Source organism: Emydura macquarii, unplaced genomic scaffold, assembly GCF_026122565.2.
Source record: "Emydura macquarii macquarii isolate MOO-44397 ecotype Brisbane River unplaced genomic scaffold, CSIRO-AGI_Emac_v2 contig_306, whole genome shotgun sequence".
Taxonomy (NCBI): Eukaryota; Metazoa; Chordata; order Testudines; family Chelidae; genus Emydura; species Emydura macquarii.
Genome location: NW_027130443.1, coordinates 13,118,398 through 13,345,654, shown reverse-complemented (window position 1 = coordinate 13,345,654; position 227,257 = coordinate 13,118,398). Strand labels below are relative to the sequence as shown.

Sequence of the window (227,257 nt, the reverse complement as noted above, 5' to 3'; positions counted from 1 at the left end):
AGTCACCAACCAGCAGCTCATCTCCACTAGCACCAGAAGGAAGTGCTGGACACATGTGGGGCATGTACTCTGCATGCCAACACACAGACGCCCACATGAAGTGGGTAACCAACTGGTGTGAGGAATGAGGATGCCCAAAAGAAACCTTAAGAAGACCCCTTAGCAGGGGAGGCAGAACAGTTCATCTGAACACCGCAGAGCAGCTGGAAGCAGCAGCAAATGACAGATAGGAATGGCAGGGACTAGTTTCTGCTCTGTGCACCCGTACTGCTGTGGGGTCAGGAGGATGTAATAATAATAGAAGAGATGTGAAATCTAGGCACCTTGGCGTCTAAGCACTAGTACCACACCCACCTATAACTGTCTGCCCCTCTGTTTCCTAACCATGCTGCCCTCCCTTGCTAGCTGAAGGCCTGGCTTTCTCCAGCGCCCAGTGCAATGGGAAGAAATGACTGGCACCTCCGGCAGAGGTGTGTTACAAACAGCAATCATCCAGGTGGTGGATTTGAATGGATCCAAGTAGCCCAGAGAGCCAGGGTTTCACGGCTGAATTCTGGGTCTGCACCAATCTGGTATGAGCTCACTGGGCAGTTTTTACAGACTCCACCAGGCCGCTTCAAGCATGAATAAGGGCCCATCGGTCCAGATTCTGTATCATTTGCACCCCCGCAGACCCATACTGCAATAAGGGGGAAGAGTCTGGCCACGATTAGCGAAGGCTACACCCCACCCCTCACCTTTCCCTCCCTGGCCATCTGTGCATCTCCGGCCGGAGGGCCACCCACGGTCACCCCTCGCGGCTGGGTCGCATGCCAAGTGCACGCGGCTGTCCCTTTAAAACCAGGTTCTGCGCAAAGCCCTTCCCAGCCCGTGTCAGCTGATAGCGGCTCCCCTCCAAGCCGGTGCAGAAGCAGATGCAGAGCCGCCTTCCTCCTCCTCCTCCTCCTCCCCGGGCCGCTGTGCAATGCCAGCGCCCCGCTCAGAGCTGCTCCCCCCCGGGCCGCCCCCCCGGGACTCTTAAAGGGCCAGGCGCGCTCGGGCTCTGCACCCGCGGTTGTGGCGGGGGCTCAGGTCAGGTGCATTGTGGGACAACAAAGTTACTTTCAGTTCGGAGTGAGGGTGGAAGGGGCGCGACTGGGGGGGGGCCCGGGGAGCTGCGCTGGCCGAGCCGCGGGTAGAAGGTGCAGAAGGGGCGCGTGCTGGGGTGATGGGACGGGATGCAAAGAGAAGTGGGGGCCGCTCGCCACACTGTGGCTTGGAGGGGTGGGGTGATGCCCCATGCTGGGCTCAGCCCCTCTGGGCCCTGCTTTGCCCCCGTGGAGTGGGACGTGCCAGCAGCTGCCCACCTGCCAGAGGGGACGGTCCCATCAGCTGGGTTGGCCGTGGCCAGGCTCTGCAAGGGGTGGGGGGCAGCAACTCCACGTGGAACATGGCCCCAGCCCCCAAGAGAGGCACTGAGCCGATCTGGGCCGGGGCCAGCTGACTGGTACTCTCTGCAGGCCGGACTTGGGCAGCTGGGGCTGGCCCAGTGGAGGGCTAGGACCAGGGATGATACTGGCGTCCAGGCTTCGCTAGTGATGGGCCATTAAACTCAACGTTTGCCGTTGGAAGGTTTTTCCTTCCCTTTGCAGTTCCGTGCAAACATTTCTTCAGTGGCCTGGGCAAAGTAACAAAATCTTCAGAGCAGCAGGCGGACGTGCACCTGACGGCTGGAGCTGGAAATCCTGGGAGTCAGGACCCTGGTTCTGACTGGTTGGGCATGCCATGCCATGCCGGGCAAGCCAGCTAACCCCACTGTGTCTCTGTGTGCACAGCTGGAGATGAAAGATAACAATATTCAGGTCCCTCTGTGGCGCAAGGCATTTTGGAGGCTCAGTTAATGTTATTTAAGTGTTTTGAGATCTCATTTGAACGGGGACAGTTTTTAAAAAGATAAAACATATGCTGCCTTCTGGATAGTTTAAAATCTGCCTTGGAGGGTCAACTAAGAGCTTGTAAATTATCTGCTCTTATAAGGGACTCTGAGGGGGTGTAAGTAGAGAGGAAAGATGGTCCACTGGTATGGGTGCTAGGACTTAGAAGACCCACGTTCAATTCCCAGCTTTGTCAAAGACTTCCTGCATGACCTTGGACAAGTCCCTTAGCTTCTCTGTGCCTCAATTTTCCCATCTGCACAATGGGATTAATTGCATGTTCCTCCAGCACCAGGGGGATAAGAAAAATGCATTTAAAGATAGTGAGGTGCTCAGAAATTATAGTAATAGGAGCCATATAAGTGTTCTTGATAGTAACTAGAGAGCCAAGTTGGGTGAGATCATATTTTTTTTGAACCAACTATAATATAATAGAAGAGATGACCTCACCCACCGTGTCTCTCTAAGATTCTGGGAGCCACACAGCTACAAATACACCTAGGGAGTAATTGGCATAAGAGGGCTTCTGAGTTTCTGATCTACACTGACTTGCTCAAGATTCAAGGCTGGAGAGCAAGCGATTGGCGTGGAGAAGTGCACCAATGGGTGTGCAGACACAAATCTCTGATATATCCCAATCCTAATCCCATTTAAACCAGCGCCAGAACTCCTGTTGCTTTGAGTTGGCTCCAGATTATGCCCACAGACAGGTTCTGCAGAACAGATCCACTTTTAATCATAATTGCAGCATATACCCTGCAATCTCCAGCAGTGCTCCTGCTTTATTTAATAAGTTATTAGTTACACATGGAGTTTCCCACTGGTCAAGTTCTTTGGAAGCCCATTCACTGATAGAAGTGTGTATACATAGGTCCACATCCACCTCTGTAATAGATATTTTGTCTGTTACTTCCAGTCCTTAATATTTCCTTGTGTAACAGCAGCTGTATCCAAGGAAGGAGAAAAACCAGTCACCACCCACTCTGAGGAAGGCTCTGTAAGCAGCAGAAGCGCTGGTAAGCGCCTGAAGGATCATAAAGCTGAATGATGGAAGACATCCCACAAGGAGATCTGGATGAGACTGCTGGTGGGGATGAGAATAGTTCAGCAACTGTGCTTCTGCATTTGTATCCATGCACGCAGGATGATACCAATGCAGATCTTGACCAAGGCCTGGCTGTGCAAACTGGTTAGTTGCCTGGGAGTGGCGGGGTGGTGAATAGCTGGAAGGAATGGATCCAGAAGCTGGTGGTCACTGTGCACCATGAGTGGGAGATAAACCCAGCAGAGGAAAACCCTCGGGGTTATTTCCTAGGGGTTAGTTAGCAAACATTGTGTAGCGCCTGGAAGATGTGTGCTGGGCATTATTTTATATATTATCAGTCCTTTGGGAGACTTCCTCCGCTGGACTAGCCTGCCTCTAGCCCAGATTCTGCTCTTCAACAAGAAAACTCCCCTCTTGAGTTCCTAACCCCTTTTTAACTTTGTTTTTGTTTTTGTTTTAAACAAAGCAGGTGCTTTCCTGAAGCACTCGACCATCCTGGCAGACAGACAGAGAGGCAGTGAGGTCTCTGCCCTCCCAGCTACCCTTGATGGTGAGTATTGCAGGGCGTGAAGATTACAAACTCAGAGGCACGGCATCTGCTGTGAAACACTCCCGGGAAAGGCTGTGATCCAGGATCCCAGAGTCTTAGCATTTCTTTGGTGTTTAGCAAATAACTGTGAATCCCACTAACAACATGTGTGTCATGTCCTCCTCTGGTGGCAGGTCCACATAGAAGATAATAGCTTTCTACTGCTGCCAGTTATTCCGTTAGTTCACATAGTAGAAGACTGTGCCATGAATCCAAAGATCCTAATCCTGCTGATGATCCAGATGTGTGAAGGTTCAATGTGGTTCCACATGACGGATTTTTAGGGGTGTTATTTTTTTTTCTCCAATTTTTCCTTTTTTTAAAGACTGTAGGAAATTGCATTAAAATATGGTAAGTAAACATTCCGGTTGCAAAGTCAGGCTTTCCAAAGTTAGGAAATGCCAGAATTAAGGTTGTCTGTGCAATTTTCCTTCACCCGCCTCGTTCGTTTGCATTATCACACAGTCTTTAACTATGTGATCACATGCTATTTTTAACGCCGAAACCCTGCCTCGTTCAATGCTCAGGATGGCTGGTGCTAAGTGAATGAGCAGCTAATCAATATTTATTTTCTCCCTGTTGTTCAGTGTGTGGCCGCAGGCTGCATGCTATTCTAACCCTGCTCTGAACACAGAACGATAATTTCCTCATGGGCTTTTCTTTATAATTATGGGTGCCCCATTTGAAATGGCTAGAGCCTGATTTTTCAGAGTACTCAGCATTAAATAACATTTCAGATGTTCAGAGTGCAATGTCCATTGACTTCCGTTGCAACTGTGAGCGGTCAGCTCTTCTGTACCTCAGACCCCAGGGTGTCAGGGTGGGCCCCCCGGACATGGGGCATACACAATTAGTGGCCACCTGTGAAAAGTCTGGTGTAAGTGACTTGCCCAGCATCCCACAGGAACTCTGTGGCAGAAGCAGGGTCAGAATCCAGTTCTCCAGGGCCACATTCACCATGAGACCGTCTGTGCCCTTCCGGCCATCCCCTGACACATTTGCTGCACACCTTCCAGCTTCTGCAACAAATGAGATGGGGCCTTACAGACAACAGCCTCCTTCTCTGCACAACTGATTCGTCTTCCGAGCACCTCCAGCAGGGGCAGCGAATGAGGCAGGGTCCTACGCTGGGTTTCCCAGTTGTTTGCTAACAGCAAAGGGATGCTGAGAGTTGGGGAACGTGGCTTCCATTCCACGTTCTAGAGGGGAACGTGCTCTAGCGGGCACACACCCTTCTGCCTCCGACCCGTCCATCCTGACCCTTTCTCAGTCCCCTCTTCACCCCACCCTGCATTCCAGTCTCCATATCTTAGCCCCAGTCTTCCCCCTGGGACTCCTCATGCTTCCCTTCTCCCCCCAACAGCTGCATCCATCTCTCTGGCTCAGGCTAGGTGGAAACTCAGCCTGGAGCAGCTGGCTGAGGTCACATCTCTGGGGTACTGCCTCCCAAAATGGTTATGTCTGATATCACAATGGCCTAGGACTCTTGCTTTGACGTAGATACGCGTTTACTGTGGTGAAAGCCCGCGCTGCCCCATGGGTGTGATCTGCAAAGTCAGAATGGCTGAGAACTTAAAAATTTGGGTTGGTAACAAGCTGAGAATCCCATTAATGATTGAGTGACCCTGGTGATTCTCTGAACAAAAAACCACGTTTGGAGCTGCTTCCATCCCTTCACACTGACTCGGCCAGTCTAGGCTTCAGAGCGACAATCCTAAAATTTTATTCGCTAGATTTAGATGCTCTCAGCCCCAGGTGGAACTAGTCCAGCATCTGCTCTGCAACAAGTAACCAGTTCAACTCTCTCTTGCAACAAAACAGGTACTGCCTTGAAGCACTCGATGACGCTGACGAACAGACAGAGAGGCAACGAGGTCTCTGCCCTCCCAGCAACCCTGGACAGTGAGTATGGCAGGGCTTCAAGATCCCAAACTCAGAGGGGCGTTTCCCACGTGAAAGACGCTTGTGTACTAGGCTGTGTCCCAACCCCGTGGGTGGAGCGTTGAGTTTTTCAGCCAGGGCAGAGGGAAGAGCAGCATTTGAAGCTGAGACGCCAGGAGATGTCACTTTTCCTACATCTGCTCCTGCAAGTCACATGGGACACCACCCAGGGGGTCTTTGGGGGTATGTCCACACAGCTCCTAGACATCATCAGACCAGCCGACTCGAGCTGCGGGGCTGTTTCATTGCCATGTAGATGTCTGGAGCCCGGCTCTAGGACCTGTGAAGTGGGAGGGTCCCAGAGCCCCGACTCCAGCCTGGAAGTCTACCCAGCAATGAAACAACCCCACAGCCCGAGCCCAGGCCAGTCACGGGTTTTTCTTTACTGTGTAGACAGACCTTTTGTGTTTCCACAATGTGGCGCTGATCAGGACATCCACCGTAACATTGTCCTTGTATTTCTCTCTTACTGTTAAATCGTTCCCAGAGTATTTTTACTGCATTCAGTTTGTTTTAATTATATGTAGGCACTCCTCTCCTGCACTAGTTAATAAGCAGCATGGTGGTTTTAAAACCACTGGCCTGGTAAGATGGTAGGGGAAAACACGGTGTCATTTCCCCATGTTTTTATAGCTCTCCAGTAATTGTGACCTTCGTTGTAAACCTTTCAAACAAGATAGGATCTGATATCTTACTGTGTTTGTACTTCCCTCTTACTAATGGGACACTCAGCGAGTTAAAGATTAGGTTTAACAGAGAGATTTTTTTAAAATAAAATGTTTATAAAACCTAAATGGCAAACCCAGATTAATGGTTGCATGAAACTGACAAACAAACAAAAGTCGCTGACTGCGTTTGGTTAGATGTGACCATCCCTACAGGTTTTTGCAACCCAAACGTTTCTGGGTAGTGCTAGCGCGGGGGAGTCTGAAAGCAAAGCTAGCTAATGATAGTCCGTTTGTGGCTAATTGTGCAAGCTGACTGACGCAAAGCAGCAGCTCTGCTGGTAAAGAGCCAGGCCTCAGTGCTGCAGCCATTTGAACACGTGTGTAACATGCAGGAATAGTTGCAATGACTCCGTGGGACTGTTCATCTAGAAATTACACAGGCATAAACATCTGCAGTCTGAGGCCTATAATGGGATCTCCCAAGTAGTTTTGTTTGGATGTCCCGGAGTAGAACTATTGATGGAGAGGGTTTTTTTTTAAAGGTGTGATCTTTAGCCTGATCATCTTTCTTGCATTATCCCAAGCAAGCTTTCTGAGCAGGATTAGTGAGCTAATCCCACGAGCAGACCCCGGAACGCCTAATTCACCCACTTTGGCTCAGTTGACTCTACCTCCCACTCCAGCCAGAGCACCAAATGCGAAGCCAGAATGCAACTGCCTGGTCAGGGCAGCCCTGATCTTGCCTAGGCTGTGCCACTTGCTTAACTTCCCACACGTGAGCATCTAGCCTATCTCCAGACTGCAAACACTAGCCAGGCAGGGGCAAACGCAGTCCTAACCTTTTGTTTCCTTTCCAACACTAGCTTTGTCCATCCACCAACTGGCTGCTCAGGGTGAACTCACTCAGCTGAAAGAGCATCTTCGAAAAGGTGCATGTCTCCAGCTTCAGTTCTCTCTCTCTCTCTCTCTCTCTCTGTTTCCCTCCCCTGTTTTATCCTGGTTTTTAGGGACAATTTAAGTTTTTGATGTTGAACTTTAATGGCTACCCGGAGTCCTAAGCACGCACCTGGCTTTTTCTCCCCCTTTGCTTTGAGAGGCCTCTCTTGGAGCAGTGAAGCGCCTCAACACAGGGTAGCATTTCTGCCGCCCTCGCCTACGCTAGACGTGGGGGCGACCTGATTTGTGACTTTTGGCTCTGTGCCATAGACTGAAGACATGGCCCACGCTCAGATCTCCAAAGGAGGCCACGGTGGGGGCTGCATGGTCAGGGCCCCTCCACAGCTCAAGCCCTCACCTGGCGTTTATTGCACCGATACCTTGTATTCAGCCGGAGCAAACCGCAGCTGCAATCACAAAAGGTTTTCCTCCGGGGAGGCTAGTTCTTACTAGAGACCAAGCCCAGACTCCTCTGGTTGAAGCACCAGCGTGGCAGTATTCTTCTCCGCACTGACAGGGGCCCATCTCTGTCTCACAAGCAGCCTCTGGGCAAGGCTAAGGGGAGGCTGTGATTAACTGAGCTGAGACTAACCCCTTCCTCCCCAGGGACCAGGCAGCACCCCCATATTTGGTAGCACCAATTCTTCTTTAAATTAAATTTTGTATTTTCCCTCCATTATCTTCTTGCTTCTCAATATTTTTTCCTTCCCCTATATCCCTCCTGGAGCCCTGTGGTTCCCTTCCTTCCTTGAGCCGTGCTCTGAGCCAGTTGCCAGGTCTGGGAGAGCAACGTACAGAGCAGTACGCGATCCAGTTGTGAAATGCCTCTCTTTGGGAGTGGGGAATCTTTTTAAGCGTACAAATGCTCCCCTGAGGGAAGTGGGGGGCAGGAGGCATGTGGCCTGAGCACAGGACTGGTAGCTGGGAACTTCTCTGACCTCTTCTCTTGCTCAGTGACCTTGGGCAAGTCACCACGCCACTCCGTGCCTCAGTTTCCCAATGTGCAAAATGCAGCTAATGCTACTGGCCCCCGTCCAGGGGTGGAGGGGAATATTCTTATGAATGCAAAGCACTCTGAAGGCCAAGCTCTTGTAAGCCTGGGAGCAAATGGTGGATGGTCTGCATCTACACGGCTCTTTGTTCTTGTCGGTTCAGGGGAGAACTTGGTGAACAAGCCCGACGAGAGAGGCTTCACTCCTCTGATCTGGGCCTCTGCCTTCGGGGAGATTGAAACCGTCCGTCATCTGCTAGATTGGGTAAGAGCCCAGCGCCGGTGGGGGTGTTTGTACTGGCCAGGGATTGGGCTAGGATGCCCCTCTGGATTTCTCTCACCACAACCAAAATCAAAGGCGCTGTGCTGACCACTCCCATAGAGTGTAGTTGCCCCTCGCCTGGCATCTGGCAATGGCTCTGCTTAGCCAGCCAGGTTTCAATGGAACAAGCAAGGAGCTTTTCCCTGCTTTCCCCCCGGACCCTCTGGGGTGAAGGTGCCACCTCTGTCAGACTGAACGCTGGTCACCAAACTTGCTCCTACACGTTGAGCCCCCGTCTCTCTTTCCCCCATGGCCTCTTACCATTGTGCTAGTTACGGAATCGATCTGACAGCAAGATCGTTGTCCCCGAAAAGCCTCTGCCAGACCCTAGAGCAATTGGGATTTCCATCTAGCCGGCGATGCTATCTCCATTTCAGGTCTTCACAGAAGGGTGTTTTTGACTGATGGCTTTATCAGCTGATTTTTTTTTTTTTTTCCAGTGGAACAAAACAGATCCATTAACCTTGCAAAATTGTTTTCCTAACATCTGTTATCAGACAGTTCTGATCAAGCAGTCTGTGGGCTAAGTTGGGAGCATGAAGAACCTTATCTTGTGACTCGCATGAGCTGTTTGTAATTAAAGATCTGCATAGTGGTAATTTGAGATCAGGCTTATCGCTGGGCTGCATAATCCACCAATATTTTTGCCCAAATACTGTTACGTTTAATGAACTCGGTGCTGCATTGTCCTCAGGCTGCACCATCGTGCGACTGGGGCCTTTAGAAATTTGTCAGTTATTCTTCTGAAGCTGGGGATGATTTATTTTTAGCTTTTGGATAAAGCAAAATTCCTTGCTGCCTGGGGTGTTTAATCCCGGGAGAAACTGCTACCCCAAAAGTTTGCTGATAAATTGGAGAGGGTCCAGAAAAGAGTCACAAGGATGATTAAAGGATTAGAAAACCTGCCTTCTAATGATAGGCTCCACAAGCCCACAATCTATTTATCTTAACCAAGAGAACGTTAAGGAGTGACTTGATTACTGTCTAAGCACCTATCTGGGGACAAATACTTAATCACAGGCTCTTCAGTCTAGCAGAGAAAAGCCTAACATGACCCAATGGCTAGAGATTGAAGCTAGACAAATTCAGACTGGGAATAAGGTGTATATTTTTGACAGGGAGGGTAATTCACCATTGGAACAACTTACTAAGGGTCATGGTGGATTCTTCGTCCCAGACCATTTGTAAATCAAGAGTGGATTTTTTCCTAAAAGATCTGCTCTCGGAATTAGTTGGGGGAGGGTCTATGGCCCATGCTATCCGGCAGGTCAGCCTAGATGATCACAAAGGTCCCTTCGGGCCTTGGAATTTATGAATCTATGAATGACCCGGACTGTAGGGACCCGAGCTGAGGGCGAAGGTCGAGGTAGCTGCACGGATCTTTTCCAATCTCTAATTTCTTGAAGCAGGGTAGAAAAGAATCCGCAGTGTTAGGAAGCAATGCCCAGACCTTTCCGTCTGGGCTCAGCGTTCAGACAACACACCGGTGACATGGAGCCACACAGGCGAACGGATAAGCATGGGTGTGCGGGGGAGCATGCTGAGATCTTCCCAAGGCCTCCATTTTAAACAGGCTAAGTGGCATGTCCCGGCAGGAACGAGGAGCAGACAGAACATTGATCAGCCCCGTGCACTTGTGTGTGACCTGCTTTCTTCTGCACTGTTGGCTTAATCCTTGTCCTGTCCCCAGGGTGCTGATCCCCACATACTGGCAAAGGAGCGGGAGAGCGCTTTGTCCCTGGCCAGCACCGGAGGATACACGGACATAGTGATAATGCTCCTGGAAAGAGACGTAGATATCAATATCTATGACTGGGTAAGTGCACTGCGGCTTATTGCCAGGATCACGTCCTGTCACAGCCAGCCGGGGCTTTGGCTGCTGCTAAATGTTGGCTTCAGAAAAAGTCCTGCTGCTGATGGGGGTTAAAGAAATGAATTTTAAAAAGAAATACAGATGCCGGGCTGGGGAGAAATTCACTGGTCCTCAGCAAGCCCGTGGGTCTGGCTCTGGTTAAGATTCCACACAGGACCGGCAGTGCAAATGCCCACTGCAGGAGCCAGCCAAAATCATTTGCCTGCTGGAGATAGATTTTACAGACATAAAGAGACTGTCCTGGGAGACTAAAGTGGCCTCTTAAGACCAGGACTTGCTCCTTCTCGGGGTGGTTCACAAACTACAAGCGAATGCATTTAGAAATCAAATGACTTTTACAAAAACAAAACTAAAGCTCCAGAGAATAAAAATCCCTGCAGAGCCTTGAAAAATCAGAACCAAAGCTCCCGCCAGCCCATAGAGACACAACCCGGAGATGTGGCCCAAGGGCAGGCCTAAGAAGTCTCTGACATCTCACCCACTCAGACAGAGCTCCCAGCGCAACCTGAAGACAGAGCAGCAGGACTGAGTCCTTCGTTTACAAAGCTCTTCCCTCATTGCTGACTTGCTCAGTGCGCTAGAGAAGGGGGCTGGTGGAGGGAGCTGTGTGGCCAGCTCAGCAGCTGCTGACTCCATTAAGCTACCACAAAACACCTTGGGAAACTTCCTTGAGTTCAGCTGGTGTCTGAGCGTTTGGCCGCCGCGTGGAATTCAGGCTGCTCTCTCATGGCTGCCGTCTCCTGTCTCTGCAGAACGGAGGCACCCCTTTGCTGTATGCTGTGCGTGGCAACCACGTGAAGTGTGTCGAGGCGTTATTAGGTAACAAGACGGACTTGCATGTGCTGGTTTTTAAGTGACTCTTTGCTGCTAATCATGCCTGGAAGTGCTGCCCTGGGGGTGGCTGGTGTGGGGAGAGGCGTGGAATTATTTGGGTATCAGCCAGTGATTTTTCATCCCTGGAAAAATAGTAGCAGGTAACAGCTGGGCCAAACCCAGGGCTCCCGGGACCCAGAACTGCTGCAGATTTCCAGTGCTTGCGCCTTGGCGTGGGTCTCTGTCCACAATGGCCAAGATAAGTAAAGCTAGGTCTCACTCGCCAGCACTGGCATGCGGACTCAGAGGAAGGGTCATTGCAAATGCTTGGTTGCCCTCGGAGTGGTCACCTCGCCCCATCTGGGGAAGATCAAACCACCCAGGTCCACCCTTCAGCGCCACTCAGCAGAGGAATCCACCCCTGAGCACAGGCTCCTTCCTGCTTTCAGCTCGTGGTGCTGATCTGACAACGGAAGCAGACTCCGGCTACACCCCCATGGATCTGGCCGTGGCGCTGGGACACAAGAAAGGCAAGTTTTCTTCCCTCTGGGCTGTCTAGAACAGGGGTTTGGAACTGAACCCTGCCCCGCTCCCTTTTTTGAGAAGACCAAAATGGTTCCTCACCACCCAGTTCTGCCCATGGCATTCGCTAATCTGCACTGACAGAGGCTCTTCCCCCGGCGCTGCTTGCAGAATTTGTCCTAGAAAATCAGATTATCTATAGAAACTAGAGACAGTGGCAGCGCTGACAGCCTGCTGCACCCACAGTCCAAGGCAGGGAGGGTTTGGGTGCTGTACGTGGTGAGCCAAATAGAAACAACGGTAAATTTCCAACGTCCCAGGGGATACTGGCAGCAAGACAATGACCGAGAAACCCCAGCTGTTGCTGCCATGTGGTTGCAGTGTACCTAGGCTGGCCACACTTCACCTATGCCTGTGGGAAACATTACTGGTGTCTCTTCTCTTTTTGTGCATTAGTTCAACAGGTGATTGAAAACCACATCCTCAAGCTGTTTCAGAACAAGGAACTGGAGTGAGGGTGGCTCATGCGCTGTGCCTGGAAGAACCGGGACTTTGATCTCTCTGTCAGCGCTCAGGAGATGCGAACCAGGTTGCCAGCTGTGCTCTTTTTCAAAGACCTGGAGCTACTGCAGCAGAGCTGTGCTTCCATGGAAGAGCTGGGGTGGAGGGAGGCTTAGAAGCCAGGCTGGGAGAAGCCCCTGAAGAAGGAGGAGCTACGTTACGGAGTCTCCAGCCAGGTGGCAAAAGAGAAGCATCCCACACCCAGCGAGACACAATTGTCCGGGTAGCTGCATTTCAGCTGGGAACGAGACTGCAAGCCGCCTCCCTCTGCCCCTCAGGATCCTGTGTGTCTATTAAATATTGGACGTGAACCCTGCGGACGCCCTGCCTGGCCGTATGAATGCGGGAGCCGGGGGGTGCGGGCTGCATATGGAAGTCGGGCTTGCTTAGAGACATGATCTGCGGGATGCTGCCTGTTCTCCAAATAGGGGAGGAGGGGATGAACCCCGCTGCCTTTGACAGGGAGGGCGTTTGGGGATGGAAAGTCTGCCTGCCTGGGGCAACCCTCTTCTCCCCTGCCCTAAGCTGCTACCATTGACCATGCTTGTTGCAGCGGCTTAGGAAGAGTTCAGGTCGCAGAGAGTCCCGGTGGAGGCGTGTGCATTAGGGGGAAGTCACACCTACCCGCCTCCCCTGGGTGAACGCTGTTAGCAGCTCTCACCGGACAGAGCTCCCCCCACCCTCCCCTTGCTATTCATACCCCTCCAAGGCTGTGAAAACAACTGCCTGCTGCGTTTAGCCTTGTTCCCAGTGCAGCCAGGACAGGCGCCGTTCTGGGGTCCGAGGCCCATTCGCAGCCTCGTTGGTCTAGGGGCTTCCCAGCAGCAGGGTGCGTGGTGAGAAATACACTCGCACCCAGCAACTGGGCTGGACACATGCTCCTGCCTGGCAGTGGCTGTGTCCGTGGAGGGGAGACACCAGCAGCTTGTATCTACCCTGAGTTTCACCCTTTCCGGGCTGGGGGCAGAGGTTCCTCCCCTCTTCAGTTTTCAGTGCACATCCCTCAGAGCTGCCTCTGCACACAGCTCTGCCACCAGGCCCCACTGCCACCCTCACCACTTCCATCCAGCCCGTTCTCCCATCTCAGCCCATGGCACTGCCTGCTCGTCAAGAACATCCAGCCACCAACGTTAAAGCCCCCATGGCCCACGCTGAGCACCTGAGTTTTCTCTATGTCGCCACTGCTGTGGGGAAGCCTCCCTCTGCCTTCTCCCAGGCATCATCTGCACCCCATGGGTCATAGGAGGGGCAGGAGACTCTTTAAAGTGCCCTTGAAGTTGCACGAGGTAGCCCTGAACTGGTTAAAGCATATGTGCAACAGTCCCCTCTGCCAGATATCATGGAAGCTGGGACTTCAGTGAGCATAGAAAGAAACCAGCTGATTTCTGTGCAAAACCATTAGCTTTGGACCCACAGAAATCTAACTGGTGTTAGACGGGCTAGCTTCTGGTGCATCAATAATAGATTGCCTTGCTTAACTGAGGGAGTACAGTGTTTAATTAATAACAGCGCAACTAAAACAGCCAGACACCCAAGTAGTATCCAGGGTGCTGGTTGTTTATTTTATCTCCTTTCCTCCAAATGCTGAAGTTAACATAATCATGCTTGAGGGAGAGCGTATTTAGAGAAATTGGATTATCGTCTTATTTAAAAAACAAACAACAGAAACGACCCATTTCAGAGAGAAAAAAGGATAGTGGCTGTTGTGCTATCTGGAAAAGGGAGCTGGCCTAGAGGGACTTTTTTGTTTTTTTGGGGTCTGATTCTGGTACTGGGACCAGCCCCCACTCCAGAGGCCAGGCCAGCAATCTGCAGTCCCGATTCCATTAGAGCTAATTTCTAACCTAACTCCATGCTGCATTTATAGCAAAGGGTGAATCTTCTGCTACTTACACTGATAATTGCTTGGCTTCTTTAGTGAACTGCCGAGACCCGGCAAGCAGATGATACTGCAAGCATTCAGTAGCTAGTACCCTGCCCCAGTGCCGACTCTATGGCTTTGGGCACACAGCCTTGATGGTTTGGCTCATTGGGATTGTTCCCCCCACGAGCGCATACACTGTCACCAACATGTGAGCGCCTGGGTGAATTGACTGATTGGAGGTTTTAATGATACTTCGCAAATTGCTGTCTGGACAACTGGTCACATTCCCTCTGTTTGATAAATTTACTGCTATTCTTACGTTGCCCCCTGCAGAGAGGAAGGCAGCCAGCCAGCCAGCCCCATTCTCCATCACCGCTCTGTGTTGGAGGCATAGTAACACTGGCTTAAGACGAGCCAGGAGAGGGGCTATTAGTCCTATCTTGTAGGAAGGAGCCACAAGATATTTCATGGTTCTGTTTCCTGTAGCAGCACGAAACCTCCATTGTCTCAAAGCCCTTGAGTGCATGATGCCAGCTGTCACCAGGCACCTGCCACCCTTGCCCAGGTATTTCGGGGCTGCAGCAGATGAGGCCGAAGGCAATTTAAATCAGCTGGTTGGTTTGCCAGAGCGGCTCAGTTCCGACCCTGTGGGAAAGGGCAGAGTGGAATTCTCGCTCCTTACAACGCACCAAGCTACATCCGCTGCAGCCCTGAAAGCAGGAACCGGGAAGAAGCTCTTCAACAGCGCTTTCTGAACGAAGCCTGGAGCCGCCACATCTGTGACCCCACTGGATGGGCAGATTGGGCCTGAGCTGGGGGGGGAGGAGGAGACCGTTTCCAAACGAAGCATGTGATTCATTTACTCTCTACAGAACCGTTTTCTTGCCCCAAACCCAGCGTGGCCGGGGAGGTGGGAAGCATTTATTCAGCCATTGAACATGGGCTTCGCCACGTGACAACAGGCCACAGACTGGCCACTAGGTTACAGCACATGGATTGTCGCACGCCGGTCTGCGCTGCGCGGGCAGCCCACAAGCACCAGGGTCTGCTCCCTGGAATGAAACAGCAAGGGACTGGGTGGGGAGAGGTCCAGGAGCCCAGCCTTGCTCCGCTAATGCCTAGGGCTGTTTTCTGTCTGAGTGTTTCCTGGGTTATTTCCAAGTGGTTACATTTCAGTTTTAGACACATCAAGCATCTCCCCTCCCTCGTGAGAGGTGCTGTCTGCCAAGGCGAATAGGTCACCTCCTGCCAGTTCACCTCGGGGGGCTGGGAAGGTGGAGTGTCCTGTGATCAAACACCCAGAGGAACAAACTACTCCTGTGATGGGCTGCGGTGGTGTGATTTCTGTCCCAGGTTAGAGCTTTTCCCCGAGGACGCTGAGGCGATACACGATGATTCTCCCAAAGAAGTCCGTGCTGTTCTCAAAGGTGATTTTCAGTTTATCCAGCGTTGTTTCTTCTGTCTGGAAGCTGTGGACAGAGCAGTAAAGGAAGAAACGAGAGCGGGGGGTACATGACACAGTCGCCTGCACAACTTCCAACACAGCAAGAGAATCACTCACGCAGCACAACCCAATCGATGCAGGCAGCGAGCTGGGGCACTTGCTATAACCTCACAACCCCCAGCTTCCTCGGCGCCCTCCCGCACACGGCGCAGGGTGGAAAGATTCCGTCTACCAGCTGCACAAAACAGATTTAACGCCCCTTGCCTTTCGATATTCCCGTGTTAGACGGATCCTGCCCAGCTGGCGTTGTGCGCCACTGAAACGACTTCCCTAGGGCGGTGGTGGATTTTCCAGCGCCGGCAGTTTTAACCGCAAGATCGTTTAGTTTTTCTGCTCTAGTTCAAAGTGGCATTAATGGAAGGAAACCTTGTGGCCTGTCCTATGCAGGAGGTCAGGCCAGATGATCACAGGAGTGCCTTCTGGCCGTGTACTCTAGGGCAATGTTTCTCAACCTTTTTGATACCAGGGACTAGCTTCCTATGCTGTATCAGGGAGATCTCAGGGCCCGGTGCCGGTCCACGGACCAGTTGTAGAGAAACACTGCTCTAGGGAAGAGCCATTCTAACCTAGCCCCCACGGAGAGCGAAAGGATATCTGCAGGGCATTGATGTCTTCAGGGTAGAAGTCTGATATTTTCACAAGTTCTTCACCTTTTCTGCAACCTAAGAAGCAAGAGGAGAGGATGGAAATGTCTGCACCGGGGGTTGCACGGTTAGATTGCCATCATCAGCGGGGCTAGGCTAGGAACTGGGGGCCCACCTGTCTTGGCACTTTTGAAAAATCCTGCCCCTTAGCTTTAATACAGGACTGGGCGTCCGGGTGAGAACTGGGTTTCATTTCCAGTTCTGGCACTTCAATCTCTACAGTGCTATCTGTGCAGCTACTTACACAGCCCTAGACAAGTCACTTCCTCTCTCTGGGCTTCAGCTTCCCTCTTTATAAAATGGGATTCAGTCTAGGTGCTGCGAATTCAAACTGGACCAAAGCTCTCTCACACCCCAGCACCGGAATAAAACGTCTGGGGCAAGACATTCAAACAGATTTATGCTGAATTAAATACAATGGATACTGTAATATCTAGTTCAGTGCAGTCCTCTGCATCTGGATATACTGCCGCACACTGCACAATGCCACAGATTCAGAGCTGCAGAAGTTAACACGGCGTGATGCGGATTTACAATCCAGTGTCGCAGGCTCTCTGGCTAGATGCTTTCCCATAAAAGGCACTGGAGAACTGCAAGGGCTCTTCTTAATAACGGAAAATAATGACATTGCATCGGCCACAGATCTTTCCCTGGATTAGTTCTTGTCTCGGTTCATCTGGCATGTCGGCAGCATCAGCAGAACATGATCTGAGCCCCAGTCTGCTGTTATCCCGTAACTCCAGTTCCGGAAAGATGAGTGACCCTGGAGCAGACCGGAAGGAACGGCCCACAATGCCGCACGTTGCTCCCCAGCTGTGGAGGCTCTTTACCTTCCAGTGTACACAGCTGGCTCGCAAATCCGCCCTGGAACTGAATCTGGAGCTGGGACACCTTGACAGTCTGTGGGAATTCCAGCATCACCCACTGGGAGGAGCCCTATGGCCAGAAACGAAAAACAGGAGCCTGCGTTACACTCCGCCAGCTACCCCCAGCAGGGACAGATCGTGCAGGGACCCTGGGCCCGTAAAGGCAGGAGCGAGCATTGTTTAAAGTGCATCCACCGCCCCACCCGAGGTAAGACAGGACCAGTGCTGTGTAGCCGGGTCGTGCCCAGCTCCTGTCACACGCTGCATTGCAGAGTGTGTCAGGCAGCGATGGCACAGCTGCAGTGCCCCAGGAGGCAAGCATGCTCAGCAATAGCCCACACCTGATTCCCTGATCCTCAGCCAGGGCATTTCCTCCAGGGGGGTGGAGGTGCCCCAGGTGGAAGCCAGGCATCACTGTGATCATTGCCCTAATGGAGCGAGCAAAGGGGCTCGTCCGTCCCGCCCACCTGGTCTGAGTTCCAGCAGGTCTCCTCGCTCGTGTCGAACATGTGCTTCTTCCCAAACTGCTTCGCATCCCGGTTGAGCACGGAGCTCACTCTAGAGGCAAAAAGCAGAGTCACCCGCGGTGATGCTTGGGGGCTGGGCTCTGATGCCCAGCACCGCCCCCCACGCCCACGGCATCAGAGCCCTAGTATCCAGAGACACAAGGCCAGGCTTCTCAGGAGACCGTCTGTAACGATGGGGGCTGGGCCGACAAGACCAGGGAGAACAAACCTGTCTGGGAACTGGAGCCTGACGTCCCACAGAGCAGGTGCAATGCTGCCAGCAGAACAAGCTGCCCTCACCCCTTTTCCCCACAACACTGGCCCTTAGCAACCCCTGCAAGGGCGGAGAGGGGAGTTCAGGGGTCACCCCTCTCTGCCAGCACCGATAACAAGCGGCTCCAGGAGAGTTCACCAAGTAGGAACTAGACAGAGCCATCAAGTTTGTTTCGCTCAGGCCAGTAGAGAGCCGCCAGGTGGCAACAGCATGAACCTTATCCAGCACCATCTGTGCAGACCTCGAGGTCCTCGGGGCTTCCGCCCCATGTGGGGAGTGCCCAGCCCGCTGCTGGCATCAACAACCAAGCCACGACCCACAAGTGCTCGGACCCAGGGCGGTCAGGTAGATATGTGGAAACTAGCTCACCTGAGAACTCATTTTCCCAAAGGCTGGTGGGATTTTCCTTCCCTCGCCCCTTCCCCACTGTGACTCCTCCGCCACAGGACAGCATGGAAAAACTCAGGGGAGTGGATTCCTTGGGAGGCAGGAAGGAAACCTCACCTGCTCAGGGTCTCACTGCAGATCAAGGGTGCCGCAGGCATTTCGCTGCTGAAAATACCGCTCCTGTCCAGCCAGGGCAGCCCTACAGCACGCTCCACTGACAAGGTTTGGTGCCAAAGCAGCCAGGTGCAGACTGGGCCGGAGGGGCGAGGGGCAATGGGGCCGGAGCAGCGTTGCGGAGTTCAGAGTGAAAAGGACATCAGCTCTCTGTGCGGCTCTGGGGGCTGCAGAAAGATTAACGTCACAAAACACCGGTCCTGAAATGAGTGCAACTCCCCAGAATCAGTCGCAGAGACTCCTGAAGACAAGGAGCACTACGTACAACGCAGCCGCAGCCCGCCCGCCAGCTGCGCCTTGGCTGGGGGGGGGAGGGGGAGGGCGTCAGGAATGATATGCAGGATTGTATGGGTTGCTAATAATCCCCCCCAAAATCGCCCTTCAGGCTCAGAGCACAACTGGAAAATACCAGCTCCCAGCGCAGTCATTCTGAGAAAGTCCCCAGGAGCTTAGACTTGAGTTTTAGCCTGATGCCCATCACCGCAGGCTCTGGGCCCTTCCGCATCAGATCGACAGCCAGTCTAAGGAGGGAGGCTATCCTGGGAAGCAGGGACTCTGAAAACCATCTGGGCTTGTGGTGGATGACCAGCTGAACACAAGCTCCCGCTGGGACATGGCGGGCATAGGAGCGAACGTGATCCCAGGGTGCATAGACGGGAATCGCAGGCAGGCAAGGCGATGTTACCTTCGTATTTGGCACGGGTGGGAACCCCGTGTCCTGCTCCGGTGCCCGCGATTGATTCCGGAAGGCCGTTGGTACACTGAAGAGGGGTCGGAGAAGAGCCAAGAGAATGATGAAAGGGTTAGAAAACCTGCCTTACAGCGATAGTCAGAGAAACCCGTCTACTGAGCCTAGCACAGGGAAGGTTGGGGGTGGGGGGGACTTGCTGGCAGTGGGTAATTATCTACTTGCGAACAAATCAACCTTTCCTACTGGGCTGGTCAAGCTGGCCTCACACTGGCTGGAAGCTGACATGCAGCCTGGGAATTTAATGGGTTTAATGAGCAGCGGCAGGATTTGGAGGAGGATTCCCCATGGCCGGCCGTGTTTAAATCCCGACTGGAGGTGCTGCTCACACAGCTGCTCTGCTCGGGGACGGGCCCCTGTGGCCGTGGAATGTGCCCCCCCCGCGCTCAGAGTTACACTGAAGTCCCCCCCCCCCCGTATTTCTTGCTGCTTCCCAGGCGAGGGGCGCCCCGGGGAGCGGAGGCTGGAGCCGGGGTCGGCAGCGCCCGGAGCCGCCGGCAGAACCCGGGGGCGCTCGCTTGCCTCTGCCCGGAGCCTTCGCGGGGCCGCCCAGGCCCTGCGCCCCGGGGAGACGAGACGAGACGAGACGGGCCGGGCCGGCGGCCGGGGGAGGCGCACACCGGGCTGGGCCGGGCTGCACACGCGGCTCCCCGCCTCCGCTCCGGCCGGGCGTGTCTGCGGAAACCCCGAACTGCTTCCTGCGGCTGCCGGGCCGGGGCCTCTTAAAGAGACACAGCCCCGAGCTCGTCGGCGTCCCTGGGTCCCCTCCTCCGGCCCCAGCCCGGCCTTTCCGCTGGGGGGGGAGGGCGCCCGGCCCGGCCCGGCCCCCCCCGCGCATGGCCCCCTCCTAGGGCGCCCCTCTCCCCGGCTCTAACCACTAGACCGCACTGCGTTGTCACAGCTAGCCAAAGAACCCAGGAGTCCTGGTTCTCAGTCCCTCCGACCCCAGGCTATCAGACATGGGACTGGAACCCAGGAATCCTAATGCACCCCCACCCCCCCGAGGGAAGGGGGGGTATTAGACCACACTGCCACTCACCCCCTAGCACAGCTGGAGCTATTCTGGGATCCTGTGTCAGACATGACTCCTCCAGCACCATCATTTTATTGCCGCCCCGATGCCCCTCTAGGAAAGGTATTCAACCTACTACTTGCCAGCTGGCTGGATTTTCACTGGACATGCCCATCTGTGGGAGGAAGTGTTGGCAAGTGGGGGGGGGGGAGGGGGAGTGTCAGGACTCCTGGGTTCCATGCCTGTCTCTGGGAGGGAGAGTGGGCGGGTGGTTAGCGCAGAAGACGGCCTTCACAGTCCCCGTTTCCCATGCCCGTCTTGGCAAGTCCACAACAAGCCTGTTTCCCTGACTAAAATGGGGTTAACAACCTTCTCCGTGCCACACACTGAGCAAGAAGGTGACAGAACCCTGACCGGCCAGGCCAGGCCAGGCCTGTGAATCCTTGCAGAACTGGACCGGGGCCAGCGAGAGACCTGGACACAAGGGGGTGAGCGAGTGTGGGAGGAGAGCACCCCCAGAGGTCTCTGTGTAGAGAAGCCAAATGTCGCCCTGGAAGTGTTTGTTTAACTATCAGCCTCAAACTGTGCGAGTCCCTGCCCCCAAAGAGCACCTTTTAAAATGTAGAAACCGAAGGCTCTGCGTGCGAGTGGATGGACGTGTCACGACTGCAAGGCCACGGGCGCGTGTACACGCAGTTACCTGCGAGCGCACACGTGCACATAAATGTATGTCTCTGCATGTGCACTGCTGTGTGAATACACTGGTGGCTAGGTGTGCATGTGTGTGAGGGTGATTGTGAACCTACAGAAGGAGAACAGGGAAGATGCAGTAAGAAATCCCTGGGAAGCCCGTGCATTTGCTCCTGTGCCCTGTCCTAGCCCAGTCTGAACGGACGCAGCGGGCCGGTACGTTTTAGAGGAACAAAACGGGAACATTGTGTGCTCAGAATTAAACGTGGGTTGGGGCTGGTTTTCCTAAACCATGTTTGTAATAGCGAGTGCAGAGCCCGGGGCCGCTGCTACATTACCAGCGAGGTTGTCTTTCCGGTGCTTTGGCCCACCACTTTAAGCAGAAGTCAAACTTCCCCTTCACAGTCTCTAGTCCTTGCAGTTGCCAAGAGAAGGCTCATGGCCGTGCCCTCTTCCTCAGGCTGCAGAGAGTCTAGAACAGGAACATGTATTCCTAGTGAATGCAGCGCCGTGGAGAGCGAGGATGCGCACACGGCTCCTGCCACGGGTGTCCCTGCCTTCTGGGGCCGATGGCGGGAGTCTAATCCTGTCCCACGCAGCTGCCAAGGGGCTATGGAAGCACACACCAGCCTCCTGGGGAAAGCTCTGTAATGGAGCTGAGATACGGGCCCATTACACGCAGCGCAGTGGCAGGGGAATTACCCAGAGCAGAACAATCAGGGAAGGAATTAAACAAATTGAAATGACGATCTGGAAATTGCTTGCACATAACAATCATGGCCAATCAAGGAACGGCCCAGTTCCTCCGGTTCCCAGGTTAGACGGCTCGCCACTTAGTCACTTCATGTAGCAAAGGCAACCTCTTTTTGGCAGCATCCCTGAGCCGTGTCGTGATGGAAACCTCCCATCCGCCTCCCCTGGACAGTGGGAACGAGGAGAGCAGAAGGAGGGGGGAGGATCCATCTTAGAGTTGATCGAAAGGGGTCTGGCAAAGGCAGCCAGAGTTCCCCTCCTGGGCTGCTGGCACTAAGGGCTCATGGAAATGAATGATCCGAAAGCCAAAGATAAAAGCAGAAACTGAGGGACAGAGCTCGATCCTGGAGGCTGTTGCCTTGCCAGCATTCCTCAAACTCGGTCCCCTCAGATTGTCCTGCAGGGGGACAGACTTAATGTACGCCACGGTCACAGGGTTCCCCTCTCCTGCCATACGCCCTCCTCCACGTGGGGGTTCCAGCAGAGCCGCTTCTACCAGAATGTCCCTGCTGCAGGGGGAGTTCTCCAGTGGCAACTGCCAGCCAACACGTGTTTGCGCCACAGACTGGGGAATCCAGCCTCTGGGGTCTGGGAGGAGAGAGGGATTATTAGCCCCACTCCACACCCAGCGCAGCGAGGCCCAGTGACTTGACGACGGAGTCTGTGGCAGAGCCAGGAACTGACCCCAGCCCAGCCACAAAGGCACTCTTTTCCCGCAGCGGAAAGTTTCCCACGTGGTGCTGCCAGCGAGGGACTGACTGTGGGGCTCTGCCGACACCTGTCTCTTGGATGCCACAGCTGTTGAACAAGAAGAGGCCGGCCTGGTCCCTGCCAGGAAGCTCTGCCGGGGCCCGCGCCAACTGCTCAAATTGCTCATGAACTGCTGGGAGATCCAGGCTGGAGGCACAGGTTGAAGTAGTGCCGGAGAAGCTGAGCGTTGACAATCCGGGATGCGGAGCTGCGTCCCGACATGTAAACGGGGCATGCTGGGTTTCTGATCGGCTCTGAGAGCGAAGGCAGGAAGCAGGGGGCAAGGGGTGGAAGGCAAAAGGTGCCCATTGAGCTTTTATTAGCTGGGAATTACCCGGCCGAGGCCCTGCAACAGGAGAACGGGATGAGGACCAGTCTGCCACACTGCATGCCTTGGAAATGGGCTGATGTTTTACCTCCTTTACACCACTTGGTGGGGCCAGTGACTTGCCAGTGGCCTGAGGAGTGTGTCACCGGGGCTGCGTGTGTGCACGCATGTGCATGCACTCCCAAGGATGCTTGCTAAAGAGAGAGCTGGTGTTAGGGCCTGATCCACCGCCCACCGAAATGCGCAGGGCTGTGTGTGTGTATCCAAGCCTGGCAGCTGTCGGAGCTGCCCTCAGCACCAGGGCTTAGATCTCAGAGCGCGGCCCTGGGCTCACCTCCCCAGTGGTCCACACAGCGCAGCCAGCCGGCTTGGGCTTGCAGGACTGCCCGGTCAGGGACAGGGGGAATGGAAGCCATTGGATTCAAATGTCAGGGCTGACCGGAGGGAGGGACCCCCAATACCTTGCAATGGGAAGGGGTCAGGCTAAACGTCAGGTCCCACAGGAACCCACCAAAGAGTTCCCAGCCCCTCTCTGAAGGGCAATCAGACTGTATTAAATACCCCCCACCTGGCGCCAGCCCTTACCCAGAGAAAGGCAAAGCCCGTGTAACCCACTGGGTCCATGCACATTTCATGTCACCCCTTAGCGGCTGGGCCTTCTACTCGCCTGAGCCACAGACAAAGTTTCTCCGTCAGCCAAAGTGGTGGCGGCGGCTGTGTTTAGCACTGCCGGTCCTCGGTTCAATCCCTGCCCGGGACTCGTGGTTGTGGGACCCCTCCTCTTTATTCAAGTATCCTTGATACAGAAACTTCTTGCGAGTCCTCGGTACCGACAGCCACGTCCCCTCACTCTCAGTCAGAAGCAGTGCAGGCTCTCACCTGGCTAGAAGTGTTCATCACACAGAGGCACAATGTCTCTCCTATTCCCCATGGGCCCAAATTCACCCGCTGACTCCAGTGGAGTTGCAGATCTGAACCTGGGGGGAAGGGAATTCGGCCCGTGAACTGCAGTGCCTGTGAGGGAAGGGACCTGTGCCGGACGTGGTGCTGGTGGTGCACAGCTGAGAAAAGTGAGCAGGCCAGGTAATTGCTGCTGCCCCATTTCTTCCTCTGTCTCTCTCGCTGCATCTCAGCGAACAAAAGCGCAGCTGCATCTCCCTGAGAGGCAACACCTGGAACCCCGTTCGCTGCCGCACATTATTAAACTGGGACCTACTGGGGCAGAGCAGCCAACAGTGGTGGAGAAGTGGGGAACAGCTGCGAGAGGGAGAAATAACACCCCTCCCCCCAACACACACACACAGAGGCACCAGCAGCAGCCGTCTAAAATTAACTTTCCCTGTCAGATGGCGCATTCTCACTTCTCCAATTTACCTGCAGATTTGCAGAGGCGCCTTTGGAATACAATGAGTCAGCTCAATCGCCAGTCCCTTGAACCCCCCTGCCTTCGTCAATACCCCCAGCCGATGCTCTGTGCGAGGAAATCAAAGCCAGAGCCAAACGTATTATCTGCAGCACTCCCCAGCCTCCAGATTTTTCCGTCGCTGAGTCTGGATGAGTCACGCGCCGAGCACGCACAGCCTGCCTTCGCACACGGGAAAGCAAACCGGCCCCGCTGCTGGAACTGCCCTCCACCCAAAAGCATGACTCAACACGAGATCAGCGCCACGTCACCCCGGCCAAGACTGAGGCTAGGGCTTGGGGCTGGATTTCAGAGAGGTGCAGTCACCCTGGGGTCCCCGGTGACCACAACTGGAGTCACCCCCACTCCACACACATGCACGCGCTCGCACGCACAGACAGCACCTCGGAGAAATCTGGCCTCTCAAGCTGGGATCTGAGAATCGGAGGCTTCCCTACTCAGTGGCCGCTCTTGAAAATCACAAGCCCTCGGCCCATGCCCGATCCAAATCGTGGTCCACCCTCCACATTCCGCAGTCCAGAAGCTGCAAAGGGACCTAGTAGCTGGGTGAGGTGGGAGCTGGGTGTGGCCCGTGGCACGTTACACATGGCCTAGGCCTACAGGGATGGAACGGGAAGCCAGTTCCCTGCTTGCTTAGCGTCCTGCCCCCCTGCACGCCATGCCCGCCCAGGTGTATGGGACTCTTCCTTCCCTCATAGCTGGCTCTCAGGATCCCTGCTCTAACCCCTAGGCAACGCAACCCTTTCTTTTTACCGTTGCCCTTTTGCTTGTAGTTTTGTTGCTGTGGGTCGTGCAGGGGAAGGTTAAACAGCGGGAGTGGGGGATGGTTTCGGAGACCAACTCATGAAGGCAAGTTCCTAAGGCACCCTAACGAGTGGGGTGCCTACATTTGCTTTTACCCCCCACTTGCTTGGGGCGGCTAGTGGGTTCCTAGTAGGCTCAGACCTTCTCCCCACCCCACAGCTCCCAGCTCACTGCTGCTCTGGGATTCCCCCCTTCTTACCCCCAGCAACTGACTCCTGTGTCTTGCTTCCATCATGTCCCATCTCAGGACGCTGGCCCTGAATTATCCTGACACAACACGTCGCCGCAGCCTAGCATGAGATGGAGGGCCTGGCAGAGGAGGGGCCCAGCCTCCGTCCCACGTCATGGGGGACACAACGCAGGGCACTGCTGGGCATGTGGTGGCCAATGTGCCATGCACCTAGCCACCGGGCAGTGAAAAAATCAGCAAAGCAAGAAAGCTGCTCCGTTAACGAGCTGTGGAACAATTAGCCAGACTGCAAAAGCAGCGCCAGTCCAGGAGGGTCGCTGAACCTCGGCCACAGACTTGCTGCTAATTGCAGAGGATAAAACCCCCAGCAACCCCACAACCATAACACAACAGCTGTATGGCCAGGGGAGGGGATCCCTTCCAGGCCTGTCTCTGCTCAGCTCAGCTGCATTGACCGTGAGCTGGTAACGGCATCTCCCATCCCAAGCAGCCAGGCTGACCCAGAGCATCACAGCTGCCCTGGTACCTCTCGCTGAGCATTGACCCTGGGGTGCTGGCTCCCCACAGCCAATGAGAACCGCTGGCACACGTGTCACGGTAGCGCCCAGAGGCCCCGTTGTGCCAGGCGCTGCCCCGGCGAACCGACCGGTTAAATACATGGAGGCTGGGAGGGCCACGTCGCCCTGCAACGGGGCGGGGAATAGAACTCTGTTCTCGTGAGCCGCAGTCCCACGCCCTGGCCATTGGGCTCTGCTGCCTCTCAGCTACAGCCAGCGGAACGCAGCCAGGGGCACATCATTCCCGGGAGTGTAGCACAGACAGACAGACAGACAGCGCCTTTCAGAGGGGCTGTCCCCAGCAATGCTGAGCCTGCAGTGGGAGTGGCAGATGCAGGCCTCCAGCTGCAGAGAAGCGCAGGGCACGTCTGTGTCCGGGAGCCCCGTCTGCCCCCTGGCACCTAGCGCTGACTCCCAGCCCCCCGGCCCTGTCCTGCCTGGTCCTTTCTTCCAGGTCACTGATGGGTGAATGAGACAATCAGACCCAGTCCTGATCCCCGTGGAGCTGCCCGCTGCCTGCCAGGGCCGGGCCAGGCACATCTTTGCTGGAGCAGCTTACCTGTGACTGACCTCCCAGATCAGCTTTTTGTGCAGCGCTGCACGGACCGCCGCAGTAAACGATACCTCGGCTCCCGTGTCAGCGCCTGGGGCTGCGTCCGCGCTCGGTTTTCCATTCCCTTTGTTAGGCATCATCTGCCCACTGCTTACAGGAGCCAGCTTAGCCACCCAGGGGACCATCGGACAAGTGCCGCAGGGCATGGCCAGTGCGGGCTCGTACACACGCACAAGGGCACACACACATCTGCACAAACATGCACGTGTGCCCGCACACACGCACGCACTGAGACTCGTGTGCACACTCCCACTAGCATGCACACACAGGCACCCACCCATACCACTGCTTAAGCAATGGGCTTCAGTCCTGAAGCATGGCGAGCCAGCCGCTAGTCCACGGCCGCTCTGCTGAGGCTGCAGTGCTAATGAGGTGGGGGTTCACAGCCAATTTGCGAGGGGTGGTAAGAACTGGAATGGGCCCAGCGCTCCCTTTCCCCTAGGCCACCCAACAATGGTGCCCAGTTCCCAGCCACCTGGGCTGGATTTGGGGTGAACAGCTTTTTACCACCCCCCCTGAAAGCCACCGATGACTATCTCTGTCCACTCAGGCCGCTAGGATGGCCTTCCGCTGTGGGAGCAGCGCTCGCAGTGCAGGGTGATGGCAAAATGCATTGGTCGAGCCAGGCCCGAGGCATCGATTCAAGCAGCTGTGTGTGCGCTGAGGCCCAGGGTAGCTGCCAGACGCCAGCTGGGGTGCCTGGGGGATGCTGACGGGCACCTGCCCACGAGGAGAGAGGCAATGCTGGGTTACAGGGTTTTAATGTCTTTCATCCCCAAAGATCCCAAAGCACTTTGTCACCTCTGTATACCTGTATGCAAGGTACCCGGAGCCCACTGCTGAAATGCAGCCACCTCTGGATGCTGCCTGCCTGTGCTTACCAGAACAGCGGATTAGTACTGAAAAAGAAGAGGAGAACGACATCCGCTTGAAACTGCGACAGGGAGCTAACATCTGGACGGAGACTTTGGGGCCTCAGCTCCTCTCCCTGCCCTGAGCCAGGCTGCAAAGGAGTGACCAGTGGTGGAGAATGGACAGAGCATCTGGAAGGTTGCACCAGCAGAGGAGAGATGTGGGCTGGGAAGGAGGTTCATGTCAGATCAAGGAGAAAAGAAAAAAACCAAACCCCATGCCTGACGAGAGGGAAGCAGCAATCAAGTTTATTAGGCTTAACGATCTCCGAGCTAGCAAAGTTCAGCAGCCGGGCCAGCGGCTTGTCAAGCGCTCTGCAGCACCGCTGACATCTGAGACGAGCAGGGATAGAGGCTCTGCACCGGCCAGCTTGTGGTTTTATTGGGGTGGACAGGAGCACATCCCAAGGAGTTAACCTAGCGGGTGTCGTGGTGGTGGGGAGATGGGTTCCTGTGAATTATTAGCCCTGGAATGTGCCCCTTCGTGCCAACCGGGGAAGCACGATTTTCAATTCAGATGGAAAAATACCGACCGCAATACTGAGCTTTGTCTGAGCAGCCTGACTCAGCCCCTGCCTTGCTAAGCCGGAGGAAAGCTGCCCCCTGTTCTCCCATAGGCCGCAGCATCCTGCTGCTGTCTCCGTGCCGCCAGCTCCCTGCTTTCAAATAGCGGGAGTCAGCTCCTCGCAGCATCACCAGAGTCATTGAAAACCGCGAGACTTTAATGCTACTAAATGCTGGGTCCTTTTTGTTTGCTGCCGGGGGTGGAGCATTGAGGGGTCACATTTTCAAGCTTTCCCCCCACTATTATGAGAGTTCGAAACTCTGTTTTAAATCAAGATTCTGGATTTAAATCAGATTTTTGTGCTGTCACCTGACTCCAGGAGCTGGGGCTTTAAAGAAAACCCCTGTGGCCCCAGCCTCACAATCTCCTCTGAGTCTGGCTGCGTGCTCCTTTCCCCACGCTGGCATGGGACCTGCTGGAGGGAGAGAGCGATTCTAACGGCTGCTCAGGAGAGACCCTGGCTCCCCCGGCGGCGTCTCCAATGCGTTCCCAGGCACAATGCGAACTCAATCCCGGATGCAGGCATGCCCAGCTGGGAGCTCACAGGACAAGCCACTGGGGTTCTGGCTCTCTGGGGAGGCAAACGTCAACAGCCAGCAGTGCCTGGGAGAGTGACAGGCTCTTCCCGGGGAGGTCCGGCTAAGCAAGGAGGCCAGGCATAGGGCTCAGGAGCGCCCAGCCCTTCGCTCGGATGCCCAGCCCGTGCACTGTCCCCTCTGCCAGAGCACACGCGCCGCTCAGATGCCCGCTGTCAGAGGGAGGCATCGGCCCTGCCCGCCCAGCTCTCCTCCTGCCCTCCTAGGGTGGTGTTTAAATCCCGGGGGAGTCCCCCCCCACCACACACAGAGCCAGAGCCCCTTCCAGGGAGCGTAAAGGAAACCGCCACGAGGCGCCATTCCCGGGCCCCTGCCCGTGTCCCGCAGCAGAGGCTAATGGGGGGAGACGTTTGCTCAGGGCAGCGTCTGTTGGCTCGGATCAGAGGGCGCTGGCTGCGGCATTCCTGCCCTCCCGGGGAAGGCTGAGACGTCTGCTGCCCGGGCCATTGGCAGCCTGCCCTGCCCGCAGCCCGGCGGGCCAGGGCCAAGACCCAGCTTCCGCGAGACCTCGCTGGGGAGCGGGAGAGATGTCCACGTGGCGGCAGGCAGGGAGGCTTGGGGATGCCACGGACCAGATTCCAGCGTGGGGGCTGACTCTCCGGTCCCTTGTCCCTGGGCTTTCAGCCACCTTTACGCTCCCCTCTCCCGGCTTCTGGTATCGGTGCTGCCTCAGGGCTGCTCTGTCTTACACGCTGCTCCCTGGGGCTGCTGAGACCACAGAGAATAGCTGCCCCCGGGGCCGGGCCATGCTGTGTCAGGGACTGGGAGCAGGCACCGTGCAGGGGGGATTCTCATGGCTCTTTCCTCACCTTTACATTGGCAGGGTGCAGTAAAGGGGGCTTTGGCCAGGCACTGGAGGGATTGTCTTAAACCTCTCAAGGCCAGGATCTGTTATTACCCATCAAAAAACCCCACTGAGAAAAACCCTCCCCCCACTTTTCTCACCACTCCTTTCCTTCTTCCCTGCCTCCCATCCCCCACTTCGAGCCGTTCCCATCACAGGCTGTGCGTCCCTGCTCCCTGGTGACTCACCCCCCTTCGCCCAACCCAGGCGAGCAGAATTTGCATGGTAATGAAGGCCTGGTTGCAAAATATCTGGCAATCATGTTTGAAATCTGTTCAATTAGCAACTTTTCAGGACTATTTATCCATCATATCGGCAGCTTGGAGTGGGGAATAAAAAAAACAACCTACCCAGCTCCTAGAGATTGCTAATTGAGCCACTTCTGATGTGCGTTTTGTCATCGGTTTTTATACTGACAACTGTGCAGAATGGAAGGTAACCTTTTTTTTTTTTAATTCCTCCTCCTTTAGGAGGCAGCTTTTAATATGCTGGTAATTAAGGGCTCGTTTGGCTTCGGTTCCTTTCTTAAAAAAAACCCCTCCTGCAGAAGCAAACACAGTCATTAACAATAACAGGGCCTTTATCGCAAATGTATTGGCACCAAGCAGAGTTCAGGGCCGGAAAACACACTGCTCTGGTCTTATGGGCACGCTCACTCTCAGTTAGCCGGGAAGAATCCAAAGTACCCTACAAGCCCTCTTATCACTGTGGTAGGGTCCGGGTCTGCAGACCCTGAGCGAGATCGGGGCCCCACTGCGCCAGGTGCTGCACAGACACACAGCAAGAGACAGGCCTGCCCTCAAAAGCCCACAATATAAATAGGCAAGTGAGAAAAAAGCATTACTGAGGCTCAGAGGAATTAAAGGACAGGGAGTCTGTGGCAGCACCAGGAATTCGACCCAGACCAGCCTTCCTGCCTTCCAAGTGGTGGGTGAGCAGCAACGGATTCCTGGCTTTAAATTTAGACCCGAGGCTCTTTCTGTTCCAATTCAGCTAGGGTCAGCAGTGGCTGGAAATTGCTCACTCCCATTTGGTGGCCAACTTGACGTGGGTTTGGTAGGTCTCAGCCTGTTACTGGTGTTCTGGCGGTCAGGGGGCCGACCCGTCGAGGTCTGAATGGACCATCCAGATGGAGCCCTTGTGGCCCCTAGAGGTTGAGGCACGTTGGAGGCACAATGCTCGGAGGAAGCTTGCCCTGGCACTGCCCAAACTGTTCTCCTCAGCGCAGAGAGAGCACAGCTCTCACTTAAAGCGCAGGGGGGCGTGCATGCGTGCAGGTTCCCCGTAGCCTGTTAGACGCAGGCTGATCTGCTGTATTTGCCCGTCCTGGCCCTGACGCTGCCGTGGGGCTCAGTCCATTAGCAGAGCCGCTACTTGCTGCCTACGTAGCTTGCCCGTTGCAATAGCCAGAACTCTGCATGGGACCGTCATGGCTGGAGGTTCCAGACACCCAACAGAGCCTACCAGGGGCTGAACTGGAAGGAGCAGCAAGGAGCTGGCCTGGGCGTCACCTCCTCCAGATCTGGGCTGGTGTTTATCTACCCGGGGCCAAGCCAGTCTGGTGGGACTGGGCGTCGCTCCCCACACAGGGTGCTGGTCTTAGTTGCGGCAGCAGAAGATGCTCTTTGTAACTCTCCTTCCTCCCCATTTTGCTTTGGAAACTGGGTCCAAAGGAAAGCACCTTAACTGTGACTGGGCCTGCTGTCTCTGGATCCCCTCCTTAGCTCTGTTAGAGTGTCAACGTGCAGTTCCCTCCCCCCGATTCCGTCTATCCATAGCTTTGCTTGCTGCTCAGCTGGGAAATGCAGGTGAAATGACGTATTTAAAGAGCCAACCCCTCCCCAGATGGTCCCTCTGATCTGCTGTGTCTTTGCTGCGCACCCATCATTTTAATTTGTGCTCTGGGTTTTCTGGGGGCTCCCTGTTATTTTTCTGATCCAGCCTGAGCTTCAGAAACACTGAGGCAGAAGGGGAAGAAAAAAAACCCAAAACCCAAGCTCTTCTGTCTCCCCGGCGCCTCCCACCTGACAGTAATTTCCTCTCCAAAGCCTTTTCAGCAAATTGTATGTTATTCTGCATGGTTTAGAAAGCACTCGTGATGAATAGACGTCTCCCAACCTGGGAATTGGGGCTGGCCAGTGCCTGGGATGGCAAATTCAGTGCCATGCACAAAAATATGATCACACCCGATGCTTATTATCCGGAGCTGCCAAGCCAGAGACAAACAATCCTGTGATGAGTGGCTGCTGCATTGCCCCAGACACCCACCGTTTATTTTATTTTTTGACAACTCTTCCCCGGCACGAAAAGCAAAGACATCCGAGGAAAACCCAAAACCAGGCTCTGGATCCTAGCACCTTCCTCAAAGCCGCTTCAAACTAACGCGGGGCTTTTCAGCGGGCACTGGATGGTGCCCTTAATAAAAGGATGGCAAAGTGCCTAGCCAATTTCACGCCTACATCCCATGTCATCATTTCCCCCCACTACAAACTCAAAAGAATGATGGAATCTGACGCCCTGCACCCAAAGAAAAAGCCAGAGAGAGCAGCCAGAAAGCAGCCTGCTTCCCATGGATGATTTTTTATGGACAACAGTATTTTATGATGGACATTTACAGGCAGTTGGCTATTCCCCCAGTGTTTTATGGGCTGTCTGTGTACAGACACTGAGCTGTCAGCCCCAGTATTGCCATGCAAATCAAACCCTTCCTGCTATTTTTTCCTGCAGGATAAAATTACCCCTCTGATTATGATTGCAAGGAAAGTGACGCCCCGTCAGGACTGCAGCGAGGCACAGGGGGTGGGGCGCTCAGGGAAGAGAAAACTCCCCCCAACGCTCAGGGGGGAGCTGTGGGTGAAAGTTGTTACTGTCAGAATGTGAGTTTAAGGACAGAAGTCCGATCTCCTATGTATCACCAGCCGACCCAGCACCTCTGCCCCAAGCCACAACCAGAATCAAGCCAAAGGATTTCAGTCTGCAGAAGACTAACCTATCGCATGTCACAGGCAGAGAACAAGGAGGGACCAAGGTGCCGCCGATGCCCCTACCTTGGCACGTGGCAGGGACCTGATTAGGTGAGATAGCCCCAGATGATCTCAGCAAACGATACACATCCCATGCTTAAGAGGAAAGTGAAAACTCCCCAGGGTTCCTGCCCATCTGACCTGGGGGGAAATTCCTTCTTGGCCCTGAATCTGGTGATCAGTTAGACCCTGAGCATGCGAGCCAGAAGCAGCCAGCCAAGCACCTGAGAGAGAATTCTCAGTACTGCCAGTGGCTGCCTCAGTGGCCTGAGTGAGATGAGTTTGCAGGGTCTCAGCTCAGTTCTGCCACTAGTGCAGCTGGCACTGGTTGACCGTGGGCCTGTCTACACTGCACACTAAGCCCAGGCTCTGACCCTGCCGGGACTCGGGTCCACACCCTGTCATTTTGCAGTGTGGATGCAGGTCAAGCTGCAGACCCAAGCCAGAAGGGCTGCGTAGCGCAGTACGGACGCGTTAGCACGGCTCTGAGACCCAGGTCCAGCAATTGTAAACCCAGGTTTACAGTGCAGTGTGGGTGCTTACGTGTGGGCCTAGAAACACCGAGCCCAGACACCTGGGTCCCATAGACCCAGGCTTAGTGGGCAGTGTGGACATTTCCAGAAAGCCCAAGGACTGAATGGGCCATGGACACTGAATTCCATGTAGTCAATTCCCTGTCATCAGAGAGCTCAGTGCACGACTGGCACCCAGGTTACCGTGGGATGCATTCTTCTGCCAGGTGCAGGCACCTGTGCGCATTAGGTCTTTGCTCTCTTTGTGCCAGGGAGGCAGCTGCTCTCTGCTGCTCTCATCCCAGCTCCGCCCCGACTCCACGCCTCCCTTTTCCCATCTGTAAAACGGGGAAGATGATCCTGAGCCACCTCGTTCAGAGAGGCTGGGGCGGACTCAGTCGTGTTTGCAAACAGCTGCTCTTTCCCTTGGATTATCAGCCCCATTTCCGGAGAGTCTCTTTGCTCGGCGCTCTCTAGGAAAGATGCGGACAATAAATGGAGCTGCTTAGTTTTCTCCTCCAGCGAGAGCCGCTCAAAAGGCAGTTGCAGAGAGCCCCCCCCCCGCACAGATTCCAGGCTGCATTCCAGCCCGGCACTTAGCAGCCCATCGGGGGGTAGTTTGCATTTTATAAAACAGCTAATAGAAAAACTGGTGTTTAACAAGGAGCTGGCTGGGACTCAGGCCCAATCCTGCTGTCAGATCCGTGGGGCCCTTGCACCTGCAAGATTGGGGCTTAACATCTCCATTCTGGTAACGAAGCAGAAACTGTTTAGGAAGGACCTGATCCTTCAGGCTGCAAGAGCTCTCGGTCCCCGCCGAAGTCAAGGGGAGTACGCCCAACACCTGGCAGGACCCAGTCCCTGCGTGAGGCACCATCATGCTGATAACACGAAAAGCCCATCCACAGTTCTAGGAATCGGTCTTGCTTCCCGCCACCCGATCAGTGGCGGCTCCGCCGGCAGCGCAAGAGGCTTTTCTTCGCTGGGATGGAGCTGGTGAGGGCGCGCTCTCGACCTGGAAGCCTGCACAGGAAGCGAGCGCCGGTGGCGTTTGCGCGCCAGGGATCTCAGTGTGTGAGCTCTGCTGAGCCCCCCCTGGCCGGCGCAGCAAGCTGTTTCTGAACCAGAAGTGGGTGTTGAGCACTTCTGAGCTAATTAGTTGCAGCAATTGATTTCCACTTCTGTGTAAACACTGGCGGTTAGAGCTGAACACAGCGCAGAGGCTATTCGGTGCCGCCTCCCGCGCACGGCCAGGGCCTCTGCAACCCGGCCCTCCCCCTTGATTTTCTTGGTCGTGCCAAGGGGTGCGACGCGGCCCGGAACAGACTGAGCAGGCCCTGGACAAGGGGGGGAGGGCGTGGTCGGGGGAGAAGTGGCGGCTGTGTCAGGCGAGAGGTGGCCAGACGCCGGGGGGCTGAAACAATGTGTGGAGTGGGGGTGCTGGGAGTCACTGGACCAAACTGCAAACCCTGCATATGATGGGAACCACTTCACGCCAGGCGATGCGGCAGCTCCCCTAGTTCCAGCGCCTCTGCCAGACGCGGCTGGACTGGACCTGCCCAGTTAACCCAGACGCCAGCCATAAAAAAAATGAGCCTCTGGCCGCCCAGCTGGGATTTCAGGGCCGGTTAAACTGGATTCTCTCCATCCCAGCAAACTCAGATTGCGCCAGAGCTCCCGTCCCCTATCTCATCAGCCTCCTCCTTCCCCCACGGTCCCCTCGTGGTCTCCTGTAGGTACTGCACCGGCTCCCCTCTGCTCTATTCCACAGCCTCACTGGCCGTGCCAGGGAGCGGGTGTCACTGTAGGGGAAGCCACGCGCCAGGTGCTGCCCTGGGCCAGTGACAGCAACTGATGGCTCCAGACTCAGAGAACCCCCCTGCGACTTCAGGTGTTCAAGCACTCTGACACCAAGGGGGCTCCCGGCAGACATGGCTCAGCCACCCCGAAAGGAGTCAGGGGAATCCTATGGCACATCCTAATAGCTGGAACACAGGGCTGGGAGCCAGGAGCACCTGTGTTCTAATCCCCCTCCCGACACTGCCTCCCCACAAGACCCCGGGCAAGCCACTTGACCACTGCCAGACACTGGAACTGGACAACAGGGGATGGATGACACAAAATTGCCCTGTTCTTTTCTTTCCTTACAAAGCATCTGGCACCAGCCATTCTCAGAAGACAAGATAATGGGCTAGATGGACCACTGGTCTGACCCAGTATGGCCGTTCTTATGTTCATTCCGTGCCTCAGTTTCCCCATCTGTAGCAATACTTAGAGGAAGATTGGTAATGTGCTTTCTGGGACAGGGGCTGCCTCACACTCTGTGTCGGTGCAGCCCCCATGCAGCAGGGCCCCGATCCTAGTCAGGGCGTGTAGACCACACCTGGAGAGAGGGGGAAGGATTATTCAGCTTCTGTTTACAAAGTGTCTTGGAGGCAAGTGCTGCCTGGCGGGGACAGACTGGCGCTGCCCAGAGCAGTGCTGGTATCCTCTGCTCCCCTGCCCTGCCCCGACCCCCTTGCTCTTCTCTCCCCCCACTTATCCCAGCGGGACTGTCCCTCTGACATTGCCACGCTGGGGGCACCGACCACGGGGACAAGACGCGTTGGGAGGCGCAGACCGGGCAGGACTTGCCACGTCTTCTGCGCCCACTGACCAGTTGTCATGGAGCCGTCAGGGAACATGGCTCCGTAATTAATGCTCTTTGCTAAATAGGATGATCATAATACTAATGCGGTGGCATTTCACAAGCAGCTCCCCGCGCTAGGGAGAAGTTCTCTGGAGCAGAGACTAATATCTCCCTCTGGAAAGAGACAGATTAGGGGATATAATTATAACGATCTTATTAGAACCGTGCAGCTAAGGCCACAGACCAGTCTCCCCTCCTAGTGGGGTGAGGCAGGGGACGGGCTCGCTGTTGCCAGGTGGCTCAGAGACTGCTGAGCTGGGGAGGATGTAAGGGCTGGATCTCACCCCAGGACACACAATAGGGCATGTAATAAGACGGAAAGGTGGCTAATTTCAAACCGATGGTGGGACGTGCTTTCTCAGCGCAGAGCACAGGTGGCCTGTGGAACTCACAGCCACAAGGTAGTGCTGAGGCCAAGAGCTCAGCAGAATTCACCAGAGAGTCCAGACATTTACAGAGCGAGGCCATGCATGCTCAGAACACAGCCCAGCACCTCCTGGGGGGAAATCCTGGCCCCAGTGAAGTTAAAGGCAAGAATCCCCTGGGTTTCCTGGGGCCAGGAGTTCCCCCCAAGGGATATGAACCCTCCTACTTCAGGCTGTAATTGATAGGATCAGGAGAGGTCTTCTCCCTGGAGCAGGTTGTCCCATCACGAGAGGGCTCCTTGCACCTTCCTCTGAACCAGCTGGTGCCAGCTGCTACTGGAGATGGGACACTGGGCTGGCCTGGGACGGGAAGGACCCCTGGGTAGATCCTGTCTGGAAAGTCCCACATTCCTAGTTAATGTGGGAGAGAAGGGGGCCTGGGAAAGTTCAGACCTGGCTCTCGAGCCAGACTTTGCAGCACCGGCCGATCTCTGTCACGCAGCGGGCCCCATCAGCAGCGAGTGGCTGGTTCCCCTGGCAGGGTGGTGTTCGTCGATAGCAGTGATTGTACCTGGGGATACTTGGAGCACGGCACGTCCATGAGGGACAAAGGCTCCGGTTCTGAGCAGACGTCAGTGTATAATTTACCATTAATGAGCCTTTGCTCTGCTAACTGGAGACACCACTCGGCTTACGGGCCCGGGCAGAGCCAACTGCGCAGCTGAGACTGGGCTGGATAATGCGGTCTAGATGGGCGTGCGTTTCGCCAACGCCGCTGCCCCTCCCCTGCGGCAGATCAGCCCCAGTTCTTGGCAGTGCCCTCTCCTGCTGCAGTCTGGTCTAGCGCACAGCACTCAGGGCAGATGAGTGGCTAAGCCCCCTCGGGCCAGTCCCGGCCCCTCTCTTGGCCTCAGTTTCCCCATCGGGGGTTGGTCTGGATGACCTCCTGAGGTCCCTTCCAACTCTCATCTTCTCTGGTTCTCTGATCTGTGCGGTGGGGATATTCATTCTGAGCCCCCAGTAGCCTCATGCGGCACCCAGGCTGCCTGCTGATGGATGGCACCAGAAGTGCACAGAGGAGGGCTCTGCACCAGGCAGCTAAGCCAGAGGGGGATTGCCAGAGACCAGGCACAGGAGCAGCAAACTGATAGCTTGAACACCCTCTCCTCCCCGGGGTTATCCCCAGGCCCCTCATGTTCTCTGCATCATCGTGTAAAAGGGATTCAGGGAGCGATCCCCTGGGAGGAACCTTGCTGCTAGAATCCCCTCCTGCCAACGCGCGCTCTGGAGCCCGGGAAATTAGAACCGAGCGTCTTTAGCCCAGGAAAACAAGAAGGGCTGGGCCAGTCCTGCTCCGCTGGCAAAGCTGCTCGATGGTTTCCGCGGCAAGAGAGCCGGGCCTGTGACAGAGCTGGGTTGCTCAACTGCAATGGGGGCGCTCTGGCCCAGCCGGCGAGTTGCCCTGCCTCGGGGAGCATTCAGATGCACGGTGCCTTCCAAAGGTTCGGGTTAGATTGAGCTGGAAAACGTCAACGCTTCAGCTGCAGCATGTATGGGCGTGCACCATGCTGGGATGTCGCCCTCTGCCCTATGCTAGGGAGCAGTTTGGCACCGTGCAGCACCACTGCTCGTGTCCCTGCCCGGATCTAGCGTGACCCCCAGGGTGCTGAGATCTGCCAGCTCGGCTCCTTTCCGGGGCGTATTTTGCCGTCGGCTGCAGATTTCCAGCCGCTATTAAAAGTCACCATTCCAGCTCCAGCCCTTGTGGTTACAAGGAGCCGCTCTCACCCTTTCAGTCGCTGCCCTGCTTCCTTCTTTTGCAGCTGCCGGGAGCAACTGCTGCAGAGGAGGTGGGGATGTCCCCAGTATCGCCCTGGAAATGAAGCGGAGAGTGACGCAAGCTAGCTGCATGGTAGGGCTGGGGAAGCACAGTCCCAGCCTGGAAATGCCTCGGACCCTAGCTCCCAGCTCAGACAGGCGGGATTCATGGTGGAGCTACGGCCGTGATGCCTGCTGTGGCAACATCTGAACCCTGGGGACAGCCCTGACCGAGGCTGCAAACCCGCCCCCGGACACACAGGGCAAAGAGGGACAGACAGACGGCCAGCAAGGGTGGGGCGGGGGGAGAAGCTTCCCAAGAGCCAATTCAGACCTTGTAACTTCAGGTGCCTCCGCTCCTCAGCCCAATGGCATCTCCAATGCCAGCGTCTCCATCCTCCCCACCGCCAGCCCCCCCAGCCAGCGAGGCCTTGCGGACGGCTCGCGGTGTCCCACAGACGGGCAGAGCATGCTGCGAGGCACCGGGGGTGGGCCAGGGCCAGGGGGAGGCTGGGGGCCCTGAGGGGTGGGGGCCAGGGCAGAGCGAGGTGAGTGGGCGAAGGGCCATGGGGGCAGAGCAGGATGAGGATCCTGGCAGCCGGGCCCCCCAGCGGTGCTGCAGGAGGGGGAATCCCTGACGACCCATTCCAAAGCCTGTCCCTCTCCAGATCTCCCAGCCCCGCTGAGGCTCTTTGTTCCCCCCCCCCCGGGGCTCGCTAGCCCCAGGGCCTGAGTCTGATGCTGAGGCCGCCTCCTGCTCTTTCATCGTGTTGATTAAAAGTTGCCACAGCCCCCAGGGGCTGGAGCCCCCACCTGCCCAGCGCCCGCCCGCCCCCCTGGGAATGTTCCGACTGCAGATGAAACACGGTGTCAGGCACTTCATTTTTCATGTCTGATTTCCCGGCCAGGAACGTAATGAGACTTCGCAAAGCCAAACAAACCGAGGTAATGGCATTTCGACGGCAGCGGGGACCGGATTGCAGCAGCACCGCGGGATCCCCGACCCCGGGGGGGGAAGAACTTCCACAGACGTCGGCCCGGCTTGTTTCCTCAATCCGGGTTTTTTTCTGAAAGGTGGTGGGGGGGCGGGTGGTTTCCCTCCTGAGCCGGGTAAATAACCATGAGAGTCACAGCAGAGACTGAAATGCAGCCAGCCTGCAGGGAGCAGCATCTGAGTCTGCACCTGCTCCCGTGTTCCCTGCCCTTGGGTTGTCCCAGGCCAGGACCAACTGGCCTCTGCAGTGTCTTACCAGCTGAGCAGTTCCTCAGCCAGTGGCGAATGGGGCTTGTGTGGATGGGGACCTGGGTCCAGTGGATCCTCTGTCACGAGGCTGAACCCCGTAAGAGCGGCACTGTGGGTTCATCTCCCTGCAGCGGAGCTGCTGGCACCGCACGGGGCTGGGTTTGACTGGGCATCGCCCCCCCACCATCCCCCCATGTGCTGACACTGTGGGAGCCAGGCTGGGCCAGCCTCAACGCTGCCACCCCCTGCGCTGAGCCGGTCGGAGCAGCAGTGAGCTCACCCCCCTTCTGGAAGCCGCTGGTCCCTTGCTGTCCCAGGCAGCACTTGTCCAGCGGGGGCTGGAGGGGTTTGGCCGGAGGCTTTGCCAGCTCCCCTGCTGCTGGGGGCAAAGCGGCTGAACCCTCCGTGCCTTCGACTGCGGCTCTGGGCAAAGCAGGGGACAGAGCACATGGGCTGGACAGGCCCGGGCTGAGCTGCCAGCCCAGAGAGGGATGGAGCAGAGGCCCGGGGGAAGAGAGACAAAAGGCCTCTCCTTGTTCCAAACACCCCAAGCCTCCGGGCTGCTGCTGCAGGAAGCCCTCCACAGACAGACAGGAAGGCAGGACAGACAGACAGCACCACGCCCACTTGGCCGCTGTCCAGCCAGCCCAGGTCAGGGCTCAGAGGAGGGAGAGAAACCCTGGAAACGCCAAACAGCCTGGGGCGGGAGAATGGCTGGAGGGAGGGAAGAGAAATGGTCCGTTTGGTCCCTGTGACTCTAGAATGACAAGAGGGATGGACAAATGGACCCAATCCCCAAGGGTTTCTCTGTGGCCCCAATCCTCCAGGAGTGCGCTGATTTCCAAGGTCTGAAGAAAATCCGTCCTTAATCGCTCTGGGCCTCAGTTTCCCCATCTGTGAAACTTTGCACTCACCCCACCTCTGACTTGTCTGTTTACACTGCAGGCTCTTTGCTGGGTGGGAAGGTGGTCTCACTGTGTCTATGCAGCGCCCGGCCCCGGCGACGGGGCCCTGGTCTCAGCTGGGTCTCTAGCCACTACTGCAAGACACATGAGAACAAACAAGAATAATCATCTCAGCTCCCAGCGGGGGCAGCCGGAGGGCCAAGATGTATCGATTTATCTGGCCAGCTGCTGTCACGTGTCACCAAACAATAGGAACCAGAATTAATCCAGGGCTCCCAAACTCTGGACCAGGGCTTCTCTGCACACACTAGCGCCTCCGTGCTGACGCAGGGGCTCAGGGATGATGGAGTACTTGAAAGGCAAGGGTCAGCCCGGGGAGCAGGCTGGTCTGTCACCCTGGTAAGCGTCACCTTGGATGTAATTTATCGGCTGCCGGGGCTGCGTTCATGTGGCAGGCGCAAGGCGTTGCCAGCTCCGTAATTAGCTCTGGCAGATACGCCGGAGCAGGAGGAGAGAGAATCACATGCAATTAGTTTGAAGTCGCCCAGCGCCTGCTGAAAGGGGAGCTGGGACCTGGGCTGGGTCTGGTTAAATGATTGCTCTTATTATATCACACTGGAGCATGAGAACCATCGGCTGCGCTCTCAGGCGGCAGCTCGATATCAAAGCGTTCTGCAAAGGAGGTGAGGGGGAGGACATGGATCCGCCTCCCTTTTTACCGGACCCGGGCGGGGGGAAGCAGAAGGGCTGAGATTCATTTGCCCGGGGTCGAAGAGCGAGTGCAAAGGCAGCTTCTGCCAGCTCGGGGAAACGTGCCACTGAGGGGCATGGGGAGACAGATGCCCTGTCCCCTTGGGGTCACTAGAGACTGTGCTGAACTTTGCCCCTGGGACCTGGATTCCAGCCTGCCTCCCTGAATCCTAGCTGCATCTCCAACTAGCTGGGATATTCCTCTTCACTCCCCAACCTAAGCCGCTGGGCAGCGTTGCTGTGCACTGTCAAACAGCTCCACCCCAGAGGCAGCTGCATTTCAGGAGTGTAGGAAGCGATTCCTTATGGTGTTTGTCAGACAGTCCTGGATGTAATGCAGGACCACTTGGGCTCTTGCCGTCTGAGTGCCTGGGTCAGGGACCAAGGGGAAGGGGGAAACAAGTGGATGTGGCGTCCCCAAGACTAACTCAGGCCCCAACCCTGCAATGTGTGGATGGCTTCTTCGCTGTCTGCCCTTGTGCCCTGAGGCAGGGTGCGAGGCAACACCATGGGGCACAGGATGGGCAGAGAGCCAAGTCAGAGCCTAGGTGGAGGGGACAACAAGACACTCCACCTCACTGGCTTCACTTGCCGTCTTCTCGTTGTGTTAAATGCTGATCTGAAAAACTTGTGGGGGGTCAAGAGCAAGGGCCTGGGCCAGCGGGACTGGGGGAAATGAGCCAACCCCTGAACGCAGTGGGAGTCTCCGCAGCACAGATTATCACCTCACTGATGCAGCCAGCAGAGGATTAGAGCGATGACGGCCCCTTTGCCCTTCTCCAGCACCTTTCACCAGGGATCTCAGAACCCGTCAGACACGTCAACGAACCACTCACGCTTCAGAGCCCAGTACCAAAACCCATGCTGCAGGCGTGAAAACTGAGGCACTGGGAGGGGACGTGTCCTGCCTAAGGTCACACAAATGAGTGGGTGGTAGAACCAGGAATAGAACCCAGGAGTCCTGATGCCCATCCCCTGCCTTAACCACTAGCAAACCCAGCTCCAGTACACGGGGTGCATGGTCCTTGCTGAGTCTAATGGCTGGCATGATAGGCACACACGCCGTGTAACGGGGGACTGGGAGGGAAATGAGGCCCCGTTTTCCACAAGGAAAGAATTAAACGAAGAAGGAAGCCTTTGGCGGGCCGGGAGAGGGGGTCTAGTGGGTTTGAGCAGGGGACGGGGAGCCAGGACTCCCAGTTCTAGCCCAGCTCTGGGAGGAGGGCATGGCCTGGCCTAGTGCAGAGTGGCCCTGTGTTTCAGGGTGTCACTGATTTATCCAGGAGCCAGCACTGCAGCTGGCCCTTACCCCAAGCCATAGAGGTGTTGCAGGCCTTTGTTTCATCTTAAGCAAACGCATTAGGCATCAATTCAGAGCAGAGGAAACCCCTTCCCCTTCCCTCTGAGACGACTCCTCCCGTTCCAGAGCACATACCTCGTAAGGGAGTTAGGGGGTGCCTGTGTGCAGGCACTGCCAGTGGCTCGCTGGGTGACCTCGGCCAAGTGTCCCTCCCTGACACGTGCCTCAGTTTCCCCATCTGTCCAACAGAGGCTCTGCCTGCCTTTGCAACTGGCTTGGAGCTCCCCAGACTGAACAAAGAGAATCCGCACCAAGCAGGATTAGCCACCTGCTGCCCGGGTAAAAGGGTGCCAAGGGCAGGGGCATCCAGCCCCATTTCTCAATAGCTGGATAAAAAGTCTGAGCGACAAGGGGGGGGAGGGAATCTCTTTTGTTGGACCAACGTCTGTTGGCGGGAGACAAGTTTTGAGCCCAAGTGCTTCTGGTATCCCCTCTGGTCAGGGGGCAGGTTGGAATCAGAGCCGGGGGAGGCTCATCTGGTGGGGAGAGTGTCTCATCCCAGGCTGGTGCCGTCTCAGGGGCAGAGCCTGGGCTTCGGGGGCAGTCCATGGCTTCCATAAACCCCCATCTCTCCCCCCTGCAGCACTGGCCAGACCAAAGTTTCCCACCACGGGCAGGATCAGGCCCAAACAGCCGCAGAGAGCCCTCTGTCCTCCCCCACCTCTGGGGCCGGTGGGACAATCTCGCCCCCTTCCTGGGGCAGCTAGGTACCGGGGCAGGCGCCCGCCCGTCCATCTGCAGGAGCCTCTCTTCCCTTTCGCTCGCACCCTGGGTGCTGGCCCCAGCTGCAGCGGCCTCATTAATAAGCCAGTCTCCGAATGAATGTGGCCGTTCTCCTGGAACAGCCTTCATTAGCAGCCGGGAACACGAGCAGAATAACAAACGGCTCCGCGGGATGGGGGAGAAGAGGACAGGGAGCCCCATGCTTAGCGCTCCAGGGGGCTCTGTAGGATGCCAGGCGGCTCAATACCCCAGCACGGGCATGGGCCCGGGCACCTTGGCCTGGCGGGCACGGCCCAGGCAGCCGTCGGGGACACTGGTCAGGAGGCTCTCTGCATCCATTCCAGCCCTCTCTCTTCTCCCTTTCCATCCACCCCACCCCGGAGGGGTATGTCCCCCCCCCCCGAACTCCCCCTGTGTCTCAGACAACAGGGTGGCTTTTAAGGACATAGTGGTACAATGGCCCTTGACCTGATCTCACATGCCAACCCCCCCCAACCCCAAACGCGTATCTTCATCTCACGGGAGGATGGGAAACTGAGGCACAGAGCGGGGCAGGGCCTTCCCGTGGCCATAGAGGGGGCCAGGAATAGACCCAGGAGTCCTGACTCTTCGGCCCCATCTATGCTGGTCTCTTTGCTTTGGGATCAGAGTAGCCACTTCGGCGCAAACGCCAGGCGTGGAAGCCCGTCCTCGGTGCCCTGTTCTAACAGCTAGGCCCACTCCCTCCCAGCTGCAGGCCTGGCTGGGGCTGGCTGCTTTCCAGGGAGCGGGATTGCACTCCAGGCAACGCTGAATTAAACATGAAAACCTGGCGCTGGCTCAGTCTGTAACGGAATCTAATTGCGGCGGGGGCTGTCAGCGCAGCCCAGCCGCAGAGCTCCTCCCGCTGGAGCCCGGGGGCACGTTGGGCCCCTGCCGCCAGCCGCTAGCCACGGGGGCACTGGCTGTGCGGGACGGCATGCTGCAAGGCTGGGCTGCCGGGATCGTCCGACCTGAGGGGGGCGGAAGCACCGTCTGTCTGTCCTTCCCTCCCTTCCCCTTTGCCCTGGCACTGGCTCCGTCCCTCACGCCGCAGCCTGCTGCCATTTGACTGCTGCCCCTTCTTCCCAAGTCAGGCTCCTGGCTTATCTCTGGTGCGTTAGAGAGTCCAACCCTGGCAACCCCAGGCCGATCCCAGGCAGGGCAGCCATTTACCCTGCAGCAATCCCTGCTCCGGGTGCTTCAGAGCAGAGCCAGCGGGAGTTCTGGACCAGGGCTTCGCTTCACAGGAACGCCAAGGCGGCTCCAGGTCCCAGAGTTTGCTGGGTCGAGCGGCAGGTACCCGTGGCACAAAACTCCACCAAAGCGGAGGGCAGTAACCGGCCTCCTTGTTGGCTCAGGACGGAATGGGCCACGGAGCCTCAACTCCCCTCCCGGCATCTGCCCGTGCTGGGGAGGGGAGGCTGGGAGATGTGGGGGCAGCTACTTCGCTGCTGGGCTGTGGATAGCTGCCGGGGGTCTCTGGTTTCACCATCAGGAGTCAGTCGTGCCTCCCTCTAGCTCACGCCTCCCTCTTCTCTGAGGCTGATCCAAACACACCGAGACGTGGGCTCCCCAGACTCTTCGGTGAGGTCATCCCGAGTGTTGGTGGGTGACATCACCTTCGTTGCCATGGCAATAGGCCAAGGATGCCACAGGCCCGGGGTTAGGGTCGCCCTGTGAGGACCCGGCCGCTGGAGGAATCAGGGACGAGGCAGCTCCGGGATGGGGAGCACGTGTCCACACACAGACATCATCCCTGCAAACAGACGCACGGGGGAAGCTGCTGTTGGGATAAAGGGATCAGGTGCTGACCAGCTCCCGGCCGAGCGGGGCGGCCTCTGCCCTTCCACAGAGCAGGAGCACGTGCCTGTCGGCATACAGGGGCCATGCAGATTCCATTGTCTGTCTGGACCCTAGTGGGTCCCTCTGTCTATCCATCCCCCCCACACCTATCTGCCGAGATTCCAGTGAGCTGCCACCCAACCATCCCCATCCAAAGCCTTCTATCCATCTATTGCCCTCACTTTCAGTGTCTGTCCACTTGTCCGTCCGTCCATCCCTCCTCTCACACCCCATCCAGCTAGCTAGGACTCCAGGGGCCTGCAGCCTAGATCCCGGGGGCAATTTGCCGATGTCACAAACTCCTGCAAGCGGCCGTCTCTCTCCTTGGAATTGTAGCGGGGCGGGACAGCTGCAGTGACGACTGGGGGGCATGGGTGGCGCTGTGTGGGGTGCCCCTGGACCAGCGGGTGCGAGGGCTGCAGGTCAGGACTGAGGGGCCTAGGCAGGGCGGGTGAAGGGGCTCAGTCCCTAAGGAGAAGCCTACACGTCTCCGTTCAAAGGCCAGCCCCGGGACACTGACGTGGCTGGACCAAGCTGCTCCATTTGCTCCGGCGGCCGCGAGCCAGGAGAGGCGGCTGAGCGGGAGGCGCAGACACTGACAGCTGGGCTGGGGTGCAGCTCCCCTCATACCTCTCTGGAGCCAGCGCTCTGCCTACATTACACAGGCACCTGCCATTGCTGCTGCGCGGTGTCAGGGCCTCTGGGTTTCCATGGGAGACGTCAGCAGGGTCCACGATTCGCTTCTCCAGAAACCTTCCGAGATTGGAGCAGGTTCCCTGTTATTCTTTGTATAGTGAACTGATTGCGGATGGACAGAGCCCCAGCGTACAGGCTGTCTGCCTAGCCAGAGAGCAGCTTCAGTCCAGACTCTGGCTGCCTGGGCTCTTCCGTCCTGTCCCCACCCCTGATACCCACTAGCTCATCTACCTAACCAGCCCAATTTCCAGAGAGTGCTTCACCCTCCTCAACCTATTTATCCTCACAACCCCCTGCAGCGCTATTAGCCCCACTTTACAGCTGGGCAACCGAGGCAGTGAGTGGTTAAGTGAGGTGCCCAAGGTCGCACAGGGAGTCTGTGGCAGAGTGGAGACTTGGACCCACGTCTCCATATCCTAGATTAGCACTCTAGCCACTAGACCATCCTTCCTTCTCTCAGCAGTGAGGACTGTAGGTGAATTCCAGCTCCAAGATCCATTCAGCCTTTAGCGTCCCTGCTGCGTCAGCTAACAGGAGGGGTGTGTTGTTTGTGACACGGCCACGTGCCCTGCGGGAACCAGCCTGTGACCCACCAAACGCACTGCACACATGGCTGCAAGATGGCGCTGACTCCTGGCAGCTTTGCAATTTCTCTAGTGCCCCCCATCTGAGGATCTTAATGGCAGCTCCCCTGCTGCGGATTTGAGGGTGGCAGGCTCTGGGTTCTAGGAATGTCCTCTGAGCCATCGTGCCAATGGTGACAGACAATGGCTGGGCCCTGATGGGTCTAAGCTCTGGTGTGAGCCGGAAGGCGCTAGCAACAAGGCAAGGAACCTCCTGTTAAAGGTCCCAATCCTGAGGTGCTAATTGTCTTCCCCAAAATGCCCTGCCCGCTCCTCTGTCTTGTCACAGCAAAGGGAAATCAGCTGTATGGGGAGCTGCAGGAGGGTCACCAAGGCAACGCTGCGGCTGGTTTCCAGAGAGAAATGGATTGTCTCCAGCTTTAAGAGACTCTCCAATTCCCCTTCTCCTCTCACTCAAACTGGAGTAACACCAGCCATTATGCCATTGCTCCAGGGGGTGCCCCTTGATTTACGTGCTGGGAGCGGGAGCTGAATGCAGCTTCTCTTGCGCCAAGATTGCTGGTTCCTCGTGCTCCCGGCTGGGCTGCAGCACCAGGGCTTCGCGCTGCCTAGCAGAATGTCTGTGTCTGGTCCCTGCTGGAAGCGCAGAGATGATGGAAAATGAGAGGCCAAGTTACCTAAACTTTTAAGACCCTCCTGAAAAACCCAGGCTGAGGCTGGGTTTCTGTTTTGGTGAAAGGCCAGCGCCGGTTTCACCGGTTGGATCCGCACATCCTTTGATACCATCGTGTGGGGGTCTGGTAACAGCCTCCTTTCAATGACAGGTGTCAGTTACCAGGAACTGCCCAGGGCAGGGCCAGATTCAGAAACGGCAGGATTTCCCATGGGACTGAATTCACTGGCACCCAAGGGCGCTGGAACAATGTGCAGAGTGGGGGTGCTGAGAGCCATTGAACCAAGCTGTAAATCCTGCATGTGATGGACACCACTTCAAGCCGGGGGTACGGCAGCTCCCCCCGTACCCCTGGTCCAGCACCTACGCTGGCATTGGCAGAAACCTTCTGAGCTGGGTCCTTCTGTGCCTGCAAGTCAATTTACAACAGCCCATTCCAGCTGCCAAGGGAAGGGGGAATCTCAGGCTTCAGGGCTGGGTCACAGCCAGGGGCCAGGATTATCCCCGCCCCACCCATTGTTAGCTGCATTACAGCTGGGGGGTAAGGACGGAGCACCCTCCTCTGAAGCATCCCACAACAGATCACTACAGGCTGCCTGGGGTGGCCCAGTGATCTTGTGTGCTGGAAATCGAGGGGGGTGGGGAGGGGCACTCTAGCTACAGGAAAACTAGCCGCCTCGGGTGGCAGATCCTGCCTAGATTGGCATGGGCAGCCAGGCCAAACCTGAGTGGGAGGTGCTGCCACCTGGCATTTGCCCCCCCCCCCACACTTCTAGCATAACCCTGACCCATCAGAAGGTTCACTGCACCCCTCCAGAGAGCCTGACACCCCGCTGGCTGAGAACCCATCATGGGCAGGAGGGGTCCACGCACCGGCATTTTGCTAGGGATGGCGTGTGAGCCAGGGGTCCTGTGAAGCTCTGTGTGGGGTGGGAGCAGGGGACTCTGGTGCCCGCTGTGGTATTTTTGTGTTGGTTAATAACACGGGGCGCGGTCTTCCAAGAACCTGCTTTCGGGAGCCCGGCCCCAACTCACGGCTTTGCCAGCTCACGCTGAGTGCCGCCTGCGGGAGAGGGTGAACTCCAGCAGTAGGGGCGTACTAACCGACTGTGAGGAGCTGGGGCTCAGAGCCGGCCCTGGGAACACGGAGAAGGGGAGCACGGAAGGAACAGAGCAGCATGAGGCAGCCCATTCTCCATTCTTCATGCCCGCCTGGCTGGGGGTGCTGCCTCCATTGCATGCCCTCATTCAGAGCCAGCTCCGATCTTCCTGTGGCATGTGGAGGCCACTAGCCTTTTCCCTTAGGGTGGGGAAGCCTGGCCCAGTGCAGCACTTTACCAAGGGTGGTAGGGGCTCATCGGGTAGCAAAGAGAAATGCACCCCTTTCTGCAGTCCATCTGCGGAACTCCCTGCCACAGGAAGCAAATGCCAGGGCTGGATTTAAGAGCGAAACAGATCATTTGCAGCTACACTTACTAATCCACCAGCAGTCAGTGCTCATGCTTCAAGGCCACAGCTGGTTAGCGAGGTGGGGCAGGTGGAGAAAGAGCTACACGCCCATCCTCACGCGGGTTGCATTTGCTGGTTACTGAGGTACGAATGGAGAGCCTGGCCCATGATTTGCACCTCGAGTTCCCACCCCACTAGAGGCTGCTGGTTTCCCCTTCCATCCCCACACACCTGTCAGCTGAAACTGCGACCACGGGGGAGAGCAACGGGGGGAGGGGAGAGTGTCTATTATATCCTCATCTATAAGCCATGATGGCCGGTGTCTGTTATGACACTTCTCTTCACTCGAGAGAACAGCAGCGATAACTCACTGCCGGCGCCCTCGCTCATGAAGACGAATGGCCCAGGGCAGATTAGCCATCGAGTGTTTGCTGTGCCGGCTGAGGAGCAGGCAGCAAGAGGAGAACACAGCAGTGGTGGGGTCAGGGGATGGGGGAGGACACGCTGCAATGGGAGCACATGAGCCAGGCCCAGGGTGCAGAGGTCATAGAGCCAGGGCTACCTTTGTACGGAGTTCACCCAAGTCACTAAGGTTTGCAAAGGGGGGGCCACAGGGAGCAGGATCGGGCCCGCAGTGCAGATGCAGAGCTGGACGCACGGCTGCTGTGATTCCACCAGCCAAGGGAGCTGCTCCGGGCGTGCATCTGGCTCTCGGCTAACGCTTTGTGCTTCGATAGCCAGGGTGATGCAATGCAGCGGCCCCCTGGCTCCTTGTGGCTCAGCCCCGGTGCAGAAGGGGTCGAATGCTGCCCTGCTGCTTCCTACCCTGGCTCCGTGCTGCATGGCGGGAGGCAGCCCCCCGCTTTAGGCATGGTGGGGAGCGGAATGGGAGCCCCGTGCAAGATGGAGGCATCCCCCCATTGGTTGCAGGCGCCGCTCGTCCTTCTGCTTAACGGGTCAGTGGCACCAGTTCAGGTATTTCTTGGGGGGCGCATTCTGGTCCCCGCTTCTCTCTCCCCACACAGAGATCCTGGGTCCCACTGGCCAAGGACGTCTCCCCTCCCTCCCTCTCACCCATGCAGCGCGTGAGCCAGTGCCTCCAGGAGTCGTGTTCTCCACCGAGCAGGAACAGACGCCCCGTGCGCCAGCTCTCCGCACCCCTGGCCCGGCCACCCCTCTGTCTGGATGGAACCCCGTGCACCAGCTCCCAGCACCACTCGCTGACCTTCGGCTTGGCTGCCCCTCTGTCCGTACTGCGGCGCTGGGACCGTGCAGCCGGAGCGATGCTCTGGACCGCTCCGGCAGTGGCTGCACTGGGACCACTGCTTAGAAGTGGTCAGGCCACGACCCCCAGCCCTGCAGCCCATGGAACTTTGAGCAAGTACAAAAACCTGGGGGCGGGGCATTGGCTGCCCCCAGACACCCTGAATTGCTGCCCTGGCTTACCAGAAACACGCCAAAGGGCTCTGGGCCAGGTGGAGGTGGCAGGGGACCCTAGCCCCTGCGGTCGGTATCACCGACCTGAGGACAGCACGGGGTCTGCCCCACGCTGAGTGACGGCCCTGCAGCGGCTTGGAAGGGAGGGAATGTTGCACCCACTGCACAGCGCATATCTAGCTCTCCTCTTCCGAGCCCCTTCTCTGAGGGGTGCCCCCGGGACTTCCCCCACCCTCATTTCCCTTCACAGGCTCTGGGCTGCTGCCACCGTCAGCCCCTCGCTGCCCTTGGCGAGAGCAAAGTAGGGTCCTCAGCTCCCTGGCTCTGCCACCCGGCCTGGGGGCACAGCCTGCTGTCTGCCCTGGGCCCCTCGCGGGAGCAGCCAGCAAGCAGCCACTGCAGAGGATCCAGGCGTGTTCCCAACCCCTGGCGGCCCCGGGCACTCTGAGCCCTTCTGCTGCACTGCGCTCGCCACGGGACCTTTCCCGCCGCCTGCTCTATTTGCTTTCCAGGGAGGCATCCAGTGCCACAGGTAGAACCCATTCAAAGCAATGGGGCTTCTGGGCTGGCCGCCCCAGCCTCGCGGCCAGGAGGCCTTGCCCCGTTAGCATCTCTCTCCCGTAAGAAGCCTGCTCCTGGCGGCTCTCGCAGGCCGTCGCTCCTGGCTTTGCAATGGAGATTGCGCCTCTCTCTTCCGCTGGGTCTCCTCACGTCTTCACTTGCTTCCTCAGCCCCTGGTGCGTCCTGCAGCCCTTGGTTAAAAACAATCCAGGGGAGGTGGGGGAGAGGAAACAGTTGGGGTTAGGTAGGAGGGGGCAGGCCTGATTCTCCACAGCCCCTTGTGCAGCCGGTTACGTCCCTGTGAGGTGGGAGTAAGATGCCACCCAACCACAGCGCCATGGGCTACAAGGGACCCCTGCCCTCATCTGGCCTCCAGCGTAACTCAGGCCTGAGGAGCTCCCCCAGCCTGTCCCGCCTGCAGCCCAGATCTCGGGGCCGAGCGCAGGCATCTCTTTTGGGAAAGCAGCCAGGCTCGATTTAAAGATCACCCGCCGCCTCCCTGGATGAGCTGTTCCAAAGGTCACTTCCCTGCCCTGTTAGAAAACACTGTGCCCTAGTTCGAGTCTGAATTTAGCCATCTTCAGCGCCAAGCCCTTAGATCCCATTCTGCCTGTGCCTGCTAGATGAAAGAGCCTCCTCTGTGCTCAGAAGCCATTCTGCTGGGGAGGTATTGCTAGACTCTGATCCAGTCACCTCTTCGCCTTCTCTTTGATAAGCTGAATAGATCGAGCTTCCTGACTCTCCCTCTGCGAGGCAGGCTGGCCAGGCCTCTGATCCACCTTGCCGCTCTTTTCAGAGCTCTCTCCAGTTTATCAACCTCCTTTTTGAAGTGCGGCCCCCGGGACTGGACACAGCGTCCGGTAGCGGTCTGACCAATGCCGGGCACAGACTCCTGCTCAGCTGATTATCCTCTGGGCCCCGTCCCTCATCCCGTGTGACCTACCGTTTGGGCTCTTCGATGGACGGCCGTGCCTTTGGCTGCATTAAAACAGACCGAGTTCAAATGAACCCAGCTGCTCCAGCTCACCCTACCTAACTGGCATTCCTGACTGGTCTTTATCATTATTTAAGTGCACACGCACGCACACGCACACACACCCCGATCTCAGTGTCCCCTGCAAACCTTACCCACAACCATTTTAGATTTCCTTCCGGCTCACCGGACTCAGGCCCGGTACCGACGTGCACTCTGCACTGGTGTGAAAGGGGCGCGGCCCCAGTGAATTGGGCCCAGAGTGTTTGGCATGAGAGCCACGGAGTCTGATTCTGAGCCCTCTCACATCGATGCAACTTTGCTGGCGTTGACAGCGTCACTTCCACCGAGCTTCCTGCACCCGATTCTCGACTCCGCCACGGTGACCTCAGGTGCTCCCCTTCATCTCTGTGTGTTGCACTGGTGGGTGCAATTTGCCCCAGAGCAGAGGACTTAAGGGGCCCCTAGGGCTTGTGTGCTGGTGCCATCCGTCGAGGAGAGTCTCCCTTTGAGCCCCAGGGGACAGGAGCCCAAGTGTTACCCTCAGAGTCTCCGACAGCTATGCCAATATTTACACTGCTGTGTGAAACCTTGTAATGGTGAAACCTCATTGGAACTGATGTGTGAACACACCCTTCCCTTCTGAGGGCTGCAGACTGTTAAAGGGCCACACCTAAAACGAGGCCCCCGTAGAGTCCGCCCAGGAGTTTTGGACTGTGTGGGTGGAGGGGCTTTTTGGGGTGGGAGCAATGAGGGAAGGCAGAAGACAGAAAATGGGGAAAGACTCAAAGCGACAGCCAGCCGGAAGGAGCAGCTGAAAGCACGACGTCTGACCCTGCAGGGAACCTGAGGGAGACGTTTTTGGGTCAGGGTGCAGGTCGAGATGCTCTTGGTGCTGTGAAGAAAAGCTGTTTCCTGCTATTTGACTCCCTCTACGTTCAGAGACCCGGGACTTCGTACGGCCTTCGAAACGAAACAAAACGGCCTCAGAGACTTACCCGCCCTGTCCCCACTTTCCACTCCCAACTGGAACACCCACAGGGCCGCCCAGGTCGAAAAGAGGCAACAATAAATGCATTTCCAGAGCCCCGTGAAGATGCCCGGGATCCTGCCACGGTGCCGACTGCGCCCTAATTGTGCACGGAGCCTGTCTGTCTGCTGCTGAGAGCTACCATCTTGCTGCACCAGCCCAGCAGGAATCCCAGCTTGTTGACAAGTTGTGACAAAGGAAGTTTTTTCTTGGCACATGAATGCGCCAGGCAGGCAGGAGACAAAGGCAGCTGCTCCAAGGTGCTGTCTGATGTCTGCAGAAACTGGCTTATCCTTCGGATGTCGTTTAAAGCGCCGTCACACATACCCCCTCCCCCACAGCTCTAGAGACCCGCCCAGCGGATTCAGTATTGATCATTATTGGTATTACGGTAGCACCGAGAGCGATCAGGGCCCCGTTGTGCTGGGTGTTGCACAGACACGGAGACACAGTCCCTGCCCCAAAGTGCTCCCGGCCTCCATAGACAGGATGAAGGGGAGACCTCCGTGTAGGAAGGGGTGGGGCCTGCGTGTGATGTGGTGTGTGATGTGATTGTCAGATTTGGTCGAGTAAAGCAGGTGTTCTCGCTACGGCTCAGGCTCTCTCTGGCCGGTGTTTATAGTGGGGCGCTGAAGGCAGAAACCATGGATATGGGTTGTTATAACTACTTCAAGCCAGGGGGGGCGGCAGCACCCGTAGGTCCAGCACCTCTGCGCTGCCCCACACACCGGTGCCTGCCTCCCCTCCTGGCCCCCTCCGGCCGCAGGTGGTATTTAAACAAGGCTCCTGCCGTGCCGCTCTCTTCGTCCCTATGGCACAGGATGGCCAGGCAGGGAGGAGTTTGGGCGTTGCCCCTGCATGCTGCCCGCTCCACGATACAGCTTCTCTTCAGGGCAGCCATGGCATGCCCCAGGCTCCAGAGCCACACAGCAGCTGGGCAAAGTCTGCAGCCATTTGGGGCACACAGGGCTCCCGAGGTCGAGGCTGGGCAGCAGTTACGAGGGTCGTTTGCTTGGTCCAGGCAGGTCTCGGTGGCTCAGAGCAACTGGGGCCTCCTGGCAAAACCGCAGCGTGCAGCCAATTTCCATCAGGATTTCCGTCCGGCGCGCTGCAGGGCGCCTGGGTTACCCCAAGCAGTTTGGAGCCCCGGCTCTGTAATCCGCTTGCAACAATCTGCCTCCGTGGGGGGGGGGGGCAAGGCTAGGCCACTGCAGCGTCAGACAGCTCCCCGCCTTCGCACAAAGGGGCCGCTCTCCTGGGCAGCCAGCTGGTAATAGACGTAACTGACTCGAACTCAAGCCCGAGGAACGCCGGAGAGGCCTTGGCTTCCTGCCCCTGGCACAGTCAACGCCCCCCTGAGCCGCAGCCTCTGGATGGAAGAGGCAGAAATAAAGCGATCTCCATTCTTTCCTCGTGCCGCCTGATCTCCCCAGCCACTCGGCTCCAGCTCCATTGATCCCTCTGCTGTATTTCCCTCCGACTCCATCTCTCCCATCTTAGCAGCCTTCCACCTTTATCACTCACTGGGTTGTTGATTGCTTCTGATCAACTCCTCCAGCTCAGGGTTGGGAGAGCGGCCTCCGGCTCTGTTCTGGCCCAGGAGCTGGCTGCACTGTGAAGCAGATGCCCATCCTGCTGGGAGACGCACAGTCTGCGAACAGCAAACACAAGGGTCTGTCCCCCCTCTCACTGCCTCCTGATCCTCAAGCTGTGTAAATCAGCACCACTCGGCTGAAGTCCCTGGAGCAACACTGCTTCGCACCCGCGCAACAACAACAATTAATGAGACATCTGCTAACAAAGCTAATGAGCAATAAATTCCCCTCCTGACCGAGGATTATTGGAAACCTCAGATCTGGTGAGTTTCCACCTGCTTTTCTGACAGGTTCATGGACAAAGAGGTTGGGCTCAGGGATCAGCATGGCAAAACGGCCGACGCACCAAACATCTGGCGCTTTCAGGGAGGTGCTTCTGGAAGAGCAGGCATCTACGTGCAGCCATTTACACCAGGGCCACGTCAGTGCAAAACGCAGCTTCTGGCGTGGGAGCGGGGCTATACAAAGTGCAGGACAATGAAGAATGAAGTGTCCATGTGCGTGTATCTGCATCTTAACTCTCTGCTTGATACACAGTCAGCCCATGCCCCTGGATTGTCCAGATCAAGAAGGAGGCTGCATTTGTCAACAACCACAGTACGAGCAAAGCAATGGAAATTAGCCCCAGGGTTTAGAATCACCCAACTCGCCTGCCTGTGGACCCCCCCGTTCCTTCCAGCCATGCTCCCCGTGGTAAATAAACATGAACATGGCTTGTCATCTCACCTGGTTTTTCTCAAGCCTTAGTAAATGCAACACTGAGCAGCCTCCACATGTATGGCCCCCCTCTTGGCCCCCCTCCCCTCCCCGTGCCCCAGCTGGGTGACAATTTGTAATTCCCCAAAGCAATTTCTGCACTGGGGGAAAACCCAGCAGAGATCGGAAAACACGTGTGTGTGTACACGCACAGAAAAATGCACATTGCCAAGATAATGGGAAGACACACGTTATAGTAAATTAACTAATACAACCCCTCTCCTTCCTCCCACACACACTCCTGTGCAGATCAGAGTCTGTATTGTAGCCTCTGGCTTTTCATCTGCAGCTTAGAAAAATAAAGAGAAGGAAAGGAAAAGGGTTTGAACAGCGAGCACCAAGAACAAAGGGGAAAGCAGTAACAGAGCGAGCGAGGAGGCAGTTGGTTTCTGAGATCTGTCTGTCCGTCTGTCAAGGGTTTATCTGGCAGGGCAGAAGTTACACTTAGAAAAATGGCCTACTTTGGCCTGAACACTTCTTGTTACTTCCCTGTTGAAGCAAAGCGAGAGTGCAGCTGTCAAAGGCCAGACAATTCCCGTTCCCCCGAAGCCCTTGAAACGTTGGAAGCTGCTAGACACAGGCTGAGGAGCCGGCAGCTGCCTGGGTGCAACGCTCAGCTCAGAGTTTCGGATCTGCTGAGGGTAAATCTCGTGCTTGGAGTGGATGGAGCTGAAACTGCATGGGCTGTTCCCCAGTGATTTCGCCTCTGAATGGGGTGGATCTCCCCACCTGCCAGAACCAGAACTTTGATCCGGGACCACGGCGGGCAAAGCTAACTCAGGTCAGGGGGCTGGAACCCAGCTATCAACTGCAGGGCTGACGGGAGGTTCTCCCAGAACTGCTGCTTCACTGTTTTTACTTTTAAAACCAATGAACAAAGGGTCTGGGATTTTCTCTAAATGAAGGAGCTAAGAAGGCAAAGAAACAACCCTGGAGCCCAGCTGCCAACAGCCAGTTGGCGACACCCTGTGCCCACTGCCCACCCCAAGGGCCAAGAGAAGAGAGAGCAGGGTAGAAAATCAAGAGACGCCAAGAAAGAGGCAGCCAAGTAAACATGAGAGATTGCAAGAGAAGTCACTCACAAGGGCCCCACCGGGGGCTGCTGGCGAGAGAACTCCACAGGACCTCCAGCAAAGCCCCCGGCCTGCCCGCACCCATGCCACTGGAGGTGGGAGAGATGGGATTTAAATCCAGATCTCCCGAGTCCCAGCCCAGCCACGTAACCACAAGAGCATCCTTCCTCCTTCACCCTAGGCCCCTCTTTATGTCCATCCACTGAGTGGCAGTCAAGGAACAGGTGAGGTGCCCTTTCTGCCCAGCTGTCTCCCATTTTCCCGCTCTGCAAACTCCGCCTGCTTTGGTTCTTCCTCCTTCATTCCCCGCTGGTAAAAGATCCGCAGCCACAGGCCCCTTTCTTTATTTCTTATGAATGAGGCTCCCGTTGTCCAATTAATGATCCATCTTGGTGTCTCCTCATGAAGGGCGGTGAGAGCACGGGGAGTCATTCCAGAGACGCAAGGGCAATGGGGAAAGTAGCATCTCGGGACACACGCTGGCACCTTCCCCAGGCAAGGAGCAGAGGCAACGCTGTAGTTATCTGCGCCCATCGTGCACAGACGACATCCCCACCTCACAGAAAATACAGTGATTCTGGTTTACCTTTTCCAGGCCCCTCTGCTGGGATTCGGCTGCGGTTAGCAGGACTGACTCCTGACAGCACCAATGCCGGCCAAGTGGCTGCACGGCCAAACAGGGCAAAGGCAGGTCCTGTGTCTGGTCACCCCAGGGCAGGGGCTGCTCTGGGGGTTGCAGCGAGACCTTCCAACCTACAACCCAGGCTTGTTCTCAAAACACGGAGTAGTCAAGGGGCAGGGCTGAGAGCCAAATGGGGCGGCAGGACTCCTGGTTTCAGGTCTTTGTAGAGAGAGCAAAGGACTTGGGTCCAGGAGGCAGTGAGATGTAATGTTTAGAGCTGGGACTGGGAGTCAGCACTGCTGGGGGAGGGGAGTGGGGTCTAGGGGTTAGAGCCAAGAACTGGGACTCAGGACTCCTGGGTTCTATTGCTGCCTCTAGGTGTGAGTCTGACCAGAGCAGGAGACTGGGTGGTGCCTGGAGGTCTCTATTTGTAGCTCTGGGAGCGGGGTCTATTGGGGGAGAGCAGGGGGACCTCAGAGTCAGGGTCTGGGAGGCACATAAGGGTAAGTGGTTAGAGGAGGAGGAACAGGAGGCAGGACTCCTGGGTTCTCTTCTCAGTTCTCACTCAGCATGTGATTCTGAGCAAATCAGTTAACTTCTCTGCCCATCTCATCACTGCCTGGGGACCTTGGGAGGAGAGCAGCCCCCTGCAGCTGCACTCACACAGCGGAGGGGGAGACAGAAGGGTTCTGTGTGTAACTAAGATTAGGCCTGTGACAATGACTGACAAAAGGCAGGAAACGGCGCCAAGGCTCCTATGGATGAGCCCTCTGCACCGGAACAGGACACGAGAATGCTCCTGTCGGATCTCCTCAGCCCCTCTTCCTGAAATGAATAGGAAGTTCTGTCCCCGCTATAGCATTCCACAGCCTGGTGCCAAAGAACTACACAGCAAGACCCTCATTCTCCATTCACGTCGATAGGTCTGTAGATCCCTCTCTGGGGGGCTCCGCTACCCGTTGATAGGCCACTATCCCTTTAATCATCTCCAGTGCATGTGACAGGAGCTTCCCCCAAGGAGAAACGTAACCTTTACCCCAAAGCCTCGCTCACCCACCATCTCTTGATACAAGGACGGGGCCCCTATTCTAGTATTTCCTGAGTGGTTGCAGAGTGATTTACAGCCCTTCAGAAGTTACTACCCTCAACGGCCCGCTGAGTATAAGACCCATTTTACAGATTGGAAAACTGGCTTTTATTTGCATTATTTTAACCACGGCGCTTTGCCTCATTTCTTGCCCTTTACCCATTATTGTCACCTTCCTGGAGTTTGTATTATTATTACATTTAAATGCTAGCTGCTTTCCTATGCTTGACTATCACCACGCTGGAGTCTTGGGCAAGTCACTTGATCTGTCCGAGCCTCAGTTTCCCCCTCTGTAAAATGGGGATAATGATTCTTCCTTTGGCCGTCTTGTCTGTTTTGACTGTGAGCAATCTGGAGCAGGGCCTGTCCCGCACTGTGTCTGGGCAGCGCCTGGCACAGCTGGGTCCCTGATCTCGGCGGGGCGAGGGGCTCTCTGCATGCTACTGGAATATAAAGAATGAATAACAGCAATGCACCAAATGGGTGGTACTAAAAACACAAATCAACCCAGCACCCCCTTCTGAATCCTGCTCGAGGGCCCAGCGGGCATCCAACGGGGCAGCTGCTGGGCCCCCCATACCAGAACTGTCTGCACCTGCAGAATGCGAGTCGATTTTGTTTTTTGCTGATCAGGTTGTTTGCAAACTTTAAAGCTCGCTAAATAAATAAGGCAGCTGAGCAGCTCTTGCGGGGGTGGGAGGGGGGGGGGAGTGTCGCTTCATAGCTTTTGCATCCCTCAAAGAGCAAAAACAAAACACCCCCCAAAGAAATGGGGCAGCTCCCAACAGCCCCCCCAGATCGAACCACGCCTCTTCCCTATAATCGGGGAAAGTTTTGCAAAACTTCTGCCGGGGGCTGCCCCGGTTCCGCGTGGGTGGGGGGGGGAGGGGGTGTTGGCGCGGCCAGGAATTTGATGGTAACGGTGAGGGGGGGAGGGAAAGCCAGCGACGCATGCGCAGCACGGACACACGCCCTCCCCTGGAAAGAGCAATTGATGCGCTGGGCTCCAGGGCATCTTCGCCTGCCGGCTGCGGGCAGGTGGCGGGGACCGGCAGCCGGGGCAGGGGGCTCGGCGGCTCGGGGCTGCGGGCGGGGGGACGCGAGCCGCCCGGGGGAGGGGGCCAGCGGCCGGCGCTGCGCTCGGCTGGGTGCCCCCTTTGTTCCCACCCCGCTGCCAGCCGGGGATGAGCCTGCATCGGCTCTGCCCCCCCCCAGCCCTCTGCAGGAGACAGCGACGGGGCTGGGCATGGCGCGCCGGCTCTGCCCGCTCCGGGGGTAGCTCCCCGCCCCCGCCGGCGCCCCGAGATGCGGTCGCTGCCCAGCCTGCGCTGACCGGGGGTGCATTCCTCCACGCGCGACGCGGGTGGCAGGGGCCACCTCTGCACCAGGTATGTGGCTCGCTTCCCCCCCCCCCTCCTTCCCCCGCCCGGACTTCTTTGCTCCCCCGCGGCTTGGCTCAGGGTCCGCTCCTCCCCTGCAGCCGCCTCTGATCCCCGGCCCGGCCCCCCGAAGTCGCAGCGCCGGCCGGGCACCTGGAGCCGCTGCTTAGCGCGAGCCGCCCGCTTCCCCACGCGCTCCTGGGCGCGGCGCGCGGCGCGGACTTCGCCTTGCAGAATAGCGGCGAGAGCAAAAATCTTCCCTGTCCCTGCCCAGACGCTGCAGGAGCGGGGCCGGTCTCCCCCCGCTTTTCAAAGAGCGGATCCAGGGGGTTCGCCTGATGTCTCATTGCAATGGCTCAGCGCCTTCGCACCGGCCAGCTCAGCGGAACAAAGCGGGGCTGGCTCTGGGTTCAAGGAATTTGGGGCTTTGCTGTATTTATTTTTTTAAACGGATTGTGGCGGCTCGAGCTGTCGGGGGTGTTTTATTTTTGCAGCCTGCCATGTTACGAGGAGGTAAGGGAGGCGGACTGGGTGGGAGATCCAACCATCCCGGTGGGACGGAGATTGCAGAGTTCAAGAGAGGTTGGCAAAATGTTAGCTCTGGTGCCTGGGCAGTGGAACGGAGACCCATGGATTCGTTCCAAACGAAGCGGTTTTATGAGAGTGTGAAACACACACAGAGAGAAAGGGGGAGAACCAGAAGGAAAGGTGGCAAATGAGCCCCCCCCCCTTCCTCCCGACACAACCCCCCGGGCACTGACATTATTGGTGAGAGACAAGAGTCTCTGACTGACTGAAAATAAGCCTCAGGTAACTAGATTCAGAGCAGGGAGGGTTGAGCCGAGGCAGGATGAGGTGGTAGAAGGAGAGAGATGGGTGCTAATGAGACAGGTGGAGAAATGCTGAATTATTTATTCTTGTTAGTAGGAAAATGCTGAAACTAAAATTTCAGCTAAATGGAGTTGGGGGGGGGGGTGATGAGGCAGGAGTAGAAGGAATTGATACCAGGGCTGGCAGACTGAGGGAAATATCATTTATATTAAAAAGGATTATATCCTGGTAACTCACACTGTCACCTTGTAAACCAAGGGGGTGGGCAGGGAAATAAATGCAATACCAAAGCAATTCGGGGGGGGATGGAAAATAACGTTGTGAAGATCAATGGCTCTGCCTTGGAGTAATTCTCTTCTCCCCCCCCACCCCCCTCCAGTCTTGTGGAAGTAGCTCAGAGGTAGCTAAGCCAACACAGAGACAGCCTCTGCTTACAAAGGAGCTAGCTGTATCTATAGCCTGATCTCCACTGCCTTTGTTGTGAGATTTCAGGAGGGGATGGATCCCCCCATAATTGCCCTGTTCTGTTCATGGCCTCGGAAGCAGCAGAGAGAGGACGCTGGGCGAGATGGACCGTGGCTCTGACCCAGAATGGCCGTTCTTAGGCTCTTATTCTCCCACAGGTCGGAGCTGGGGCTTACCATTTCTTTAAAAGAAAGAAAGAAATCCAAACTTCCTGAGCCCCAGCATTGCACCTCAACCCCCGCCTTGTTTTATGGGCAGAGAGCAAAGCTGAAGCCCCTTTCAGATTAGTCGAGGATGGGTGTGAGGTGCTGGTTGTGATGTCGTGCATTGCTGGAGCATGTTGTCTACAACCCTGTCCTGGCATGTCAATGTGCAGGGCACAGCGAGATGAGGGTAGTGTATATCCAAGTGCCAAGAGTCAGGGGTGGTTTTCCCATGCAGAATACCTAAACAGACACAGCGGTGGCAGTCCACGCCGGAATCTCAGACTTTTGGCTACGCCTTCCAAGAAGGCACAAAGAAGGGGTAGCTGGCTCTCTAGGGGGATTAATTGAGCTGGATTTAATTGCAGTGTTTGCAAAGAAAGAAAAGAAACCCTACAAATGACTGGACCTTTGCTAACTTTGCTAAGAGTCTTGGTTCGTTTGCTAACACATTTTACCAGTGAAAAATATTTGCAGTCTTGCAACGGGGATGTGTGTCTATTTGAAAGCTACTCTTTGCACCTGCCATTGTGCATGCCAGCTTGAGGGCATTTCTCCTGTCTGTGTGTGTTGGAGGGGGGAGGGGGATTATATACATGTTTGTTTAACAGGAGGAAAAGAATAGGCTGAAAGTGGGTTTTTAACATTATGAATTTCTCTTGTTCCTGGGTAGCTCCTGCAATGTGATACAGAAAGCAAAATCAAATAAAAATAAATAATATTCTGACATAAAGGATGCAGACTGTATGCCCAATAAAAATCACACCTATTAAAGAGCCCATATTGGACAAGATCGCAGCTTTCCAAGGTGCTAATTTATTCTAGCAGAGTGGTGGGGGGAGGGGAAAACACTCCCTTTGCCTGCGAGATTGGATGATAGCAAGTTTTGCAAAATCCTTTTGTGTGGATGGTAGGCAGCGGAGGTAAAAAAGGAAGAGCTGGGATTTGCGTGTGGATTTCTGTCTGTCTGGTTCTTGTTCTTAGCTGGGTGGAAGCAAAACCCAACCCCCTCCTTGGAAGACAGAAGCCTAGATCAAGTTTGTCATTGGAGGCGGGTGCTGGGAAATACGTCTTCTCAAGGGTTTGTATCTTGCCAGTGAGCTAAGAGGTCTCTTTGGTCTCTAACTGCTATCCTCCTGCTGTGCGAGGGAGGCAGCAGCTGGGAAGGGTCCCTTTGGGCAGAGATTTGCACAGACTGGCTCAACTCCTCCTCTGTAAAATCGGTTGAAGCCTCCGATTGCATGGCACCCTCTCAAACCGCTCCCCCCGCTGGCCAGTCTGTGGAGCAGCTCGTGCGTCTTGCCCCACTCCCAGGCATTGAGTGGCACAGCTGCGGAAGGCAGCGCCTCTCACCTGCTGGGAATAAGCTGAGCAGGTCTGGAAGCACGGGGAGGGCCAAGGCTCGTCGGTGAGGACACCCTCTCAAACCACTGTACAAATGTGCCCAGCGACCGTGCTTCTGCCCCTTCCCTTAGGACACAATTCTCCAGCCAGCTCCATCTTGCTGCCATGCTCCCTGCCCCTGAGGGGAGAGTCCCCATCTGGATCCCTCCCACCAGGCAGGAAGTTTTCCAGACAGTCCGACCAAATTTTCCCTACGAGTTCCCCCGCGTTCCTGTCAGACGCCCACCCTGCATTACCCCTCTCCAGCCTCACTGCTCCCACACTTCAAATGCTGCTAGACAGGTCATGTCCCACTGCGACACCTCTGGGCCTAGGGTAGCCACCAGGCGCTTTTCTAACCTTCCTCTCGGGTGAGTCCCTCCGGCCCCTCGACCGCTTGTCTTGCTCTTACTCCACAATCCCTCTTGTTCGTCAGTAGCTCTCTTGAGCCGAGTTACCCATGACCGTAGCAGTTGGAGGGAGTGGGGAAGGAATCAGATCCCCCTCGACCACTGGAGGATTGTTCCTGGCAGGATAATCCCCAGTCCCACTTTAAAGATCCTGTGTGGCAGATGCAGCCTTGCTAACCCCACCTCAGCATCTGGTTGCAGAGTTCAGCTGCAATGGGCTCGTTGCTTGGTCTGAACTGGGGCAGCGTGATCGAAGGCTGATTTACACCATTAATTATTTAGATTACAGAAGCACCTGGAGGCTAATCTGAGCTCAGGGCCCCACTATGGCGGACACTGTGTGTGATCAGACAGTGCCTACCCCAGAGATCTTACACAGGATCATAGAACTGTAGGACTGCAATGGTCCTCACGAGGTCATCTAGTCCAGTCCCCTGCACGTATGGCAGGACTGAGCATTATCTAGACCATCCTTGACAGGCGTTTGTCTAACTGGCTCTTAAAAATCTCCAGTGATGGAGATTCCACAACCTCCCATGGCAATTTGTTCCAGTGCTTAAGTACCCTGACAGTTGGGAAGATTGTCCTGATGTCCAACCTAAACCGCTCTGGCTACAATTTAAGCTCACTGCTTCTTGTTCTATCCTCAGAGGTTAAGAAGAACAATTTTTCTCCTTGTAATAACCTTTTATGTTCTTGAAAACTGTTTTCATGTCCCTCCTCAGTCTTCTCTTCTCCAGACTAAACAAACCCCATTTTTTCAATCTTCCCTCCCAGGTCGTGTTTTCTAGACCTTTAATCATTTTTGTTGCTCTTCTCTGGACTTTCTCCAATTTGGCCACATCTTTCCTGAAAAGTGACAGCCAGAACTGGACACAATCCTCCAGCTGAGGCCGTATCAGCGCGGAGTCGGGCGGAAGAATTACTTCTTGTATCTTGCTTACAACACTCCTGCTGACACAGCCCAGAATGAGGTGTGCTTTTTTTTGCAACATCATGACACCGTTGACTCATATTTAGCTTGTGGTCCACTCTGACCCCCAGATCCCTTTCCGCAGTTCTCCTTCCTAGCCAGTCATTGCCCATTGTGTACGTGTGCAGCTGACTGTTCCTTCCTAAGTGGAGCACTTTGCATTTGTCTTTATTGAATTCCATCCTATCTACTTCAGACTGTTTCTCCAGTTTGTCTAAATAGACCAGACAGACAAAGGGTGGGAAGAGAAATGGAAGCACGTGGAGGGGGGAGGGATTCAACCAGGGTCACACAGCAGAGCTGTTCTCCTCCCGCCCAGTCCAGTGACCGATCCACAAGGCCACACAGCCCTCCAGTAGCCGAGCCGCCGACCCGACACGTTTTCTGCTCTCGGAATCACTATTCAGCTTCCAAACCAAAGGGAAGCGCATAGATTCCAAGGCCAGAAGGGAGCACGGAGATCATCTCGCCTCATCTCCTGCACAGCACAGGTCATAGGACAGCCCTCAAGAGTTCCCATTTGGACAGGAGCGTTCCTTATACAATTCCAGTCTGAAATGCAGTGTGGATTAGTAAGGGAGGGGGTGAAATTTACCAGGGCTGAGAAAAGTCAGCAGGTGCCCCCTAAGCCCTGCACTTTTCCCTGAGCTCAGATTCACGGTGCAGCGCAAGGAGCAAATAAAGGGGAGCCAGTAGGGGGGGCTCCTGAGAGCGTCCTTCCAAGGCTTTGCCCCACGGCTCTGTGATATCGAAGCCAGGTGCATGGTGCTTCCGCCTTAATTCTGAGCTCCAGGGATTTCCTCCCCTTCCATTCAGGCCCTTCATTTTTAATTCCAGCCAGGTTCTGCGTATCAGCCTTATAATACTCTCCAGCCCTGAAATGTGTGTGCCAGACTCCCGCTGGAGGCGTTGGGAGATGCTGGCTTCCCCCAAAGATAAGATGGGCCCGCTGGTGGGCAGTCCCCACAGTAAGGCAAGAAACCTTTCATTTTCAGACCGTGGAAAGTTGAACCGAATTGGTCAGGTCTCAACCCAGCCCCTCTCCAGTCTGGGAGAGGCTCTGTGCTGGACTAGCAGAGGCGGCTGGGGGCAGTTGTATTGCTCCAGGAGGTGGGGTGGGTTCTGGACTGGAACAGCAGCGGGGCTGAAGGTCAGACTGAAGGGCCCAGACAGAGCTCAGTGTGTGGTGGAGTGGGAGGGTCCAGGGCTGGAATAGCAGGAGGTGCTGCTGATCCTGACCGAAATGCATTGCCAGAGCTCTGTGTATGGCTGAAGACTGGTGCTGGGATAAAGCCAGACTGCACAAAACCCATCAGTTCCAGCCAGCGCCGTCCCCCTCATTTAACTCATGCCAGATTCACCCACAGCTTCCCGCGCTTTGCAAAGGAACCTGCCAGTGTCACCTCTTCCCCAGACGGCCTGAAGGCTGAGGTGTCCGCACTGGGAGAACTCCTTCAAGTTCACGAGGGCAGTGAATCCCTTCTGCCCCCATGCATTGGAACTGGGAGGTTCAAAGGGGGAAAAGCCACGATAATGACCAGGGACATCCCAGCATCCAAATAGCTTCATTCCTCACAGGCTGTGTTTCATTTGAAGCTAATCACAGGCCCCATCTTTGCATATTCATGAGATAGATGAATTATTCATGAGGTGACAGCCAGCGACAGATGTGAATATGTTCACCACTGCTGGGAGGAGGCTGGCTTTGTGGGTATTTTTTTAAATCAATATAATCTGGTGTTTATCCCGATTTTAATAGGCAGACGTTGCTCTGTGGGTTGGTCCCGTGTGAGAAAGGGATGAGATTCCCATGCGCTGAAGAGGCGTGTTTAGTAGCCGAGCCGTCTTCTCCGACTAGTGAAAATAATGGAATGTATTTATGCATCGTGTGCCAAACAACTGCCTACAAATGTCTCCTTAATTGCAAAAAGCTGCAGGATGAGTGAAATATTGTCTATTACACAAGGGCTCAGACAGCAGGCATTTCAAGGGTTTGGGTGTGGGGTTTTTTTTTGCTAACGCTTTTATGCTGTGACAAGCTGCCTTGTAATTTCATTTCTTTGCTTAGAGGAGGGGGGAGAATCTGCTTTGTTTTATTTGCACTCACTCCTTTCTTGTCTTGTTTTTGTTTGTTTTGTTTTAATAACTAGCTTGGGTCTTAACAGTAGCTCCGAGGGCGATCGTAGCTATTGTTAATTGACTGCAGGACTCACACATGGATGGGTGTGGCCAAGGGAGAGCGCCCTAATGACCATGCGTGGGCTTCTGTTGTATATCTCAGCTGGCTAATTGACACCCCCCCACAGCCCGCACAGATGTGCTTGCCTCCGTCCTAAGTGGGGACCCAGACACAATCCCATCTGGGACTGGGGAAATGGACTTCACACTATGGTACATTTCATCAGCCAATGTCCCAGACGAGCCTGTCTCTCTGCCATCCGTGCAGTAAGCAATCGGCTTGGCCAGCCTCGGCTGGGCTCGCTAACGTTGCTGGGTTTGTGCCCTATGCAAGAAGAGGCGTGCGCTGGGGGACTGGCTCACTATTGAGCTACAGAGACACAGGCCTCCACGACAAGACTGCCCTGCTGCACAGCAGCTCCTTGCGGCAGGTGGGGCTGGGGGATTGTTCCAGTGCTGACCCGAAGGGCTGTTTGCCCTCCCGCTGAGTCACGTGGCTTTAGCCTTCAACTAAAGATCCAAATGGTGGCAAATAAGCTGGGGAGTTCCCACCTAAAGCAGCAGCAGCAGCATCCTGCCCCCCTGCCAAGAGCAGCCCAAATCAGCTCTTCCTTCGTTACCCTGAAAAATCTCGCTGGGGAAAGCCCCCGCGCTGAGGGCGTAAGACAGCGCTGAGGCTGTGATGGGAGAGGTGCCAGGCCTCAAGCAATTTTTTTACTTTCCTAACCGGTGCAGCAAGCCCAGCGGTGCCTGGCTGTGAACTACCAAGGCTAGAGGTGGCAGGGCTCAGCCCAGGCAAACCCTAGGCACTAGCGTGAGAGCAAAGAGGGATTCCAACCCACCGCCTTCGGGTCACAAGAAACAGCTGCTCCAGCCCCCTGCAGCAGCCACTGCTGGGAGTGGTACTTACCTTGCATGAGAGGCCTCTACCCACTAGAGGGAGAGATGAGTCCATAAGCAAAGGGGACGTTTAATCAGAGGCCTAATGTAAAGTTCAGGCTGAGCTGGTGAGCGTGACTTTGTGCACACGTGAGATGTGAACACGAAGTGCAGCGATCCTTCTGTGGGAGACAGAGGCATTAGGGGGAGGAGGAGGGCAATGAACGGGGAGAGGCAACTTCTCCTGCCCTCCTCTCTGCTTCATCCAGGAATAGCTTTCCCCTTAGAATTTCAGGTCAGGGCGAAGTGAAATTAGCCGGCATCCGAGTCAAACCATCCATGCTGCCCCTTGCTCATTCTCTCCTCAGTGGCGAGGTGCTTTCCGGGAGCCCTTTGTGGTGTGAAGTACAGTGCTAAGCAAATTAGAAAGAACCAACAATGAGAAGGCATGAAAGGGAAGCACGTCTCTTGCAAGTCTGCTCTGTGTAAGCTCTGCCTTGGCGGGGACAATGGCATTCTATTCAGGGAGATCCAGGTCCTTTTGTGAAGAGAAGCCAACCCCTGGCGGAAGCCAAATTCTGTACGCCTCTGTCAGACACCTGGTAAATGATCCGAACAAAGGGGTAAATAGCGAGGTGGCAAAGCTTGCAGATGATACACAATTACTCAAGAGATAACGGGGTTCAAAAAAGAGCTCGATCAGTTCATGGAAGGATAGATCCATCAATGGCTAGTAGCCAGCATGGGGAGGGATGGCTGTTTGCCAGAGGCTGGGGATGGTCAACCGGGTGGATCACTTGATGGTTGCCTGTTCTATTCATTCCCTCTGCAGCACCTGGTGCTGGTCACTGTTGGAAGACAGGACACGGGGCTAGATGGACCTTGGTGACCAAGTGTGGCTGTTCTTATGGGTTCTAAGTAGGCTTGCCATTTGCCATAGCAAGATCTAGAAGTCTTTCTATACCTGCTACCTGCATTCTAGGTTTCATGACCCCCTGCTGTTGCCTAATCTAGAACCCTTTCTTTTCCAGACATCCACATTCTAGGTTTCCCTATCCCACTTCTTGTAGCCAACTCTAGAACCCTTCCTCTCCGAGCTGTCCAGATTCTAGGTTTCCCCACCACTTGCTGTAGCTCAGCCTAGACTCTTATTTTCCCCAGCCATCTGGGTTCTAGGTTGCCTTACTTCAGCCAGCTATAGCCAATCCTAGAGCCCTTTAGCTCCCAGCCTAAAGCCTTGCACGACCCATCTTTTCTCCCATCTCCCTTTAATCCTTTCCAGCCCTGGTGTTGGCTTATGAACGTGTCTTTCCCTGCTACACCGAGGTCAGATGGATCGGGATCAATCTCTAGCAGCGTTCCCGTATTGGGAAAGGGCCATTCCACTGAAGAGGGGGCTGGTTGGGGGGAAGGATGAATTTGATTGCGGGTTAGTGGATCAAGGAAGGATGGGGGGAGGAGGGGGAGAGATCTGAATAATTAATGAGCTGTCAGCACTCGGCGGGAACATGAAGCCGGCTCATTGGCTGGAGGGTCGATAGGGATGTATCGATATTCTCACTGCTGCTCAGCGGGGAGGGGCGGGGCGGGGCGGGGGTGGAGAGCTGGTCCATGCGCTCTCTCAATTAAAGGCGTGTTTTAGAAAGTGAACGTATAGCTGGTGAGAAGTGCTGCGTTTACAGTCTTGAAATGCTCTGTTTATCCATGGGGCAGGGCCAGCCACTCCCACCCCTGGGCCTCAGCCCTGCCCTGGAGGGACCCCCTCTGATTGTGAGGATGGTGGGGGGGGGTTACATCCCTTGTGATCCGCTCAGCACTTGAACCCTCTGACCCTGCCAGGTTGCAGGGAGAGGAAGACAGTCCTGAATGGATGCCTGAGGGCTGGACCAAGAGCCACTAACTCATTCCACCCAGTGGCTATGAGCTCTCATGAGCTGGATGGGATGGGGGTGGGGGCTGTTCCTCAAGCCAGGGAGAGGAGGGGGAGACCCCTTCCCTCTAATTTCCAGGAATGGCTCTGAGCTGCATCCCAGCCAGCGACCTGGGGCTCCGTATCTTATCCCCAGCGCCCGGAGCCACCTTCACCCGTATCCTCCCTCCATCCTTCCCCAGCTTTGCCACAAGAATGGACAGACAGACAGCCACCGTGCTCTCCCCCGGAGCCAACCGCTGACTCCACTTCACCTCCATGGATTTCCCCCAAGGAATCAGACCAGGCAGACGCTTGGCAAAGGCATGGAGGAGGTGGGGGGGGGGGGGTGTGGAGAGAAGCTGGGATGGACAGGAACTGCAGTGACCTTTTCTTCTGACCTTGGAACGGACTTTGCCGGGTTGCAGCTGCCTGAGCACTTTGGGGGCTCCCCTAGCAGGTCCCAGCTGGGCTGATTTCGTTACAGGCCAGTGAACACAGGCCAGGGCGTCGTCGGGTTTGTTCTTTGCCTTCCTTGGCTTTGAATTTAAGCCCTCCGCAGCCTGCTCCAGCCTGGGAAATGCCTGGACAGAGGAGATCAGGGCTATGGCCTGAGATTCTCGCTGGACCCAAGGGGAGGGTAGCCTGGGCCATTTTAGCTCCCTGCTGAGCTGTGCCTCTGGCTCTGGTCAGTTTCCTGGCCCGGGCGTATTCATTGGCCCCAAAGCCGGTTAGCAGGGACATTCTGGGGGGTGGCCCAGCGAAGCTGCATCGTTTAGTAAAACTAATGCAAACTCCTGGGAAATCCAAAGTCACGGGGACAAGGACATGCCCTGGCTGGGGGGGGGACAGATCCTTGGCAGTGGCTTCAGCAGAGCTGAGCCCATTTACACTGCGCATTTAGCCTTAAGTATACAGCTCCAGGAACAGATCCATTTGAGGGGGGCGGGGGCAGAGCCTTCCCCTGGCTTCTAACCCAGCATATTAATTGCCCCCCTACTGGCCCCAGCCCCGCAAAATAACACTCCCCACCACCACCACCAGCTCCTGACTCCAGTTCAGAGCCAGATCGCAGCCTGCAGGCGGTTTCCCCATCCCCTCCCCTGGGGCCGCTGGATCTTCCCTGCTGCTTAAGAGAAACCTGCAGAAATGCTGATGTCAGGGGGACGGTGCCACAGCCGAGCGGGCGCATTCGTTAACTCTGAACAGCGAAGCATTTTGCTGCGGCCCCCTGACCCCAATCACTGCCAGGGTCCAGCCTCTGGCTGGAGGGAGGATCTTCCTTATGCCTGGCTATGCCTGTGAAACCTGTCAGACGTGGGGTGGGGGATTCGCCTGGCTGCTGCATCTCCAAGCACCGTGGGATCGCTCCTCCCTGCCGCCCGATGGACACACGAAGTCCATCAGACTGCATTGGAGAAGGACCCGCACTGGGCAGCCCGGAACTTGGGGCAGGAGCCTGGGGGAATGGAGTTTCGCCCTGGGACACAAGGAGAAAACCGGGCCATGCCCAGGGGCAGCCGGCTCTTGTTCCTGGCATGTGAGTGTGATCAGAGTGGGGGGGACCTGGTTCGCAGAGAAGGGGAGCTGCAACCGGATCCCACTGTAAAATGTCAGCTCAGCTGCAAAGGGAGCAGATTTGTGCATGTGAATGAATTCATCCACCTCTGCCGTCGTGTCCGCACACGTGACGGGGGTGACACGCCCTGCACAGTGGTGTCCCTGCCTGCAGACGTGGGAAGGGGCTGAGCCCTCCGGCCACATGACTGGCAAGGAGCCAGGAGCTACTCTCTCCGGGGGAGGCCGATGGCCAGGAGTGTTCCTGCTGCCCAGCTGCCCCCAAGTTGCATGCTACTTAGTGCCACATCTCTGCGGGTGGCTCCGGACACTGAATGTGCCTTCCTGCCCCCCAGATGAGAGGGAGACAGGCAGCAAAGTGCTCCGAACCCAGGCCGGGTTCCCTGCCTACTTATCCATCCAGTCATCCCCAGGCACTTCATCCCTCTGTCCATCCATCCATCCAACTATCTCCAACTCCATCCCTCAATCCTGCCACATCTATCCGTCAACTTGTCTCCCTGGCCTGGGTATCCCCCTCCGTCTGTGCCCATCACCGTGGTATCTACGTTCCTAGGGCAGTTTTCTGAGATGTGGAACTGTCTGTGGGTGGAGGGATGGAGCTTGTACCCTAGAGGGGCCTGAGATGGGGCACATCCCCTTTGGGGGGGGCAGTGAAACACCCCCTTTGCTTAGTGGGTTGAACCCTAAATTGATCTCTGAGCCCAGCATAAGATTCCCCAGCCCCCAGCAGCAGTATTGGAGATGGGGGAGGGGACTGACAGGCCTTTAATCATCCCTGTGCCCGGTGTCCCCGGTGGAACACCCCTCGTGAGCTGGGCTCTTTCCCCAAAGATTAGCACTAAGATTTTAAGCCAATCAAAAGCTGAGGCTGGGGGACCCAGGCAGGGCATTCTCAGCATGGGCTCATTAGGGGGATTATTGATATTCCAGTCGCACCCAAAGGTCCCAGTCAGCATTGTGGCCCTGCTGTGCTTAGTGCTGTACATACACACACACAGACATGGTGTTAGGAGAGCTGCAGTCTGGGAATCATCGTTCACACACTCTCCTCCACCCAGCCCATAGGTTTCCACACTGATCCCCCCTCCGCCCGCCCCCAGCATCTGGCCTCTCTCCCTACAGTGTCCGGTCTCTGGCTAGGACGGCCCCAGCCCAGGTTTTGCAGCCACTCTCCACATTGCTGCAGCCAGAGCCGGCTCCAGCTCCCAGGTGAGTCTCGGTGACTTATTAGCAGTTTATTTCCCGTCTCCTGCTTTTCATTACTTCGGAACGTGTCAGAAATGAAGCAATTTTCCCTCCATCAGGGCCAAGCCGGCTTTGTGTCTGTGGCTGTATTCATCCGAGAAGCCAGCGCCTTGCTCGCTCGTAATGACGCTGCGCACCTGAGCTGCCCTGAAGGGAACTGGGCAATACCCAGACCCCGCGTTTGGATGGCAGGGGTGTCGTGCAGCCAGCCCGGCCCGCACGCCCGTGAGAGCGCTGATTTGTCTTCGCTGGCTGGGGGCTCCTGGCCCTGGGCCTGGGCCACTCTCGGGGAGATGTTTGCCTGGCTGCGTTGTGTCAGTGCATTGGGTGTGTGGGAGGGGGGCATGGCTGGGATGTACGTTGAGCTGTGCATTGCATCACGGTGTGTGCTGGGGGGTCAGGGCTGGGAGAGGTGTTTGCTGTGTCTGTGGGGGTGGGGGGGTTGGTACACAAACAGGGGGTGCTGGGGGAGGGGCAGGCTCTCCGTGAGCTCTCTGGGCCCGATTCTCCACACACCTGCACTGCCTTGACACCAAGGTGGCTGCGTGGAGTTATTTACCCCAGGGTGAGGGTGGAAAGGGAGAGGGGCTGTTGGCTGCCCGGGCTTTGGTTGGGAGAGGGGATCAGACCCACGTCCCGGGACAGCCAACCCACTGGGGGCCCTCTGCAGGAATATGCCCCCCCACACTAATAATTAACAGGGGACCCCAAGCAACAGCTTACACCTGGCTCCGGCTCTGTCCCGGCTGGATGGCAGCGAGGCCCCGGGAGCGCCCTGGCTGTGATCCCTGCATCAGTGGCTTCAGCACCATGGACAAGGGCGCTACCCGTCTACCATGGCCACGCTCCCAGCTCGGGGCACGATCCCTGCGGGAAACGCAACGAGTAACCCAGAGCTCCTGGCCCTGCCCTCGCCCGACCTGCCCATTCATTCACAGGGCCTGGGAGACGCCCCCACACTCCCCCGATTGCTCTGCTATGAGCCTCAGATACTCAGTCCCCCGGCATCGCCTCCCAGTGGCAGGGCCATGGGGGGCACCCGCCAGTGCGTCTCCGCCAGCCCCACAGCCGGGGGGCTGTGCTCAGTGTGGAGCAATCCCAGCCAGGGCTGTCAGTCCTTGGAGGAGCTGCCGTCCCCTCGCCGCTGCACAATCTGATTCCACAGAAACATGGCCATCCTACGGTGACCCCTCGGTCGCCAGGCCCCACTGTCCACCTCCCCACCCAGCTGATCAGGGGCTGACACAGTCTCACAACGTGTGACGCCACAGAGACTGCTAGGGACTTGGCTATTCCGACCGGTTTGACATGGAATGCCCAGATACCACGGTGATGGGCGGCAGGACGCAACCTACATTTGGGCTGGACGGTGAAGCTCCATTGATGTCACCCTTCCCCAGGCCCTATAGATGCAGGCCTTTGGCACTGAGCTGGGAGCGGGAACTGGTTCCTCCTACCCTGCCAGAGCTGGGAGCCAGGCAGTGAGATGTAATGTGTTGGCCTAAATTGGCATTCAGAGCTGTCCATCTCCCCCTGCCCTCCCCCGGGAGCCAGAGGCCTTGGCCCTGACCCTGGCGCTGACGTCCATGGAAAGAACTTCACTGATGGCAAAGGGAGTTGGTGCCAAACTCCGTGGAAGTGGCTTCCGGCGGTGGAAGCCTCACCTCCCTGGTGCCTTGAGTTGAACAACTCCCCCCATGACTCCTCTGAGCATCAGTGAAAACTCAGCCTGAAGCACTAACATTAATCTGCTCCCAGACGCGTGCTAGGTGGGTGATTACAGCAGAATCCCGCCTGGGCACCCAGAACTTGGCCCAAGTTCATTTCAAATTTGGCCCCAACACTTGACCTTCAGTTCAGATGGCAGCTGCCCCACTGTGCAGAAGGACAATGTTCACCAGCTGGCAGTGGGAGCAGCCGCGTTTCTGCCGCATCTCAACACAAGGAGGTGGTTGTCTCCACCCGGCCGGTAACACCATGGGCAAACTGTCCCCTCCCCTGTCCCCAGCCGGAGTTTGGAGCGAAGCCGGGATGCAGGCTGTGTTAATCTGACCTGGGGCTCAGCCCGGCTCCCCTTCAATCCACTTTACAACCTGCTCGGATGCCAAGTTAACAATCCGAAGAGCAACTTTCATGTTTAACATTTAAATAAAATACTAACTGTTTACCCAGCTGTGCTGGCCTGGCTTTTGCTCAGATGGGATCCACTCTCCAAAACAACGTTGCTGGGTACACAGAGAAGGGCTTATTGGAGTATTTACACATTTGCACATTAAAGCTGCTCTTCAGATTCTTAAACCAGGACTCCCGTCAGATGGGCGCTTCCTTCAGCCCCTGCTCTGCCCCGCTTCCAGACAAGCCTTGTGCTCAGGAGAATTAGTCTAAGCCAGAAGGAAGGGCATTGTCACCTGGCCTCTACTGACGGGTGCTGGCTTTGCAAATCAACCCTTTCACCCGTGCCGTGTTCACCGCAGGGGCTCTGGACATGGGCTGGGGTGCATGGACTCAGCTCCCTCGGCTCCATGGCACTCCAGTGATTCACTCCAGCTGGATCTGGCTCCGTGGACTTTTCATAACTACACTTTTCCTCCTGCGGCGGCTTCTCCAGACAGTCCCGACTTTGGTTTCCGGCTCCATCCCGGCAGCCCAAGCCCACATAGTTATTGTAAAGCGCTCAGACCGTGCAAGGCGTTTCAGTCCGAGGGGGCGGGGGGGGGGGGAAGGGGAGGGGAGGGGAGGGGAGAGACAGGGAAGGAGGGTGAGGCCCAGGGGCTCCCTGGGGGACGCCTCATTCCCCAGAGCAGGCTGCCGTCAGACATTGGTTGTTTGTGATGGAAAAGCTTTTTCTCTCCTGAGGCCTTGGAGAAAGTCAAAATTAGCATTTCAATGGGCAGGATCTGGAAATGTGCAACACACGGAGCTTGCTAATGTCAAGTTATTTGGTCTTTGAATGGGAAGGAAGGGAGAAGTTTCGCGTGGTTTTGTGTCTGGACTGGGAAGCTGAAATACAGCCTAGAGGACTCTGCTTCCCGCTGATGGGCAGGGCTGGACTGAAGCGTGAGGCCCTCTCGCCTGATGCATGGAAGTGGGGTTTGGCACATGCTCCTTTAAGAGTCTCCTTGTGGAATTTGAGGGTGGGGTAAAAGTCTGTGTTTGCACTGATCTTAAAGGGACGGGTTTCCACAGCGCCGTCTGCCCCCGGGGTAATGCCAGAAGCAAGCCTCGCACCAAACCCCGGTCTGCCCATGTCTGAGCCTCTCTGCTTAGACAGGGGCCCATATCCTATTATCCACCCTGGGGCCAGGTCGGAGCCAGCACCTCCTAGAGGGGAAAGCCCTGTGTCCCGTTCCCTGCTGCCCTGGGGCTGGCTCAGAGCCGTGTCTCCTAGAGGGAAAAAGCCCATATCCCATTCCCAATCCCGTAGGATATCCAGCCATTCCAGCTCCACACCGCTGCCCATCAGAGACGTGCAGCATCCCAGCAGCTGCTCTCTGGGCTTGGCTATTTCAGGCTTGCCACAGTCCCAGAGCCCTGCTGTTATCTGGCCACTTCGCCGGCCGGCCGTGCAGAGGGAAGTGGCTGGTGTCTCCCGCTGGCTGGGCTGTGGCCCCATCGCTCCGTGAGAGTGTGACCGGCAGCTCCTGCCTGGGGAGAGGTCCGACCTCCTTGCTAGGAATCCATTGACTGAACCCAGACGTGCCTCCCGCCTGCTGAGACATTATTAGGGCCGGTGGGGTGCCAGAAAATCCCAGCTGGGTGGGAGTTGTTGACCCCGCGCTGCCAGCAGCAGCTACCACATGGCTTGGAGAACATGAGAGCGCGGCGGGGCCTGGTGGGAATTCACCCGCCACCAGGAATCCTGCAGGATCAGTGTCCTGCAGAGTCTGGCCTCATGGTATCACAACATCCCTTGGGCCAGGCACCTGGGGCGGTGACCCTGCCCTGCCTTCTGTGGCCACAGAGGCTGCCAGGCTGGATGAGACCAACCAGGTTCTACTGCACCAGGGAACCTGAGCTCTGCGGAGCCTCCTGCCTGCTCCGGCCTTGCACCCGGGAGAGTGGGGCATAGAGCAGCCAGGGCTGTGATTGCGCCAATAGGCTGAGGCCTGGAGACAAGGATTCCCCCCACCCTGGAGGGGCACCAGCAGAGCTGCGTGCACAAGGAGCCCAGGGCTGGGATAGCAGAGGGCTGCAGAGCAGGACCAATGTGCGCTGGGGGGGCTCATTAAAGGAGAGTAACTCCTGGGTGTGAAACAGCAACCAGCCCTCCACAGTCAGGTCTGGGGCGTCCCCCCTGCAGCCTGAATCCTGCGACCTGCCATGCACCCGGATCTCCGCTGGAAGCTGGGGGAGCAGGGATCCCGCCCCCCAAAACCATGAAGCAGCCAAGTGCACCTGCCATACCCACGGAGCTGCAACTGTGCCCCGGGTGCCAGGCACGAGAGGTTCCCTCTTCCCCACCTCATGTCAGAGGCGTGAGATGGGCCCCGGCTGGGGTCACGCGCCGAGCCCAGCGTGACGCTTCTTGCCCCAAAGCAGCATCGGACGGGGGAGAATGTCAGCTCAGCTTCGATTGCAATGAGAGGTGCTGACATGGAACCAGCCCGGTCTTTCTGGGGGTGTTGCTGTGCAAAGACAGCGAGCAGCCCGTCCCTGCAGGCGGAAGGGGTGGCTCTGCCCGTTGGGCTCAGTGCACCACGCCGTGCCCGTCTGGCAAAGGGAGAAGCTGCTGGTGCGAAGTTGGCAGGCGCCGGGGGGTGGTTCCCAGCTCCGATCTGGCTCCCCTCCTGCGCTGCTGGTGCCCAGTTGGGTACTGCCGGCAGGAGCCTCCTTTCCCATATAGACAGACCCCGGCGGCAGTATTTCAAGGGGGGCCCAGGCTGGGTCGACTGCACAGGCCCTGCTGGCCTGGGGCTGTTGTCATCGATTCACGGATTACAAGGCCCATGATGATCATCTGGTCTGAGCTCCTGCAGAGTCTCCCCCAGAGTTTCCTTGGCTGAGCGAGCGTGTGTCTGTAAGAAAGATCCCGCTTTGATGTGCAGCCCCCAAGCGATGGAGAACCTGCCGCAGCCCAGGGGCCTGTGTCCGCATGATTAATTCTCTGTCCTCGCTTCTTCTTTCTAGTCTGAATTTGTCCAGTTTCAGCTTCCAGACACTGGAGCTTGTGCTGCCTTTGTCAGGGGGAGAGAAAAGCCCCTGTGAGAAACCCCTCCTCTGTGGAGACACAGGCAGAGCCTGATCAAGTCACCTCTTCACCTGCCCTTGGATAAGCTAAACTGCGACGTTTCTCCCCACACTGGTTTTCTTTGGAGACCTTCAGCTGCTTTATGGGAATTTCTGCCTCCTCCCAGGTTTCCCCATTTCAGGGGCAGACAGAAACCCACGCAAACCCAGGACTGGAACAGGGGGTAGAGAGAGAAGCTGTGGGTCAGGATTGAGAGGCAGAGTTGGCAGCTCCCCCCCCCCCCCCACTTTGGGGAGATTTGCTGTGTCGGTGGGGCACATGCCCACCCCAAGCTCTGCTGCATGGAATTGCTGCGAAGGCCAGCCATGCGGCCGTGCTGGGGGTTCATTCCCCAGTGTCCCGGCAGGGAGCGCTTTGCTTGGCCCAAGGGGCTGTGCAGGGGATGGGACGTGTGGCCACAAGGTGAGATCGCGGGGGCTCGGGAACAGCCTGGCTTAGCTCATTTCAGCCCGGTCAAGGACATCCAGGCTGGGTGGTGCCTGGCTGGGGCGAGATGGCGTCTTAGAGACTCCAAGTGCAATAACCTTTCCACAGGGCTGCTGATTGGGGGGCTATTAATATGGGGGGGTGTCATTTTTTGCATTTTTTGAGTTCTGTGTAGATGTCCATGGGGGAACTTCGGGGGGTTCTCTTTGCATTCCCACATAGCGTCGTATCAAACAGCCCGTCGCTGCAGTGCTGGGGAACCTCTCGCGTGCACCAGCAGGGTCTGCCCAGAGCCATGAATACCCAGCACAGCAGCGTGCTGTGAAACCACCCCCCGCCCCTGCAGTGCGCATTCCCACGCTGGGTAGATAAGCCCCTCGATACAAGCCGGGGGGCAGGCCCAGCGCCTGCATGAACAAACTCAACGGGAGAGCAACGCAAATGGACTAGCCCTTGCTTGTGTTTTCGGGGTCGACGTTGGCTGATGAATCGGGGGGGTTGATGAGTTAAAATCTGCAGGGTGGCTCTGCAGAAGGGCCGGTTGCTCACATGGGCGGCTGGCTCCTTGACCCCTGGGCCCAGCATCCAGAGGCTACAGAAGGAGCTGGGGATGGAGGTCACGGAGTGAGGATCTCCATCCTTCTGCTTGGGGAAAAGCCCCAACAGAGGGGTGGGGGAAATCACAGATGGGGTCTGATCGCAGGGACCCCCGGTGTAAATCCAGAGCCACAATTGATTTCAGTGGATTTCCACGCTGCAGCTCAGAGCCAGTGTCCCATCTCCGCCTGCACCTCCTGCGGCAGAGCCAGGGGCAAGAATCCCCCAAAGGGGCAGGTACAAGCCCAGGGCTTGGTGTCTCTCTGCCCAGAGATCTGGGTCCTGGAATGGCTGAGACTCCCCGCTGGGGCCCCTGCTCCCCACTGGCCATTGTGTGTGGCAGCACGGGGTGGGAGAAGAGGGGGACACCGCAGGCTGATTAAAATTGCAACGTTTTGTATTCTGAACAAAGACCAGCAAGGTGCATTGAGGCCAAAAGGGGCTGTAAAAGCAGCCGGCAGTTGAGTCCCTGCATGCTGTGATGAGAGAATGATTTGTCTGAACTTCCTCTCCTAGATTGGAGAGCAAATGATTTAGAAAATAATAATTGGCGCTGCAGTAAAACAGATTAATGGGAGATTTTAAGCAAGTCGCTTTGCCGTCTTTGTGCAGCACACGCCGCCCCGGCAGGAGGCCTCTGCTGAATGGTAATGCTGGGGAACGGGAGATCTGGAGCGCACCGGCTGGATGCTGGGCGCAGCTCTGCGGCTGCCCCTCAGTCCTGCCCCACAGGCCTCCTACCGTCCCGTAAACAAGCCACGGGACTGTGTGTGGTTGGGGGCAGGTCCTACGCGACTACAATCCACTCGCTCCAGCAAGGCACTCGGTGAGGGAATCAGCCAGAGCCTGGCAGGGCGGGACACCAGGATCTGACCCTGTGATCCAGGCAGGTCCGTAATGCAGGAATATCAGGCATCACAAAGCCCCAGTGAGATGAAGGAAAGTGGGGGGCCTGCCCCTTCAGCACATCACCCATTAGCCAGGCGAGGGGACCCCCAGGAAGAGGGACAAAGGGTCCATCGCTGTGCCGGCCGATGCACTGAGCCATGAGACAGCCCTGCCGCAGAGTCTCGCAGGCAGTGGGTTCATTAGACCCTTTGTACAGCTGGGAAGCAGAGGCCCTGAGAGAGGCAGGGACTGGCCCAAGGTGACTTGGGGAGTCTGTGGCAGAGCTGGGATTTGAACCCAGAGCTCCTTAGCCCACCCTTGTTACAGACACCTACATTTAGGGCCGTGCAGTGGGGCTGCAGGTCTCAGGCCAGCAGGGAGAACAGTAAATGTCCAAAGCACCAGGAGTTTTAACCCCTTTGTGTTTCCAGAGCAGCACCAATGGGGGAAGGGGGAGGTTGCGGAGGAAGCTTGGGGGGCCAACAAAGCCTTGAAATCGCCCCGAGCAGCAGGAAGAGAAGGAGGCCAATGTTGGGTCCCTGGGGCACAGCCCCTGCTATCCCAGCCCAGGCCCTTCCTGAGCAGAGACAGACAGTGTGACATGCTGGGGACACACCCCCCTTGGCAGCACAAACCAGCTCATCGGGCTGGTGACCTCCGCCTGGGTTCGAATGCGGGGCCGGGGAGGCAAGAGGATGACCTGGTCCCATGCCCCTCACGGGAGCAGCTGCACCGGGACGCCTTCTCCTTGATCTCTCCTCCTCTCTGACCCTACGCGTGGGCAGCCCCATCCAGCCGCCTCTCCAAGCACCCGGCTCCGGCAGCGTCTTCCCACCGAGAGTGAAATTAAATTCTCTCCTTTTAAAGCCGTCTCCCTAAGTGGAGTGGAGATTGCACTGCGGGCATTACTCACGGGGGAAGGCTGGGTGTCACCGGGGCCTCGGTGCCACCAGTGATTTATGAGCTGGCGCAGACACTTAACAAACAGGGATCAGGGGGAGAATTTGTCTTCCAAAAACTCTCTCTCCTTGCAGGGTAAGGATGGTAAATGTGATGGGCGATGCCGGCTGCTGGCTCCTGCTCGGGCTGTCCCTCCTCCCCGTCGCCATGCTGGGTAAGTGACGCCAGGCCGGGCGAGCGCGGGCCATGGGGATCACCGCAGCTTCTGCTGCGTCCCAGCTGGGGAGGGGGTTTTGTTCCCCCAAGGGGGCGGGCGGGCTGTGAAATCTTCTCTCAAGGAAACTAGTGAGGCCTCGGGGAAGTGACAGATCCCACCCCCGGCGAGAAGCTTTGCTGGGACGTAGGGCTCCGTGGAGGCTCCCCCAACCCCATGCAATGTAGCCCCTGGCAGGATGGCTGAGACCCCTGACAGCTGGGACACTGCTGAGATGCGCAGGCTCACGCCAGAGAGGCTGACGCACCAGGCCCCAGGCCTTCGGGTCACTCCACAGTCACAGATCTAGTGCCTGTGAAAGGGAGGCAGCGTGGCCTGGGAATCAGGATTCCTGGTTCTATTCCCAGCCCTGCCACCGACTTCCTGTATGACCTTGGGCTAGTCACTGTCCCCCTCTGTACCTCAGTTTCCCCATCTGCGAAACAGGGACAATGACCCTGATTTGTAAAACTCCTTGGCCTCGCTGCAGATGGTACATGTCTGCTACAGAGCACACGGCTGTCCTGGCACCATGCAGACCCCACCAGACCCAGCCAGGCGCTAATGCTCACTGCCACTGCTCTGTCTAAGCACCTAGTCACCCACCCTCCAACATGTGACCAATGAGCCCCCCATCACTGGGGCCACGTCGCTCAGCCCGTCGCTGGGCCCGTCTCCCTGCAGCCATCCTGGGGGGCCCGTCTCCCTCCGCCCATCGTGGGGTGGGGGCCTGTATCCCCTTTTCCCACTGTAGAGCCCAGTATCCCTCTGCCTGTTGGAGTGTGGGCAGAGCCTGTCCCCCTCTGCCCATGGCCTGGGGGGACCTGTGTGTCCCTGTGACATTCAGGCAAGTTCTAGCCGGCTGTGCATCATAGGCAGGAGCCTCCCAGCGCCCCACCCAGACTCTCTCTCTGGGAAGCTCAGTCCTTAGCAGCAGAGTCCCCAGTTCCACACCTTCCCACCCCAGCCCAAACTTAATAGCAGCCTTAAACCAACGTTCCCGTAACACGCACGTGCAAATGCTGGTAGCCAGCCAAACAGCTAAACCCACTAGCCGTCTGCAGCAAGTCCCTGGAGCACTCGGGCGGCTGTCCAGGCCTGCGGCTGGGCTGTCCTGGAACATCATCGCTGCTGTGGCTGGGAGGCGGCCGGTCCACATCTTCTGGTTGTGCCGTGGCCGGGTCTCACCCTGCCGTGGTTGTTGCCTGTCTGAGATGCTCTAGGGCACATGGGCCAACTCAGCACCTCCCCATCACCCTCCTTTCTGGGATATGAAGAAGATGCCGCCCATTCCCCCACAGAATGTGTCTGTCTGGGGGCACGACCTCACCTGGCCACGGGGCGACGCCACAGCTGGCTAGGACCATTGTTTCCCATCACAGAGACGCCCAGCAACCCCAGATTGTTGTTTTGCCTGGTCTGTCTCCGTAGACGTCTGTAAGTCCCCTGTGACTCCGACATCAGTATCGAACAGTGCCAGCATGCCCGTTGTCAGTTTTCTGTTAAACACAACGTCAGCAGGTGACACCCAAGCGTCTTTGGTGCCCATCTGGAATGTAACAAGGATCACTAGGGATCAGCCTGACGCTGCAGCCTTTTTCAGTAGATGCTTTATTACTTTGACACAATTTTCAACCAACCCACGGGATTGCAGAAAACTGGGACTACACTAAACCCTTCTAGTGAGGGTATCTCAGGGAAGTGAGAACAATTGTCTAGGATGAGTGCAGCTTTTTTCCTCCAGCCAGCATAAATAAATCCATGCCTACTTTGCTCCTGAACGTCGCTGTTCATTTGAGGCCCGTATAGAACATCTCTGGCCCTTTGCTTAGATTTTTCTGTGCCTAAATGACCTTCATGTGTCCTTTAATGTATTCTTCTGCAACACCTGAGGAAACACCATCCTGGCACTTTGAAAAAAAAATCCCATCTCCTACGGAGAGTTCCCCCCTGGACTGGTGATAGTGTAACCAGCCCGACGGAGGGGTGCTGTGACTCAGAGCAATCAGGAGAGGCAGAGGAAATCTAAGAGACCAAATTACGTTCTCTCAATCAGGTGGGGTAAAGTAGAAATCAATTAAATAGGGAATAATCCTAACGAAATCAACATTAGTTGTTTTAGCAGGAATTACTACTTCGGCTAACACCATAAATTCATGTAAACTATTACTCTTATCTAGTGTCGATTATCTGCTCCTAGCTTAATTAAACTCACTTTCTAGGTAACAATTTAGATTTATGGAATAACAGAATTTGGAGTTAGAAAACAGAATGCACTAGACCATAAACCCCACCGGTATACGACTCCCTTTTCAGTTTTCAGCCTCTGCAAGCCCAGAGTTTGGAGGAAAAGTTCTGAGGATGTTTAGTTATCTCTTGTGCAATCCTCTCTTGCAGTGTTTGGTTGCTATTTTGAGTCCCAGCTGAAATGAAGACAGATGATTCTTGTCTGAACAACGATCCCTCTGCTCCGTTCTCACTTTCAGTCCCTTTGTGAATTTCTCTCTTCCTGTCACTTCCAGAAGTTCTGTGTTATGATCCTTACTATTGTCTTATTTTCACTACAGCTCACTTCCTCCTCCTTTCCTAAATCCGTTTCTCTTTCATTAGTTTATCTTTTATTACAGCTTATTTCCTTCCCGTTTCAGCCTTGCTTTACTTTTCTCAGGGCTTTCTAACAAAGGTTTTCTACTCATTTCTAAGATTACTTAGAGACTCTTCCGTTGTTTTGCCTCTTGTTTAAGTGCACTCTTGTCTTCTTCTCCCTGAACTGGAATTTCTCCCTTCAGCTCTGTTCCTTGCGTCCCACTGACGACACAACTTGGCCACCGGGGTCCCTCTCCATTTGCTACCTCTCTCCTTTTCTGGTGCCGGTTGCTGCCTCACTGGTGACTGGCATCTCCCCCACTCCACACCCCTCCAGCGCTAGGCAGCCTCCTGCCAGACTCCCCCAGCCTTTTCTGCCACTGTCTGTTTCACCTGCTCGCAGCTGTCCTGGGCTCGCACTCACCCCACTTCAAGTGCCCTGAGATGAATCCTTGGAGTTGTCGAGACTCCCCCAGAGCAGCTGTTCCGGGCTCCCCCCTTTAACAAAAATATTCTAAGTGCCATGAGGCTACCTCTAAGCCGCCAGCCTGTGCTGTTCCCATTGCTCTCTGGGCCCACCAGCCTCCAGCACCGGCGGGGCATTCCAGCAGTAATCACTCAGCCTGAGCAGCAGCCTGGCAAGCCCAGCTCCCATTTGGTCGGAGCCTGGATAGGTGTTTTTAATCAGCCCGACATGCACACTGTCAGGCTCTGGCCGTGGCTGCAGTGCCTATTTGACAAACACCTCAGAGCGTCAGTACTGGCCAGATCTCGCCGAGGCGTGTGTTCAGTGTGCAAAGCCTACCTCTGTAACTGAGCAGCCAATCTGCCTTCTAGGGGAGCCCGGGGGCGTTTGCCAGGCAGGCCCCTTTTGGCAACGGCAGGAAGTAGTTTATGGTCACTCTCAGCGAGCGCTGGCCTCCCCTCAATAAAGTCATGACATTTTTTATACCCGTGGACTCAGGCCAAAGCCTCCTGCACTATCTGAGCACGTTGACGCTCGGTTTGTGTTAGCAGCTGTGATGTATCAGCCACTTGTCTCTTGTTTGGACCACGCTGCGGTCTGAGGACTGCGCCAGCACCTCCCAGGAGCCGAGTTCTGTGCTTATTGTCTGTCCTAGAACCTCAGGCCTGGGGCCTCGTTCATTGGCTCGGTCTGTTTCTCCGACTCTCAGATTTGCATCCAGGGGCCACTGGACATCTTTGCACAGTCACGCCGTCTGGTTCCTGGTTCGGGCAGCTTGGTGAGGCCTGTTTTCTCACCATGCCAAGGAATCTTTGTTCCTCTCCCTCATCTGTTGGGGCGAGCGTGCTGGGGCTGCCTCAGCCCCCGTGATCCGCGCGGCCCCTTTGCTGTGTTAACATCTCTGCCAGGGATGGTTGCTCTGTCTCACGGACTTTACATTTTCATGTATTCAGCTTTAGCCCAGCAGTTCTGGGTCTTCCCAGAGCTACCTGGAGCCTCTGGTTGCTCTTCCACTGTTTTCCCCCTTGATCCAAACACCATCTCAGAAGAGCTGGTATATCCGCTACGCTGTCAAAAGGGTGCTGTATTTTCCAGATGAAACGCCGTGGAGACTGACCCGATCGGCAGGCTGTGGAAGCGGCGTCTCCCAAAAGGGATGTGCACAAATGTGCACTCGCTTGTTCTGAGGGCACCTGCCAGGACCCACTGATGCATCCAGCATAGAAAAATCTCTTGCATCGGCCACCTATGTTGTAGTGGGAAACGTTCCCTTTGTACAAATTTCATTCTTCGGAGTCTGTGCTCTGTGGAGAGCTCCCCTGGATGCCATCCTCCAACTCGGCCTCAATTGTCGAGGTCCCCTGCCCCTCCAGTAAGTGCACCCTCTTGATAGGACCAAGAGCATGACATGCTTCCAGCCCAATGGGTGCTCTCTCTCTTGGTACCATTGCAAATCATATCTTGTCCAGCTCGTTATTAGCCCGTACGTGGAGTTCCCACATGCCCTTAGTGGGGACAAGCCCCCCACAGCAAGCTTTGAGTTTTATCCGTTTACCACCCAATACTTGTGGCTTCTCCTTTCGTGCGGATAACACGGGTTCTGACACCATGTTGGCTGGTGCACCGTGTCCCATCGAAAATCAATAACTGTCCCATTCGCTTGCAGGCCGACCGTCCCGTCACCTGGTGCTGTAACACTGCCCACTGCACTGACGGACCATTGGTCTGCGCTGGCGGCGCCGTTGGCGCTCTCTTTGTCCGCACCGCGCACACTCAGCCGTGCCCGGGAACTCTTGCCGAGCCATGTCTTCCATTGCAGTTCCTGCATCTTTTCCCACCTGCCGGGCATTGGCTTGGGCCCGTTGCCACAACGTGTGCAGCTCCACGTGCTTGTTTTTGCTGGACTCCGACTTTGAGCTGCACCGGCCTTTCTGCCCCAGGTCTTTTTTTGTATTTTGGATTCTGTCCCATGCTCACAATCCCAGTGCACTGTCCACCCTCCAAGAGCTTTCGTCTGGGCTGAGCGACTTCCCCTGCTTGGCAAATTCCACCTGTTTTGTCACAGATTAACGCTGGGTCTCCCAATCGTCCCTCTCTGTGTATTTTGTGCCAGATCCCCAGAACGATCCGTTGTCTTACCATGGACTCCATTAGCTCCCAAGGCTGGCTCTCGAGTTTCACCTTGGTTTTTGGACCCTCTGTTTAAAAGCATTTGACCCGTGTTTCCCGGTTCTGCGGAGGGCAGCGCCCCTCGCGTTTCTGTAACACACTTCCACAGTCAGCTTGAAAACTGGTAAACGCACTGAGAGCTGCAGAGCTGGTGACTGGCAGGAGAAGACTATCTTCTGGCCCATTGCGTCGATACAGAGTGACGGGCTGTTTAAACCTTCTCCGGTTGTTTTCCATATTTCCAGAGAGTTTCAGCTCCATGGGGCTTTTACCTGCTCTGCTCTTCCACTCAGGGGCTTTCTCAGTTCCTTTGTCCTGTGGTGCCATGTGGTGCTCAGCGATCGCTCAGCGGCACGTAAGGTACTTGATGGAGCTCTGCTTTGTTCTGACTGACTGTGCACCACATGGGGAGCACCCCAGCGCCCTGGGAAGCTCAGCCGTTAAAGGCCCAATGCCCAGTATTGTACCACACCCCGCTCGGCTCCTTACATTTGGACACTGCAGGATCTCGCTGAGAGTTGAGCTCTGGGTTCCTCCATAGACTCTATTTACAGCTCCCCCCTGGAAGCAGGAGTTTGCCTAGCAAGACATGGCAGAACGTGAGGCCAGGTGAGCTGAGAGCAAAGTGCAGGTGCCCTGCCTTCCCTCCCTCTCTGCTCCTGACAGCCTCAACCGCCCGCCCCTTCATCCAGCAGTTTGGCTCCAGAACTTGTCAAATAAACGCCGTGCTCGTGGCTGCTATGGAAACGCTTTCCCGACCTTGGCGCCTGTTCACTGCCTCCTGCCTTTCCAGAGAGGCGAGGACCCGGGGAGAGGATCAGTATTAATGATCCCTGATCAAAACCAGCAAATAAACTGCTAATGACCAGTGCCAAATAGCCCGTGATAATTAGTCAATAACAACCCATTAACTGGCGTGAACAGATAGCGATGCCTCATCATGAGCGATAGGAACAATCCCATGCTGGGCATACGAAAACTAGCCTCAGCTTTAGTATCTGAACTGCAGAAGTAGACACCAAGTAACTGGGAACAGCAGCTGACGTAAGAAACGCCCGGCCTGGAGCGGAGACGCCTGCTCTACTCGCTGCCAGGGGTACACTTTACCGGGGCCCTGGGGGGGCCAGCCCAGGCTGCAACCTCCATTACCATGAGGAAAAAAATTGTCATGGCTCATGAGATGATACGTGTGGGATGAGGGATTGTGTATGTGTGTGGGAGGGGGCCCGTGTTACATGTTTGTACTGGGCCCAAAAAAATGATGCTTGGGCCCCGCTCGCTGCTGACTGGTGGGGGAGGACGCACTGACCTAGCATCGTGCCAGGCCAGGCACCTTTCCCAGCAGCCACAGAGAGGTGCTGCTGTTCCCGAAGCTCTGTCTAATTGCCCGGCCATGTGGGGCCTTGGCTGCCGTTTGCTCTGAAGACTCTGCCAGGCAGGGCGGCTCCACCTGCCCTGAGCCAGGGAGATTCTTTGACTTTGCTCAGAGCCTGCCAGGCAGCTGCACCAGGATGGATTTGTCCCGTGGGGTCTGGCGGCTGCAGCGTCCAAGAGCTGAGGGGTTTGACACGCTTGACTGGAGGCGGCCATGACTTTGCCCAAGGGAGGAGGAGGGAGATGCAGAGTCCACGTGCACGGCTGTGCACCCTGGTGTGCCTAGTGCAAGGACCCCAGCACCTCCTGGTGCATGCTACTGTTCTCCTTGCCCTTCTGATTGGGGTCAGCTGGGGAGCCCCCGGCCAGCGGACTGTGGGGCTCACTGTGCATCCTAATTAGGGGCTTCCCTGCACCCCGTTGCCCCCTGTGGCAGGTTACACCATTTTGATTCCCTTAGTGCAGGTAAATAAAAATGCAGCTGGCGAGTAGGTCTGAGTCTGAACACTTCAGAGTGATCGAGGCCTCACGGGGCAGGGGCTGTGGCGCCGGAGGGGCCGTGCACCAAGCGGGGGTGCCAGGCAAGGAGCGGGACCCCGAGGCAAGGGGGAGATTAACAAAAGAAAAGTCACCTCAGTCTGAGTTTTCTCTGGCGTCCCCAGAATCCTCCACGGGCGAATCTTTAAACCCTTAATCCTGTTCTCTCCCTTTCTCCGAGCCCGTCAGCCGGGCTTGGTTCGGCTAATGCCCTGCGCCAGCAGCTTCTCCCAGCGTGATCCCTCACCCGGCCAGGATTAGCCGCCTGCTCCGCATGTGTCAGGGGCTCCTCCCTGGGGATTATTTGTGGCTCTGCTGCGGCTGCTGCTGATTCTGCTTTTACCCGGAGGCCAAGGACAGTGCAGGGAGTCGTAAAGTGCAGCCTTCAGACCTGCTCAGCCCTCCCCGCTCCTGGCTCTGCTGCCTGGCACGTGGCGGCTCCAGCGATGCCCATGGCCAGCGGCTGCAGGCAGCACTCCTGCACTGCCCCACCTCGGGCCAGCCAAGCCGGTGGAGGTGAAACCTTCTAGAGGGGCAGGGGTCTCTTTGGGGCTGGGGCCCACAGCCCTGACCTGGACCTGCCCAGGTTTAAAGCCAATGCCCCCAGTCCCCTGAGGACCGCGCTACAGGCAGGACTCTGCTCTCATGAACTGAATCTGGAGCCTCCGCCTCCGCCTCCCCCAGGACAGGCTGCACGTTTGCCCCCGGCTCTCCCCACCCGCCCTCCGGCCTGGACGCCGTTCGCCGGCTCCTTGCCAGGGCCACGGGAGCGCGGTGCTCGTGGAAGGCGGGGCAGGCAATGGCGTCAGAGGCGGCTGTGGAAGAAGCCGGCCGAGGGCGGGTCAGCGGGAGAGGACGAGATGCTTGCGCTGGCTGCAGGCGGGGGAGGGAGATGGGGGGCCGAGGCCAAGGCCAGAGGATTTGGTGAGGGGCCTAGAGAGAGATGCAATGAGAGAGAAAGTCTGAGCTTGAGAACATTCTGGAGGAAGCAGCAGCGAGGGTGGGACCCAGCCTGGATGAACGGGGGCAGAGAGGGGCCAAGGCACACGTCCCTGGCTGTTGGGTCCTGCTGTAGGGTCTCGGTTTGAGGCCATCATGCAAACTGCCTCCATGAGGAGGCCGGCCGGGCTTTCACTAGCACATTACAGGCATCATGGGCCTTTCCCCTCGTCTCCTGGACCCCCTTCCTGCCTGGGGCCTCTTCCCAGTCCGGCGCTGTCAGAACCAGGCCCGCCGGCTCCTCATGCTGCTTCCTTATCGGAGGCTGGCGTGGAATCACGGGGCGGCACGTGGTGGCTTATGATTGTCGGGTTGCTCCGGATCGCAGGGATACTGGCTGCACACGTCGTGCTGAGACCCGTCCGGTCCAAGCTGGCTGTCGGCCATGGAGCTGTGCCGGAGCCGCAGAGCTCATGGATTCGTAACAAGGCCAGGAGGGACCGTTCTGATCATCTGGTCCGACCTCCTGCACAGCACGGGCCCAAACATGGATTCCCACCCCGCAGCCCAGAACCTCTGGCTGAGCTGCAGATCCAGTCTGGATGTCAGGACTCTCGGCGATGGAGGTTCTACCCCGTCTCTGGGTACATTGTTCCCACAGTTCATTTCCCTCCCTGTTGAAAATCTGCTCCTTGTTTCTAGCCTGAATGGATCTGTCTTCAGTGCCCAGCCACTGCAGTTTATCCTGCCTTCCTCCGCTGCATTCAAGAGTCCGACTCCCCAACGCCCCGTTCTTGTCTGGCTGCCCGGGAGATGCAAAGACAAGGGCAGAGGCTGTGCCATGAGATGGGCTGGGAATGACTCTCTCCACCTTTACTCTGACTAGTGCCTAATGAAAGGAAACTCGCTGGTAATGAAACCAGGTGCAACCTCAGCAAGTCAGGGGCTGTAGGTGCCTCTGGGTGAGCGCTCCTGGGGATGGGCCTGGGAAATGAGACTTCTCTTGCTCTGGGGCCTTCCAGGTGGACAGCGCAAGGCCCTCGCCCTGGACGTTCTGGGTAACATCTTCCTGGCTCTTTCCCATCAGAAAAATTCTCCCACATCCTCCTCTCTGGTGCCTCTGTGCCCTGCTGTTGCTTCTTCTTCCTCACTCCTCTCTGTAGTGTGGGGTGGTGGTCCCACATTGACAGCCCAGCACGGGAGGCTCAGCCTATCCATAGAATGGGTGCAGATAGGGGAGGGTTTCCCATGGCCCCAGCCCCCCGACTCCAGTCAATGAGCTTCAGTGCTGAACAGGCAGGAGGGAGGCGGGATTTGGTCTCTCAGACCCATTCAACCCTTGGCCTCTCCTCTGAGCTGGTTGACAAGGGGCCAGATGGTGACCCCTGCCCCCAGGGAATCGGTCTGAGACCCATCCAACTCATTCCACTCACAAGCCAGGAGCGAGCCCTTAGCATGTAACGATTGATCTGGGGCTGGATTCAAACCCAGGACCCAGAGGAGAAAGGCTCCGTGTTCCAGACCCAGAGCATCCCTCAGCTGCCGGAACAGGAGCATAGGAAGAAATTGAAATGAAAGATAAATAAAACATGGCCGGCCCGCCCGCCTCCCACATGGCCTGTGCTGTGTTAACCCATCCACGTGCTCCTTCTGGCAGCCAGCAGAGATGTAATGGGAGGGGCAGAGCATTAATAGGGTTGCAAAGCAGAGTCACTGGGTGTTAGGCTAAGTGGAGAACTGCCGTGAGGGGGGAGCGTTATTTATTACCACATGCCTCCTGCGTCGAAGCTGTTAGGAGAGCCGAGCATCTTAGACTGTGCGTTCGTGAAAGCCGTTCCGTGAGGAGGATAATTACAGGAGATTTACGGCCCCGAGCTCCATGCTTGCACTGGCTGGTGGCAGATTAGCTGGGTGAGAAGGACTTTATCATTGTGAGGGCTTGAGATGGGCTGGGAATGACTTGCCTGCCTAGCGCTCTGTATGCAGGAAAGAACAGACTTTGGGCTGGTGGCAAGGGTGCAATTTTAGCCAGGGCAATGGCACCGTGCCTGGAGGATTGGGCATCTCCTCACGTGGAGGCCTGGTGACTCTGTGGGGCTGATAGAGTATGATCCTGCGGCACAGAGACTCATAAACCCCAGTTCACAGAGTCGTAGGTGCTTTGCCCAAGGTTGAAGCTAGTGTCAGCAGTGGGATTGGAACACAGGCGCTCCTGGTTCCCAGGCCTGTGCTCAGATCACTCAGCTCTCCCTTCTCCTACACACGCGTCATGCTCAAGAGCATCTGACTCCGGGGAGTTGCTGTGGGATCCAGGTCCTTGGGAAGGCAGGAGCAGACATCGCAGCGTTCAGCCCCGAGGAGCTGTAGATCAGAGGAGATGGCCAGGAAAGTGTTCTGAGCAGAACAGGACATGCTGGAGCCATGTGGGCATCAGAGATTCCCAAGCAGAATCCAGCTGCTCTCAGCCTGTCAGATCCCCGGCAATAAATGTGTAATAATAAAGTACAGCTCCGAGCGCAATGGGCTCCTGGTGCGTGACTGAGGCTCTGAAGTGCTACTGCAATTGAAATAATAAGTTAAGAAGATTTTAATAAAGATGGCTGTCCGGGAGTGTCTACTTCACACGTGCTTCCTGCAATCCTTTCAGTCCTCTCATTCAGTCTATAAATCAGCCCTTCTCCAAAGGGATAAATTGCCTCAGCAAACGCCCTCAACAAGTGACTCAACTCACTACCTGGTCATTTATGGAGGGGATAAAAGCAGTTTATGGCTTTGCATAATTAGATGTATTGATGCCAGTTTTTATCCCTGAAGGGGAGCACAGCCCATGTTGCTTATTTCTTCTCCCTTAAAGCGATTTATGCAGCCAGTCCAAGCCCCTCCTCCCCGGCCGCACAGCTCAGATTGCTCCTCATGGAAACCCCCTCCTGGATGCACAACTGCTTGAAACACAAGCACATCAGAACGAGAGGCCGGAGAGCAGGAAGGCTGGGAGCAGGGCAAGCAGAGGGCGGTAGAACAGTTGGGCCAGGAGGAGGAAGGGTGGAGCGCTGACTATCTCACTGCAGAGCCATGCATGGGAAGAGGAGCCGAGATTCTGCAGGGGAGAGGAACACAGCTTCCAAAGGAGCAGGACAAGGGTGAAAATGCCAAGGGTGTGGAAGGCTGGTGGAAAATGGTGAACTGCAGGGTATTACTGTTATGGTGGGAGGTCACCAAGTGGCGCCGTTCCCCATAGTCCCACAAGTTCTTTATTTCAGTGTGTGAACAGTGTACGGTCCTTGAGGAAACATGGCATTGTTAGTTTTGTGCTGCAGATGCTTAAATCGGGGGGAGCTGCTGCAAACAGCAGGAGTTTGCTCCCTGCCGTAATCTTTGTAACTAGAGTAATTTCTTAGGGTGGAGTCGGCCAGGCATTGCTGCTTGGGCTGAGAGTCCTGACCAAGGGGGGTTGGCTGTATGCTGTTTGTGGCCACCTCTGTTCCAGGACTGGTGTGTATAGGGTAAATAAACGAGTTACACTAGGAAAATACCCAGATTCCATATCACTGATTTCTCCCCAACAGGAAACTGATCTGCAGGCCCCCCCGCACCCGCCACCACTTAATAGAGTGGGAAACTGCTGCGCAGAAAGGGGAAGTGCTCTTAGAGAGTCAGCACCAGAGCTGGTTGGAGTAGAACCCAGGAGTCCTGATGCTCATGCTAACCATTAGATCATGCTGCTTCCCTCTATAGCTGGGCCATGGTCACAAATGGAGATCAGGAAGTTATGGGGCAAGAATAAAAGCCGCAAGGCCTGTAGCTGCCGCTGAGGGAGAAATCTTGCTCCAAGAGTGGAAAAGATGCAAGTCCTCCTGGCTCCAGGACACCAGTGGATGTCTAACTAATGGTGGTCAGGCTATGGGCTAACCTGCAGGACTGCCCGGTGGGGTGGCGGGGGGAGAGAGAGAGAGAAAATGGTACAGAAGGAAACCCAGAGCTCAGAGGGGCGGGGTCTTTAGACGAATTCAAGGGGCGGCAGGTTGTCCTGGATAGATTACACGCCTGTAATGCCTGGGGCATTTGGGTTTGCACTTAATCAAGCCCCCCGCTGCGTGCTGACCAGGAGCCAGGCCTGACTGCATGTGGCGGGGCTGGAGCCTGAATGGGTTGTGGTTGGGGGCAGCAGAGATAATCTCAGACTCTGAGCCTCAGAGGGAGCTTGTTGTCCTCCTCTTCCAGTCATGGAGGCTGGCTGGAGAGCAGAGGAACTGCTCCGCAGCCTTGTGCCTGCTCCCACGAGCTATGGGGAGTGGGGCTGGGGGATCAGGAGATCTCCAGGAACCTGGACCATTGCTCTGACCCCAGGGGTGTTTGCCAACTTTCACCCAGCACTGCCCATTGCAGACCTTCATCTGACGTGTCAGTTCTGACCTAGGTCCTGGGCTGGATGTATCAATGGTCTGATCCAGCCTGGCCATTCCTGGACGTGAGCCTAAGCAACCACACTTCAAAGCTCCAGTGTTTTCGAGTGATCGTATAGTGGCTAACCTGCAGGACTGCCTTCTCTGACCTCGTGATGGCTTTTGTTGATGCCGGGTTGCTGTGGGGTGGCGGGGGGAAGAGAGAGAGAAAATGGTACAGTTTCTAGTCTGAATTTCTCTAGTTTCAATTTACAGCCATTGGCACTTATTAGACCTTCGTCTGCAAGGCTGAAAAGCCCTCTGTTGTCAAATCTGTGCTCCCCACGTGGGTACTTGTAGACTGTCAAATCACTCCTCCATCTTCTTTGTTAAACTAAGTAGATTGAGCTCCTTGAGTCTCTCTCTACAAGCCATGTTTTCTAATCCTTTAATCATTCTCATGGTAGTTGTGGGAATGGGGGGGGAAATACAGTCTGTGGCCTGGGTCTCAGAAAATCCCCCATCTCCTTATGATGTGAATTGGGGCAGCTCCTAGAGACCCCGATCTAGATCAGACCCCCATTGCACCAGGCACTGCTCAAACATAGCCAGAGACAGCACCTGCCCCCACGAGCCTGCTCCTCATTGCCCGCAATCCCCACTGCATCACAAGTCTCGCAGCATTTGGTGTTTTTCTTTAGTGCCTGGTTTCTGCATTATGGGCTGAAGTGAAAGTCTCAGCTTTCTTGTCATTAGAACAGGTATGTTTGTGGCTCTACTGGCCAGGGAGAAGAGATGGAAAATGGCTCCGAAAGGAGACCGCAAAAGGAAAGAACCCATTGTTCGTTATGTTTAAATCTCATCTGGAAGCCAAACTCATGATCTTTGGCACCCAGCTCGGGGCTCTGTTAATTGGAGGTTCACAACACTGGCAGCCTGGGACAAAGGGAGGGTCATTAACCCCCTTTTACACCTCGAGGGAGGCCCGGACTTCCCAGAGTCACACGCTGCCGTGTCTGGAGCGCAGCTCCCTCTGGTCTCAGGCTTGTGCTGCCTAACTTTAGAGCCTCTGCCCCTGTGCACTCAGGCAGCCTGCTCTGGAGCAGACCCCTGCTGCATTCTGCCAGGGAAGATTTCGCTTTTCTTCTTGCATATGGAAAAGCAGCACCCTGGGTGTTTTCAGAGCGTGTTTGGGAGGAGAGGGTTGCAAACATGCAATTAAAAAGGAGAATTGTTAATTGCCGCTTAGGAAGGAGTCCTGATCTAAGCTGATATTTAGCAACTTTATCTTCCTCTGTAACAAACCCTGCCTAGAGCACACCTCTCCCCATCGCACCTGCCCCCCAGCCCTTAGTGAGACAAAAGGCCAGAGAGGTTGCCAGAGCTGCTTTTATACCTGGCTTCCCTGCTGCAGGTGTCAGCACTCATGCAATTAAGCACAGCTTGGGCCAATCAACCGAGCTGCCTGCAGGGTTCAGATTGCCTGACACTCTTTCATGCCCGGACAGTCCTGCTGCTAAATCTATCCCAGCGTCTCCAACACTGGGCGTGCTATGCAGGAGCACAGAGAAGGGCCCTAGCAGGAGAGAGTCATGGGCCATCTTGCCTTGCCCCACCCGCACCCTGGTCCCAGCTCCAGCAGAGGTAGCAGATAGCCCTGCGGTGCTACAGAACATGGGGCTGGCTGGGCGGCCGTTGCTGTGCATCTCTGTCGGTGCAGCACGTTCCTGATTCCCAGCGTACGCCGACCACAGGCTCGCTCCTCTGATCCCGCGCTCACCTGCCCCCAGGTAGCGGCTCTCTTCCGTGGCGTGACTGCTGGCAGCGAGGCCACACCTGGGCCCGGGGACTCCCACAGGGCTCTTCGCATGAGCAAAGCCTGCAGGGCCCAGGCCTGGCTCTGCACGCCTAGCCTGGCTCAGGGAGAGCCTGCCGCGCGCCGTTCTGCTGCGTTTCCAGCTCAGTGCTGGAGACGGCCTTAAACCCGGAGCTGGGCTTCCTCTGGGGACACCACCGCGGCCCAGGGGCCTTTCTACCTGGCGGATTTGATTCAGGCTGTCTGCAGCTGCCAGAGCCCTGGGGCCAGAGGGGGGTGAAAGCTAGAAACCAGAACTGATCTGCGCTCCCCAGCATTGGGCGGGATCTTGCTCCCTGCCACAGCTCACTTGATTTATACCCATCATCCAGAAAGCCCCAGGTGTCTGTGGTGCCAGCCAGCCCAGTGTGGGCGCGGTCCTAGGCCTGCAGGGGGAACTGATAACAGGGAGGAGGGGTGCCGCCACCAGCACTGGTGCGAACTGTCCCTTGCCCACGGGTAAGTCAGGTGTCAGCGAGGGCTCACCAGGGCTGCTTGATCTTGGCCTGTCCTCGCCATGTGCCGCTCACAGGGAAGGGACTTGATCGCCCATCACCGTGGTGTCCAGCCCCCTCTCCCCCCAGGCTCACCCCTCCCTCTGAGCCCCACTCCTCCTTGTTTCTCCCCTGCAGGCTCCCAGGACAATGGGAAGGTGATTCGCATCAACAAAGTCCAGCACCAGCCGCGGTTCGTGGGGCTGGCTGAGCCGGTGGCCCTGCCCTGCCTCTTCTTGCTCCACCCGTCGGCTTCGCTGGGGCCCAACGAGCCGCCAGACCCGCCTCGCATCAAATGGAGCAAGGTGCAGTCGGCATCCGGCCAGAAGGAGGCCGCGCCGGTCCTGGTGGCCAAAGATAACGTGGTGAAGGTCGTGAAGGCCTACGAGGGGAGGGTGTCCCTGCCCGGTTACCCCAGCAACCGCTACAACGCCACCCTGCTGATTGGCGCGGCGCGGGCCAGCGACGCCGGGCTGTATCGCTGCGAGGTGGTGGCCGGCATTGACGACGAGCAGGACCTGGTGCCCCTGGAGGTCACGGGTGAGTTGGGTGCATGACCGCCGGGGGCCCGCTGGCAGGATGGGACCCATGTGCCGTGCAGGGCAAGCACCGGTGCGGACGCTTCCCCCGGTCACCGGCCGTTCCACATCCCCCACGCCCACCCGAGCAGAGAGGCACGAGGCAAGCTGGTGATTCGTTTCCCATCAGCCGCCCCCTGGGAGAGCCGCTGCAGGAATGTTGGCCCCAGGAAGCTGGCCAGACCCCAGAAACCGCCGCACGTGCCAGCCCCGGTAGCTGAAGGAGGACTCAGCCCTGGGGGCAGGGGGACGTCACCGCGGCGGCGGCTGCCTGGTGTAGGTGCAGGGTAGGCAGTGGGGCTGGCGTCTCTCTGGCCCTGTGTCTCTCTCCTTTGTCTGCAGGACTGGCTGGCTGCAGGTATAGGAGGTGTGTGTATGTGAGCACACACGCGTGCGTGCCTGTGCACTGAGCACGGGTGTACCTGTGTGTGCACAAGATGTGTGCGTGCGTGTCTGTGCCCTCCTGGGTCCAACTGTCCCTGGGCGGGTCTGGCAGGGCCCGGGACAGAAGCCAGGTCTCCTGCTTCCCACGGCAGTACCCACGTCCTGCTGCTGTCCGCGCTTTCGGACCAGGCCCCCTTTACGCCCTGCCTGGCTCCTGACTGTTCTCCTGCCGCTAGCTCCAGTCCTGGTCCCTGCCCCCACTGGGGATGCCAAGGGATTGCAGCGTCTTCGGGAGCCGGAGACGGGGAGCAAGTGAACCTGCTGCCAGCAGGGCCTGACCTGGGCGGTGCCTGATCATCCCCACAGTGCGCCGGAGTCTCACACGCCCCGCAGCAGCTTCCCACTCACGCCAATGGCTTGTGCCCGGGCTGCACGGCCAGCTTGCGTCCAAAGGGGAACTGACGGCAGCTTTCCCGTCCAGCTGCTCCTTCCCTGGCTGAGCACGTCCCCGTTCTGGGGCTGCCAACTCCAGGCGCGAGTGCTGCGGGCTCTGAGTCCATGGAGCTGCCCCTGGAGCTCTCGCTGCTCGGCAGGGCTGGAGCACTTACAGACCGGGGCCTTTGGACTCTTTTGGGAGGGTCTATTACCGGCTCTGGGAGGGGGCGTGGGTTAGAGCCGGGGGAGGACGGGCAGTCAGGACTCCTGGGTCCTATCCCCAGTGCTGGGAGGTGAGTGTGATCAAGGGGTTAGAATGGGGGTTGAGGATTGGGAATCCAGACAGCTGCCTCAGTCACGTCCCCAGCTCGGTCACCGTCACCTGGGCAAACCCCTTCTCTGGGGTCAAACGGAAACCTACAGCCCCTTTCACCAGCATGGAATTGACTCTGTCCCTAAGACAAACTGGCTCTGGGCTGACGGGGGGGTTCCCTGCGCAGCCCCCATCGACCCCGTCCCGTGCTCACGCCCTGCATCTCTCCTTCTCCCCAGGCGTGGTGTTCCATTACCGAGCCGCCAGCAACCGCTACGCGCTGACCTTCCCCGAGGCCCAGCGCACCTGCTGGGAGAACTCCGCCGTCATCGCCTCCCCGCGTCACCTGCAGGCTGCCTTCGACGACGGCTACGACAACTGCGATGCTGGCTGGCTGGCCGACCAGACCGTCCGGTAAACGGGGGAGCCTTTGAGCCGGGACTCTGTCAGGACGTGGGTTGGGGAGTAGCCCTGCTGGAGAGTGGCCACGCAGTGGTGGGGGGTGGGACTATGGGACAGCTTCGCAGCGCGACGCAGCTGCTTTGTTTCTGCATCTCGCCCCACGCCTGGCTGCGCTGGACTCCTGGCCCTAGTTCCCTGTGGTCCCAGGCTCCTGTCACATGACCCTGGCCTAGCCAAGCAGCCAAGCCGGTGGCCCAGGAGCATCCAGCCAAGTGGCAGCCAGCGAACTAACCTGTGCCTGCAAAATCCGCCCAAAGCAGGTGCTAGTGCAGGGGCTTACGCATGCAAAATGCATGTGCCAAATGCACCTTGGTACAGATCAGGCTGGGGGGGAGGTAACTCCTGCACAGTGGTGACTTTCCATGGGCGGGCCCTGTCCCAGGCGTGGAGATCCTTGTTTGCCCAGTTATCTCCTGACGCCAGCACTCTCCGTGGGACACCGGCGCTGCAGCTCTCTGGACATTGCGCTCTCTTCATTCTCAGCCGGTGAACAGAGATATTGGCATCCGAAGAAATTCATGGTCCATCTAGGCTAGTGTCCTGAATCTAACAGGACAGCGCCCGCCTCTCGCTGGATCTCTCGTTATTGCTATTGTGTGTGTTATGGTGGCACCAAGAGGGTCCGCTGGGCTGCGGGGTGAGCGAAGCAGAGGTGGAGGTGCACAATTAAGACCCGAGTTCAGGCCGTGTATAAATAGGTGTGAGTCCCTTGGTCTGGTGCAGCAGCTTGTGCGTCCTCTTCAGGGGCTGGTGCAGACCCTGGCCTAGGTTAGAGCAGCCCTGTGGCTGCCCTAAGTTCCACACTGTTGCAGTGGGACCCCATTGGGCTTTTCAGAATTGCCAGAGCACAGGTGCTCCCCGGCCATACCTGCCTCCTCCCCCAGCCCATCCTGGCCAGGTAGAGAGGCCCCCCCTGCTCAGGAGGTATTCCCCGTACACCCACCCTGCGGTCCCTTTGCCCCAGGTGATTGTCCCACTCTGCTCAACACTGGTGTGGCCTCTGCTGCAGTGCGGGGTCAATTCTGGGCACCGTGCTTCAGGAAAGATGTGGACAAATTGGAGTGAATCCAGAGGAGCGCAACAAAACCAATCCCAGGTTTAGAAAACGTGACCTCTGCGGAAAGGCTGCACACACTGGGCATGTGTAGTCTGGAGAAAGGAAGCCGGAGGAGGGACCAGAGAACTGTCTGTTATCGGCTGTTATACGGAGGATGGGGACCAATTGTTCACCACCTCCACTGAAGGCAGGACAGGAAGCAACGGGCTAATCTGCAGCCAGGGAGATGGAGGTTAGATCTTAGGAGAAGCTTTCAGCGATGAGGGGGGTTAAGCTCTAGAACAGGCTTCCAAGGGAGGTGGCAGAATCCCCGTCACTGGAAGTTTTTAAGACCCGGTTGGACAAACCCCTGTCGGGGATGGTCTAGGTTTAGTTGGTCCTGCCTCGGCGCAGACTCGAGATGTCTTGAGATCCCAACATTTCTGTGACTCTGGAAAGGGGCTGTCGAGTTCAGTGGCGTTCAGCCCACTTCCCCTGATCAGAATTCACCCCAGGGTCTCCCCTTCCCTCAGAGAAAGCGCTCGTGCACTGCCATTGCTCTCTACCCTCCTTCCTGGGGGGTAGTTCTGGGGCTAAAGCAGGGAACGGGCAGCCAGAACTCTTGGGTTCTTCTCCCAGCTCTGCCATTGACTTGCCGTGTGACCTTGAGTGAGTCACGTCCCTGCTCCGTGCCTCAGTTTCCCTATCTGCAAAATGGGGAGAATGACCCTGACCAGTTTGAGGGTGGGGGCGGGGTGGAGGCTGACTAATCCCTGACAAGCGGGGATGGGCTGTCACTTCTGGTAACTAGTAGCTTTCTGCAAAGGACAGTTCTCCTTTGGGCTCAGGACAAAGATCTGAAGTTACATCTCCCGTCTATACCTCCAGCTTCCCCTGCCCCACTCCATCTCTCCTCCTCCCTCAGCCTGTCTCCATCCCCTGGGCCTCCCACCCCCGGCTCTCCTATATATAAATAGACTTTTCCCCCTCCACCTCTTCTCCGTTCTAATTGAAATTGCCGTCAGACACCCTCCGCTTCGGAGCTGAATCAAAGTGACGGCTGCTTGATTCCATGCGGTTCCCCGTGGTGAGTGATTCTCCGCCAGATCAATGTGCTGCCGCTGCTGCCGCGTGAGTTTCAGGCAGATCCGTCACAAATTCTGAGGCTCGGCCTCTTTGCTGTCGAAGGGCCCCTGATAGAGACACGGTTCCCTACCCCCACCCCAGCTCCCTGCAGACCCTACCTCCCCCTTCGCGCTCTGGGCGTCCTACTTCAAAGCATTTGCATCATGGAAGGGGCATCTCTTCTGTTGCTGTCAGAGGTTTGTGGGATGGGCAGGACAGTGGCTGATCTGGGCCCGTGACCGCTGCCCTCCACCTTCTCCCCACAGGTATCCCATCACGCTCTCCAGACCTGGCTGCTACGGAGACCGCAGCAGCCTGCCGGGCATCCGCAGCTACGGGGAGAGAGAAGCCAACGAAGTCTATGACGTCTACTGCTATGCCAGGGAGCTCCAAGGCAAGCCCAGGGCACAGGCCCCTTCCCAACGACGCTTTCCCAGGCAGGCCCAAACAGCCTCTCCTACCGCCTGCTTTCAGGGGCTGGAAAGTGGGTCTGGGACGTGGCTGGAAGTGCTGAAGGAGGGCAGCTAATTGCCCTTGGAACCTCCGGGCTGGTAAATGCCATGGGCGGCATCTCTCCAGCGGGGTCCCCCAGTCCCTTCTGGGTGCAGAGAGGTTCAAGGGATGGAGCGGGCTCCTTGGCAGAAAGGACCTGGCCAAGCCCTGGCGATCTCCCCTCCACCTGCAGCCTCCCAGCTCCCCTTTCAAACTCAGCCAGGGCTCAGGCTCCAGGAGGGCCGTTCCGGCGGCTCGGGAGGCAGGGCGCTGCTGCTGAATTGGCGATACACTGATGGCTGCGTGCCGCCCCCGGGGAGCAGTGATAAACTGAGGAGCACAGTGCACCTGGCTGTGCCTTAGTGCTTAAGTAATGGAGACTTTAAAAATACATTACTCCGCTCTGAGTTCCCCAGGCTGACGGATGCTGATTTCACGGTCGTGTCACCAGCGGAGCAACGGAGAATTTATTGGCCTCTTTGCACCTGACGCCTTTCGGGTGACCTTGAGCCGCAGTGTAGCTCTCCAGGCAGCAGTGCAGGGGTGACCCAGCAGCACCCCCCTGGGATTTGCACTTTGGCAGGCTTTGCAAGCTAAGCAGGATTAGGTTGGCTCAGCGGGTGGAGGGGAGAGCCTAAGGCCTCTCAGGTGATGTTTGCCCTTCCAAGCTGGTTCTGCACCAGTTCCCCAGTAGGATGATAGCAGGTTCTGTGCTCCTGGAGGGGCTTTTCTTCAGCTGAGAGGGAAAGGGGGGGCCCTGAGGGCTCAGAGGTTCCCAGGCCTGGGCAGTGCCAGTTTGTGTATCTGGGCTGGATGCTGGTGTGATCTTGCCATCCCTCGTGCAGATTCTATTGGATGCATCAGGCCCAGATCCTCAGCTGGAGTAAGTCAGCGTAACTCTAGTACCGTTGATGGCTCTATTGCACCAGTTGTCTTCAGTTCACATCCCCGCTGTTATATACTGCTGTGGCTGCATTCCACCCCAGAGGCAGCTGCACTGCAGCAATGAGCCACATGTCTCTGGGTGGATGGCAAGCTGCATACATCAGTGGGCTTTTCTTCCCCTTGCAGGGAAAGTGTTCTACGTCACCACGCCTGGACGGCTGACGGCTCAGGGAGCCAGGAAGCACTGCCAGAGCCGGGGTGCCTCGCTTGCCACCACAGGCCAGCTGTACTTGGCTTGGAGGGACGGCTTGGACCAGTGCGACCCAGGCTGGCTGGCTGACGGAAGCGTCCGTTACCCAATCAGGACCCCACGTAAAAAATGTGGCGGGGACGAGCCGGGCGTGAGGACTGTGTACCAGTTCCCCAACCGGACTGGCTTCCCGGACCCGGCCTTGAAGTTCGACGCCTACTGCTACAGAGGTAGGTGGGAGTGAGGGGCTTCCCCTTCCCAGGGAGAGATCAGACCAGGGATATGGCCGTTTGGGCCTGTCCAGTTCCTGACCCAGAATCACCCTCCATGTCGTTAAAACCGTCCATCCACCCCACAGTCCAGCCGTTGGCTGGAAAGAGCCAGGGTCCATTCCCTGCTCTGCCACAGACACCCTGTGTGACTTTGGGCCAGTCCCTTACCGCTGGAGTGTTACAGGGATTTAGGTACCTGAAGATGCTGGGGGGGAGGAGGGGTCTCAGGCCCCTTTTGAAGTCCCATGAGGCGCCGATCTGCGTCGTCAGGCACCCAAATCCTTATACAGACCAGGCCATAGCCTCTCTGGGCTCGGCTCCCCGCCCGTGCCACAGCCCTGCTCTGCATGCAGTGACCCCTCCATTAACGATCCCGGCGAGGGGCTCGGCCATGCGTCGGTTACACCCCTGGGGATGGTGCAAGTCGCTTGGTCCAGCACCTCTCCCAGTGCCGGCTCCCTCGCGTGCCGTCCATTGGTGACTCGAACGGGAACTGTCTCGTTCTGGAGTCCCTGGGCCCCCCGCTCGCTCACCGGGCGTCAGCTCCCCAACGCTCCTGCAGCCCCGTTAGGTGCTGGAGTCAAACGAGACCCCCTTGCCCCTGGGTTTCACCTGGCTCTGGGTCTCCCCCTGCCTAGTTCACTGGGGGGCTTCCCGCCCTGGCGGGGTGAATCCCACTGAGTACCACTGAGTCCCTGCTGGCACACACCCCTCCAAAGCAGGCGCCCCTAGGTTCTCGTCTCTGTATCCGCCCTAGGAGCAGAGCAGCCTGGGTCAGCTCCTGCCCCTTCATCTCTTTGCAGCCGCTCAGCAGCCATCCCCACCGCAGAAGAAACCAGATGAGCTGATTCCTGAGAAACCAGAGAGCAGCTTGGACCATGGGCCCCTGGAGCAGGGTCTGGCTGGACCGGAGCCGGCAGAGCCTGACCCCCGGGGCATCGACAACGTCTTGTTGGAGCACGAGGAGGAGCGGCTGCCTCTGGCAGGAAACGAGCTGATCCCCAAGGAGCGTGAGGACTCCAGCGTGTCCGGGGACTCCAGGGAAATCGCTCGCGATCGCTACAGCCTGCTACACAAGCTGCTGGGGCCGGTCCTGGCAGAGGATGAGCAGTTGCAGCTGGTGACAGCGAGGCCCGCTGGGAAAGACCCAGGGCCTCCCCCGGTGGGATCGGAGAAGGCAGTAGCCACGGTAGCTCCCGTTCTGGAAGGGGCCGGGACTCTGGCCGAAAGCGTGTCCCCGACGCCCCCTTCAGTCTCCTCTGCGGCCGGGCTGGGTGAAGATCAGTCTCTGAATATGGTCGACCAGGCCCCAGCACCGGGGGTGAGCAGTGATCAGGGAGCCCACAAGCCGCTGGGCGTCACCACAGACCCCTGGGAAGAGACACCTGGCCCCAGCCAGTTGTCATCTGTGGAAAGAGATGCCCCAGCCCTGGGGGAGACCAGCGATGCCTTCCAGCCAACCTGGTACGCTGGCATCACGCAGGGGCCCCTGGCAGCTGATCCGCAGCCACCATCCCAAAGCCTGGTTCCAGAGCTCCCCCAGGAGCATGTCACTAGCACCATGGCCCAGGACGGCCTGAGAGCATCTGCTGTCAACAAGCCCGGGCAGCCGAGCGCCCCCACTCTAGGTGAATCCAGCCACCTGCCCCGCAGCCCCGAAGCCACCAAGAAGAGCATCTCCTCGGGACTGAACGGCCGGTACTTCCAGCAGCAGGGCGAGGGACAAGCCCAGGGCGCAGGGGGAGGCGTCACTCCCACCCCTGTCCTGGCGCTGGAGAGAAAAGGCACCGCGGACAACACGGTCAAGATCCTCCCCACCACCAGTCTCCCCACCGAGGCCCAGGCAGGGGAAGGCGCCTACCGCATCTCCAATGAAGTGGAGGGGCATGCCGGCCTGGGTGAGTAATCTGTTCGCCTCTTTCCGAGGGGACGCTCCTGTCACAGCCCGGGGGGGCAGTGGAATTCCTTGGGGGGGCGGCTGCTGCTTTATAATGCAGGACGGGCCGTCTGCCCCTGCGTTGGCCGGGGCAGCCCCAGGTCTGAGCCTTTTATATCTAGAGAGACAGAGAAGTGTTTCCCTCCCAGTCGTGCCCGTTTCACCCTGTTCCAAGGATGTTCTAGTTTGCTCATTACACCGGCATTTCCACAGACGGCCTCAGGGTTACTCCTGATCTGCCCTGGCGTGACTTCTTGTTCTTTGAAACGTGGTAGCACCTACAGGATCAGGACCCCATTGTGCTGGGAGCCTCACAGGCCCCAGCTGAGTTCAGGTACCCATGGTGCCAGGCGCTGTACAGACACTGACCGAGATCAGGCCCCTTCGTGCCAGGCGCTGCACAGACGCTGACTGAATCAGGGCCCTGTCGTGGCCAGGCGCTGCACAGATATCCCGTGATGGACACTGTCTGGCTGTGAGAGCTTAGAGGAAGGAAGCGGCCTTGTTCCCACTTTCCCAGCGAGGAACCAGGACTGGCCCAGGGAAGCCAGGGCAGGTCTGGGAGGAGAAGTCACATCTCCTGGCTCCCGGTTGGGTGCTGTCAATGCAAGATCATCCCGCCTCCCATTTAGACCAAATTCAGGCCTTTGGCTTTGGAAGTAAAATGTCATTGACCACCCCTTAGCAGCAGCTAGCCGAGGGCTGAATAGGCCATGGAGCTGGGGTTCCCCTCTCCCCACTAGTGGGGGGTCCCTCCAGGCCACTGAAGGATTGATCCTGTCTTGCAGTTGCCTTGACACGACAGGATTTCCCAGCCTCCCCATGGGCGCTGATCTCCAGCCTTTCCCGCCGCCTGCCCTATGACCGCAGGCGGTTTCACAGCAGGCTGTGTCTGTAGGCAGGGCTGCCAACGCCAGGCAGGGCCAGTGCACAGGGTGACAAGCGAGCGAGGGCTCAGCCCGCGTGGCTGCGTGGTGATTCGGCTGCGTGGGCTCAGCAACTGCAGGGTCATCGCTCAGTGCTCAGCTCCCTGGGCAACGGGACGCTGTGTGAATGCTCGCTCAGCACCCCTTTCCCCCCCCCCCCCCACTGGCGCCCCCTCTTACAGCTCAGGAAACTGAGGCCCAGAGAGGGGACGGCCTCACCCCAGCCCCCAGGTGAGATACACCTGCACATCCCTGCCTGTGGGCACGGCGAGGGGCAGTGAGCTGGAGAACCCCAACAAAACAACACCAGCCCCCCAGCTCCCTCTGCCCCCTTTTCCCTCCCTGCCCGCGGCCTCCCTCCCTCCCCCCATGCCGGGGCAGCCCTCCCTTCCATCTGCACTGAATTCATTGTCTCTATGGAAACAACTCCCTTCCTCTCACTCCCCCCCCCCCACACACACGCTGTTCCCGGGGTCTGTGGGTCACCTTCCTGCCCCTTATCTACCCCGTCTCCCACATTCCCCTTCCCCCCAACACCTCACGGAGCCTCCCCTGGACAGAAGGCTGCCCTCCCCTCCCCCCCCCCAGTCATCACCTGGCAGCTAACGAGGCCTTCGGCGTGGGGGAGCCTCCTCCCCAGATGTTGCCAGAGTGATGAGGAGGCAGTAGCCATGGCAACCTTGCCTAGCCGGGATCTGCCGCTGCTCATCATTAAAGGCCATTATCAAGTCATTGCGATAACGTGGCAGCCTGGCAGCCTTCAAAGCGCAGCTGGGTAATTGAGTCCTCAGCGCTCATTAAGGACCAAGGAGAGGGGTCGGGGTGCTGGGCCTCCATCCACTCAGTAACGCCTCTCATTAGACCCTCCTGCATGCCTGGAGGGTGCTTTCTGTCCCTGGATGATGGACCTCCAGCGTTCTAGCCCCACGCCCTGCCCCCGAGAGCCAGGCCAGCTCCTGCCCCCCGCTCAAGTGCAAGGCAGAGCAAGGGCCCAGGTGGCCAAAAGCATTGCTATTGTTTGCACATTGAATTTGCACAAATGATTCGTGCGCGTGCCAGTGCAGATCGCCCGGACTGGCCCTTTGCACATGCGCTTATCTGAGGTGTGTGCATGTGGCAGCTGCGTCCGCACGTCAAACACAGCTCCCCGCATGCCACCGCATCCCGACACGGTTTGCAAATGCAGCCCTAGGTGAGACGGTGCCTGAGCCCTGTAGAGAACCCAGGCGGCCTGATTCCAGCCCTCCCTGTTCTCACCACCGGGCAACACTCCCCTTCCAGATCCAAGAAGAGAACCCAGGAATCCTGACTCTGTGCTCTGACCACACCCCCAGCCTTCCTCGCTGCCAACATTAAACACCTCGTCCCTCTCAAACTGCCCCCGTGGTCTTCACTGACATGCCCAGACCTGAGCTTTTACAGTCACATCCTCCCAGCTCTTCCCAGGGCCGAGCCCCCGCCCCAGCAGAGAAGGGAGTCAGCAATGAGCTCCGCAGCCGTTACAGTCGGTCGTTCCTCCGCAGAGGGCGGAGCTGGCTCTCCATTTGGTGCATTGGGTTTTGTACAGCTCCGAGCACATCGTCAGCGCTTCACAACGCATCCTCCATAGCAGCTGGGATGGGGGGGCGGGGAAGGGAAGCAGAATGAACTGGGCTCAGCTGGTTGCTGTGTCGCTCTCCTGCTGTCCTAGCCAGGAGTGACTGCCCCAGTGCCCCCCAACCCTGCTGAAATCCGTGCGACCGGGAGCCAGGCTGGGCCCCAGCGGGAGTTTCGGTGTGAGCCAAAGCCCTGGGCCAGGACTGGGCCCTTCCCTTTACCCTGCGCGATTCCTGCCGTTGTCTGATTACCGTATTTAGAAGGGGGCCTCGTTGTGTAGCCGGCCGTGTGACCCACGTGCCTCGCTGCCCCCTTGCCCATGCCCCAGGGCCTTCTGCTAACCAATGTCCGTGGCTTTTTGCAGGGCGCAGTGGATCAGCACACCCAGGGCACCTGCAGACGGCCAGCGACAGTCCTTGGGGGGGGCAGGTGGCCGACACCAACAGGGGGCCAGTGTCACTGCCGGCCACGCGGGGGCCTGCCACAATGGCAGCCAGCCCAGAGGAAGGAAGATGGGACGAGAGTTCAGATGCCCCCCAGGTGCTGGCTCGCCCGACGCCGGCAGCCAGTCAGCCGTCTCTGTGCCAGGCTGGCCGCGGGACCCCGGGAGACGCGCTCCGTCAGCTGGAGGAGGCTGCTGTCTGCCCGCAGCTCACCGGCTCCAGCATCCGAGGCGACTATCCCCACGAGGATGGGCTGGGGTTGCCGCTCCCCCGGGAGGATGCGGAGGATTTCTCTGGGGAGGCCACCTCCAGTGAGGAGAGAATTATCCCCATCCTGCCGCTGCCTGCCTTCCCCAGGACCCACCTGCATGCACTCCTCACCCCCGCTGCTGAGAATACAGGGGTGCCCCCTTCCGCCGATCCCCAGCCTGGGGGGAGCGACGGCAGCGGCGCGGCGGAGTACAGCTTCCAGGAGCGGCAGGATAAAGCCGTGGCCTTCACCGACAGGTTCCTCTCCTTGGCTGGGCATGCTGGCAACCCCCCAGCCAGAGCTGAGGGCTCCGGCACCAAGGATCCCAGGCAGAGAGCTGGCACAGATGCCCACAGGGCGCTGGGCTTGGAGTTTCTGGATGAGCCGCCAGGCACGGAGGAAACGCTGCCCGGCCCAGCCCGGGAGCTGAGAGACGAGCGTGCAGAGGATGGGCTGGCCGAGCTGCAAGGCCAAGGCGCCATCACTCCTCCCGCCGAGGATATTCCATCCCCAACACCCGCCCGCTCTGACCCTCGGGCGGCACCAGCTCAGTTTCCAGCCGGGGACAGCGAGCCGGATGGCCGAGAACCTGCCGCCCAGCCCAGCCCAGCCTGGGTGATGACAGCCAGCCAGGCGCAGGAGCCGGAGGAGGAGGACGAGGACACGAACCTGGCTGCAGCGCTGTCCGGGGATGGGTCAGCGGAGCACACCGTCACGCTCCCTGTTGGCACCACCCAGGCCGCGGCTCTGGGCCCCTACAAGCCTGCGGGGACCCACTGGCCAGTGACGAGGGAGCAGGAGGAGGCAGGAACCCTCAGCCTCCTAGAGCGGTCGCTGGCAAGCGCGGAGCCTGCCCGCCCCCACCCACCGGGACCCACACTCCCCAGCGCAGCTGCTAACCAAGCCCCTGCAGCAGGAGCGGCCCGTGCTGGCCACGCTGCCGGTGCAACGACCGGGCTGCCAGGAGCCACCAGCACCGCGGGGCTCGAGAGCTCGCCCCGTGCACCAGCTGCTGCAAGCGACACAGAACCCGGCGCAGAGGATGCCTCGGGAGAAGCCAAGAGGGAGGAACCCTTGACACCGTGGGGTTCTGCAGCCGGGCCCCCCCTGCCGGCACAGAGCACAAGCGCCAGCCCTCAGGAGCCACCGCACAGCTTGCCCACTGATTTGTCCCCGCTGCTGCCTGGGTCACAGGAGGAAGGCGAGTCCTCCAGTCTGGAGCCCCCCGTGCGCACCAGCAAGGCCTTCGAGCTGTCCAAGGCGGAGCTGGATAGGTTCATTCTCCAGCCTGTGATCGACACGGCCCAAGAGGGCGACGTGGCCGAGGCCACGGGACTTTCGCTGGTGGACAGGGAGGCCGACAGCGGGAGCGGAGAGGAGCAAGCGCTGCCCTTGGTGAGGGAGAAGGAGAGCCCGGCCTGGATGGGGGAGAGCAACGCCAGCACGCTGGGTAAGTGACGCCCGCAGAGCTGGGAAGGGGTAAATGCTGCAAGCAGAAGGCCACCTGCTAGAGTTGGGCAGAGCATGAGCCAAGGCTTCTCGCTGCCCACCCAGAGCCCCGCTCCTCCTGACCCAGACCTGGGCTCCCCCCAGAGCTCTGCAGATGCCCCTCAGTCCTGACCCACAGCCCCCCTCCTCCTGTCCCAGACCTGGGCTCCCCCTCCAGCTACGCAATGTGGCGGCTGTGTTGCTTGCTCAGGATTTGCTCAGGTCTTCACAGCCGGGCTGGCAAAACCAGTCCCCCAAAGCCCCTCGTTCCTGGGGAGGAACCAGTCTGCACATTGCAGGATGCCGTTCTGAGTCCCCCCACCTCTTCCCCGGCTGCCGTTTGCCTGCCTGCCAGCTGCGGCCCGACGCCAGGTTTCTGGGTAGCTGCAACCCACCTCTGCACTTCTCCTCCCTCCATCCCAGGGCATGACCGAAAGCCTAATGAAGTCAGGAGGGACGTCTTGGGGGGCTGAAGCCAGCCCTGGCAGAGGGGGAGCTCCCCCTCTCGCTCGATTCACACGGAACAAGGAGCACACGAATCCGGCTTAGTTCCGTGGCTCTGCTTCCCGAGCAGCCACCCCCATGCCCTGTGTGGAGGCACTCCAGAGGGGCTGGAAGGCAGGGATGGGCCCGGCTGATGACAGGCAACTTGGATACATTCACCTTGGCAAAAATAGCCTCGGGTTCTCTTGCGCACTGTCAGGCTCTGAGCACGCAGGGACCCTCTGAGGGGGAAACACAGAGGAGTCCTCGTGCGTAGTTCAGCAAACAAGTCTGCCCAGCTGCTAAAACCAGGGTGCATTCAAAGAGAGAGAGAACAATGCAGAACCCAGAGTGGATAGACCCACGAGGCTCCGGGGCTGGGTAGGATTTGAGGAGATTAGACAGATAGATTAGATTAAATAGAATTTCAGGAGAGAGAGACTAGATGGTAGGAATGGAGATAGATAGATAGACAGACAGCCCGACAGATAGACACACTAGGATATAGACAGATTGATTCAATTGTAAGCCAATGGTTCAGGTGCCCTTATTTTATTTGCATCAATTTACTGGTTGCTGCGTTTTATACAGAGCTCTCCTTCCAACCATGACGGGGCTGCGGGCATATCCTGGATTTCTCTAAGCGATCCGTGCTATTAGAACGAGCCAAGAACCCACGTTTTTAAATATTTAATATTTGCAGTTGCTAATAATAATAGCTAGAGAGGCAGCTGCTGGCAGGGAATATTTAGCATCCAGAGGCTTTTACTAGCTTGGAAAAAGGCAACAAATATATTTAAAGTTTAGAGCCACTGAGAGGCAGGAAAGTCAACATGATTAATATTCAGCAGTTTGAGGTTCCCGCACTGCTGGGAAAGAAAGTTGCCAGTGAAATCTGCGTCAGTGTTGGAAGCTGGAGCTGCTACCGTGCGGCGCCCCTGCAAACAGCTCCCTGATGGCAAGATGCACTGTGGCAGCTCCATCCTTCACCTGGTGCCCCCAGCATATTGCTCCTGGGGCAATGCGGACTTTGTTCTGTTGCTGGGCTAATGCTGGGAGCGGTGCAGGGCAGTCAGAGCTTCCGCCAGTGGGAAGCTGAGTCAAGCGGGGACTCATGTCTGGAGCGATTCCCCACCATGCTCTGCTTTCCTAGGGCCAGCTCCCCACTGCCTGGGCTCTTGACCTGACCCTGTCAAGCCAGGGACCGGAGGAGGGGCGGGGTGCCTATCCCAGGGGACAGGGGTGTGACTGGGTGAGGGGGTGGCCTAGGAGGGAACTAGCATGGATCCAGAGCAGAGGGCCGGGGGTAGATGGGCTGGCGGCCGTGGTGCAATGAGGGAGTGGGATGAGGCTAGGTCGGTGGGAGGCCCTGGTGCAATGGGGCAGGGGGTGAGAGGATGAGGCTGTGGGAGGGAGGGAGGTGGGAAGCTGTAGTGCAAAGAGGCAGGGAGTGGTGAGGGGGGCTCCCTTGTCATCTCCCCGACTGCCTCCCGAAGCCTGGGTTGAATCAGGATCAAGCACTGATCCAGTCTCCATCCCCCAGTGAGGCTCATTAACACTCGTTTAAGTGAAGCCGTTGATTTCTCACACAGCCCTCGTTAATGCCTGCACCTGGGGAGTCCTCCGACGCTTATTACTGCGACCTCTGGCCGCCACAAACAAAGACAGCCTTGATTGGCTCAGTAACAATGCGCCTGCCTCCCTTCGATCCGCTCGGCTTTGTTCTCAGTGGGTCTCGTGTTCAGTCTCTGGGGTCCCCGAATCTCGCCTGCCCCTTCGAGTCCTCTGGCCAGATTCCACCCGTTGGCGGTGCTGGCCGGGTGTCCCGTCTGATGGGTAGCTCCGCCCAGTGGGGGAGGAGCCAGGAAGGCTGCTGGGACAGGTAAGAGTTTGCAAACAGCTGTGGTCCAACTCCCAGAGGAGCTGCTGGTATTGGGCCCCCCCATATCCTGCCCATCCCCACTGCGGTTCCCTGTGCCCAGTGGCAGTCGGAAGAAGCAGGACGTGCTCCGCGGTGCCGCTGGGGTTAGCGCTTGGGTCCCTGCCGTAGTACGCCCCAGCTCAGCCGTGGGATCTGGGCCGGAGGCAGGAGTCGCTGCAGGGATTCTCCAGCAGGGCTACGCAGGGCATCAGACGAGGTGATCACAATGGTCCCTTCTGCCTGGAAACCTTGGGAATCCATGAAGCGTATCAGCAACGCCCTGAACGAGTGTGCACGCCGCCGGCAAGAGCTGGCTTCCCTGCAGTCCTTGGAGATGCCCCTTCCTGTTCCGTTAAAGGGGTAACCACAGAGGCATTTGCAGGGGGGCGTCGTAGGCAGTCGGCTGCCCAGCACATTCTCCTCCCAGCACCCGGAGCCCAGCTAGCGCTGAGTGCGGGGGCACAGGGAGGGGCTGCAGCTTGGTTCTCTCTAGGCCGATGAACCGGCCTGTGAGGTAGAGCAAGAGCCCGTCAGAAATTTTCTGCGGCAACGATTTGCCATTGGAAAATGCTGATTCCACGAAATCGAAACGTTTTGTGGGAACAGAACAATTCTGTCTAAATTTCCACAGGAAATTATCAGAACTTTTCATTTCCATTTTATCCTTCAGACGCCTGTATTCCTATGATATTGTAATGAACTAATTAATAGTCCCGATAATAAGGTCAAAACCAACCGGATTTTGAACTTGTAGAACTTCCTGTGGGACCGGAGTGCCCCACTCAGGATAACCCTCAGGGTCCCACCTACGTGGGCCTGTGGGGTGAGCCAGGCAGCTCCCACCCCCAGACTGGTCCCTTGCTCCTGGCCAGCCGTCCCATGCTGTGGAGATGACCCCTGGGTGGAGGGCCAGGGGGCAGGGAGCAGCATGAGCAAGGGTTGTAACGGGAGGGCCAGGGGCATTTCATTCCAGCCAGGCTATTCCCTGCCTCTCCCATCCAGCCCGGAGCTACGGTCCAGTCCCAGAGTAACCTCTTCACCTTATCGGGGCTGGGTCTCCCACCGCAGTGAGGCAAGCAGCAGGGAGCCCCTCACCCTGGGTGGAGCCACGTGGGGCATGTGTATAAACCCCGGGGCAGAGAAGCTGCAGGCATGTCCCCTCTCCTTGCTGGGGCTCTCTGATCATCCCCAGGGCGTTTTGGAGGGATCCCGGTGAGTGGCGCGTGGGGCCAGGTCCCAGAACACTGCCTGTCCTGGGTCTGGAATTCACCCATCTACCCCAGGGTTTTGTACAGCCACGGGGAGCTGCTGCCCCAGCATCCCCTGCACAGGCCTGAGCAGTGTCAGCATCCAGGGGACCCCCACTACCCACAGCTTCGAGCTGGCTGCAGAACAGCACCTGGGCAAGGGAGGGCATGTGCTCATGCATATTGATGGCAGGCCCGGGGCTCCTTGCAACCCTGCTAATAGGTCCCAGTGAGCCCAGGGCAAGATGTGAGATGTTTTTAATAAGGTTTACAGCTCCGAGGGGAAGCAGCTTGGACAGGACGGGGTTTCACGGGGCCAAGACACTGCTCAGCCTGGAAAGAGACGTCGATTCTCTTTCTTTTCTCTCCTCCTCTTTAACTCTTCCTTCCTTCCTGTGCTCAGCCCTGTCACTGGATCTCGGTGGATCTATAACCAGACACACAAACAAAAGGGAGAGGAAAGTTCACCCAGAGCTGGGGAGACGTTCTTCCCTATTCCTCCCCCATGCGCTCAGCGCCTCCTTCGCTCACATCTACTCCTGGTCGCTCTCCAGTAGTCTCTCTGCTCCATTCCCATCGCCAGCGGCGACGGCGCGTCCCCCGCCGCTCTCTGGGAGCTGGTGGCGCTGATGCCTGCTGAGCAAACAAACATCTGCAGGGCTCCTGGATCCTTTCCCCGGCTCCAGCACATCCGCCCTCCCCGCTCCCTGCGCTGTTTGCAGACAGAGCTTTGCACAGGCTGGCTATGGGCACTGCGCCTGCCTGATTGCTGGGGTCTGCTCCATCAGTGCTGGCCCCAGACTGGCCCCAGTCCCAGCTCCCACCGGGCTCTGCCCCCCTGGGTTCCTCTTCTGCTTTCTGGCTGGGGTGAAGGAGGATGAGTAGGGAGCCCAGCATCCACAGGCAACCCTACAATAACGAACCAGTGTACACAGCCCAGCACGCAGAGGCAACCCTACAATAACAAACCAGTGTACGCAGCCCAGCACCCACAGGCAGGGGCACAACCAGAATTTCCCTCAGGAGGGTTGCAGAAGGAGGCACCGTCCCCACTCCAGGTTGTGCTGGCTTTTGACAGCTTCAATCCTGCTCATTCCCCATCTCCAAGGACCAGCCCTGGCTGAGCGAGACCAGCTGGGACCTGTCCCTCTCCCTCGCACATCCCCAACCCTCCCACTGGGCAGACCAGGCCTGTGAACTTGTAGTTGCGTCTGTGGCCAGTAACAAACCAACATACCCCGCCGAGCGCCCCCAGGCAGCCCTGCCGTGAGCAGCCAGTGCTGCAGCTGCAAGCCAGGGATGGTGGGCAACTGAAGGGCAGGAAGCCAGGTTGCTAGAACAGTCAGTGGGAGGCTCACGAGCACCTAGCAACACGTGCTGTCCGGTCCCCGGGTCCTAATTCAGCCCTTCCCGGGGCGGTGGGGTCAGTGCCAGGGCTTGGCTGAGCCCAGCTGCCGCCTGGCACGCAGCACACGCCGGGTGCAAATGACCCCAGAGGCTGGAAATTAGGCAGAAGGGCCTCGCCGCCATCCTTGGTGCCTTGAGATCAGGCTGAGACGCGAGAGGCAGGAGAGCGAAGCCTCGGGCGGAGCAGGCCTGGAGATTGGCGGCGTTCCCGGTAGAGGTCTCTTCGCCCCGGCTCACTGCACCGCCCCACGCCAGCACCAAGCCCTCCACATGGCAAATGGCTGCCAGTCTGTTAGCCAACCGCCAAGCTGCTGGAGCCCCCCCTTCCGCGCGGCTCCGCTGCAGGCGGGGACCCAGACTGCACCTCTGCCGGCTCCCGGGGCTTCTGCATGCTGGGGCCAGATCCATGCAGGTGCTGCGGCCCCCCAGCGACGCAGGTAGGATTTACAAATAGGTCTTCGGCCCAGAGAGAGCAAAGTGTCGCCCAGGGGGCTGTGACAGGGCCAAGAACTGAGCTCAACGCTCCTGAGTCCCAGCCAAGTGCATTGACTGCGAGGCCAGCCGTCCTCTCTGCTCACTCAGCAGCCTGGAGTAGATGCCCATGAGATGGCTCCGACTGGAGGATGATCCCCTTGAAAAGAGCCGGGGGCCCCATTGCTCCCTGACAATGGGATGGATCCATCTGGGAAATTGTCCCCCCGGCGGGGAGGGCCACGAGCCCCATCAGTGGGGACATTTAACACTAGAGAGGCAAAAACGCTAGAAAATCTACAACGGGGACGCCCCCTCCCCAGCCCAGAGCGGACGGCCCCGCCTGACCATTTCCACCCTGACTGCCAGGATTCTGGGTCTCCGGCCAAGCAAAGCAAACGCGGATGAAGCTGCTAAGACAGGAGCGCGGCACGTGAAAGCAGCAGCAGGAAACTTCAAAGCCTGAGACGCAGACAATATTTCTGGGCTGTGAATTGGTGGCTGGGAGCGCGAAGGAGACTCCTGGCCCCATGGCACTGAGAGTCAGTCAGCCCCATCCCTGGGCCGCGCTCCCCTTGACACCAGCTGATACACACACACACAGCAGGTCTCATCTCCTCCAGCCTGCACACAGAGACGCGTGCGCGCACACAGCAATTGTGGGGGGTCAGGGATGAAGTGTGGCTATCCCAGACAAGGAGAAGGATTTTCACCAGAGTGGCTGGAGCCCTTGGTCCGTCCATCCCAGAATCTGGCACCCCTGATTTTTGCGTCTGAAGAAGGTGGCATCTTCCCGCATGCGCCTGGTCCATTGTGTGAGCTGCACACGGGGAGGGGCTGGAGTTTGTGCTGATGAGCCCTGCACAGTCAGCGGTGGCTTGAGGAGTGAGAGTGGCTTGCCCTGTCCTACCCTGTGCAGCTCCAAACATTACTGGTCCTGCTTGTAAAATCATTCCAGCCCCGGTGAGACCCAGCTCCTGCGCTGGACACAGGGTGCCTGGAGCGGGTGGCAATCAGTTTGAAAAATAAGATGGTTGTTGATGTAGCTCCCGGGAGAGACGCTCGAAGGTGAGGGGGCACCATTAGTCTCCGCGTTATATCCCCTCAGGTCACCTACTGGCATGCAAATCACAGGGAGCTGTTTTTTCCAGCTTGGGGTTAGACAGAAAGATGGGAATCTAAACAAAGAGATGACAAATAGACGAATGTGTATGGAGATTCGATAGAGAGATAGATAGATGATAGGTAGATAGATGGGTGTGTGATCCTGTGGCAGTGTGTTCCACAGGTTAAATGATGCATTGTGTGACAGTATTTCTTCTTATCGGTTTTAAACTTTCCGCCTCTGAATTGAATTGCTGTAGAACTAGCTACCGTGGCTGGAAGGCAGTGGGGCGAGAGAGAGATGCCTTTTTTACAATGCTGGGCCTTTCACATGCTTTTGGGAAGAATCTGCCTGTTTCGCAGGAACTCACGGTTACCCATGCTGCGCTCTTGTGAAATCGCGCCCCAATTCGAAGTGCTGAGTGCTTGAAAATCCAGCCTTCAGCAGAGGGCTCTGGAGGCAGCAGTGGGCAGCGGGGAGCAGGGATGGAGACTCCAAGGTACAAGCTCTTTGGGATCCTGAATACTTGGGTTGCTTGCCTTTGCCGCAGCATCTTCCCTGTTGTTGTTCCCCGTGCTGGTGGATTAAAGCTAGTGGGGGGTATCCCTAGCCACGCTACAAACACACCGTCATTTGCAGTGTCCGTGTACCTAGAAGGATTGGAACCACGGCTGGGAAATGTCTGGCTAAGCCAGCTCTGCCTATGGCCCAAGTGACAGCGCACAGCATGTCAAATCTGCTTGTAGGAGCCTCTTCTGCCCGTCCAGCTCGTCCAGTCGCCTGGACCATCCACTCTCCATATTTCTCAGCACGCTCTCGCTCTCCCTCCGCCGGGGGCTTTCACCGGGCGCGTTGCAAAGCTCCTGACGGAGTGGCTCAGCTGTTGTTTTGCCTGGTGAGTCGTCCCTGCTCATTAAAGTGCTTCTGTGTAGGTAAATGGAGCGCGATTCCTCCACTTCAGACGGCGGCGAAGTCCGCTCGCCTATCTTGGACTTCGCAGGGCTGCTGGCGTTCGGCTGCACTCCTCATTGACATGCAAGGACTGCCTTCTCCTTCCCCCAGAGACTGTTTAAAGTCAGTCAGAACTAATTATAAAAAGAAAGAATTACATCCCGACTTGAGCCAGCTGTCAGGCGTCTGAGCCGCCTTCGCTGCGAGTCTTTTGCATATTTTAACGCTGCGTTTGGGGGCCGGGCATGCGTGGCAGTTTCCACACACGGGCCCAAAATAAAACCGGGAGAAAAATCCCAGCTTGCAGAGATCAAGAGCGCAGAGCCTGTCCCGGCTTAGACGTGCGCCAGGAACCGACGGGGAGCGAGGGCTGCAGAGCTGCGCTTTCATTGGCGGGTCTGCAGCCTTGGGATCCCTGCGAACAGCTGGCCCCGAGCACGCACATTTCAAGGAAGCATGGTGTGCAAATGTTGCTGTCTCCTGGGGTTCGCTCAGGGCCCCGTTTCCCACAGAAACCATGCTGCAGGGGCAGGGAGCCCTGTGGGGTTCAAACACTGAACCGGGCTGTGGTGTGTGATGTCTCAGCAGCAGGGAGTATGTAGATGGCAAGAAAATACGGCCCAGGGGAATTGTGGGATGGCACTGGAGGACTAGCAGGACTCGGATGGCTTATACCTGCATCCAGGCTGCAGGGTATAGGCTGTGCCCCGTCGGCCAGCCGGCTTGAGTGCAAAGCACCACCCTGCTTAGCCAGAGGCCTGTGTGTGAGGATGGGGCTCAGTTTAGAGGCAACGCTCGCATGGGAACCAGAGAGAACTCTGCAGCGAAGACAGGCCCTTGGTCTCTCTCTCTCTGAAGGCGGGCGCCACAAAGCGACCCCCTGGTTGGTATCGGGTGGGTGGGCGAATGAGCCGCCACGTTGCCGACCGGCTTGCAGCAGAGATGCGGGGAGGCTGCCGGCTGGAGGCGGGGGGCAGGGAGCCCACGTGTGACGTAATCTCCGTGGGTCCTGGGTGTCTGAGAGGGGCTGGGGGAAAGAGGGCCTCAGCACCCGGCTCCGGAGGGGACCAAGCTGTAACCTGTGCTCATGTGCCCATGCCTTATGCTTGTGTCTTGCAGCTCAGGCCGACCCCTGCGAGAATAACCCCTGCCTGCACGGTGGGACCTGCCAGTCCAACGGAACCGTCTACAGCTGCAGCTGCGACCTGGGCTTCACCGGGGAGAACTGCGAAATCGGTGAGTGGCTCTGCCCCGGAGAGACGGCAGGGGCTGAGAACCGGCCAATCACAGGTGGTGCGGGGGGGACTGGTGCCAGGTCACTGAGTCACGCGTTCAAATCCAGCCAAGGCAGGCGTGGCCGCGAACGGTTCCGTGCTGGGGGCTGTTCTGTGGTGTCTAGGCTTGTCACTGATTCAGATGCAGCACGGATGGAGTGAGCCACGCAGCCGGAGCTCTCCTCCGGGAATGGGTGGGTGCGAAGTTCCTTCTGCTGCTACACCTGCCCGGGGGAGATCCCCCTGCTCTCCAGCACGGGGACATGGATGCAAGTTGGTGGTGAGGCCCTGTCCTTTAAAGCACCTTTTTATTTCACGCTTCCGGTTTTTGCAATGCCGTCTCCCACCCGCAGCCTTCGATTCCTCGCGCGCGCACGCCTGGCCAGGCCCCTCGGTGCCTCCCTGCCAGGCTTTGGTGGCGGCTGCATGGCCGGGGCCTGCCTAGCTCAGGCCGCCTGCACCTGCCAGCTGCCACCCGCTGCCGGGGCTGCAGAGGCCAGGAGAACTGTGTGTGTCTCGATCAAAGCTACATGAGCCGCACTCGCAATGCGGGCCACTTTGGCGGTGTGAAGGGGTACCCTGAGAATCCGCCCCCCCCATCTGATGTGGAGCTGGTTTAAGGGCCTGAACCCACCCCTCTCCCAGATGGGGGCTGGGGGTCATGGCTGGTGCTGGCACTATGTTCTTTACTTCCCAGCACTCACAGGGGGCATTCGGGAGAGGAGCGTAAACTCGGCCACCCTGACGCGGCTCTGATTTACCGTGGGACCTGGCCAACGTACAGGGAGCACACGGGCTGCGTGAGGCCCCTCTGTCCCATCCCCCAGTGCAGGGGCAGGGGGGATCTGAGAGCGCAGCCCAGCCGGGTGCATTTCACGTCCTGGGTCTCCCACCTGAGTGGGAGGCGGCTGAATTGGGTGTCACCGTCCCAGAGGAACGTTTGCTTCTGTTTTTTTATGGAATGATTTTGTCGCTTTTGAGGGCCGAAGGAAGCTACCCCAGGAATGTTTCTACCCCAGGAGGAAGGTAAAACCCTGGCTAAAAAGGAAGGCGAAATCCAGGGCTAGCTGTCTCTGGCAAGGCCATCCCTCCCTGGTTCATTTCTGTCATCAGTGTTCCTTTCATGGGCCCCATGGAGCTGGGTGCGGCGCAGACAGGGAACAAAGCAGGCAGTCCCGGCCTCGGACGCTCCCAGTCTGGGTGTGGGGCAGGATGCACCAGGCAGACGGAGCAGATGCGTGGGGTGGGGCAGCAGGCGGCGGTGACGCTGAAGGGCACAGAGCTCAGCGGAGAAGCAGAAACCTCCTTTTGCCACTTGCCTGCTAGGACCCAGCTGTGAGCTCTGATCTCAGCGTCGCTGAGCGCTAGCGATCCCGTGGGGGGCGAGACGCGGGGGAGAAAGTCCAGGACGCTGTTAGTCCTGTAGGTTTGTTAGGACCTGGATAATTCACAAAGATCAAAGCCAGCTAGTTTCTAAGGAAGACGGTCCAAGCAGTGGGGGCCCCTCAGGATCCAGGGAAGCTGGGTGCGTAACGACCTCCACAGTCATCCTCCCGGGGACCTGAGCCAAGACTTCCAGGGCTAAGAGGATGAGCCACTTCATCCTGAGCTAAGCCCCTGGCCGTGTGCAGTTGCAGACCCTTGTCCCCTGCGGATCGGGCTGCATGACGCACCCTGGACAATGGGCTGTATATATCAAGGGCAGAGTCATCTCTCACCATGCGATGGGGAGCTTGCCCAGCAGAGACTTATGCCTAGGGAGGAAGGAAGCAGCTCGAAGGCATTTCACGCTCCCTGCCCTGCTGTTTTGCGTCCGTCCCTCATTTCACGGCTTGGCACACCAGGATGCAGGGGCCTCAAGCTGCTCTTTAGAAACCTCTCTGATGCAGTCCCCCCCTCCCATAACGAGCCAATCTATTGGCTAATGAACCTTGGTTGTGTTGCTGGAAATCCAGCTGGCCCGTGTGCTGGGAGCTGACTCCCTCCCCGGCCGTGGTGCGAATAGCTGGCACCGTTCCCCAGTTAATGGCTGCCGAGGACAAGCTCACCCTCCTAAATCACGCCGCGCCCGTGCTGTGATCAAGCACGCCAGGTTCTGGGCTATTATCTGCAGCTCGTGGGCCGCCACACTCGCTGATTTCAAATTGGCTTGGAAACTGGAGAGAGAATGACGCTGATTCCTCTTTAATCCTCTTTCTCCTACCCCCAATCTCCCTGTGGTTCCCCTGGGGCATCATTCCCCGAAGCAGCCCATGCCCAGGCTGTGCAATGGGATATGGGGGAGCCCCAAACTCCACCCAGGGGGGACCCTACGGAGGGGAAGCTCTTGCTTTCCAAGTATGTTCATTTCCCGGCGATCGCTGTTTCTCGCACAGTACAAGCGAAAGGCCCCTTTGTGCAGGGTGCTGCACAGATCCGTAGTGGGAGATGGTCCCGGACAGACAGCGGGAGGATCCTTATCACCCATTTTGCCCTAGCGAGGGAATCGAGGCCCCAAGAGATGGAGCAGAGGCAGGTCGCCTGGGTCCCCATGCAGTGCCTTTCCCCAAGGGCAGGGGCTGCTGGGGGAGACACTGGCTTCTGACCGTGCAGCAGGGCTGCTGCAGGAGCCCAAGACCATTGCTTCTCCAGTGAAGGACTGGGCCCTGCCAGTCTGCCGTGCTTTGCAGGCCAGCTCGGGGCCCAGGGCAGCAGCAGCACCAGAATATCAGGCTTGAAGTCAGAAAGGCTGAGAGAAATATGGGGAGAAAAAACCTTTCCAGAGCCAGGTAATAACGTTTAAGCAGCATCTATTTCCTTCTTACAGCCCAGGAAGCCGTAACAAACCCCTCAGTGCCTTCCCTGCTGGGATCAACACCTGCCGCGCAGCCACCAGGTCATGGCAGGGACGGGCTTGGGTCTGACTGTGCATCCCCCCATACCCGTCAGGGCCCCCATGACCGCAACAGCTGAGCTCCTCACACACCCTGAGAGGCAGGATGGGGCGATTAGCCCCGTTTACAGGTGGGGAGCTGACGGTCAGAGAGACTAAGGAACTTGCCCGAGGACACCCAGTGAGTTGGTAGCAGAGCATGGAATTGAAGCCAGAGATAGAGCCCTGATCACTGGACCATCGCTGAGCTCCCACGGGGAGTGGACGGTGGGGTAGAGGGTCACGACCCCGCCTTATGCCCCAGCTCCAGCAGTGACCAACGGCCTGATTCAAAGCCCACTGAGCCTTTCCATGGACTCCAGTGGGTTAGGATCAGGCCCTGGAGCCTGACAGTATCCGCGTCCCCAGGAGAATTGCCCCACAATGGCAGGGGAGCATGTCCGAGAAGCTGGGCTGGAAATCTGACCAGCACGGGCCATCTCCGACACTTCCCGCAGCACCAGTTGCGGAGAGGTCTTGCGATCCCACCAGGAACCCCAGCACAGTCCTGGTTGGAACAGGCGTCTTTGAGTGACTCCCAGAGTCTCTCCCATCACTAGCCACATCCGGGGGCCCCCTGGCCAGCCCACCTGCACCGCCCAGCCCTCGGCACCAGCTCTGGTACGGCTGCCAGAACTGAACACGTCAGCCTGATAATTCATTAGCCACAGATAAATCAGCTCCAATTAGCGCTATTGAGCGGGGCAGACGTGGCTGAGTAGCCTCAGCTGCGATGGCAGCTGCATCCTGTCCTTGGCGGGGAGAATCCGATACACCATTAGCGACGCCATCAGCCTGGTGGCATGTGGCACACTCAGCCCAGGGCCCCCTGTGGCGAAACTGCCGCCTCATCCCACTTCTAGGATCCCTCGGGGCAGCCGCCGACCCCACCCCACTGCAAGGGAGAGATGTCTCTGTTCTCATCACGCTCTAGCCCTAAAGTCCTTCCTCCAGCGCCGGGGTTTGTCCTTCCCCCTCGGCAGACACTGGCTTGGCTCCATCGCAGCCCTGGCTGCATGGTCCCAAGGTGTGGGGGGGGGGGGAAGAGAGAGAGAAAAGGGGGTGCTGGCGCCCTGCCTTGCGAGGCACTCGAGCTGGCAGAATGCTCCATGAGGAAGAAAGCTCAGTGCCTGGGGACCACAGCAATGGGAAAAGCCTCCTAGCCCGGCATGTCCATACTGAGCTGCATGGGAACTGTGTGGGAGCCCCAGGCCTGGCAGGCAGGGGCGTTGTGGGTCTGGATTGTGGCACATGGGCAGAGCCGGGGGGAAGGCCTGGCGGGCAGAGGCGTTGTGGGTCTGAACCGAGGGCCCGCAGCAGCGAGGCCTGCGCCGTTTGCTGCTCATCTTTCATTTCCATCTGCACTAAAACTCTCACCCAGCACGGCAGCTTGCTCGGACGCCGGTGACCTGCGTGTCCCGCCCAGGCGGCCTTTGCTCTCGCGGAGCAGGGACTGCAGAGCACTGTGTGTGTGCTGGGGTCACACAGGGACATCAGCTTCTTCCTGGGCTGCATGGGCGGTCGCTGCTGCTGCCTTTTGCCTTCTCTAGCACTGGCTCCTATCGCAGGCCACCTCCCCGCCCCCATTGCCCCAAGTGGCCAGCTGCAAAGATACAGCGGTGGGGAGGGTCAGGAACAGGAGCAATAACAGCCGGTGTCCCCACGTCCACCCCCTTTTGTCTGTGACGAGGCCGTGTCCGTCTCCCGGCCGGGACGAGGCTGCTGAGCCAGTGCCAGTCGATATAAACGTGGGGGTAGCAGTGGGACGCGTGTCCCCGCTGCCGTGCTGCTCCGCTGAGACCCCGGCCACTCCCGCGCATCCGCCCTGCAGATCTCCTTGGAGTTTAATCTCTTCCTTAGGATTCAGACAGCTGTGCCCTTTGCCTGCCTGAAAGAGACAGCGTTAGCGCAATCCCCTCCCATCGATCATCCAGCTAGCCCCGTCCCTGGCTCCCAGTTGTCTGTTTATCTCCAGCCCTGGGTCATTGTGTATTTATCCGTCCATCTGTCCACAGCCCTAGCTCCTACTCTGTCCATCTCTCTCTCTGTCCGTGATTTCTCTAAGGTGCCCGTTACCGCGGCATCAGAGCACCCCTGATAGCATCAGCACCATTGAGAGATGCCCGCACTCGTTTGTTGGAAAGGTGCCGTGACTCCCCGAATCACTAAACTAAGACCCTGGCGCAGCCCATCTGTGGGCAGCGAGGGGCTGCGATGGGCTGAGAACTGAGCTCCCGGCACCCACCCCTCCCAGCCCATACAACCTATGAGCTGCCTCCGCTGGCATCAGACTGGGACCCTTGAGGTTTCTTCCTTCCCGTTCTCAGGGCCTTGCCCAGCTGCAGAGGAGGGATCTGCTGGTCCCCAGCGCAGGGGGATTTTCTCTCTCAGGCGCTTGGCCAGCTGGTTCTTGCCCACATGCTCAGGGTCTAACCAGAACCACATCATCCCTCAGGCAGCTCCCCCGGAGAGTGCCACTGCTTTAACGCCCACACCATCAGCCTCCGTGTGGCAGGCAGAGCCGGCATTTGAGCACACGCATGTATGCATATGTGCATCTGTGTGTGTGTGCATATGCATGTGTGTGTGCGTGTGCACGCGTGTGTCTCCAGCACACGTCACTGCCTGGGAGGGGGCGTGTCGCTGCTGGGCCCTGAGCTGCCCCGGCTCTCTCTCGGCAGATATCGATGACTGCCAGTCCAGCCCGTGTCAGAACGGAGGCACCTGCCTTGACGAGATAAACTCCTTCATCTGCCTCTGCCTGCCCAGCTATGGCGACAGCCTGTGCCAGAAAGGTAAGAGCCAAGCAGTCCTGGCCTACAGGGTAGCCCTGGGAGCCCGGCTTAGCGACCCCACCCCTTTAGCAAGGTCCCCCCACAACGCGAGACTGGACGGAGTTAAATCAGAGAAGTTCCACATCGCGTCTGGGTCCGGAGGTCAGGGTGCAGAGTTTGGGGACAGGAGGAGGGGACCTAAAATCTTGGCGCTCAGATTCCACGGTGCCGAGTGCGTGATAGACAGACAGACAGATGGACAGATAGACACCCTAGGAGCTAGGATGGAGAGAGAGGCGGGGCGTGATCAGGATCTGGGGGTGGAGAGGAGAGGACGGGGTGGGGAACAGGACCCAGGGATGTGTGTCAGGGGCGGGTGAAGTCAGCTGTCATCAGTTCCCCCTGCCAGGCGCTGGCACCTCACCGAGCACTGGGTGTGTTGCAAAGTGAGTGTGGCAAAGGGGTTGTGGCGCCCCCTCCCTCCACGGCGCTCGCAGCACAGCATGGCACGAAAGGGTCGGGTCTCGGATCTGCCCTCCCACGGGCTGGAGGCAGCCAGAGCTGGACCGTGGGCTTGGAGCAGGGGAGCAGCAAACCCCCAGCAGGCTGAGCCTCCAGGGCGAGGTGTTGGTGCTGACACGGGTTCAGGGGAGGTGTCGGGGTCAGGCTGGGTCGGTTCTGGAAATGTCTGGATGCTCTCGGGTCAGGGTCAGGCCGGCCGGGCTCGGCTCAGGGCCAGGGCTGGGCTAGACTTTAAAATTGAGCCTGAGCTGCCTCTAGTTCGAAGTGAATTTCCGGGTGATTTGCGGTTCGTTCCAAACTGCTGCTCCGTGTGCAATTCAGAGCCTGCGTTTCCCCAACATCAGCCCTGCCCCACCTGCCCTGCCAGCCCCAGACCAAAACCAAAGAAAGAATCTTCCCTGCAGCGACCCCCGGGCCAGGAAACTCCCACATCCCACCTGGCTCCAGCCACCAGGCCCCTCCCTCGTCTCAGGTGCTGCCAGAGACAAGGACGCGTTTAATAAGATCCTGTGAGCAAAGCCCCAGCAATCAGGCCAGGGCATGAGTGTGCTCTGGCTGGCTGCCCCCCTCTGTGAGTGGGACTGTGTCACCCCACTGAGCAGCAGCGAGCAATGGGAAATGGGGATTTGCTGCCTTCCCGTATCACTCCTCCTTCAGTCTGTTCTGCAGGCTGTGGAAAATCCACCCGTCCCTGCCAAGCATTGATCTGACCCAGGCCCTGCTGGCGGCCTCCCTTCAGCGAGCGCCAGTGCCGTGCAGACCCTGGGGCTTCGTGACTCCTGCTTCATGACCCGGCTCATTGCCCCCATGTTACAGAGGGGGAAACAGAGCCACAGAGCAGGCCAGGGACTGAGCCACTACCACGCAGCAAGTCAGAGCTGGGCACAGAACCCGGGAGCCCTGCCCCCCCAGCGCTCTGACCTGGAGCCGGGAGCTGACGCTGGGTGCTGGGGGCATTCGCTAACCTACTCCGTTTCTCCCCCCTCGACGGCAGACACGGAGGGATGTGATCACGGCTGGCACAAGTTCCAGGGCCACTGCTACCGCTACTTTGCACACCGGCGCTCCTGGGAGGACGCGGAGCGGGACTGCCGCCGGCGCGCCGGCCACCTAACCAGCATCCACTCGCGGGAGGAACACAGCTTCATTAACAGTAGGGCGGGTGCTTCCCTGCTCCTGCAGCTTGTTGTGGGCCAGGGGGTGGCGGGGTGGAGCCCGGGGGCCAATCCTAGTGGGGGTTATTCTACACCTGTCGGTTAGAGGGTGATTCTTCACCCCAGTCGCTATACAGGTAAAAGCGCCAGGGTGGACGTGGCTGTACTGATATGACGGTGCCTGCACTGGTCTAGCACCTTCCTTCTCCTGTCCTGGGCCATACGACTGAGGAGGGTTGTGCTGCTTTCATGAGACCACGGGAGGGAAATACACCAGAGCCGCCCGCAGCCCGGTGAGAGTGGTGCCGCTTTGTAGTGTCAGCAACGCCGTGGGCCGAGCAATGCAGCAAGCCCCACTTCCTAGGCGGGCACCGGGCCCTCTAATCCTGCTGCTGCCGGGAGCACAAGGCTTGGGAGTGGTGTTCAGAGGGCGACGGTTTGCAGGGAACCAAAAACCGCCCCCCGGGAGGTGTCGCCATTGCAATTTTGAGGAAATGGCTCTAGAGGTGAATGGAAAGCTTGCTGATTCATAAGGCCAGCAGGGACCAATCTGACCAGTAGACAGTATAGTCTGGACTGGAACTCAGGGGACCTGAACTCCGCCACTGCCCAGTTGGGCGACCTTGGGCAAATCTCATCGCCTTTCTGTGCCTCAGTTTCCCCATCTGTCAGGTGGGGATAATGATCCTGACCTCTTTGTAAAGCACACTGAGATCGACTGATGAAAACGCTGTCGAAGTGCAGGGTATTGTTATTATATAGGCCGACCGCCTGCAAAACACAGGCCAGAGAATCTCACTCTTGCATGAGCCACAGAACGTGTGGCTGAGACGCCCCCTCTTGATTCAAAGACTCCAAGCGATGGAGAATTTCCCACCTCTCCTGCGGAGCTGATCCAATGGCTAATTATCCTTGCTGTTAAAATGCGCCTCTTATCTCAAGTCTGACTTCAACTCCCAGCCCTTGCATCATGTCCCACTTTTGTCTGAGATGAAAGAGCTCTCTTCTCTCAAGATTTTCTCCCCTTTGAACGGGGAACACTCCGAAATGCCCTGCTTCCTGCACACCAGGGGCGGGTTACACAGTGAGATGTGGGAGGTGGAACTTCTGCACTGGTTTGGAGATGAAACAAAAAAATATTCCACCCCAAACACCAACATTTTGCGGCTGCAAAATCGACCCTGGGGAAAATGAACTTTTGCACAATTGTGTGGGGTGGGAATTTTCATATGGTCCCAGGACTCGGTCTTGCAAAGTGCCAATCGTCCCCGACCCCGACTGGCCTCAATGGGGCTTATGGGTGCTCAAAGCGTTGCAGAACCACCCCTGAGATCTGAGCAATAAGAGCCGATGTTTCAAGTGGCAGCTGCCTTCATGATTTTAAAAATAAACTAATGTCAAAAATAAAATCCAAGCACGGAGTAATCCAGCTCTTCTCTGACGACAGAAAGTGGCAGTAGCCCTGGTGGACAGGATGTGCCGTATGATCTGCTGTCGCCACTGACCTGGCGTGAAATAAAGGAAAAACAAGCCAGGTGTTGGAAAACGGGGGAGAAAAAAGAGAAATTCCGAAGCAAAAAGTTTGTTTTGAAACAAAATTTCAGCCTTTTCTCAAAACAACACCTGGCCGGCCTGACGCCTCGGGGGAGCTTTCAAACCCGTTCGGCTCTGCTGATTCTCAGTGCTGAAATCTCCCACACCAGAGCAGCTCCATGCTTGGACCTGCTCTTGCTGAGAGGGGCCTTTCCCTGCCAGGCGTTCGTTGGGCCAAGAGCCACGGAGGTGCCAGCTGGGGAATTGTCATGGAAACGGAGCCTCCCGCCTGTTGGGGCGTGGTAGGGAAGTGGCGTGGGGCAGTAGCGGCCAGGATTGGTTGCTCTGTCGTGGGCGGTTCAGGGCTGTGCATGGAGTGAGTTTGCTGGGCCTCAGAGCACACACACCATAAAGCCTTTGTCCCATTGGCACCAATTTCGCCATCTCAGCAGAGAGGACAAGGGCTGTGTGGGCCACGGGGACTGACTGCCCCGCTCACCCCTCTAGGGCTCCCTCCAGTCTGGCCCATGGGCACGGGGCTGCCCCATTGCCCTGGGCCTGGAGCTAAGCAGAAGACTTCCTTCTCCATTGGCTCCAGTCCAGCCTCACGCGCAAACCCCTTTGGCTTGGCCAAGCGCCCGTTGCCTCCTCCAGATTCCTCCGCTCAGCCTCTCCCCTGCACACACACCTCCCGCAGGACACGAGAGCACGGCAGGCCCACAGTGCAAGCTCTCTTCCAGCTCTGACACAGCTGGAGCCCATCTGACCCCTTCCCCTCTCCCCATGCACCTGCCAGCCGAGAGCCCAGGTCCGCGGAGCCAGCCCTGTGCTACTTTGCAGGCCGGGGAGTCTGTTAAATGCTTCCTATTTACTCGGGCCATTTACATGACCAGCGGAGCGGCTGCTGCAGAGGGGAAATGAAGGCTGGACTCTTTTTTCTTTTTTTTGTTCAGTCTCTGCTCTGCCTTTCCATCCAGCGCTGTGCTAGTGGAAAAGGGATGCTCACTGCCGGTGCGGGCACGGGCTGCCCTGCCCTTCCTGCTGCTAGGAATTGGCTGGTCTCACGTCCCGCTAGGTGCTGGGCTGAGCCGTGGGAAGTCAGGGCACATTGAAGTCTGTGGATGAAAACCCATACAGACCCTGCCAGCAAAAGTGCCCTGGGTAAAGCCAGGGTGCAGCTGGTAAATCAACAGGTAAATATCACCCATCACTGAAATGCAGCCATCTCTGGGGTGGAGCATGGCACGCTAGCTGTCTAATATTACACAGCAATAGCAGCAGCGCTTGGTGTCAGGATCTAGCGCTTGTCACGTACCCTCCAGAAGCATTTCAGGTGATGTCTGCCAAGGAAAATGATTGGCTCTAGCAAGTGCTTTCCTGGTCGCGTTGCACAGCTGCTCCTTATGCAACGGCTGGTGCGCCAGTCCCTCTGAGACAGTTACGTGGGTCTCTTGTGTGACTCTCCTCAGGCTTTGGGCACGAGAACACCTGGATCGGGCTCAATGACCGGATTGTGGAGCAGGATTTCCAGTGGACGGATAACACGGGCCTGGTGAGTTCATAGTGCCTCTGGCAGGGAGCGCCTTTGCTCAGGGACCCTTCGCTGTCCCCAGTGTGGCATTGCCCTGGTCGAGCCAGGCTTGTCCTAAGGGATCAGGGTTAGAACATGCCTGTTAGCTGTTTGGGCCCAGCACCCATGTAAAGGGGAGGAGAGAGGGGATCCCCAGGGGACTGGTGGGGGGGTGAGTGTGCAAGGGAGGGTGTGTGTGGAATCACGGAGTGAATGTGAACGTGTGTGAGTCTGAGGAATATGAAAGAGGGCGGGGGCTGGGAGGCCTCAGAGTGTGTGGGGGGATGATGAGTGTGCACGAGCATGCACGTGTGTGCCAACGTGCAAGCGTAAGTGTGCACGTGAGTGTGCGTGTGCAGGCCTGTGTGTGTCCTAGTGTGTAAGCATGAGTGTGCACACATGTGTGACAGCATGTGACTATGCACGGGGGTGTGGGTGCAAGACAGCACATGTGAGCGTGTGACACAAGTGTGCTAGTCGCCCTGCAGTCCCACCCTGCCCAGCTAGCTGCCACCTGGGGGGGTGGGGAGGAGGAGGCAACAATCCAGACCGGCAGGAAGCCAAGGATTCAGCTGTCTGAGCAGGACACCACTCTGTGAGCAGCTGACTCAGTTTCCCTCTAGTTTCTGGGAGAGCCCCTAGATAAACCAGGGGCCCTGTCACGTATAAATGGAGGGGGGCACAGCCAGGGCCTACGGCAGCCCATGCCCTGCTCCAAGGGGCTCACACCCTGGCAGTCGCCCCCGCTTTGTGCTGCAGAGAAAGCGGTGCGGCGGGTCCCTGCCAGGCTGGCTGCTGCCCCGGCGGGCGGGTGGGCAGGGGCCCGCGGGCGAGGGGCTGTGATTGCCGCATTGGCTGTGATCTTCCTCCCCAGCAATACGAGAACTGGCGGGAGAACCAGCCCGACAACTTCTTTGCGGGCGGCGAGGACTGCGTGGTGCTGGTGTCCCACGAGATCGGCAAGTGGAACGACGTGCCCTGCAACTACAACCTGCCTTACATCTGCAAGAAGGGCACAGGTAACCCTGCCAGCCGCCCACAGCCCCCTCCTTCCTTCCCCCCACCCCCGGAGACTCTGGCTGGCTGGGGGGAGGAGGAGGCAGCTCCTCCTGGCCAGTGACCAGGGTCAGCCTCTGATTGGCTGAATGGGAAAGGGGTGGGGCCAGTGGAACTATAAATGGGCTCCGTTTGGTGGGGCTGGGCTCATTAGCTGGCAGGCGGTGGAGGTGGCTGGGAACGTGTATGGGTCAGGGCTTCAAAAGTCAGCCCCCACGGAGAGCAATAGGGAGTCCCTCCTCCCCTCCCCCACTGAGAGCGATAGGGAATTAAACTCACCCCGGTAGTTCTGCCTGTGGACAGGTCTGCAGCTGGAGAGGAGCTGGGCCAAGGGAGGCTGCGTCCTGCTGGCCTAGCAAGCTCCAGCAGTGACCCTTGGCTGTGCTTGCCTCAGGCCTCGGGCCGAGACTGGGCTTGTCTCAGCCGCGCTATTGAAACGGGGGTGACCTCCAGCCGCACTGACCCCGCAGCCGGGGGTGCCAGCCGGGAGCCAGAGTGGTCAGTGCTGCACGGCCTGGTGCAGGATGGGGCAGCCCAGGGAGGCTCACTAATGAGAAAATCAGTTTAGAAGTGGGAGGCGTCCACAAGGGTGTTTCGAACTCTCACTGTTCGTTGGGAAACTCACAGGACTTGGTGTCTCTCTTCAAGCCCCAGCTCCTGGAGTCATGTGAGGATCTTGGCTTTCTCTCTTCAGAAATGGCATTTTAGCCCTCTCAGCTATAGAGAAGAGCTGGAACGTGGGACTCCTAAAGTCTCAAATCTCAGCAAGCAAATGAAAAAGAAACAAAAAAAACTCCTTTTTTTTAAATATCCTGATTTTTAGGCCAATCTCCTGATTTGGGGGACAGGGATGAATTTTGAGGGTCTGTCAGTGACAGCCCTGCTGCCACTCATCCTAATCCCCCTCACAGGAGAGTTTTGCCGGAGTGATTTTATGGCTGTAAATCCAGAGCCCTGCCTCTGGGAGAGAGATTTCTGTGATGGCTCACGTCATCTCCCTGCAGAAGAAGGCAAATCAGATGCAGGCTGGACTCTGCATAGGAAGGGCCCCAGACACAGGTGGCTTTCCCATCCTCCTCCCCTTTTGCTGCCCTTTGAGCCCCTCGACAGAGAAAATGCAAATAACCTCTCTTAATCTCTGCTTTTTATACTGCTTAGTTCTTCCCCCTCTGCTTTAATTTGCTTAATAGGCCACCATTAAAACTATTAAGTTCTCATTCCTTATCTTGAAAGTTATATTAACCTCCAGCTGTTCATGCCGCGCCAAAGAAAGATGCTTCAAATTCCAGCCGCCACATGGAATGATAGATTGGTGCCGGTCAGGCCATTCATTAAATATGGAAATCCTCCACAACACCTTGGCGCACATCTGTCAACGGAGCCTTCTCCGTAGACTGGATTTATACGGCGCCCATCGGCAGCTTCCCGAAGCGTCATGTGTCACATAAGCAGTGCGCTGGAAATGTATGGCAGAGAGGGAGATGACGTCCGTATTTAATAGGGAGCCCAGCTGAGTGGAGAAAACCCAGGGGCTGTGAACACCCAGCGAGGAGTTTGACAGGACAGGGTGGCATGGGCGGATGTGCCCAGGTTCTGCTCTGGCTTCCCCTTTGGGCTCGGCCGTAATTGCAACTTCCTCTGGAGGCATCTGGTCTTGTGCACTGCTGGGGGCACGATTCTGGTGGCCAGGCCGGGGTTACTCTGCCAGCTGGCCAGGGCCCTGTGTGAAATGAGATGGTGCCGAGCTCAGGGCGCGTCTCTGGGTTCCGGTCCCTGCCCCGCCACCGACTCCGTGTGACTGTGTGTGAATCACTTAGGGTTGGATTGTTAAAGGTGCTGAGACCAGTGGGAGTTAGGCGCCTAGTGGGGTTTTCGGAAGACTCTATCTGCCTCTTTAGGTACCTAAATACCTGGAATGGTCTGGCTCTAGGCCTCTCTGGGCCTCGGTTCCCCAGCTGTACAATGGGGAGAACAGCCCTGCCCTGCCCTGCCGCAGGGGGTGTGGTGCGCATTGGCTCAGATACTGCCCAGACGTACTTTAGCGCCCCACCCGTGCTACTGGGTGCCCCGGACTGGCAGCCTCAGCGAAGCCCCTGCTTCTCCCAGCCCTGGGCGCCCCCTCCCAGCTCTGCCAATGCACCGTGGTCCCAAACCCAGCCCCCCTGCATGCTGAGTCCATCCTCCCGTGGGTCTGGCCAGCCCTCCCCACACTCCATGAAGATGGATGGGGGGGACGGCAGGGGGCCACTCTGCAGCTGAGTCCAAAAGTTGGTTGTTTGCAGACCGACGTGGCTGCCGGAGCCGCAGGTGCCTGCGCTTTGCCTGGTCCAGGGCTGCTCTGGTGTCCCGCCTACAGCCCCCAGGCCATGAGCCATTTGCATCGGATGGGGGGGGCACCCTCCGTGGCCCCCTCTTCCCCGGCTCTTGGCATAACCACACCCGCTGCCTTGCCCCCTGCCAGTGCTGTGTGGGCCGCCCCCGGCCGTGGAGCACGCCTTCCCCGTCGGCCAGCAGAAGGAGAAGTACCGCATCCACTCGACCGTCCGGTACCAGTGCGAGGACGGCTTCGTCCAGAGGCACGTCCCCACCATCAAGTGCCACAGCAACGGAAAGTGGGACAGACCCAAAATCCTCTGCACAAAACGTTAGTGCTGGCTCCCCATCCCTGCCCTGGGGGGCTGGCGGGGGAGGGGGACGCCCCCGCCTCTACAGACAAAGCCACCATTACTCACTCGGCGCTGCGGGACCTAGCGCAGGGCTTCTCCCTCTGGGCCGCTGCTGAACCAGCAGCTCACCCCGGTGGCTGTGGCTCCGTCTGTCACGCAGGTGAAACCCAGGGCACCTTCCCCAGGGCAGATCCCAGGGCATCTCTCCATGCTTCCACTGCCCTGCGTTCTCCAGTGGAGAGGGGAACCTTGCCTTGGAATGCTGAGCCACTGCTGCGTTCCGCCCCAGAAGTGGCTGCAGCTGGCCCGGAGCAGGGCCTGTCTTCACTGCAGATTAGCTCGAGTTACTCCAGCCGTGTGAGCATGACGGCGCCGCGCCCCCGGGGCTGGCGCTGCACAGCGGGATCGGGCGAGCAGCTGCCGGGAAGCTGTAACTCCTCCCCGCCACATAACTAGGGCCGGACGTCAGCAGCCTTCAAACGTTCGTGCGCGCCCGCACGGGCCAGCTCACTCCAGTTCCAAGCACCACTTGACCTGGACTAGAGCTTTGTGTGTGTGGACAGGAGTACAGGTGGGGCAATGCTTGGGCGAATCCTGCAGTGAAGACAAGCCTTAGTCTGCTGGTCCCATCCCAAAGATGCTACCTGTCACAGTCCAGCCGCCCCGGCCCCTTAGCCTCGCCCTGCAGCGCCTACACTGGGGTTGCCCCAGCCCTGGTACAGCCCTAGGACTCCTGACACCGGTTTGGCTTCAGCCCCTGGGGGGGCGGGGACGGGTGTGTGGCTTAGCCCTGCAGTAACGAGCCTCCTCCTTCTCCTCCTTGCCTCCGTTAGCCAGACGGTCCCACCGAACCCGGCGCCACCACCGCCGCCACCACAGCCACCCGCGCCACCACCACAACTCCCGCAAGGAGCGGAGAAAACGCAGGAAGCATCTCAAACTGGACTGGATGGAGGAAGGCAACTACTTCTAGGGGCCAGCGACGCGCAAGCACAAACTCCCCTCGCCCAGCCCGCCCTGCAGTGAGCCGGGCCCGTGTGTGTGATGGGGGAAGGCATCCTTTACTGACTCCCCAGCTCCCCTTTTCTAAACCCCTTTGCTTTAGTTCCTAGGACACCCCCAACCCTGTAGGCCAGTGCTCGTGTGTGTGTGTGTGGGGGGGACACACGTGTGTGTGCATTGGTGTCCCTCTGTGCGCACACACGGTGTATAGGGCCCGGCCTTGACCCTGCTCGGTTCTCAGCCCCGTCAGGAGCCGCCCAGCACCACGCCGGGTCAAGCTGTGGGGCCCCAGGCCGTCCAGGCTCCCATGGACGTCAGAGGCCAAGGCCCGGCTCCCAGGCGCGGGGCCTGATCTTCAGCTAGTGTAAACGGAGTCACGTCAGGGGCTCTCCGCTGATTCACACCAGCAGGGGCTCTGGCCCGGTTTGGTACGTCTACACAGCGAAACGGCAGCGGGGCTCAGAGGCCAGGCCAGCCACCTGGGCCCCGCACGGTGGGGCTAACGAACAACTGTCAGGCTGTTTTTAGCCCCAGCCCCACCAGCACGAGTGCGCTGACCCGGCCTCGGAGACGCGCTGCTGCGGGGTTGTGTGGGAACGGAGCCATGTCCACTGACTCCAGTGGGGCTGGGGGGATCTGGCCCATGTGCCCAGGGAGGCGGGACAGACAGGTCCCTTCCCCACCGTCTCTCTCGCCCTCCTTTGCTTGGGCTCCTCTGCTGGGCAAGACCCCCAGCATGACGCCACATCGCCAGTCCCACTGGTCTTCTGCAAGGGAGGCTCCAGCTTTTTAATAAACAACCTTGCCTTCCTTTTCGCCTCCTCCCCGAGTAGCAGGTCCCTATAGGCCCCTCCCTCTTCTTCCGCTCCTCCCCCAGTGGTATCTATCTTTCGTTATTTTCCTTTCGGATCCAGTGGTTTCCTGACTGGCTAGAAGGGCAGAAGCCCATGGCAGCAATGCACGCTCACATTCGCGGCACTGAAAAACGAATGTCCTTTCTAAAACCAAGGGCAGTTCCCGAACGAGCCCACATCAGGGTCCTACCTAGATGGCTGACGAGCTTCTTTCAGCTTTGGTCTCACCGACAGACCCAGAAAAGCAAAGCAATCCCAGCCACCAACAGGTTAAAACAATAATCAGCTTGGAATCCTTTTCTTTCCATCTGTCTTTAGTTTATTTGCTATCTTCCTTTCCACGGGGCAAGAAGCAACTGGTAGAGAATGTGTCGCATGAAAGACAAGGGGGAGCAGGTATTATCTGTGTCCAGTATTGCCCTGGTGTTGGGACTTTCCTCAATAGAAAACAAACAAACAAAAGGAAAAATCATCCCGGTTTCTGCGTGAAAACCCTCTGCGGGGTCTGTTCTCACGTTTCTGTCCCGTTCCCTTTGGATCTGATAGCGTAGGCCACAGAAGTCCCGGTGAGACTTTAGTTTTGTGCTGACAGTTCTTCCGGTCTCCAGCGCCTGCCCCAGTACAGACGGACCAAGGATCAAGGGTCTGCTTTTAGTTTTCCTTGCCATTTTGAAGCACTGACCTTACAAAGGTGACCTGAGTAATCCTGTCGGGCCAGAGCTCTGCAGGGGGTAAGTCAGCCCTGAAGTCAATGGAGCTGCACCAATTTATACCAGCTGCAGATCGGCCCATTGACTCCAGTAAAGCTGGGTTGATTTACACCATCTAGGACTCTGGCCCCATTGGCTTCAGTGGGACTACTCATGTGAGTAAAGTGACTCCGGTGTGTAAGGGCTAGATGCTGCCGCCATCACTGGCGTTGCCTGGCTGATTTCAGTGGGGCTCCTCCAGGAATAGGGAACGTGCCCAAGGGGTGAAATTCAGCTGCGGACAGAGGTCAGCGCAAGGACACTGCATCAATCCCAGCTGAGCGCTTCCCCTTTTTCAGGGTAGCACCTGGAGCCCCCCGCTGAGATTGGGCCCCCTTGTGCCGGGCACTGTCCAGCCACCGCGAGAGCCGGGCCCTGCCCCACGGCGCTCCCAGCCTGCACAACCAAAGGGCAGGCCATGAAGCAGAGTCCCCGGGGGGGGGGAAGTGACTCACCCAAGGCAGAGGCAGGCCTGGACCCCACCCCCCACATTCTCCCCAGTCCTGTCCGCTACTAGACCACGCTGCCTCTCCTAGACATCCAAACGGGAGCTGGCCTGTTTGACACCAAGCCGGGGTGCGTCGGCACCTGTGCGGGAGCTGTTCTTTCCAACTCGAGTGGCCGCGCCTGATCGCGCTAGTGCACGGAAAATGGCAGTGTAGCCACCCGAGTGTATACCTAGGGTCTCGGCTGGGCTCGTATTCGGGCCAGCGAGCCCATCTCGCCGCCAGCACCGCCGCGGCTCATGGGACATTACACCGCCAGCTCCATAGCAGACATAGTCTTGCATGGTGCACAGGTCTTGTGCAGGGCACCCCGAGGTTGGCAGAATCAGTCCCATTGCCTTTGCAGGATTGAGGCCCTTCCGGTTTGTTTTGGGGTCGTTGGGGGTTTTTTTTTGTTTGTTTGTTTTGTTTTTTCTGTTTGTCGTCATTTATTCAGTTTGATCTGGTGTGTGCATGTGTGTGTGTGTGTGTGTGTGTGTGTGTGTGAGCCTGTGTAATGACACAGCCGGCCGCTTTCCAGTCTCTGCTGTTTGCGATGTGACCGCGATGTCCTGTATCCCCCGCCCCCAGCCCTCCCGTGGCATTTCTGACACGCTGCGTTTCTGTACTGCTCGACATTTTAATAAATTTTTTTAACAGTTCATAAGCCCCTGAAAGCTGCTTTTTATTATTGTTATTTGTATTTTTGGCCTTCCGTTTCCTTTCCCAGATGCAATGGCACAGCTGAGACTCCTGGCTCCTGCGCTCGGCTAATTTAATGCTGTGGGGGCATCTTTCTGCAGCTAATTCCAAACGTCACTGCTGCTGCCGCTGGATTGCTGCCGCACACAATTCTATTCTGTCCTTCTTTTCGATTTTTTCCCCCTGTCTTCCCATTTCCATTTAAATGAGCCTTAAAAAAAAAATTGGATTTTTTTTTTTTTTTTTTTTGGCTGTTCCAGCCTAAAACGCCAAAGAACTCCAGCTGAATTGGCTTGAAATGTCTCCAGATCTAAGCACGGAATAGTTCAGGCTAAAAGAGAATTGACACCTGCAGCTGCTCTTCTTGGGTGCAAAGTAAAGGTCCTGCTGTCTACAAGTGCCATGCAGGAACTGCACAGCTAGGGGGTTTTACTGCCCCACAAACGACTGGGAGAGAAGCCCCCCCAGACCCCCAAGGCAGGCAGCCACGTGTTAACCCTGCATCCCAAGCCTCAGTGCAGCAGACATGGCTGGAGGTGGGATGGGGCAGGCTAGGCTCCAGGCTGTAGCTAGTTCCCTGCTGCCTGGAGCTGAGGAGCAGCTAATTGGCTGCCCTACGTTAGAGCAGACCCCGGCCTCTGACAGCCCCGAACTGGGAGGGTGCAAGGGTGGCTCAAAGCCACCTTCTGCCCCCCCAGGCTAAACTTTCTGCACTCTGCCCCCAGGAGGTGCAGCACTGAGTCTCTCTCCACAGGCATTTGCATGTAGAAGCAGGTGGGTTCTGGGCTGTATAGGCGTCAGTCGGGCAGATTCCCTGCCCTCCTCCCTCGCCCAGCCTCACATCAGCCTGGGGTGCTCCCTCACCATCCCCTGGCTGTGGGCTAAGAATGATCGGGTGCCCAGCAGGGCCGGGAAGGGGAAGGAGTTTGATCCCGGGGGCCAGCGTGGGAGCTGGCGATCGGGTCGATCAGAGCTGCTGGTGGAGCTCCAGAGCCGGGGCCCTTTGGCAGGTCAGTCTCCCAGCGCTGGTCCCGCTGGGAGCAGGGAACGGGCAGCAGCAGACTGCGCAAGGGGCTTGGGCCATGGACCTTGGGCTAAGGACGGAGGGATGCATTTCCGTCTGTCTGTCTCACACCTTGTGATTGCCGCACACTCACCCAGGTGCCCTGGCCCGTCCCTCCACTGAGCACAAGTGGCAGGTTGTCAGTTTTTCACCACCTCCTCCTTTATTTTGATTTCTTCTTTTGTTCCTCCTTCCTGGGGCAGGGAAGGGCTGAGGGGAGGGGACACAGGCCTGACCAGGCGCTAGGCTGGTCCCATCGCTGATCCCTTTTGTAGCCGACTCTCAGGTTCCAATCCGCCCCCCCGGATAAAACAAGGTGTCTGGAGATCAGAGGCAGCCCTGGGAGCATCTGCCTTTGATTCTGACACCCTGCTACTCCGGGAGCTCTTCAGATCATCCCTGCCTGGCCCTGCACAACGAGTCCCTGGCTGTGCTGGCATGTGAATGAGGTGGGGACTGCACCTCCCCATCAGGGGTGGGGGGTGGCAGCCGTCTGAGCCATGTTACTGGCACCCGTAGCCCTTCCCAGCCAATGTTTAATAATTAATCACTGATCACAGCGTGGGATTTCTTAGCGTGCAAAGGGACCAAGACTCACAGACGCTGGAATATTTTGCTCAACCCCCCCAGTTCGCTTGGCCCAGGATCCCCTGCTCTGGGCCTGTCCCATCCAGACACTCCAGCTCTCACCATCAAGATACACAGGATCACCGGAGCTGGGAGAGATCCCTCTGCACCCAGCAAGGGGCTCTCCTGTACCCGTGCCATGCCTAGACACGGTGGTGATGGTCATTGTAGAAAAGCCTAGGGCAGCCTTGCAGACAGGCTCAATCGTACAGTCCCATCTCCTGCGGGCACAGGTCACAGGACCTCCTGGAGCAGACACGGCAAATGGGAACGCCGGAACCCAGCACGTTCACCTTGGGAAACATTTCTCCCAACGGTCCATGGGACCAGCCCTGGGTTGGATGGAGCCCTCCACAGCTCGGTCCCTGGTTCTGACCCAGTCCAGCGGCTGGGAGCGGTTACTGGCCGACGACTGTGGAGTGGCTTGCATTCAATAACTCGTGGACCCCGCAGAAATCCACCAACTGGCCCCGTGTCGGCAGGCTCAGCAAAGAGGCCGAGGGCTGGATGGGCCGGGAGGACCGAGCACCCAGCTCAGCCTTGCCCGTGTGAACAGAGACCCCTTAGCAGAAGCAGGGATGGCGGGGGAGCGCACCCTCCCCCCAGGCTGAGAAATAAAAGCCTTTCATCTCCAGGACTGTCAATCCCGCTCCTTTCACCGGCCCTAAATTAATTTTAAGCAAACATAATGCTTCTCGGAGGGCTCATTTCCCCAGCCCCACCGCCTGCTCACGTCTCATTGTAAAGCAAGCGCTAATGAATCACCCCACCGGCTCGGCTGCGGCTGGGACGGCTCACGGAGGGTTCTGCAGGCAGCTATCTAACAAAGCCATGAATAATACAGCAGCACCAGCCTTTCATACACAACAGGCAACTTTAGTTTGCCCGTTTGGAGAAGACACAGAGGCATTAATGAATTTGTCAGGGAGTCGTCTGCATAAAACATGAAACCCAGGCTCCTGCATCACCGGCTGACACTGCCATCCATCAACTCCCTTCCACCGGCGTGACCCTGGTAATCTGCTGCCCTCCTCCAGCCAGGAGACCCAGCGAGCTTGACCAACACAGTCTCCTGCGCTGGACGCTAGGAAGGAGCCTTTCCTGTGCCCTGCTGCTAGGGCAGAGGCCTGGAGTGATATGGCCCAGATCACACAGCGCCAGGAAAGAACCCAGGAGCCCGGACGCCCAGTCCCATCTCTAACCACTAGGCACCACTCTCCTCCCAAAACTGGGAAAGAGACTCCAGCGGTCCTGACACCGTCCCCACCCGCATTCTGTTCTAACCACTAGGCCACACTGCTTGCCTTCATAGAGCACGTGCATTCCACTAAGCCTCCCCGGTGAGCAACGGCTCATGCTTCCCGCAGCCAGAGGGGCCCCGGCTTTGCTGCCCCGAGGGCAGTGAATGGGACCTGGGGGGGGGGGGGGGGGCAGAGGAGGCTGGGGGGCAGTTGGCACTATGTACAAAGGAGGCAGATTGGTTCCATTGAATCCAGGCACTCCTGTGAGTTCTGCCTCTGGGCTGGCTCACCCAGCACTGGGCAGAGAGAAGGGGCTTCATGGCTGCTTGGGGTGTAGAAGGGGGGACCCAGGTGCACCCATCCCAAGCGCCCCTTGCCAGCCCAGGAGATAGGCCCAGTGGGTGCTGCTAGCTGGAGCTGCATGCACGAGGCCAAGGCAAACGGCCCATAAAACCCCCAAACCCTCCATCCTCTGGCCTGCTCCGCGAGCTGGTCCGCGCGCCAGTGCAGCGGGCAGGGCAGGCCCTCAGCCCCGTGTTTGCATTTCCTGCCGGTGGTCGGGCGGAGTGGCACAAATCCCGACCCAAGCACATTCAAGTCTCGGCGTTCAGCCGACATATCCCAGGAGCGTCGACCCCGGGGGCTTCGGCGCAGCGTGGGGCCGGCGGCCCCGTGCCACGATCAGCTCTTGGAGCTGAGCTCCCACGCGGAAATGTTCCCGTCTCCCGTCTCCCGTGTCAGGGCAACCTTTGAACTAGCCCCACGATAACCCGGAAGTCCCCCTTGGGCGCAGATTCGCTCCCGACATTCAGCCTGACCTGCCCCTCCCAGCCCATCACCCCCTGGGGATCTGGGGCAAGGCCTTCCCCCCCCCCCCGCAGCTGAGGGCATTGACTCTGCTTCCCAAAGTGCTTTGAGAGCCAAGGCAGCAAAGCCCTGGCGCCTCGGGAAGCGCCGTCATTGCTCCTAGTTTTATGGTCCTAGAGCCCCCCGCCCAGTTCCTCACATGCCTGGTGGCTGAGTGACTAGACCCCATTCCCCTCCCCCAGCTTGAATAGAACCCAGGAGTTCTGAATCCCAGCTCCCCCTTCTCTAGCCACTACACCCCCCTCCCCTCCTGAAGCTGGGAAGAGAACCCAGGAGTCCTGACTCCCTTTGACTTTCACCCCAGGCCCATTCCTTCCCCAGGGCTGTACCAGCAACTCAGCCTTTCCTTTCCAGGCAAGACCCCCTTTGGCCTCCTGCTGTAGCCGCCCCCTCGCTCTCTTCTGCTCAAAGCACTTTGCAAACAGCAAAATCCAGCCCCAGCCCCAGCTCAGCTCAGCTCAGCTCCCCTCTCGGCCTCTGGCTCAGACCCTCTCTTCCTCCCCGCCCCTTTGCCGCGGCAAAGCTGCTGTGAGCACAGCCAGGGCCAGCATGACAGTGTTTCAAATTCCGGCAGCTATTTATTTTCATCAGTGTTTCAAGTCAATAAATGTGATGAATGAAACGCGCTCGGCTGCCCCTCACAGGAGATAAAACACCAGCATAACCCAGGCCTTCCTGATTAGCCAGCCCCAGCCAGAGCCGCCGGATCGTTCGCACAGCGGCAGAGAGCTGATGGGAAGATGAAAGGCAGAGCGGCGGGGGCTCCTTGCTCCAGAGAATTAGGCCAGTTACGGCAAACAAGAGCTTTGGCCATGAAGCCATTTCACGTTCGCAGCTGGGAGGTTTTTAAACAACCCACCACCAGCTCTCGCCTTCTCAGGGGCTGGGAGAGGGGCTTGCACAGACAGAGCGTGTCAGGAAGACCAGACCCCAGCCTCCATGCGCCACGCGATGCACCAGCACAATCGGCGTTCGAAGAGAGGGTATTAGTGAAAGGTTGAAACAAATTGTGCCAGAGTTCCTTTGAAGAGCCGGGGCTGCTCAGGGAAGATAATAGGTGAGATCGGCTAGGGGGAGAGATAGTGAGAGGGCCCGATCCTGTTCACACATGGGCGTAAAGCAGGACTGGCTCTGGGGAAGGTGCACTATTTATTTTTGCAAGCTGGTTTGAGAACATGATGGCGCTTTTTCCGGCAAGGTTCCCGTCCCGGGAGCCCCAGAGCAATTTCCTGGGCATTTGAAGGGAAGGGCTCCGTGGAGCAGCTTTGGCCGGCATTCCTTGTCCCCTGTGCAAGGGCAAATCTGTATTTGGTGTAAGAGCCGCCCCAGCAGATGCCCAGATCAGGTTACAAGCACTGCGCTGGCAGCAGGGAGGCAGAGCCATTGCCAGGGCTTTGTGTATTTCCACTGTTTAGCCCCAGGCCACGGGGAATGGCAGGGCAAGCGCCCCACACCCTTGCTGGATGCCCCCCTCTGAGGCAGTGGGGAGCTCCCCCTCCATGGCACCGTCTGGCTTTGGCCACTCTCGGCCGTGGCGGGCGAAGCAGATGTTGTACAACGTGTTCGTAGCGGTGAGGCTGCCACTGGAAGATGCAGACTCTGCCCGAGTGTGCCGAGTGCAGCCCCCGGTGAGCTGCTCGCTTAATGGGCTAATGGGGGCCCCGGGCGGCTGCAGCCGCGGCTGGGTTCTGACGACTGCTGGCACAAGAAGCAGAGGGAAATCCCAGGCTGCCCAGCAGGGCCCCCCGGCTCCAAAGAGGGAGATGAGCTCCCAGCTGCATGCTCCTGCACGGAGCAAGCCAAGTGGGGGACAGACACATCCTGCAGCCAGCCATCTCCGGCTGGGCCAGGCAAGGGCAGGGAGGCAGAGCTCCGGGAAGGCTGAGTGACTGATCCGAGATGAGCTCGCACCCCTGCCCCTCGAGCGGACGCCGAGCAATGTGCCCTGGGGCACAGCGCTGCTGGAGACGCCCCCCCTCCGAGCGCCTATGCCTCGTGTTCCTGAGTGACCCCAGAGGAGCAGGAGTGAGGGTCCCACAATCTACCTCCCTCGTTCCCCCTGCAGCTTTAACTGGCTTTAGAGCCCTCCTGCCGTTGCTGGGTACCATTAAAAAACATCGGGGCTTCACCCCAGAGCGGCCACGTTTGTTTCTCCTGCATTGTACAGCACCTTGCGCATCAACATGCCCGGGAGCCAGCAGTGAAAGTGAGAGGTGAGTCCACGGTTCAGTCTCAATCAGCGGCCAAGCCTTTATTTCCTTAGCTCAGCGGCCACGAGCAGTGACCAGGCGGGAGGCCCCAGCGGATTGGGGGAGCCTATTTGGGATCTCCGGCTCTGAGAGACTCCTGCAGGCGCATCCCAATTGCAATCCGGCCCCAAGACCCAGTAACTGAGACCTCGGTCAGCTCTGCTGCTAAACTCAGAGCAGAGGGACCAGGGGCTCCGTCCCTGTCGCTGGCCGTGTCCATCCCCCCGGGCATGCATGCAGCTGAAAACAAAGGCACGCGCGGGCGTCTCTCAGCGATGCAGCAGGGCAGCGAGAGTGGCGGGCTCCGTCTCTGGGGAGATGCAAATGGACCGCATGCACTGGGGAAAGGGAGACAGCCCCAGCCACCGGGACGGGCTCTGCACCTCAAGCAGGGAAGCATGCGACAAGCCCACCAGGGTTAACGACCCCGAGGGAGACAGCGCGCATCTGTAGGGCAGGGGGGAGCCAAATCCCCGCCCCCTTTTCCTGGCTCCTCCCACTCACTATATTTGGCTCACGGTAGATGCTGGGCCCATCCTGCATGGGGCTGATTTCAGTGGATGAGGGTGCTCAGCCCCTCATGGGATCGGCCCCTATATCGCAATGCTGTATTTACCCGTGTTGATCACCCCGACTCCAGAGTAGATCGCCCTGTCTCGGGGGTTGTCATGGGGGAGGCCCTGGCTGAGGCTCTCTTAGGCCAGCACTGTAAGGACAGTAAAATCCGGTCACTTTTTTTCTGTGCCTGGGAGGAAAAAAATCAGCCTGTGCTTTGATTGTTTAATGGAGAGCAGCAAGCGTCAGCCACGGGCGACCCATGACCATTGCCATGGTCAGTGCCCATCTGATCTTAACAGCGCCCGATTTGCCAGCACCATCAACATACACAAACTCTTCCTTTCCCATAGTGCTTTGTTCAGTGTGTTCAGTGGGAGAGGAGCCAGGTAATTCACCCTAACTATCGCAACGCACAGACTGGTGTGGGTGGCACCACTGACACCTACTGGCTGGAATCACAGCTGTGCTGCTGTGTGTCATGTGCCCTGTATGGCATAGTGCTAATGGGGACTCTTCTTCAGCTCAAGATGTGTCCTTGAAGCGGGAGGGTCGGCGTTCTGTCCCTGTGAAGTTAGATCAGCTGGTCAGGAATGGTGTAGAAACAAGAATGCTTATTTCACAGGGTTTGAATTGACTCTTTGCTTTGTCGGCATCAGTGGAACATGAGGCTTCCCGCTGGAATCCCGCCCCGCGGAGCGATGAGGCTGCGAAGGGCTCTGCTCCTGGGGCCGGGTGCTGAGCTGTGCAGATCCCAGGCAGCGCCACTCTAAATAGCCGGCTGCCTCCACTGTTCTCCTCGGCTGCTGTCCCGCTGGCTTCCCTTTGCAGTCAGCGATGCAGGGAAGGGGGAGCTGCTGATTTTGCTCTGTTGCTGTTAGCTAAAGCACTGCAGGGAAAGGGCAGGGCAGGCCCGGGCAGTAAACTCCACAGGGCAGTGCCAGCCCTCGCAGATACTTTGCGCCCATCCACCCACTTCCCTGCCAAGGAGCTCAGCTGGCCCCATGCGTTACTCGAGTGAGCAGCAGCCCCAGACAGACAGAGAGGCCGAAAAAATAGCTTTCAAGCGCTAGCGACAACAGCATGGAGCCAGGAAGGACGCTGGCTGCGGCAGGGGTTTTGTTAGCAAGAAGGCCGGGGTGCCAGGCGAGGGGCAGCGACCCCTCTGAGTACAAAACCTGGGTGTCCGTTTGTAGGGGAAAGCAAGGGACTTGAAGCTGGCTTGGTCCCCCCTCCAGCCCTTTTCCCCTCGCTCATAGCCCCGCTCCTCCCCTGCCTGCCATGCCATGGGACGGTCCGCACCTGCCATGGGAAGGGATGCGGGGGGGGGGGTTCCCTTCTGTTTCCAGTGATGCTGTTGCCAGTAAAGGCCGGGTCCCCATGGCTGGGCAAGGCAGTCAGTACCGCGCTGCTGGCTCTCGGCCGGCTCCACGCTGAGCAGGGATGGGGAGGGGCGGCGGGGGCGCTTAGCAGGGTAGCAACTCTCCCGCGGCGGCACCTGGCTCGTGGGTGCAAGAGCGGTTCTGCCGCCGGCCGGGCGGTGTTGGCTGCCTCTCTCTTACACCTGGAGAGGCCTCCGCTGGCCCGGCTCCTCCCTGCCCTTCTTGGGGGACCCCTCACCCGCCGCCTTGTAGCAGTAGACCCCGAAGAGCTTGTACTTCTTGTCCGGGAAGCCCAGGTTGCGGACGCCGGGCTCCCGGCCCCCGCAACGCGCCCGGGGGTTGACGATGGGGTAACGGATGCTGCCATCCGCCACCCAGCCCGCCTCACACTTGTCCAGCAGCTGGATCTTCCAGGCCGCGTAGAGCTGGCCCACCTTGGCCACCCGGGCCCCGTTCTTCTTGCAGGCCTGGAGGGCCTCAGGGTAGCTCAGCTTGCGGTAGGTCTTCAGGAAGTAGACTTTGCCTGGGGGGGAAGAAAAGGAGCCGGGTTAAAGGGCTGGAGCCCCCCACAAGAGGTGCCGAGAGCCAGGCCCGGGGCACCAGCCATGCATACTTGGCAGGACCTGGTCCCATAAGGCCTGGCATCCCCAGCTCCCCTTGGCTTCTGGGGGAACCACGGCCCTCGGCTCCTCCGCAGATCATGCCAGCCCCCGCCAGAGGACCCCGTCACTGAACAGCGCGCGGCCAGGAGGGAGGGCGTTAAACCTCGAGCTCCAGGATCGTCCGCTCAGTGACCGGAGACGCTAGGGGGACCTTTGGGTTTTGCTCAGTCCTGCTCTGTCCCCACCTAGTGCGGGGACACGGCCTCCCTGCGGGGCTGGAGTGGCCCAGTCTAGCACGTGCGGGAAGGTGCCGGTGCCGCTGGAGCCTCCTCCCGGCTTTGGGATCCACCCATTTCGCACCACCTCTTCCGACCCCTCTGCGCCAGGGCGAGGCGCCCCACTGGGCCCAGATGGCCGGGAGGGGCACATAAAGACTCCACCCCTCCCCCCCCCCACGGGGAGACGGAGCGAGGCCTTCATCAGCCGAAGGTGGGGCGCAGGGGAATAGCTGAGCCAGACGGCGGCAGAGGAATAAAGGCAGCTCCTGGAAATTAATTCCTAGACACATCGAGATTGATGGGGGCTGCAGCGCCATGGCCGGGAATGAGTCCCCACAGCTATTACATCCGCTATTTATCCCGCCTGCCATGATTAAATAAACATCTGCAGAGCCCCCTTGCCCGCACTGCACCTCCCTCCCCCCGCAGCCCTGCCAGCCGAGGAGTAATTTACACACAGGGACAGCCCTTCCAGCTCAGATTTGTCTTGCGTAGCCCTGGCTTCATCCATCATCCGAGCCGCTCTCTGCTGCAATTACCTGCTGCTCCTTCCCCCGTTGCTGCCCCCAGGGACGCAGGAATTACAGCACAAAGGGCCTCCTCCACCGGGGAAACCTCGGCTCATTGCACAGGGGGAGCCGGTGTAAACAGCGCCAGCGTTTTCACCACCGCCTCGAGCGGACGCGTCGGACGACGGTGGAAATGCTGGCGCCGTTCACACCCGCACTCCTCACCCTGTGGAGAGGTTCCCCCCCAAAGTCTAGGCCTGTGGAGGAGGCAATGGGGGCTCTGTCTGCACTCAGTCCTTCTGGGGTTTGGGAGGTCTGGGGGTGGCTTTGCAAAAGGAGGGGGAGGGGCTGCTGTGTGGGAGTGTGGAGGGGGAGGGGGGCAGAGCTGCAGCCACCGGGGAAACTGGAGATGTTCAGCGATCCCTGGAAATCTTTGCCAGCTATCGGAGAACAATCAGAGACGTGCGCCCTCCCAGCCCCCACCCTGCCTCGCCCCTTCACCCCCAAGCCAGCCCCCCACCCTTCCCCACACACACACACTTAGGAAGCTCTGAAGCACTCCTGTGCGTTGCGGGGGCGGTGGCTAACTGTGGCTGGCGCGCTGGTGAAGGATGCTGAGCACATGGTACGTGCCGCCCAGCTGGCGCAGTTATTCCCTGAGCTCTGCCAGTGAAGGGCCGGGCGTTTCAGGCTGAAGGGCCCAGGTGCAAAGCCTGCTGATGACTGAGGGGTGGATCCAGGAAGGCGGCAGAAGGGGTCTCGGCCCTGATCTAACGCACCCCCCAACGCCACACAGACCAGTGCTGGGGTGAGGTGGACTCGTCACCACTGAGGCTCAACAAACTCACTGCACGGCACAGGCAGCGAAACAGCCCTTGGGTCCCCGGCTCTGGCCCATCCGAAAGCCTCCACTGGCAGCTGTGCATCCCAGAGCCCCAGCGAGCGGAGACGGCTGCCGAAATGCAACCCCCAGCGTGCGCTTCCGTGACCCCCCTCCCCCAGGTGTGGGCCCCGGCCATGGCCCCCAGCACCACGATGCCGCAGTAAAACAGCGCCGAGGGGGGAGATTTATGGGGCAGGCAATGTTTCAACAACAGCGCGTCAAGCTGGCCTGGCAATAAAAGTCATCGTTAAAAGACAGCAAGAGACGCCTCCCTCTTCGCTACTTAGCGGCAGCTGGAGCAGAGCTGGGGGACGGCACCCTCCCTCTGCAGCAAGGGCCCTCACATTTGCTGTGTGCCCAGCCCCAAATCCCACCCTGGATTCATTCCTCGGGGAGGAGATGGAGTCCGACAGCTTAAAAACCCTGCTGCTTTTAAAGGAGAGAGCGGGGGAGTGAAAGAGACTCGCCCATCCGAAGCCGTGCTCCAGGCTGGTGCTCCGGTAGGTGAGACAAGTGGGGAGGGTCTCAGCCCACTTCCCATGGGGGCTCCACTGCGATTGGTCCCTATCATTGGCAAACCCAGCCGGAAAAGCTGAGGGCTGAGTGGACCATGGGGACCCCGGCTGTCAGATGCGGAGAACAGCATCTCCTGACCTCACAGGGCTGCTGCGGCAGCAATATCCTGGTGGCAGGGGGCGCAGACGGGGCGATTTTGTTAGATGGCCATAACTCCAGCTGCTGTGGCTGGGTGGGGGGTGCTCAGCTCCCAGGCCAGGCACCCAGAACTAGAGACCACCTAGGAAAACATGCACTTCCCCTCCCTGGCGCGGACCCTGCACGGTACTTAGCCACCTAGCTAACTTTGAGGATCTGGACTTCGATTCCCCAGGCCGGGGCCGGGGCCGGGGCAGCACAAGGGCTCAGAGGCGCGGCACAGCCTGGCCTGGCCTGGCCTGGCCTGGGGGGGTGCTCACATTCCCAGTTCCTCACCCTCCAACCCCTTCTTTTAATCTGCCACCCCCAGCAGCCGCAGCTGTGACTGTGAAAGTCGTGCAAGGCGCAGGAGAGCAGTAACCACCCCGTGCTGCTCACTCAAGTGCTTCAGCGCACAATGAAACCCCAGTAATCCCAGTGCGATGAACCAGGCGTGTCCAGGATCCAATCACCAGGGGCTAACGGAGAGGGAGGAGCTCCACCAGCCACACCTGGGCACAAAGGGCTGCAGCCAGGTGCAGCGGGTATAAATTCCTCAGCCACAGCAAGCCCTGCTCCCTTACACACACACACACACACACACACACACACACACACACACACACACACACACACACACACACACACACACGAGCTTCACTAGCATTTCAGAGGGTGCTTGAGTCTTTTGCTCATATATGGGGCAGTGATTTAGGGGTCTGCAAATGAGGGAGAAAACTCCTGTATGAGAGGTGATGATGGCTAGGCTAGACCAGACCAGCAATAAATAACATTAAAGGGCAATAACATTCTTCATCTCAGGGATTTCTGCTGCAATGAGCAGAGTTAGGGCAGGAAAGAGCTGTGCCAGGCTGTGCTCTTGGGAGAGGACAGGGAATACCGCACACAGCTACAGCAAGCTGTGCTGGAACTCGGGGTGCAGCTGGAAGTGGTTTCCATTATATCCTGGTTTAGAGTTCAGTTCAATGACTCTCAGCTCCCCACTCTACACATTGCTCCAGCACCCTCAGCTGGAGGAGAGATTTGCTTTGACACTCAGGAGGCAGCTGGCCTAGCAAAAAGCATCAAACAACTGAGGGGCCGTTACCTAGGCACAGGGCTCTGTGATGGGGCATTCTCTCCCCCATTCAGCGAGCGGTGAGCTGGGAATGCAGCCTGCTCCTGCAGCCCCTTGGTGGGACAGAGAACAGCTGCTGCTCTGGGGGCTTGGGGCCTGGGGGTGGATGAGTGACTGAATCACAGAAGATGAGGGTTGGAAGGGACCCCAGGAGGTGTCTAGTCCAACCCCTGCTCAAAGCAGGAACAACCCCCACTAAACCAGCCCAGCCAGGGCTTTGTCAAGCCAGGCCTTAAAAACCTCTAAGGATGGAGATTCCACCACCTCCCTAGGTAACCCCTTCCAGTGCTTCACCACCCGCCTAGGGAAAAAGGGTTTCCTAATACCCAGCCTAGACCTGCCCCACTGCAACTTGAGACCGTTGCTCCTTGTTCTGTCATCTGCCACCACTGAGAACAGCCTAGCTCCATCCTCCCTGGAACCCCCTTTCAGGTAGTTAAAGGCTGCTATCAAATCCCCTCTCATTCTTCTCTTCTGCAGACTAAACAAGCCCGGTTCCCTCAGCCTCTTCTCATAAGTCCTGTGCTCCAGCCCCCTCATCATTTTTGTTGCCCTTTGCTGGACTCTCTCCAACTTGTCCACATCCTTCCTGTTGTGGGGGGTCCAAACTGGACACAATACTCCAAATGCGGCCTCACCAATGCCGAATAGAGGGGAATGATCACTTCCCGCGATCTGCTGGCAATGCTCCTACTAATGCAGCCCAATATGCCATTAGCCTTCTTGGCAACCAGGGCACACTGCTGACTCATATCCAGCTTCTTGTCCACTGTAACCCCCAGGTCCTTTCCTGCAGAACTGCTGCCTAGCCCGTCGGTCCCCAGTCTGTAGCTGTGTATGGGATTCTTCCATCCAAAGTGCAGGACTCTGTGTTTGTCCTTGTTGAACCTCATCAGATTTCTTTTGGCCCAATCCTCCAGTTTGTCTAGGTCACTCTGTATCCTATCCCTGCCTTCCAGCATGTCTACCACTCCCCCCAGCTTAGTGTCATCTGCAAACTTGCTGAGGGTGCAATCCACCCCAACTCCAGATCAATAATGAAAATGTCGGACAAAACCAGCCCCAGCTGATGGCAGGGAGCAAAGCCTGGGCCTAAAGGAGAATTTCTGCTCTCTTCCCAGTGAGGTCAGCCTGCCCGGGGTGAGGGGCCGGTGGGTGGCGACAGCCCCACCAAGCCAGGTGGAAACCAGGAGCATTTCTGGAAATTTCAATGCCACTTTTTTCCAGAAGTTTTTGACCAGAAATGGCACTGCTCGGCCAGCTACAGGAGGGCCTGATGTGCTGCGCAGCCAGCCCCACACGCCAGCGGGAAAGGGAGCCCCCCGTCCAGGGAGCGGAGGGAGACCAGGAGATAGTGCACAGGGGCCCAGGGAATCCAAAAGAGCCTAACCCTCCGGCAGGGGGAGAGTGGGCGACGGCTGCGCTCCTCAGGCCCTGCCTCTCTGCTCGTCTGGACGTGGCACAGAGCTTCCCTCGGGGCCAGTCCCAGCCTGTGGGACCAGCTCCCCTAGGAACTTGGGGCCGTCCCAAACCAACCCGCCCTCCCCTCCAGCCGGTGCCCTGCCTTCTCCGACACCGGCCGTGCCCCAAAGACCTCCCCTGCGTGCACCCGTCCCCCAATGAACCACAGGTGACAGAGGGAGTCACGGAGCCTCGTGCCTGGCTGGACGGGGCTCGGGCCCTGCAGGCTGCCTGTGCGACCTCGTGCAGGTCGCTCCCCTACCCCGCTCTGTGCCTCAGTTTCCCCCTTAGTAAAACGAGGATACTGAACCTGAGCCGCCCCGCTACACCCAGGGTGCGCGAAGGGCTGCGTCCTTGCCGCGCACTCAGTGTGCGCCCTGCAGTGCCCCGAGGGCCAGCGCAATTCCCCGTGGCCCTGCCCCTAGAGGGAAGGAGCGGTTACCGTTCAGGTTGGACGTGAAGCAGAAGGCGTCGTATCGCTCGTCGTCCTTGTGCCGGTACCCGTAGTTCCTGACCCCGACTGGGGTGTCTTTCCGGCCACACTCGTCTCGGGGCCTGGAGATGGGGTACTGCACGGAGCCGTCCTCCAGCCAGCCGGCGTTGCACCAGTCCATGCCCTCCAGCCAGGCCTGGTGCAGCTGGTCGTAGGAGGCCAGGATGCCGTCCTGCTCCAGACACGCCTCCTGGGCCTTGTGGAAGTTGAGGGAGTAGCGGCCGAGGCGCGGGTGGTACGGGAAGATCACTCCTAGAGGGATGTGCAAAGAGAGCAACGTGCTGGCTGGGGGTCCCATGGCAGCCATTGAACGGGCAGGCTTCAGGGCCCCAACTGTGCACCAAAGGGGTCAGGAAGGGATTTCTCTCCCCACCTCCTCAAGTGTATTATGGCCTGCCTTCCTATGAAGCACCAGTCATTGGCCACTGCTGGAGGAGGGACAGGGGCTAGAGGGGCCAATGGTCTGCTCCAGGGAAGCCTGGCATCCTATCTCCTGGTCCTGTGATCCGACCTCCAGCCCACAGGAGAGAACCCTAGCTCCCACCACTAGCCCCTACTCCCCTCCCGGAGCTGGATCGAGAACCCAGGAGGCCTGGCTCCCAGGCCTCTGCTCTAGTCACTTGACCCCATTCTCCTCCCAGTGCCCGTCTGTCCCCCCCCCCCACCCTGCTCTAACCATTGGACAGCCCTGCCTCCCTGTGTACAATGGGAACCACCTGAACGTTCATCCAGAGCTTGAGCCTAATATCATCTGCCACCGGCCCTGGGGCTGCTGTCCAGACGGCAGGCACGGCCCGGGCGACGAGACTGATCTGCCCTGGCACCTGCTGGGTTTTTCTCTGATGTGGGCGCACGGCACTTGCTTTTGCAAAGAAAGTAGGACAAGGTGAGCTGGGACGCACCCAGCCCAACTGCCGCCCGGCAGCTCTTCGGCGCCATCCCACAGCGCCCTCCTCTGCAGCCGGGCGTGACGGCCGCGTCTCTCAGCCCCACCACCGCAGGCATCTGTTCCTCCCCCCCCTGCCCTGCGCCGGTGCCCGGGTTCCGCCAGGTCACACAGCGAGGTGCACGCGGATGGATAGAGAGGGAGACTGCAAGGACACCTCTCCTCCAGCTGTCGCGTGCTGTCCTCCCCACCCTCATTCAGATCAACCCCCCACCCCACAAATCCTGGGACTTAGACGCACAATGGCGAGAGCTTCTGCCACACCAGGGCTGTGTGCCGCCTTCCTGCCTCTCCCCTACCAGGAAAGCAAACGAAGTGTGATGGCGTGATCACGGGGGGGGGGAGGAAGTTTGGATGCAGGGGAGGGAAATCTAGCGGCTAGAGCAAAGGAAAGGGACGTCAGGTCTCTGGGGCTCTATTCCTGGCGGTGTCATTTCTCTGACCTTGGACAAGTCACTTACTCTCTGGATTGCTGGCTGCACACGGAGACGGACACCTACCTCCCGGGGCGTTGGGAGGGTGAATGAACGGTTTGCAAAAATGCTTTGAGAACCGCAGACAAAAGATGCCGCACAAGGGTGAGGCTCTAGGACTGGGTCCTAATGACCTCGCCTGTACAGGGGCTCCCAGGCAGGCTGCTGAGTGCAGGGATGCGCTGCTGAGCCTTGGACGCTGAGGAGAAGACTTGAAAAGGAAAGCCAAGGGCAGGGCTGCCTGTGATGGTGAGCGGGAGTGCGCAGCAGCTCGCCTTGACCGGCGGCTTCTCAGGGGTGAAACACCAACGCTGGGTAAAATCTGCAAAACCAGACTCTGCCTGGGCACACATGGTTTTGTCCGTGTGGTCGTGGGGCACTGCGGTTCCCAGCGCTGGCATTTGCAAACAGGATTGATAAGTGCAAGTCGGGTAGTTAGGCCGTGTTCATGCAAAGCTGTGCACGTGAAATGAGGTGTGCAACGTAGCTGGGGACTTGCAGGCCTGCGGGGATGCCGCCCTGCTAGTATCTCCGGGATTTCCCTTACCTTCCAGATCCAGCTTCACCATGCCCGTGTCGTCTTCCAGCTCATTGGTGACCTCGCACTCATAGCGCCCGTAATCCTGCAGGGTGACGTTGCGGATGATGAGGGAGGCGTCCCCAGTGCCATCCTCCTGCAGCACCGTGCGCCCCCGGTAGCTCCCAAAGGCCCGGCGCTCCTTCCCCATGGCCACGAAGACGTCCACGAAAGACATCGGGTCCGCCACTTTGGTCCACTTGAGGCGGATCTCGTCCAAGTCGTGGGCTGACACGTCGTAGTGGTACCGGCAGGGGAGGGTTATGGTCCCGCCCCGGTGGGTGACCACCTTCCCTGGCGCCGTCTGCACGACCACTGCCCCGCTCTCATCCTCTGCACACACACACACAAAGGCTCACGCTGGCTTTGAGATGCCTCCCCCAGCTCCCTGCCCTGCCCTGCCCTGCCCTGCCGTGCCCCGCTGCACCAAACTGCAAACCAAAGAAGGGAAAAAACCCCCAAGAAAGGAAAACACAACGTTCGGGGGTGGGAGTTTCGCAGCTTTGAACGTCAGGAAGCTGGGCTGGGAGAAGGGCTGGACTGTGCAATGGGCTCTTCCAGCTGTAACTTGCCGGCTGCTCTGAAAGGAGAAAGCTGCCGCTAACCCAGCACTTCCTGCTTCTACATGTGCCTCCACTGACATGCCCGTTGTGAGCTGTCTGCCCCAGGCTGGCCAGTGCAGCTAGGGGAATGGGGAGGGTGTCACACGGCCAGCCCTTAGAGAGTTCCCCTGAGACAGATGGACCCGATCAGAAGCTTGTGTCCATTGTCAGCAGTTTACCCCCTTGTCCCCAGCCTGCAGGATGCTGGGATGGGTCGGAAGCGTGACTCCACCCCTGCAAACGCAACCTCAGATTTTCAGAGAGAGGCAATAAACCTTCCTTTTTACTGGGGACGAAAATAAGGTGATTCATGCTTCCTGCATCGCTCGTCTGTGTCTCTCTGACTCCACTTCGCTCTGCATCACGCTCTCTTGCTCTCCAACTGGCCTTGGCTATACTAGGAAATTGCACCCATTTAACTAAATCGATATTAAATGTCACTGAACGGCGCGCACCAGCTATAAACCAGATTTAAACTGCTTGGAGTGCACCTGCATTCGGGGCTGGAAGAAGGCAGCTGGGCAGGCTGTGATTCCAGGCATCTGGGTCCAGCTCCCAGCTATGCCACAGATTCCCTGTGTGACCTTGTCCAAGGCCTTTAATCTCCTTGTGCCTCAGACCCTTCCTTCCTTTCGCCTTTGTCTATTCAGACTGTCAGCTCTTCGGGGCAGGGCCTGCCTCGCACTGTCTGTGCACCATGGCAGCCCAGTCATGGTTGAGGCCTCTAGTGGCTCATCCACTGTTATATAACAGCCTACTACTAGTAGCTGCTGCTGGAGTTACTTCTTTAGCTCAGGAGGCATGCGCTGAAGTTCGGGGTTCAAACCCTGCTGATGCTTTATGGTGGGGACAGGCAGTTTATTAACCCTTCTGGAGCTGGTATGATCCTGACAGCACAAAGGACGAAGAATCAGAACCGGAATGATCTCTAACGAGATGTGATATAATGGAATGAGCGAGAGGGGGCCCGTCTGACAGACTGAACCAAGGCATTGCTTGCTGGAGGCTTCAATCCTACTGACAAAGCAGCATCCCCCTAATAACGCGTCACCGAGCGAGCAGGGACAGCGCTTGTGCCTAGCGACGGCGCCTGTCCCACAGCAGAGCCGGGGTGGCGGGGTGTGTTAGCGCCACCCCCGCCCAGGAGTCATTCGTGCAGGCAGATCATTCCCAAGCAGGTCCCCACAGCCTGTGGATAGGGATAGTGGATAAAGGTTTCCGAGCAGGGTGACCACTGCAGCAAGTGTGAAAAGTCGGGACGGGGGTGGGGGTAACAGGCGCCTGTCCGAGACAAAGCCCTGAATACCGGGACTGGCCCTATAAAATCAGGACATCTGGTCTCCCTGCTTCCAAAGCACCTTTGAGCCAGGCGCTTGGAGACGGGGAAGCGGGCAGGGGACTCTGCCACCCTCGTCCGGAATCATCCCGGCCTCAGAAGACCAGCCAGACAGCAAGAGTCACACCCAGTCCTGTGCACGGAGCCGCTACGCAGGAGCCGCTTTGGATCCCAAAGCTCGCACCTTCGCGCTTGTTTCTAGCTCCAGTGAACGGCGGGACCAGCCTCTTTCATATGTCGCCACAGTTAATTCTAGCAGCTTCTTTGTCTCCACGCTGGAGCCTTTCAGAGCTGAAGGATCTGCCAGCGGCTATTACAGGGCAGAGAGGGGCTGACTCTGAGCCTGCAGCCTGCAGCGCACACACTGAGAAACCTCCAGGCTCAGAGCGCTCTGCTACTTGGAGGTGCACTGCAGTCAGTGCCCAGCTAGTGCAGTCCCAAACCGGGCTCTGGCACTGCCAACAGGACGGTAGTGGGGGAAAAACCAGCCAAAGAGCCATTATTATCTGGGTCCCACTGTAACAGAAGGGTCCATTTATAAACAGTGTATCACGGGTTAATAAATCAGCGGTGGATGCTTTAATATATGGTGATTTGATTGTTCTTAGAGTCCAACAGATCAATAAGTTACTTGAAACCATCCCTGACACCGATGAAGGATGTGCTTACAACCAGAAATGGTTGGAAAATGGATTTCTATTTCACGAAAAATGTCGAGATTAAAAAATAAATAAATTCAGCTCAAATGGGGACCAAACGCCCCTGGTTTGAAATTTTTCATTAAATGAAATTTTTTTTTAAATTCATTTTTGGCCTGTCAAAACAGTTTGTTTAAATTTTGACCATTTAAAAATTATTATTTTTAATTTGTGCTTGTTTTATTATTGTTCTGTTATGGTTTGATGTATAAAATGAAGTACATTTCTAAGCAAAAGGTCACTTTGAAATGACAGATCAAAGCTTCCCCTTTCAAAAATATCGACAGTTTGAAAATGGGTTTTTAAAAAAAAAAAAACCAGAAGGAAGTTGTCCGAATGAGAACAGTGTCATGGGAAAACATGGCATTTTCCAATGGAAAACTGATTTGAAAAAAAGAATTCTGACCAGTTCTTATAACCACCTGTACCAGCCAACTGGCCGGGTCTGTAACATTCTTATACCGTCTTGTGTTCATGTATTAACCCTTTATAAACACAACCTTCCTATCCAGTGAGACCAGTATCTGCAGTCAAGCAGTCCCTAAAGTCCCAGCTGGCCCATTGTGCAGGAGACAAAGGCTGCACAGACACACAGTGAGAGAGAGTCCCTGCCCCCAAACCCGTTACAGACTAAATACATAAGGGGTGGAAGGGGAAACTGAGGCACCAAGTGACTGCCCAAGGTCATGCAGTGGATCAGGAACAGAACTTGGGTTTCCCGCAGCCCAGCCCAAGAGGCACTAGACCGTTGCCATGTCCGTCTAACAGGGAGAGAGGGTCTTAGACACTTTTGCAGATGGAAATCAAATCTACCTGAGGGGGGCTGGGTGCAGAGCCCCCCCATCTCCCTCCCCAGCCTTGTGTCTCATCCGGAGTGGGACAAGTGAGTGATGCCCTTCAAGTTAAAGGTGCAGTCAGGAGAGACGGGCTCGAGCAGGGGGCAGAGCTGGGCGCTGACACCCTAGGGCTGTGTTCCCAGCTCTGCCGCTGACTGGCCACGTGACCCTGCTCAGTGCCTCAGTTTCCCTACTCGGGGAAAAGGTTTGGGTGATGTTTCCATGGCAACAGCTCCCCATGTCTCTGGGCTGGAACACTCCCCGTCCCATTTTTTGTTCCCTTTCTCCTGAGGTGACCGTTCCGTTGGGGTGGGAGGGCGTGAGACCTCCGTAGGGAGCAAAGGGGGGCAGAAGATCCCATCCGGGGGGAGCTGGGCCAGCCCGCCCCTCACTCACCCGACACATGGACGACCTTCTTGCGCCCCCTCTCGCCGAGCACTGGGTGGAACGAGAGGACAGTGACCAGGAGAAGCAAGGCAGCTGCACGGCACATGGGCTGCATCTGGCAGAGAGAGAGGGAAACACCCATTACCGGCCTGGCTGGCAGGGCTGGCCCAGAGCTCTGGGTGCCTACGCACCGAGAAGAGCAAAGGGTGCGTGCACATCCCACGGGCTGACGCTCATGCAAAGGGTGTTGGAGGGTGGCATCAAATTGCCCGCGGGGACTCATTCGAGGCCAGGGCGGAACCAGCACCAGACCACAGTGACTTTCCCGGCATCCTATGTGTGTGACCCAGCACGAAGGGGGGACAGGGGCAGATACTGGGGGTGAGTGCAAGAGAGACAGAAGGAGGGGTGGAGATTCGGATGGATGGATGGAGAGGAAGGGAGACAGACAGCAGAGAGATACAGATGATGAGGGATGGACAGATGCAGAAACAGAAGGACGGACGGATGGCTATGGCCATGGATGGATGGAGGCAGGTGTTTGTAAAGTGCCCTAGGACCGTGAGCTGGGCAGTGCAGTGGGCACGGTTCTCCCTCCGGCTGGGTTTAAGTGCCTCCCGCTGGGAATTAACTATATTTTCTTACAAACAACGACCCTGTGTCTCTGCTTAAACCCCCCCCTCACCCCCTCCCCGCTCATTCTAGAGAATCAGATCCTTGGAAACAGCTGTGGCAAAGCCCCCCCCCAAGCACTGCCTGCTCCAGCCGTGACACATGTGGCTCTGCGTGTGAGCTAACAGCCCCAGGGAAGGCTGCTCTGCTCACGTACCCCCCGCCTTGTACACCAGCCAGCTCCATGCAGTGCCTGGGGCCTGACGCAGCATCTGGGCAGCCCCGGGCTCCCAGGGGTGAAGTCTGGCACCCCCTGGCAGTGCAGACATGAGCAGCACTCGGCCTCGGGCAGGATCTCGGGGCTGCATCTCCAGGTGTGTCCCATGGGGCGATGGAGGGGGATGCGGGTGTCAATGGGGCAGCTCAGTGGGGAGGGAGCAAAGGGGCCTGTCCTGTGTTTGGAGAGACAGGTCCAGTGCTCCCCACCAGCGTGTGCACCGGGCCGTCCGGGCCTCGATCTCCCTGGGAGGGGCAGAAACGGAGACCCCCCCTCCAGCCGCAGAGACATTTCCCCTCTGGATCCAAGCGGGGGCTGGAGCCCAGCTCTCTAGCACTGGGAGACTCGGGTGCTGTCGGGCACGCCAGCAAGTCCCTCCCCCTTGCTAACAAGCTCCACCCCCTCTGTGCTTTAATCCCCCTCTCTCCCCCCGCCCACCACCACCACTCTGCACCAAGCCAGACCCCTTTCCACAGCACTCACTCTGCTGCCGTGGCAGCCCATCCTTCGGGAGCACCTGCCTTTGCAAGAGCCGGAAGGGAGGACCCAGGAGTCAGCAGATCCGGGTTCTCCTTCTGCCACTGACCCTCGGGGTGCGTCACGGCAACCGCCCACAGCCTGGCTTTCCCCAGCTGCGCACCCCGGGGGAGGCTCACGGGCTGGGCTTTAACCCGGGGACAGAGTGTGACCCAGCCTGCCGCAGCCGCCAGAAGGCGAACCAGAGCCCCGCGGCCTCCGGGTGAGCTGCACACTGCCCGGTCCTGGATTGGTAAGCCCCATGCAGCTGGAGGCCTGCAGGGGATGCTGGCGCCCCCCAAGTCACCGTTGAGATTTCGGTAGCGCTCACGGAGTGCTAGGCTGTCCCCAGGCCCACGGTGTCACAGCCCGCTCCCGGCCGGCGCCCCATGGCGACAACCGAACCCCACTGCCGCACGGCCCCGGGCCATCCCTGCTTCTCCGGGGATGCCCACCCGTGGGGAAGGAGGTGCCCTTTCCTCGCTGCCTCCAGCTCAGAGCGCCATACTCCATTACACTGGCTGATTAAAGCAAATTGAATCCGGAGCAGGTGATGAAATTGGCTCTAATGCGCCTATTACCTGCCCTGCTGAGCAAGGGGGGGGCTCAGCTTTTGTGGGAAAATATTATTTCTGAAGCCGGTTAATTGCGCCGCAGGGGGGCAATGCACCCGATTGGCCGCCAAGCTGGGCTGCCTGCCCCGCCCCGGGGCGGCTGCACCCCGACTGCCCCATTTGCACCGAGCATCTCCGCAGGCCGCTGCGTGGAAGGAGGATGTGATCGGCAGGATGGACGCTGGAGTCCGCGTATAATATGAGGCTGATCAGCTGCTTCCAAGCCCAGAGGTTCATGTCCCAGCTCCCAGCCAGCATGGGCCGTGGGCAGAGCCGGGCACTCCAGAGATTCATCGATTCCTAGGTTCCAAGGCCAGAGGGTGCCATTGTGACCCCTAGTCTGACCCCCTGGATCGCACAGGCCATGAACTTTCCCCCGATAATTCCTAGCGCAGATCTCTTGGACAAACGTCCCATCTTGATTTACAAATCACCTGTGATGGAGAATCCCCCACGCCCCGGGTAAACTGTTCTAATGCAGCAATAATACTCCTGTGTCCCATTCAGATGGGAAATTTCGGAGTGAGGGTGATTAACAACTGGAGCCGCCATGGGGTCCATCCCGGCCAGTGTCCTGCCACCAGCAGGTTCAGAGCAAGGTGCAAGGGCCCTGCAGTGATGGGACAACCCGCTCCCAGGGAACATCTTCGCCTGACCCCCGGCAGCTAGAGGTCAGCTCGTGGCCTGAAACAGGAGGGTTTAGAGCCATTCCCAAACTCCTGGTTATTTTTTAATCCTTGCTATTGTAACTCATCTTATGCCCCTCCGTCCCAGCCCACAGCCCCCGGCTATCCCAGCCCTGGGCTCCCCTCTTCCCCCAGCTCTTCCAGTGCCCCTCAGTCCTGACCTGCCGCCCCCCTGCTATCCCAGCCCTGGGCTCCCCCCCCCCCCCCACCATGCCCCGCTTTGCTGGTACCCCTCAGTCCCAACCCTGGCCAACAGAGCACTGTGTGTTCAGAGTCTGGGCTAGCACACAGCTCTCCCCTGCCCCCCCCCCCCCCCACACACACACACACGCCCCATGGCTTTGTAGTCCCAGGTGGGGGAACTTCTTTCTGGGGGCTCTGCAGACCCTGCCCCTTGTTCCCAAGGGCAGAGCCGCAGCCATGGTGGTAAATCCCAATTCCTCCCTCTGGCCCAGCACAAAGTTGGGAGGCGGCTGCTGCTGTGATAGGGGAGAGGGAATGGTGCACTCACCGTCCCCTTCCTCATGGGATGCTCCGAAGCAGCTCACCAGCCAGAGAGGAAGGGGGCAGGTGCCCAGGTCCCAGCCTGCCCTCGGCTAATGCAGAGTCCTGCCACCCAGCACTGGACCTGTGGGCCACGCAATTGACGCTGGCGTTTCGGGGTGGGAGGGGAGGCTGGTTCTTGCTGAGCATGGCCTGTTGGAGGGGGGCCTCAAAGATTCCCCCACCCCCAGAGTGGCCACTGCCCCCGGGGGGCAGCTCCCCCGTGCAGCCCTGGGTCCCTCCGGCTGGGTGGGAAGGAGCCGTGCAAAGGGGCAGCAATTCCCCGTCACTTGCACCTGTGCGAAGGGCGTGCTACGTGGGTGTGGAACGCTGGTGAGTCCTGCCCGCTGGGCCCGGGGGGTCAGTGCCTGCCCACGGGCAGTGGAAGGGGGACCAGGCCTGGAGGCAGAGCAGGGCAGCTTTGCTGACACACGAATGTCCCCCCCAGACTGGGACCTGCGGCTCTGCCCTTGGGAACAGGAAGGAAGTGCTGCAGCCGAGGTCGCTGTGGCGGCTGGTCTCTGTGGAATGAGTTTGATGGGTCTCAGCTCAGGGGCCCCCAGCCCAGGCTCAGCAGAGCGGGCAACGGGGGAACGGCGCCAGCTGGGCATGCGGGGGGGGGGCAGGGTGTCGTGGGCTGCAGTAGTGGCACCTGCCGCCCCCCCGGCACCTTCCCCCGCCGCTAGACCCACCCGGGCAGCCTCCCCCGGGAGAGTTTCGGCAGCGGCGGGCAGGGAGATGCCGGGAGCCGAGCCGGCCAGCTGGAGCGAGGAGCTGCGTGCCCCCGAGCCGGGGCACCCCCGCAGGCCCCGATCCTTGCCGCGGCGTGGGACCGATCCCCCCGCGGGCCGGTGCTGGCGAAGGAGCCCCGCGTCCCCCCGGCTCCATCCCCGAGTGCGGCGGGGGCGGGGGGGGCTCCCCTTGCTGCCCAGACCCCTTTGCAGAGTGACCCGGGGGGGGATCGAAAGTCATGTCCCCCCCGCCCGCTCTCTGCCCCCCCCCCGGCCCTCGAGCCGGGCCCGCAGGCCGCGGACACCCCAAGGTGACCCCGCGGGGCGCGGACTCACCCTTTCCCCGGGCCGGGGCAGCCCCCGGCTGGCGAAGCGGGGCTCGGCGCATCCGAGGAGCCCCCGGGCTCGGCTCCTTCCCTGCCTGGGCCGCTCTGCGAAGGGGGCGCCGGGTCCCAGCTCGCGAGAGAAAGTCCCGCGGGCCGGGGGGGGGGGGCGCTGGAGCCGCTGCGGTTCCGGGCTGCGGATGGGCCGGGAGCCCGGGGCGGGGGGCGGGGGGAGCCAGGCTCGGTCCCTGCCGGGTGCGAGCAGCAGCGGCTGTGCCAGACCCATGGGGGGGGACATCACCGACAGACGGTCCCTGCCCCGCAGCGCCCCCAGGCTCAGCGCCCCAGGCAAAGGCGGGCTCGTTCTGAGACCCGGGGCCACCCAGCCACTCGCCCAGGGCCACCCAGCGAGGCCGGGGCATTAAACCTCGGTCCGGGGCCTTAACCACCAGCCCCCCGATGAGCAGAACCCCCCCCCCTCGCTCCTTGATCTTCCTTCCCCAGGCCTCCCTCCGCCCGGTGCTGCCCAGCCCGCCCCCCCCCCCCGACCAAGGCTTACCCTGGGCAGAGCCTGGGCATCTCTCCGCCGCATGGCGCCAGCTTCCCTGACCCACCTGTCCGGCGCAGGTGGGTACAGAGCCGGAGGCAGGGCAGGTGCGTGCTGTTCTGCGCTGTGGCCGCTAGGGGGCAGCACGTAGCGGATGGGGGTCCCTCACCTGCAGGGCGCTGCCCCACCTGGGAGGAGGCTGCCCAGGGGGCTCCTGGAGCCAGAACCTGACAGCCCTGCCGCATCCGTCCCCCAGCTCAGCCCTGCTGCCCTGCCCGTCGGTCCAGCAGAGCCTTGTGCTCTGGGCTGAGGCCCGCCCCCCGGTGGGGCAGGTGCAGGGGGCCGGCAGTCAGGACTCCCGTGTCCAGTCCTCCTCTGGGGGCCGTGGGGGCGGCGGGGTGGCACGGAGACGGGGGTATCCGGTGGTCAGCGGAGAAGGAACGAGCACGCAGCGGGCCAAGGAGGCGTTTTGCCCCAGTCCATCGAGCGCGGGCTGGGCCGAGTCCTTGCTGCTGGCCGGGCCCCCTTGGCGTCGCTCGCTCCCTGCTGGCTGGACGTGCCCCCCGGCTCAGACGTGGCACCAGGCCTTTCCCGAGGCAGACACGTGCTCAGGGTCACTGGCCTCTTGCTCTGGCTAGTGCATGATGGGAGCCTGCCCTGGCCCTGCTCTAACCACTACACCCCACTCCCTCCCCCAACCCCAGGAGCTCTGGCTCCTAGTGCAGCCCTCAACTTAAATGGGTTGCACGGCTCGTCATGGTCGCTGCTGCGTTAGCCGGCCTGTGCACAGGGAATGCCTGTTAATGGGAGGGGCCCCCACTTTGGCATGGGGGTATAGGGGTGCGTGTGCGGGAGCTGGTCTCTGTCAGCCTCGCGCCCCACCCTGCATCATGCTGGGCTGTTGGCACCGTGTCTCTAAGCCCCCCCTCGGGGCCGTGCAGCCCTTATCACAGACAGATCCAAGCGCTCAGTCCTGCAGCACAAAAGCCAGCAGCCGGGGGGCTGGCCCCAGCTCAAGGGGGGTTTTGCTCCATGCTGGCTCCCAGTGGGTTGGGCTTCCCCGGCCCCATTGCTCTGGTGGAGGTGGGGAGAGCGCCCTAGTGCAGACCTGGATGGGGGAGGATTTGAACTAGGCTTGAGCAGAGCCTCGGGGGCAGCGTGGGGCATCTCCCATTCTGCACCCGGGGCTGGAGCCCTCAGGTTTGAGTCAAGAATCTCCCACCCTTCCCCTCACCCTGCCCTGCCAGTGGGGGCGATAGACAGACCCAGCCCTGCCACCCCCTACCTCAGCCCCCTCCATTACCCAGTGGCCCCCTGGGGAATGTGAGCAGATGGGGAGGGAAGGGCCCAGCTTCTCCCTCCTGGCCAGGCAGCACCCCAGAAATGCTCGGTGAGGTACGGCAGCGCAGGTTGTGGCGGCCCAATGTGACACCGAGCGCCTGCTCCTTAGTGGGGCCGAGCCCCCGCTACTCCTGGCTGCAGCTGGGGGGGTCTCAGCCCCTGTGAAAACCAGGCCCAGGTGCCTCTAGCCAGGCCCAGCCTGCGGCCCCTCTGGAAAGTGTTAGGCCTGGGGTGTAACAGCAGGAGGGCCCCATCCCATAGCAAGCCCCCCATTGATGCTCTGGGCAGTGGAGAGGCCCCAGCATCCCATCAGGGGGCTGGAGAACATAGGGCTGGGGGCACGGGCAGCTTCCCCGTGAGCACCCGCTGTCAGAACCACACAACACAGTTCAGGAAATATTTTCACACACCCACCCACCCCCCGGAAAAACACCAAAACAACCCAGCCACAGCAGGGTTAAAAAGTCACACCACAAAATGATTTTATTCTGTAAACAGTTTGCTGGGGCGGGTCTCTGGCCTGCCCCCCCTTTCAGCATTGCAGCATGGCTCAGGAACAAGCCCCCTTTTGTCATCTCCGCCCCTCCACCCCCGACCGACAGGACTCTGAAGAGGGCCACTGGGAACCAGATGACACCATAAGCAGCACCCGTAGGGAGACACCGGCTGCAGGGGGCCCCACGGCACTGCTGAGGGCAGAAGGATCCATAAGGACTCCAAGGCAAAGGATGGGGGGCAGGGGTGCAGGACAATCACTCAGCACCCCTGCCTGCTCCCTTGTGGGCTCTGGAGCTGGGAGTGCTGGGGAGGGGTGGGGGGGACACGTCCTCACTCCAGAGCGCCCCCTCTGGTTGGGTAAGGAATGCCACTGAGGGCTCCAGACCCCCATGAAGGATGGGGAGGAGGGCGGGAGAAGAGCCCAGCACCCGAGAGCAGGAATAAGACCCTGCCATGTACCAAGCCCCCAAACACCTGCAGTGAAACGCTCCCCCACACACACATGGGACCCACCAGCCAAATCAATCAGCATGGAGACCCCCCCCTCCCCACACACACACGGGGATCTCCCTTCCCCTCCATGGCTTGTCCCCTGGAGCCGGCCCAGCTGCTGCCCCAGCAGGGACAGAGGTCCGCATCCAGCCCGGCTGCGGGTAGTGGAGCCGGCGGGAGGGGGCGAGGTAGCAGCTCCTCACTGATGTTTCTTCTTCCCGTGATGGCCGGGGGGAGCGGCGGGCTGGAAGAAGCCGGGGCTGCGGAGGCAGCGGTAGGCGAGGAGGTGGGGGCCCAGCGCGTAGAGGATGTTGGTGAGAAGGAAGACCCACCAGACCTCCTCCGGGGTGCGGTAGGGGTAGGGGGTGCGGTGGTGCAGCGAGGAGCCCACGTGGGAGAACTGGGCCTGAAATGCACAAGAAGGGCCGGACGGTGGGAGCGCTGCCCCGGGAGCCCCCCTGCCAGCCCCTCCCTCCCAGTGAGCGGGAAGGGAACCCGGGGCCCCAGACCCACAGAGAGGAGGAGACTCGTCTAAGGGGGCGGCCAGCCGTGTCAGGGCCAGGGTCAGCAAGGAGGCAGCGCTGGCTCCCACCCCTGTTCACAGGGGACCGCCGGAGGGAAAGTGCCTTCAATTCGATCGCACCGGGGAGAAATCGCCAGCTGAACTCACATCCCCACGACAGCAAGGGCCGGACGCTCCCCTCTCAGCTCCAGCAACCCACCCACCCAACGGAGCCGGCTTCTCACGCTGCTCCACCGTGAAAACTGGGGGCAGATTCTCCACTCAGACCAATGGGGATTTGCTGAGGGCTGATCTCCTTGGAAGGCCTGGCCCCAGTTCCCCTTCCCCCCCCCCCCGCAGCCTAATCGTCACAAGAGGCCTAGACCCTGTGATGTGGCAGGGCCACAAGCTAAGGATTAAACAGGGTAAGCCCAGTCCTCATGCTGCAGGATGTGAGTGCATCAGCAGCTGGGGTCAGGAAGGAATTATCATGGGGAGATAATGGTGCACAGCCAGGTGCACCCGGGGGTTTGTCTCTGACATACCTGACCCTGGTCCCTGTTGGGCCATGGGGCTTGGGGTAGCCGGCCCCTGGGGCTACGGTGGGGCAGCTGTGCCCATACTGATGGCAAGGCTGCATATTCCCCCCCAGCCCTCCCCATAGCGCCATGGGGCGCTAGCCCCAGTCTACGCCTGTGAAACTCGTCCATGTCGGCCATTAACATCAGTGGAGAGTAATCATCTGGCGCCGCTCGTTGCCATAGAAACTGCTCTGCATGCAAACCCAGGGATGAGGGAGAGGTCAGAACACGCTTGTTCAGGAGCCTCGTGCTGGGGCACGGGCCTGGCGACACGCCGGCCCCTGGATGCGCTGGCCCTGTGATGCATTGGCCCTGCACTGCCCGTGGCTCCCTCCTGCAGAGGCAGCTCGGTGCATTGCTCTTGCTGAACCCTGGCGCGCGGATAGCTAGCAGCTCGGTGGAGTGGCAGCTGATGTCTGCAGTTCAGAGACCAGCGCCAGCCTAGAGAAGGTGTATAAAGGATGCTGGGACCGTGGCCTGAAACCTAGACCCTCCTGGGTTCTATCCCGGCTCTGACACAGACCTGCTGGGTGACCTTGGCCCAGTCACCCCCCACCCCTGCCCACCTCTCTCTAGACTGTGAGTTCTTGAGGACAGGGGCTTTCTTTCTGTGAAGCACCAGCACAACGGGGCCCAGATCTCATCTGCGCTCTCTAGGTGCTACTGCGGTACCACTAACAACAGGCACAGTGTCTGCTACTCTCCCACCGAAATCCCAGCCCGGGTCCCCCATTACCTGCGCTACGGCTCCAGCGAACACCAGGGCCCAGTCGGGCAGCCACGTGCAGCCAGGCTGCAGGAGCCCGTAAATGCAAAGGCAGAAGAACGGGAGGACGTAGAACATGTAGACCAGCATCTGGGAGCAAGCGGAGAGAGGTCAGCGCAGGCCTGAGCAGGATGCTGCCGGGGCAAACCATGACCACAGGGCAGGGGCTGGGAGAAATGAGGGAGCGAACCCAAGAACAGAGGTGGGCCTGGACCAGAACCCTGGATCTGGCACTGCCCTGCGCTTGGGGGAATGCCCTGTGGGGAACTGGGGTCAGACCCCCAGAGTCACCTGCAGCAGCCCCCAAAAATCCCAGGCAGTTCAAATAAATGAATAAGCAGCACCCGCCCCTGTGGGGTTTAGCTGCACACGTCTATACACGCCGACATCCCGGAAGGGCCTTTATAAAGTTTCCCCCTTAGCCTCTCCGGGCCTGAACTCCCTGTCTGGAAGATGGGGCTCCAGATCCCACGTTCTCCCACCCTTTGTCTGTGCCGCTGGGTGCTCTCTGGGGCAGGGCCTATTCCTCACTGTGTCTGTGCAGCGCCTGGCACCACACAGCCCTCTAGGCACCCTCCCAACAGCCACGCTGCCCGCACGAATCGCACGCCCAGCACAGGGCGGCATGATGGACAGACACTCCCTGCTCTGCAGGTCCCGGAGCTCTGGCAATCCCCACCCGCACTAGGCCCGGCGCCAAGCTCCGCTCCACCCCCCGTGGGACTGAAAAGCCTTTCGCCTTTGGACCACTGGCAGCAACTCGACCTGCCCCAAGTCAGTGGGTCTCAGCCCAGCGTCTTAGTGCACGGGGGTCCAGCCACCAGCCCATCCCAAGCCCCACCCGCCCCTTTGCTGATTCGGATGGAACATCCCACTCTCCAGTATGGGGGGCAGGCTCCCAGGGGGCACGGCGCGGGGGAAGCTGGTCCCGCAGTGCATTTCCTGGGGACACACCCAGCGCATCGGGGCTATAGCGGCACCCCCATTTCTTCACCAAAAAGCTCCCGAAGCAGCCACCAGCCTCCAAGGACCTGCACCAAGAGCAGCTGGATCCCAGCAGGCTGCACACGCACCTGCACTTTGGGGTAGGCAACAGGGTCGCGCAGGTATGGCTCGTACTGGTAAATGTAGTTGAAGCAGGAGTCGGACGGACAGTCTAGCACCACCTGCAGATACAAGCAGAGTGCATGGGGAAGCCAGCTCTGAAACCCAACCCCCCCCCCCCCCCGACCCCATACCCAGCTGCCCCTGGAGGCACAGAGTGCATGGGACAGCCGGCTCCGACAGCTCACAGACACCTCCCCTCCACGGTCCCCACGCCCGGCTGCCCCCCGGAGACATGAGCAGAGTGCATGGCAGAGCCGGCCTGTCCCTGCCCCAAACCCCACTGAAGGGACCATCATGATCGTCTAGTCTGACCTCCTGCACGTGGCAGGCCCCAGAACCTCGCCCACCCACCCCTGCACCAGCCCCCGACCCCCCGGCTGAGTTACGCCTGGCCATCCCTTACCAGCCCTCTGAAGAACGTGAACACTGCAGCCACGACCAAGAACAGCACCAAGCCCAGGTCCAGGGGCCGCTGATACAGACTCCTCTGCTGCTCCAGCGCAACCTGAACACAAGCAGCCGCCGTGGGTGGCAGGGCCTGGGACGCAGGGCCCTTACGTGGGAAACTTTAAAGGGCACCATTCAAAAAGCCAGTTCTCTCTGCCTCCCCCCCGCTGGGCAGAGACCTTGATCCAGGGGCCTCTGGCTCAGGGCAGGCAGGTCTCCTCCCTTGGAAGGGCCCGATCCATTCCCAGCCTCGGCACGTTCTGCTTCTAAACAGGCAGCACGTGGTGGCGGGTCTGCGCCGGTTGTTGGGATTTCCAGGAGAGGCCTAGCGCCGGGGGAAGCGAGGGGGGATGGGCTGCATTCAAGGCACTGGATCCACCCCCCCATTCAGATGCAAAAAACTTTTTTTACAAATTAAAGTCATTTCAAAGAAAAAAAGGCAGGATTTCGCCCCTCCCCGAGCCCAGCGGGCTAAGGACTTGCAGCCGTCCCTAGGGAGGGGGATCAGACACTCAGTGCCCCTCCCGCATCCACGCTGCAACGGACTCACACCTGCAGCTCCAGGAGCAGAGCGAACCCGCATGGGAGCCAGGAGACCCGGGCTCTGTTTAGCGGCCTGCTGTGTGGAGCCGGGCCTGTCCTGTCTCCTCAGGGCCTGCCTCTCACTGTGCAGGGCCCGGCCCAACGGGGGCCCTGATCTCGGCTGAGGTCTCTAGGCCTGGAGGAGGCTAAGCCACGTGGCAAGAGAAGGCGCCCACGGGCCGGACTCTGCCAAAGCGGCACCTGGGCTCAGCTGGCAAAGGGCGCGGCCCTGCCCGAGCGGGCGAGGCGCAGACCAACCAGCAGGGGGCAGCAGTGCAGGCAGACAGGTGCAGACGCAGGTAGCGTCTGGCGCCCGCCCCCAGAGCCGCTGCCTGTCGCCATCCCCCCAGCCCGGCAAAAGGGCGTCAGCTGGGCATGGGGGAGGGAACGGGGACAGGGGCAATCCCTGCCGGATTTGCTCACCCAGCCTCCAGAACGGGTTTGTTTTTTGGGTTTTTTTCCCCCTCCCTTAACAAGGGTGTAAAATAAAGGGCTGGAATCTGGGGAAAACCAATCAGCAGTGTGAACCCGAGCCGAGTCCTGAGCCCGGATGGAGGCCGGTGCTGGAGAGCACATACCCCACGCCAGGAACAGCACCCCAAGCCTTGCGAGAAGGCCCTGCAACGATCCCAAGGTCCCAGACCCAATGGAAGGTGTCGGCTCTGCACCGGCCCAATCACCAACCCCTGCATGCCCGCCCGCCCAGCCAGCCCACGTACCTTGTCGGCAGTGCAGCAGGGAAGGGACTTGGGCTGCCTGAAGAGTCTCACGCCAGCCCAGACTGGGATCAGGAGGTATGGGACGTTGAGCAGGAAGGCGGGGCGGATCTCAGAGCCATACTTCCCTAGGAGAGAGGAGTCCCGGGTCGCGCATGGAGCAGGACCAGCCCAAGAGACCGGTGCCTTTGGTTAACCCCGTGGAGCGCGCGTGGCTACGTTCCACGGCTCCCACACCCCCACTTGCAACATCCCAGCCCCGTGGCTGGGAGAAGAGGGCTCCTGACCCACGCACGCCCCGGCATCTCAGCCAACAAAGGGGCCAGTCAGCGCCGGTTTTAGGGACGCAAACTGGACTCGAACCCGCAGCTCTGGGGTGTGCCCCTGCAGAGGCAGAGGCGAGCACAGGCAGTGCGGGAAGGACACAGACCCCACGAGACCAGATCTCAGAGCAGCTCCCCGGGGCTGGTCACGGGCAGGCAGCCCCCTACCTAGCAGGTTCCCAGGCAGGAAGACGACAATGCTCATCATCAAGGAACCTAGCCAGTAGAGACCCAGGTTCCTGTAGCTCTTCCTGGGGAGACAGTGGGAATTAAACAGCCTCTGGGGGCTCAGAGCAGCCCCCCCCAACTCACCCCATCACCCAACTCCGGCTGCGTTCGCAGGATTCGTCCCCTCGCCCGCTCTCCCGGGTTAGTGGCCAGGTTGGCTCAGCCCCGCCACGCTCACGGCACGTGGGTTCAGACCACCACGGACCAGCCTCCCCTCGAGCAGCCGCTCCTCCCTAGCAGCATCCCAGCTCCGGGAGGGGACTGATACCCCGCCTGGCCTCCCAGCACCCCGAGAGCCCCGGCAGCTGCACCCCACCAGCCTCACTGCTCGGGAGATTCCTGCCCACGCTGGCTCACGGTGCTGAGCATCGCTCGCTGGGCAGCCACCAGCTGGGCAGGGCACTTCCATGCCCGGAGACTCCCTCGCCCACCTGGGCAGAGCTGGGCTGCTGTCCCGTGCCGACCGTAGCTCCCCGCCGGCATCATGCCAATGCCAGGAGGGCTGGAATTCGTGTCGGTTACTCAGCCTGGCTCTCCGTGCCCGGAAGCTGCAGGGCCCGGCTGGAAGGGCCCCTAGAACAGGAGATTCCTGCCGCTTCCAATCCCAGCTGTTACCCCTTGCCAAATACCTACTGGAAAGCGGACTCTGGTTCCCCTAGTGCTGCCTGTTGGCCCCTCTGCCAGCAAAAAGCAGCCCCCCTTCTCCTCCACCCACCTCTTGAAAGCAGCCATTTAATACCGGCAGCTGAGATGCCCAAGGAACGAACAGGAGACCCCACACCCCTCCGTCTGCTGCTGCCCCAGCCCCCCCTTACCTCTGTGCTATGGCTGCGATCATGGCAAGGTAGAGCAGGTAGTGCACGGAGCCGTCCCAGTAACAGATCATGATGCCGTACGCGGTGCGTAGGTACGGCTCTCCCTGCCAACCAGAAAGGCAGCGAGTCACCTCCCCAGCTGAGCACGACAGGCTCCAGAGATGGACCCGCTCGGCCCACTGCCCACAGGTGCCTGCCCCCCTCTGGCTGCCCTGCCCTGTGCCTCAACGCTCCCTGCCGGGCATGGGGAGCCACGGATGACTAGGAGATGGAACTGCGCCTGTGTTTAACACATGCACGGAGCTGAAGCAACAGCGGGTTTAAAGGAACGGGGAGTGGGGGCAGGGGGTCAGATTCTCCACCGTGCTGCAGCTTGCGTGGTTGCTTAGACCTGTGCCCAGGAGAGCAGCGTGGTTTGGGAGCACTCGAGGCCTTCTTTGCACCAGAGGAAGTGCCCGCCCCAGGCGTAGGGCAGCAGGGAATCAGGCACACGGCATTTGGAAGGTGACAGGTTAGGAATCGGGGGATGGGATGCCAGGCGACCTGGACAGGGCGGCGTGGAGTTCTAGCGTTGCAGGCGGGCGTCCCACCGGCAATCCAGCACCCAGGGCGGTACCTCCTTCATGTAGAACTCCATGAAGCCGCTGATGTGGCCATCCTCCTCCAGAGAGATGATCATGTCAATGACGGAGGTGAAGGAGAACACGGTGAACACTGCAGGCAGAGAGAGATGGAGGCGGGTTCGTCTCTGCAAGGGGGGGCCCCAGCCACCTGCCTGCCTGGCTGTCCTAGGCCCCCCAAACACACAGGCTTCTCCCCCACTCAGAGGGGACCCGCAAAGACAGCTACAAATCCCTGCTTCACCTGTCAGCTGGGGAATTCTCCGCCCCCTAGACCGTAACAGGGGTCACCTGGCGTCTCTGGCTGGTTCCATCCTGCCCTGGGCGCTCAAATCCTGGCTCTGGTGCGGGTGGGGCTCCGCCATGGAAACGCCCTGGATGCCCTTTGGTGGGAGGCTGGCTCACCGATGGCCGCTTTGGCAACGGAGACACCGTCCAACCTCACCGCCTTGCTGTGGCGCCCCTCCTGCCTCTCGCGGGTGTCCCAGCCCTAGCCGGTCACTGCGGGGCCAGCGTGTGCTAACTGATGTGTTTTAGCCACGCCAGCACCTTTCACCTGGGAACTGGACTGTGCCCCCGCCAGGCTCACCCCACAAAGGCCGCCCGACGGCCGTCAGACAGGAGCAGCCTCCAGTCGCTGCCAGCCAGGGCTGGATCTGAGCCTGGCGTGGGCTCTCCGCTGCCATCCAGACCCACGGGCACCTGGTCCGACGCTCCTCCAGTGCCCTTAAACCTCTCCCGCTCTGCCAGCTACTGCCGCCTGCCGCCCACAAAGACTCAGGGCTCCCCCAGTCACACAGACGTGCTGCCTCTCTTACCCAAGGAAGGGAAACAAGGGGAGACGGCGGGTGCTCTCTAGCCAGGGCCCCGAGACTCACCGTAGAAGAGGGGATCCCGCGACTGGCTCTCGCCACCCTGGAGATACACCATGGAGAACAGAGCCAGGAGCACCAGCACCCCCGTCACCGTGACAGCCACTGGGCTGCAACACAAGCGGACAAGGGACAGGTCAGACGCACGCAAGGGGCTGCTGAGCGCACGACAAACCCCTTTGCCCCATGGAGCCCATCCGCAGGGGCGGCTGAAGACTTGGGGTGGAGGCACGGGGAGTTTGCCATTGAGTTCAACGGGGCCAGGCTTTCGCCCCGTGCTTCAGTTCCCGCCAGCCCCCCATGGGCCTATTGGCAGAGTGGGTAAGAGGCCACAGGCTGGGTCCTGATCTCACTCCCCCCTGCTGAATTCAGAGGGGTTACTCTAGATTTGTACCAGGGACAGTCGGCAGAATCTGACCACCGCGCTCCCTCCCGCTCCCTGGCCATGGGGACAAACAGGCCCTGTGCCCTTAGCAGATGGCGCTTTGGGGAGGCACCTGCGGGCACAGGCTAAGATCTGCCCAGTGATTTTGGGCACCCAGCTTGAGACATCTTAACGGGGCCGGTGTTTCAGAAGGAGGGGGCCCAGCACTGTCTGAGAAGCTGGCCCCTTTAAGGTGCTGAGATCAGACGGATTTGAAAATCTTAGCCCCAGTGGCCCCCTTTCCCCACCACAGCCCTTTACAGTAGGTCTGAGGGACCTGCTGGTGTAAGCGACTTCAGTGCAGTGAGGCTGTTTGACACCAGCGGAGGCGTTGATCCCGAACGGCTGGAGCGTCAGCAGGGATATTTAAACCGCAGCTGGATTTGAACCGTCAGTATTTTAAACCAGAGGCAGCAATGGTCATGCCATGAACCGGCCTAACCTCTCGGGGCTGCAGTGGCGCCTGGACCTCATGCTGCATCCCTCCCCCCTCCATAAAGGACAACTGTCCGGCTGGGATCCCTTGGGCAAACCCCACGGGGATAGCTCCCAGCTGGGATCCTGTGTGGCTCTGCCTCCTGGGCTGCAGGGAAGGGAGGAGACGCCGTAGCAGAGCAAAGGCTGGATCTGCAGCTCCTCCTGGGTTTTGCGTTTGGAAGGGCAGGTGGGGGAGGTAGGAAGGGTTTTGCCAACACCAGCCGCAAGGTTCAAAGTACAGCCAGGCTCCATGCTGGGGCAGGCCCAGCCCTCGGGCTGAGCAGAGCACACGGCAGCATCCATGCGGCAGGGCAGAGCTGGGCAGATTGAGCTCCAACGCTCAGTAAGGGCCTGATCCAAGATCCCCTGCAGTCAGAGGGAGTCCTGCCTGTCTGCTGACTTTGTGGCGTTAGAGAGGACCCTGGGTGCAGGAAACCCCCCCCCCCCCACACACACACACACACACACAGTGCTACAAACAAGCAGAGGTTTACAGTGCTGTGACCTCCATCAACCCAGCCAACTTGGCTCATCTTCGAGCCAGGTCCCCCCTTTGCTCCCGCGGGAACAGGGCCGAGCGCTGATCCACGAAAAGGTGCTTTGTGACAAACATAAGGCGACTCCATAGCTCGGGAGATGAAGGGTGGCACCGGGGGAGCAGGAGCAGGGGAGCCAGAACAGCAGGGTCCAGGTCTATTATTATTTGTATGATGGTAACACCTAGAAGCCCTGGTAAAGATCAGGGCCCTATTGTGCTAGGTGCTGCACAGACACACGAGGGACAGTTCCTGCCCCACAGAGCCTATAGTCTAAATAGACAGGACAAAGGGTGGGAGGGGAAACTGAGGTACAACGAAGGGAAATGACTTGTCCCAATCTGACACCACTGAGCATGGAGGGAAACGACAGGCACTTTCTCCTCCTGAAATCCAGGACCTGCATCACAGCTAGAGCTGCTTCAAGAAGTCTCCTGCAGAAGTACAAAGAGAGGGGCCCCGACTCCATTTCTCCGTCTCCCAACCGCCCAGGCCTTTGTAACAATGGGCAAAATGCCAAGGCATCCATCCAGGCAGGCACCACATGCTGGGTTTTATTCTGAAATGTCACTTTCGTTGGAAACATTACGATTTCCATCTCCTTTCTGTGGAGCGGCGCTGCCAGCACATATGAATATGGATGGCCCGTAGCGGAGGCGCTATTATCAGAGACCATGTAAACCGATTAGAAAGCAAATCTATAATGAGGGGACAGATATTGCAAATTTGTGCTGAGAGAGAGAGAGAGAGTAAGTTGGAGGGAAATCTATCCTGAGCTCTCTTCTCCTCTTCCAAGAAGCAATTCCATTAGTTATAAGAGCTACAGGACTAGCAGAGACTTTTGCTTTGTGAGCGATAAAGCTGAAAATATTAAGGCATTTGCCACTAAAGACTTTAACCCTGATGCAAAAAAAAAAAAAAGGTAAAGCCATCACTGATTCTGCCCGTGGAAAGGCATTCAGCAGGCAGCGTTAACAGCTCACACTCCCAAAGTATCGGCCAGCAGACGGAGAGCTCATCTGCAGGGCACAGGCTGCACGACAGCAGAGAACAGCCTCCCTTAAGCAGAGCAAAGCCCCTCCTTGCCCCCGCGCGTACAGGGGGAGTGGAGTGGAGTGCAGGCTTAAAACCCGGTGTGTGAGCGGTGCCTATCTCACGCAGCCATGCTCTGTTATTGCAAGAGGCTGAAAATGGTGCGTGCCTGGTCTTGTCACCCCCAGTATACCGGTGATACGTCAGATTTGACCAAGCGCTGTCTGATGCTCCCCACAACGGCCTTATGAACAGGAATTACACCACCCGTCCCAGAGGCCCCACGTGAGATCAGGGCCCCGCTGTGCCAGGTGCTGCACAGACAGACTAGGCCAGCCAGAGGCGAAGAGCTCACCATCGCCACAGACAAACACCCGTTAATTCCCCACCTACGTTCCGGGCAGCGACCCTGCCTTTCTCGCCCCCTGGGGCTGGTTTGTCTTTACGGCGGGCTGTCTCTTTGGGCGTCTGTGCAGCGCCCAGCACGGCGGGGCCCTGACCGGGGCTGGGCGCTAGGGGAATACGAACACTAAAGGCAGTTCTTCATAGGCGTTATTTTGGCCGACTCCATCCTAATTACAGGAGGCAAATCGGAGCGACAGGACTTGGGTCCCCTAGGCCAGACGGGAGCACGGCCATCACCTGCTCTGACCTCCTGCATCACAGGGGACAGAGAACTGCCCCCACATCCCCCCTCTTCGTTGGTCCCTTTCCCCATCCTTGGGGGGGGGGGGGGTGTCAATCTGTCCTAGGGCAGGGCAGGGCACCCACGCCTGGAGGGGACACAGGGATGGGCACCTGCCAGGCAGCCGCCACTCCACAGGGAAAGCGGCTTTTAAGGAGAAGAGGGAAACTTTCCTGCTTGGCTGTCAGATTCCCAGCGCCAGGGTGCGGCAAAGACACCCCCGCGTCCCCCCAGCGAGTGCCCGGCGCCAGGAAATGAATCGGGGCCCCTCGGGCCGGACCGGGTGCGACCCTGCAAGTCCTGGAGGCTCAGCTCCCCCGGCGCCCGTGTAGGGGGCCCCCCTGGAGGCTCGGCCCCCCGGCGCCCGTGCAGGGGCCCCCCCGGGCTAAGAGCTGGGCCGGCCGGGTACTCACTGCGCCAAGGCGGACACGCTGTTGAGCGCATAGGAGACGGGGAAGGCTGCGAGGGACAGGCCGATGGCTCCCGGGACTGCCGGCGGCTGCATGGCGAAGGGGCCCGGCCCAGGGCGGCTCTAGCGCCCCTGCTCCCGAAGGAAGCGGCCCCAGGTGCCCGGCGCAGCGGAGCGCCCCGGCCAGTCAGTGCCCGACTGCAGCCCAGCCCGCCGTGCCCGGACCCCGGGCGGAGCGAGCGCCAGGGCTCGCCCAGCCTCCATTCAAAGGTCGCAGACTTTTGTCCCCCGGGGCGACGGGCGGACTCGCTCGTGTAAACCCAACCAGCCGCGTCAACACGGCGCGCTCCCGCCGGCCAGGGTGGAGCTGCTCTGGAAGAGGCGGACCCGGACCTCACCCACCCCTGGCCCGCCTGCAGGTTTCGTTCCGCTCCGCTACTAGCCAGTCCCTGCAAAGGAAGTTTTTAAAAATCAACAGGCTCAAGACTGGGAGGCTCCCCCCACTCCCCCCCCCCCTTAGAGCCAGGCGCTGGGACTCCTGGGTTCTGTCCCCCACTCTGCACTGGCTCCTTTGGTGACCTGTGGCAAGCCCAGTCAGCTCCCATTGCCCCAGCCCTGGCACGACCTGTGGAACTCATCGCAAAAGGAGGATATCAAGAGAGAGAACTTAGCAAAATGGGACGAGGGATTGATTGGACATTTACCTGATAACAAGAATAAGCCGGGCTACTGGTAGTCAGCGCTAATGAAGTCAGCTTAGGGAGGGAGATGAAACCTCATTTGTTAGGATTTAAGCCAGTTTTTATCAGGAATCAGGAGGATACATTTATGGGCGGAAATGACCCCACATCTGCCCCTCGGTGGGGCTTCTTGCACCATCCTTTGTAGAGAGTGGACACTGCACTCCATGGCCCATGAGTTTGATCCAGGCTGGCCATTCTTCCCCATTTCATAATCATGAGGCTGAACATCAGACAGTCCTGCTCTCTCTGGCCCCTTGAGTTACTCCCGCTCTGATTTCACTGGGTTTATGCCACAAGTGCCTCTAGGTTCTTAAAAAGAAGCAGTGGGTATCCTTTCTGCTCCCTAAAATCTCTCTCCCGTGGAAGTGACAGCCAAGAATATTGCATCTCTTCACCCTTGACATACCAGCGCTGAGGGCGGTAGTCTGATCACACTCCATTCCTCTGTAACTGTTCGGTCAGTACTTTACTGACAGCATACGATGCAGCCCGGGCTTCTTGCTGACTGTGAATGAAATAATGTCGCTTTGGTTCAAGAACATAACCCTCTTCCACCCAAAGTAAAAGATAGACAAAGCCCAGAGGTCAACACCCGCTGTTAGGGAGACAGAACGACTTGTTTCAGTAGGTCACAGAGTCACTTTGCCACGGCCTTGTGGGATTGTTCCTTACGGCACATCTTCTCTCTAAGTATCCAGAGCTGGAGTCTCTGCTTCTGTCCCTGGGAAGCTCTTCCACAGTCTAAACAGATTTAGGAAGTTTTTCCGCCAATATGCTGTTTTGCTTAATTTAATCTCATTAGTCTTGGGTCTTATCTATATCTAACTCCGTAGCATGGCAGTAGCTGAGCTCCTCACAAACGTTAATGAATGCATCCTCATAGCAAGTAACAGCTCCATTGTACAGATGGGGAAAGGAGGCTTAGATTCTTGCTTAAGGTCACACAGGGACCTCCTTCCTTTTGCTGACTAGCCCCACTCCATAGACTTTTTAACTAAGTTTATATACAAAGGGGTCACAATAGTCTCCTTTAGATTCACATGTAAATGCTGTTATGGAAGAATAAAATGCACTCCACAAGGTGTTTTGAAAGGTTGGTGGCTGAACCATATTCCCCCCAGTCATCCTGGAAACCTGAAGCATTCAAACAGCTCAAGAGAAAAAAATATCTTCAGATTTTTAAAGAGAGAGAATAAAAAGCCCATGAAAACCAACACTTTTCACGTGTCTTTGAGAGAATTTAAATCAGCAGAAGTAGAGCGGGTATTTCAAGGTCTTGCTTGAGTCAGGCTGAGTTTCCAGCGCTATTGTGACTTCTCCTTTTAACCTATCTTTTCAGAGCTTTAGAGTCAATGCCGTTTGTTGTGGGAGGGACCTGGCTGACTGGTAGCACTTAGTACGTGCCAGAAACATTCCAAGAAATGAAGCGTTGGTTGTCAGACATTCACAAAAACAAAACTGTCAGATGACCTTTCACCTTGCTCCCAAAAGCTTTCCAGCTGAGCCATTGTGTCATTCCTTTGCTCCATCACGACTCAGAGTCCATTGATGAGTTAGTGGCTGTGCACTTTGCCCTATGCTATTTCATCGCTTCACTATGCAGCAGCAGAAGTGGTTACTCTGAATATGCCCTGAGATGAGAATTCATTGTATTAAGCAACAATTCAAAGTACAGGCAGTTGCACACACACACACTGATTCCCTTCAGGGATTGAGACAGGAGTTTGAGCTCCATGGCTCAGAGACAGGGCTGGGCCTGCCCGTGGATATGTCAATTGGGGCAGTGGTTTTTGGGGTGTGGTTTTGTGATGCAAAACAGAATAGGACCCAACTCACTTCACCAAAGCCACAGAAATGCTGGGGGATGAACTCTGTGTCCTGAGTTGGATTTGAACCAGTGACCTACAGAGGGAAAGGTCTAGACTCCCCACGGCCATCCACTGGTTAAAGTGCATAACTTTACAATCCTTGTGACTTTTATTCAGATTGTAAACTCTTCAGGGAAGACACTGTCTGTCCAGCACCATGGGGCCTCCATCCTGCCTGTGACTGGCTACTCCTGCAAGTACTGGACAATACAGCAAATACCTTAGCCTCCAAAGTTAAGCACACTTTAGAATGACTACTACACTAAAATAAGGAATCTTTTCCTGCAATCTAATAGTCCATTGGAAAATAAAAAGACTTTGGAACTTGCTCTCCTTTGACTAGAAAGAGACCTCCTGGGCATACTGCACAAGACAGCTATTTGGTTGGGTTAGGGGAGAAGGTTGAGGACATGCTTCCTCAATGATAAAGGGACAGAAAGATGTTTGTGTAGGGGCCATGCTGAGCTCCCCTGTTGAACGGATCATTTAACGCTGCTCAGATACAGATGTGGTGTTAACAGTGCATTCGGTGACTTTAATTATTTAAATTGAAATAAATAAAATACAAGTTGAGTCAGTGAGAGATGCCCACACAGAGGAACAAAGCCTATGGTCAACGTACAGGGTGCTTCAGAGAAACAAGGCCATTGCCATATTGGTGTTTGCTGAAAAAGAGGAATAAAGAACATTTGCCAACAGAAGAATGGATGGGAAAAGCAGGGCATACCCACTTTTCAAGAGAAAACACTTGGCAGCCTTTGATTAGCTTTAGATATTTCACCAGCTGTTTAAAACATGAGACCTGCAGAAGCACCAGTATGCGCTGCCTTGATGGTAAACATCGTTACTGGCTGGGCTAAGAGGGATTCTCAACATATTATTACACCTATATTTGAAGTGAACAGTGGATTTTGATAATGTGCCCTTGTCTACAGCTGCTATCCCCAGAGCTACGGGAGGGGGCCTTCAGCCCACCTGGGTAAAATCACTGAAACTCAATGTTGTAAGTTAACTTTACGAAGCCCAGTTGGCTCAAGCAACCAGCTCCGCTCCCTCTGGTGCTTTTGGGCTTTCATAAGCATGGAAACATTGTTACAAACTTCTGCTTTGTTTCATTCATGGCCAAATGTGGAGAAAAAATGCAAGAACAGAGCAGTGCACGCCACACGGTGAGGCTCATAAACTAAACAGATTCGTCCCTTAACTTCCCAGGAAAACCTGAATGTCAGAGCAGCCTTAATAGTTTTGGGAGAAGCTCAGCCTTACCAGTGGTCCTCCCAGAATGTCCTACCTTTATTACCCAATGTTTCATAGTTATTGCCCATGTACTGATTAGCCAGATCAGCTGCAATGCCCCAGTGTGCAAGCTGTAATAAGTGCACCTGTCACACTGGCATAGATCACTGCCAGGAATGGATCACATATTTCTTAGCTGCAAGCCTGACTGCCTGGTTCCAAGGTGCTCATACATTTTAATTTTCCTGGGATGAACTCATATCAAATTGACCAGTTTGTTTTTATTTTTTATTGAAAGCCAAGCCATTAACTCTACATCATTAAAAGGTTAACAGAAAAGTGAATCACATACTAGATGGCAAGATTTTGGTATCAGGGCAGGGGAGAAAGGGGCAAATAAACATAGGGGAAACAATCTTAGTTTCTGAGATGCTTTGAAAGAATACCATGGGGCTGTATTTTCCCCCACAAAAACCTGTGACATGGCCCCTGTTTCTGATTAGTCTGTGATAAAAAGCTAGGGGGCAGATGGGTGTGAGTTTGTTTACAGCCTGAGCAGAGGAGTGTTGCAGTGCAGAGGTGTTTCATAGTCCAATAAAAATTCACTGGCCTTTAACAACTGAGGGTTGAAGGCCTTGTTCTCCGTCACTCACCTCCAGAGAAAAGATCTGTGGGCCCCTTGTTTTGCTGAAAGTTGTGTGTAAATTTAGAGTTCAGGAAAGTGAGGGACTGATGGAACTGGTGTTGGGCAAATTTCCCCAGCAGGCCTCAATCCCCCCCCAGTGCTGCTCTATGCATTGCTCCAACCCTTGTTGTCTACCAAACAGAGATAAAACAAATAGGCACTGGTTGTGCAGTTTCAGCTGGAGGGCAGATTCTTTACACTTGTAACTTAATACAGGATTTGAACTCAGATCTTCAGAGGAAACGGCTAGTCAACTAACTGATACTCACCTTTTGGGGTTAAGAGGACTGCCTCGTATATATATTGCTAATAAAGCTACAGACAAGGCAGCATAGGCTGCATATCTGAGCAGTGGATGCAAAAAAAAAAAAAAAAAAAAAACCCACAAAAAATGTATTTCTTGGCAAGTAAGATGGCACTGAGCAATAAACAAATGGAGTCCCTGAACTATTCCCATTAGTATCTTTGGTGCTACCATTCTGTACAGGAGGGCACCATATAAAAACCTCCATTCTCATCTGCTCTCTTCTCCTTTTTGAATACCATCCCAGACCTTGTTACGATGTCGTTGTCATGGCACTCAAGTGTGCAGTGAGTGGGGCTTCTAGGCGAAAGATGGTATTGTGACTTTAATAGATTTTACAATATTTGCAAAAGAAGGACAATAATGCAGTTTCGTAACATTTCACAGTAAAATTACAACAGTATTGAAAATACTTTGTCCTGAAAACACTATCAGTAGTAAGGTCGCCTCGGATTGTTCTGTAGAAAAAGGAACAACAACAACAGAAGTTTAATTAAAATTCCAACCTGAACAGAATGAGCATTTGAGCTTAATTAATATGAATTGGAGGACTCCACTGAAATAGGGGGTTTTGGGAGGTAAAAATCTGAGGTTTCCTCTGGAACACTACAAATGGAATGCAACACTCTAGATGCATTGGACTGCTGGATGTAATGCAGAGTCAGATGCAAACTAATAAGCTTTTTGCCATTAGAAGAATGACTATTGAACATAAAATGTGCTGGGATTCAAGGACAACCCATCAACTTCCTTTGTGTGCAGTGTTTATACTTGGCACATACAGCTTCCAGCTAAAAGCAGGAACTTTTGTATTAAAATAACAGCAAGGGGAGCTGACTGTCAGGGGTGATGTGGTATTCATGATTTGATTCAACAGAAGAACAGAACCAAAAGGAACATCTCCCAGAGTGACTTGTTATATCGTTTCCCTGTGACTGTTGCCTTCTTTACTCTATTAAAATTGAACCCTTGGGGATATTTAGGAATATCCTCTGATAAAAAGGTGCAATATAAGCGCTTTCCAAACACTGAGTCTCACATTCTCTCCGGAGGCAAAGGAGTAGGTTAGATTCAGCATCTCTATTTTACAGGTAGGGAAACTGAAATACAAGCAGATGATTTGCCCAAGGTTGCAGAGTCAGTAGCAGAGCTAGGGCGTGGTTCCCCATGGCTCTGCCGCTTGTACAGTAATTTACATCGCACATTTGGTACTATTTCACACCCACTTTATACTGGTGTAAATGGCTACCCAATGGGCAGGACAAAGGAAAATAAGGCCCCTGGAGTCCTGACTCCTAGATTCCTGTGCTAGCCAGAGCCTGCCTCAGAGGGGTGCTGTGAAGATTAGCTGGTGTTGGGAAGCACTCTCTGGGGTCACATCATGTCCTCTCTGTTTTTACACAAGAGGAAATTTGCCATAAAGGTAAAATATTCTTAAGCACTAATACACTCCTCCCCATATAGGATATGGGCAGAGACACTACTGAAGCGTCTCTTTGTCTGAAGTGCTTTAGGAGTCACCTCACCAAAGGGTTGGGTCGGAACCTGTAGGCCAACATCATTCTTTTGCGGAATGCCTCATACTCGTCATCCTCCTTTGATAGCTCGGCTGGACGATCAATCCCAAACCCAGCTCCATCCACTGCAGTCGTACCCCTGTTTAAAAAAAAAAAAAAAAGCCACCCTCCCAGTTAAGCAGATGCTAACATATCATCTTCCTGCTAATCAGAAGCACCCACCATCCCATAGGATCTGCCCTTTCTAACCAGGGCACAGAGACCAAGGGATCATGTTTGCATTGCACAGGCAAAGACAGACCTGGAGCAATCAGAGTAGCTAGTTCTGACCACAGAGCAGTGCAGTGCTGTTACAACATTGCAACTCCATTCCTCCAAACAGCAAACCCCAGTGCTGGGTGGACATACTCCCCAAAGCACCAGTGAGAGAAGCTGCAGCTAACTAGAGCTGTAACAGGAATAATTCTCAGTGCTTTGGGTGCCTCCCTAGCGAAGGATCCCCTGCCCTGCTGATTAGCCTCCGGCAGTCAAGGTGACCAAATGCAATGACCTGGACCTTATTTATTTAAGGAGGAGGCATTAAACAGAAGGTCCCTACCTCGCACCCCCAAAAAGGAGTCACAGGAAGATAAAACAGTATTATTTTCTGTGCATCAGACAGCTCCCTTGCCATTTTCCAAGTCATAAACATCAGAGATGGCAGAGCCTAGTAAGTCACATCTTGCCCAGCCCTGTGCCATGCAGGATTGCTCCCTGCAGCATATTTGGGAAAGGTAGAGTGGAAGCCTCATTATTCTGTACACAATAATCTCTCCCCACAGCTCTTGATTTAAATTGGCCACTGCTTCACCAGATAGCACTTCAGCTCCTTTCTCTCAGGAATATCTTTGTAGAGACACTTCATCTGTGTTTTCCACTAGATATGCACAACTGTAGTTTATAAAGGACCTACTGGATGGGAAACATTCTTAATTGCTTTCATCATCAATATTTAGTTTCCCTACAGTCCAGCATGTAGCACAAACAGCTGGTCATTCTGATCCATTTTGGATGCAATTACTCTTTATTATACCCAAAACAATTGAGTAAGAAAAACAGACTGATGTCCAGAGGGGTTGCATGCACACACAAAGCTTTCTGCTTTGTATTGAAGTGGCTTTCAAAAGCAGTACCATCTACTGGTAACTGCCTTCGATGCACAGCACACCAGAGACCAGCAAGCCTGCATCAGAGTTCTCCAGCTGCATAAGGCATGCACTGGATATTCAGGAGATATTTACTCACATATAGCACTTTACAAACATTGATCAATCCTCACATGGCCTGTGTGAGGCAAGTAAGCATTAACTCCATTGTAAAGATGGGGAAACTGAAACACAGAGAGTATGCCCCAGAGGATGGCAGTGAAAGTCAAGGTTAGAATTCAGAGGCTCCTGACTCATGCTCAGATCATAGATCATCTATCTTGTGTAAAGTAAATTAATTCTGGAACAAAAAACCCAAAAAAACCCTCTACAGATTATTTTTTTCTTTATTAAAAAGGTTCTATGCACTGTCCAAAGGATGAACTACAGCCACATTCACTTCCAACAAGCTGGGATGGGAGCATCAACATCTACCTGACAGAAAAGGACCAAATCAACCGAAGGAAAAGAAAACATTTTGCTTACTTGCTGACTGGATTTTTAATCCCCTGTCCCTCGGAGCCAAGCCCATCACCCTCCTTCCAACCCATTTTCATCAGCATTTGGTAGCCTATATTCTCCACCGTCAGTTTGAATTCCTTGTACTCCGAATAATCTGGTTCGCGACCTTCCTGCAGGGCAACAAAAGGCAACCCGAGTTACACTACATTACTCCACTGGAGGAGGGGAGCAGCACAAGCACCAGGTAGTAGAGATTAGTGTGGGCCTGACAAAACAGTCAGGGACTGTTAACTAGCAAAACTTCTTGGGATTCCATTCCTAGTCTACCACAGGGTAGGAAACAGGTAAGTGATACAGCACAGCAGAGCCACACAGACTCCAGAATGTAATCTGCAAAGCCCAGGGAGTGCAACTGTGAAATTAAATTGAGAAATATTAGGCTTCTGAATTTAAAGCTGCTCACTGGACTGGCTCCAAAGATGGCTCTTATTTAAACAGAGATCTCCAGGGAACCTCAGGCCCCATTTCTTGTGCTGGCTACAGAGGAACACTATCAAGGATGCCAGCAGCAAGTTGTACAAGTAAGAGTTGGCAGGAGCCAAGGGCTCTCCATAGGCTTTTAATGGGTTTCATACTTTTGCTTTATTTGTCTAGATAAAAATCCCAGTTTTCCCTACGTGGTATTAGTGATTGCTTATCCTGCTCTGAAACAGAAGCTGCAGACGCATCAGCAAACAGTCTGAAAGCTTTGTCTGTTTCACTATAATGTCACCTAGAACCTTGTACCCCTTGCTGATATGCTGTTTTGTCACTTAGCACAGCCACTCTTCCTAGTGAATCACAAGAGATCAGCCCCCACTTCCTACAATGACAAGACCCCTGGGGAATGGAGTTATTTTTCTTTTAATCTCTGATGTTAGAAAAACACCAGCATCGCACAGCTGTGCTGAATCAAGGCACGCACTCTTTCCAAAGGCTGATACCAAGAGGTTCAGCACAAAGTGCAGACATTAAGCTCCCCATCAAGTTGCAGAAAAGTATTTTTAAAAAACCTAAAAACTCGCTTGCGAAGAAGCTATATTAATAAGTGGCTCTTAGAACTGCAGGCAGGCAGGCAGGTAAATGGTTGAAAATGCTTGAGTTCTTTCCCTCAGTGCTACCAGACAGATCAGTTTTCTGTTGGAGAGTTCCACTGTGGCCTAGGAAACTGTCGCTCGTTTCACCTTTAACGCCTTGAACGTCTCCATGAATTTCTCCAGCTCATCAGGCGGCAGGAAGTCTCCGATGAAATGTTTCCCTCTGCCCATTTGAGTTAGCTGTTCTGCCCACTCTGCTCAGGACATGGAGGGGAGGGAAAAAAAAATACAGTAATGATCAAGAGTGTCCTTTTATAGCGCCTTTCACCTCAGGATCTCAAAATTCTTTACAAAGCATTAAGCCTCACAACCCCATGTGAAGTGGATGTTATCTCCATTCTACGGGTGGGGAAACTGAGGCACAGAGCAGTTAAATGACTTGCCCAAAGGCACTCAGTGAGTTGGTGGCAGAGCTGGGAATGTCCTGACTCTAGTCTCCTGCTCTAGCCACAAGACCTCATACTCCATTCTATGGAAGTCTCAGCACAGCAGCAGAATGAGAGAAAATCCAGTGCTGCGGCTTTCCCACCCACCTCGTGTCTTGTCCATCTCCATGCGTCGAAGCTGATGTTCCCATGTCCCCAGATCATTGTCTACCTCCTCATCACTGTCGTAGTCGTGCTGGTGTTGCTGAACCGCCTTTTCCCACATCACCTGCATTTCCTGCATGGCTCGCTTGTGTTTCATGATCATGTCATACATCTGCTGCATCTAGGGAGGCAAAACAGTAGCCTGCTCAGTAAGGCAGCCAGCCTGTAAGCAGCAGAGTGGACACAGGGAGGTCCCTACGTTCTACAACACAGCACAACTGCCTTCTCTATGAGACAGAAATGCAGGCCATGAAGACCACAAATCCCAGCAGGCAATGCTGAAGCAAGCTGCAAGCAGTTTACGGCTAGGTCCAACTGGAGCATCACCTGCTGGCACCTTGGAGAGCTGCACACATACATTGACAATGAGGACAGCTGCCATGTGATCCTTTCCATGTAGTTTGTAATTTAAATGCAGCTCTCAGGAACCCAGAAGGGGCCAGTTATGCTCCCCTGAACTATAGTAACACAAATCTCAGCAGGGAAGAGAAGTGATGCAATAAGCCTTACAGATATTGGGCTTTAGTTGGAAAAGGAATTAAGTCCCATATGGGTAGCATATAAGAGGAAAGGTGAGCTCACAGGAAGAACAGTTTTTTTTAGTGGGGAGATGGGTTGGTTGGATTTTGCTCATGTCCCCCAATGCCCTGTAATACATTTCTGCTGACCACACATCATGTGATACTTAAGAATCCAATATGAATCCAAGAGGTTTTGTTTGTTCGACCTCTGGGAAAATCTCCGCTGTCCATTTCCACCTATGTTTCCCTCTCCTAACCCAACCACGCTGCAATGCAATGTGCTGGTGCACAAATTAGCTTAGAAATCATTTCATGACATTACCTCCTGCTGCTCCTTCAGCTGTTTCTTCTGGGCGTCAGAAAGCTCTGTCACACCCACTAGTCCAACCGGTTTCCCTTTTTCATAACCCAGACCCTTGAGGTCCTGAACTGAAATAAGTAAATGTTAAAGATTTTCAAAAAACAGAGCCAGCTGTTCAAGACAATGGAACCATATCTCAAAATCCTATCAGTTTAACTCTCACAGTCTGTTTCATAACTCCAGTGTTAAAATGCTAAGCTGTACAACAACTCCCAGTAGAACTTTAGAGATTCACAAAAGAAAACGACTCATTAGGTTACACTCCACCTCCTGGCCAACTCAGAACCGTTCCCTACATTTATGTTCTCCAGAGCTTCATTCTGTCTAGTTTTAGATATTCCCCAGCTTCCCTTGGGAAACTATTCCACTGTCTTGGAGATTGCACTGTCAGGAAGTTCATTCCTCCAAACAGTGTAAAATTACCCTCTCTTAATTTAAGCTTATTTCTTCTCGTTAAGCTCCTTTATGAATCTCTCTACCACAAAGAAACCGGTATTTAATTATACAGCATTAAGTGACCAGCAGATTTTGGCCTGTCAGTATATTGTTCAGCCAATCTATGCAGTAACTATACTGTGTTTTACTATGTGACTAGCTACTCGTCATTCAGAAAGATAAATAAATGATCGCACCAAAAATAGAGGTAAGCATTAACTTTTTTTTTTTTTTTTTTTTTTTGGAAATTACTACTCTCTACCGTCTACTTTCTCAGCTATAGATTTCAAAAAGGGGCACTGCCAAAGACTTCAGGCCTCCTACCTTCAAAGAGGAGACATATTTTAAGTCTCAGCTTGATGACTCCCATTGGTATATCCCTGTTCTGCTATGCCTGGGTCTGAAACTCCTGTTTTGGAATGATTTTACCTGCTACTGTATTGGATAAGCCCTGCAATTAGGTTTTAAATTCATTAGGGCAGGACTCTACTGATTCTGAAGCCAAGATTTAAAATGAAGAGCAACTTGCAAGACTAGTCCATTTCTAACTAACTGGGCTGACAGCTTCAGTTTTTAAACATCTAAGTGTTAAAATCCTAGCAGTTAAATATTCAAAGGATTTAAAAACAAATGAATAAAAACCCACCCCAGCCGCACTTGAAAGTACATGATGGTTTTCAATACAGGAGGAAGGATTTTTTCCTAGTGGCTGCAAGAACCTCAATTTTAATGTGAGCCCAGGCTATGGCTAAATGATACTTCATTAATTATTCACTCTCTATTAATTATGAAGCCTGATAATAATAGGATCATTGTTCATGACACCAAGTGCCTATGCAACATGGTAATTAGGTCCCAGGGGTCATCTCTCCATTTCCCTCATTTTCACTTACGGCAATCGATCAAAGCGCTTTACCACCTTCCCCCATACGCTTTCTGTCAAGCATGTTGTAATCTGGAAAGTGGCTTCCTTAGTGCCTGCCTTCTAACAAAGACATAAAGCCATCCAGCAGTTCACTCTCCTATGGATACTCATATAATCAGCCTCAAGAGCAAACTGTGTATATCGAGTTCAGCAGAGACACAGCAAGAGATTTTCTAAGACAGAGTTAGAGATAAAACCTGCTCAGTCCAGGCCCTGTGAAGTCTGGAGCATGCCCTCAATTCCCAATGAAATAATAGCATATAGAAAAACAAACATATGCATAAAAATATCAGACACAGGTCTTTCAAATAAAGCACCTGATTCTTTCATACACTGGTGAGAATCAGGAGCAGCTCATTGAAGCCACTGATGGAAGACTGATGAGAGGAAATCAGACTCAAAAAGTCGCATGTGAGATTGAGGCACGTTAGGGGCAGCCCCAAACACTGAGTCAGCCCCATTCTCAAGGAATGGGAAGATTTTCTTTGGCTACATTGAAGAAATCTGTATGCCCTTCACAGAGAGGTCAGCAGTTCTTTGACTTAACCTGAGTGTTTATGTCATCCAGAACTAACAGCCCAACACAGCTCAGTAGGCCTATACATGTTGGCATGCCTCCAGTGAGTTAACAGCCTTAAAAGGAGAAAGATGAGAGACAGGGTGGTAATCTTCCTTTTCATCCAAGATACAGTATACGCCTTTGCTCATTTTTGTGTTAAAACTGTACACCTGATTTCATGGAACCAACACACAATCTTGCAGTTCCAGGGAAACATGACAATAACATGCTGACAGACCTACTATATGTGTTTTAGCTGTGTGCACCAAGGTTAATAAAAAAAAAAATCTCCCAAAGTGTCGCATATTATAACCAGGCAAAGTTGACAGAAGGAGGAAAGCCTTTGCTGCAGGTGGGAAAGCTGCCATAGAACAAAGCCAACTTGTATCAATCTGCACACAGTGCAAAAGTCAGCACACTTAACATAAAACTGGACCACGGGAATTAAAGAGTTCGCTGGAGCATGCTAGTGCCATGCAAAAGCCAAAGAACTGCTCTTCAGCCTGGGACAAAGAGCTGCTTTCATCCTAGGAAAAGCGTGTCTTGCAAAACATTAGCTTTGGCCACAACACGGTGCAATCTGTATCTGCAGCATCTAGCAGAAGACTATCTGAAGGTTTACCCCTGCTCACACGCCTGGAGAAGATGTCTCCTTCCTTACACTACAAGTGCAATTACTCTACACCCAAAAGGAGCCATGAGCTGCCTGACTTTTGGCTCAGTATTCTGAAGATCATATTAATTACAACAAGACAGATCCAAAACATGTCCCACCCCCAATCCAAAGTTAGCATTAGGTGTGCCTAGACAACATTAATGAATTCTTCTGTAGTTCTGAGACTTTACTAATTAATAGCATCCCTGTGCTATTCAGCATTTTGAAGACACCCCTCATTGTAGTAGACAAGCTACTAAGCATCTAAACATCAATATATGTAAGAGGAGCATCCTTTCTGTCCAAAAGGACCATCTACACTCTATTCACTGCATGATACTGATTTATGACTGAAAACGGATGGGAAACGAATGAGAAATAAACAGTCCTCGCCTAACTGTCCAAAGCTCCAAATCAGCAACACTTACTAAGAATGTGGGGCTAGGAAGGCATGGGCAAGAACAATCTAAAGCACATTTTGTGGCTCTAACTCCAGCAGGGCCATGGCTATAATTCGGTATTCTAGTCATCTGCCAGGTTAAAGATGTTAATTCTAGAAGAAGATTATTCCATCTGAACCAATAAACACTTTCCCCACAGAGCATTAACACAGCGGTAACGGTCGATTTTTTATGACTGGCAGATTGTTTGCTGTCCTTTCTTTTACTTGAGGCTTTCCACAGGGCATTGTGAGCATGAACAGCTAGCATGCCACCTGTCTAATTAATAGGAAGCTAACATGGAGGTTAAAGGAAAAAGCAAGTGGAGACTTCAGCAGGAAGGCACACAGGAATGTGCGGATGTAAGACTGTCAGGCCCCAAGTGCAGCTTGATGCGCAAGGCTGAAATTCACTTATTTTATTATGATAGCATCTGCCCAGCTCTGGCTTTTTAACTTTTTAAAAAAAATGTATTAAAATAGATAAACTAAGATGTGACAACCCGTGTAGCTTGGCTTTTACACACCAGCCCTACTGCGACTGTTAGAGCCATTAGATATCTGAAGGAAAGAAGGACTCCAAATACAGAACGTGGGGAGACCTTGGCATTTGATTTCTGTCTCACTAGGAAAAGGAATATAAGATAAGACCAGTGGTCCATTTAACCCGGTATCTCACCTCCCCCTAGACAGAGCTGGTTGAAACTCAAAAATTTCCATTTTGCAGGAAGTTTCAACATTTTAAAATCTGTTTTAATTCCAAACTGTATCAGTGCTAAACTGTTTTATTGCAACTCAAACAGGAGACACTGATCTAGAAAAGATAAGATGTTTCAATGAGTGCTATGTAGCAGCTGCCCATCATGATTTTAAAAATAAAATATTTCAACTACTACTGATGTCATGACGTAAAAATAAATAAAATAAATTCTAAATGAAGTTTACCAAAATGAAAACTTTTATTTCAAAATATCCCCCCGTCCGCCCCCACAATTTTTGTTGAAATCAATCTTTTTTTTCAAGATATTTAGATTTCAATGGAAACAGCGTTTTTCGTGAAAACATTTTGACAAAGAATGTCCGACCAGCTCTATTCCGAATCCCTGAGCCATCAGCTGACACCACAAAGCATGTCTTATGCTTTATCTTCGCCATCCAATGTTATTAATGGCCATACAATTATCCAGTCTCTCTTAAAAAACCCTGCCATAGTACATGACCCAATGACTTGCTGTTGAGTGAATTGCACAGGCTGAATATATGCACCTGTGAATTCACTCTGCAGCTCAGAAAGACATTACAGCTTGTTTTCTATTATTTGTACCACTTCATCTGCCCTATCATCATCTCCTGTAAAGAGGTCCTGATTAGAAAGAGTATGTTTCCACTCTCTCTATACTAACACCACTACTCCTTCTGCAGTATGTTGGCTCTTCTCCCTTTCCATTGCCTCCCTCATCTTTCTCTCTTCTTCATCCTTTTCTCTGTCCTATCCACATCCTTTCTCCTCATCACGCCAGATGTGCAAAGTATTTAAAGACAGGCTTTTAAGTTGCATCTGAAAAATGTCTGCATTCACCAGTTGCCCTTGAAAGTCTTGCATTCATGTGCACATACCCAGCGCACAGTCTGACTCACTACCTATCAGCACATGCATACTAAATTTTGCAGGCACAGTAGGAGTGCCTCTATTGGAAAAGCTGTCCACTCGTATCTGATGTGAGTTGCACCCCTAAAGGGGTCTGCATCATGCTGTCCTCGGAGATAAATCACAACCCTGGATTGGGATCATGAACACAGGGTGCAGTCCTATGACTTGAAAGAGACCAGCAGCTTTGCTTTCATCCCTCAGCGCTATGAGAAAAGCTATTTATGTTTAGCTACTCTTCTGACCCGCCACCATCAAAGTGTGGATGGAAGAGCTGCCCAAGGATGTTAGCCTGCCATGGGGAATAAACAGAGTTCAGACTTCAACATTTGTTTTCTGACCATTTCTATTCCTGAAGTGAAATAGCCCTAAACAGCATGGATGCTGAGGCTATAATGAGCAACAGCTCAGTAGAGTTTTAAAGATAGCTGGAAAATGATAAGATTCCAATCCCCAGTGTCAATGAGATAAAGTGGTTTATCTGGATTTGCACACAGGGAGAGTTAGCTGCTAGACTTAGCTGAGAGATAGAAGGTTGCTGACTGGGGAGATTAGAACAAGAAATAGACACGCAGGGGATCCTGTTTACAGAGCCAACCGAGTTTGGACAGATCACAAGCTAGGAGGAAAAAAAAATCCAATCAACCCAAAATACAGAACCACTAACCTGACAATGGGGAGGGAGAAGAGTTCAAGTCCTGCTGGGCAAGCTCAGGAGGGGGCAACTCAACCTTTTCCTCCTCTGGCCCCCATCTGCTCTTCCTCTTCTTTTTAGAAGCAGCTGCAGCTGCCTGTTTAGAGGAAGCTGAAGAGGATGATGGTGATGGCGTGGCCTCAGGAATGCTTTTGTGTTTCAGGCTGGGTTCTGGCACAAAAGGCGTCCCTATGGAGCTGTTCTTGGCCTTACGGAACTCCTCCAGCTTCTGCCGGTAATATTTGTAGCCTTTGCTGTTTGGTTCGTATAAAAACCTAAGTGTATATATAGAAGAAAGGGGACAAAAAAAAAAAAAAAGTTTTGCGTGCAACAGTTCAATTCAGAGATAGGCCTAAACAGTGATCTGGCCAGGACTTCTCCTCCCGACACATGCTTGGAAATACCTCCCGCCTCCTTCAAACCCTCTTTTTCCATTTCATCCCTGGACACTTCTCTCCCCACTGGTGCCTTATCTGCTTATGGTGCACATTAGACTGTGAGCTCCTGGGGACAGGGACTTTATCTCCTGTTTGTAAAAGCACTACGGTTAATGGTTACAGTACCACAGAAATACACAGAAGTAATAAGAATGGTTGTTCTGTTTAGTTATCTGATGCCTTTATGAGATCATGTCATCAATGGAAACACAAAGTCACCACCCACCCACACAGCCCTCATCTGTGCTTGACACAGTCTGTTCCAGTTCACAACAGACACATCTTCACCTTACCAAATGGAAACATGGATTAGCAGTTAGAGCACACTTCCAATCAAGTACTCAGATGACCAGACAACACTTACTGATACTAAGAGTCGGCCTATGTAAACCACCCTTCCTCCCCACCCAGAGCTCATTGCCATTGGTGGTACGCCTCCCTACACAGAAATAAGTGTCTTTTTCCTTTTGGGTGGAAGGAAAATCCTATTTCAGTCTCTGTGGGAAGAATATGAAGTGTCTGCAACAGCCTAACAGATAAGACACGCTCAGATTTGTTACAAATCTATCCACCACTTCCCCCACCCCGTTTTCAACATAAGCATTTTAACACAAAACCTTGACTCCCTTCTAACTTCCCCACCCCTCACCTTTTAGAGGATAAGTTTACTATTGGATATATCCTCTCATTCTCTGTTGTGTTCTTGTAGGAGAACATACTCAGTGAGGTATAAGTACCTGCCATCTATAACTGCATGATTTTACACAGGCACATGCACACACGTATCTCTGCTTCATTCTATAATTCACCAAGGTGTGACCTCGCGCTCCCTAACTCAGACAGAACTGCTGTGCACTTCAGTGGGAATTGTTTCAGAGTAGAGAATGGAGTGCAGGATCAGACCCTCCACGGAATACATGAAGTAACCCAGTGGAAGAGGTGTTGTTTGACCTCCCCAGCAGGCCCAGATGGGATTCCCAGCAGGGCTTTAAGGGAATTAAATGACAAAGTGACTCAGACACTAGCACATCTGTCTGATATGCCACTTAGCACAAGGGGGGTTTCCAGAGGGCAGAATAGCAGCCAATATAATGCCAAGATTTCAAGAAAGAACAAGCTAATTAAAAACTGGTGAGTATAGTTTCACTCCCAGGAAACATATTGTCATCTTTTGTAATGGCAGAAACAATGAGCTGCTTGGGTGAGAAGAGAAACTAGGCAGTTGCCAGTGGGGGGTTGTGAGGAATGGGGCCTGTCAGATAAACAGATGAGAAATTTTCCAAAGGAAGGAAGAGAGGCTCTACTTGGAATTTAGTTAAGGTACACTACACTGCACTCTACACAGCAGCAGTGAGTCTGAGCACCTGATGGAGGCACTGGGTGAAAGGCAACTGCTGGGAAGGGTGTAAAGGATTAGAATTGATACTAGCTCATTGCCAGGGAAGGGAGGGAGTGAGTGTACAACTAGGGAAATCAAACAGCAACCAAATGCCAGTCGGCTTGTTTAGAGTACTTTCTGCTCAGAAATGGCAGCCGTGGGCTGGGATTTGGGTTCTAGGCGTGCTCCGCTATTGGAGTGTCCTGTAGCAGGAACTAAGTAGAATGACAGCTGCGTTGCACTGCACTGCGAGTGCTTGCACTGCAAAAAGGGGCGACCTACCCAGCACAAAGCAGTGTCCATTATTTATAACACATTTTGGGTGCTACTGTAACATGTGCTGAACAGACATGGAGGGGAGACAGCATCAGCACCCAACATTTACATTCCTATGACCTGATGCTCTAATGAGCTCTGTGCAGAGGGACCCCTGTACCCACCAGAGCTCACGGCAGGATCAGGGCCTAAGACAACAACAAAAACAGACTAAGGGGGGTGAAAAAGGACACAACATACACACAGAGGGATCAGGCGATGGCTGCACATGGCTCCAGTTCCATGATGTCTACTACAAGAGAAGATGCAATAAGAAATAATGCTAGACTTATTTCTAGCAGCCACTGAAGTAGCAGTAGGATTATGAAGCGATGCGAATGAGAGTGTAAACATACTCAGGAAAAATGGTTCTATGCACAGAAGGGAACATGAAACAGAAGCGTGGATGCTGCTGCAGGAGAAGTGAGCACACAGGGCATCGATGGGGGAGCACTGGCAAAGTGGAAATAGCAGAAAACAAAAGCTCATACTTCAGGACAATTAAACCTCATTAACATGCAGATAGATGGTGTGACGTGGTGGGAGAAGGGGACTGGAAAGTAGGACTCCTGGGATCTATAGCCAGCTTTGCCACTGGGCAAGTCACTTCATCTCTGTGTCTCCGTCTGAATTAGGAAGCACCATCGATCCTTATAAAACTCAGAGATCTTCAGATGAAAGGCACGATGGGAATGCAAGACATTAGTTCAGTCTAATCATTCTGCAGCTTGTATCCTAATCTTATCAGAGAAGTCTGTCCCCTATAAACCCTGCTTAAAAAATACAAACAGACATGTACACTGAGCTGCAGGCTTCTTCCTTTACCTGAAAGCATGGTTCTCCCGGTTGTTCTGCAAGGCAATAGCTTCCACCTCCGGACCCCCGTCTGCTATGAACCTGGCCAGCTTCTCAGCAAAATTCTTTGTCTCTTCATCCTCTGGGGGTGAAACTTTAAGCAGGCTGTCAATACTGGGCCCAACTCACACACCCAACAGTCAAAAGCCTATCTGTTCTACGAACCCCAAGAGTGGAATAAGGGCAAGAGGAGGGGTTTATTTTTAAGAATAATGTAAAGAAACACAGTCAAACCATCAAGAGTTCATATCACTGGGTAAGCAGTGAGGTATCAGCTAGTGTGATGGCTCTGTATGCAGGGGAATAGCCAGGACTTTCACTCTCTGATTTTCTGCATGCCAGGAGGCAGGTGAGAGTAGGTTAATATACGATCCAGCTTTCCCCTTCCAATCACCCCTATTTGTTGCTCAAACCTATGGAAGGCAGCTAGTTTCATCTTCCTGTACTAGGTATTTACCCATAGCCAATTGCATTATGGTTTTGTGCTCTCTCTAGTTTAGGGCCCCACTTTTGAAGTCAGTGGGAGCTTTGCCAGGATTGCAGCCCTAGAGAATGAGTGTGGCAGGTCAGTTGTGGAGAAAGAGTGGTTTGTTTTACTCTCATCGTTGTGCTTCCAGGGGGCAAACAGGGAAAGCAGTGCTCCGCACAAAGCCTTGGTCCCACCCTTACCTGGAAGAGAAGACTACTGCAGGCCTAGTCCAATGGTATGGAGAAAGCTCTGACCACGAATATTGTCAGAGTAATTCCCCCTTATGATCAATCAAACACGTATTTTAGTTACATACAACTGCCTTATACAGTACTTCCCATCTTCAGAGCACTACGGCAACATGCTCTAGCAGTTAGAGCACAGGAGTAGGAATCCAGGAGATCTGACTTGCTGTATGGGCTTGGGCATGTTATAACATTTCCTTGCCTCAATATCCCATCTGTAAAGTGTGGATTATACCACTTAACTATTAGGGTGATGCAAGGATTAATTAGTTGATGCTTGTAAAGTGTGTAGACCTAAAAAGCTCTATGAAACCTCTGCTACTGTGTAAGTGTTAACTAATAAATCTTCAACACCCTGCTCTGGTAAACAGCATAATCCCCTTAGAGAAGTTAAGTGATTTGCCATGGCCACACAGCAATTCTGTGCCAGAGGCTGGATTAGAAGTGAGATATCCCTGACTGCGAAATCACGCTTAGCTCACCAGACCACTCCTCCCTCCCAAAATATTTAAGCTTTTGCATTTCACTGCCCAGGACATTAATCCATTGGCAAATCATCCGCTCCTGCTGCTTTTCCACCTACAGACACAATTGCCAATTCACAAGAACCCATCTGTTGGCTATGGAATTCTGTTGCAAGAAGAATTTAATGACTTCCAAGGGGGAATAAGCAGCAGAAACATTGGAATAAATGTAGAAGAAACAAAGACCTTGTTTCCATTTAAAGAAGCAAGACAGCTTCTAAATCTATTGTCTTTCAGACAAATGGAACATCATTTTCAAGATCAAACAATGCAGAAAATTCTTCCTTCTAGCTCACTTTCTTGAAGATGTTTGGAAAATACTAAGATACACTTCCTCCATTGGAAGCAATCCTGCAAGCTCTCAGTGTGTTGGACTCGCATGGATTTCAATGGGACTTTCATGCGTGGAGAGCTCACAGGATCAGGCTCTCTTATGGACTCAGGAATGAATATAGTGGCATCAGAGTTCAATGCCCGGAAACATCATATAACTCCCTTTGTGACAGTGCTTTACTTACAGGCAGCAAGTGACCAACAGCAAGTTGCTGCATATTCCACTTGGACTGGTTCTTAAAATATCTAACTAGCAGTTATGGAGAGATTGACAAAGAATTTATTATCTTCATTTCTGGAGACAGGTTGTGCTCCAGACCCCCTCATTTACCTTTCTGACAAGAGGATGTCTGCGAACTCTGATTCTCTTTTTTCATCTCTGCTACTTTCTTTCTGTAGTAGAGGAATTCCCTGCTGTTCTTATCATGTAAAAATCTGCAGTGGATGGGAGAAAAAAGTCACTAAAGCATGTTTTGAGCTGTTGTTTCTGCTCACATGGCGCAAAACAAAAAATGACTAGACAAAATCAGAAGATAAACTACTCCAAAAATAGTTTAAATGACTCCATTTATAAATTGCATAGCATATAATGCTTGATATCCATAAATCTCTCAGCATTTTAGGAAGATAAGCAACCTTAGCCCCATTTTACAGAGGGAGAAATGGTCACCCAGTTGACCAACGAGAGAAAGGATAGAACCTGTGGTCTTCTGACTCCCAGCCCAGTGCTCTTATGTGCTAGACCATACTGGCACAGAGTCAGGGCTCCTGGGTTCCCCTCCTAACTGCTACTGATTTGCTACATGTCCTCAGCAACATTATGTTGCCTCTCTCTACCTCAGTTGTCCCACCTATAAAACAAGGCCAATACTACTCAGCTACCTCAAAGGAGATAGTGAGACATAACTGACTGCTGTTTGTAAAACACTTTGGGATCCATGGCTAGAAGGCTCTCCAGATGCTTAGAGTATTCTTACGGTATTTTGTGAAAACACCTGAAGGAACTGACACCATAAAGATCCACACCCCTTTCTCTAGAAGATCACAAAGCCTCAGATCTTGCAATAAGCTCTATGCATGCAGGGCCTAAGTTTTTCACATACAGATACAATATGCTGCTTTAGCACACAAAGACTGTTAAACTTACGAAAAAGCTGGATTATCCTTGTAGTCTTCCATAGCGACTTTTTCTAATTCTGGTCCCCCTTCGGCCACGAACCGAGCCAGCTTTTCCACCACTTTCCGGGTCTCTGCATCCTCTGGGGGTAAAACTTTAAGCAGGCTGTCAGTACTGGGGTTCAACTCACACACCCAACAGGCACATTACTTCTAAGAACCACAGCGGTAGACAAGAGTGGGATGGGGATGAGGAGAGAAAGGATGAAATGGGGAGCCAGTCTTACACAGCGGCACAAGCTACAAACCTGATTTACTCTCAGGCCTGACCCTCCCAGTGGGAAAGGAATGATCTGACTAGAATCTTTTATGAGAGAAAATATAAGATTTGGATTCCTTACAGTTTAGGGGTCAACTGCCATTTGCTATGTAATTAGCTACTAATAATTCTAACATACACACACACACACACAGAGGTGGGAACAATGTGGTTGTTTTTAAAACGAATGTATTGTTCATGAAGGGTCACAGATTTCAGCTCCTGAGATGTCACTCTATCCACACACCAAACATAGTCTGGGCAGTGGGAGTGTAAGCTTTCTCATGCTGCACCTCCCAGTGTGCCTTAGCCTTAACCAGGAAGGACTACTACCACAGGCGAAAGAACTCACTCTCTGTGAAGTTACACTTTGGCCTCTCTGCTGAGACTGCCGACAAGGGCCAATTATTGGCAAGTGTCATGGGAAGTCCAATAGGGGACACATGTTCACTGGGAACTAGACAGAGACCAAACAAATTTCACACAGGCCACTGAATAGCCATCAGACAGTAACAGAATTGTTAGCACTGACCTAGACTAGATTTGACCCAATGACCAAAAAACAAAGCTCCATAGCCTACTACTACTCCCATTAGGCAATTGGTCTCCCACACTTGTTCTCCAGTTGTTATATGGATGTTGAATTCCTGTCTTGGTTCCTACACTTATGTGCAGGCCTTCCTGAGATTTTACTTAAGTTTCTGCTGGAAATAGCAACAAGGCTGATCCCATATAGCAAGAAGTAGTTTTTGAACGTGCCATTAAGACCATTTCACAGTTGGTTTAATCACATGACATGAAGCCTAGATAGCAGGTCTGTAAGTATCCCAGACTGACTTTCCTTCTAAAAACAACATGAATGGAAATTCAAGTTAGGAGCCAGAAAGAAGGGCTCAATAAGTTTCTCATAAAATAACCTTGGCCCCCAGTTTAAATTAGACTTTGATATGCTGCAACATTCTTTATTCTCCTTGATATTCCAATCTAACTAAGGAGTCAGATTCCACGGCCAGAAGGGACCATTGTGATCATCTAGTCTGACCTCCTGTATAACACAGGCTGTAAACTTCCCCAAAATAATTCCTGGAGCACCTCTTTTAGAAAAGGATCCAATCTTGATTTAAAGGATAAGGAAATCAGCTCACAGTCAAGATGTCTGAAATGATTTCCTAATGAAGCTCTGGAAAGATGGAAGGGCTTCACTTCTATCTGATCTCTATAACATGCTTAGTGTTCAAACAGCCACTCCCGAAATGAGAATCTTTCATTTTCAACTGATTAAAAACAGAAACCAGATGTGTTTCAAGACCACCATTTTAAAGAGTTGTGCATCATCCAGCCTGCCTTATCGCTGCAGAAAGGCAGACACCCTCCTGCCACCAACATCTAAGCAAACTCAACTAAATGGAGGAAAGATTAGAATACATCCTTCCTCTCCCTACTCCTTAGTGTGTGAATTTTGTAATGGTGAAAGATGCTGACTTGACAGTCCTCGAGAAGAAAGTCCTCTATCCACAGCACAGGCAATGGTTGGTAAAGCTTCCTCTGCACCGGCTAAGAAATGTGCATCAGCCCCAAACTTAAGGAACAGTATCTAAGGATGAGGTGGGAGTTCACTCTCCATGGTCCAATAATTCAATCCTCAGCCCCTGTCATAAAGCTGGCAACCATGGAAATCAGTGCCACATATAGTGTTTATATTTTGTGATGCAGACACCTGCACATTAGGATCTGGACTGAGAACTACCAATCACAGCACATGAGAAATTAAGATCTTTCCAATGAGAAAGCGTCAGGTAATAATTTTTCCCCATAAACAGAACTCTGAGAAAGCATTAAACCAAGCTCTGTTTCCCAACTGAACTCTTACTGATAAACTGAAGTTCACCTCTTATTTATTTTGCCTGCAGGTTCACTTAAGTTAATAGGATGCAACTTACTTTTAATTTCCAACCATTGCTCATAATCCTCCTCTTCATCATCATCTGGTGACTGGAACACACTGAGGCGATTAGCAACTGGCATCTGTTTGGAATGGGAGTAATTCTTCACTTGGTTCAGCATGCTGCTTGTGCTCAAGCTGGGACGTTTCCCGATCAGAATGGATTTCTTCCCAGTGCTTGAAGCAGAGGTGTTTGCAGAAACACTGGCAGAACTTGGAGAAGCTTCTTAGAAAAGGAAGAGGGGGAAAAAAAATCCATCCTGTATATCCTTTCTGATTTAAATCTGAGTAGTTTGCATAGGGTTATGTATGCACTAATATAGATACAGCAGTTGATTGTGTTTAATTTACAGATTTAGGTTTAGGTTTACAGATATTTGTTGGTATACATCAATCTCAGTCAGGCAGCTAAATTTAAGGAAGATTAGGATCTCCTGGAAGTTTTAAGAAAATGCATTTCAAGGTGGAGAGGAGGGCTTGTTTATAAACAGCCTCTGTTTATCCTCAGAGCAGGTAAAACACAGATTGTAGCAATGCAAGCTTCCATTCCACATACTGCCTCACCAAATCACCTCAATATCAGTTTGGTGAGACCACCTCTATTTCAGTATTTAAAGAAACTAATGCTAGCAATCAGTTTACATACTCTAACTTTGGGCTCTTTAGTGTAAAGACAACTTTATAGCAGCTCCCATGCTGCTGGTGTTACAAAGGGGAAGGAGGAAGGTCTCTTGTGGCTCAAGAGTCGACTTACCAGTACTTGATTTTTCCTTCTGTAGCTTGAGAAACTGCTGGAGGAAGCTGCCATCATTGGCAAACTTGTTGGAAACAGAGGCTTCGTTTTCACCACTTTCATCTCTAAATAGTAAAAAAGAAGAGAAAGAGAGGAGATACTTAATGTCCTTCCCTGTAGCACACAGAGTGAGATAAAATGCCCATAACTGCTTACCTCTCAAGATGGAAAGGGACCACCTGTCTTAGTAATAAACAATACCTCCCAATCATAAAGCATTTTCAAAACATTAAATTTATTAATTAATATACCCAATGCCCCTGTTCGATATTAGTAATCCTTCTTAATATTTGGGAAAGTGAAACAGTTGAGCAAGTCACTTATTCTAAACCTACAGTCAGTCGTGGTCAGAGCTGGAGTTAGAATTCAGGTGTTCCTGATTCCCAGTTGAGTGCTCTATTTCTCTCTCAAAGTACAAAATGTCCCTAAGTTTTCTAAAGCTTCACAGCCACAGAATTTGTCTATTATGGAATTATGTGTGCATTCCAAATAGTTCACTCCCCACCCTACTAAAACAGGGCTGCTGCTAGCAGAGTTTCTGTATCATTTCCCTGAGCAGCATGGGAAAGCATTTGTTCAGAGGACTACACTAACCAAACCATGCTTGAGACTAACTCCACAGTGATTTCCAAAACAAGATTTACATAATACAAATATCAGGCAGAAAGCCCCAGGGAATATACTAGGACCCTCCTAACAACAATCACAATCGTGTTTAATTGTTGTTGGTAGTTGTTTAACCAAGGAGCTGTTTAATTGTACTAACTTTTTTTTAATCACAGTCACATATATAATGATTTCTGAAATAAAATGTAGTGACAAAACCCCATGAGTTATACGCACTCATTGAGCTGAGGGGGCTGTTGGCTGGCCAGATAATTCTGTTTTGCTTGCTGCTCCATTTTGGCCTCAATTTCTTTCTTCTTCTGTGCTATCAATTCCTCTTGATGAAGGATGTTCATATTCATCTTCACAGATTTAGATGGCGTAACACCAAACCACCTGCTAGCTTTCCCTGGAGAAACAAAGTGGGATCAAAATTAAAACCTCTCTCTTCCCTTTGAGAGAGCATCTAGCAAATTATTAGAGTGCTTGTAAATAACTTCTGGGGCAGGAAAGAAAAAGCCAAGCCACATTCTGCTATTCCTGACTTTTACATCATCTGACCAGGGGACATTTGGTAAGTTGTTTAACCTCTAACTCAAGCCCAGTCTACACCTAAAACTTAGGTTGACCTAGCTACATTGCTCAGGGCTGTGAAAAATCATGCCCTGTACAATGCAGTTAGGTCAGCCTAACCCCCACTGTAGATGCAGCTAGCTACCACCTTTCGAGGAGGTGGATTTACTACAGCAGTGGGAAACCTCTTTCCATCAGTGCTTGTAGTGTACACCCGGTCTTCGATTGCCCCCTGTAACAGGATGCTGCTGGGAGACTTAACCTACACTTCGTGAATGCTTTAGAGACCCTCAAACAAAAAGTGCAACAGAAAGACAAGGCGTTCTTATATTCAGTGAGAGACTTTTACATTTGAGATGGCAGGGCTTGGCTATACAGGGATCAGTCAGTCATCTGCGATATCGCTCTACAAAAAAAAAAAAAAAAAGGCTCCCTCATTTGTACAGTCACCCCGTTGCAGTCACCGCGCAGGCCGTGGCTGCAGATCTCCTTAGCACGGACGAGGCAGAAAGGCTTTTGGCTTCCAGGGCGAGGCTGTGACAGCGATGGCAAACCCACAGCGGGCGCCCCACCAGGCCCGCTGCTGAGAGGCCGGCTCTGCAGGGGTGGCCCCTAGCTCGAGCCTGGCCAGGGAACGAGGGGGCTGAAACCCCGCAGGGAGATTAGGAGTTAAGCCCTCTGCGGGGGGGGGGCGGGCCCTTGTTAGCAGACGGGGCCAGCCCGCTTGCTGGGGAGGGGACGGGGGGTGGGGCCTGGCTGGAGGAGGGCCTCGCTCTCCAAGGGGCTGAGGGAGGTTTGGGGGAGGGGGATCCCCCTCCGAGCTAGGCCTGGGCTGCGGAGACAAAATTGGTACCTGGAGCATCCCGGGAGTTGTCCATTTTGATGTCCCTATCCCACAATGCAACGCGGTTACCTGGGTTTATGGGACGGGGAAAGCGGGGGGAGGGGCTAATGCGCCGCAAAGGAGCCTGGGAGTGGTAATCCTAACTCCAGAAAGCGGGAGGCGAGGGGGTGGGTAGGAAGGATTAAAGGCCGTCTCGCTTCCGTATGAGGCTCAAGGTACCAGCCGGGCCCCCAACTGCCGGATTCGGCCCCCCCCGGGCAGGGCTGAGGAAAGGGACTACAACTCCCATGTAACGGCGCGCGGGAAATCCCGTTGTGAGCAGACAGTTCTCGCGTAATTTGTTGACGGCAGTGAAGGACAACATTTCCCAGGAGCCTGTTCGCGGGGCATGGGCCCTTCTCCCGAGTGAGTGCCGCTCCGCTCCGCTCCGCTGCGTCCGCGCGGGATTTGCTCGCCGTTCTCGCGTGACCTATGCTCGGCGAGGCCGCCCGGCGCTGGGAGGCCGGCCAGCGACTCCATGTCCCATGCGCCCTTGCGCGGGGAGCCGCTGACCCCTCCCGAGGCCCGCCCCCGCGTTGTGGCGGCGGCCCTGAGATGGCGGCGGTAGCGGCGGGTGGTTCGGGCTCGGCGGCCGGGGCGGCCCCTCAGCAGCAGCCGCCGCCGCAGCAGACGGCGGGGGGCGCGGCGGGCTCGGGCTCGGGGGAGGCCGGTGGGGGCGGCGCGGGGGCCGGAGCGGGCTCGGGCGGCGGCGGGGCCGGGCCCGGGGGCGAGTCGTGGTACCTGGCGCTGCTGGGCCTGGCCGAGCACTTCCGCACGTCGAGCCCGCCCAAGGTGCGGCTCTGCGTGCACTGTCTCCAGGCCGTGCTGCCCCGCAAGCCGCCGGCCCGCATGGAGGCCCGCACCCACCTGCAGCTGGGCTCCGTCCTCTACCACCACACCCGCAACGGGGACCAGGCCCGCGGGCATCTGGAGAAGGCGGTGAGCGGGGTGGGGGGGGGCGCTAAGACGGGGAGGGGGGGTGGCGGGCACCAGGAGTGAGTGGGGGGGGGCGCTGAGGCCGGGGGGGGGGTTGGCGGGCACCAGGAGTGAGTGGGGGGGGCGCTAAGGCCGGGGGGTTCGGGGTTCGGGGGCAGGAGAGGTGGGTTCTGCAGGGTGCTCCCGGGTGGAGGCTGCAACTCCCCCCGTGGCTGACCCCAGCTCTCCCTGTGCAGGTGACCGGCGCCCTGAATGCGGGTCAGGCAGGCTGCTCTCCCCCTCTCTGCCCCAGCCCTGCTCGCTACTAAGTGCCTTACTGAGCCAGGTGACAGGCCACTGTCTGTGGGGGAGTGCAAAGTTTCATTCCGTGGAGGGAGACCCTGCCGAGGCCCATGGTCTGGCTATGGTAGATTTACCAAAGAGATTGTAGAGAGAGAATGGGGCAGTTTCTTAAATGAACCCTATAGGATCATGGGCTGCGAACTAATCTGTTGTCTTCTTTTACAGTGGCTGATATCACAACAAGTATCCTTTCCCGACCACCTGGAAGTATAATTTTACTAGCTGAAAACTGACTTTTATGGTCGGGATCTAATACAAAATATTTCTGCAAACAAAGCTGGTCAGAGTAAATCTGATTCCATGTTTTGTAGGTAGCTCTAGCCAATTCCTTAGATGTGGGCTTCTTTCTTAAATCTTTTAAGTTTTGTCTTGGCATATTGAGCATTGATTGGTGGAGTAATACAGCAAAGTTTAATATTTACTTAACTCTAATGCTGCTAGATTCCCCAGTTTGAAGATGTTAAATTTGAAGCAGCAAGCCTTCTGTCTGAACTGTATTGTCAAGAGGTAAGTGTGTTGTGGCCACTTCTATAATATGGTATTTGCTGATCTTAAGTGCCCTAACGATGTGAATGAAGGGTTTTTGACATTTTAAATACATTTTTTTTATATTAGAACCATATGTACACACATCAGTAACAACATAGTGTGAATCCTGATTATGGGTGGTCTCTGGTGCAGGGAAGTTTCATTTATAGTGAAGTAACATGGATGTTTCAAAGTGTTTCAATATATCACGTTATGCTAGTTGAAATTATAGTTACAGTTAAGCAGTTCTGTGATAAAATGAGTTTATTATCCCAACTTATTCCATTACTAGTTGTGGCAGAAAGGACAGGCTAACGTATTGGGGACTGCCTGAGATGCTTTCGTTATGCCCCTTGAATATTTTGGATCAGATTTACTAAAAGGCCTTTAAAAGGGGTCTGCAATTTTTTCAAGTAAGCCCATGTGTGTTCTCTAGTATGCATATTTGTGCACATATGAAGGGTTATATCAATGAACAGGTGGATTTATTTGCTGATGTGGCTCAGCATGTCTTTGGAGTACTGAAAATGTGATCACTCATGTCAAATGTTTGTTTTCAGTTTTGTTTCAATTTTTTTGCTTTAAGAATTTTTACCTCTTCGTAGGTTTTTAAATAGGGAACAAACCAGAATACCCTTAATTAAATCTCACTGCTTTTAATGCTGAAGATGCCTTATATTGGTTGGTTTTACTGTTGACTTTAAGGTACATATTTTTATTTCAGAATTCAGTTGATGCAGCAAAGCCTCTGTTGCGTAAAGCCATTCAGATTTCACAGCAGACTCCATACTGGCACTGTAGACTACTTTTTCAGCTTGCAGTAAGTATTATTCAGCTTACAAAGCTGCATAAAAGGACTGTGAAAATGGCAGGAAGAAAGTATAATGCAGTTGTAAATTTCTAGCTTTTTTTGCAAAGAAGAGAGACTACTGCTGTGCTGCTGTAGAAGCAACAAGGCTTGAGTGTCTCTTAATACAGTGGCTGGGACTAGAGTAAATTGAATCGCCGGGGAGTGCTTCATGTTGTACTATTGTGACAGACTTCAGTGGAGCCTAATGCAGGCTTCCTTGCCTGTACTGGTGGTGGTATGGCTGGCAGAAGAAGGAGAGCAGGGGGTGGGAGGAAGAGGGCGATCCTCAAACTCTAGCAGGGACACAGAATCCTGGGAACAGGTGGAAGAATCCCCCTTCAAAATGTACGTAAAACAGAACTCTCCCCATAAAGCCTGACTGGATTGACTAGTGACTTTCCTACCTGAGGATGCTGTGATAGAAGTGTGGGTTCCATTGTTCTCAACCTGCCCTAACATTCAAAGCAGAACTAGGTTAGAAAGTGGAATTACTGTGAAGGCCTCGGATCAACATCAGAAGTTTTACTCTTCCTGTTTCGTAAATGTTCCTAGGCCTGGCTTCAGTCTCATGTTTAACACTGCTGGTTTTTGGGCATCAGCTGAGAAGAATCTTGGAATTAGAAAGTGTGCTTGACACCTTGTTCTTTTGCTGTACATCTGTTCAGATAACTTATCTATTGGATATCCCAGCCTGTGAGGATTAGAAGCACATCATATCATCCAAAGAGTTTACAGACCAACCGAGCAATGAGAGAGGCAGGTCATGCTCTCTGCTGGACCTGTACAATTGTAGAGATCATTATTTGGCAATATCTGTTCCAAGATGTGCCTTTTTTCAGCAGTTACTAGATATGCAGAATACAATGAAGGCTCTTTGATAAGAAGTGAGGAAAATAGTTTCTCTTTAGAAGCACTTTCTTTCAAAGGGAGCTTGCCAGACTATTCTCTCGAAGGATGTCTTAACAGTCACCTGTGTTCCTCTTCTTCCCCCGTTTTGCATAGGCTCAAAGAAATTGGACAACTTAATTCCTTGAAAAGGACTTCTTGTGCAGTTTGAGTTGAGATTTTGAGAGCCTTGCATTTCTGTCAATTAAGGGACAAGTGTTTGTTTCTCAGTGAGCTGCGTGCCTGAGTGTACTTATAAGAAGCTTTACCTCCAGTTATATTCTGTGAAGGAATCTTCCTACAAGCCCGAAAAGTGTTGCTGGTTTTGTGGCATGTTTCTTTCTAGGGTCTTCCTGATCAAAGGGCCTGAAATCTTTATTCTGTTGCACATTCCACTGAGATGAATTGGCTTTTTGACTGGAGATTGGGAAAATCCAGTTACAGAAACTAAGGATGCATCACAAAAAACCCTACACCTCTCTTTTTCCTTCTTCTCTGGCCTGGAGCATTGAATCTCAGGTGGTGCTCACAGTCTTTGATAGTGCCTTCCCTGCCAAAGGAACCACTGCTGTTTTTGACTGTGCATTGGGTTTAGATTAGGCTGTATGTAATTTACTTTATGATAACTTGGTTAAGTTTAAAAAAAAAAATCAACCATGCTTTGAAGGAGCTTTTATTTGAAATGTTCAGGACTTTTTTCAGAAGAGCAATAGGAATAGATTCCTGAAAAGGCCTTCTATTGTGGTCAGGTGATATGTAGAGAACTCCTGTAAAACAGTTGTATCAACTTTAACTTCATAACAAAATGTCCAATTGTAACAAGTACCTAGAGCAAAAAAGAATACAAGTTTGATTGATTAAAAATACTAGCTTGAAAACTGACCAATTTTTTTCTCTCCAGCAATTACACACACTTGAAAAAGATTTGGTATCTGCATGTGACCTTCTAGGAGTTGGAGCAGAGTATGCCAGGGTAGTAGGGTCAGAATATACCAGGTATGTTCCCTTCACCTACTTCTCCCAAACATTTTAATTTATTCTAATTTATGTAGAGATGCTGGTTGCAAATGAGCTTCTGTAAAAACCCATCATAATCAAACCAGCTCTTCTCAGGTGTTCTGTCTCTTAAATCTGAGTCTCTTGCTCTCTCCTATCCAAGGCTGCTTTTAGCAGAAAGCAAGCAGCAGCAGCATCTGCCAAATCTCTGGAGAACCTTGTTCTTAAACAGAACTTTGTTTGGCCTCCTCATCTACTCACACCTTCCCAACATGCAGGTTTTAGCCTGTGGCTCCCTCACAAATAGAGACCTTCCATGTCATAGATACAGACCTAAAGCCCCAGACTCTTTAATTCCCTGGCACTGTGATTTAGACTCCTTTTTCCAACTTTAAACTTGCTTTCCTCTTCTAGCTCTGGCAGGAACTTTATTGCTGTTTTGAGTGGGCCCAGAGATGAAGGACGACAGGAGTTTCTATGGGCAGGTCTACACTACTGTTTAAGTCAACATAATTTACAACTCTCGGGTGTGAAAAAGCTGCCCCCTCAGTGAAGCAAGTTACAGCAACCTAAGCGCTGTCCACGCTGGTGCTGTGTTGGTGGGAGATGCTCTCCTGCCGACATAGCTTCTGCCTCTCGTGGAGTGGAGCTCTCATGTCGGCATATATTGTCTTCGCCAGACGCGATACAGCAACACCAATGTAGTATTTCTAGTGTAAATTAGCCCTATGGTTTGGTTTGGTTCATAGTCAGCAAAAGTTTGCTTAAACCCTCTTTTCCCACTCCACACATTGTCTTATAATTTACCTTATGTTGTGTCTTTTACATCAAAGGTACTCTAAAGTCCCACAGCATTATTGAAGTCCTAGCATCCAGCCAGTGCACCCAGCATGCTGCATAGTAATGAGGGAGGGCAAAGTCTGACCAAGGACACCTGTGCTCTGATAAATAGAACCATGGGATCATGGCCTTGCAGAACAGGCAGGACCTCTTTTCATAAGATCTCATTTGTAAGACCCTCAGGTGGTAGACTGCATGGTCTAAATTTACCACGACAGGTGAAGGAAGGGCTGAGTTGGTTCTGCTAGATTTTTGTCCCATGGTTCCAGGCAGCCTAAGCATGATAAGGGGTGCCTATCCCAATAGCTTGTTTCCTCTGACACAACATAGTCCGTGCTGAAAAGATCTGCAGTAGTGTCTTACCCTGAGTTTTCTTTCATGAGTATATTTTGTTCAGTGTTGTACCTTCTTAGAGCTATGACACAGTTTTGTTTTATTTCAGGGCACTGTTTCTGCTAAGTAAAGGGATGGTAAGTTGGATATATTTAAGTGTAACAAGTAAGCTAACAAGTGACTACTGTTACTTCAGTACATACACTTTAAAGGGACAAAATAAAGCTATTGGTCTTGAAATTATATGTCTGATTTGAATGTGTTATGTGCTTTCCTTGTGCCAAGCATATTCTGCTTCATTTCTGTAAGTAAGCATGATGTGTTAAATACATCTGAAATCTGCTCTTTGGCATGCAGGATTCTTACGGAGTTCAATGTCTTGCTTGTTCACAATAGCAAAGTACAAGTAGTTTTATGAAGAAACCAAGCACCATTAATCATTGGCATATCCCAGATTAGAGAAGTTGATTGTAATCAGCAAAGAAGCCCTTTCGTGATGCAGGATGAAAGGTCCAGTAACAGATAATGACCAGTTCTTTTTTAAAAAAAGAATGCCTTTAAAATTAATGTTCTAAGACTACAGTTACGGACTTAAATAAATGAGACTCGACATTCAAAAGTGAAGAGCACTCAACAGCTTCCACTCCCCTTCACTGAGCATTTAAACTATTCATTCTGAACTGTTTATATGAGTAATACTTTTCTTATAGCTTCTTCTAATGGAACGGAAACTGCAGGAAGTGCACCCACTCCTTACTCTGTGTGGACAGATAGTTGAAAACTGGCAAGGAAACCCCATCCAGAAAGAATCATTGCGTGTATTTTTCTTGGTGCTACAGGTGACTCATTACCTGGATGCTGGGCAGGTATGTGAATGATAATTCTGCAAAGTTACATCTTTGGGAATCAGGGAAAGATTCCTGTCCAAAAGGCCGTGGGGAGTTCTGAAATTACTGTATCACTTTATGCCTTAAAGTAAACTAAACTCTTTAAGGCAAGGACTGTTAACTGTTTGGCATGTTTACTGATCTCTATAAATATTCAGGTGTTGTGTCCCAAATGGCATGGACTGTGTCTGATATGAATCAACTTTCACAGGTGAAAAGTGTGAAACCATGTCTGAAGCAGCTCCAGCAGTGCATTCAGACCATATCAACTCTTCATGATGACGAAATTCTACCCAGCAACCCAGCAGATCTCTTTCACTGGCTGCCGAAGGAACACATGTGTGTGCTGGTCTACCTGGTGAGATGCTTTTGTTTTACTTAAGTGGACATTATTAACTAATGAGATGCAGGTTATATGTGCTCATTCCGTACACAGGAGGACCTTGTATCCAGAGCATGATCCAGTGTACAGGCACTTTAATTTTTTAAATGTGTGGAATTTATCATGGTTAAATATGGACTGAATGCACAGTACAGAGCAAAGAGTATTTACTTCTGCCCTCCCACGTGCATACGTTCTTCTCTTCTAATGCTTAACTCTTGCTCTCCACAGGGATAAAAAAGATGCAGTTCATGCTGTAAGTTCAAACTTACTGAGGTCAGAGTATGGGGACTTATGGCTTAAAACAACCATGGTCTGAAAGAATTGGCCAGGAGAGCTTGCCATTCCCCACCCTGTTGTAGTGTGTGTTAAATGCAATGTTTTTAATGCAATAGCCTTTTGCTTCTAGAAACCAGAGTGGTCACAAGTAAGCATAAATCTGGTGCTCTCAAATCTAGTTCCTAATGATCCAAGTCACCAGATGGTGAGTTGCAGATCACAATCAAGGTCTTTTAAATAGCAGTGTGTGTCATATGTTGTGGGAGACTCAGCTGGGAAGAGCAGTTAGTTTATGTGGAAGTTTAATGACCTAATATGGAGTTTCGCTCTGGAAAGTGACTTTGCAAAGATGGCATCATGGTCATTGTGTTAATTTCCAGCCCTGCCAGCTAAAGCTGGGATCTGACGGTCAAGTGGTTTTTGTCTAGCTTGTCCATAATTTCTGGTAATAAAGGTTTTGCAGGCTGCATGTTGCTTTGTTGTACCTTGTACCATTAGATTGAAAATCTGGTCTGCAACTTTATTCGCCTCAGTGAGAGCAGCATTCAAAGGGGTTGTACAAGAAGCCCTAAAAAGAAACTTAGTTAACTGACATTATACATGAGCCAAGTAGAATCCAGTTCATTCTCCAAGAGCTATATTGGTTCTTCATGACTGACAGCAGCAGAAGCTTATTCTTTTAACAAAGCATGGAGATATGACTCCATGTTCCTGAAACTAAACTCATTTTTTTTTTTTAAATTGACTAGATTTCAGGTTGAAGATTTAAATTGTTTTGACTTGAGTTCTGGAGTTTGGCTCTAGGCTTTCAGACCCTTTTGAAAAGGTTAATTTTTCCTGTCTTTCTTATGTTCTGTGGCAGGTGACAGTGATGCATTCCATGCAAGCAGGTTACTTGGAGAAGGCACAGAAGTACACAGACAAAGCACTCATGCAGCTAGAAAAGCTAAAAAGTAAGTATGGAGATTATTGATCTATCGATGAGTTGCAAGGTACCTTTATCTGATGCTAACATAGAAATGTCAAAAAATGCAATCTGCTTGCAAGAACAGGCACCTCTAATGCAATTGATCTGTTCAGGGTTACTTCCATAAACCTATGCTTGAGAATTTACTGTTCAGCTGTAAGAATTTTTTGCTCTGGTCTGAAACTTGTTTTTTTTTTTTAAAGCTGAGCCCGGAGCAGGAATTCCATCCCATACATTTTTATTGGTTAGCCTGCTGAGTTATAGGTGTACAAAAAGATTAATTTACCAGTTCCTAGCTGTTTTTAAACTGTTTTTTAGAATCTGGGTTATCTAAATCACTGGACTATTCAAGATCTTGCTTATCTGAAACAAGGTCATGTTCCCTAGGGGTTCAGATAAGTGAAGCTTGGACTGCCATTCTTTCCTGCTCAAGGGACAATTCTCCTTTAAAAATAGGTTCACTTCCCCAGTGGCAACTGAAACAGTAGGTGGGAGCTAGCTGGCTCCTCCAGTGCCACATATTCATCAGGACTTCAGCATATAGACTTCTGCTCAGAAGTCTGTGCTGAAGTTTTGTTGAACTGTTGGCATGAGGGAAGCTGGCTGTTGGTAGTTACTTAGGGCCTAGGCTGTGGGGTTAGGATGTTACAGTACTATATAACTTTGTTTCCTGAACACTTTGCTTCCCTCTTCAGTGTTGGACTGCAGTCCTATATTGTCATCTTTCCAAGTTATTTTGTTGGAACATATTATCATGTGTCGGCTTGTCACGGGGCACAAAGCTACAGCACTGCAGGAGGTAAAACTGTCTTTTGATCACTTCTGTGCTCATTTAAGCTTTTGAATATTCATGAATCTTTGCAATAAATGTTGGTTTAAAAATATGGAAATTTAATTTCCTAATAACACATTCAGACTCACTGGGATACCAGTCGTCCCAGTCTAACTACTAACATGCATAGCAGTGTCTGGGAATCTTTAACAAGACACTGGCGAGGTTCTGAAGCCTTGAAATTAAACCACCTTCCATTCCTCATTTGGGAGCACTTCAGAGATTTTACTCATGGGGTTTTAAAATAGTATAGCTTGCTGATGCCCAGAGCTGAGTTCCAGATATTTTCTCCCTCATCCTCTTTTCTGTCACTCTTACCTATGCCACCATACTCCCTTCACTCAGACCCATAACTGGAGGTTGTCTTAAACTTTTCTCTTTTCCCGACTTCCATGTAGTGTCCAGAGCTTGACACTTCAGCCTATGCATATATAAGATCCAACTGTTTATTTCTATTCATATATCTAAAACTGTCATCCAGGCTCTCCACTCCATCTTGACAACTGTAACCACTTCCTCCAGACACTCGCCTGATTTAAAAAAAAAGAAAAAAAAGAAATGCAGTTGCAATCCCTCTGACCATGTCAATCCCCCTTTGAATCCTTCCAATGGTTCCCTGATCTCTATTTGGCTCAAGATCAGGCATATTGCTCTGGCTTTCCCAGCCCTTCATAACAATGCCCTTCCCTACTTACCTTTGTTTTTTTTATGTCACCTCTTTCTTCCTCCCCTCTGATGGTAATACCAGTCTCAGCTACTCTTTTGTCCAGTCTTCCCCCAAATGTGTCTGCATTTTGTTCCATAAATAACATTAAATGGAAGATGTTTTCTGAACTGGTCCACTGACCTTTCAAATCCTTTAACACAGTGGTTTTCAGCCAGGGCTACACGTGCCCCTGGGAGTATGCAGAGGTCTTCCAGGGGGTATGTCAGCTCATCTAGATCAGTGTTTCTCAGCCTGGGGACTAGAAGTTGTGGGACGGGTTTAGGAGAGTCGCAAGTGCAGGACCGGCATTAGAGGGTGGTAAGCAAAGCAATTGCCCGGGGCCCCACACCACAGGGAGCCTGTGAAGCTAAGTTACAAGCTTCAACTCCAGATGGTGTGGCTTGGGTTCGGACTCCTGAAAGGGGTACAGTAGTCTGGAAAAGTTGAGAACCACTATTTTAATACTTCCTACCACAGCACTAAGAAGAAATTAATTAAGTAATAGTGGCTGAATAAAGGAGCAGTTGGTGATAGTTCATGTTTTTCTTACTTAACAACCCCCCACCCCCCAAACCTTTAAATATTTTGTCCCTCTCTTCCGTCTTTTTTTTGTTTGCATGATGTCTTGGATTGTGAGCTCTTTGGGACGGGAACTATGGCTTCATGTAGATGGACAGTGCCCAGCACATGATAGGAACTACCATAAAGCAAATAATACTGAACACTAACTGGTACACATCCCAATATAGGGAAGAGCATATACACACTGATCCATGTGCAGCTTAGCTTGCAATATGTTTGGGCTCTGCTTTAAAGGTGCAAGACATAGCTTAACTTAATTTTGAGCAAAGCCCAGCAATAGGTTGAAAGCCTCTGACAGTTCAGGCAGTTGGGATGTGGGGGCCAGCTCTAGCCTAGACATAATAAAGAAATAATTGGTTTAATCTCTTAAAATATTTTTTTTCTAACAGATCTCACAAGTCTGTCAACTCTGCCAGCAGTCTCCCAGGCTGTTTTCTAATCATGCTGCGCAGCTTCATACTCTCCTAGTGAGTACATGCTATTACTGTTGAACTTTGGCCTATACATAGCACCATACCTACAATTCCACCTTAATTATTACAGATAACTGTTGTGAGTGTAAGGATGCAAATCTCGGCCTGTTTTTTAGACTTGCATCAAGCAAGGCAATCATTTTAGTAATTGTATAGAACTCCTGTATATTGCAGCAACCTGTCTTTTAGGCTAACACCGAGCATCTTGTAACAGCCGTAGAATTGTTAAATATTTAAACTTTTCTTTAAAAATATAGCCCATTTAATTATGGGAGCTTTGCAAGTGAACATCCACAAGGTATGTTGTATGCTTTACGCAATGCATTTTGGTAACAGAATAAGCTCTAGTGATTCACTGTATGTAGAATTGGTATTTTTAATTCTATATGAAACAAATAGATTCTAAGAATAAATGAACTTTACAATAATGTGGTGAGAAGGTGGCAATACAGAAATTACTTGCTCTTAAGTTCCCAAACAAAACTGAGGCTTATTAGTGTCCGGCATAACACGTATTAAATTGTTTTCCTGTTAACGCCCTGTAACTCAAGGATTTAGTGGATCAAACTTCCGACCATCTCCTTTACTTGTAGGATTGCAATTTCACTACAGTTACTAGAATACTTAGTCTAAAACACAATTCTTTTACAGGGGCTGTACTGCATTTCTGTTAATTGCATGGACAATGCAGAAGCACAGTTTACTACAGCACTGAGGGTAAGATTTAATGCTAAAACCACTTGCTGTAGCTTTATTAAATGTAGAAGTAGGTGCAGAATAGATTTCCCCTCAATTTCTCTAGGCTCTATCCTCTACTAACCTTTTATATGAAGCAGCCATGGATATTGCTTTATATCTCCTTGGGTAAAGCAATGCTGCCTTACCCAGGTAAACATCTGAACGGATCATTCCAATATTCCTGTTGAGAGGTGGAGGAATAAGACTTGAGGGGTGCAGAGCCTGTCATCACTGGTGCTCACAACTCTCTCTTTACTAGAATGGATTTACATGCGCTATTTGCCTGATTGCCTTCTATGAAGAGGTGACTGGCTCTGTGGATGAGGGAAAAGTGGTGGACGTAATATACCTTGACTTTAGCAAAACTTTTGATGCAGTCTCCCACAGTATTCTTATCAGCAAGTTGAAGTATAGGTTGGATGAATGGACTACAAAATGGATAGAGAACTGGCTAGATTATCGGGCTCAACGGGTAGTGATCAATGGCTCCATGTCTAGCTGGCAGCCGGTCACAAGTGGAGTGCCCCAGGGGTCAGTGAAGCACTGGAATGGGTTACCTAGGGAGGTGGTGGAATCTCCATCTTTAGAGGTGTTTAAGATGTAGCTTGACGAAGCCCTGGCTGGGATGATTTAGCTGAAGTTAGTCCTGCTTTGAGCAGGGTGTTGGACTAGATGACCTCCTGAGGTCCCTTCCAACTCTAATATTCTATGATTTGCGGCAAGATCAGAGGATCCTGTTCTCAAAGGGCTGACTTAGCAGTTTAGTCTCGTCCAAATTGAGAGCACTTTAGTATGAAGAGACCTAAGAAAAACTAAGATGAAGCAGCAAATTCTTAAGGAGCTTGCAATAATGAAACAAAACAAAGAAGCCTCACTGCAGGAATGTGTTTTGAATTTAACATTTATTAACAGCTTCTCAGAAATAAGCCTGTGTATGAATGCACTTTTGAATGTCTATATGGTTTGGATCTTTTGGGCTGAGCTATTTTTGTCTTGAGAGCTGTAAACATGCTGCTTCCTAACTAATACCATGTCAGCCATTTCTGGTTTTGGTTTGTATTTTATATTCTTCTCTTTTTAGCTCACCACACATCAGGAATTGTGGGCATTTATTGTGACAAACCTGGCCAGCGTGTACATTAGGGAAGGCAACAGGCATCAAGAGGTATGTGACTGGCTGCTTCTGATTTATGGCTTTCCAAGGTGCACATTTACAAGAGGGAAACATTTTAGGCCAGCCCTTTGATTATTCCTTCTTGGTGCGCTTTGCCACAAGGAGGAATGCTTTGTTGGGTAGCAACCCACCTGATCAACATAGTGTCATTTATTAATATTACTTACAGGCACTTGGGGGTATGAGTTGGCTCAGTGCAGACCATTAAAGGAAACTGGAGCATTTTGGATCCTACAGAAAGGTGTGGTTTGGATATCTGAGCACAGCAGTGGGAGCCAGGAACTTCAGAATCCTAGTCTCAGGCTTGTCACTTCTTCCTCTGTGATCTTGAGCCAGTCACTTAAGTTGTCTGTTTCAGTTTCCATCTGTATCCAAGGGCGATATCTATATTACAAGGAGTTTAGTAAGAATTAATTACATGATTATGAAGTGTTTTTGGAAATGGCCATATGCAGGTGCTAATTATTACCCACCGAGAACTGACCAACCAACCTTCTTCCCAAAGAAATTTACAGTAACTTTCAAGTGTCTATCATTTAGAGAGCAACATTTGCGTATTCTCTTTATGTACCACTTCATATTGGTTTTGTTAGCTGCTTTTCAGAAACAGTCCTTTCAAGTGTTAAGTCTTTTGTAGACACATTGTACATTGTCATTTTCAACAAGCACAATCATGAAGCATATTTAAAAGGGAAGAGATAGGAGAATGAAAATTAGTCAACTTAATTTTTTGGTTAATGTCAAGTTCTGGTTCTCATTAATTAGCAAGATGATTCAACTTTTAGGTTGCAAATACTCTAGTCAGATATATTTCCATTAAAAGTCTTTCCAGTGAAACTTGAAGTTTCATGCTAACACTTACGAAGTCTTAAAAAAAAATAGAAAATTGTTTTTTTTTTTAGGGTCACAATTGAGCTAATGGTACCCTTCCAAGGTTGGAATGTTCCATCTTTTGTTCTAGTCAGTAACAGCAGATGTTTGCTAAGTTTTTTTATATAACTTGCAGCATTCTACTTTGTGGTGCTTCCATTAAAACACTTGTATCTCGTACTGTAAGCTAATACTGGTTAGAAACAATTTTTTTCCCATTTCTGCTTCTTGACTGTAGCTTTACAGTTTATTGGAAAGGATAAATCCAGACCACAACTTTCCTGTAAGGTAAGGATTCTGGATACCTCTTAAATGTTATTTTTGCAAGGGTGTTTGTGGCTTTTGACTTGTAAAATTCTTTTAAAAAAAAAAAAAAAAAAAAAAAAAAAAAAAGGGGGGGGGGGGGATTGTGTGAAAAGCAAATGATCAGCTTTTGATGTCCAGGAAGGGGCGCCTAATGTGTCTTAAATATGACAATTTTTTTGACCATTGGCACTAAGAATTATGCTTTGATTTGATGAAAAGTTGGAAAATAATTCTTAGAATGTATCACACATCTAATTATTGTATAACTCTTGGATTTAAATTTATCGCTTTGTCCCTAGCTCCCACTGTCTCCGAGCAGCTGCTTTCTACATCAGAGGTCTCTTCTCCTTCTTCCAAGGAAGATACAATGAAGCAAAGTGAGTGCAAAGTCAGTGCCATTTGGAAAGGGGAAGTGAAAGGAGAAAAGGGCTCTTTCATGCAAAAGTGGGGGGGAAATGAGGCCTTTTCAGACCTAACAGAATCCTTCTCCCCTTGAATTTGCCCAGGCTAATTTAATACTTGCTGTTTTACTAAACAGGAGAGATAAACAGCTTAGAGAAATTCCCATTTAGATTTTCTTCTCTCTACTGCTTTGAACTAACAATATCTAGCATTTTTCATTAGTAGATCTCAGAGCACTTTAAAAATGTCTGTATTGTTATATCCATTTTACAGAAAGGGAAACTGAGGCACAGAGAGAATGTGCTTGCCCAAAGTGTCACAACAGGTCAGTGGCAGAGCTGGGAGTAGAACCCAGATCTCCTAAATCCCAGTATTGCCCCTTGATTTGCACAGTTAGTCGTTCTCTTCAGGGTTATAGTTATTACACGTGTTACATATTAGAAGGAAAGGAGAATATTTTATTTTTTGTTCTGTTTTGGTAGACGATTTTTGCGAGAGACTCTGAAAATGTCAAATGCAGAAGACTTGAACCGATTAACAGCATGTTCTCTTGTACTCCTGGGTCATATATTCTATGTGTTAGGGAATCACAGGGTAAGCCTTTACAGTCTTCAGTATTTCTGCTTGTTTTACTTGCTATTTGCCAAAAAGTCAATGTGTTTTGTAAAAGTAATGTCTTAAGAGCTCCACATATTGCAATAGTCCACCTAAAGCTGGCAGGGTATTGACTGTTCAATTTGTGATTTGCATGTTTAGTGGTATGTTGACAAAGCCATGACATTTGCAATCTATTTCAGAAGATTGTATTTTCATGATGTTTAAAGTCACTTGAAAAGAAGATCACAGTAGAGGAGAAATAGTTTGAACTAGATTGTTTTGGAAAGGATTCTGAATTCAGATCCTCATTTTTTTTTTAATCCTTGTGCTGTGGCAAGATGATGCATGCAATATTTTCCCTGCTATGTCCAGTAGATGTACTCTACTTTCTATTGTGTAGAAAGATCCCAGACCACTTTACACTGCACTTTAGGGGTCACTGTCCTACCATAGAAACACAGCCACCTCCTGTGTTGGGACATGGCAGCCATTTTGTGGCTATCAAAGTTGCTCCAATTTCAGCAATAACTTAATGTTTGTAATTATTGGTGATTTATATATTGAAACAAATTCCTTGATAATAGGTCACCTGCTTTGAAGAGATTAGCCTTAATTGATCCCTTGTACAGTTAGCAGTTCTGTCCCTCTGCCATCTCAGTCCTCATTCGCTTTTCTTATGCATTAGGGAGTAGTAAACTTTAACTCTGAACTTCCAATATGTATTCTACCCGTGTCAGACTTAATGGCAGTTCAGTATGTCATTTTCCACATAATGGATAGGCTGTGTGTTCAGGTGTTTGTAGTCCCTTCTAAATAAATCCTGATACCTGATGTTTGGATTTACTTTGCTGCCGCAGATCCAGCAACTGATGAAATAATGAAACTGGAGTTACATAGAGGAATATAATCTCACATGAGATGGGTTCTAATAGCCCAGGAACGCCACGGTCATGTTCCTACATAGGTAGAAATTGCCCTCAGTGGGTCTTACCTCATACATGAGAACAGTGTTGGGTTAAGAGTTAGCTAGATATTCTATGTGTTGGTGAATATCGGAGGCTGGGAGGTGTGTTTGAGCATTCCATTGTACAACTTGTTATACAAATTTCACATTTTATGGAATATTTTTATATCTTAAAGAAAAATACCTGGATAAAATGACAGTGTTTGACCGTAATATGCATTCTTGACTAGGAAAGTAATAACATGGTAGTACCAGCCATGCAACTTGCTAGCAAGATCCCAGACATGTCTGTGCAACTATGGTCTTCAGCTCTGCTGCGAGGTAAGTTAGTCAAAGTGTAGTTCATACATCTGTGTTCAAGACAAGCAGCAAGTTGAGTTCTCGGTCTTAAACAGCGATAGTGGCAGGGGGAGAGGGGGAAAAACCATGCTTCTCAGTTCTAAGGCTTACCAAGAAGCTAGTGGCATAAACATCTTATGTACTCAACAAGTTTTTTAGGATTGTTGTGTCTGGAAGACAGAAGTGTTAATTTTGTGACCATCTGTGCTCACATTTAAAGTGCATAGAAAGTAAGTGGTTCTTTCAGAGACGCTGTGCAGGAGAAGTTGGTGGTCAGTCACTTGAGTGTCAGAAATCCTGACTACCAGTATCTGGCTGTGCATGTGCTAATGCGGCATCTCATTTGCAGCTGGGCAGACTTGATGCCCTGAGTTTGGGCAGAATTATCTTGGCCAAGACTTTCAAAAGGGACAGGTTGATTCTGAAAGTCCAAATTGACACCTTAAAGAAGCTTGATTTTTCAGAAAGTTCCGAGCATCCACCCTCTGAAAATCAGCCCCACATAGTTTCTCCAGATGGACACCCAAAATTGCTAGTCACTCTTTTTTTTTTTTTTTTAAATCTTGGCCCTTGGTGTCTCATTAGCAGCCTGTAATTTTTAAGAAGCTTTTTCTCCTACTTTTTCAGACAGCTGCACTAGCTCCTAATGGTTCCCACTATCAGGCAACTTGTGTGCTGATCTTATTTGCCCAGAAGTACCACCACCTGTCAGTCACTAAACAGGTGCGATTGCCAGAGGGAGAAGATCAGGATATATTGACTGACAGTGGGGACAGTTATGAGCTGTGCAACACAATCTGGAAAAAGAGGCAGGAAATATTTCTTATGGTGGCTTTTCAGTGCCTGCTAGCAGGAGTGGTAGTCTCAAATCTTAATGTCAACTTTTCTAGTTGAGTATTAGGGTGCAAGGTGAAAGAAAGGAAGGTAAATTGAACCAGAAGGAGGGAGAGATGATGGTCAAATGGGAACACAAAAAAGTAAACCCTAGGAAAATACCAGAAGGACGCTTACAGCAGTTCCCAGAGCCTATTGAATCTTGACAGCAGCCCCAGATTTTTTGGATGCTGAGATCATCCTTGCATGTTTTGCTACAGCTGTAGAATCACTAATGCCTACTGTTTAGTGTCTCCTTTCATGAACAGCTTGTAAAAGGGATGGAAGAGAATCTTGTATTGCTATCTAGCAATCCCATGTGGCTAGCACAAGAGTGTATTAAATTCATCCAGAGAGATTTATCTAGTTCTTGACTAGAAAGGCAGGTTAGCCTGTTTTAAGGCTGAGAGGGTGAATGAATGGGCAGAAACTTGGGTAGGATTCTAAAGAATGTTTTCTCCTTCTCATATGTAGTTGATTCTCTCAAAGTATCCCCTTTCCAACATTATTCATTGTGCTTCACCCTGTCTTGTGTTCTGGGCACTATCATCCCAGGTAACTTTTTTAAAAAACAATTTAGGTGCTTGAGGGAGAGCATGATTGCTAATAAGTATTGTATTTACTGCAGAATAGCACTGCTGCAGGTCTCTGATGATAAAAGATTGAAGACAACTTCTTTATGCATAAATAATCTTCAGTTAAGCAAAATGATAGCTGCTTATTCAGCCCAGATTTCCCTTTTGGACTGCAAAATAATGCAGCTTTACCTCATAAATTCCTCCCATATTCGCATCATAGAATTGCTGATGAAAAAGCACTGGGTTGCTAGTTGCCTAGAGTACTCTGGAAAAATGGAAATGCTAAAGGCAGATTGACACCCTTAAGAGCGCCCTTCTCTAATCTGCATAGCATTTTGAAACTTCACACCACTACTAAACATTGCAGTGATCCTGTCTACCTTCAGCCTTTTTTTACACCTCTTCCTACTTCCTCGGATTCTCTAGCATGGTCATCCTCACATGATTTCTGACCATGTTACCGCTGTTTGGGATGAGAGCTGCCTTCTCTGCAGTTCCTCCCATTGGGAACGGCCTTTCTCTGTTTCTGGGCCTTGCTGACTCTCTCCATCTCTTCAAATTGCATTTAAAAATTTAACATTTTTCTCTTGTGGACGCAGATTCAGTAACTTTGGCTGTATTTCAGCTTTAGATGTGGAATATGGTTTAGTTGAACCATTTCTGATGCTGAAAAGTTCCAGAGGGGTAGCTGCGTTAGTCTGTATACAGCAAAAACAACAAGAGTCCTGTAGCACCTTAAAGACTAACAAATTTCTGCGGTTGTGAATAGGCCTCATCTACTCTAACTGAATTGACTTTGTTAGCACTTGCCCTCCCCATTGTTGTTTCTTACCCTTGGATGTATATTTATACCTCCCATCTGTGATTTCCACTTCATGCATCTGATGAAGTGGGTTGCATCCCATGAAAGCTTATGCCCACAGAAATTTGTTAGTCTTTAAGGTGCTACAGGACTCTCCTTGTTGTTTCTGATGCTGTATATTTAACTGGTCTTGCTTGCTGTAATGTCTGTTAGATACCAAGTAGCAATATAAGAACCCGTTCAGTGTGTGCGCCAACTTCCATCCTACTTTGAGTGTCAGTCATAAGAATTTTCTGTATAAACAGAGATATTTAGTATCAAAACAAAGTTCTTCAGTCAACTGATATTAGAGGAGCCTGGAAAATCAAATGGAGTGTGTATTCTGTTTAGGGTTGAGAGGGAGACTGGCAGGCATCTTTGGCAGAAACTGACCTTTGACCTTCGGGGCAAGCAGAATCAAAAGTGGGTAATGCCTAGAGTGTAAAGTAAAGGCAGCTGTGACTGCTTTCCCCCAGGCAATGCCAAAAAGAGTCTGACAAATGTGGAGAGGGACAAAGCTACTAGAAGGAGCATTTACGCACCAGGACTCCTGTGTGCAAAGTGTTACTACCCCTCCAGACAATGCTTCAAAATATGTGAGCCAGAATTGTGTGCTCTTTTGGCTTAAGTCTTAGCTAAAAATGGGTGAATTATTTTAAATGAACAAATATTATAAAGGGTGAGACAGTGATGCCAAGTTTCAGCCTGTAGTGAATTAAAACAGTGCAGTTTTCAAACCCCACAGAATTTAGGGTTTGTAATAGAGAATTACAACTCAACTTTGATTAAAATCAGCACTACTGTCAGGTTAATACGATTTCTTGTAATTATTAAGGCATGCAGACCCACACTTTTCCCAGTAGATGGCACTGTAAACTAGATACACTGTCAAATGTTGACACCAAGCACATGTTTTCTGTTCAAGTAAGAACACTGCATTACTGATCCATGTGGAGCTACTGGGGTATTGTCCATGTGGGTTGAAAATATAAAACGAATACATTTTGAGGTGCACACAAATAGAAATTTTGAACAGGGAAAGATGATAGGTTATTCAGCAAAAGTGAAACTGTCTCCTGCCTTCTCATTGTGCAGAATAGGACAGTGCACTAGTGGGGAATGTGAGATGTGACTGGCATCAAGCACTGTAAGCATATTGTGTTGAATATTTTTTATTTTACACAATATCTAAGCTTAATCTGCGATCAGATGCAAGTGTGCAGCCCCCACTGAAAATACTGAGAGGGAGTGCCTATGAGGGTAGAAGTTAGCCCCGAATGTAACTTTTGGATGTTTTGGTCCAGTTCTGTCTCCCCTTGCCTTTCCATTAAGTAGCTGAGGTAAAAGCACTTGCAGTGCATCTCATTGTCTTGGTAGCTATCACAGAGTGCTTTAGGATGAGTTGTAAGGGTAACAAGAGAAGTAAGTGTTTGTTACAAAGGACCATCAATTTAAACTCACTCTTCCACCCAAACAATCTACCTGCTATAGCTACAGGTAACACCCAGTGTTACCAAAATTGTAAATGGGAGGGTTTTCTCTACTAGCTTTTCAGTTTGTTTACTTTGTGTAGTAAGACCGTACTTTGGCTGGAAGCCTTAGGAGTCAAACTCCCACTGAATACCAGTAGAAGTTGGGTGCCTAATTCACCTGGGTTCATTTGAAAACTCCAGCCTTTGGTCTGGTCTACACTAAGAAGTTAAGTCAACCCAGCTATGTCACTCATGGGCTGTGAAAAATCTGCACCGCTGAGCATCGAAGTTAAGGTGACCCAACCCCCAGTGTAGGCAGCATTAGGTAAACAAAAGGATTCTTTTGTTGACCTAGTTACTGCCTCTTGGGGAGGTGGATTGCATATGCCGAAGGGAGAACCCCTCCCGTTGGTGTAGGTAGTGTGTACACAAGAGCTACGGCAGTGCCGCTACAAGTGTGTCGCTGCAACATTTCTAGTGTAGACAAACCCTTTGTCATTACTTTCTTTGTTCCCCCTTGCTGAAAATTACTTTATAAACATCCCCAGTGCAGCAGAAACACCTTTAAACTTTTCTGAGGCGTTGTTACAAAAGTATAAGGGCATGCTATTTAAAGGGCATATTTTTGAGGGGGAGGATATTCAATTTAAAAAACTTTGGGTTCTGTGTCCCTTGAAGGTGGTGAGTGTTTTAAAAAGTATGAGACAGGAAGTAAGTTCCACATGGGGCTACACAAGTGACCTGCTCTTCCTCCAGCCAATAAAAAGGAGCATTCTTAGGCAATAAAAAAGCCATCTGCCTGAACTGTCAGCCATTTAATCTTTCTCTCAGTACAAAAATGTGACATACTCCACTTTTTTCACTTTCAGATCTGAACAAAGCCTGTGGAAATGCAATGGATGCTCATGAGGCAGCACAGATGCATCAGAACTTTTCACAGCAGCTTCTTCAGGACCATATTGAAGCTTGTAGTCTTCCAGAACACAACCTAATTACGGTAGGCAATCTATCTTTCAACAGTGTGGTGTGTGTTTAAAAAAAACCAAAACATGCTGGTTTCTTCTCTTGTCTGCCACCCTTCCCCCAGCACATAGGCATCTCTCTGAGTCGCCAAGCTTTTGGCTACTTCCTAATATTTAAAATGGACTGATAACAGAAAAGAGAAGTGGAGGTCAAATTAATGAGTTAACTTTTATAAAGGCTATTAGGTTGGTGATGTCTTTATTTCTCAAGTGTGCTTTTCCCTGGGTGCCACTGATTATTTATTGCAAGAGCAAAGTGGCTTTTGTAACCAATCAGCTGGTTTATTTTACTTAAAGTTCTTGCTTTCAAAAGCAAGAAACCAGTTATGTTCTAGATCTGTTATGAGATTATAGTAGGGCTCCCAGACCTTTGATCTGAGAGTAATACTGTCTTGTACATGGCAAGAAATACCCACTACTATTGACATTTATCCCATGTTGAGATTTTCTGTGCCTAAATAGAAATGTCTTTGTGTAGCCAATTTAGGTTTTGGTTTGATCTTGTATTTTGTATTTATACAGATATTGCCATAAATTGATTTTTTTACCTGTTTGAATCTTCCAAAGTCACTTACATTTCTAACAGAACTAAATAGTGTCTTAAATTGGAACCCAGAGAATTACCTTAACCTCTGACTCCTTAACTTTGACTATATCCATGTCAAAATGTTCTGACACTCAAATTGTTTTGGAAAGGTAAAGACGCAACCCAAATTTTCAAAAATTTTGTTATTAATTTAAACCTCTTTCTTAACTTTTTGGAGACAAAAAGAGGGAGAATGGGGAATAGGAAGAAACCATTTCATTGAGTTCTCTGCAGTAGGTCCCTTTAGTGATTTCCCAGAGGTTGGAATGTTTGAGATATACCCTCTTGTTTACAAAGATGCCCATAGCAATTGTGTGATTCTCAGGAGCACGTGTATATAAATAACCTGCAATCCCAGAGGACACAGATTTCAGTGATAGCACTGTGCTAATGACTCCAGTTTGATGTCTACCTGCATTGCTGAATGATCATAATCCATGTTCTGATTGCATAGGCTAGTTAGTGTGGATTGGAAAAAATGTATAATGCAAAAATTAGTTATCTGTGTAAGCAAACTTCGTAAAATATAAAACACCCAAAGTTATTAAGATGCATGAGGAACAGGCCTTTATTGAATTTAATTTTGGTTACAGCTTGAGCATTTTAATGGACTTGGAGACAGACTCAATTTGGGGCCCTATCCATCAAATCTATACTTCTGTGAGTGGTTTCAGGATTGGACCTTCACATTCTTATGAGAAGGAACAGGAAATTCATTCACTCCATAGCTTGTCCATCCCAGGTCAAATGAAGTAACAAACAAATGTTTGAAATTAAATTGGATGCAGGCATGACTGGCAGTTTGAATAGCAGCATTTTGTCTCTGTGATGTATTCTAATAATGGGAACGTCTGACAGATGAAAAACAAACATTCTGGTTCTCAACTCCTTTTGATGCACTCACTTTTATTATCTCAGTGTGGTAAATATTGTATCGCCAATTTTTCCTTTCTGGCCTTGCTGTGATTTTTCCCCCCTCCCAAGTAGTGAATATAGGATTGTCATATAGTGTGTTGTCTTTCAGTGGACGGATGGACCGCCTCCTGTACAGTTTCAGGCTCAGAATGGACCTACCACCAGCCTGGCCAGTCTCCTGTGAAAGAGAGAAACTACCAGGACAATGCTTAAATAATAATTTTCCAAAAACTTTTCTGCAAAGAAAACAGCAAATTCCTCTTCTAGCGAGGGCCTCATAAGAAATGGATTGATAATCACGTAATGTACATTTCATAGACATACAAAGCGAGAAGGGCATTTTAAGCTGCTTTTACATAGCCTGTGTGAACATACAGCTAGTTTGTGTGTATAGACACATTCTGGTTTTAACTTGTTTTCCTCTTGTCCAGAATTAAGGTTTAGACAAAGAGGAATGCTCGTTTCTTAAATTGGTTAGATGTTTGTTTTTAAAAAAGACTAATAGAAAATGAAGAGAAAATGTGTTCAGATTGGAACAGTGATCATCTAAATATTTAAACCCTACCTGAAATGATGCATGCCTGCTTTTATTGTTTTCTGTGCTCTTTACTCCCTGTGAGTAACTGGATATAATCATGACTGGCCACAGGGTACGGCAAACTTCGGAAGTTGGTTCATGAGATGGCATCCTTTCTTCTTATTCTGTATCAAGGCTTTGAGAGTGCCAGGAGTATTGGAATCCCATAATGAAGGCAACAGTTAGCTCATTTACTAGTTAAATTTTTGAGTTGGGTTCTGATAGTTGGGTAATCATTTGCAACCATTCTGGCCCTGCCCTGTGTTGGGGTGGTGTGGCGCTCTACTGTCTTATAGGGAGCAGGAGGAGGCATTTCACCTCCCAGGTGCCAGCTAGGTTATGTGCCTGCTACTTTGCCCATTTGTTTGTTGTTGGCCAGTTCCCCACTGGGTGCGACAGAGTCATGGGCCACCCAACTCCTCTACTTTGTGGGTGCTATTCACTCTCAAAGGAAAAGGGAAGGAAAAGTTCCTGTAGTGTTCTACCTGATTCTTACAAGTGGGAGAGGAGAAGTATCTTGCATCTTTACCACTGCATCCTCATAAGGGCTTGGCAAAATCTGTCCATCATGATCCATACAGACTGCTGTGTGGTTTAGGGTAAACAGTCCCCAAATCTGATGTGAATGTCTGCATAGAAGAGGCTTCTTACAATCCTGCATCTGGGAAATCTTGCATTTCCAAACTATTTTCCATCTGCGAGGCAACTTTTTCTGTTTTGTACCTCAGTTTTTGGAACCCTGCTGCTGGGAAGTTACTGTGTTTCTCTGTTTCACTGTGCTGCCCAGCTGTCTACTAAAATAGGAAAGATGTGGTCAGAACTTGGTCATGTCCATTCTGCAGAGTAGAGTTTGGGAACTGTTAATTCTGTAGAGTAGTGTCAAAAGCTTGTAACTGGGATTCCAGCATGTTGAGTGTAGAATGGTGTAAAGGTCACCATACTCACTGGGTTTAAATATGTTTTCTCCTTTTTGGTAGCTCTGCATATTTCATTAAGAAAAATACTTATTATCAAGATTTCTAACCAGATGAGTACTGCTGGTATCCCAGTAATATTTGTGTGGCTTTTTTTTAAAGAGATGCTAATCTTATCTTTGGGGTAACTTTCTGATCTTGAAATAGTTCAGTCTCGCAGGAGTGTTTTTTAAACTTCTCTTGAGGTGGTTCTTCCCCTCTTCAGCAACCTGGTATTTGCCAGGCAACATGTTACACTGCCACTTGCCTTCTAGAAATTAAACTCTATAACTTGACCATTGAGCAATTTTAAAAAAAATGGGACAAAAATCTGTTTTTGTCCATGTAATGGTGCGGTTTTGTGCTCCCTCTGCCCGCTGTACTGCAGCTGTTTAACCCCCGTTCTCAGAGTTGTGCTGATGCACAAGCCATGGTAATTTTAGGCTTCATTAGATACACATTAAAGGGAAGATTATTGACTCCAGAAGTGGTGGGGGGGAGATTCAATTTCAGGTCAGCAGAGCAGTACTTGATGCAACATAAACTTAGTTTCTTTCCAGAACTCAAGATAAAGCCCTGCCAGCTCACAAAGATGGGGTTATGGATATTTTTATGCAAATAAGCATCCCATGCTTCTCATAGTTATGCAAATAGAAACTGTTCCACAACATTTTTGATAGTGTCTCTTCTTTTAAATCAACACAATGTTCTGTGGATGTTATCTGGCTTTTTGGCCCAGACTGGAATGCCGTTCTTGTACCCAAGGACGGCTGTGCTAGTTGATCATGGTGCACGCTACGTCGGGTGTTCTTTGCCGAGTTCCTTTGAATTATGCACAGTGCAGCGTTCTCTTGAAGGGTCTCGGGTTGACAGCTCTGGAGCCAGAAACCCTCTCTCACCATAAGACAGCTTTGGCAGCAGCACTGTGAGCTTGCTCGACAGCACCAGTGTGGCCTCACTCCTCACCAGGAGGATTCTGTCTGTTCTGTCGCTGGCCTTTGATGGGACTGCCAGCAAAGGTGCCAGATTGTGATATGTGCATCTGCCACTAGGAAATGTACTGGCACAATGCTTTTCCCACAGGCCACCGTGCAGCTGCGGTACTGCAGTCACTTTGTTTTTCATCCAGAGATGTTGAAGTGAATGGCGCCATATTCCATATGTCATCCAGGCCCCTGTCTTAAGATGTCCCTTCTTAAAGCCCACTACCTTTACTGTGGGGCATGATGCAATTAGTCTTTCTCATCCATCTCTGGCCAGATTTCCAAAAGGGCTGAACAGACGCCCGTTCCCATTGAAACACCTATGGAAAGTGGCTATGTTCTCCATGGTGTTCAGCACCTCTTCTCCTCCCCATGATTCTCAACTTCTGGTTGCTGACTTGTCTTTAAAATATGCCCCCAACTGGTCACTCTTGAAAATCCTGTGAAAGAATCTTGGTTGAGAACGTGTTTATACTTCGTGTTTGGATATGATGTGTTAAAGAATGAAGCCTCTACAGAATGTGGGGGAGTGTGCATCTGTCTTGGTTTCCCACTGATAGGAACACCCTTGTTCTATAACATAATATTCAAATTAATACAAATATTTTTTAAAAATTCCCTACAAAGATAGGCCTATTCAGGTGATCCAAGTGCTGTTCCTTCTCTAGGCTTCTGTCATCCACCATAAACTCTTTATTTACCCATCATGTTTCCATTCAGCTGAAAGAAATACATTATAAATGTTAGTCAAGCAAATGCCTATTCTGTGAAGCGATGCAGAGGGGGGAAAACAAAACACAAACTTGTAGAGTGCAGACGATTCGGTATGGTTCACATTAAGGGCCTCCGAACAAGCCAGGCATGTTCACTGAGTCTACACAGGTAGATTGGCTCCCTTAGCATTACTGCCGTCAAGCTCTCGGGGGGGGGGGGGGGGGGTTATGCCTCAAAGTCTTAGAAGTGGTTTTCAAGGCTAAGGGTTATGAAGTGTCCATGTATTATCCTCTGTGCAGCTCTTCAGTTTGCAGTGATGATTTTCCAGCTGCTTGTTGGCAAGACCTTGGCACATATGGATTGCTTTGTTCTATCTGTAGAAATTATAGAAAACTGGTAAAGTTATAGAAAATAACCATGGGAATTCCTGACTAGCAGCACCATCCTCTGTTGTCGAAGCAAGTGTTGGCATTTCCAGTCTTCTCTGGACAGAATGGCATGCTAGTTCATGCCTGTTGACAACTGAGGTATCACTCACCATGGACCCCTACTCTGTTTGAATTCAAACTCCCTTCCCTTTCTCCTGCGCTCTTCCCATGTGCAGAATTTTACAGACTGTGTACATTTGAATTAACCTGGTAATTTTGTATCTCTGAAATTCAATGTACATTTGCTACAATGTACAGTGCTTTTGACTACACTTGTGTATTAAATTATTTAATAGTTGTTTGCTTTTCAATACATTTTGTATGTAGCACAGATTAAAATAAGGGTCTCAACTTAAATTCTTTCTAATTTAAAAATGCATAGTGTCTTTGGTCATCTGTATGTCAAGATGAACAGAAAACTAGACGTTTACACTTTAGAAATAATTTTTGGTTTAATGCTTCATCTGACTCTAACTTGATCAACACTGCGTGTTTCTAGTCTTCGTATTCCTGTCATTTAATTCCTTTTATAAGACATATACAAGAAGTCGTTTTTATGAACTTCTAACCAAAAAAAAAAAAATTCTCGAAAGATGTAATTAGGAAAACTGTACAGTTTTTCTTTAGCATTTTTAAATGACTAGTAAAACTTACACAAAAGCATTTAATCGTGGTCATGTAGATAGTGTAAAAACTTTAATTATATATAGATAAGTCTGAAAGAGTGTTTGCCTATTATATTTCATTTCCTAAAGTACAGACTTTAGAGAGGCTTCAGTTAATAAATTGCATAGTTGGGAAAGACCGTTTAAATTAGCTCGCAATTACTTGAAAAAGAAGATGTGACATTTACTCCCCTGGTATACACACACAAGCAAAAATGTCTGATGGTACAACATGTTAGAGCCTCGAATTGTTATGCTACCTATGGACAGGTGGAGTTCAGCACTAGCTATGCTCTGTTGTTTCACCGCTTTGATTTCAGTCAGTTTTTCAAGTTACCCAGAGAGTGGATAGTTAATCTTTTATGACAGCAATTTTAATTAGTATAGCATTTTACTTTAATATATAGGCTGCTGACAAAACTACATCTCACATTAAATAAACCTGATTAGCATTTGTAATATATGGCATTCATGGCACAAGTATCAGAGCGCTTTTGTGCCAGGGCCAATCAGTATTTCAGCTTGTACGGAAAAGTCTTTGGTGAAATCAACAAAGTGAAGTAATAGGTGTCTGTGCTAGTCTGCTGTCTCTGAGCAAGCGTTCAATTGTTTGCTGCAATGAACCGTTCATGTTGGATTTGGTCTGTACAATGTATTTTGTCTTCTCCCTAAATACCAGGACTACATCTTCTAACACTGTAAATACAGCAACTCATGTAATGAGACGTAACCTTAGGCATTAGCTTGTTGCGTTTGGTTCCTCCTGTTTTCTATATTAGAAGATTTTTTAAATAAAGTTTAATCTGATCTCTAATTTTAATAACTTGTAAAATACAAGTTCCACTAGGTGCAGGTAACCATGGACTACTAAGGAGGTGGTTTCTCTTATGGAGGTGGTTTCTCAGCCCATCCTCTAGATCTGCTTTTGACAGTATAAGGTGCTGCTGGCTTTGGGACCAGGTAGAGCAGGTAGAGCAGGACCGTTACATGTCATGTCTTACAGATTTCCCTCCTCTTATTGTTCCTGTGACCCTATTGCAGGTTTCCATGTCGCCCTTTTTATTCTTACTTGTGGGTTTGTGTCACCTGCCCCCTTGGAACGTAGTTTAAAGCCAGTCTCATTAGGTTGGCAAGTCAGTGTGCAAATATGCACTTCCCCTTTTTGGTCAGGTAGACCCCATCTCTTCCCAGCAGACCTCCCTCCTGGAACAGCATCCCATGGCTGAAGAAGCCAAATCCTTCCATTTACACTATCTGTGCATTCATCTCCTGGCTCTGTATGTTCCTGGCTGGGCCCTTATCCTCAGCAGGGAGGATGGATGAGAACACAAACTCCTGAGTCTTCCACACTTGCTCCCAGAGCCCTGTCGTCACTACAGATCTGCCCAGGGTCATACCTGGCAGTACCAATAATGTCCACATGGATGCGCCACAAGGGCTACTTGTCAGTAGCGAGGGGCAGGCAAATTCTATTTGTGTTACTGCAGCCTGTTCATCAGGAGCTGCTCAGAGGCATGTCATGGGCTGCCATAACTTCATTAACAGTGGCAGCCAGGCACTCTCTCCACTTGCTGTGGGTCATTTCCTTCGTTAGGAGTAGGCAGCTTGCTCTCCCGTATTAGCTTTTTACACTTAACCTTTGACATGCAGGATATCTAGTTATTAATGTAAAATGGACCAAACAGTCTTAAACATAACTAAATGAGAGCTGTTAGAGCACATTCCTTCGGATAGGCTCCAGAGGTCAGAACCTATTACGTTGTTAGACTGAGCAAAGTTTTGATAAAGCGAGACTGCAAAGACTCTTTACAGATTTCTGATAATGCTGGAAAACATGTTCTTTAATAAACTGCACTAGGTAGTGTAACACTTCTAGTGCTAAAGGCTACTTTAACCTCTGATGCCACACAAGTGAAATAGCCCAAGTTTGAGAACGCAAATAAATGTGTGTTAAAGTATAACTAGAAGTATCTGTCATCCTCAGTAGTTACCTGTAAGGTTCTGAATAGCTTGATGTAACGCCAAAGGCTCTTAAATCTGTAGAGTAACAACTAGTTGTGAATTACTGCTATTAAACTCTTGATCATTTGAAAACTACAGCTGAGCTCTTGAAAGTAAACCTCCTGCTGTAAAGATACATTAGGAAAAACTGCCATTTTTCAAGATACCTCTCTACCACACAATCTTTTTCTAAAGGTAAGTGTGGGTTATTAAACGCCATATGGAATGAGTTACAGGTAAAGTAAGATGAGTAAATAGTTTTCATGATCAC

The 227,257-nt window shown here is 54.5% G+C and overlaps 7 protein-coding genes across 15 annotated transcripts; 3 read left to right on the top strand and 4 right to left on the bottom strand.

The window, feature by feature from the left end:
* The first annotated feature begins 1,001 nt into the window (after positions 1-1,001).
* On the top strand, positions 1,002-13,161 carry RFXANK (regulatory factor X associated ankyrin containing protein). 4 transcript variants are annotated; one of them, XM_067560388.1, is made up of 10 exons: positions 1,002-1,071; positions 2,858-3,000; positions 3,428-3,508; positions 5,369-5,449; positions 7,020-7,085; positions 8,248-8,348; positions 10,096-10,221; positions 11,031-11,097; positions 11,541-11,621; positions 12,070-13,161. In XM_067560388.1, exons 2-10 carry the CDS (start codon positions 2,958-2,960, stop codon positions 12,126-12,128), a joined length of 705 nt encoding a protein of 234 aa, XP_067416489.1. In that variant the 5' UTR covers positions 1,002-1,071; positions 2,858-2,957; the 3' UTR covers positions 12,129-13,161. The 4 variants fall into 4 exon arrangements, with proteins under 4 accessions (XP_067416489.1, XP_067416479.1, XP_067416471.1 ...); XM_067560378.1 differs by having other exon boundaries at positions 3,425-3,508; XM_067560370.1 differs by having other exon boundaries at positions 2,858-3,102.
* NR2C2AP (nuclear receptor 2C2 associated protein) lies at positions 13,100-19,711 on the bottom strand. Of its 2 annotated transcripts, XM_067560408.1 has the most exons (6): positions 19,664-19,711; positions 18,337-18,551; positions 17,520-17,610; positions 17,017-17,122; positions 16,137-16,204; positions 13,100-15,509 (listed from the first exon to the last, which is right to left on the bottom strand). In XM_067560408.1, the coding sequence occupies exons 2-6, from the start codon at positions 18,375-18,377 to the stop codon at positions 15,393-15,395; spliced, it is 423 nt and encodes a 140-aa protein (XP_067416509.1). In that variant the 5' UTR covers positions 18,378-18,551; positions 19,664-19,711; the 3' UTR covers positions 13,100-15,392. The 2 variants fall into 2 exon arrangements, with proteins under 2 accessions (XP_067416509.1, XP_067416502.1); XM_067560401.1 differs by lacking the exon at positions 19,664-19,711 and having other exon boundaries at positions 18,337-18,556.
* A 38,513-nt stretch (positions 19,712-58,224) lies between these two features.
* On the top strand, positions 58,225-133,182 carry NCAN (neurocan). Its single transcript, XM_067560351.1, is given in 16 exon segments — positions 58,225-58,352; positions 78,594-78,673; positions 93,653-94,054; positions 95,464-95,638; positions 98,114-98,241; positions 99,411-99,704; positions 100,550-101,644; positions 104,569-106,347; positions 115,090-115,206; positions 120,837-120,950; positions 122,446-122,604; positions 125,608-125,690; positions 126,583-126,727; positions 129,226-129,408; positions 130,268-130,423; positions 130,426-133,182. Coding segments are annotated over 15 exon segments (4,953 nt in total). The 5' UTR covers positions 58,225-58,352; positions 78,594-78,600; the 3' UTR covers positions 130,476-133,182.
* Positions 133,183-139,266: 6,084 nt separating this feature from the next.
* HAPLN4 (hyaluronan and proteoglycan link protein 4) lies at positions 139,267-158,138 on the bottom strand. The gene is made up of 5 exons (XM_067554900.1): positions 157,980-158,138; positions 153,128-153,233; positions 149,230-149,592; positions 147,213-147,515; positions 139,267-141,729 (listed from the first exon to the last, which is right to left on the bottom strand). Exons 1-5 carry the CDS (start codon positions 158,010-158,012, stop codon positions 141,383-141,385), a joined length of 1,152 nt encoding a protein of 383 aa, XP_067411001.1. The 5' UTR covers positions 158,013-158,138; the 3' UTR covers positions 139,267-141,382.
* A 1,641-nt stretch (positions 158,139-159,779) lies between these two features.
* TM6SF2 (transmembrane 6 superfamily member 2) lies at positions 159,780-171,860 on the bottom strand. 2 transcript variants are annotated; one of them, XM_067554889.1, is made up of 10 exons: positions 171,823-171,860; positions 167,864-167,967; positions 166,982-167,079; positions 166,366-166,469; positions 165,491-165,573; positions 165,003-165,127; positions 163,658-163,759; positions 163,221-163,313; positions 162,118-162,237; positions 159,780-160,704 (listed from the first exon to the last, which is right to left on the bottom strand). In XM_067554889.1, exons 2-10 carry the CDS (start codon positions 167,913-167,915, stop codon positions 160,498-160,500), a joined length of 984 nt encoding a protein of 327 aa, XP_067410990.1. In that variant the 5' UTR covers positions 167,916-167,967; positions 171,823-171,860; the 3' UTR covers positions 159,780-160,497. The 2 variants fall into 2 exon arrangements, with proteins under 2 accessions (XP_067410990.1, XP_067410981.1); XM_067554880.1 differs by lacking the exon at positions 171,823-171,860 and adding an exon at positions 171,425-171,684.
* Positions 171,861-176,566: 4,706 nt separating this feature from the next.
* SUGP1 (SURP and G-patch domain containing 1) lies at positions 176,567-198,178 on the bottom strand. 3 transcript variants are annotated; one of them, XM_067560303.1, is made up of 14 exons: positions 198,141-198,178; positions 196,952-197,123; positions 196,070-196,173; positions 195,314-195,541; positions 193,086-193,209; positions 192,270-192,373; positions 190,338-190,461; positions 187,356-187,657; positions 181,989-182,095; positions 181,089-181,266; positions 180,643-180,749; positions 179,444-179,589; positions 177,783-177,912; positions 176,567-176,714 (listed from the first exon to the last, which is right to left on the bottom strand). In XM_067560303.1, the coding sequence occupies exons 1-14, from the start codon at positions 198,163-198,165 to the stop codon at positions 176,688-176,690; spliced, it is 1,878 nt and encodes a 625-aa protein (XP_067416404.1). In that variant the 5' UTR covers positions 198,166-198,178; the 3' UTR covers positions 176,567-176,687. The 3 variants fall into 3 exon arrangements, with proteins under 3 accessions (XP_067416404.1, XP_067416415.1, XP_067416410.1); XM_067560314.1 differs by having other exon boundaries at positions 190,338-190,449; XM_067560309.1 differs by having other exon boundaries at positions 195,314-195,538.
* Positions 198,179-198,491: 313 nt separating this feature from the next.
* MAU2 (MAU2 sister chromatid cohesion factor) lies at positions 198,492-224,697 on the top strand. 2 transcript variants are annotated; one of them, XM_067560292.1, is made up of 19 exons: positions 198,492-198,536; positions 199,614-199,631; positions 199,890-199,955; positions 200,701-200,796; positions 202,613-202,707; positions 203,990-204,017; positions 204,591-204,746; positions 204,979-205,125; positions 206,291-206,381; positions 207,091-207,194; positions 208,905-208,982; positions 209,640-209,705; positions 210,808-210,891; positions 212,009-212,058; positions 212,376-212,453; positions 212,961-213,072; positions 214,270-214,360; positions 219,012-219,139; positions 220,775-224,697. In XM_067560292.1, the coding sequence occupies exons 6-19, from the start codon at positions 204,015-204,017 to the stop codon at positions 220,847-220,849; spliced, it is 1,263 nt and encodes a 420-aa protein (XP_067416393.1). In that variant the 5' UTR covers positions 198,492-198,536; positions 199,614-199,631; positions 199,890-199,955; positions 200,701-200,796; positions 202,613-202,707; positions 203,990-204,014; the 3' UTR covers positions 220,850-224,697. The 2 variants fall into 2 exon arrangements, with proteins under 2 accessions (XP_067416393.1, XP_067416386.1); XM_067560285.1 differs by lacking the exon at positions 198,492-198,536 and adding an exon at positions 198,726-199,109.
* The last annotated feature ends 2,560 nt before the right edge of the window (positions 224,698-227,257 follow it).

Coding starts and splice junctions, on each gene's coding strand:
- RFXANK (XM_067560361.1), top strand. CDS start 2,958: ATGATGGAAGACATCCCACAAGGAGATCTGGATGAGACTGCTGGTGGG. Junction 3,509..5,368: donor CCTCCCAGCTACCCTTGATG/GTGAGTATTGCA, acceptor GCAACAAAACAG/GTACTGCCTTGAAGCACTCG. Junction 11,622..12,069: donor GGCGCTGGGACACAAGAAAG/GCAAGTTTTCTT, acceptor TTTGTGCATTAG/TTCAACAGGTGATTGAAAAC.
- NR2C2AP (XM_067560408.1), bottom strand. CDS start 18,377: ATGCCTGCGGCACCCTTGATCTGCAGTGAGACCCTGAGCAG. Junction 17,611..18,336: donor TGCAGTGAGACCCTGAGCAG/GTGAGGTTTCCT, acceptor TTTTGCCTCTAG/AGTGAGCTCCGTGCTCAACC. Junction 17,123..17,519: donor CCTGCTGGAACTCAGACCAG/GTGGGCGGGACG, acceptor TTCTGGCCATAG/GGCTCCTCCCAGTGGGTGAT.
- HAPLN4 (XM_067554900.1), bottom strand. CDS start 158,012: ATGCGGCGGAGAGATGCCCAGGCTCTGCCCAGG. Junction 149,593..153,127: donor GAAGGTCGTCCATGTGTCGG/GTGAGTGAGGGG, acceptor GTGTGTGTGCAG/AGGATGAGAGCGGGGCAGTG. Junction 147,516..149,229: donor GGTGAAGCTGGATCTGGAAG/GTAAGGGAAATC, acceptor ACATCCCTCTAG/GAGTGATCTTCCCGTACCAC.
- TM6SF2 (XM_067554880.1), bottom strand. CDS start 171,516: ATGCAGCCGCCGGCAGTCCCGGGAGCCATCGGCCTGTCCCTCGCAGCC. Junction 166,470..166,981: donor TGGAGTTCTACATGAAGGAG/GTACCGCCCTGG, acceptor TCTGGTTGGCAG/GGAGAGCCGTACCTACGCAC. Junction 165,128..165,490: donor CCTGCCTGGGAACCTGCTAG/GTAGGGGGCTGC, acceptor CCTCTCTCCTAG/GGAAGTATGGCTCTGAGATC.
- SUGP1 (XM_067560303.1), bottom strand. CDS start 198,165: ATGGACAACTCCCGGGATGCTCCAG. Junction 197,124..198,140: donor CAACTCCCGGGATGCTCCAG/GTACCAATTTTG, acceptor TTGTTTCTCCAG/GGAAAGCTAGCAGGTGGTTT. Junction 181,267..181,988: donor AGCTGAAGGAGCAGCAGGAG/GTAATGTCATGA, acceptor TTGCCTCCCTAG/ATGCAGCAGATGTATGACAT.
- MAU2 (XM_067560285.1), top strand. CDS start 198,726: ATGGCGGCGGTAGCGGCGGGTGGTTCGGGCTCGGCGGCCGGGGCGGCC. Junction 199,956..200,700: donor CTGAACTGTATTGTCAAGAG/GTAAGTGTGTTG, acceptor TTTTTATTTCAG/AATTCAGTTGATGCAGCAAA. Junction 208,983..209,639: donor CGCAGCTTCATACTCTCCTA/GTGAGTACATGC, acceptor ATTCTTTTACAG/GGGCTGTACTGCATTTCTGT.